This window comes from Balearica regulorum, chromosome 1, assembly GCF_011004875.1.
Source record: "Balearica regulorum gibbericeps isolate bBalReg1 chromosome 1, bBalReg1.pri, whole genome shotgun sequence".
Classification (NCBI taxonomy): domain Eukaryota; kingdom Metazoa; phylum Chordata; class Aves; order Gruiformes; family Gruidae; genus Balearica; species Balearica regulorum.
In genome coordinates, this window is record NC_046184.1 from 134,559,450 (window position 1) to 134,829,484 (window position 270,035).

Sequence of the window (270,035 nt, forward strand, 5' to 3'; positions counted from 1 at the left end):
AGCCCCAAAGCTTGCCCTGAGCCCCAGCCAGGCACGGCCCCTTGGCACGGCAGCATCCTTCCCTGCCGTCCCTTCCCTGGCCAGGTGCCGCTCACCCCAGTGGAGCAGGATGATTCAGTGCTCGGTGGAAGGTAAGCATAGATGCTGCCAAAGTCTCCTCCAGTGCGGTGATGTCTACGCTGGAGAATTATTCAGGGCTCTCAGCCAGTTTTTAGCCTGCACCCATCCATCATCCACTCCTCAGTCTGGTGATTTCAGTCAGGTGCTGCTTTAAGGCCCAAAACGGACTTAGCACCCATCTGTTTCTAGGACCAGGTGGATCTGCAGCAAGGGTGCAGGCAAGCCGGAGTGATGGTGGCCCTGCACCCCTGTCCCCCAGCCCTGTCCCCCCTGGCCGTGCCCAGGCTCCAGTCCCAGCACAGAGAGCGCCACTGGCTCCGTGCTCCACTGCAGATGAGCAGGTACAGAAACAATGAGGTGATGGGAGCATCAGTCACGCTGTGGCACGGAAATGCTCCCACGTTGGGCTAATGTGTAAGCTCAGAGTTGCTCACCTGAGGGAGGACCTCAGTGAAACGTACAGCATGCACGTACCCTGCAAGCACTGGATCTACACACGTGTGCACGCACACACACACACACACTTTGAGCTGCTGCTGAATGGAGGTTTCTGATGCCAGGCAGGCTGTGAGGTCAAGTCAGGCGGTGAAATGATGGTGGTGGTACCCTCTTCTCCGGACCATCTACAGTGACATTCCCGTTAACAAGTGATTACCCCGTTCCTTGCCACTTGCTAAAACAGGAACAGGAAAATCAGCTTCCTGGTAAATATTTACAAAGCGAGCATTTGTGTTTCCATTTTTAAATCACTGTTTGCTCATTATATTGCCTATACCTTTTATGGTGATATAATTGATGTTTTCTTCTATCTCCACTTCGGTATCACAAGTAGTTCCGTCTAGTTGCCTATAAAGACATAATCTTTCTTCTTGAATTTGTGAGTGAATTAGGTATCCAAGAGAGAGGAGCCCAGCTGAATTACACTGTTTCAGTGGGAGGTATACAAAAACTGTATATCCTGTATGACAACTCTAGGTGTGATATTCTTAGGTCTGAGACCTTCTTTTTAAGAAATTCAGCTGAGACCCCCATTTATTTATTTTATTTAGCAGTATTTTTTAACCAATATGTATCATAGGCATCCATTTGACTAGCCACTTTCATCTGTCAGCCATCACCTCATCTTAGCCAGCTTGGGTGTTGCATGAAAATAAAAGGTAATGTGGGAAAAAAACAGACTAGTTTAGTTCATCTGCTAAATACGCTCTCTTAAAAAGAGATAAACTGTGCCTACCTAGTAGCTCAGGTAGTGTCTGCATCTATAGCCTCTACAAGCTTTAATAACCAAGGTACAGCATGTACTTAGGAGACGAAGAAATGTTCTGAAAATGATCTTTTGTGCACGGAACTATCACTCAAAGCAGACATCCATGACAGAGAGACCAATGATCTCCAGGTTTTGACAACCATGCTGCTTTCCTGGTTTTGCACTTGCACCTACTTCCTTTTTTTTTTTTTTTTTTAAGCTATTTAGCTGTGTGATGAATTGTAATGGGAGTTGTTCTGGGTAACACAAGAAAGAGTGGGCTAAAGAAGGCGAGCTGCTACATAAATTGTGCTGTTTGTTACAGCTTTTAAGTTGCTTAAACAGTCATACCGATGAAATGTTGGCAACAATCTGCTACCAATATTTGTAAATAAATATAAACCAACCTAAACATTCCCCAGCTTGTTGCTCTGTTTCAGGCATGGGTCTCTTAGGGTTTTTGGGGGGTTTTGGGATTTTTGGGTTTTTTTTAAATCTACATGTAATTTACATGCAGACTTAATTTCTTCAGACTGTTTAGCTGCCTGGAGGTGATTTCACTACACTGTTCTTTGGTACCTCTCAATGCAAATTAGTCATGACTGAACAAAGAGGAAGGATGCCTAATTCTGATTATTCAGTGGCAAAGCAAGCTCTAAAACTGTAATTTCTTCATGGAAGACTGGGAAAAGAGATTAATTATAAGCTTTCTTTACATGAGTGTCTTCTGCAAATCTGAGTAAGTGGGACAAACCCATTCTACTTAGAGAAGGAAGAGATTTCATAGCATTTAGGAGTCCTACCCAAAGCTCAGCTGTGTTTGGCTGCTGAAGAAAACAGAAGTTTCTGCTATAGAAACAAGAGACAGAATTTTGAAAGTTTGAATCTTTAGCTTTGGCCTGTATTATACACAGCAGCTCTGGAACACTAATCATTTCAGAGCATCCTCTCCCATGCATGCTTTCTCTCTCACTTGTGATCATACAATATCACTTTTGTTTCCACAACAGTTGCTTACTGAAAAAAATAATATGAAAATTGTACTAGAAATCAGCTATCAGGTACTTCTTCAAGCATCTACCACAATAAATGTTACTTGTTGACTGTTGCTATCATTTTGCACCATAGTGCCCCAGGGAAATAAAAGCTGCTCACTCTCAGATCTGATTTCCTTTCTGACAGCTTTCTCTCTGCAACAAACAGTGCCTCTAAGTTAAGAGAGCTCAGAGGAAAACTCACATTTTGGGGAAAGCATTTAAAATATTATGAAGAAATGAAAGGACTTCTTGATAGCCAGATTTTCCTATTAGAGTGTTACTTTCTGATGACTAGTAGTTAAGTTTTACAACACGATTTTATAGCTCCTCCAACACATCAAGGACTAGTGCACATTTTAGACTTTTTTTTCTTTTGCTGATGCTCTGCATTGAGTTATTATCGCTTATTGAACATGACTTCTAAATAGATTGGTGAGATGTAATATAGTAGAAAAGTCTCTTGATTAATTTTTTTTTTTAACATTTAAGTATTCCTTTCCCACTAGAGAGATCAAATATGAGCATAGCTGTATTATTTTGCACAAACCAATGATCTTTTTTGCTTCCAGACAACTGCAATGCTTATGAAAGCTGCCAGGATGGATTAAAATCATTCATGAATTTGTAATAAGGGTCTTAGGTTCCATACAGCAAGTATTTTCCAGTAGAAAGGATACATTGCCAAAGGATTCATCCTTGTTAATAGCACACTCTGCAGTTTTGAAACACTGGCCTTTCAGACTTGAGCAAATAATTGAATGTCCTTTTGGCTTTGTTCCACTAATGACCCATTGGAATAGGGCAGAATGCTATAGTCAGAGAGTAAATGGGGTCTTCGTACTGGGACAGGCTTCTAACTGTATTTGATATGCTACTGTACAGACGGAAACAAAAAGTGAGGCTTGCACTTGAGGAATAAAGTGCTCAGGGGAAAAGGAGAAGCTACTTGGTTCTCTTGCAGGCATTTGTAACAAACATCAAGATTGGTATTAATGGAGTGTGAGTGGAAGTGTGTGTATGTATGCATGTGAAAGTACCAGAAGAAGCACTGGAACACGTATCAAAAAGAAAGGTATGCGAATGAAGAGAAAGAACAAACTGACTTAAAGCTAAGGATTCAAACAAGACAAAGAACAAGTCCAGAGCCAGAAAATACCCAAAGACAACAAGGCATTCATGACATTCATAAATTTGTGAAGGGTGAAACAAAATAGCGAGACAAAGTATCCCAAACACCATCCTCTCCTACAGAGTATAAAAAGCAAACCCAAAATCAGTTCATTTGCCAGTGAAGAAACCCAGAGGCACAATGAGGACTTAACAGACAGCATCCTTATCCTCTGTGTGATCACACACGTGATCTTGGCCAGACCATTTGAACACACACATTTTGGTGCTTCTGAATATGTGGGTGTGAAAACGTAAAGGGAGACAGTCAACTGTTTACAGAGATTTTGTTTATAAAAATCACATTCCCATTCCATAAGGTATCAGAGTGAGCTTTATTACACTCGTTTCCTATGTTGTTTTGATCTCTTCAAAATCCTTCAAAACCCAGAGATCCCAGGTACACACTCTTTCAACTGATGCCCACATCCCCCTAGCAAAGGTGTTTGCTGTAGTTGCTGTTTAGCAGCTTTAAGGCTGGATGAGGGTGGCACTGCAAAGATAGGCTTTACAAAGTAATGGCAATAGAGGGGGTCGAGACAGCTTGAACGAGAATCCACATGGATAAAATTTTCTCACATAAGGACAAAGCCATCACAAAATCTATGCATCTTTTAAATTCTTCTCAAGCCTTTAAAATTAGGGAGTAAATGGTTCACAGGCCTTTCGCTGCCACAGTTTCATCCTCTTTAAACACTTCAGCCAAAAAGAAAATGGCAATAAATGAAGGTCTTTCAGACTGTGTTGTCCCTTTATGGTAGCAGCAAGAACTAGGCAGATCACGTAATATATTTTCCTTACAACGACAGAGCAAGTTGTACTGACTTTTCCAGAAGGATTTGAAATGAAAGCTTAGCATAATACTGTAGGATCAATGTGGAAGCTTGGAAGATTTAGGAGTCTGATTATAACATGGAACATTTTAGTTTTGGGTTACCATTTCATATTCAGATTGGTTTCCAAGTTTCCATGAAAAGTTTCTGTCTGCTGTAAATTAGGACACATGCTATGCAAGCCTGTATCTTCTGTCCTGGTTACACAAAGCAACGTGCCAATCTGGGAAAGTCAGAAGTTGGAAACCGGATTATTTCCTTGGTACAAAAGGCAGTACCTTCTGAGCTATGTTAGACTAGGCTCCACACTCAGTCGGATCAAGAGGCTTTACAGGATCATCAGTCTGGCATGTCTCATCACAAGGACAGAAGAGGACATATATGCCTAAGTGAGGACTTCAGTGGATTTAGGGTCATCAAATTGCATTCCAGAAAACCTACACACTGCCTTGCTCTGAATGTGTCTGACTTCACACGTGTCCCATCCAGAGCTGTGCTCCGGTATATTAAAAAAAATACCTCATCTTGGGCAAAACTGAGCAGCTCCGCATAAGCCCGTCCAAGTAGTTCTTCACCTGAGGGGAAGGATCCAGTAAGTACGTACTGCTTAACCTGCAGCATCAGCCACTTCACAAACTGCAGCGGCAGCTACTGCTTTCATAGGAGTGCCAGAGGATGAGCAAGATATATGTGAGATGCTGTATTCAACTCCTTAAAGTACTGACGCAGTCTCAGAAATCCTAGCCTCCTCCCTTTCCTCTCTCCCCATCTCTCCCTTCCTCCCAGCAATTACCTTGTGAGGCTGAAAAGCCAGGTTACCTCACACACACCCGCTTCAGAAACCGTTCACTTCTTTGCTGCACTGTGGCACAGTCTGTAGCAGTGGAGCAGGAAGGAGCATTAGGAGTTGTGACAATTTCTTCAGAATTGTCTGCAGAGCAGCTCATTTCTTCACTTCTGGGGCCTCTGAACACTACTCCAACATAAGTAGTGAAAACCGAAAGATAAGAACATCACCTAAGTAAAAAGAGACAAACCTGCTGCTTGCTAGACCAACATACACAATGCTACCAGCTGGCTTGTGCGTGTCTTATTCAAATAGCTGCTGTGCCTTGCACAGGCTCAGGCTAAAGAACATGGTAAATAAGAGGAAGCCCTCACTGACTGGCAACTACCACATTCCCTTACCTCCTTTCTGCATATTCAGATACTTTCAAAAGCAGGTTTTTATTTTCTAAAGCAAATGACATGCGTAAGCCATGGCTTAGGTTCTGTAATTCTCATAACCAGGCTGGAAGACCACACTTCAGCTTCAAACTATTCCTTCAGCTCTGAAAATACAACTTCAAGGACAAACATCCATGATGCTCATTTTGTAGCTGTGCCTATCATCACACATGTGGCCTGACATCCATGTTCCCGAGGGAGAGCCATACATGACTGTTAGAAACCAACTGAAATTTAAAAGAATTTCAATGTTCAGAAGTCTCTCACAGGCAAACCTGTAACCCCTACACAGGAAAGACAGGCGGGTAAGGATTCCAGGCATGATCTGATGATTTACTAGCATCTAGCAATCAGGCTACTAGATTGCACTAAATAGTATTTCATCAAGAGAGAGAGCTCTACGTTAAAAAAAAGGAGCATAGCAATGAAAACAGTCATTTACAGTCTCACGTATACTTACTTTGGCTCCACAGAGATTAAGTGTTCTGCATGAATCACAGTGGTACATACACTGATAGTCTGGCCAAAGCTCAGAGAGTACATCAGGGAAGAGAATTGCATACAATAACGCAACATCCTGTTTGGAGGCTTAAGAGGCAAAAATCTAGCAGTAATCACTTCCAAGGCTAGTAACTCAGTTCTTATTGCCTTCATAATGACTCCACAGTTACTCAGTCAATGAAAATGGAGTCTGATATTGAGCATGAAGAAGATAAATTAACAATAAAATGAGTCTCACTCATACATTCACCGCTTACTTTAGTGGAGACCTGCAAGGATACAGTATGCATTTTTAAAGTATGTTGCCCTCCTCTTCAAGGTGCTGAGATGGCTGAAAGGGAGAGAGGAGCAAAGACTTTCTTTACTAAATACTGGGTTGCTTTCCTGAAGGGAAAAAAAAAAAAAAAGCAAGCTGTTAAAATTTAATGAACAAGTTTTCCATTGGAATTAATAAATATTTCATGTTATAGAGGCCTTTTGGTTTACCCATCATTTTGGCTAACAATAAAAACAGAACAAAATTCTTTTAGGGGCTTCAGATTTGACACTAACACCATGCATGAATTGCTAAATGCCAGGATGTTGGCCTTATTAATTTTGGTATAAGACAAACCTACTATATTCTAATTAATTAAAAAACCAACCAACCAAACCCCCACTTAACCAATCAATCAAACAAAAAACCTCAAGAATTGACACAAACCATACTAGGCAAACCCAAGCAAATTTTATCTTGTTTGATGCAAGCTTCCTTCCTCCCACCCTGACTCTCTCCCCAGCTCCAGGCAGTTCTCTTCTGTGTCTCAAGTTATGCTGGAAATAAGCTAGAGAGCAAACTCTTGGCTGTGGACCCCAAATGTCTTATGGTTAATGGATATATCCCCTGAAGACTTGCCTTACATCTAAAAAATAATACCTTGTAAAAAATAATACCTTGTAAAAAATAATACCTTGTAATACCAAGGATTTTACAACTATAGCAGTTGAAAAATCCATCTGAAATAAACCAGGGGGTTATCATTCATGGCTTGGAAACCAAAATACTGAGCTCATTCTTTAAAATCCATCTTGTCAAAGCTGGTTATAAGACAATAAACAAAGGCTAATGAACAGAAGACTCACTGTGTCATGTCTAAAATTAGGCTGCATGACAACTGCATTGTCACGGGTTTGCGTGGCAAGGTTTTGGTAGCAGGGCGGGGGGCAACATGGGTGTCTTCTGTGAAAATCTGCCAGAAGCTTCCCCCATGTCCAACAGAGCCAATGCCTGCTGGCTCCAAGACAGACCTGCTGCTGGCCAAGGCCAAGCCCATCAGCGATGGTGATAGTGCCTCTCGGGTAACATAGTTAACAAGTGGGAAAATATAGCACAACTGCAGCCAGAGAGAGGAGTGAGAAGATGTGGGAGGAACAGCCCTGCAGACACCAAAGTCAGTGCAGAAGGAGGGGCAGGAGGTGCTCCAGGCGCCGGAGCAGAGATCCCCCTGCAGCCTGTGGTGAAGACCATGGTGAGGCAGGCTGTCCCCCTGCAGCCCATGGAGGTTAATGGTGGAGCAGATATCCACCTGCAGCCCATGGAGGAAGGATGAGGGGGTGTAGAGATTCCACCTGCAGCCCGTGGAGGACCCCACACCGGAGCAGGTGGAGGCACCTGAAGGAGGCTGTGACCCTGTGGGAAGCCCACGCTGGAGCAAGCTCCTGGCAGGACCTGTGGCCCCGTGGAGAGAGGAGCCCACGCCAGAGCAGGTTTGCTGGCAGGACTTGTGACCCCGTGGGGGACCCCACGCTGGAGCAGTTTGCTCCTGAAGGTCTGCACCCCGTGGAGGAGACTCACGTTGGAGTAGCTTGTGAAGAACTGCAGTCTGTGGGAAGGACTCATGTTGGAGAGGGTGATGGAGGACTGTCTCCTGTGAGAGGGACTCCATGCTGGAGCAGGGGAACAATGAGAGGAGTCCTCCCCCTGAGGAGGAAGAAGCGGCAGAGACAATGTGTGATGAACTGACCATAACCCCCATTCCCCGTCCCCCTGTGCCGCTGAGGGGGGGAGAGTGAGAGAATTCAGAAGTGAAGTTGAGCCCAGGAATAAGGCAGGGGTGGGGGTGAAGGTGTTTTTAATACTTGGTTTTATTTTCTCATTATCCTACTCTGATTTGATTGGTAGTAAATTAAATTAATTATCCCCAATCGAGTCTGTTTTTCCCATGGCAGTAACTGGTGAGCGATCTCTCCCTGTCCTTACCTCGACCCAGGAGCCTTTTGTTATATTTTCTCTCCCCTGCCCAGCTGAGGAGGGCAGTGACAGAGCAGCTCTTGGGGGGAGCACCTGGCCTCCTGCCTGGGTCAGCCCACCACAGTGGAATACTCAAAGACCATCGCATTATTGTTTTAAGCATCATATGTATCTTTATTAATTTGATAATTACAGCTAGTTCAATATATTGTAAGTTCAATGGGTAAGTGACAGGATAATTTCTTACAGAAACAAACAATGGAGTAACTATAAAGAGGGGTAAATTAGTACAAATTGCAACACTGGAAAAAAGAAAAAAAAAAGCAAACAGCAAGTCTTCTGAAGTTCCTGAAAGAAACAGCACAAAGGACAGCATTACCTGTGTTTGTTACTGCCCTCCCAACAGAGGTACTCGATCCCAAAACCAAGAAACTCAGTTGTTTCTTGTATCCTCACCTGTACAGCCAAGAGCAGCCTCTCTGGCAATGCCCTGTGTGAGACCGAGCAAAGCACCAGCACAGTAAGAGAGATGGGAACGCGGAGCTGGGAATGGGAGAAGCGGGTGGGTGAAGTCAGGATTTAGATCATCTGAAATTGCCATGGAATTGCACCTTGAACTGCTTAAAATAAGCAGGCTCATTTTGAGAGAAATTAGTTAAAGAATGATAATGTGAATGGCAACCTGGGCAGGCTTGAGAAAATTGCATCCTCCGGCTGGAAGAGTGATGAGGAGGCAGGACAGGCTGAGGAAGACAGAAAGCTTCAGCTGAGACCTGGCTAGATGCAGTCCCCACCATGCCTGACACACCACTGGTCTCACATGCCTTATCATACCACCTGAAACTGCATATAGCAGAGTGATTCTGACCAGGAAGAGATTTAATTAAGAAACTCCAGGTTAAAGCCTGAAGAAATCCAGCCATGTATCAGAGAGGAGGGAGAAAAACAGTTGAACAATGCACTTGTATCAGTGGATGAAACCATAAAATGAGCAGGAAATCTGACCAAAAATTGAAACAAAGATACAAGATGGAAAAGAAGAAAAAAAAAAAAGAGAATCAGTGAAGCTTTGAGACTCTTTATGCCACCAAAATACATACATTTCTTGAACCACGTAGGTAGTTTGTCTGATTTCAATCAACTAAGCATTTGTAGAATGTGTGGTTTGATCCATATGCAGAAATACTTCACTGAGCTGGGAAGTGGCAAATTATAATACAGGTCTGGTGCGACTCCTTCAGAAATTCATTTCTGAGCTGCCATTACCATAATGATGCTAATATACTGGAAGTAGCTCCGATGAAGAGAAATAAAAGTTGGTTGCTGGCTTAAATGATGATTTAGAAGATCCACAAGCACCTGAAGTGTGCACGCACTCATAATGGAGAACTCGTGGGATACAGGATGCTAAATTCAAGAACAGCGAAGTGCAGATTAGGAAAGAGATCATTAATGAAAGCTACCTGAACGACAAGATATTTTAGACCATGGAACAGCCTCACAAGAAACCAGTGGAGCTGCAATGCATGGCAGCTACCGAGGACAAATTATACACTGGTCTAAAGGAAGACTATGAGATAAGGAGATCCACACACATCTGTTTCTGTGCTTGATGAAACGCAAGTTCAAATGAGAACAGGATGGCTGCTAAACAAACATTAAATATGACAGGAACAAGCCCCTACAACAATAGCTCTCACTTTCTACGTGACCTCTAATATTGTAATTTGCTTATCCATTCAGTTTGGTTTCATGCCCGCCTCCTTGTCCTCATGTCACTTTTCTCTTACAGTTATAACCTCCACTATAAAATGGGAAATATATTTGTAGTTTTCCTCAAGTACAATTGATTATAGCATTCCTTGAAATGCCAGAAAATTGCCTTTCCTTTCAGACCATCCATATTTTTACACAAAAGCATTTCCAACACCCGTTTTCTGCTGCCACAGCTGTTTTGTAGCCAGAAGAATAGACCTTTTTTTTAAGTGTTAATAACAAAAGTAATAAAAGCATGACACATCCCAAAGCGCTTGGAGCTCTAATGGAGAGCTATGGAGGGGAGCAGTCTTCTCCCCTAGTCCTGTCAATCACTGCGTTACACCGTTAAAGGATCAGCTGGTTAGTCATCTTTTCTCATTAGTGCCACCTTTAATGCTGGTGGGGGGATGAACACCGACGATGTAGAGAGCTTTAGGTGCCTAGAGGATTTTTTTCTAAGGTGCTCCAACTTTGTCTTGAAAAGACACGTCTCTGAATTTCTTTCAACTAAAATTCACCCATGTATTTTCAACCTACCTCCACTGGAACTAAAAAACCCCAATCAACTAAACCACAAAAAAACCCAAAAACAGACAACCAAACCCCAAATTAAGCTGTTTTGGCACGGAAAACCTCTTTAGCGGCACATGAATGAAAAAGCATAAAAACCAACTGCATTTACGAAACACAACACCGCTAAACACACGACGGCGGCTCATCCTCCGAGTCTAATTACCGCTCGCAATCAAAGTGACTTTGGGGAAGCAACCTCCGGGGAAGCAACCTCCGGGGAAGCGGGGTGCCGCCCGCCCCAGCCCGGCTCCCCGCGGCCGGTATCGAGCGCCCCCCTCACGGGCAGAGCCTACCGCCACCCGCTCCGCGCGCGCCTCTGTCTCCACCCCCCACTTCCCCTACCCCCCCCCCCCCCCAAAGGCGGGGCGCGCACGTGCTAGAAGGAAACACGGAGCGGCGCAGGCGCGGTCCGGACTCCCCTCCCTTGCCGCCCCCCGCCGGCTGGGGATGGGGAGAACTAAGGAGGAGTCTCAATCTCCGGGCGCCTGATTGACTGATGTCATTTCCCCAACTCCGTGCCTCGCCGGCCCATTGGCTGTTTGCGGACCGGTATTTGCATTGCCCTTTCTGGTTGGCTGTTGCCGCGCCTGCTGTTGCCCTATCCTAATTCGGGCCACGCGGATTAGGTTAACTCCGCCTCCTGTCCCAGTCCTTCCCACCGCCGCCGCAGCCAGCTCCTCCCTCGCCGCCTCGTCCTCCCTCTCATTGGTCAATACCGTGCTTCACTCCTCCCGCCCGCCGCCGCGCTGAGCTCTCCGATTGGCGCTGTGGCGCCCCCAGCCCCCGCCTCGCCACACTGCGCATGCGCTAATGTCACCCCCCCCCCCCCCCCCCCCCCCCCCCAATCACCAACCCCCCTCACCCCCCCCGACCCAGCCGCGAGCCGGCGAGCTAATAAAGTTTTGTGCGGAGAGGAAGGAGGGGAAACGGCGGCGCCTCCGGGCCCCGCCCCCTTCCTTCCCCGCCCCCCCCGCCCGGGAGCGGCGTCCGTGAGCCCGGCCCCGCCCCGCCCTGACCTGCCCAAGTTGGGGGTGGGGGGAAGGGGTGGCCGTTGAGGCGCGCGCGCGCTCGCGCCGGGCTCGAGCTGTCGGCATCTCCCCTCCCCTCAGTCCCGTTCGGCAGCCGCGGCGGCAGCAGCCTGGGTAGCGGTGCCGCGTCCTCCTTCTCCCCCCGGGGCACGGTGAGCACCGCCGCGTGGAGACGGCTTCGCCTCCCTCACCGCATCGGGATGCGGAGCCTGCCGTGGGGTGCGACGGGACGCGGGGGGTGTTCTCCCTGCCCCGGATTGCCGGACCCCTCCTCTGCAGCCTTCCCCGGGGAGCGGCCGTTAGTAGCCGAGGGAGAGGGCGGCCGGCGGCTCTCCCTCTTGCCCTCCCCCACCCCCCCCAACATACCACCACACTGTAGCGAGCGGGGCGCAGCCCCGGTGGCAGCGCTTCCCCCCGCTCCGCACCCCGGGCTGGGACGGGCGGCGGCTGCCCCTCGCCCGGCGGAAGAAGGGAGCGGGCGCTGCTCTCCTCACGGGTCAAGGCGGGCCCGCACCTCTGCGGCCGCCCCTCGTCCGCGCGGCCGGCGCGCGTCTCGGGTCGCCCGTGACCGCTCCCGCGTGGGGAGGAGCTGGGGCGGCAGCTCGGGGACGGCGGGGAGCCGGGAGGGTCGCCTGAAGGCAGGGGGACGCCACGGAGTATTGTGGCGGTGTCGACCGGAGCGGAGGGCGGCTGCGGGAGCGAAGGGCTGTCCCCACGGAGCGAGCGCCCCGGCACCGCCGGGCTTCGGAGCTGCTGCCGCCGCCGACTCTTGTCTGTGCTGCCTCTGGTCGGACTTGTCACCCGGGACTAGGCTGGGCTTTCTTATCGGGTTTCACGTCTGTCATACTGCCTGGGAAACTTCCTCAGCCCAATACAACTTTGGGGGGCGGGGGGGGAAGGCCTTTTCCGTTAATGTTACAGCTGCTGGAAAACACAGCCGACAAGTTCCTCTTAAAATATTATTGCAACATCACTCCTTTGGAGGAAGCGAGATCTGGAACATAGGACCGCAGGGAAAGCACTTAATCTCTACTCCTTTTGTGTAATGTGAGAAAAGACTAGGCTTTTCTGTGCCGTAGGACTCTCCATTGGGAGATTTAATGCCTTTTAAAGTATTCTGAGGCTTTTCAGAAAGATCTTAAGTGCAAATTGCTCCTGCTGTAAGGCTCTAATCCGGTGAATTGAAAATCAGTTTGGGTATTTGAGGAGGCGGCTGCGCTGTTTTTTTATCGTTTTCTGTACTAAACGCAAATGCAACCTTACCAGTGCCGAACATGGTTTGTCTGAAATTTGGGTGTATTTACTCGCTACCTGGTGGTTCTGATGCCCTTTTCTGAAACTTGTGTATCCTTTCTACTATCTTTGCTTTGACTGCCCTTGTTCACCGGAATCCTTTGTATTACTGGTACTTCAAATCTTGTGTAACATCTGCCACGGCTATAGAAATACATAATGTAGGTAGGGGTTTGGATGGCTATCTTGCTTCCTGTTTGGTTTTCCTCGCAGAAATCTTTTTAGAACTAAGAGACTGAGATTAATCCCCCTATTTTTTTCTTTCCTTCTTCTAATTCAACAGATGCAGTTTATGTTGCTTTTTAGTCGCCAGGGGAAACTGAGACTCCAGAAGTGGTATGTCCCATTATCTGACAAAGAAAAGAAGAAAATCACAAGGGAACTTGTTCAAACAGTATTAGCCCGCAAACCGAAAATGTGCAGCTTCCTGGAATGGAGAGACCTGAAGATTGTCTACAAAAGGTTGTTCTGTCTCACTAACCTCGTAATTGCCGTACATCACAAAGAGTGTAATAAGTAGCAAGAAAATAATGAAGGTTTTGGGTTTTTTTTTCCCTTTTTGTTGTTTTTTTTTATCCTTCCCTCTGCTGGTTGTGAAGAAGACTGACTTTTCCTTTGAATCTAATTTGATAACCAAGTAGGAATCATTCATGTGTGGAAAATCACTCATGCGTTTAGAAATGTGCTGAAGAAAAGAAATGAGGTTTCCTTCTACTTTCATAAGAAGTGGTGGTTCTTAGTTCTCTGTTAAGATTCACACAGTACATAAATCTTACATGTTTCGTATTTCTATGCCTTAATAGGTAATAAAGAAAAACTAAATTTTATAAACATTTACCTCCAGCATTGACTTAATAAATCACCTACAAATGTAACTTGCTTTTAAAGGCTCATAGAGATAAGGTACTCTGTTCTTTCAGAGTACCTACTCTGTTTTTTGTTGGTTTGGGTTTTTTTCTGGCTATGAATATGAAAAGACTTTTCTCCTAATTGAAGAAATCATGGCTAGCTTTCTTTTGGTGGAAGTACTATGTAATTGTCTTTACAATAGATTCATTTCTCAGTTGTTTCCTAACTTTTCTAGGAGTATCTGGCAAGCATTTTTTAGCTTCGTGTTGATCTTTAGAATGTATTTCAACATAGAAGTGTGAAAATAATTTTCTCTAACAAATAACAGTAATCCTCACCCTAATTTGGTAGGCTGCATCTCCTCCACCTAAAGCTGGTGCTACGAAACCTTATCTCCCTTCCCTAGTTAGTTATAAACTTCAGAAGATTTATGCATTCTTATTTTCTTTTTGAGATGGTAAATAATTTGTGCCCTGCAATAAATATTGTTGCATCCTCTCTGTAAGGAGGACAGAGAGAACTAGAGCAGAGACAAAGAGTTTGTAACTCTTTTCCAGTATACCAAATGGGTAGAATCGAAAAGGTTTAGGTGTTTTAAGTCCTGGTTTCATATGTACATCAATGCATGTAATGTCATGCACATGAATGTTACCAGTCTATTAATGCATATAGTTCTTTAATACAAGGAGGAGGGAAGAGGAGGAACAGTGTGTAAGGCTGTGCGTAAAGAAAGCATACACAGTTTTTAATTCTGCTTCTCTATTTCATCACAAAACTTCTTGTAGATACATGTAGACAAGCTTGCTCAAATTCTTTGTCTGTTCCCTTAAGCAATAATGCCTGCAAGTGCTGTCTTAGCTGGGCTTTTATGGGACTAGTTCAGAAAAATTAGGCATGAGTAGGCCAGTCTGTTCCCTTCCTTGCCCAGTCTGGAACAGGAATAGCTGTTCTGGATGTGAGTTGGTTCCAGACAGCTGTTTTCCCTCCCTGTTTATTGCTGTTAACAACTACTTACGTCCTTTTGTGTCTAGTGAACCGGTGGAAATTTGGGCGTGACTGTTTAAATTGCTGAAAGTTGTGGTGTTCATGCATCTCAGAGTGCTGTGGGTCCTACAGTCAAGGAGAATGAAGAGATTTTCTGTGAGATCTATCTAGACCATTTTCTACTGGATGTACACTGCAGTCCATCTGCTAGACTGCTGTTGTGCACAGCTGACTGCAGTGGCCTATTTCACTGTGCAAACCAATCCGGCACAATTGGCCTGTGAAATTTTGTTGAAGATATGCTTGTATCAAGCTAATGAACATCTCAAATCTTGTTCTACTTTAGCTTTTTTGGCAAGTTTCGTAAGGCTAAAGCATCACCAGGACTGGGTAGAAGAGGTGGTAGTTAAAATTCCTGTATCTGATGGCAATAACAGCTTTTAGGTTTGAGACAGACTTTTTCCAATCATCACACTGTAATTAAAGTTGATGAGTCACAACTAGTATGATTTCTTTGAAAAGGGAGATTTTGGGTCAAAAGTAGATAATCCCAAGAAGACAACCATAATAGTTGAAGTCTAATACTTTCTGAAAGGTGGGTGGCTAAAAGAGCAACACACCTGCAGCAACTTTGGTTTGTGAAATTGCAAAAGGTGCTCCCACTTGCCAGCAGACAAAAGGCTCTTGAGTATCTCTACTAATATCTGTTCTTGTCTGATCTATTATTGGGAAGGATCTCTACCTCAGGATGCAAATGTTTTTCAATATAAGCTATAAAAGTATGTACATAGTGCAATACACACATGCAACATGCACAATAGCTATTATGAGTCTTAAATTGCTCAAACTGATGTGCTATTCTTGTTTTTGGAGTGTATTTACTGTCAACATTTCAGGTGTAAGAGAGAATTGACCTAGATACTGCGACTCAAAGAATGGTTGGCATTATTAGAAGCATACTCAAGGGTCTCATTGATGAGCCTTTTTTGCAAGAACAGAATGAACTCAAATGCAAAATTGGCAAGCCAGTAGCTTTTGCTGCCTTCTAATACTTATCCTGATATTTATTAGGAAAGCTGGACTATTTTGATTAACCTCTTTAGCTCTGTAGAATTTTATCCTTATGTGATACTTTCTGAATGGAACTTCAAAGAAAATAGAAGTAAATGTCTTTATTCACACACATACAGATGAGTTTTAACTTTTATTTTCCTTGGTTTCATACATGTAGCATTGATAATGGAAAGTTACTGTTGCCTTAATTTTTTTCTTTAGAGCTACAAAACATAGGTGGAAAGGTGCACTGTTTTTGACATGGTTAATGAATTGACATGTATGTATTGTGTAGTCAGTTTGGAAGAGGGTTTTTCAGGCTGGTAGACATTAGAAGATTGAAAAAAGATGTGAACTCACTTAAAGAGACAAATAGAGATTGGAAGTGACTTGCTGGAAAAAAGAAATTCAAATATGGGAAGCCAACAACAATTGCACTTTATGAAAATAGAGAGGGAGTCATCTGCAGACAACTAATAAGAAACTTAGCAAACACAATTAATGATCACTCGTCATGTTTTGTCATTTTAGAAACTGTAGTAGTATTGGAGTGTATAGGGTAGAAGTTTATGCAGCTTTCCCCTTGTGACAGAGAAATGTGTTAACATTTAACATTTCTAATTTTACTTAAAGGAACTTAGGATGTGATTTCCTCATGCACACACTTTTTGCCCTTGAAGATTTCAGCTGTTCACTATTTAGCTTCTGGCTGTACTAGTTATTTTCCTTGTGTAGTATATTGCAGTCAAAATCAGAAATTGCAGAATAACTGATTTTTTTGTAAATTTTACTTTGTTAGCATTTGGTTAACTGAGATCATGAGACTTGATTATTGTTGATTGGTAATTGGATTAAGGATTGTGACTTTGCTTTTATATGTTAATTTGGAACTGTATTTGCAGTATAAAGTTATAAAGCTGTCAGCTTGTGCTGTCCTTAATGTTGTGGCAATTATCTTATTGTTTAACATAAAATAACCATAACATAGGTTGTGTTAAACACTTATGGAAAAATAAGTTTTAAAACTTTTTTTACCCTCACCTTGACTGAAAGAAACAACAAAGAGCACATTCTGCAAATAGTGTGCCTTTTGGGCTCAAAATACTTTGAGCTAAGGTGGAGTCCCACGGCTAGTGGTATGTGCCTAGAAGTTGACATGATCCCTATGTTTCTTTATGTAGGTCTTAACTACCAGTTTTATCTGTTAAAAATGTTACTGTGGTGTTGATTAGGTGGCTCTGTAAAACTGAATGCAGTGAATTAGGTACTTAAGTTTGGTTGTTTTAACTTGATCAGGTCTTCTTTGTACAGGCTTCTAGTTTGTGTGGCACTAGGAGGACCTCAGCATCAAAAAAGCAGCAGCTTTTTCTTAGAGGATTACCAGTAACAGGCTTATGTTCATTTCTAAAACTGCTGGGGGGTATAACGTTGCTGAAATGAGAAACTTTAAAAAAAATGCTGATCTTGGTTAGTGTTGTTATTGTTGATTTCTGTGTCTTTGAATAATGACTGATCTGGCTGTCCTAGAGTCTCAGAACTTCTTGTTTTATTAAAGAAATGTGTAAGTTTCATGGAGGAGGAAAAAAACCTTTTGCCAAGAACAACTTTAGTGGTCCCATTTTTCCCTGGGTCAGCTATGGTAGACTATCACCAAATCCTAGATTCTTGGGCTCCCTTAAGCACCTATCTGCCTCTTTAAGACAGCTTGGTTGTCATTTGCAGTTAAGCTCTGTTCCTGCCGAACTCTGTAGGCTTTACATTTCTGCAGTTAGAATTTACACGCAATGTGACATAGATGCCAACAGTCTTATGGCTTGCAGCTTTATCTGGTGACAAACTTCCAGGGATGACTTCAAGCAGGTGTTCTCTTGTTTAGTAGAACACCACTGAACTGGTGCATTTGCAGGTTATGCTCTGTCCACAGTGATTTGATCCCCGAGCAGAATTAATTATTGAACCTGGCTGCAAGCAGAGGAGTAGTGGAGACTTCTGCTGAAGCATAGCCTGCCAATTGTGAGGCTTCCTGCTGCTGAACTAGTGCAACTGTTGTGAGAGGGGGAGATCCATGAATTTCTGTTTCCTTCCACAAAAAACCTACTAAAGTTATCTACCTGAAGGCAGGAATTTGTATGAGTATTTATACTTCCTGTGTTTCCTTTTTGTTCTATTCAATATTCCATTCTTAAATTATTTTTCCAAACTGTGTTTTTTTGTGTGTCTGTTTTTTGGTCCCCTTTCTGACAAGTGAAGGATGTTTGTCATAAAGAGTTTCCCTAAATGAGTGTAAGAAGCTGACTTGGGGCTGAGGATTCTGTTACTAATACCTACTGAGGAATGCCCCCCACAATTGCAATAGGAATAAAAAGAGCAGAATGTTTCTTCCAGACTGCACTACATTTGCTTTTGTGTGATATGGCGTACTTTACTATCAGCATTTGCCTTTTCATTGGGTGCATATAAAAGACGGGTTTCTGTCAGGCTCATTGGGAGGAAACAACACTTTGCAGAGCAGAAATCTTTCAGTCCCAGTGCAATAATCTACTTGTCTTTGTATGGACACTTTCCATGTAAACTTCTGCACTTGGCAAAACCTCTAGTTTATCTGTTGTAGACTGTGTGGATGCTTTTTTTCTGAAGCCCTGGCCTGCCAATAAATTAATTCCTTTGAGAATTTGGGTCTGAAGAAAGGTGTACCTTTGCGGTATGCTCATACCCTTTGCAATGATGGCTGACTTGTGTATACTTTTTCACTATTTGCCATGTAGGCTTATTGAATCTGCATTTGTTTTCTTTTGTCGAGTAGTGATCCATTAGTTATGGTTGTTAGTTAAAAAAATATTTTGAAAAATATTGTCTGCATATAATGATAGATACCCTGGCCTCCATTTTGTGTTAAGATGCCCATTGAGTAGTTTTTGTTTCTCAGTATTCTTTCTCCAAAACTGCAGTTGGCAGAGCTTAAATGTTTAGTCTGCTTACTAGCTGCCAAATAAAGTCTTTCAAAAGTATGTTAGGTTTTCTTTTAAATGAGGACACTGAGAACAGACCACTTTCCAGGAAAGTGTTTTGTTAGGTAGTCTCCCTCTCTCTCTCCCTTCCTCCCCCACCCCCTCTTTTTTTAGGGGTATTTGCATAAAATAGTTCTGTGCATCAAGAGACCCTTAAGCAATAGGGAAGCACTAAAGGACTGTCCCATGTGGATAAATTCCAAATATTTGAGTCAAATTTGATTTGATAAGGTCTGCTGGTATGTGATTCAACTTGTGTTTGAGCACTGTAAGGGAACAGTTTAGCTACACTTGATCATAATCAGTGCTGCTCATCTGAATAGGAAGAAAGCTTTGTTTAGATGGATTTGGTCTGTGTGCTGGTAATTAATGTAAATGTCAGCTAATATGCCAAAGCTCTTTTTTCTACAATGAAATACGATAACATGCAGTTTGACTTCTAAATTCCTCAGTAGGTTTGAAAAAATGTTTTTTCTTTACAGTATCACTTTCCAATACTTTTTTAGTTTTGTCTAAAACATGCCTTATACAGATTGAATCTTGCAAGCTACTACAATGACTGTAAATGTCCTTGAAGAATTAGTGAGACACAAACACAACAGTGTAAAATGAAAAGAACTGTGCTCAGATAGAACGTTTCATGAGCTGACAAGTCACCATGGTGAAGAGATGAAAGAGCAAGGGAATTAAAGTGCTTCAACGGAGCTGTCTTCCTCTCTTCCCCCCCATCATGTTTTGTGGTAGGATGGAAAGAAGTTGTAGGCAGTAATTTTTTTCTATAAGAGTTTAAAACTTTTGAATAAAAGTTATTCTGATTAGTTGTTCACGATGAAGCCATAGCAGTTTGACTCAGCTAGAGCAGAGTGAGTGTGTGTGTATGTGTGAGACTTTCAGGTCATACATGATGCTAGCTAAGTGGCTGGGAGACAAATTTGAACATACTACGAAACACAACTTCGTTTTCTAGCCAAAAATCCTGACTGTTTCTTTGAGGCTTACAAAATCTGAGCTGATAAAATGTGTAACATTTAAAAGCTGTGTTTCTTTGTATGGGGAACAAATATGCATCTTAAACTTGGCATTCACATCGGAATGACTTATTTTTAAATAGGGCTGGCTACTCAGAGTGCTTAATGTGGCCAGTTGTCCTCTCTAAGCAGGAAAACAAAAGCTGTTTCTGGTCCATGTAAATTATCAGATACAACAGGTGTTCCTTTAAATTTAATTTGTACCATGTGTATGGCATATGGTTTTGGCACTTCAGAAAAGACTAAATGGGTTTTTCAGCTTTCATTCCTGTTGTGGTTTTGCATCATGATGATGATCATCTTTTTTAAACATGAACAAGTGTATGGTAGCATACAGTAGAATCAGATGGTCTTTTTGTTAAAGTGGAACTCAAGATTATATCTGAAGTAAAGAATTCCCTGTCTTCCAAGGTGGAAGTACATTGCTAGAAACTAGTCAATGGCCTCTCATTAGTCTGATACCAGAACAGTTGGTAGTGATTGAGTTGTTGACTTAATAGCAATTGGGATATATGACATTAGTGTTAGTTTTGGAGTTTTTTGGGCATTTGTTAAATTCTCTACAAAGACCAAATCCTAATTGCTAATTCAAATTATCTTTCCCAAGGCATTTTCTGTAGTTTTTAATATCTCTGTGTAGCTTGTGTGATAGAAATTTAAGATTGAATCTGTTGATTAGTATACCGGTGTTTGGATGTTACAGATAGTAGAGAAAATATCTTGTCTCAGAACTCTGCCAAGAGGCCAAAAAACCAAATACATTTCCTTTTCCAGCCACTTCTTAGCCTAATTTAATTCTGTCAGCTAAAGGATGGTAAAGACTTGAAGTCTTGCTTGACTCGAGGCAGATCCCTATTGTACATGCATATGTCTGCTGGTCTTTCAGTCATTCTTTGCTAGAACTTGCATGGCTGTTGATTTAGAGTAACAGTACGGTAAACTTGAGTATGAAGGACTCCTGAGAACATAATGCATTTCAAGTGCATTCATTTTGCTGGTGTTCTTATGCTAACATCAAGATTATTTTGTTATTACAGATACGCAAGCCTCTATTTCTGCTGTGCTATTGAAGATCAAGACAATGAATTAATAACTCTGGAAATAATTCATCGCTATGTAGAACTTCTTGACAAGTATTTTGGCAGTGTGAGTTAGTAATTTCTTTTTAATTTTTATAGATTCACGGTCTCTTTGTATCGTCTCATTTTGTTTTATGCCCACAGCACTTTTAAAAAACATGATAAACTAGCTGTTGAAAATGTGTATCTAACATATTTTATGTTGCTTGCTTGGCCAAACTAAACTGATAGTTGCCTATATAACTGTTAAAATATGCAAAATTAAATTACTGATTTGGGAGAAGAACTGTTATTAATCTGGTGTTAATTGCCTGTATTTATTTTTGTAGTAGTCTCACTTAAGGTCAGATAAAATCTTACCCTTAGGTTTCTATCCAAGCACCCAGCTTTCATCTCCCTGGCATTGCTCTACTGCATAAGCACTTCTTAGATTTGCTTCCCAAGGAGGCACTTGGTTGTGAAACTAGCAGGAGATGTAAGGAAAGAAAAGGCAGACATCTGCTTACCCGGATAGCAAACACAAACAACTATAGTAATGTACGTTAGCAGTTTTAGAAAAAACGCTGCACATCCTTCTTCCTTCCTAGTTCTTCTGACTGGGAAATGCACAGGATGAATAAGAAATTTGAGATTATTGTGTTCTCAAATTTTTCTGTAAGATTGCGTGATGTGCCTTTGGATACTGCAGGCAAGAAGAGAACTTTTATTAGGGGTATGGTTTTGCCTCATGAAGAGCCACATCAGACTGACAGTTGTGAATTGATCCCTTTCTAACAATGAAAACACTTTATTTTTCGTTCTTTTTTTTTTTCCCTCAAAGGACTGATTTCCCCACACACACACTTCTTAAAAGGTTATAGTTTGAGTGTAACATCTTGATTCGAAGTTTAGTGAAGGTGTGAACAAGTTAAGTTTTGAGAGGCTGTACCTCCATAGATAGTATCCTCTCATTTTGCAGTAATGCTTGATGTTCTTTTTAGGTATGTGAACTTGATATCATCTTCAATTTTGAAAAAGCGTATTTCATTCTGGATGAGTTCCTTTTAGGAGGGGAAGTTCAGGAGACTTCCAAGAAAAATGTTCTCAAAGCCATTGAGCAGGCAGATCTTTTACAGGAGGTAAGCAAATTCAAATTCTCTGGCCAAAGTATTAGCATGGTAGGCTGTGACTAGAAAAAGCTGCTATTTCTCTAAGCTTGTAGAAGGTGCTTTTTAGCATGCTTAGCATGTAGTTTCTAGTTAGTTGTCCTAAGTGTGCAATATGATGTTGTCTGCTCTTTTCATTTTGTCTGGCATATGTATATTGTAACCTACTGAGATTTTGTGTTTTGCTAGAAATGCAAGTGGCTGTTTTATGTGTGTATCTAGATGGTTATAGTTCATGCTGCTTTTACTTTTGTTCACGTGTCTTTCATTTCTTCTTTTTATTAATTGACCATTAGTTTTTTGTCATACCTGATGCATGTTCACTTCTTTACTGTTTCATTGCTGAAATCCAGAAGCTAGACTCTCTTCTTTGAGACTCATTCAGGTATAGTTCTTCTTCTAAAGACCTGCCTTTCTGCTCTAGGTTGCTTGCTTTGGCACATTTCTGTCTTTTAAATTGACAAAGCAGTAATAGTAGTGCCATAGAAACATACAGAGTGAAGTATAAGAACATCTGTTTTTTCACTTTGAATGCTTTTGTTGTTCATTACTAATTTTGAATCTCTACCATTTTTCTTTGGAAAACGTTTGATGAGAAGGGGTTCAATGGTATAGAAAAACTTAGTATAATTTCCCCATGTTTCTCCAGCCTATGCTGAGGGGTTTTTGTGTGTGTGGTGTTGTTGGGTTTGGGGTTTTTGGTGTTTTTGGTTTTTTTTACTTAATTGCTGTAGTCTTGAAGTCAGTGTTAAATTGCTTGAATGTCTAAATGGAAGTCTCAAAATTCTGGTATGCTGAGGGAATCGTCAGTCTTGTAAGTCAGTGGAACATAGGGATGATGAGCCTTAATTTTTTTTAAATGTGCTGAGGTTCGCTGGTAAGAGTGTACATAAATGTGAGCTCCTCTGTCTTGTCCCCTCATGTGAGCTTTCAATTTGTCATTTCGTCCTGTGAGTTAATTGCTTAATTGTCATGTAAGCATTTTGTGTTCCACTTGGTATTAATAGAATAGGGAAACACATCATGTTCTTTACCCTTGTGTTTGTAATCCTTTCAGAGTACAGGCAAATCCACAACACATTAAAGTTCTTGTCTAACAGCAGCTAGCTAGTGTTGAACAAGGTCAGCCATTACACACAGATTTGCTACCCTGTTTTTCTAGGAAGGAAATACATACACTTATTTACTGCTTGTGTTCTGATGGAGTTTTTGCTGAGCCATTCTTTACTCTTAGAAATAATTATCTCAACCAGAAGTCCTGTTGCATTTTACAAAGAGGGGAAAAAATAATCCGTTTATTCTCTTAACATTGTTTGCTGTTCTTTATATGAAAACAGATGTAATAGATTAGTTATCTATTCCAGTCTGTCTCATGGAGGTGCACAGTTAATTATATGTAAAGTAGAATTACTGTATTTTTTCTCATTCTCACTAGTTTTGAATTTTATTTTCACCATCTTCTTAGGGCTTTTCTAAAGCAAAAATGCATTCTACCTAAATGCATTCTAAAGCAAAAATGCATTAATTACTGATTTTCTGTGCAAGCAATTAGCATTTCTTTTTACACTTAATATAATTTCAAGTTAAAATTTTTATAGAAAAGGAAATATCACATTTTCAATGGTAGACTTTTTCATTGCCCTGATAGCTTTACTTTGCTCTTCCTTTCCTCATTTCTATGAGATTTTCTGTTCTGTCAAGGTTTATTAAATCTTTTCTGATTAAATTTAAATGTAACAGTTTATCACAGCACCACTGTAGTTTTATGTTTGATTTTTGTTTTTCATTCTTAGTTATACTTGATCAATGGTCAATATAATATAAAACTACTCCTTAATCTGATTTTTAGTTTTTAAACCCCATAAAGGTCTGAGTTCATATTTAAATTGAGCTTCCAATAAAGTTAGACTCTTTCTGCAGAGGTTTGTTTTTGTATCAATTGCTGCTATGTGCATGCTGAGTTTGATGAAGAGGGTTGTTAAAATAATAGTTTGTCACAACTGGAGACTTGGGTACTTTCAGTTAATTTCTGCTTCCCAGAGTATTTCAAAGCTACTGGAATAAAATGTGGTTTGATTCCAAATGCAGACCATTTCTAGCAGGGTTGTTGTGTATTTGTTTTTGACCGTGTCGCATTCTAATTATGTGCAACAAAAGGACTTTCATTTGGCCCTGAATACTCATGTTGCCTAATTAAAAAATTACTAATCAGTGTTGAATACACAACATTATTAATTAGTAATGCTAAGTACATTAATGTATGAAACACCTTAAAGATTAAAAGCTGTATGGAATACTTACACAAAGGAAAACCATTACAAATATATTAAGTGGCTATTTGCATGATGTTAAAATATGCAGAGGCATAAAATGCTGAATAGTGAATTAGTTCTTAATAGCCTTGCCTACTTGTATTTTCTGTGGCAGTTTTCCAGGAGTTCTCTGAGCACCTGCTTCAGTTTGTTTTGTGGTGCTGTGCAGTCCACTTAGTAACTGCTAGAGTTCGTGTGACTGAAACCATATTTTTTAAGTATTTCACCTTCACTTTCTTGTTATCTCTTCAATAATGTGCTCAGTTCACATATTCATTCCCTGCCCACCTGTGTCCCCCCATTTATTACCACCTGATAACTTACCAATAGTCAGCTGTCAATACTGGCTGTTATCCATATGAATGATAGTAAAAACTAATTATTCCAGTGGTTCCATGCTTCATTGTAAATCTATTGCTAGAAATACTTCTTTTCAAAAGAATGCTGTCACATGTCTTGTTTGATAATTTTATATATTGTTTGCTATAGAAATTTTAGATCTCTAACTAGTGATTACAAAGACATGCATTTCTGAAAAAGTGGGTTTTTTGCTTGTGGAAGCAACTGAATTATACTGAGAAGAAAATTAGCAGATGCAGTATGTTGTTGCATGACTTCTATACATGTGGTGTGTGGACCAGCTAAAAGATAATCCTGTGCATGATTTCATGATACTTAATTTTTTAATGCATGAAACTAGCAACAAAATATGCTCTATGGAAAAGAGAGGATCTGATTTTTTTCACTTAAAAGTTTAATTGCTGTGTTTTTATTTGATGGTGCGTGTAAGTTCATGGTCATTCACTGTGCTAAAACACTAAAATCAAGGAGTTTATAATTCTCATATCTAAAATGGGCAGTTATGTATATATTTAAAAGCAAAACCATACAGACTTGCTCATCTTCTGAAGAAAGTTCCTAAGCATTGGCTTTGAATGAAAATTCTTTTTGTTATTCATACTATGCATTCTACTTTTATGAAAAAGTATTTTAGAAATTATCCCCCTTCTGTCCACCACTATTCTTTTGTAGGGTGTGTATGTATTCTTTTAGTAGTTGATTGCAGAACATATAAAATATTTTAAAATATATTTTTTGAAGTGGTGTCAATAAAAAGGCTAGTGGATCTGTCAACAAACTACACTTGTTTGTTTGCATCGCTATTTCAGTAGCAATCAAAAATCTAAAAGCTAGGTGAATATTTTTTCTTAGGCTCTCACAGTTTGGCCTCATGTCATTCCACATGAAGAATAATAGATACAGTATCAATGAACCTTATTTCCTTTGCTATTTCAAGTCCTTACCTCACCCTGTATTCAGAAGAGTGCTTAAATTGTTCATGTCAGCTGACTTGTGCTAAAAAGCTTAAGCTTTTTATTTTACAATGAGCATCTTTTGGAAAAAAAAAAATTAGTGAATTTCCTACATATGACATGAAATTTTTTTTCTTGGGGATGAAATATGCTAATTGGAAACCGTAGGCTTGAAGGTATGCATAATAGTGGAGAGATGGTATTAGGTTGTCGTTGAGATATGACAAAATAAAGGGATATTAGCATTAGCAATGACAAAAGAAAATCCCTGATACTTAAGCCTGGAGTGGGTGGGAGTATAAGGTTTTTTGTCTGGTTTAGGAAGCAACCTTTGTAAGCACCTGTTTCTTACTAGTCTCCTGAGAAACTTGTAATAATTAATGCAATTAATTCAGTCTTCCCTTAATGTTAGCTCTTAAATATAGACTGCTGAAATAGACTGCCTTCCTAAGTTGGCAGTGATGTTATTTTCCTTGGCTATACCTGTATTCCTCTCAGTGTGAAACAGGAATGAATAATAAAATCTTTATTATAATGGGGATCTGACTGCCTTGATTGCAGTGTGTTCTTCATTTGTAACTTCTGTCTTGATTTCAGGTAGTCAGCTTGGCTGGTCAGTTTAAGACTACAGTTCTTAAGACATGTATGTACTTGATTTTAGGCACAGCTAATGATCTGTAATTACGGTTTAGCAGATCTCTGTGGGGAGCTGTGAGAGTTACCATGAATGAGAAAGGGATATGTTGTTAGTTCATTATTTAAGGATTAGGAAGTAGCTATGATCTTTGGGATTGGGAATCCCTCCCAGTTTGTAGAAGGTAGGTAAGTTGTGGTAGTGTTTTGGTAGCTGACACTTTTGTAAAATGCATTTCAGACTTCAGTCTCAGCAGGATGTTGGATAGGTAGCAGGAAAGAGGTTATAATGCAGTTAGATTGTTTTTTGGTTTAAGTGTGAAGGGTCTACCTTGTCCATTTATATTGAAGGTATACATCGATCAATTGTTTATGGAGTTGGTTCTAGGCATTATTTTAAGAACCTGGAATGAAACCATTTCTAGGTTTATGTGATAGGTCAAGTTTATATATAAGCAGAATAAATAAATGCAATTTGGGAATGTGTGTTCAACATAATTACTTCCTTTGAGGTATTACATGTTTCTTAATTGTGCTCTTAAAATGTAGGTGCTTTTTAAGTAATAGGTAAGGAAATGCATGTGTGTGGAAATGGCTTTTGTAAGATACTGTGAGTGTGCGAGGTAGGTGTTGTCTGTCCCCCAATCTTGGGAATAAAAAGTTGAATTGCTTGTTCTTAAAGACTAGCATAGTTTGTCACAAAATATATTACTCAAAACAAAGATAAAGCATATTGGGCCTAACTGAAGAAGTCAGTTGTTTTTGTGTTCATTTTCCCACATCAATTGAACAGATGGATTTGTACCTTGTCTTAGCAAAACTTACTTATTGTTATGAGTTATTCTTGTGGTCATAAAAATTACACCATTTCTTAAATTCAGTGTTGGCCGGATGGTGATCAAGGAGATACTCAAGTTACAAACTGTTTGTGTGGAACTGTGCAAGTGTGGTATTTCCAAACATGTCACTTAAAGTTCCAAGCCTTGTCATGCTATATCATCTATTCTTTGTGTATGTTTTGTGTTAATTACTTTGCTCTTTGTAGCATTCTGTTCAAGTAAAAAGTGACTTAAACTCTTCGTAGAACTGCACTTCTGACTTTACATATATGTTTATGGTTGTCTTGCTTGTCATTGACTGTACTATAGACTACTGAGTTTACAAAAACTGCCAGCAGTTTTTTAAGAAGTGATATTTTCATAAATACCTAATACAAATTCAGCTGAACTTTAGATTGAATGAACTGTGAGAATACACATAATCAAGAATCATAAGAACATCACTTCTCTTTGGAACAAACCTCTAAGATAACTATTTGTAAATTAAATAATAGCAGAAGGGTCTGTAAACCTTTATCAAAGGTGTTTCCTTATTTTTAATAGAGATTTTTGAACTGTTCTCCTTGTACTGTGGAGTAGGCTTTTCTGCAAATACTTAACAAATCATACTCTTCTGTTTAAAGCAACAGGAGTTGGTCCAGAAAATGAACTGTAGAACCTGCATCTCTGTTTTTCTCCCTAGTAGGAATGGGAGGAGGGGAAGTTAACCTTTTTCAGATATAAATGTCATCTTGAAAAAGTGGCATTGAGTTTCCAGGAAGTTATATCATACTTCACCCCTCTCCCATTCTCAGACTACTTTTTTCCTGATAACTTAAATATTTTTGCTGGTCTGTATGTGAGTCGTCTTTTTCAAAAAAAATGCAGCTCAGTATCTTCGTGTTCTTTGCGAAGTTTCTTGCTTTTCTGGATGTGTCGTGATGCTTAGGATTTATCATAGATTTGCAGGCTGTGATTTCTAAATGCTTTAGAAATCCAGTTGTCTTTCCAGAAACGTGTTGTCAGATCTTAATCTATCCTTGGCTTTATAAATTGAAAATGATAGAAGGCAGTCTGCTTTTCACCTGAGCAGCTTTTGTGCAGAACTTTTAAAATACCATTTTAGTAAATCTGTCTTCATAACATTCTCCTTTTTTCCTGAGTGTTTTGTTTAGTCTGTATGCATGTAGGATGTGAGTAATTCTACTCTATTAAATCAAAATGCTGATTAGAAGTTCTTAAGAATCAACAAGTTAAGGAGTCTTCCATATAAGTATTAAGTATGCAGATTCAGTATTCAGTCAGTTTTGCAGATTGAAACATTAGGTAGTTTCAGTTATCAGTAAGACAAATTAGTATAAGTGAAGTCCTTGCTGTCTGGTAAACTATTCAGTACACTCTCTGATGTGAATTCCAATACTAGTCAACATCATCCACTTCACAAAACTACCTGTTAAGTTGATCATTCATTGATATAAGCAATCCTTGTAGAACTGTTGAGGATATGTTAACAGTACACCAAACTCCTCATAGATTACAATTCTGTTAAGGGTATATTTATTATCTGTACACTGAACTGATAAGATTTTTCTCCAGAGGTATTCTTCTGTTGTCGTCAGTAGAAGCACTGCGTCAGGGTGATATGATGAAAATTTTAGCACTGCTGCATATGCCATAGCTGTTTTCAGGAGCTTAGTTGCATGCTATTGGTCAATAAACATAGTAAATTCAGTGAACAGTTGCAGAAGACTACTTGACAGTAAGGAATATCTTATCTTCAAAATTAGATGCTCTTTAGAATGAGCGCATTAATCTGCATTTTAATAGAACATGCTCCCTGAAGCTGGCAGAATGCTGAAAAGAGTAATGTTAATGTTTGAACCTTGAGATAGTGAGGAGAAAATTCCATTTTTACTGTGGTGTCTGAGGTGATGTGTCATGTTGCAGTGCTACTACCCTTTCCTAAAATTCTCCCTACCTGTAAAGATGGTTTTAGAGCACCACAGAATAGTAGGTGAAAAAGAATCTGAATCCCAGGAGGCATCCCATTGTGTTTGGTTTTTAGATTTTCATTTCTTTGTGGTGTTATCCATGTGTTGTACAGATGTCAGGCACATTGCTGGTATGTGTTTTGGGGCTTTTATTTATTTATTATTTTTAAGGGAGAAGCTATGGGTTTTTGTTGCCAAGCTGTCTAGCAACAGCAGTAGTTCTGGTGATGGACGTCGAGATGCATTAAAAGTATATATATGTTAAATCTTATGCTGCAAATTGATTTTAAAAAGGCAAAAAAAAAAGTCTGAGTTCACAACTCTTTGAGAAATCTACATATTTTTGATTAACAGATGGATCAAAATGAAAATGTTCAACTTTTTGCACCAGGCATTACTACATGAAAATGGCTTATCACATGCAGCTCAGCAAGTAACAATGATGACTTAATAGTAAATATGATTACATAGTTCTTGAATTAAATTGTTTAAATTACTTCAGGGATGGTAGGTATGTAAGTTGAATGAAACTTTTACTTCCCTTCATGAAACAAATCTTACTTTGATATTAATGTTAGTAATAATACTGGGTGAAACAGTCACTGAATTAAACATATGTAAATTTGGTAGCATCCTATTCTACTATGCTCTCAATCTGTTATAATAATGAACAACTGATCTTAAGTTCTGTTTAAAAAAAAGAAATCTTTGAATTAATACTCCCTCAAGAACAGGTGAAGCTTTCTAAACTCTCTAGAACTTACTCTTTTAAGGTACTAATATCCTTTATCTTGTTAAGAAATGAAAAACAAGCTTAAGAGGTTTCTTAATGCATCTACTTGGAGTCTTTGAACAGATGTTTTTTACTGATGCATTTCTGTTTGCTTTCTTAACAGTGGACTTCTAGTAGGATCTAATAAAATTGTATTAACCTAAAGCATAACAAAGCTGAAATACATTTGAGTGAAATAACTGAATTTACTTTTGTATGTAGTTTAGAATATTTTCTAACTTTTGTTTTAAATGGAAATAAGCTGTAAATAATGGGGTGGGTGTTGGGGTTTTTTGGTTTTGGTTTTTTTTTTTTAAGTAGTTGGTATTACATTTTCACTGCTGCTTGATTTTGTGTTTGTAGAGCCAGAATGAAGACTGGGGAGGTTTGTCTGAGGATATCTTATGATAAAGAGCAATCTAAGGCATTAGCCCTTTTGACCCCCATCTAAATGATTGGTAACTACCAAGTTTACCATTTTGGTGGCATGGATTAAATGGGTGCTATGCAAAGACTGCTGCACGTGTAATTAAGTCCTTGCAAGAGTAAACAGAAAATGGGTGATGGGCTTAACTTTCTGCAACACTTGCATGATGGTCTTTGAAGAGTGCTTTGAGTGTTCCTTGTTATTTTCCTTTTTTGTACTAACCGCATCAACTTGAAGTATCTGACTTCTACTAGCTTTCTTTGGTGTTCATAATTAAGTGGGATAATGCAAGTTAGAGAAATGGATACCAAAACTAATAACTAAACAGATGTTTGGCTTTGTTTACTTACAATCAACCCATGTAAACGTGTATTTACTGGAAAATGAGCTGTTTACATCTGCTGTGCAAAGAAAATAGGCCCTAAAAAGACTGGTTGCTGCTGCAATTGACTGTGTATCAAGTGCCGGATGCTGCATGACAGAACAAAGCTTATTTGCATATATAGTGCATTGCAACATATTTTTGTCCAAAGCATAAGTGGAATACATTGTGGCAGTTCTACTAATAAAGGTAAGATTTCATTTTACATAAGGCAAGTTTAAAATGCACATGAAAATGATTTGCTGGAGAAAACTTAATTAGTCTGCTGCTTATTTGATATCATGATAAACAAGTAGTTCAGTAAACAAATTGGCTTTTGTAATGTTGAACTGCAGTAATAGATCTAATTTCATATGCAGCTTTATAAATATCAGGATTTAGTTTCTACAAAAGAAAATTGTTATAATAGACAAACTATTTTGTAACGTGTTCAAAATGAAAGTCACTGTGTGTGTGGGTGTTTTTACCATTTAAAAGTTACCTAGTATATGATACAGCTGTTGATCTTTAGGGAGTGGGGAGTAGCTAATAACCTGCTTGCATATTAGACCTGTAAAATTAGGGCAGCCAACAAGTCATTTGTTCAAAAACTCTCGTGGTGAGGTCAGTGTTAATACTGCAACTGTAAGAAGTATGTATATTGTTTGAGACCTATGCTAAGCATAGAGCTTCTGCTTAGGAGTCTTAATCTTTTTTGTTGTCTTAGATGGCTACAAAGACCAATTCTGGAACAGGCAAGCTCAGGCTTAGAGAATTCTGTGTGGCTCCTATTTACTTGTCTACAGTATGTCCCTGATGAATTCTATGTATGAGCACAGTTTTAATTCAAGAGAAGTGCTTTGTCCCCATTAATTTCAACAGTGGCATTATCAGATGTGCATAGGATGCTTCTTCCTGTCCGGTACTGTTCCCTGGAAGGAGTGAGGGAATAGTCACTTGTGCATAGAGATTAATTTACATGGTTGTCATGACTCCACAGAATATGGAGAAATGGAGATGACATCTGCTGGGGTGAGTGGAGAGGGACAGGTAGATGGTTGCACCTAATGAAAGATGGGGATAGTTTGCCTGCTGGAGGGAACTGCAGCTTGTGTACAGGAGTGAAGATCATCTGTGGTAAAGAAGGTTCTTTACCTCAGGTGATCTTTGTCTTTGGGCAAGCGGAGGAGTTTGACTCGTATAGCTTCTGTGCTTGGATTAACCTGATATTTAACTAATAGGTTATACAGCTTCAGATTACTTAATCTATGTTACTCTTACCAAGCATAAACAAGCACTAAATGAGTAGAATTTGGTTTTTTGAGGGCTGTTTCAGAGAGATTTGCTTATAAACTAGGGTGTTCCACGTGTGCTGTATGGCAAGTGCAATAAGCCACATTTAGAAGTAATCTAGTCCATAAAGAATTTGGTTAAATTTAAGGTAAACCTTGTATTATGTTGAAAAACTTAAGTGGTATACAACTAGTCAGGATGAAATCTTTTTATTGTACACTCAAGTTCTACTGAATAGAAGAACTTTATATCAAGAGCAGTTTACAGGTGGTAAAGTCATAGTTCTGAGTCAGGGTGCAGTTTCCTCGTCACCTAAAACCATGCTGATGGCAACCCTTGTGGAGAAGGCCAGATCCATTCCTGCTACCACCCTTGTGGTGCCAGTTGTATTGATCTACTTGCCCTGTGATTGTGGCTCCTCGCTTCTTAGCTAAAACCTGAGAATATGCAGGGGAGCATGAAGGAAGTGCCAAGAGGAAGAAAGCAGTGGCATTTAAAAGGTGAGTAAAAGGGAGCTGCTTTTGGTGGCAGCCAGGACTTTTGCTAAAGCTAATAGGCTAGCTTAAATTAGGTTTTATTTTTAACAATTCCCAGTGTATCTAATTGCTTTAAAAAGCCAGTGCTGCCTATGTATCTTGTCTTGACTCATGTCTGCTGTGAACCCCCAAATCAGGTAGCGTGGTTAGGTAAGTTCTAATTTACCTGTCTTAAGCCGCACCCCTGCTGTTGGCTTGAGTCATAGGAGTGTGGCAAGGAGCTTCAGCAGTATTGACTTAGAATTTTCAGTTGTCCTTTCCCTCCTTCTTCCCTTTGTGCCAGAAAAAAATATTCCTATGACCATTCTAGAACTGGATTTCAGATCCATTTAAACTGATCCAATTTAAACTGCTTACTTCTAAACGCATACAGTCAGCAGCTTTGCTTTTCCATGTTTACAACTTGGCCCTGCAAATATTTGTTCGAACAACTGTAAGAAGGCAAAGTGTTGCTGGAACAGGAAGGAAGGGGAATGCTTAAATGCCATTGCCATGGAAGCTGAATGATGTTGGGTGTGACATGGCTTGTTACAGCAGTATATTCTGGTCATCCCTTCAAAGATACAGCCCTGCAGTTTAAGAAATGGTTCCTTAAGCAAAGGAGAATAAGTAATACAAATTTGTAGCTGCAGTGCTGGAAGAAAATGAAAAAAAATCTCTCAACAAAACATTAATGAATCCTTATAAGCGTGGTTTGGCAAACTGCCAAACATACAGACACTGTGGGATTATCTGATTAGAGAAATCAGTGATTTGTAGTAATTTTGGCTCTATCTTCACGATACAAAGTATTCAGCAGTAGTATTTCCTTAAAGCATTTGTGTGTTTGTTGTGGGGAAATGGAGCCTCCAGTGGATGCTTAGAACCACCTTTACCCTTAAAGGTTAGAGTGTTGATTCTTCATAGCTCACTGTGTAGCAAGTGATAGGCAGGTATAAAGCACTGCCTCCTGGAGCGATTATCACCTCTCATCCAGCAGATCAGAATAGCAGCTAAGAAGCAGGAAGCACCCACTCATATCCAGTTACAGTACATGAAGTTTCCACTGATACTTTTACTTCTGCTTTTGAGAGGGAGGCAGGCAGGCCACTGCTGGTCTTATGTCATATTCTTTGGCTCTGGTCTGTTAAGGTGATGTTTTAGAGCCGAAGTGTGTGCATATGCTAGGATGTTTTGCTGAAAAACACTTGCATGATGTCTGTTGCTGTTTCAGACTCTAGTTAAGTATTGTGCTGATTAATTTGCACCAATCTTGAAGACTTCTTTTTTTTATCCTCTCTGTATAGGAAGCTGCAGACAACATCTTGACTTGGAGTTGGCATTGTTATAGGATTGTTCTTTGTTGAACAGCATCATACTGAATATTTGTGTTTGAATATGCTCAAGACTTCATGGGTGTTTCTAGGCTCTCTGAGAAAACACTTTGCTTACCTTTGAAAGTAAAGTAGGATTTTCCCAATAACTATACAGTTGGAGTTTCTAAATAGTTAGCTACCCAAATATTGGGAAACAGATACTCTACTATTTTGAAATCCCTGAAAATTTAAGTGAACAGCAGCAATTTCCTAAAGCAGCCTTTTTCATTAGAAATATTTCCTAATAAAGATTCAGAAGTAGAGTGTAGAAGTAATTGCTTCTGAAGCATGCTAAAGTGCTTGTTAAATGTTAATCTCTTTCTACTCTAAGAACTTAATGTTTCTAAACAGAAACCCTCATCCCTCCTCTCTCATTTACCCATAGCCTGTTTCTGTAGAATTGTTCCCAAACTGCTGTGCACTCCATGGTCCCACATCCTGTCTGTTGTTCTAGCTTGGGGTTTGTTTAGATGCTGGGGGGCGGGGGGGGAAGCAAAGGCTATATTAAAAGGTAGCAGTTGGAATTTTTGCCTGCAGTTTAACATGGCTTGCCTTCATAGGCTTTGTGCTGGTTTTGATGGGAAAGAAGTTAAAAACCTAAGCAAACTTTCCCTGAAAAAGGTGTGCCAAGTAGTCATGAAGTCTGTCATTGCTGTGTGATGTCAGTAAAATGGCAGCACTGCAAAACACTGAACTTGAGTCAGTTTGGTGTAGGCATTGTTTCTTGTGTATCTTGCCTTAGGAAACAATACTGGTTTTTTGTCCACAACAGACCTAAAATAGTTTAAATTGCAGCAAGAAGATAACTTCTAAGCTATCTAAGATGGTAGGCAAATTTCAGTGGTCATGATAATGAAGCATTCAAGTAGATTGCCTGGGGGGCATTAAAAAGTTTTCATCACTGGATGCCTTTAACAGATCAGCAATGTTACAGGTACGGTGTTTGGGGGACTGGATTAAATTAAGTCCCTTCTAGTTTTAGTTTGATTATGAATTTTAATTAGTCTGGGTCATGACAAATTTTGAAAAAAATGTCAGTTGGGTTAGGCTAGCTAAATAGTTCTGTTGACTCAAATCAACTCTACCATTTTTCTAATTTGAAAATCTTAATGAGTCAGGCAGAAAATTTCAGAGACTATTGCTAGCTTTTTAAAATGAGTTGTAAAAACAGATGTCAGTTTGAAAAAGATGGATTGTAGTTAACTTTACAAGGTGCACACTGCAGTTCCACTATGTTTTATTGTAGAGCTATTATTGCATTGGCAAAACTAGGATCTAAGACCTATGTTAGATAATTTACATCCAAATTTTTAAATAAGTGATGGTCATTCAGAGGTAGTATTTCATGTTAGTTTGCCATTGTATTGTGCTGTAAGGATACCATTGCTTCCTCCCTAGCTGCTAAGTCAACGCATTTATAAACTAATTAGATCCTGATAGCTAGCTATCTTAAGGACATGCTTCACGTGCTCAGATGTAGTGCGAGGTCTGCAGAAGGAAGCCAACATAGTCTAGGTACTGATTGTAGAAGTTGACATCTGTCCTTTCCCCCAAACTGTCTTTTGTGGTATTCAGACCAGCAGGCTAACTGCTCCGGAGAGCACATGGCAGGGAACACAGAAAAAAAAAATAAATTAACAAATCATTGTTGAAGCTTGTGAGATACTATAGTTCTCTGATGGCAAATAATTTGTCAAAACCTTATTTTTTTTTTCTGTCGCGTGTCAGGCTGCCCACAGTGCCAGACCCTCTGTGTGTGATGGTCTCAGATGTCCTCAGTGAGCTATAGAGGTCTCACTGAAATGGCAGCGTTTTCCATCTCACAATATTGCTGTGTTACGGTTTCATATCTCAGTTATTGTTGTCTTCCATTTAATCTTCTGGATTCATGTCTATAATGTCAGTTTATTGCTAGTCTAGTTGCAAGTGGCCTTTACAAGTTCTGTAAGCTAAAAAGCCACCAGGAGTGAAATAAACACTTTCTTCCTATTGTTATCTGACAATCTATCTTGCTTTATCAGTAGATAATAAGTTTCTGTCAAGATAAGACACTAGTCCTAGAACAATAATTTGAGTCAATCATCTAATATTGTGTACCAGGATTTTCACATCAAAGACAGTTAATTCCTCAAGTTATAAACTATGGAAAATATGAACAGGGTCGGGAATACCCCAGGGGTGTGGGGGAGAGTAGAAGTTTGGAAAGTACTGAAAGATAACAAGTGGATAAACATGAAATGAACGTATCAGTTGTGTAAAAGGGAACATGGTCAGGGCTTCCAGGCCAAAGAGTGTACTAAAGAATGTGTGCAGCCTGGGATAATCTTTGAACACAACAACAGTGGATGGTAATCAGCCTCAGAAGACTGCTAGAAAATGAGCTGTTCACATTCCTCTCTCTGTCCAGAGAGCTATTGTAAAATTAAGGAGAAATCTGTTACGAGATTTGACAGGCATTTTAGTGAAAGCACCAACTGTGATGGCTCCAGGTTTCCAAGGGTGCAACACTGGAAGACATAAGGGGTTTTTTTTCCCCAAAGAGGAGGAGAATCACAGTCACATGCCTGTATGTTCTGAAAATCTGAAACCATAAAAATTGGTCATTTGAGATTATAACAAATATGCCTGGTTTTCAGTTGTTTTCATGAATCTGTATCATGCCAGCAATGTAAGTAAAGCAGAAGTTTTCCGTAAGTATCTCTCTGGGAATTTTTTGTCTGTGGATGCTCCAGCAGTTTGAGAGTTAATACTTTCTTTTTAGTCAAAGCTCCTACTCCTTGGCACAGAGCAAATTGCTAGGTTTAGAAGTAATGGGAACTTTCTCAGTTCCTTTATAAGACTTTTATAATATTGGGGGGTGGTATACTAAAATAGGTGGAAGATTTTAATTGGTACATCATGAAAGATGATAATTGATCTGCAGAGTTGTATTTTGTGCCTTTTTTTTGTTTTCCTCCCAAAAGATGTGTAATGGGCATACGTGGGGCTGATACTCATAAATTGCTATTACTCCATTAAAAATGTCCTCATCTCTCTTCAGAGCACTGATTTTAATGCACAAAATTGAGTATTGCTTGCTTTTTAACTCATCTTTCAACAAATTGTACACTAATGTTCATGCTAATACTGTAAGAGTATTAAGTTCAGTGGCATAATTCAAAAGCAAAGAAAACTTTGCCTACTGAGAGAGGTGTCTCAGATACCTACCATTTTTTAAATAGGCACTCTTTGAGAGAAAGGTAACTTTTGTTGCAAGTAATGCCACTGCTGTACTACCCTCGCAGGGTGCTGCACACAACTATGTTCTAGAGGCCTGTTGCCAATGTGTGTTTATCAGAGCAGATGTGGTAGGTGATGTCAACAGTTCATTTAGCCCAGTGCTCTGTCTCTGACAGTAGCCAATAGTTGTCTACTGGAGGGGCTAGAATGGAGCAAGTATATAGGATGGTCCATCTCTGGAACAGTATCTCAGCTTCAAACAATTTTTGGCCGAGAAGAAACTCAGCTTACATAATACAGTAATCATGATGTGAAGCTGTCCTATATATTGTTGGACCCAGCATACAAATATGGGTGGAGTAAAACAGTGGTTCACCCCACCCTCCACCCCCCTGGAGGTCTAGAGCAGTCAAAAATATGATACTGTATTTCTGTATCAAATGTCCTTTTCATGTCAAAGATACAACAGTGAGATAGTCTTTCTGTTTTCTTGCATATCTGTCCGCCTTTCTATTATGTATAAGAATATGTACATTTCTTTTGTAGCCACGTCATGAATACTTTAATGTCCCAGTGTACTAAATGGCTTCATTCATCATGCATGCAGAATTTCAGAGGAGATAAACCTGTGACTTACTCATGACAGAACATTATCATCAGCTTGGTGAATCCAGTCATCTTGAATCTAATAGAATACCACAACCATTCTCTGCTGTTGTACTTTCCTCTTCCCCCTCTGTTTTACAGTGTTGTCTCTTCACATGTCTCATTTCAACAAAACTTGTGCTTGTTGGCGTATGGTTTAACTTTTTATTGTGTGTAAGCTTGAATTCTTATGCTTACAAGTTCTGTAGAATTTTCTGAGTTGAACATCTATATACTGCAACACCTATACTGTAACATTACTTGACCTGTGTTTATCTTTCAAATAAGTTGTGGTGGTATTTAAACATACACTTAAAACCTGTAGATGAAGTTAAATATTTACAGATAAACTAGTGAAGAAGTAGTAGTATGTGAAATGTGTATACACACAAGTATTAAATGATGTTACACACAATTCTACACAGACTTTGCATCTTAACTGAAGATGCACATACCAATATCGTTTCTTGAGACTGGCACAGTAGTGTGACTTACCTTATAAAGAGGAGGAAGGCAGAATTGATTAGGGCAAAGAGAATGACTTATGTAAATCTGAAGTTACAACATTTGTATTTAAATGTTCAGAACACTCTTGTGAGTAGTTGAACAATTGCTGCTACTGAAGGAGAGAACAAGTTCATTGTTTTACAAATGGTTAGGGTTGGAAAGGTTTGTTTAAGTCTATTAACAGCATACTTGAAATATGTCTCCTTCAATTGGCATTTCCAGTTTTAAGTACAGACTACCTTGTATATCAGAGAACTGCCACGAGGATGAATACAAATGCCCTTCAATTAAAAAGTGTGGGCAGAGTGAGAGAGCATGTATTGCATCCTCTGTTTCCCTAGTAGAAGAGAATAATTTGTAACCTAAAAACAGTGCTGTTCTTGAAAACTGTTTAAATGTAATTAGCAAGGAGGTGGTTACTGAGATTAACCACAAACAGCTAGTTCCATGTACTATATGTGGTAATGCACTACCTTTCAAATGTTAAACTGACATAAAAATGCAAGATTTAGGGGATTAGACAAAAGATTCAGATTGGACTTGCAGCATTCTGAAATCATAGAAAACAAGATCGTAGGAGTGGTTTTCCATTTCCAAGTTTGCCTTTTTTCTGTAAGACATTAACAATGTGTTTGAATGTCTGGTTAATGCTGCTTTAGCCTGCATTATTTCATGCCTGTTGGCTTAAAATGCTGTGCATTGAGCTGTAATGAGATGCTGTTTTTCTTGTTATCTGTATACAGCTGCTTGCTTCTAAATGACTAGGTAATGAATTAGCTTTCCTGGCATGTTTGAAATAAAGTATTGCATGCACTTTTGTCTCATGTGAATGACTTTTTCCTCATCTGTGTTCTGATATATTTCAAATTTGCATTGTTTGCCTTGGGTGATTCTGAGCTGCAGGTAGTGTATAATACTGCAGAGTGTTTTCCATAACAATTGGATAAAATGTTTGACACTTCCTAAAACAAATTATGTGAACAAAACATAATATAATTCATTCTGTTTGTTTCTTAACTCATAATTGATGAAATTATTTCTCTAGCAAAACACATTAGCCTTAAGGTGTTCCTTTGGAGATTGTATTGTGGATGTGCACACAAGAAGGCATGTCTGCCTCAAGGTTACTGTTGTAGTATTAAAAACCTAAAATCCTACTGAGTGTTACGGGTGAGGTATCTGTGGACAAGTAGTCAATGTCCTTGAAATACGTTGCTTTACATTCATTGTTAGCCAATGACCTTGATTTACTTGAAGAAATTTAATCTTTAAGTATATGCCTGGTGAAAATTACCTACAATTTTGAATTGGCAGTGGAGACAGTAATACTAAACTGCTCTAAAGATAATAGCAGCAGTGCACTGTATTTCTTCATAGCTATTGAGTAACTTTTTTCAGGTAATTTAGTAAATATCCTGTTTCACCACTGAGTAACTGTAAGTGTCCACTGCTGTTTACCTAATTCAAAACTGTGAAAAACTGTTTTATTACAAATATTTTCAAGACCTTGAAGTACTTGAGAAGTTATATACTGTTAGAATACTGAGTTCTGTTGCTATAGTTAAGCATGTAGGATTTTTTTTTGAGTAAAATGCTTTAAGTTGGTATAAAGGGGAGACGCGTGTCCTCTAAAATGAATACAACAAAGTAATCTGGGAATATAATACAACAGTTTACATTGAAAAGGCTACTTCTTCAATCAGTGTCTCCTTTTGGAGGATTTGTGTTAAAATACACATGTAAATCTTTAATCCTGCCATCCTGTCTGACTTTATCAAGGTCACTGTAGTTCTAAGAATATTTTAAATATTGCATCAGTGAGAAAAAACCCCACTACTTCTTGAAATACACCAAGTATCTTGTTTCCAGTTTTCACTTGCCTTTTTCTTGCAACTTCTAATTTGCCGCTGGATTTTGGAAGCCATCTCAAAGTGCTCAGAGGTGGCCTGTTCCAAGCACTGACTTACTCTCAAATGAAGTTGCCTTTAAAATGTCATATCTTGTTCCTTCAATACTAAATCACCTTATACATGAACTGAATGAGGATTGTAAACGTAATCATTTTGTGCTGCCTAGTCAAGGTTGATAGAGACAATGTTCTGGTCTTGTTTGCAAGACTTAAGGTGTTTAATTATGTATTTTACTGACAATTTTGTTTCTAATAAATATTTAGAAAGCAGTTGAAAAATGTTTGCTGCCTTAACTGTTATCTGCCTTTTTTTCTGCTTCATGACATGTCTTGTTTTAGGATGCTAAAGTAAGTTTATTCATACTCGGGATACTAAAACTGTTTGTTTCCATAAGGACACAGTATCCCTTATTTACTATGATATTGTTAATAATTATGGAAGAGGACAGCCTAATGTTTCTAATTAAACTACATTTCTTTTCAGATGCTATAGGAATAATGAATACAAAACTGATTATAACTTTGGAATTTTGTATTAAATAACTTTCTCTGAATCTAAACAAAGCTTTTTAAGATTAGAATTAACCTACAACTTTATGCCTGGTGTGGGATAATATTCAAATCCTGGCAATTTGTCCACTTCTGTAGGGGTCAGTTTATTGACACCATGTGCACTTGAGGTACCTTGACCTGGTTTTATCAACTAAGCATGGGACCAGCTTAAAAAATCTAGACTTTATAAAAAGAGCTTAAGGGATACTGTATCTTAGTTGCATCAGTCATTTCATTCTTCCATTTATTCATTCTTCCCTAACAGATTTTTTGAGACCCATGAAAAATCACCACAAAAATCACTGACTCCATTACAAGATGCTTCCCTGTCCCTCCCCAGTTCATATCTCTACTACTGGGTTGGGATTTGTTCCCTGCTGGTACATTGAATTGCTTTATTTTTATTATGCTTAAGGGCAATAAAATCTGCCAGCTATTCCTGTGAACCATGACAATCTAATTAACAGCTCTTTGAGAAGTGCAGCTAATACCATGTTTGCAAACTGCAGTACTTTTATATTGTCGTATCTTTCAGCTTTTCTTAATTAAGCATCTTTCATACTAACCTATGTATGGTACTACTCAATAGAAGCACAGGGTCCATTTACCACTGTCTCACATTTTTCCCTCCATAGGAAGCAGAGACCCCACGTAGTGTACTTGAAGAAATTGGATTGACATAAATCTTCACTTCAGCTGATGACATCTGTGTTTCATACTGTAAATGTTCACTGCCTTCATTGTAATGTTTAGCTAATGGTGTAAGATGCTGTTTGTCAGTATTACTGTTCTGCTAAGCTGCTTTATTCAGGCCTACAAGAAAAATACTCCTTTGAAAAGGGAACGAGAAACTCAAGTCCAGAAATCATAAATGAAAGGGAATTAGATTTAAATTGACTCAGTGTCTCCCTTCACTGCATTTATAGGAAGATTGCTTTTGACTTCAGTAAGTGTACTGTTTTTTATAAGCAAACTTGACTTCAGGAAATAAATGTATCATTATGACATAGCATATCTAAATGAAAAGAAACTACATGGACAACTCCAAACACAAAATGTTACAGTGTAGAAATTGTGTTTATGCAACCAAAGACTTGTTCATCTACATTTTAATCACCACTTGTGATAACTCTGCTTATTTCAGTTGATGCATAAAGATTGGAAATACCTGTTTACTACTGAATTTGTCATTATACCAAAGAATCCTGTTAGGATCTGCATATCAAACTGGTAAAAACTGTTAAGGTGATACTGCTTTTTTGCAAGAAAATTGCAAACTGATCAACTCGCTAGAAATGAAGGTGTATTTAAGTGTAGCTACCTTGAGCAAAACTGTGCAAGTTACTATACTAAAAAGGGAATGCATGTAGTAAAAAAAAAATCAAATAGGGAAATTATATTTAGATCTGATATTAGCAAGGAAGGAGGTAGGCTTTCTGGCTGTATAGAGAAGTGCAGAGTGAAAATTGGTTACTTCTGAAGATGGGAAAGAAGGAGCTTTACAAAAGGGACTTCTTATTTTCTTTCAAACTCTACAAATTAATTTGTATTTATTGGTGTTTTATAGTTACGCTTTAATGGGTGTATAGGTACCTTAAAACCCCAATACACTAAATGTCAGTGCTCATTTTACCTGCTTTTCTTGACTTACACCTTTAATGTGTGACACATCCCTTAGGAAACTCCTGTGCGATGTACAGTTGAACCAACTAATTTGCAGTGAGAGCAAATAATGTAAAGTGATACCAAGTAATATTTTGACACTTGTAGCGCAGACTTTCAGTAATTATAAACTAAACCTGTTTCACTTGAGGAAATTCAATTCATGTATGCTTTTTGAGTTTTGAGGAGGTAGTGTCACACCTTGGAGTAGCCAAGTTCTGCTGTATGTTTGCACTGTCCCTGAGAAAGCAGGGCTCTCCCTGCAATGGACCCAGCAATGGACTCCAGGGATCACTTTGTTCACTGTAGCAGTGCCATATTTTCACAGAAATTGTTGCTGGAAGCAGGGGTGCATTGCTAGCATAAGTGTTTACAGCTGGAGAGTTAGGCTGTAGGCTTGATGCAATCCAGGTGAAATTGAACCCACCAGGAGAGGCTTGGCATCCACTTGCAAGCCACATGTAGATGCCAGTGTAAGTGCTTGTGGCAGCAGAGGGCCCAGCCAGGCATGCATGGGTCTGAGAATTTGTGTACTTATGCCTTTTCTGGGATTTCAACATAGCCGAGTGCTAGAGAGCGTTTTTCCCTTAGGGCACACAATAGCAACGGTGTGCATGTCCTTAGTGCACAACGTGCAGGGATAGGTGAGGTTAAAGTGGCAGCAGAATGACCCTGTATGCCAGATTGAAGTGGTAAAATTACCTTAAGTCAAACCTGAAGCAATTTTATATGTATTTAAACATGTTTTTAAAGTTTACACTGTCACTTGTATGTGCTTGGCTGGATTAAGCTTTGTTGTGATTGTGACGAATAAACTGTTTGACCCGTCTGTCACATTGGTTTAATTGTAATAAATGTTCATTTTTACACTGTTGCTGTGTGTTTCTGTGTAACTAGTTCAGGTTTTTGCAGAGGAAAGAAGAGGCTACTCAGTGCGAGCTTAAAAAAAAAGGGAAATTTTATTACAGTGCTTAACCTGTTCTTGAGCACTTTATTAAAAAATGTGCAAGGATATTGTGTCCAAGTTAGTTATTTACATCCATTTAAGTTGTACAGAAAGCAATAAATTAGCAAGTTTTTGGAAGGCTTACCACATTAAACGTGAAGTTCATTAAAGTGGATGTTAAATTGATGCAGTTGTGTCACTTCATTTGAAATTTAAACCACATGTTGCTTGAGAGAGGGTTCTGGATAATACAGACTGAATTTTCAGTTCCTTACGTGGAATTATAAGCAAGTCAATGCAACATTCACAATCCTAGTCTCAAACAAAAATTTCTCAGATTAATCTGTTCTCCGGCTTTCTAAAAGAACTGAACTAGGTGATGTTATTGGCAAAAGCATGGGGAACACTTACCGTCTTTGGGCATTTCTTTAATAATAATACAAGAGTAAAATTTGGTCTCTTAAATTGCCTATCTTAGGGGAAGGGGGTGGGAGGGAGCTAAAGAATCAGAATTTCTGGATTGTTTAGGCAAGTGGTTGTTGGCTTGAGTGTCTTCAACTTCATCACTGAATCTTAGTCTTTACCTTGAAGGGGCCTTCCTGAACATCTGCTGTTGCTTTTGAGTTAACACCATGATGATGGTCACCATTTGCCATGGGTTCTGCTTGTATGGCTTGCTTTGTAAGCAGTCTCATGGTTTGCTGAAGTGTAACTCGTTGATGTTGGGTTTTTTTTTTTTAAAAAAAAATCATAGATACTGAATTCAGCTGATACATCAGTGCTGAACAGAACAATATGTGGAACAGTAGGGGTTTATTTTAATTACAACAAACTTAGAATGAAAGCAAAATCAGCTGCACTCTTTAGATGATGTAAGAAAGTAAATTAAGCTTTTACGTTAACTAGCATAGACTTTCATGTTTTGTAAGAAGTGCTGATCCAGGACAGGAAGCAATAGCATCTTTAAGCAGGCTTTTGCATTTCTTTTGAAAAAAAGCACACAGGAATGTCACTGGTAAACTTCAGGGCAATTTCCAACACACTTGACCATGGTAATGCAAAACTGAATCTGAGAAAGACATGCTATCCTCGGAGGACACAGAGCTGAGAAGCTAGTTGGGGTGCATTTCAGACCATCTGCCCTACAAGGAAGGGAAGGGCGGAAGAGGGAGGGCCTTGTCAGGTGTTCTCCCTCTGTAAGAAAGGAAAGCTGTGTGTTCGGCAGGCACAGGTGTGCTGCCCCTTCTCCCCGTGATGGAAGTTAGCTCCTCTGGACAGGCAGGCAGGGAAATCAGATGGAAGCAGCCGTCAGGCACAAGTGGAAGGCGTGCTGCTGCCGGGGCAAGCCCTCTTCCCTCATGCCTGGCACCAGTACTTGCTGCCTCTGCCTACAGGAGTTCCCACCACACTGTCATCGTTGCCCTTCTGCAACTGGAAAAATGGCGAGGTGCTGCCTGGCTTGGCTGAGTTCCTCCTTCCAGAGGAGAAGGGTCACCCTGACTGCTAAAGGAGCTCCTGCCCTCACCAACTTCCTGCAGCTCTCTACGAACACCTGCTTTCACAGTCACGCTAAAGCACATCAGTGATCCTTGCAGCATTCACAACTGAAAAAAAAAAAACCTTTGAAAGCCACTGCTTTTAAGCAGTCATTCCAAACAAAACAAAACAGAACTTGGCCAATATTAATTCACTTTATAACGTCCTTTTACATGGAATACGCAGAATAACACACAGTGAGAACAAGCTATTCCTTGCAAATTTAAATGATTTCTGTGTTCTTCTGGGGCTTCTCCCCTTTGGAAAAAGAATTAAGCTTAACATTTAAAAACTTCTAGTCTCTTTGCCTCTTCAGAATAAATAGCTCACTTGGCTAATAAGGAAACACAAAACCATGCATATAACACTAAAGATTATGAAGTAGGGAAATAATACTGAAATACATGAACTCTGAAGTTAGAAAACTGGCTGAATTCCAGGTTTCATGCTAACAAATTCAAACTAAATGTCAGATCTACAGCACTCCATTTCTGTGTAATAAACAGACTGCACATGAAAGTGAATGATAATTACAGCTACCAGTCCTACCCTGCACTGATAGAGCCAGCAAGTTTGGGTCCAGACCACAAGAAAAAGCAAGCTGAAGCTTCAGTCATTATAGTAGCAGAAATAAAATAAATTTTTACGTACATCTTTGAGCAAGTTTTTCTTTTTAATCCTAAGAATTTTTTTTATTTTTTTTTTTAAATACAGCAGCTCAGCTTCCCAGATCCTGTTACAAAACTGTGGAGACAAGGAGCCTAATTACCTGTGGAATTCTCACATGGGTCTTAGCTGGCACTTGGTTTCTAATCCTAGAGAGGCCTGCTTTGCTTATTTCACCTGGCTGGTCGCAGGCTCCCACCACCCATTCCCCTCTGAGCTCGGCGATTGATTTCTCTCAGATAACGCTCAGCGACCATCTGCCGCGTGACACGGGATGTAACACGTACTACAGATGGCACGAATCGACCCTTCCACTCGAGAGCCCTAACCAGCAGGCTAGCTGAGCAGCAGGAGGTGTGGGACGCAGGGCAGCACCAGTGAAATGAAGAGGTCACTGGCCTGTCAGTGGTGCCTTTTGGCAAGCAGGAAATGCCAGCTTGGTTCTGCTCCGGGGAACTGAAACCGTGTGTGCCACATCCTGCGCAAGTGACCCAACTAGACAAGTGAGCATCTGTGGAAAAAATAGAAACCTCGGGGAAAATCTGTCTTACAAGGTCTAGTCAGAAAAAAGATAACATGATGAGAAACTGGCGGTCACAAATTTCTCAAATATAATTTAAAACTTAGTGCTGTCTATCCTTTGAAATATGCCTTTCAAACAAAGTTATTATTTCAAAAGTTATGCTATTAAATTACAATTCCTACATCTGTTAATAACTAAAACATTTAATCAAATTAACTAAGCTATAATTCTGCCTACGGTTATGACAATATATAGTGAAAGTCGGGTTTGAACTGAACAATATATAGCACTTTTGTTGTATTACTCCATATTGGACAACAGTTACACATGAAAGAAGGAAAATGTATCATCAGCATGCTAGGTGCAGTATGCATTTAGAAAAGCAAAAATATATATATTATATCCAGAAGCAATGTTCATTCACTCTTAACAATCCTGGGGGAAAAATGTTCTTGCTGTGAGGAACGCTACCGTAAAGTTTGGATATCCAGATTTTCTACGGGACTTTACGTTATATTGTTGGAGTTGTAACGAGTATCTGTTTGGGAGCGCTTTGTGTCTACTTGAGGCTTCTAACTTAGGTAGTCTGAACTGTACGCTCAGGACAGGAGCCCCAGTTCTTTGGGGAGGCTAAAGAGGGGGAGGTATCTCTGCAGCCCGCTCAGGGCAGCCGCGCCTCAGGGCCACAGACAGCTCTGGCTAAGGACGCCTGGCTGCCCAAGTTAAGTACCTGAAGTTAAGCAGTGTGAAGTGTGGCCCATCCAATAGCACAAATCTTTCATTTCAAAGTGAAGAAATATTTGTAAGGATTTATCCAACTGCAGATACTTTGCTAATATGGCTACTGTTTCACAAGTTTTGTCTCGGTAACTTCATTTTTACATGCCCTACTCTCCACCTTGACCGTAGGAAAGCTAGACAGTAGGGTGCCTTAAACCATATGTAAAATAAGCCTAAAAAGGCTTAAAGTCAAGTCCTCTTCTCCAAAAAAACTAATATATTGTTTCAGGTATAAAACCTTCAGTTTCTTTAGCCACTCTGCAACCATCTTGAGCCTTCACAAGTACATATACCCATCTTCAGTTACCACATGTACACTTTTCCACCACTCCATCCCAGGTCAGGCAGGTTGTTTGCAACTACAAATGGTATGCAACCAAGAAGTATGCAAAGTATTTTCTATCCTTACTCAAGGATTGCAAGTGCATGGTCTCCACTCTTACTTGAGGATTAAGGTACTGAATAAATTGATTGTTTTTCTGTGTACTTCCTACTTGGTTTTAGTCTACTGCAATCCCTTGAGGCAATTAGCTCAGCTCAGTCAGGGGAGAGAGAAAAATCCAACACTTATGACCACAAAGCTCCTACTGGGCAAGTATTGTACAGTCAAACAGTGATGTCTTTTAGATTCCTTTTCTCGAACTCAAAACATGATTCTATTTACTTTGTCTAGAAAGAGATTTCCCATAAACAGATGGAAAAATATAACATGGCAGTCTTCTACACAGACTTCAATTTGCAGTGTGCTGTGGTGTGAAGTTACAGCGCACTGGCTGTTCTGTACTAGCTCCTTACAGGGACAGTAAACACTTAACACACACATAACACGGAAATAAGCATATACCAAATAAGCTTTACTTCTCTTTCTATTTGTACTCAGTACGCATCCAGATGTTGCAGCAGTTCAGAGGGACAGAGTAGCTAGAGTACTTAACATTCACACCTTATATAGGACTTAAACTTTTGATTTTCTGAAGCTTAGCACACAATAAACTAAGTTCCTTTATTAGGAGGAAACATTTTAATGTGCAAGAACACTTTATTTGAAACTCAAATATATCTGGTGCCCTATTAGAAATATTTGTCAGCTCTACGTTGGATCAATTAGCACCTTCTAAAAGTAATTCTCACTTTGTTTTGGGAGTTTCGCTACTTTTTCCTCTGCTGCTCGATCTCTTTTTACCCCTGCTCCTGGATCGAGAGGAACTCCGACTTCTGCTCCTACTGCGTGTTCGACTATGACTTCTGCTGCGACTGCGGCCTCTCCTCTTCCTCCCCCTGCTGCGAGACCTCCTCCTCTCTCGACTTCGTGACCTGCCAGACCGGCGCCTTCTCTTGTTTTTGCGGCGATTCTTTTTTCTCTCAGACTCTCCATTTCTGCGGTAAGAATGGTCTGGGCTTGGGCTGCCCCTTCTCCTTGACCGGCTGTAATAGTCGTCACGATGGCTCGTCCTGTTTCTCCTTTCAGAGTTTTTAGACAACTGACTAGTCCGTTCAGGAGAAATACGTATGTCTCTATTGGCCTCCCAAAACTCATTGTTTGGATTTTTGAATACATGAAGAAAGTTGCAGTGTTTCCCTCTTGGACACTTCTGCCTTTCAAATAAGCCTGCAACAGATTAGGGTTTGCTTTTTTTTTTTTTTAATGAACCACACCTGTTAAATCTCTTTCTTCATTATGTACCTACTGGAAAGAAACTTAAACTGAATTTTGCTTCTTCAAACAGAAAAACATGCATCTGACCACCTATCAATTTAATTAATGCGAGATTTTTTTCAGTATGTACTTTTCTTGGAATTAGGTTTTTAACAGCTATGAAGATTTTAGCTTAAAATGATTTTCATAAATAATTTTACTACCTTAATCTAAGAATGTAAATATAGATAAGTCAGATGTGATACTTACTACTAAGAACTGTTGGTGGCTCAGAAACTGCTGTTGCTTTTTAAAGAGATAAATTAGTACTTGCTGTACTTCCACCTTAAGATTATTGTTTCCAAAGCTAGGATCCAAACTTTCTTTTCCAGTCCAAGGTAAATCCATGAGAATGATTTGCACACTTACATAACACAGCATGAAGATTCCCTTCCTTTCCTACACAAGCAAGTTATCATATTTGTCTTCCAAACAGAAATGCACTGCAGCACTAGGCAGATCTGAAAGCTACAAGCTAATTCCCTCTTTTTCACTCCCATAAGTACTCTTTTGATAAAACACGTTCTCTTTTCCAAGCATTTATGTGACTCACCACATATAGCAGTTTTCCACCTCGTCACAGGACAAAATTCACAATGAAGCTGTCGGCCTGCATACCATCGTCCACTGAATAGAGCAAGTGCTGCCTGACAGTCCTTCTCCCTTTAAAAAGTAAAAATCACACATGGCATTATCATCATACAATCACTTAAGATGTTACTTACCAATTTTAGGCTCCCATTACAGTATGAAAATGAATCGCTTGGATTATACAAACAGTGTTCACAGTTCTAAAATTTAGTAAGATTGCGAGTACTTACGACTGGTACTGGACATACACATTTCCTCGCAGGTGAGGCTCATAGTTGCAACTGACCTAAGGGGGTGGAAACAATAAGTTAGTGCAACAGAAGGTTTACGCTCCACAGCAGCTCACGCGTGTTAAGATGGCAGCCATTCCAATTTATGACAGCTCATCAGTATAAACTTACATGTGGTTTTCTTCTGAACACTTAGTTTTAGCCAACTAAAAGGTTTCTAGTGTTACGCTTTGATTAACACTGGGACTTCTGCTTCACTTAGTCCACAAGACAGCTTGCACTCAATTGTCTTGCGCTTGTCTGGGCCAACCCTACTGTGCAACAGCCAGATCCTACTCTGAAAACAATTAGTAGTATCCTTATGTAGAAATGTGGGATTCATTATGGTAAGAGAATCTTCAGAGCAATTTTGCTTCACAGCATCCCTGTGAGATGAGTTAGAAAATTTGAAGTCATTAGCTTTTGCTGTACAGTTCTGAAACACCTTTTTTCCCATAATAATTTAGCATTCAAAGTATATCTAAAGCTCTCAAAAATACACAATTAACTTCCAGAAAGCTTGTTGCTCACTACAAAGGATTATGATGTGGGCAGGGCCAAGCAGACTAGAACCCAGTTCTCCAGGGCAGAACTGCAAGCTCAGCCTCTTTTGCCCCCGGCCTCTTCCAGTATCTGCACCAAATCAGGCAAGCAGCTCCTTTCCTCGCTGAACCCTGACCAAATACCTCTCTCTGCACTGGGTTAGGCAAGGGCTTCAGACACAACAACAAGCAGTTTTATCATGAAGTATTACAGAATAGGCAGTCAAACTATCTGAGATAAACAACGTCAATACAAGAACAAGCAACAACATTTCAAACATTTCACCATGGACACTTTTGGGTGGGAAGTGTGTTTTGTAAGGATCTGCCAGGTTCTGGAGTAGCTTCACAGAAAGAACAGCAAGAATAAAACCTTGGGCTACATTGGAAAGGAAAGTCAGCTGGAAGAGGGGTGTGTATAATCGGATTCTGAATGGTAGCAGAGACTCAGCTCAATCACCGTTAAGACCCCTGCAGCCAGCGCGTCATTTTTGAATGTCTCCAGTATAATGAAAAAACCCGTGGGAATCATATTACAGTTGCACAATTACATCAGAAGCTAAGAAATGCCACACTAAAAGCTCTTACTATGTTATTAATCATAGGGACCCAAGTACATGCAACTTAGCGTAGCTGCATAAAACAAGAATGATACAGCGTTGAGGACCTGAGTTTGATGGTAAGACAGCATTTCAACCCGTGCTCTGCTGGGAATCTACGTCTCGTCTTCTAGGGTGGAGCACAGCTTTCTAATATTCCGTGAGTCAAAATACGGAGGGGATTCTCCTCCAAACAAGTGAAGGTTTCTTACCTATAAAGCTCATTATACAACTACTGAAAATTCACTTTTTCTACTGTCCTCTTGCTTGAAATGCTAATACAATCGCCGTTCTGAGGCAGCTGTCAGCAGATGGAAACGAGAAAGGGTACTGCGTGCCTCCTGGTGACTGCAGGAAAATGCTCAGAAATGGCAGGCAGAAAGGGACACTGCAGTAGGTTCTGCTACAAGATTTCACCACCCAAGCTGCATATTTTGGGGCAACATGGGACTGTTAACACACATCATTCATCTCCAAGGTCTCCATTTACAAGTCCCTCTTTTTTCCCCATAAGAAACCACAACATAAATGGAAAAATTCAGCAAAGAACATTCAGTAAACCAAATGCAGAAGCTACGGATGGATGACAAATCTCAACACCATGTACCTGACTTACCTTTTTGTAATTCCTCCTACTGAAATATCTAGTACCTTTTCAGTTCATTGTCATTCGATTTTATTTTATCCAACCAGTCCTAAAATGACATTGCTTGGGTGTGTACTCCAAATGCATTTTATACCCCAACTATTTCATTCCTTAGGCACAAATACAATAGCCCAGATGTATTTATATTGTCTGACAGTCTTAGTGGACCCTCTGGCGCTAAGCAAAGAAGGGAGGGTGACGTAAGTGGACCATTGAACGGTATGAATAACTTGCAATAGAAAAGCACAAGCTTTTTTAACAGTTCAGGGGAACGGGAGAGAAGATTCCCCCAGAGTAAGACAATGCTCTGTAACAGCAGTGACAAGCTTCTAGGTGACATGAGAGATGCACAGTTTGCTGTGAGGACACTATAGTTCTCTAATGTACGCGGGCTTTAGCCAGGGCACACTGGGCAAAATTCCTGTTAAGGCTAGTGAAGCACAACTTGCGTGGTGTATGTCACATATTTAACAAGCTATTACACTCAGATGCATACCTTGAATTGAACAACCTTCCCAACATTCTGAAACTCGGGGAGCACGTCCTCGTAAAACTCCAGGAACTGCTGGTAGGTCTCCTCGTCACTGTACTCGAGACTTGCGTCCGTGTCATAGTCATCTCTCCGGCACTGCTCCATGCCAAAAGTAATGAACATCCCTCGGACGAGTAGTGTCTTACTAGATGTTGGATAGTTATGCTTGCGAGAACACCTGAACATTTGTAGTAAAGAAAGAAAAGCGAAAAGATTAGCACTGTCAGCAGAAGATGCACTTGTTGAAACTTCAAATGCCATTTTGATTAACAGCTATTGCAAAAGAAAATCCATTAGTGGAAGATGAACATATTTCAGTTATTAAAACAAATCCTTTGGAAGCAAGGTTGTGTATCATCTTAGTGCTTTCTGCCATGTATCACTACATTCTCGCTGAAAAAAGCATGTCTGCACAAACTATAGATACTAGTAACATAACAGCTAAAGTAATTTCTTTTAGGCTACTAGGGTTTAATGTGTTCTCCATTTCTGAAGGGCGTTATAGAAAGGCTACTGACAATCTCTTAATACATTTTAAGGGAAGTCCCTGCTCTTATTTTTGTAAACTGAACAATTTTTACTGAAGTTGTTTTCATTATACGGGGGAGTGAGGAGGGAAAGAAAACACATTTAGACCTCAAGTTGGATGAGATTAGTATTTTCCCAATTTAAAAAAAACAAACCACTTCTCATAAGTAAGTCATATCTTAATCTGCATCTTCTCAGCAGCCATAGAAGTATGAGATCTCCCTCATCATCCATCATATTGAAGCTACCTCCCTCATGCTGAAATACAGTTCTTCCCCACAAACCTTTAGATTCAGTAAGAACATAGGTGTTAGCCTCCCTGTTTATTTTACTGTGCTTTAAGATCTCACTTTCAAACACTTCCCTGAGCAACTGGGTCATGCACTCTCCTCCACAGTTCTCCTTTTCATGACATGATCAGAAAAACAGTCTGACTAGTCTACTCTCTTTGTCTAGCACTGGCAAAGCACAAACAAATTGGAGGGAGGTCAGGTCTCAAAATAGGCAATTACAACCTAGACTTCAGATAGGAAGTTTCTTTCTGCATCCAGTCAGAAATTGACTCTCACTTTCTGCTTAGCACCTTAGAATTCAAAAAACAAACTGCAAAACTAAAACCAGAGATGATTTTGTATTTTTTTTTTCCATTTTAGAATCTGCCTCATTTCACTCTTCTATTTGAATGATAGAACTCAAAATATTACACCCAACCAATATTGTCCGTACAGAAAATGAATATAGCACAAGACAGAGCAAAAGGAACCCCAAGGAAAATGAATGACCCAGTATTACTACAAAATGTTATGGTTTGAATTACTCTTAGTGAACTCAGCCAGTTTTAACTTCTTCAAGACATAGCAAGCTTTGACAAGATTCAACAATTATTTTATAGATAACACTGGCTCTCTGGTTTTCACCATTGTGGTCCATTTCAGCTTCCAACCCATTCTTCCAGTCCTTATCCTAGCCGTATTCAGTCCTTCAAATATGGTCAACACCAGAGATTAAAATGACCAGAATATGAAGGAAGCAGGTGAGGAAGAGGAAGGAAGATGAAGGAGAGGTAGCCGAGATCAACAACTACAAGTGAGAGAAGGGCAGAATATCATGTTTCTCACTATTTATTTACTAAGTCTACTCATAGTTTAAGGCAAAACTGACTTTTATCCAATCTGTAATTAATCCAGAGAGCTCACCTCCATTAAATACCTCCAAAACAAAAATAACTGCAAAGATAACAAAATACTAAACATTTGAAAAGCAAATATGCTGTTTGCAGTGAAATAGCTGGCCAAAGTTTTATTTAGGAATTCAACATATATTTCAGAAGAGAAAAAGGATGTGGACTTGAAGCTTCCATAGAATTATCACATAATTATCTACAATATACATCACACTAAAACAAATTACTTCTAGGATAAAGAAAACTACAACAGATGTATTTCACGTGTATCACACGTGTTTCAGTGATACAAGTTAGTAAAACAGCCTTACTAATTTATGCTGAAAATTCAAGTAGTATCAGAGTCCTTCCCTGCTGTGCCATTTTTCCTCCTTAACACACACAAAAAAATTCAGGCATTTTCTAGCCAGATGCTGCATTTGGGTCGTCATCTTTAATGGTCACTAATGAACTTGTACTCCATGAACCCATTTATACTTTTTGGCATCCTCCATAACTCTGGCAGCAAGTTTTGCTATTTGTTTGATATGAGAAAGTACTTTTTTTTTTTTTAAGCTGTTAAACACTTAGAGACACTTAATTAAACTGTTTCATAATAAAAGCAAATAATCCTTCCCATCCTACTGATGAGTTCGGTGTTCATCCACGACAGCCCTCTTCTGTCATCTCTTTGAAAGTAGAGTCCAGTCTAGTTAGCCACCACTCGTACAGAAGCTGTTCCTCATCTCTGATCACGTTGTTGTCCTTCTCTGTTCTTGCATTTTACTATACTTCCCTTCAGAATCTTCTGTACTTCCCAAGAATCAAGGTATCACATTTAAGCAGTATACAAACCAGAGAATTCTGGATGCTACGCAACAGCTTTCGCAATTGTGCAGATGTATCTTAACTTGCTTTAGTCCATTTGAGATTTGATTTATTTTTTAGATGATACAGTATATGCAAATTAACAAGATAAAAAAACAACACCTGACATATCAGGCCTGAACTAATAACAGAAATCAAATATATTCTGTCTGAATATATCTACACGTGTCGGAGCTAAGGAAAAGTCAGTCTGACCAATGTAACCAGAACGCACCATCAATAAAATGCCATAACAATAAACAGTTCAATTCCAGCCAGGCAATGCTTTTGCTCTCAAACATCTACTTCCATCATGAATTAGCAGAACCACATCCAAACACATGAAGGTAATTTATATAGCAATTTTTCTTCAGTTTGCATATGACCTAATGAAGGTGCTTCCCTTTCATCTCTCCAAAACACTTCTATGCTGGTAAATATTCAGTTGATTACCTGTCTCCAAATCGGCAGGAACCTGTTTTAATATAGAATGGGCAATTTGCTCTATCCTTCTCTGTTCCTATGTTCTCTGGGGGCTCTGGGTTGTGCCAGGTCACACCATTCTCCAGCTGTGGAAAAAAACATTAAAATACACAGAGGTTAGGAAAGAATAAAAAAATGTAATGTCAAAATAAAATTACCAATTAAATCCACATACAATTATGAGCAGTGTGTTACTACAAGGCAAGCTGAATGTATTTTAAGCATTGTTTTACAAAGCTGCCCAGTGCCTTGGGTCTCTGGTGATGGAAACCACTTTTCTTGATAATTGTTCAGTTTTAAGAACAAGTCTATATTCACAATTTCTTTTTAACAAAAACTCCACTAAACTTGATGTTTTCTTTTGCTAAAGGAAAAGCTGCTTAAAATTTTAAAACCAAAAGAGTTGCAATATATTTGCTCCTCAAACAGCAATTTCATTTGTTAGCCACAAGAATTACAAATACTGGGACAGGTTCTTTCCATTCAGCTAAGCCCATTACCTACTTCATCCATTAAGCCTGGCAGATAGAAAGCTGGGACTATTTACCTGTTTGTCTCTGCAACAGCTCAAAGCTCAGTAGGGTTATCATTATTGCTTTATATGCGGCTAGAAAAGGCTAAAGTAAAAGTAACCTGCCAAAAGCCAGAATTTAAAAAAAATTAAATTCATAGTTAGCACTGGAAATAAAAGCCTCCATACTGATCATCTCAGGCCATTAAGATTTCTGTAATTCAAAACGGGATTATCAAGTTGCAAGCCTTGGCTTGACTACAAGCAAAACACATTTTAAACAGGGAATTTTCGTTTTGTTAACCTAAAGATCTGTAAAGCTGACTAGCCTAAGTTCCTGTTTTAAATCAGTGTTTATTTACAAGCAGCATTTGACCCTGCTACCAGTTCTGTTGATGACTCTCAGCCATAATTTTCTTTCAACAGAACAGCACTGTCACTTCAACAGTAAGTAAGTGAACCCTGAACTGATACAATAATGAAGTCTCTAACATACCACATTTCTGCCTATTCCTTTGCAGAAATGGCTGCTAATATATCTTGAGCTCGGGCAGATAGTAGTTCAGAGCATTTTTCTACCCATATTATGAAATAAGAGCTAAATTTTGCTACCTAAAGAACTGTTTAAAGATGATTTGGAACTGAATGCAACTCCAGTGTAGCTACAGCAATCAACATACCATGGGTTAATGAGGTTAAAACGTAATTTTCAGATTCATGCAGTGGTTTAAGCAGAGCAAGAATTTCCCAAGTTTAATCATATGACAGGGATAAAAAGCCAAATTATTCTTTAAAGACAATATGAAAGATTGAATTCATCCTCTCTAAGATTCAAAGGAAAACTCCACTTTTCTTTACTACACACTGCCAGCTTGAGATCCATGCTCTTCCAGGCACCCGAGCAGTCAGCTTCTCCCTCCCCCACCTTTTTTATTTTTTTCCTTAGGGATCTATACCCTCCTCTACTGCTGAATCCTTTTATTTAGAGCCTGCCATCTGCTTAAAAAGAAAAGTTTGTCTTGCCACCCAGAAGGACTGACAGATTTATTTAGAATTCTAATTCACAAATAAACCATCACGCATGGTGGGTTTTTTTAACAGCACACAGCAGTATTTCCAGATTCATTTTGACTCAGATCTCCTGAACAGGAATGAGCATGCACAACTGCACTGCCACCAACCAGCCAGAAACATGCTTAATTATGTTTCACCCAGTAAATAATTATTTACAGCTCATGCAAGCCACTACATATTAAATTTATTCAGGCCATTAGGTTCTTGAGAGCAGATGGACAACATGCTAGAAGGCAAACACCGGACTGCAATTAAATTACTTTTCAGTTCTTTTTCAAACAAACTCTGAGCATACCTGGCTTTCAGCTTGATCCAGCATCCTCTGTACAGCTGCCTATAAATGGTGCAAACACAGGACTAGTGAAAACCCTGAGGACACGCAAAACATCTGGTTTCTTCAGTTAAGAACCTAATTTACAATACTTAATGATTATGTGTAATAAAAGTTTGATGGGGTTTGCTTTAAAAATGGAAATTTTACTTTTGCTCTGCAGCAATTCATGTACTACAAAGCTGTTAAAGGATACAGCAGACAAGATCCTCATGTAGGTGATTTTCTAATCTAAATGCTAGACAACTTAAAAAGTTTCATTTTCTTTTTTAAAACTATCATTGAACTATTAAATACTGCTCTAGTACTCAGTCTGGTTACAGTTAAGTTCGTAATCATTTAGTTGCACTAAACTTTTTAACTTAGAGCATTCTAAGTAACACACAGAAAAACACATTGCTTAGTGAGCCTCTGTTAAAGCAAAACATGTAACTGTTAAGAAACTTTAATATCCTAAGTTCACTCTATCTAGCCTTCCAAATACAGGAAAACAATGAGGATATTCTTCCCCTTCCTTCTAAGTGGCCTGAGCAAAACAATAAAGTCACTCTCCAAAACTGGCTGGAAATTAGTTCTAGCCAATTATTCTAGGAAGTTCCAAGAAAAAAAGACATTTAAACATAATCAATACAAGAAAATATGCTAGCATTGTTCTCATGTGGAACAGAATTAATTAAATTAAAAAATAGGAGGAGCAAATAAAGGAATGCAATCCAAGATGAGGACCCAGACAGCATCTGGTACTAATCATCAAGTAGGTCAGATATTATCCATCCTATTAAGGAAAAACAAAGCAAAACACAAAAACCAAAACCCCACCAAACCAGAAAAGCTATTTTCTCATTTTCAGGGAGGGAAAAACTGTATTTTTTTCTTAAATGAGAAAGTCAGAATTGGAATAGACTGCTGTTTCAAGAGACAAACCAAATTAACTGAACAACTTTCTGCTGCTGAAATGGGTGGCTCCACTCCCGGCTGGGTACTCAGTTTCCCCCTGGGTGCCTCTCAATGCCCTCTGTGAGCCAATTTAACTCACTAAACCAGTAAAACAGTAACCCAGAAAAAAAAACAAAAAAAAAAACCAACAACTGAACAAAAAAGAAAGCAGCTTCCATCTATTTCAGGGAACCAAATTAGCCCACTGAGGGCTTGGGCAAACCCAGGCACAAGAAGGAGGAAGAAACAAAATCCTGCTGTTACCGTGGTTCAACTCTCTTGGAACTATCTCTCAACCTAATAAAGGGCGCGACCACCATTTTCTCTCCCTACTCTGCAACGAGAGAAATGGACACTTAACACAAGAGGAAGTACAACAAGAAATACAACAACTGCTGTTCTTTTTCATTCCTCATGCAAGTGCTACGTAATCAGTGACACAACAAACTATTAAATGCAGGAGACAATACTGTTTGCTTATGTCTCTGCTGCTGCTGTGGCTGCTGGACACAGCAGCAAGACACCTGCCAGGGAAAGGACGGGAATCTCCTGCGATTGTGGAGAAGCTAAAATGACCGGATCCTAGAAAGCTGCAATCACCCTTTACTGGTGGTAGGCTAGTCCTCACGCTGGATTTCTGTATAGGGCATCTTACATCCAAGTCACTCAACTTCTAAAACTTAAGAAGAATGTATCATGAACATAAATGTTATCGATGACTTCAGTATCATTCTTTTCTCCACCCAAGGAGCTCTGAAAAAAAGATACGTCCTGTTGGATGAGTCAGGTAAAGAAGAGCTGTAGCGTATCTTTTGATTAAGAACTGTGTTAAGGAACAGCAGCAATGTAATTCCATATTCCATATCCTCACTGGGCATTTTCTTCAACACTGTGTTCAACTGGGACATTAAGTAAGGATTATCTTTAACGCATGATGCAAAGAGTGCACAGCACATACCAGAACCTGCATTCACAGCGTGCCTTTGTATTTAACTGATGTAAAAAAATTACATACTATGAACAAACAGATGTGTTAAAACTAGTTACCCTTCTAGGTATATGGATTTACTAGATCCTCTTTAACACTGAATAATAGTTGCAGGAATTTAGACAGAATGGAGAAAAGAAGTAACTAACAGATTTATACGTTTGCTAATTAGAATAAAATCCCTCCTCAACATGCATAAACTGTTGCATCTGATAATGTAAGAGGATATGTAACATGTTTATCCTCCCACTGCCAGGAATCACCTCTCTCTCTCTCTTCTCCTGTTGCTTCTGCTGTGCCACTTCTCTCTCTTTTCTTTGCTGCTCTTCCCATTCTTCTTTGATCTTCCTCTTTATGATAAAAAAATTAAAAAATTATTTAAGGAAACAAATGCTTTATAATCAGTCAAATTCAATACGATCATGTTGTATTGCAACTCCTTGACCATTAATGTTTCATCCAGTTATCGTAAGCAACTAAATCTCTGAACAAAAACCCTTTTAGAGTCTTTTTTTTTCCTTTTTAATTTTGCTCTTCTAGAATGAAGGAGAAAAGAACTTACGCTTTCAACCATACCAACATGAAGAAAACTGGGTCCACTACAGAACAGTAAAAGATACTACACTAAGTCTACCTTATTCCCAGACACAACTGTAACACTCAGGTTATACATCACCTCTTCTTCTTCTTGACGTTTTCTTGCAGCCTCTTCTTTTTCTTTCTTAAGCTTGAACTCTTCTTGGGCCTTTTCTTCTCTCAGCAACCACTGCTCATGTAGTTTTTGTCTACCAAGGAAACCAGATACCACTTAGGCAAAATGTAATGACTACCCAAAACTGATGCAACTGTCATGCATACAATTAAAATTTATTAGTTCAGCAATAACTACAGCTTATCTAATCTTTAAAAGAGACAATTCCATAGAAATCATTCAGGGTTTAGAAAAAAAAAGTGTAGCCTGAAATATAAAAAAGGATTCTATTTTACAGAATATATTGAAACTTTTAAGTGTACCAAAATGGAATTGACTACAAATGTATCTACTGCATACATGCCGTTTTCTAGATTTTTCACCTTTCTGCCTCAAGTTTTTTTTCTTCTTCTTCTTCCTCTTCCTCTTCTTCCAGTTCTTCCTCTTCCTCCTCAGACACTGATTCATCTTTTTCTGTAGCTTCTGAGAAAAAACACAAAACAATGCATCTAAATAACTGGATATTATAGTCAGCAAAAATACACAAAATTATATCCTTTTAAAAAACGAAAAGAAAAAAAGAAAAGCTACTAGTTCCACCAACAATACAAAACAGTTCAGAGTTACCTGAGTCTCTTAGTTTGGCAAGTGCCTGCCGCTTTTTTTTTCGCTTCTCTTTCTTCAGAATGGCTCTGTATTTTTGATGGCTGAAGATGGGAGAATATTATTTACGTTAAAACAGCCAAACAAAGAATTTTTACTGTCATACATGCACTCAATTTACATCAGCAGTACAAAACCCCACAAACTGCAAAATTAACAGCTAGTCATACGAAACAGTAACTCTACAGGGACATCTGACATGACAATGAAACCTGTAGCTATGCTGATAGAGCTGCATGTGGACAGCAGCAACGATCACATTCGGACACAACACACAGGGTTTCATCCTTCTTGAACTCTGAAGTACTTGACGTTATGACCAACTCCATGACATGTCCCTTAGTTCATAAAACTTGGTCACTAGATAAGATTAGGGAGAAAAATTTGGGGATCTCCTACCCTATAATTTTGGCACACCTTTCAGCACATTCTAGTCTTCCTCTCTTTTGCAGGATATGAAAGTTTAAGTCCAGGCAGCAGTCTTAGTGTATAGATAACAAAAGCACACTTAACGAGCACCACAGATAATGCTCAGGTCTATTCTTCTGCTACTGAAGCTTGGCCAGACTCATTCTTGCTTGCCTGACCACTCTGCAAGGCTGCCTACAAACAGCACCGTGCTTTCATTATGGTTAAAAATGCTCTAAGTATCTGAAGGCCTTTTCGTATCAACCCTTTTCTGTCATTTTTCATTCCAGCTCTTCTCTTTCTAGCCAGTTTGTACTGGAAAAATAGGAGGGAGGGATGATCTTCAACTCTTGCCATTCTGCCATGCCAAATACTGACGGGAGATGAAAATCCTCCCATTTCAGAGTATGTAATTTTAAAAGATTCCATAGGTATAACTCAGACTGCCAGAACATCACCCACATCTCTAACCCTCATGTTCAGGGTTACTCACCACCTGCACACTTTTGCATGCCATCAGTAACACCACGGTGGTTATCCTGGCAGCAGAACTCTTGCCTTTAAAGACCAATGTCCGACTGCATGCAAAGCCCACATCTAAAACTTCTATCTCTGATCAAGAAAGCCTAGCAACTCCTCCTGTAATGTCACCTGCCTGAAATAAATCGCATGCCCTCAGCAGGTGCCTAAGGCTGACAAGGGAGGATACCTCCTTCCCAGTTCCCAGACTTTCTTAGGTGCTCTTGAAGCCCAAGAAAGGAAGAGCGAGAGGAACTCTGCTTGTTCCCAGGCCACAGCAGCACAGGAGGAGGTGGGCAAAAAGCTGAAGTGCAAGGAGCAGCGGCGGCGGCCCAGCCTCTTCGGTGCTGGGGCTTGCCTCCTCCTGCAGCCACACGGCACTGGCGAGCAAGGCCACTCCAGCAAGCGCGGAGTGTAGGTGCTCGCAAAAACTTGGGAGGCCTGGACCGGGGATCCCGTCACCTGCGGAGGGGACCGGACGGGGCCCTGCTCAGACGCGCCCATACCAGCTACCTCCCCCCGCCGCGGCCTTCGCCGAGCCTCACATCGCCCCGCGGCCGCCGCCGCTTCCCCCGGGCGGGGGGCGTTGACCCCCGCCCCGCCAGCAGCGCGGGCAGGCGGGCCGCAGCGGAGGCCGCCCGAGCGCACCTGGCCGGGACGCAGCAGCCCCGGCTCCCCCCGCGGCGGGGCCGAGCGGCGGCCCCGGCCCCGCCGAGACCACCCCCACCCCCCGCCCGCTTCCGGCCCCGCCCCGGCCGCCCCCCGCAGCCCCGCTCGCCGCCCCCCCGTGCCAGGCCGCGCTCCCAAACGCCGCCCCCCACGGGCGCCGGCTCCCCCCCCGCCCCCGCGCGCGGCGGCGACCGGTCAGCCATTGCCGCTACCGCACGTAGCTGCGCCACTCCCAGGCCCGGCCGCGAGGCGGCCTCAGCTTCGGCTGCCGTGCGGCCAGGCGGTCTCGGCCGGGGCTGGACCGTGACCCTCCTCGGGGATCCCCGGGCCCTTCCCCTTCCCCCTGGAGGCGGCGGGGAGGCCCGGCACCGGCCTCGGCCTCGGCCTCACCTCAACTTCCCTAGAGGGGACTCCGGCAGCAACATGGGCGCCGCCATCTTGCGTTACCAAGGGGGTGTCACGTGACCCCACGGCGGAAGGGCGCAAAATCCCTTCCGGCTGCCGAGTGGGGAGCGGCCACGGCGGTTGGGCGGGGCGAGTGTGCGTTACGCACGCGCGCTGGGTGGCCGTTGGAGAGTGACGTGACGGGGCCGCTTCGCCAAGGGCGGCGGCGTCTGCGGCTGGGCCTCGGGTCCGGGCCCGGGCCCCGGAGACGGGGAGCGGTGCGGGAGGCGGGTGGGCAGCGCAGCGCAGTAACCGGCATGGGACGGTTACCGGGCTGGGTCGTTCGTCGAGGCGGGAAGGGGCACCTACCGTCCCTAGGCGGCCAGGGCCGGGTCACTGAGGAGAATGTAGGGGGGCACAGGGGGTGGTGGCATGGGGTCGTGGTTTTCCAGCCGCTCTTCAGCCGGTTGTAGCAACCATCTGAAGCTGCAGGTGTAACCAGCTGGGTGGTCAATATGGGAGGAAAAAAAGCAGGTCTGTGTGGCTATGTAACACTGACTAGTGCAGCTGCTTTCAGCATGTTCATATGCTGTTAGAGCTACCTTTACAAAGTTCAGAAAAAATGAGCAGAGCTATTCACATTTCAGAAGATGAGATGGAGCTTCTGTTACTCCTCCTGTCAGATGCATTTAGGATTCAGCGTGCACGGAAAAGTAGCATTTTAAATTCTAATTTACTAAACTGTCTAATTAAAGACCAGAAAAGATTCAGTCTGCTGAATTTTTCATTGCGATTATCTATATCCCAGCTCTACTGAGTAAAGCAGCACCCAGCCAGCCTGAGTTTTCTTCTGCATGTTGCAGTGTCTGCTATGTGGATGCTCCCCAGCTGTAGTAACTAGCTGCTGACAGCTTGTGCTCTGTGAGTCACATTGGTTACTTTGTGAAATACATGTATGATGCCTGCCACGAGGTGAGCTTCTAGTATGTCTCTTGGCTGCTATGAATGTGGGTGATGGATAGCTGTCCTGGCCTACAGCCCCTCAAAGAGTTGAGGGAAGTCACAGCTCCAGCGTAGCTGGGGTGCACCAGGCTGGTATATTGACAAATTTAACTGATGCTGCTGATAACATTATTATCATCATCGTCTCAGGCATACTACCTGTCTTGATTAGGAACATATTTCATGGCAGGAAGTGAGTTACAATGCACAGATCATCGTGGATATGATGGGTCGAAATATGCAAGTTGTCAGTAATCAATTCCTCGGTGGCATGCATTATAGATTGCAGCCTTCAGATGCAATGAATTTGTAGGTTTTATTTGGGTATGTTTTACATAGCCATTAATAATGTACATTGTTGATTAAGGTCAAAATTATTATCATAAACCACAATGGAGGAACTTACTTCATATATTCTAGAGGTACTATATTGTAGAAGTAGCCTAAGCTGCTGGCAGTGAAGCATACCAGAGCAGGCTTTGTCAAAATCAGACTAATTGACTGTGCTGTTCATTAACAGCATAATGAGTATCCTCCAATTTATTCTGAAGCTCAGTGAAGTTATTCAAAGCAAGCATGGGACTGCTGTAGTCAGCAGTTATGTTGGGTATTTGACCAATGAATATTCAGACCGTGACTTCTATGCTATTACTTAACCATGTTTCAGATTCTAGATTCGTCTTTTAAAATGAAGGAGTTGGCATCACTATTTGCTTGTGCAGAACATGCATGTAAAATAACACATTTTGCTGCTTCTTAGGTACAGAAGATGGCAGTATTGTGCATTTTACAACTGGTGAACCATTGACACCCATGATTGAAAAAACACAACCAAATGTGTTTCATAAATCTTATTTCATTAAGGAATTACAACTATAACTTTTCATCCTCCTTTCAACAGAGTAAGTACTGTAACAACAACCTTCCTTTATAAGTCAAAATTGAGAAATCATTTATTTCATTAGTATGCTACATTTCATTATGGCATTTTCCCTATATACTTGGGGAAATAACCATCTTAAGCTTATATATTTGAGTAGTGAAAAGGAAGATCTCTTTATAAGAAAACACATCCGCTATTACAGATACTCATAATGGTTCTGAAAAAAGCTGTGATGCCTCTTTGAAACAGGAATACAATAATTGCATTTTTTCTCCATCTTATTTATTCTCATTAATTTAGAGGCATAACAGAAGCTTGATATTCAAATACAGGTGCAGAATTCCATACAATTTAGTTGATAGCAGTGTCAGAAAGAAACAAATACAGCCATTCCAGGTTGGCCAGAGCCATTCACATATCCAAAGTAATGTAGTATTCTGGTCAGTAATTGTTGGCCCTTACACTGGGATTATAGACCACGGGGCTTTTCAGGCATAGGGGGTTTTTTTTGTGGAAACCTTCAAGAAGTTTGTGGAACGCATTAAAGAAAAATATACCTGCACTGTATGGTGCTGTGTGAACCCTGTCATGGGAAGGTGGATACAGGGTGCACTGATTATACTTGACAGAATAGAGAAACTTTTCTCATCTATATGTTACATTACCATATTGCATTATAAATCTCTGCATGTCTTGTAAGATCTATCCACAGAATTGTGCATGCGCAGCAGACTGAGCACGAGTACAGGCGCTCTGTTGAGCACGCTTTTGTACTTCATTTCCATGTGGGTTTCCGATTTCTGATTTCCATTTCTCTCGTATTTCCTACCAGTGAAATGATGTAGGCAGATAAGAAGTATTCACTCTCTTTGTTGTATGCACAAGCCCCATGGGGAAAAAAGGTACATTTTATAGGTATACAGATTATTTAAAAGTTGTTGTAGTTTTTGCCGTATGCTGCAGTAGAAAAGCAATACCTTTCCTCATGGAATCACACAGCTGTTACTTTCCTGGCTGAAGAAGATGGACGTAGGAGAATGTATGTGAAATGGCAGTAAATCACTAGTGTGGATTTGGTTGGCTCGAAAAATACGTGTTGACTAGGAGACATTCAGGAAGTGTGGGTTTGAGATGGGAAGCGATCAGTTTTTGTTGACACTTCTGGGCTGTAGATTGTACTATAAACTTAGTAGTGAAGTGGCAGCAGCAGCACCATCCTTCACCATCCCCTCTACTGTGGAAGTTGCTGTTTGTTCATTCTCGGTGCTAGCCCCGTGGTGGGTGACCCTCGGTGCTTTCCACTGCCAAGTGCACATTTCAAGGCAGTATCTGTGAACTCTAAAGAGCACATCCTCCCCCCACCTGCTGCCTACACTACTGTCTCAAGGGGTAAACGATTTCTCACATACTGTCTACTTCTGTGAGCACTGATAAACACTCCGTGACAATGTAAGTCACTTTTGCATCATTACAATGATGACAGTGGTTATGGGCCTCATTCAACACCCTGTTCCCCCAAAAGTTACTGGGAAAAACTCCCATTTAATGAGACTTAGGCTGGCCTAATCTCACCAACTTCTGAAGTCTGCAGCAGACGTGCAGCGTTCATTGTTGCCTTTGCACCCAGGGTACTGCAAGGCACCGTCTACAATTAGATCTGGAGTTCTCCAGGTACATTTCCATAAGTGACTAATGCTGACAGTAGCACATCATTGACTCTTTCCTCGTAAGAGTTGAACACAACTACTTAAGACTAAAGATTAACTTCTTCGGAGTTTAAAACTGTTAATTTGTCAAATTTGAAAACTGAGGTTAAGTTTGGCCATAGCTGTTAATTAACTTATATGATAGCTATCAATTTTTTACTTTCCTGGGATTTTCCATTTCAAAGACATTGAAAGAAGCAGAAAAGCACATTGCTAATCACATCGAGAAGATGGAATGGTTTTGTTTGTTTTACTAAGTCGTATGCTTTCTTGAAATTTCAGTCCTCTCTTGTTTGAAAGTCCAAATTATTGTATACTGTTAAGTATATACGTACAGATAATACATGAACTTCTGGAGGTCACACGCACTGAAAAAATTATAGATATACTGTTATTTTCAACTGTGCAGACATTCATTTAGTACAAGAAGAAAAATAGTTCTTTGTGCTACTTCAGTGATATTTCTCGGATGCAGATTGTGCGTAAGATTCTGCATGGCTATGACCTGTAGCTCAACTAGCTGTGGTTAAGAAAAACAAAGTTACTATAAAAGAGGAACTATTTAAAAATCTAATACCTCACAAAGTACTGATTTAAAAACATACCTTGCATATATGCATGTAGATTGTCATTTGTTCAGGCAAACTGTTTAATCAGTGACAAATGCAGACGTGCTTAAACAGGGCTACATATCTTGCCAAAATAAGAGAAAAGAGGCTGGGTAGAAAATTATCCACACATGTAAATTTATTACAGAGATCCAAAGTGTCAAAATGCGTGTCTTTTTAGATTACACTGATATACTCCATTTGTAACCTGAAAAGTTACGGTGCTTTTTAAGACAGTATTTTAAAATGTCATTGATTTGAAGAAAAGTTAACTTTCTACTGACACCTGGTCTAGGCTTGCTTGTCCGCCTGGCTTGTTTAAAAAACCTGCCGGCTTTGGAAAAAGATTTATAGATGTGCAGTAATCGGTTGCTTACGTGCGATGCTCTGTGCATATACAACCGGGTAAGTGCGTGGGCAGTCAGCTGGATGCATTTGGCATGCCTCCAAGTTGCTGTACACGTATATATCAACTGCATGATGCTCTCCCTGTGAGCTCTGCACTCGGGTGTTTATCACACTGCTTCTTCTGCTGGCCTCCTCCCCTCTCTGCTGGAAAAAATAATTTGTCTTGCTTGCTTGCCAGCAATACAAATCGGGGAAAATCAGCCATCCCGGCTGGAAGTCAGCAGCCCTGCTCAGGGAATCCAGTCATGTCCTCTGAGGTTGTTCCCGCTGGGCGTCGTGTGCCTTCGATGTACTTTGACACCGGCTCCATGTGATTCTGAGGGAAGGAACTGATTTACAGTGGTTTACAGCGGGTAGAAGTGGTGATGCCATGTATTGACGCTCAGTTCCATTTGCCTTCTGGCAGCAGGGAAACAACACTTGGCTTTTCCGTGCTCTTCCTAAGTTCTCCAGTATTTTCCCCAAAGGTACAAAAATGTTCAAATGCTCATTATTGAAGCCATGGACATGAATTTAGCATGAAACTGATTATACTCGTATTCTTTTAAGATTTTTTTAAATTACAAATTTTACAGAAAACTGATAGTCTTTCATACATCTGTACTTCTTTTAGTGCTCTCCTTTTGATGTGTGTATGTACAGTGTGTTAATTTAAGATGTCATTAGAAATGAATACATCACTTTTTTGTTTCCATAGGCATAGATTGAATGTTTAAGCAGATAATGTGTCCAATAGTTTTGTACTCAGAACTGGTTGCCTAGCAAGAGTAAACAGATGCCCAGGAGTCAGCTTGATTTAACGACTTTTAAAGGTGGGATATCAAGTCCTTTAACAGTGGCTTCTAAAAATAAGATTAAATTGGTGAAACAGTAAGTTCCCCATTACCTGAAAATCCAAGGATTCTTACATAGTAAATACTGGTTATTGTTTTCCATAAATTCAGACCCACAGTTAAGTAAAATTTTCTCACTGGTAGTCATTCTTGTGAAGGTCTTTGGGTTTGCAGTTTCAGGGCATACTTCTCAGTGCTAAAGGACCAACTGAAAGTAATTTTGAAGTGATCTTTAATTTAGGAACTAACCATTAATCAGAGTGGCTACAGGGGCAGTACAGCAGCAGAGTGGAATAAAATAATCCTGTCTTGCTGCCCAGATTGCAAAGACTGTTGCGATACATTTCATTTTCTGAATTCTTTCTCCTCTGCATTTATTCATTTGTCTTGGTAAACATTTGACTAATAGAGCACATCATTAAAATATTTCCATACATGTGTGCGTATATCTATACACAGCGTGTCATGTCTACAAAACATGAATACGTCCTTACTCAACACACTTCCTATGAAGTCCTTTTCTTGCACCTCTTCTTACTTCAGTTGCTACCGTAATGATCCTCTGACAGCAAGAAAGTATTTCTCCACCTTTATAACTGTTCCTTTTGTGCAGAGCATGATGTGGGGGTTTTTGTGTGGAACGAGGGGTTTGCTGTGCTGGGCTCAGACACGTTCCTGAGCGAGGATACGGGAGTGGGACTGGGGCAGGATGGGGGGGACATGGCGCCAGGGCCACCAGGTCTGCCCTGTGGAAGTGCCGCGAGTTCCAAGGCAAATGAGGGACAAATCTGAAGCCCTTTTTTTTGGGGCTGGGGTTTCTGTATTCATCACACATTTCTTTTGGAGGGATGAAAAGGGTGCTCAGTCTTCCTTTATCCTCAAGGGCCCTCTGTGGGGCCAGTTTCCCAAGGAAGCCGGGTGGCAGCATCCTTCGGGATCTGGTGGCAGCTGAGCTTCAAATTCACCCTCTGTGGGTAACAGCATGGCGGCCCACCACTGCAGTCACCAGCTGCTCTGGTGCGGCGTCCCACAGACATCTTGTGTGCCTCTCTGACATTGCATCTGGGGAGAAAAGAGGTTGACCTGGAGCACTGTGTGGAGTTTTGTATTATTCTAAGAAGGAAAATTAAAAACTTGTTACAGCTTTTTTTTACTGCAGAGAAAGGTAGTAAATAACTAACAGAAGACAGTTGTTTCTAGTGCCTGTTTTAGCTAAAATAACGGGGGTTAATTATTAAACCTTTTACTTGGTTGCTCACTTGTGCTGCTGATGCTTTAATCCTGGGTCACAGAAAGTTTAAGAGTGCCTTACAGGGGAGACTCGCTTCTTTTTTGCCTCAACCTTTACACACTGACGGGATGTTACGGGTTTTGCTGCTTACTCTCTCTGTAGTTGCCATTGCTCATGCTGAACTCTGCAAGCCAGGTAAGTTTTGGAGCAGACTCCCATCCTTCCCCAGGTAAATGTAGCTATGAGTTTATGCCTACAAAGCTGCCAGCTTCTCATATTTTTCTTTTAACTGATTGTCTCCAGTTTGAAGATTGAAATGCTGAGCATTGGCTTCTTTTGTGAGTTTGCAAATTAAATATGGAAGTTGATCTCATGTAAAGAGGTCATGGTGAACCTCACTGAGGGTCTGTAGGGCTGCGGCTTTTTTCACTCTGGTAATTTCTGTTCTCCTAACCAGGTGATCTGTTAAGACACATTTAGAAGCTGCAGTTTGTGAAATAATTAGAGAAGTAAATGATTTAAAGTCCTATTTTGGCTGACAATCAATATATGTTTGCTTTTTTCTCTTTGCGTCAGATGCACAGAATGCTTTCAAAGTACGGCTTAGTATCAAAACAGCTTTGGGAGATAATGCAGTAAGTAAAGTATCTTCACATATTCTTCCTAACTGAATATCTGCCAAACCAGAAGTAACATACACTGTAAAATTTCAGAAGTAATATATACTGTAAATTTTTTTTAGCACAAGCAATTTGTTCTGAAGTGTTAATTGTAACAGCTTGCTCAAGTCACGATCCAGGCATCCATTTCTTGACATATGACTAGCCCACTCCTTAAAATGGCATCCTTTAAGAGAAGTATAAAGCTTACCTTATCTTTTGATAAAGATAATTTTCTGTCACAGATTTTCTTTTTTTTTCCTGTTACACTATTTGTGAGAGGTGCTGCATAAATCTAAGTCTCTATTTTGGGAAAAGCACTTCTGCTTGAGAGTGCTAACTGTAAAGTCAAGCATTTCGGGGAAGAGAAGCAGGAAAAGATTGTTAGGTTTTTATGAAATGAGACTTTATGTCAGGCTCGCAGACAAACATGATCTATAGAGATCATTCAAGCACATCTCATCAATTCCCTACTAATGTAGGGCTTCAGATAGCGGCCTTTCTGCTCTGCCTGTGGTGCACAGGCTGGTCTCATGAGGGCTGAAACGCTTTGGCTTAATTCAAGTCCTTGGGCTTAATGTAGAAGTACTGGTATGAGCAATAAGGGTCTGTGATACATAAGCTATTGTGACATTGGATGACCCTTCCTGATCTAAAACACTATGAAATATGGCAGAGCCCAATACTTCGTTTGCAGTTTTGAATACTTAGAGCAAATCTGCAGCGTGTTACAAGGCTCAGCATAAAATTAGATATGAAATGCCTTGGACAGTCATCTTCACTGGCAGTCTGGTGTCTGATTGTATTAGGAGCCGTGGGAAACAAAAAGCTGTAGGTTACATGTTACAAGAGATTGGAGATACGAGAATCTCCTTATGACTGTAGAAGCCATTCTAAAATTACCCTGAAGTATCAGGTAATTTAAACTAACATTAGCAGGGACCTAATTCCGCTGGTAACTTCATAAACCAGACAAATTGGGAAGAAATGTTCGAGATACATGCTAAAGTATTTGTGGAAATTTGTATTGAAGTCAATTCTCTTGGGTGAGAGACTTTAATTAAACAGTACTGCAAGCCTGGTTTGTTTAAAAAATTATTAAAAATAGTGTAATCCTATGGCTGAAAATAGGTCAAAATCATTATTGAAGCTCCTCTTGATGATAACTGCTAATATTTTGATATAATCTTGGTTCAAAATTGGTAGCAAAGAATGAAAATTGCAGTTCCCAGTAATGCTCACTCTTAGTGCTTTTTACTTCTTCAACCATTGTAAAATAAGGGCTTTTTGTTTAATCATCTGTGATTTTTTTATTTTTCATCTAAAAAGGGTAAGATACAAATCGTTAATCTAAAAGGCACTTTATATTACAAGAAAAAAGCAATAACTGATGAGTCTATTTTTTTTGGTAGGTAGATAGTAGGTTATTTCATATAACAAAGCATGTGAAAGCTCTAAGAATGGGACAATCTAGAGCAGCATTTTAGAACAATAACATGCTGTAAGTGGTATGATGCCATACAAAATTACCCACAAATAATGAACAATTTATTAAGCGCACAGGTAGTACTTCCTTTTCATAGCCATTGCAATCTTCTCTGCAAATGACTGAAATTGAAAACTGAAACTACTCCAAACTGAAATTCACTTTGGTTGAAGAATTTGGGACACTACTTTTTTATTTTCTTCATTTATTTTAGCAAAGAAAAGCGTAATACTGTCACTGTATCACAGTAGGACACAGCCAGCTTAGAATATCTTGGTACAATGCTTTGCTAATAAATTCAGTTTCATTCATTTCCAAGGCACTTCAGGCTAGATGATAACAAAAACACTGATACTGTGGGCATTTTTCTCTGGGACTGGCAGGATAACTCCAATGTACATTCAGGGACAGAGGAAACAGGTTAGTGTAGTTTTCGACGTGGTTTAGTGCATGCCATCCACTTTGTGTGAGGCTGATAAAGACAGAACACTATTTTTTAATTTGTTCACAAGGTAGGCTGTACTTTGAGGCAGGGAGTGCCATTTAGTATATTTATATAGTCCTTATGACAATGGAAAGAGCAGCTAAGATACAGTAAGTATTTAGCTGTTATCATTTTATTTGCAAATAATAGGTGTACTTGACAGAGACATTGTTTACTAACTGGTGGGAGGAAACATGGTATCTGTAAGCCTAAATGGAAGGAAGGTGATTTTTGAGTCTCTCTGAGGATGCTGTTAAGATTATGAGTGGCTTCTGGAATAGCTGCTAGTCCCTAGTTGCTTCCTACTCATGGAGTTAGCAGAGTGGTATAGAGTTAATTCAAAAGGGCCAAAGACAATTCGAGTGACCAGAAGTGACGTGCACTGAGAAGTCTATGTAGCTCTGTGTTACCACTCATTTTAACCGTAAGAGTCAAAGAGCTGGCACCTCAGTGGCTGCAGCCAGGTGAAGTAGAAGGTGCACTTCCCTTGTGGCTCATGTATTCAGGCTGTTTCCAGGGTAGAGGATGAAATGGAGAAAGGCAGACACGCATCTGGTGTCTTGCCACCAAATGGGGCCCAGAAGTGATTTCGTGTGTCTCTAGCCACCCTGCAGTCTGAATGACTGTCTACTTAAAACACAGAACCTTTTTGTCTTCCTTAGAGCACTACTATAGCATTTCACTCTATCAACAACCTATGCTCATCATCTTTTACCCATTATCTCATCAACCTCCTCTTTCACTGTCAGGCACTTAAGACTGGGTTTCACAGTCAGCTGTGTCTAATTCTGCTCCTCTTTAACATATAAACGATGGCAAGCACAACTGAGCCAAGGTCTTTGTGTTTGTTCCTTTGTAGAGCAAGGAAAATAGTAAACATTAATAGTTCTGATACCATCATATAAGGTTTCATTGATAACAGTTATAGTGTGTGGTTGCAAATGATATTTAATACATTTCCTCTATAGCAGCACAAAATGTGCATCCATAGCTGCACTTCATAGGAACACAAGAACAGAAGCAGCATCCTCAGTCATCAGCTGCAGTCCAGGCTTTTGTGATTGGAGGATAAAGATAAAACTGATAAAGCCCCATAGTATAGATCGATTCATGTTTTGTTGCACCTATCCCTCCAACTGGAGAAAGCTGGTGGTTAGAAATTGGCTTCTGGCAACTCATACCCACTTGTCCTGAGTTCATACAGTTTATTAGCTTAAAGGTATTCTTGCCATACTTTTCCTCCTCATTATGTTGCCTCCTCCCTGCATATTCCTGCATGCAGTCATGTACAGAGGTTCTTGTTCATAGGGAGTCCACAGCAATCTCTATCTTGTCTACCTTCTGTCTGATCACTGTTTTCTCGGGTTTTCTTGCCCTTCTGCACCAGAAGGTTGTCTGCAGCATCTTCTCACTCAAGCAGACCCCTGGTTTCTGCTGAGCTTTGTCTGCCAATCTCCTCCCCTATTTTTTGCAGCTCTGTTTATTCTGTCTTTTTTAAAGTGATTACTCTTTCAGCTGGGGCTGAAGTTCCTCACTACAAATTATTTTGCTTGTTTTGAGATATTCTTTTTGTTACTCTGACTTAAAGGAGCTCAAAACTACTGCATTATTTATGAGAACTGAATACTTGATAGTGATGAATTGTGCATATATACATGTACTGCACGAAACATATCAAGTACATATACTTGGTAGTGCTGCATTACATTTGTGTCCATGTAAGCATGAAATGGAGTGTGCTTCATCATTACCCATTTTCAAGACAACTGATTAAATTATCTCTACAGCTGGTTTAATCTGCTGGATAACAAATTGTTTTTTTTCTGTCCTTTTGGACCTGTTCTCAAAGACTGCAGATGGCATGTAGGGATTCAATCAATAGTACCACACAGAGAAAAAGGAAGATCTTCCCTTTTAGTGCTGCAAATTGTGCTCTGTGGTTTAAATACAAATGTCTTTAAAATTACGATAAATAGTTTTATGGCTCTCATATATATTAATTCTTTTGCTACATTATCTCTTTTTCTTTTAGTACTAGTTGCTGTCATTACTGTCACATTTTCATCAGTGCAGTGGGACCAAAATACAGGCTTCTATAATTTTTTTTCAAAGAGTATCTCTTTTTTTCCTTTTTTTTATTTCCAGTTTAAGTTCCCAGACTGGCATGCATTATAACAGTATGCCTACACCTCCCTTCATTCACAAGGCAGGAGTGGTGAGTCAGAACCCAGATTCTCAGCACTGCATCTGGATTTTAATGCTACTCAAGTTGTCTGTTGTTCAGCTTTATTGTCCCTGTTCTACCACACCTCAGAGAGCCCATTTCACAACTTATCACTTGTCTAGGGATGATAAATATGGTCAGTATGACTTTCTGCCCTTTAAATGACTTCCTTCTTCCCTGCTTAGATTCTCAGTCCACAGGATGTCAGAGCAAAATGAAGGCTGATGCCTGGAAGTTGGATTCCTTTTTTCTGCGCAGAGGTTGCAGCTCCATGCATCCAAAATCAGAATTTAAAAAACAGAATTAAGACTTGGTGTTTTCAGTGCTGTTTACTGCTTTTTGATGTATGTTGCTGTTTTTTGAGTGTGTTATAAAGGCCCGTGAAAAAGTAGGTCCAAGTTGTCAACAGGGTTAAGTATCCACACCGTTGGGTTTCTGGTTTGGATGATTACAGTGCAGATTTTTTTAATGCTGAAAGTTAAAGATTAGATTTGTGTTCTGATTGAGTGAAGAAAGCTACCTCTAACCTCCATTAATATCATTCCAAGAAACTATTAATCTTTGTAATCTGCTGAAAGGGGAAATTCAATCAGTATGCCTCAGTCATGGCTCTTGTTATAAAAATGTAATAGGTGCCATTCTTACAGGTCATTAGAATTGCATATGTGAGTGAAAGCCCAGGGGAACCTAGTGAAGCTATCTCAGAAAGCTGAAATTATGAAAGCATGATTTTTCATCAAGACAACAGTGAACTGTTTTTGGAGTCTGTATTTTACTCCTTATTGAAGTAGTAAGGATGCTATTTTCTTTCTTTTGTCTCATGTGCGATGTAGTAATTTGTACTATAGCTGAGTCTGTCTTCTTGTTGCAAAGATGACATGCATAATAAGGCCATAATCTTATTTTATTTCCTGGTGTCCTGATGTCCAACTCCCAGAGACTACCTTCAATGTTAGCTTTTTTTTTTATGTTTGGGCAGAGCCAAATGGTCTTCGAGAGTGGATTTAAACCTTCTACTTTATCAGGGTTTATCTAGCAAAAGAAGCAAGGCCATGGGTGCAGCTGTGTGGGGAGAATTCTAGTGATACGCCTAGTCTTTGGTACAAGAAACTTTACATCTCTAGTTTGGTCAACTTTCAGAAACGTTCGGTTCATTCAGTTTTTGGAAACATTCTTTTCATTTTCTATTGCGCTTTATAGCAGCCGTTAGAAAAAGTCCTTTGTGCATACTAAATAAAGGGCAGGAATTTATTTTTGTAGCACAACCAGAGAATTTATTCATTTTCTTGATCAATATAGCATTTCAAGTTCAGTGACTCTCTTCCCTCTCTGTACTGCCAGCACTGGTGCTGAAACTGATTGTTTTCCATCTTCCTTTACAGTATGCCTGGGATGCTAATGAAGAGTACCTCTTCAAAGCAATGGTGGCTTTTGCACTGAGAAGATATTCCAACAAGAGCACAACTCAGTAAGCATCTACTCTGATTTGCCCTATACATATTAACAATGCTACATGTAGTGGCCCTTTCTCTGCTGTACTGAACTGTAGAAATCATTACATATATTCAGCTTCTAAAAACAGACCATTCCAGTGTATTTCTTTCACATCAGATATATGTTAAAAATCACACTCTCTCGGTCTTAAGCAGCGTTAAATCTTTGGACCGGTATCCTTGTTGATGTGAAGTGACACAGCTGTGGATCTCAGTGGGATTGTGCCAATTCATTCGAGCAGAATCTGGTAGTAAGACATGATACCTTCTGGAGACCATACTGGGAGGAGATGAAGGGACACATTGGCAAGGTCAAGAAATGCAGTACAGATCCTTGAATAAGCAGCTTTGGTGCACGTTTTCTTAGAGCACAGCTTCAGCAGTATGCTTAAGGTGAGCTGACTCATAGAACTGGAAGGTGGATAGCTATGCCAGTGCTGTGTTCTGCTGGAGGGATCTATCCCTAATATTGCAGCAGTTGAGTTATCTAGCATCAAGAAGTTTCAGATGTTGCAGTTCAGACATAAATCAGCCTTTAATTGGTTTTGGGATTAAATCTACCCTGAGGTATTGAATATTCCTCTCAGGCTTCTGATCCTTGCTACTTATGAAATTAGATACCAGATAAGACAGACCATTTAGCAAACTGTATTTTCAGTATTTTCTTATCCTTCTTAAATGAGAAACCTAGTAAGTGTATTTCTATAGGCCTATTATTTTTTCACTGTTTTTCAATCTTAAAGGAAAGATTTATGATTCTGGTAGGCTAATGAGGATAAGGTTCTCAATTTACTTAAAAAAACCTCCTTCAGGCTGTCGTCGCATCAGATGAAGCATATTCCACATTTGCAAAGATATTAGTTAACTAAAGTCACGTGATGATTATTGGGGCTGCCGCACTTTCTCTTAAATAGAAGGTGATTTCCCCCTCCATGTAACAGAATGTTTGGTTCCTTGCTGTTTCATTTTTATTTCTCACAAGCTGCCTCCTTTGAGCGAGAGCACCATTACACCAACCTTGACAAAAACAGCCAAGTATGCTACTGCACCCAATTAAAATGAAACTTAAAAAATTGATACAAGCTAATTAAAGGTGATTATGCAGGGCTTTTTCTCAGGTTTCAAATTAGCAGAGTTTTCATCCAGTATCTGATCCATAAAGATTTGCTTTTGTATACTTATTTTAGCCCCAGGTCCTTTTTTTAAATTATTCTCTTCCTTCAAAGTCATGGTGCTTTCACACAGCAAAAAAACTCTATCAGAAGCCAGTGATCTTTTTCCTTTTCAAGCACCATGGGTCCCTGCAGACTCAACTAATACTAGAAAGCTTGGTGCAGGAATGGGAAAAAAATCAAGCCAGTATGAAAGGAGTTAAAGTTTTAATGGAAGTTATCTCTGTTCACTCTGGGAAATCACAGAATTTATGCTCACTTAATTCAATTTCCTACCAAGACAATTTTTCCTATGGACAGATATGTTAGTGTTACTCCAGTTTGGAGATGGGGTTGCACACATGAATAATTTCCTGCTACTACGTTTGTCAGAGGAGAAGTCAGTATAATATTTGGAAGCAGCTAGGTGTGGGCATCTTTATCTCTTTTTAAGACAGTATAGGATTTCCTCAAGGGGTTTAACTTGTTGGGGTGTACCTTGGAGACATAACTGATAAGTCTTCTAGGACTTCTAGATACCTTTGGGGTCATGTGTAGACAGCATGTCAACCGAAGGACAGCTGTGCAGCTCTGAGATCTGGTACAACTTACTAGGCAACAGGTCAAGGAGTTTCCTATTCGTAGATCTCTCCCAAATCCCAAGGGACCTCAGAGTCCCTGTTCGGTGATGGACAGCTAGATGAACCTCCCAATACAGCCCAGATAACCTGCCTGCTACATGGGAGCAGGAAAGCTATGAAAGCTATGAAAGCTTCCATACTAGAAATAATGCACTCCTTTCTGCACCCCTGTGGCTGGCAGCTGGAAGGAGCTGGGTGTAGAGGAGGGAGTGCAGGCCATCTCCATCCCCTCTGCAGTGGGTATGGAGGTGTGGGAGCACTCAGCATCCCAGAGGGTACAGCAGCATGCCGTGTATGCAGGAACGGCGCTCTTGTGTAGCTGGTAAGGATTGTGGCAGGGGCTTGCAGTGTAGTGAAGAGGGAGGCAGAAGCAGGAGCTTGTGGCAAATAAATTACATTACAGGAGCTTTTACAGATAAATGCCAACAGATTTTCTTTGGGACCTGTAAAAGATCAGTGATCAATTATTCTGTCATAAGAGAACAAACAAATTGCTCATGACTGTAGTCTGGTAGCATCTAAATTTACCCAAATTTTGCATCTTGTTAATTAAAGATTTTTGTCAAAATAAAACTTGTGAAAAATTCACCAGTACTTTACATAACCAACCACTGGTTTGGCAGGGTATGAATTCTGCACAGGGCCATAACCAGGACATAATAAACCTCCCCTTTAACATCCCATTAATTTCTAACACAGCCCTGCAACAACTCACAGCCAGAACTAACTCCCGCATGAGACCAAATGCCATTACCTTCAGCAAACTGGATCAGGCCCCAAAATAATGTCTGGTGGATCAGCATAACCATTGTTGCAGTCTGTCCCATCATTTTTGGGATTCAAAGTCACCCTTTGTTAGGTTTCTGAAGCTGGATAAAAGCCAGCCTGTAAGGACAAGCATTTGAATCTGCTGCTGGAAACAGCAGTTGATGTTGTTGTTGCCCTTGTGTAACCACTGAGTGACCCAACACAGAATGGACAGGATTGCACATTACATCTCAAGTTTTCTAAAGTTAATTTCTGAACTAAAATTTAATAAATCATGGAGCTGTGTTTAATGTTTGAAAGGCTCGTCAAATTTTCAAGTTTATGTGAAACAGAAGACACAATCTATCAGTAATTATTAATACAAAATTAATACAAATAAAATAAATACTTCTTTTTCAATGGAGAAATAAACCCCCCTTATTTCCTGCTCTATATATGGCCTTTCATTTCATTCTCAATACATACATTCATGATCTATGTAAGACAACCTTTGATCTCCCAGTGTTAAAAATTATTGTCTGTAGTCTGTGTTAGTTACCCTGGTTTCTCTAATCTGTGACTCATTTGAAATAATATGCATCTCTTTGGGGCCTGAAACTAGTTAATCTTTCGAGCAGAAAGAATGTCATCACATTTACTTTCATTCAAGTAACAGAATCTACTTTTCGTACATCTTCCCCCCATTTGTAGATTAAAAAAAAAGCTGCAGTTTTATTCATGAAGTGACCAGAAAAAAAATCAACATTATCCATCTTCCTGAGACAGGCTAAAAATATTGTGACCATTTAGAACAACAAAATAAGCTTCTAGAGTTAAAGCTGTTAAGTCAAGGTGATCCCGTGGTTGCTGTTCACAAAAAGGAAGAAAATAAGGTTCCTTGCAGGAGCAGCTGCACAGCAATGGCTTGGAAGAGGCCTGATGCTTTTGGGAGAGCTGGAGATAGGCACTTGGAACTTGGGGACTCTGGTTCTCCCACGAACTAATCGCTGCTGTAGGCACCCAGCTCTCTTTTAGTCCCTGGCAGCTATTTCTTACCCCTAAACAATCCTTTAAATCTCTGTAAGGAACAATGATGGTGTTTCAGGCCCAGGAACCATCAGGGTTTCCTGCACTCTACTCACTGGTGCTCACTTGCGAATATTGAAGGAAGTGTAATTTTGGACTTTTGCCATGGTGCCATAAGGCAGAACCAGGATCTTATTTTGATGATAACGGTCTCCTATAATCCCCGTGACAAAAGTCTATCACCTGCTAAGGAAATAAAAAGATGTCCATGTTTACAAATACAATAATAATTAATTAATAATATTTGTATGTTTACAAATACACTTAACTAGCATAATGCACAGAGAAGCCAGGTTTCTCAAATCTAAACACTGTAAAGGCATAGTTTTGTAATGCTTCTGCGTGCTGTGAATCAAACCTGTGTGCAAATCGCACGGGGAAAAAAAACGTATACCTGCTGCAAAGAAATTGCCACATTGGTGCTTGTTGAACCAGTCTGTTTAGGTGTTTACTCAATCCCCTTTGAACTTCTCGTGAGCAGTATTATTCTCTTTGGAGCCTGGAAGGATTTACAGCATTCAGATTCCACTGATGAAAAAGTGGCAGCAGTGAAGCCAGGTTTTGGATGCTTATAATTGAGCAAGGATTTTAGACACAACAGGGAGCAGAAAGGAAGCAAAATTTACGTATCCTAGTGTAAGCCTTGCTGCCCAATTGATTCAATGCTGTTTGTTCTAAAGAGAGAGAGATGCTGCCTCTAATGATGACAGACTGCCCTATCTCATGCTGAAAGCCTTGGCACTGTAGGGAAGGCCCCACACTGAAGAGTCTCGGAGCCTTTGAACGAGGATGAGAAAGTCAAGGTGTTCTGCCAGTCTTTATCTACCAAATTTATCTTTCTCTTTGGGCATCAAACTTTCCTCACTCACCACATTTCAAGAACATCTGTAGGGCAACACAAACCCAGATTTTCTACCTGGACCAGTTTTTGATTGCACCACAGAAATTCCAGCTTTAAGAACTGCAGTAACATCAAGCTTTAGGTCCTGCTGTTATAAATTCTCCTGATGGAAAAATTCCTCTGCAGATACAATTTTAGATATTCTGTGAAGTCAGCAAGGTTTTGTCAACCACCAGCCAAAAGTAGACTCTTTTTTCCCCCCTCCTGTAAATTTTGTGCTTTGCCTTTGTTTTGGGAGGAATAAATCTGCTTTCATCTTCTGAATGTTGCAAACAAACTGATGTGAACATTTTTTCAAATTCCAGAGGATGGCTTTCCTCTTTTATCCATAAAAATTCTCTGTATTTGCAAAATTGACATTGTTCCAGAGAGGTAAAAGTGGGTATTTCAGCTCTGCAAAATCATTGCTTTCCATTTTATTGTGTATCTCTATAGAATATATATATCTTCTCTGTAAAACAAAAGGTTGTGCTGCCTAAGGCACCCAAAATACCACCCAAAAAAGCTTTCAGCAGTAGGTAAAATATTTCTGCAAAACATCCATAATGAACTACTGTGATCAAGGCAATACCTGTCCTGCCTTAAAAGCGAACTCGTTCTTTTCTGAATGGAGACTACACATTCATCGGCAATGTTGGCTCCCTTATTTTCCTTCCTACCTCATGCTTCCTGCTCCTCAGGCCACTCCAGAGGCCATTAATTTTATTTGTAATTAGCCGGCAGATGGCACTACGAAACAAAGCTCTGCAGCAGGGGAGATTGCTTGCAGCCAGGGATTTGTCACCCTGAGAAAGAGCACAGGCTGGAAAGGAAATGTTAAAACTTGCATTTTGATGATGGACAGGCCAAACCTTAAAACCAATTATAGTAGTTAGTAATGGGCATTACAAACATCACTGCAGTTAATTAAAAGAGAGGCTGCATTCATCTTCGCTGGCTCACTGCAGGCTTTCCTTCTCCAGAACAGCAGGTAGTATCTGAAGACTGATCATCCCAAGCAGGGTCTGTCAAAACAGAGCGGCTGTGTGGTGTTTCTGGCCAGGTAGACCTTGTGCAAAGGTGAACCAAGTCCAGTCTGCTTCCTGGAAGTAAAAATAATCCTAACTCTTCTAGACTTTCAGAATATCTGCTCGCTGGCATGGCCAGTCAATCTGAATCCTGAGCCAATTCTTTGGGTTTTTTATTAATGATATAGAACTAAATAATTTTTTTTTTTCCATTTTTATCTCTCTAGCTATCTGTTATTGAATTCATAAAGGCTTTGGCTGTCCTCTTAGGATACATACTATGTGCCTTGCCACACTGTAATAAATGCCACCTTATACAATTCCTGTATATTGCATGAGTCTGGCTGGTTTGTTTTTCAGTGGTGTGAATAAACTAGGAATGGATAGAAGAACATAGGGGCACCATCTATCCTGATGCGTCACTATTATGATACTAATGTATTAGTCTTCACTTCTTTAGGTCAAATACTCATGATGATGTCATTCCATGAGGTTTTTCCACCATTTACTAGTAGTAGTGCTAGAACACAAATCTGTAAGAATCTGAAAAAAAGGCATTTAAAAGACATTTCTCACACCTTTTACATAGTATGCTATGAGAAGCTGCATGCCTGTACCCTTCTACTATTAACTTCACATATAGCTGAGCAATCTCTTGTTAAAACAGGTAAAAGGAGTATTTGTCATAGCATAAGCTACAGGGCATAGGCCAGTGCCAGTATGCCTATCGCAATCCCAAGCACGACTACAGGCTGGGCGAGGAATGGATTGAGAGCAGCCCTGAGGAGAAGGACTTGGGGGTGTTGATTGATGAAAAGCTCAACATGAGCCGGCAGTGTGCGCTTGCAGCCCAGAAAGCCAACCGTGTCCTGGGCTGCATCAAGAGAGGCCTGACCAGCAGGTCGAGGGAGGTGATCCTGCCCCTCTGCTCTGCTCTTGTGAGACCCCACCTGGAGTACTGCGTCCAGCTCTGGGGGCCCCAGTACAGGAGAGACATGGAGCTGTTGGAGCGAGTCCAGAGGAGGGCCACGAAGCTGATCAGAGGGCTGGAGCACCTCTCCTACAAGGACAGGCTGAGAGAGTTGGGGTTTTTCAGGCTGGAGAAGAGAAGGCTCCGGGGAGATCTAATTGTGGCCTGCCAGTACCTGAAGGGGCCTACAGGAAAGCTGGAGAGGGGCTGTTTATCAGGGAGTGTAGTGACAGGACAAGGGGTAATGGGTTCAAGCTGAAGGAGGATCAATTTAGATTAGATGTTAGAAAGAAATTCTTCACTGTGAGGGTGGTGAGGCACTGGAACAGGTTGCCCAGAGAGGTTGTGGATGCCCCATCCCTGGAAGTGTTTAAGACCAGGTTGGATGAGGCTTTGGGCAACCTGGTCTAGTGGAGGGTGTCCCTGCCCATGGCAGGGGGGGTTGGAACTAGATGGTCTTTGATGTCCCTTCCAACCCAAACCGTTCTATGATTCTGTGATTCTATAATGTTGAAATTTAGCCTGTTTCTCCACTCTGTGCCTGACTATGCAGAATGATGTCAAAAAGAATAACATCAATTTCATTACCCTTGCCTCCAAGAAATGTGTAGAATAGGACTGCACTCACTTGAAAATCATGTGGGGAATGCCCCATGTCTGGCTCCTGTGGTATTAGGTGTAAAAACCTAAATTATTAGTTCTTCAATGCATTTGCTCCAGTATATGACCTTTGTCACAGCCCTGATAATTAACATGCAAAAATGTATTTTTCCATTTGATTAGGCTAAATGTATGTCCAAGACCATGCAATTTTGTAAGATTCTGTAGATTCAGAAATTTGTTTGAAGTCTCAAGTTTTGTCTCAGTAAGCTTGAATTTTTAAAAATCATGTTGGGAAATGGGAAATGCTGAGTGATATTTCTTCCTTGGATATTAACTGTTACCTTTTTGAAATGTAAGAATTTTTGCTCCCTCTAGATGAAAGCAATATTTTAATAAAATCTGAAATATTTCAATAGTTCCTTCCATGCTTCTTTAATGATGACTTTTGTTTCAACTATCCACAGAATTTCCGATGTGCTGCTCTGCAATGCGACGGATCGGGTGTCATTTTGGTTTGTGGTCACAGATTCTTCCAAAAACATGACAACTGTTCCTGGAAGTGAGGTAGAGGCAGCCATCAGGTACAGTCACTGCTTCTGCAGCCTTTTCTTCCTTGCTGACTGGGGAAGCTTTCTCTCTCTGGACCATGTGTGGACGAGCACTCTGCCTCTTTAAGGATAAACTAACCCAAGTGGTTAAAACACCAAGGGGTCAGTACTCTTTCCTGCATGTGAGATTAGAAGGATTTTTAACAGTCCCACAGAATGCAAAGCATGTGAGCCTTGGGACTGTAACTTTGGAAGGAGTCTCTTAATGCTGGAGCCTCAGATGAAATCTAGTCCCTTTCCAGAGCCCTACCTGAAATTTGCTGTCCAGTGCATGGCACGTACACGGCTCTCATCCTGCTGCTACTTTCTCAGCGAGAGAGCCTTCTTCCTTAGATGATGGAATTGCACACTTTCTGGGTGGGATTTATATCATTTAACGTTCATTGCATGCCACATGCACATCTACACCTGGACTAATGACCACAGACTCCTTTTCAGTGCTTTTCAAGTACAGTTCATCTGACTTACTTCAGAAGTCAGCTTTCACATGAGAAGAGCTCATGTGAACTCTTCATGAGCAGAGCTGGCTGTGTCCCAGCTTGGCTTAAACAATTTTATACTCTCATTCCTTTCATACCGGCTCTTTATAGAATGCCAGTCGCTATCGTAGCTGAGCATTCCTTTTACAAAGTACCATGCGGTACAAATCAGTTTGCTTTCTACTAAATATCGCATTTGGTAGTCAATAAAATGAAGAGTGTGGAGCTGAAGAGGGAAAAAGAAAAAAATGGGTAATCAGACTTCAGTGGTCCACCAAACCTTCATAAGGGGTTTATAGGGATGACTCCCACAAGCAGCATAACTCGCATATATTTCTCAAGCACGGAGTGGAAAACAGACCTCTTTGTTTTTAGACATTCTGTACTTTGTCTTGAAAATTCATGTTATCTCTATGGAGGTGTAATGCCTAATTCCTGATGAATGAGTATGCGTTCTTTTGGAAAGATTAACTTTTAAGCTTATGAGCAGATTAAACTATTTCCTACAGAGACAGCAAACAATAGCTTCATGGCATTAGTGGAGGAAGCAGATTATTTATTCACTGAAGCTCTCTGTAAGAGTGCTGGAATGCAGGGTTTTTGCATTTCTGTTATTCTTTGAAATGTTCAGTAGCATAAGCTGATTTATTTAAGTCTTTTATGGGCCCTGTTTGCCACAGAAATTGGATGCTATTATATTATGTTTGTTTTTTAACTGTTGTCTGTCACCTGATAAAGAAGAATATGCTATTTATGAAAAGTTTTAATTCCTACCTAACTTAGAAACAAGAAATAAAACTACAGTGTTTTTTATTCAATTGCTTCTGATTGCAGGCTTCCATACTAAATCATTATTCTAATTCTTCATACTACAGTAGCACATAAGAATGCTACCCATGGACCAGGATTTTATTATATGAGGTTCTCTACAAACTAATAATAAAGAGGAAGGCAAACCTTCTCAGAGCTCTGTATGAGTCCCAAGATCTTGCATAAAATATACACAAGATACATTTATGCATATATAAATAGAAAATGGACCTGTAGTTACCTGCATGTGTTTCAGCACATGTCTGTAACTCCAGCCGTTAGATAAGGGTGAACAATGCTTATTTCAGCTGTTCACAATGATCCTTTTATATCAATAAGGATGAAAATATTTTCTAAATCAAAGACGGCTTACCGTATTGTGAGTCTTATAATATGCCATGGCTTTCAGTCCTCTTCAGGAATGCTAGTGTTCCATTAAGGCTAAGAACTTCCTGTTTAAGAGACAGTCAAACATTATGATTTCCAAGAACAGAAATTTGCAAAAGCTTACCTGTATTTCCCATGTATCTGTTCTTCGGAAATACTCGCTCTATGGTAAATAAATTGAATTGTATTCAAGAAAGAGCTGCTGTAAATCATACAACTGCAAACAAAAAGAATCTCTCAAGACCAATAAATGTAATACATTTTCTTATAAATTTCTAACATTTTGAAAAAGCTAATGAAAGATACTACTAAAGCCTTTTAAGGCTTTGTAGATTCAGATCCAGAAATACCTGCAAATGCTTAGAAGTAATGCTTGTGGGTGAAGATATCCATTAAAGGGTAGCAGTTGTACTACTCGTATGAAAAAGCTATTTCTCAGACTTAGTTTCTCATAATGGAAAAAATGTGCACAGTACAAATCCCTTTAGCTGCATCCTGCAGGGAAGAAGGGCATGTTGGCAATAGGGATTCTTCTGGACCAAATTGTATCCTGTGCTTCATGGACATAAGAAAATCTACAGCAACAAGAGCAGATGTACCTCCCCATGACATGCAGGATGGGTCAGTTTGAGGAACCAAGGGGCACTGATAAGAATATCCTCTGAGCGTTGCAGGGTAGATCTGCCACTCCCGTGCTAATCTAGAATGCTGCATGAGCAAGACAACAGAGCCACCCTTACAGATTACAACCTGCTATATCTTCAGCACATGGTCCAAACTGGAAACAAGTAATAATACTGTACTGCAGGTCTCATCTGTATTTTCCAGTTTTTCAGATAAATGCACATGAAAGTCTGGAGTCAAACCCTTGCAAGTGTACGGGTATCTATGGATTACTGACAGGGTCTATGTTAAAGTGAAGGTCTGTGTAATCCTACCAACATCATGCTGGATCAAATTCTGCCCTCACAGACTTGCAGCACATATGTGAAAACTCCTTTTCTTCTATCCTTTTAACTTCAAAAATACCTTTATAAAGAGTTGTGATATTCTTTGTGTTTTTATGAAGGATGAACCGGAACAGAATCAACAGTGCCTTCCTACTGAATGACAAAACACTGCAGTTCCTGAAGATAACTTCAACCTTATCGCCTCCAGTTGAACCCTCCACACCTGTCTGGCTTATCGTGTTTGGTGTTGTTCTTTGTCTCATTGTGGCTGGAATTGTTTTCCTCGTTGTTGCAGGGATTCAACAACGCAAGAAGTAAGCTTAGCTTTTCTTCTCTTTTAAGTCAGCTGGGCTGGTTTTGCTTTTCAGATCAGCCTCAAAGAAATTATAGCTTTGCCCCCCCCTCCCTCCATAGGTAAGATAACCCATGTGTCCTTTTCCGAGGAAAAGGGTTAAAATTTTTAACTGTGAAGTATAGATGCCTTAGTAATGCTGGGGTGTAATGAGGAAATAGGGAGTATAAGAATGTGATCCTGGAGGCCACCTAACTAGAGATGATAGCTTTGCAAAGACATTTGCTGTCATTCTTCTCAAGGTTTAGTGTGCAATAGGTGAGCCTTCTCTCACAGACTACCCAAATAGCTGCCAACAAGGAGAAGGGTGGCAGTGACTGTGCCCATTCCAGGGTGGTAGTGTCAAAGGCTGGCAGGGCTAAAAAAAAATTTGCTGCTGAAGTTTGAGAAGCCTCAGTAGAGGACACAGTAATGATTAATGTATGGCTGAAGAGGGCCTGCTCAATGGAATGGTGCATGGTCTCACCTACCATTCATAACCTGATGAGCCCAAAGTACCCAGTCCTTCACAGATTTATGACCAGATCTCCCCATGACCCTAGATGTTTGCTATTTGGCAGTAGGATAGGAGTGAGATACTCTCTTTTCCTCTCAGTTTCTGCCCTGTGGTGGCACTGGTGAAAAAGAGAAGGCTTGTCATGCTTCCCCAATGTGGGCATGTTGGAGCTGGCCAGAAAGCAGGTGGAGTTTTGGTCCTGCCATCTCTGTTGGCTCAGAGTTGGGCATAAGGAATAGAAATTTCTCAGCTAAGCTGAGATTCTGTCATAGAAGTTCAGCTTCTGCCACAATTTAGGCTGCCACGGACATTAGCTCAACACAAAATTATGACTTCAGCAACAGACTCATGCAGAAACACCAGAAGAACTGAAAAAGGGTAAATTTCTGCTGGCAACTAGATGATGTTAAAATTATTGAGTTTATGGTGGACTGCATCCCCAAATATTTGAGAACAAGGGATTCTTATATGAAAAGCGGTACGTGGCAGAGACGTTTCCTTTCTGCCTCCTTATCACCTTGAAGAACAATGTTAAAAGATCTCAGAAAAACAATACTTACTGTGAAGGATAAGTGGTTGTCAAAGAGAACCCTTAGTAATGTAGTTAGAATCACTTCAGTTGTATTTTGCAGTCAGAAGAGTTGCATGAATTTGCAAAACCCCTGTTTTCAAAAAACAAAATTTGACAAACAATAGATGAGAGATGCTGTTGGGAAAAGAGTCTGGACAGGTGCTGGAGATCTGTGGATAGTTTAAGCCCTGTCACAACCTTCCATCTGGTATGGGCAGAGTTATTTTATCCCGTGAACCTAGGCAACCTCTTCTGTAAAACAGGAGAATAATGTTGCTACCTGAAGCCCATACCTGTCCTCTATGTAGTATCATGGCTCTGTGTGTCTGTATAGTGCCTAACTCAAAGGGGGTCTTTGAACATTTCAAATAAGTGTAATGTAAATAAATTATGCTAAATAGGTATGATTTTTCTAGCTAAAATAATAATTTGCTGTTTATATCAGGCTGAAAGACAGCATTTTCCCCCCTCTGTTTTCAAAATAGCTCAGCTGAGCTTGAGCAATTCCCTGCAATATGGTCTAAACTACATGCTCTTATCATCATACCACCAGTATTCGGCTTGTTGGGCCTGCCTATGGAACCTGGCATCCTTTCTGTCTCATGCTCTTGTCCTTTTAGTTGTTATGCTCCTTTTCACTTCTCCCTCTGTTTCCTTACTCTGCCTTTATGTATAACTTTTCCTCATAACAGATTCATCTGTGATGAACTCTAACCCTCTTTTCACATCAATGGCACCTGCAGGCAGGAGTGGGGGACTCAGAGAAAGGGTAAACCAAGTATATATTTCTTCCATCTACTGTTGCAAAGACTGGAGAGGCAAAAGGGATGGTCTGGGCTATTTGGCTTCTCAAAAGCCAGACATCAGAGAAGAGAATTTAGAAGGCTCTCATCTCTTTTTCAGGCACCAAAGTATGTGACCAGGTTGTCAAAGACTTCAGCATGTCCAGTAATGAGTTTTCTTGGAAATCTGTCCGGAGCTGACATAATGGTAGCTCTGTTGCCTAGTAAGCTGTGTTGGAAATCTGGCCCCAAGGACAGTGTTGACTTCTCATAAATCTGGCATTTTGTCTTTATTGGCCTTTAAAGTACCAGTTAAATACCTCAGTTCAGATAAGCCCAAAAGCACGTGCTTCAGGCTATTCATACTCAGGGTGGCCAGGAAGCACACGATTGGCCTATAATGGAGTTTCAGTAATGGGTTAGACTCGTGCGTCATTTCTTGAATTGGAAGATTTTCTTAATTAGGTCTTCACTGTGCATCACTGCCAACATGTAAAATTCCAAGCTGCAGCTTCCTGCATCTTGAAAAGCTCCATGTGATTGTAGGCCTTGACTCTATGGTGAGATGGATCAGACACACCGTCTCCCAATCTTATATTTGTTCTCCTGTCATCACAGAAATAAGACACCTCCGTCTCTGATAATAGATTTGGCACATATCCAGGGCAGGACCATCTTCTACTGTCTGTGCTGGGCTTGACTGAAGTCCACTCCTACCCCCAAAATCCCATTTGCAGCAGAGGCCATAAACATTTGCCTTGAGAAGAGTGAAGACAGAGTAATGGCACACAATGCTTCCCTCTGTTACTCTTCCAGCATCTAATTTGCAGTTGGGGGCCTTCGTGAGCTGGATTTGGTCTTCATATATTGGGTAACCCACAGTGTTTTCCCTTAACTTCTTGAGTCTACCGCTGGACTCATAGAAATTTTCTGCTTCTCTGGATTCCTATGGCAATGAGTTCCACACATGTCCTTTCTTTTCCATCTTATTTCTTTTAAATCTGCTCCTTAGTATCTTCTTTTATGTTCTGCCCCCACAGTTTTTGTATTAAAGAATACACTCCTTTTATCACTGTAAGAGCAGATATAGTGACCAGAGGTCAGAGGTTTCCACTACTATCTCCCATGTTTATTTTTAGCAAGTCTGTAATGCCAAGAGTCTCCCAAAGGCCAATAGAATTTTATTATTGTTAATATCACTGTTATTAGCAGTTACACTGAGTCCAGGTTGTTATGATTGTCCTGAGTCAGATTGTTACAGTAAATGTTGTGGGATAGGAAGAAGCAGTAGAGCTGACCTTTGAGTTTCTTATCCTCTGAAACCGCTGATGCTGCAGGCTGTAAAGTACAGCAGGTTTTTCAACTATGAACTAGTAGATCTCAAGGTCAGAATAAATCTAGAATTAAAGGAACATCGTGACATATTGACTGATATTTCTGTATTACCTCTTCTCATGGTTGTATTTTTAGATATTTTTATTCAGCAACTATTTTAATATGCTTTTGGTGAGAACTGGAGCCTGGAAAAGTGAAAGCTGTGCAATTGTTTGATCTAGAAAACAAAAGCATAAAATACTGGGTAAGAAGGTGGTGTTAATGAAGTTGGAACTAAAAATGCAGATTTGCAGCATTAAGAGTACCTAACTTAGCCCCGAGGAGAAGGACTTGGGGGTATTGATTGATGAAAAGCTCAACATGAGCCGGCAGTGTGCGCTTGCAGCCCAGAAAGCCAACCGTGTCCTGGGCTGCATCAAAAGAGGGGTGACCAGCAGGTCGGGGGAGGTGATCCTGCCCCTCTACTCCACTCTTGTGAGACCCCACCTGGAGTACTGCGTCCAGCTCTGGGGGCCCCAGTACAGGAGAGACATGGAGCTGTTGGAGCGAGTCCAGAGGAGGGCCATGAAGATGACCAGAGGGCTGGAGCACCTCTCCTGTGAGGACAGGCTGAGAGAGTTGGGGTTGTTCAGCCTGGAGAAGAGAAGGCTCCAGGGAGATCTAATTGCGGCCTGCCAGTACCTGAAGGGGCCTACAGGAAAGCTGGAGAGGGACTGTTTATCAGGGAGTGTAGTGACAGGACAAGGGGTAATGGGTTCAAGCTGAAGGAGGGTCAATTTAGATTAGATGTTAGAAAGAAATTCTTCACTGTGAGGGTGGTGAGACACTGGAACAGGTTGCCCAGAGAGGTTGTGGAGGCCCCATCCCTGGAAGAGTTTAAGACCAGGTTGGATGAGGCTTTGGGCAACGTGGTCTAGTGGAGGGTGTCCCTGCCCGCAGCAGGGAAGTTGGAACTAGATGGTCTTTGATGTCCCTTCCAACCCAAACCATTCTATGATTCTGTGATTCTATGAACTTCTGGAGAAGATCATCAAGGAGTGTGAGGGCACTCATTTCTCCATCATTGGCAACTGTAGTCTAAAGCTGATCAATTTCTAAAAAGTATGTATCTTTCCTGACATAAAGCAAAAACAGATTTAGAGATTTTTATCATTTTTATTTTGTACTAACTTTTCCTTCTGCACTGGCCAGTCATTTTACAGAACAAGGACCTGAAGTAATATTTATAATGTATTTACAACATGCTTACTCTAGGTTTTCTGATTCCCAGTCCTGACCTCAAACCACTAAACGAGGGCTTCCAATCTGTGGGTCTCCCACCTTTTGTGGTATATTTACAACAGCAAAGAGGTGCACCGGATTATGCCTTTCAGACATAACCTATGATAAACTTCTGACTAAATGTGCAGTTTTCTGTCAGTGGAATTGTGGTGGAGTGCTGCAGGTCAACAGAGTGAGATGATTTTCTCTTCCTTGTTTTTAGAAAGAATAAAGAGTCAACAGAGAGAGAAAATTTGGAAGAGAAAGGCGAAGTGACAGTAGCGGTAGAAAATGGGATTCCTTGCGAAACGCTGGATTTAAAAGCAGGCCACATTAATGGAGTCTTTGCAGCAGATGATGAACGGTTCACATCCTTATGAAATGTTGCCATTGCTATCTAGCGGTTTTTTGAAAGAACTCCTGTGCCTACCTTATCTCGTCATTACTTCTGAATATCAAACATGAAGACCAGAGAAATGTCCTTTCACTTAATTTCCCTCGAGAGAACCTTTTACTGATAACACATACACTCAAACCTCCATTTACAGAGCTTTTGTTCATGAGCAAAGCAAATGAGAAGACCTCAGATGATATCCATTAAAGATTTCCAGAAGCTGTGTAGCAGAACAGGGTTAAAATGTGCCTTGTGACAGGCATTTAATTTTTAATGATTATTTAAATATGTCTATTGCTTATTTTTCCCCTGATATAAATGTGAAACGGCATTATTCCTGAATGTCACTGAGGAGATCATCTATCATTGTCAGTACTTGCTGGGCTTGCTTTCAAGCCACATGCAAAAGTTTCTCTGTAAAATTACTTCCGTTTGCTGATATGCAGTATGTCTTTGGATGGAATAGTGATCAGTGCATGAAAGTTTTAATTTATCGAGAAAAAAACAAGCTTTTACAGCCTTCATAAGAGCAGGTTAAAAGCAGCTGGGTCATCTGTAGCTTTAGGACTACCAAGGATCTGTTACTAAAAATATTTTTCACTTGACAGTCAAAGTCATAGAATACATGACCTGGAAATTAAAAGTTGCAAAAGTTTGAAATTTGTTCAAATTAAAAGTTGCAACAAAGTGCAGATTTTCAAAAGGTGCAGTCAGCCGTTAGTGGCCCAGCTCTCATTAAATCTATGAGGGCATTTCGCAGCTCTTTGAGAATATTTTCCTTACATTTTTTAATAATAAAACTAGAGCAGATTTCCAAGACAGAGCGAACCTGAGGCCAGCTGAACTCTTCATGTGACAGCTGGATAGCTTTTGAAATGATTCAGTGTTTGAAACCCCAGCTGCTGGGCTTCATGCACCTGACCTGAATAAGGACCTGTCAGCAGGCGGTGGTAAGTTGGCGAGACCACTCAGAGCTGTGTTTCCTGTTTGTGTGGCTGGCAGCTGAGGGCATGGAAGGGTGCCAGACCCTGAGCAGCATTGCTGGATTACTCTGAGGTCAGCCATACATACAGACTGTGCTACCTGTGCCCTAATCTCATTCCCATTTAAATCAGTGATAAAAGTCATTCTGATTTCCAAAGAACTGGGCCTCAGTAAAGGGGAGCTGTATGTGTGGTTAACTGCACAGAGAGAATGGAAGTGTGTTGAAGCAAAATATGGTATCGGCAGACAGCAAACAGCTGCCCACGTCACTGGAGGCAGGATTTCACCATTAGCTATCCTGTTTCCAGTGTCACGTTTGGAGGCAATATTAGAAAACCCATTTACTTATTAGGGTTATTCCATCGGACTTCTGACCAACAGGAACAGGGTAAAACAGAATAAAAGCTGCTTGTAACGGACCCTCCAGTGTCCTGAACAGTACAAAGGTTTCTTGTCTCCCAGGTACAAATCCTTCAGCATTTTGGCTGCATCGAGCCCTTTGGTTGTCCATTTGACTCAGCGCTGGCTCTGGGGTTTGGGGTGGGCAGAAGGGGAGCGATAGGGAGAGAAGGGGAAGCAGCAGGGTGAAGGAACTGAGCGGGGGAAGCTGGAAGCCAGGGGAGGTGGGGGAGAGGAGGGCTAAATGCGAAATAAAACTATGGAACCCACTGATTATTTGCCTCCTGTGGTCTCATCTGTTACAGTCGTCTTTGATGTCCTGCTGGTGGGTCCCTCTGGACAAAGACTGTGTCTTCTCTGTGTCCCAGAAGGTGTGCTGCTCCTTTCTGGAAAAGGATTTATAAAGTCAGTTATTAGTAATAATATCTCAGTGTTTCAAAATTACCATCCACAACATGGAGATGTATTTCTCACAGGAATGTCAAAGATTAATCTTACCAGTGTTTAAGATCATTTGGAGGGAAGATACAGAGTACAGTGTTACTAGTGCTTCCTCAGTCATTGCTCCAAGGTCTTTCACTCAGGCAGAGTTTTATTGGGGTAATTCAGATCCCATCATTTCTAAACCTTCACACTTTTCACATTTTTTGTATGACAGCTACGCTGCAGTATGACCACGATGGATTGCTGTAACTGCAGCACCTCTGCAAGAACCCCTGAAAGATTTTGGTGAGAATAGCTTGGCGGTGCAAGAGCAACCTTGGGCTACCGATTAAGAATTACTGTTATCCTATGTTGTTCTATATGATACCGAAATAAAATTCACTTGATATGAAAAAGGGCCGAGCATTTCTGAGCATGCTTCTCAAGGCCTGAGTGAAGGTTCAATTCAGCCCATGGCACCGGCCAACGATTTGAAAATAGATTGAAAGCCTCTGAACAAAACAGTATGTGAGGTGGGCTGACTCACATAATGGGTAAGTACTTAATCACTGACTTCCTTCCAGCTCACCTTTTAGCTGCATAATTACTTTACAGCAGTTTGGCATAATTTTCTGCTAATGATGATATGGGATTCACACATAGCATATATCTTGCTTGCCTCTCTGCTGATAGAAAATGGCTTGAGAGGAGCAAATGATTCATGAACAGGCAGGTGTCACACTTAGCAATGCTTTGAAGTCATTGTGGGTATTAGCTCTTTCACTGAAATAGGTACCACAAACTAGATTAATCAAGGGCACAGTGCTACAGAAGAAATAAATCTCTTTTCTAGTCTCTTTGTGCAGCATGATTGTATTAGAAAACAAAGAGCACTTTGACTTGGTAAAGCCTGTCCTCCAGAGCCTGCAAATGGTACAACAATTTATATCCCTTGAGGATCTGGCCCAGATGTTTTATGTAACTTTGTAATTTCTGCTTTTTTTTTCCCCCTAAACCACCTGCCATTGAAAGACCTGATAATAAACAGGGAAGTGAGCAACAAGTGGTACAGACTATACTGTAAACTGCTTCCTAAAAACAATGAGCCGGTTCTGCTTTCAGTTACATTTGTGCCATGCCAATGAATTTCAACAAAGGAACACAATGCACCCGAGACTGGACTGTTTCATTTTCAAGAGCTGCATTTGAGAAAAGAGAGGAGAAAAGAAAATTCAATTAAATGAAGCAATAAAGCCAGAGAAGTTCTTTCTGAAGAAAAGCTGCAATGTTTATCACTAGCTCCCCATCCCCAGCGAGCTGACATTTCAGGAAGGATGTTGCAGTTCTGTTCAGCTTACTTGAGAGAGAGTATTGACGTCTAGGCTAGAATGAGCACAAATCATGCATGAGTAAGTCGTTTACGCTCTCAGTCATTAGCTACACGTTCGGAGTGCTGGAGAACATCGGCAACTCTGCAGTGCCCTCCTTAAATTAGGGACCAAATCGGTTATGACACAACCATTTGCTGTGCACAAACTTTAGTATTGTATTGACCACAGACAGGTTTTGTAAATGAAATCAGTGATCCTTGTTTGTCAATATTTATTTAGGGAAGATTGCAAACTGTGGGTAGATGCTGAAGTCCTTACTCGAGCCATTCTGCCACTTGCTTTAAGGAAAGCTAACCACTCTGTCCTGCAAGTTGATGCTTATTCTGTGTTGGAGAAAACTAGAGTGAAGCTTGTTCTGTCACATCAGCATTTGCCTCTTCTCTTCCAGGACAGCGTACAAAGTCTTGAGAGAGTCTGTCTGTGGGTACTCTCCTCCAAACATCCCACTGTTAGCCCACCTTCAAGTCTGGTACTCACAACTGGACCCAGTATTTCCCTGGGGCTCTGTTGGTGCCAAAGAGCCTGGAGGGATGACCTCATGGGCCTCTTGCAGACTATATGCTCCTATTTGTTTGTCCAGGTATGACATTTGCTTCTGTCGTGCTGACCTTTGTGGAGAGCACTGTCCTGGCTATGCCTTCGCAAAGGGACACCTTTGTTCTGCATTTTGAGGGAAGACATAACTGAAGCCAGCTCACTGTTCCTGCTGTTACTCACAAAAGAGAAGGGTGAAGTGGGCACAAGGAGCCTAGGGCAGGATTCAAGTCTTGTTCTTTCATCACTAATTCACTTTCATCATTAATTCTCAAATTAATACAAATCACGGCATTAGCACATGAGCTTTTTGGTTTGGTAATTTGGTTCCAAGAACTGGGCATCAGTTTTGACCAAGCAAAGAGCGTTATCACATCTTGACAGAAAGAGTTTTTCACGTGTAACCTCCCACATGTGGGAAAATGAAAGAAATTACTTTAAAACTTAGGGCCAAAGTGCAGGAAAGACTTAAAATAACTCCCAGTGAAAAGTGGGAGTGTGTGTTTCTAGATGCTCTTACAAACATGGCTCAGATGCCGTCAGAAATTTGGTCAGTTCATCAGCACAGTAACCTGTGAGCCATGAAATGAGCTGTTTTAAATGCGCCAAGTTTTTACAGAAAATGCATTGACCAACTGTCCACAATCCATTAGCAATGAGCAATCTGTGCGTGGTTTCCTGTGAGCAGTTCCCTTTGGCCTCTCATGGTTTTTGTTTCCTTTTAATGTGGCATGCAAGAAGGGATGTGTGCAACAGAGTGACACCACAGCTTCCTATGCTACCGGATAATTGCTAATGAAAAATTTGCACTGTTAGATATGCCTAATTTGACCGACTGAACTTGCTAGTTTTCAAATCACATAAAGCTAAAGCACGTTGCCAGTGATGAGTGACACACACTTGCCAGCACAAATACGTCAGTATATTCACTTCTGTGAATACATTAAGCACTGTGGATGCACTTAACATAATGCATTTGCATTTTAACTGGATATTCCCTGGCTGGATTCATATTTGCATCAATCCAGAGGAATTCCACCTTTATAGCACGGATTCAACTTTGTTCTCACTGAAGTCAGCAGGTTCAGTAGGAACTGAATTTACCTTAAGGTCAAAAAGAAAAGTTTGATTTTGCTAATCTGTCCTCTTCCTTCTTACTGCATTTCCCTTCCTTTCCCTTAGAGGTGACAATCTGAAGCTATCAAAGCATCTTATTAGCTACAGCCATGGCAAAATAGAAAACAGTTAATTTTGGAGAAATGCGGGAGTGTTCTGGCATTATCTATCAGCTTCTGCCCCTCTCCTATCGTTTAGGTTCTAATTGCTACAGATTAGTGTGTAGCTTTTATCAGTTGTGGACCAACAGGAATTTTAGACTATTGATTAATGTTGTCTATAATATCGTATGTAAACAACATTGTAGATGATGATGTGTGGACATATGGTCACTGCAAAATGAACTGGGACCATTCACTCCCACCTTAGTAAAACTGAAATGAGAAACACGGGTTGCCTCAATGAAAAGACGTGTTTCACAGGATCAGTACCTTTCCCTTCACTGGTAGCTTTTTGTAATGGACAAGGTGTAAGAAATACAGAGTATTGTGCCCTTGAGTGGTTCCCTCTCCTCTGCCTTCTTAACATATGGTCTTGATTTTGACTGGGGCCTTCAGCAATGATACTTTATGATATCCTAAGTTAACCTGCCAGTTTGTACACTCAAGTTTTCTCCTAAACGTTGCCAAAACACTTTGGTTCCTTGATGCTTCAGGCAACTGACAGCAGCTTTACACAGCTCCTGATGTTGGCTTCAGATCTGGGTCTTGCCCCTCCCCATGGGGCACTTTCCCCCTTGGTGATGCTGACCACGCTTTGACTCGGGGAACAGCCACCAGCCTGCGCCTCCCTGGGAGCGCAAAGAAGCGGTGTGGAGGTGACAGCTTCTCTTTCGGTCTGAAATCCAGGGAGCGAAGCAGCCTGTCTGGGGACAGGAGGTTATGGAGCGATAGGGATTAGTTGTCCAAGGCCTTGGGCCAGCTGGACTCAAACCCCTCCCTGCTCTGGGAGGTCACCAGGATATGGCTGCACAGCTGAGCCAGCTGGAGGAGGTGGGTGCAAGCCAGATAGCAGCCCCCCCCCTCGCTTCTTCCCCTCTGACACAGAGGTCCTGAGCGTGGGGCAGTGGGCGGGGAGGCTCTCTGCTCTGCACTCACCACCTTGACCTCCATTCCTGCTGGGCAATGGGGAATTAATCCGACCAGCCACTGATCTGCCCTGTCTCATTCCTGCAGAGGAAGAGCCAGCTAAGCCCAAACTGCTGATGCTCGAGCCGAGGCTGGCTGTTGGTATGTGCCTTTTGCACGGGAGCTGATCCCGGGCGGCTCAGAGGTCGAGCAGGATGGGCTGTGCCTGCCTGCAGAGGAGCAGAGACGTCCATCCTCCTCACTGCCACGCAGCTCTGCTCCCCACCTAGAGAGCGGACACAAGGATCTCATGAAAGACCCCTCTTGTAGGAGGGGTCCCAGCATGGGGAAAGCCCCTGTCTCCTGGGCTGAGGGCAGCTGGTGAGCCAGGGAGCCAGCGCCCCGGTCCCAGCACTGGCGGGAGGGCTTTCATCTGAGAAAAGGCGGATGTCACGCATGCAGAAGAGTTAGTCATGTGGGAAAAAGGCTGCTCGAGGGATTAAAAGGACTATTTGCCCAGCCCCCAGTTTGAAGCACGAGGAAGAGGATCTGGGATTGCCCCCCAGCGATGCCCAGGTGCGGCTGCGGCAGCATGGCCCCTCTCCAAGCTCTACTGCCGTATCAGGGCGATGTGCAGAGGGGCTGAAGCCACCCCCGGGCTGTCCACTGCCTCCACAAAGCCACTTTACGGGGACTCCTCAGAGCAAGGATTTGCCAGGTATTTAACTGATGTAAGCTGCTCTTTGGCAAACGGCAGAGGAGCTGCAGCTGCAGCCCTGCGCAGGCGGTGGGGTGCTTGTCCCATGGCGGCTTGTCTCCCCGGGGGATGCTCCAGGCCAGGCAGCCCCAGTGCCGTGCAGCCACAGCCCTTCAGAGCCCCTCTCTGCAAATCGATCACCGAGTAATGCTTATGTCTGTCTTTTATGCACTAGGCAGAATGACAAAGTATAGCAGAGAGCTTAAGCAGTGCTCCTGCCTGGAATAATGGCCTGATAATGGTATTTTAAGGGTGTGTGGTCCCCAATACGCAACCCAGTGGTTTCTTATCGAGGCATGCCCTAAATGCAATTCTCTGTTATTGCAGTCCTAGTTTCATAGCACAGCTCAGCCAACAACACGAGTGATGAGGCAGAAAACTGCTCTAACAGAGCCAGGGAACAGCTGAACATTGGTGGGCAGCTATTTAAGCAGATACCAGACAACTCTGGGGACTACTGGACTGGGAATATGAGGTAGGAGCTGGGAGCCGCAGCTCACACTGCACACCCAAGGGGTGGAGGGGAGGACTGGCATACTGGAGGAGAACGAGCCTGCGCAATCATGTCAGGGTACCCACAGCCTTTGCACTGTAACGGTGGCAAACTGACGTAGCTCATGTTCCTCCGAGCCAAGCAGGCTGGCCGCCATTGTATACAACAACATATTCGATCAAGAACAGATTTTAACTCCCAGTTGCTTGTCTCCTATTACCCAAACCCAACAACTGCTGCCTCACTGCCCTTGCTGGAGGTTTGGATTTCCTGAAAAGGCTCGAGGTACTTCCCTTTCACAGTTGTTTGCTCTTTCCCTTTTGCTGTGGCACAAACTCTCCATGTTCTCACCAGCTTTCCAGACCAGCCTGAAGGCCCATCCCAAGAAATGCTCCCAGCTCATCCAAGAATGGGTGCATCCTCTCCCCGTAGACCTCATGTCACTGTGTCAGGCTACACGAATCACTCCCAGCTTGAAGCCCGGCCATCCTGCAGAAGGCATGCCGTGGTAGTAAGGCTGACACAAACAAGTCTGTATCCAGTGGTCTCCTATGTGTCTGCTGCATGGGAGCAAATCCATCCATGAAAGTATGATGTGCATGGAGCTCAGTGGCTCCCTACTGTTATAACACTGTTTTTCAAAATACAACTTTGTGTTAATTCATCTCACAGCTTAAAGCTTTTTCTCTTGTGTTAAGGCAATGGCAAGAAAAATGCAGTATAATTCTTGTATTATTCCTCAGATATGATATCAAGAATTGCATTTAGGTATGCAATAGAAAAGAACTTAGAAATAAGGCTGAAAATTTGCAGCATAATTCAGTGTCTCTCTCTGTGTCATGTTTTAACCCCAGCCAGCAGCTCAGCCCCACACAGCCACTTGCTTACTCTCCTCCGGTGGGATGGGGGAGAGAATTGGAAGGGTAAAAGGGAGAAAACACGTGGGTTGAGATAAAGACATTTTAATAAGTAAAGCAAAAGCCGTGCACACAAGCAAAGCAAGACAAGGAATTCATTCCCCACTTTCCATGGGCAGGCAGGTGTTCAGCCATCTCCAGGAAAGCAGGGCTCCATCACACGTAACAGCTACTCAGGAGACGAATGGCATCACTCCAAACGTCCCCCCCTTCCTTCCTCCTCCCCCAGCCTATTATATGCTGAGCATGATATCACATGGTATGCGATAACCCTTGGGTCAGTTGGGGTCAGCTGTCCCAGCTGTGTCCCCTCCCAACTCCTTGTGCACCCCCAGCCCACTCGCTGGTGGGGTGGGGTGAGAAGCAGCAAAGGCCTTGGCTCTGTGTGAGCACTGCTCAGCAGTAACGAAAACATCCCTGTGTTAGCAACGCTGTTTGCAGCACAAACCCAAAACACAGCCCCGTACTAGCTACTATGGAGAAAATTAACTCTATCCCAGCCAAAACGAGCACACACTGCTACATTTTCAGCTCACCACAACACTCGCACACACACTTACATGCAGGTGGAGATGCACTCCCTACACAAAATGAAGTGGCACCCTTCCCTGCACTCCAGGTATCCCCCAAGTATCCCACTGCTTGGGGGCCCTTGGGTCATGCAGGCACCCCTCAGGGTTTTAGGGCTGGGCAGGTGGCAGCCGCAGGCAGCAGCGGGGAACACAGGTGACTCCTGCACCATGGCAGGGAGACGACAGCTCTCAGGACTGCCCCTGAGGAAGGCACCAGAGCACTGCAAAAGGGGGAAAAAATAACACCCACCTGCATGTAAAAAGAGAATTTTGGATTAGCCAGCCCTGGTTTAGTACCCTGAAAAGTACTGAGTCCAGTGATTGTGCAGTTAACTTACCAGCATAGAAGAGAAAATAAAAGAGTTAAAGCAAATAGTCAGCATAGTCCCTGTTCTCTACTGGAAGAGAAGAAATTATATCAAGGTAATAATAGTTCTCTGCTCTGACAGACAACAGATGAAACACCACCACAAAAACTTTTCAATATTTCACCACGTGACAGTCTCCCTGGCAAATTAAGGAACGATGAGTTAGACAAGAATCAGAAAAAGCACATAATTACTTACAAAACATGTTCCATGGTTCTCAGTCAAGAAGAGGGGCCATTTTAAATGATAGCTCATCTCAGTCTTGCTGTATGACATATGATCTGGATGTGGGGAGAGAAAACCTATCTATTAACAGGTTTGTGGTCATTGCCAAGCTGGGAGCCCTTTGAAGGATTACAATTTCAAATGATCATAAAAAGTTGGAAAAATTGTATCAGTGCTATGAACTTCATCCCAGACAAATTAAAATGCATTAATTAGGGCCACCTTAGAACCAGATGTACAAAGACAAAAAGGGGAACGGCTGAGCAAGTAGTGGTGCTACTAGAAAGGTCACAACTGGAATATGAGTCAGTGTTGGCTAATGTTTCCAGAAAGATGTGTATCAGCAAGGTACAGCATCTAAGATGCAGATGGTGATTGCACTACTGATCATTGCCAAGGTTTCGGTTATGATCAGATGTGGACACCATCACTGAGGAAGCACAAAATGTGGTGAGTCTGGATGGCACCAAGAAGAGTAACATGCAATTTAGGGAATGTGACCTCTGGCGAAGGGTTGAGTGAATGTTGTTGGCTTTCCCTTGAAAAAAAAAAAAAAATTGTTAGAGAATTGCACATGGACGACAGAGATCACTTGTCCCTGGTTCACAGAACATGGTTATCAGAAGTTATTGAAGCAAGGTGCTCCTTCAAGGTCCCTGGTTTCTGGCTCTGCTTGCTGGGGATGCCTGTTGGTGGTGACCCTGCTGAGGCCGTGCTGTGTTCAGCCTGTCGCAGATGGGAGGGCTGGAGGTCCTTTTTGGGGGTTTGGCAATGAAGAAGCTGATTGCTGCTGCTCCCATGTAGACACACAGTGGTTTTGGAGAAGCTCTGCTGAGAATTGGAAACCAACCCCATGGATGTGGCTACAGAGTTGTGTCTCAAAAAGCCCCTTACAGAAACAAACAAACTGGAAACAAAACAAGCCAAGTGATCCTGAGCAGAAATACGCTAATTTAAAAAGTACTAAGGTATTGTCTGATCGATAACACTCAACCCAAGCTGCATTTCCAGAACTAATTCATGCATTGATTTTCCCATTGATTTGCAGTAAGTGCTAGGTTCCTAGCTAGATTAGCAAAAGTATTTAGATATTAAGTTGGAGTCATCCTAGTAGTCTTAGTCACCTTAGTACTTAAATCCAGTTGATTTATAGTTCAGATTAGTTCTCTACGCAAAATGCTGTGATCCCACGAAGTCTCTTGCTACTTTTTGATAGTTCAGTGAACACATTTAAAAATCAGGTTTTATATGCCCCGATTTGCTTTGAAAATGAGGTGTATTGTCCAAATCTCTCAGGCTTTGCAGAGCCTTTTAAAACACGGGCCTGAACACCCAACCAGGTACCCTATGTCAGGCTGACTGGGATTTCTTCCTGCCTGGGAGTTAAGGTTTGTGGCTTGGAGTTTCAGTGAAGTTTCTAAATATTTTTACAGCTTATCGCCAACCTGTTAAAGGATTCACAGATTCTGAGCTACCAAAGACACGGGCAGGCTATAGATAAAGTGTCCAGCTGTATCATTGACAGCACATTTGGGAAACATTAACCAAAAGTAAAAGCCTTTTATAAGAAGGCCATAAAATGGCAGGAGTAATTATGTTTTTCCAAAGTTAATCATTGACATTTGTTTATTTGGCTTTTTATAAAAAACTTTTTCCTTTCTCTCCTACAATGGATAAAACCTATAAAAGGCCCGGCAAAGTGGATTCAGCCTTTTTTCTTCACGCTAGCCATGCTTGAAGGCTGATGAGACGGAGCCTGAGAAGCTTACCTGAGGAAACCTACTTTGTTGGGAGGTTCTCAGCCCGGACACGAATATGTTGGTCCACGTCTGGCTTCTCTGTGGTCTGAGTGCTGTCGTGACCCCTCAGGATGTCACACAACAAGCCCAGATGTTCCTAGAAGATTTTAACAGGAGGGCAGAAGATATCAGCTATGAGAGCTCACTTGCCTCTTGGAACTACAACACCAACATCACCGAGGAGACTGCCAGGAAAATGGTAAGTGCTCCATCCTGTGGGTTTTACTGTTGTTTTAGGAATCTGACAGCTGCTTTCGGGTTTATTTTAATTCCACCAAGGTTCGCTGAAATTTGGGTGCTACTTCTTTGGTAGCTGTGGTTTAGTTTCAGGAGGGTGGAGGGGCTTGTTTTCATGTAGCAATGCCTCACTGGAGATGCCTGGGCCACTGCCAGCCTCTACAGCCTAGGGTTGGTGCCTGGGCTGCCCTCGCACTGCTTGGGGATGGCCAGAGGCTGGACTTGTCCCCAGCCATCACCTCGAGTCCCCCTGCTGAGCGGAGGAAAAAGGCGAGGGAGCGCTGCATGTTCAGACCCAAAACCTGAGCTGGATGGTGAGAGACACCTGCTTCTGCTTGGGGTCCACCACCGCCAGTACCTCATGGCGCGGCGTTTCTGTGCAGGGCTCCTTTCCTCCCGGAGGGGAGGGTCTTCTCCCAGGGCCCGGGCTAGGTGCTGCCCACCCTGTGGCGTGAGGGAACGGGATTCGAATCTTGGGCCCACGTGAGTGTGAGATCTCACGCTTTTTGTAAGACTGAACTAACACTGGACTTTTTACTGACACGGACAACGCTCCTTCTTCTCTGTTGCTGAAATTGTTTACTTCTCACTGAATATGCAAACAGTTTCTGAATGTAAGCATTCTATTAAATGTTTGCTGATGGTTTTATATAGTGGTCCACACCCTTTAGACAGTGGGGACCTTCCCCGCCCCCCGCTCTCCCCATCACTCTTCTCATAGTCAGGGCTGTTGGTAGACTGTCTGGAGGTATCAAACTGGGAAAAATGAAGTGAGATCATGGATTTCCAAATGCCAGCAGTGGAGTTTGTAGTATGTTGGTTTGAAAGTCAATTTCTATCTGCAGGAAGGACCACAGCATTTGTATTTACGCTGTCTTGCAACACAATTCCTGCTTCTCAACACCAACCTCTAGCTGTCCCAGCCAACAGGGTCTCTAGGCAAGTACCATGTTTATCAAGAGCAGTCAGCCATGATCTGGCTGGTTACTGATACTGCCATGCCTCAGCCTAGCATCTCGTAACCTTGGAGCCTTTCAAAATGAACAGAAACACCTTGAATTTTGTAGCTGTGTGTATTTTAAAGTTAACCCGAGCTTTAGAGAAAAACAATTCGGAGCATAAAAATGAAGCTGAACATCCTACATCTACTTTTGCTTAATGGTTTAAGTCTTCCATTTTGTGGTCTTATAGCTTAATTAAAACATGGCTTAATTACCGTATTTCTTAATTAAAGCAAGGAGACTGGTTGCTGGAAGATATCCTAATGACTAATCATTCTCAATATCTGGAATGTTTTCCGAGGCACCAGGTACTTAAACTGTAATGTTTCCAAACATGTAAAATGAAAGCCCCATATAGTACTTTCAGCATTAATGAGATGATAATAAAATACATGAGGAGATACCAGCAATAAGAACCAATTAGTCCAGTGCTCAGAGAGAATGTTTTCTCTCACTCGATCTCTTCAGTAGCATTGGTAATAAACCCACTGCTTCCCCTCCTCCCTTTCTGCTGGCGGAGCAGAGTTAATGAATATTGTCCCTTCTGGCTCCTTCCCATCCATTTTCCTTCTAAATTGGCCCACAAAGCCCATAACTATTCCTCTGACTTATCAACCAGTTCCTCTAATTGGGAAAAAATCAGACAGCAAGCGAACTTCTTTCCCCTAGCCTTTGTAGCCAAAGACCCCCCTCTTCTGCCCCGCCGCTCCTAAGGCACCTCTCCATGCCTGCTCAGGACAAGGAGTTCAGAAACAGATTTACAGAGTGATGCTCTTCCTCTGGGTGCTTATCGTGCTCTTGCCCATGGAGCTTTACAAGCTGCTGGGCAGTGATAGGCTGTTTGCTCTGTGCCCATGAAAGGGACAGTTTGGAAAGATTCTTCGTGATGAGGGGCCACATGGGCAGGGGGAGATGCAGGGATGGGTCTGCCAAAGGCTTCCATCTGCCACCGCCTCGCTCCACCAGAGCCTAAGAGGGTACGGCAGGTCCATCGCAACCTGGGCACAGCCCTGGCAAATGCGTTGGCCTCACTGGGGTGAAGCGTGCCTGAAAGAGCAATTCAGGCACCATATGACATTTGTGTTTCCTGATGCCTCAGCGAGGAGGGATGGGTGTTACAACCTGGGAAGCTCTGGCGTGAGCACAATTAATTAAACTGCCCCAAGGACCCAGGTTAATTAGTACTGTTCCTGTTGCTATTTGGGATGGGTGCTGATGTGCTAAACTATGTACAAACACAATAAAAAAGGTGAGTAAAAGACAGTCCCAAATCCAAATAATTTTCTTATGGTGCTACTTTGTGCACTGAAATTTGGGAGTTTGAAGTGTCGTGGCATGTAATTGCAGCAGTGGTAAAAGCAATCTCAATGTTCAATGTTTTGAACATTGAGGTTTTGCACACCCAATTTAGGCACCTGTTTGGAGCCTCCTATGGCCACGTATAATCCCTTATTTACCAAAACTTCAGGAGAAAGTGATATTTGCATAATGAAAAGACTCAATGTCAATATCTTGGCTGCTGTTTGGCACTGCTACTGAAGCAGAAATGGGGAATGACATCTAGGTCACAGACCGCTTGTGCCTTGGCTTGTATCTGGTTTCTGTTAGGCACAGATGGGTGAAGAAAAGCACTAAGGGAAGAATACGTGGTGATTTAGAGTAGTAGGGAACAGTAGTAGGGTGATGCTGGATCAATTATAACAAGCATAGTGTGAGGAGACAGTCCTGCTTTTTGCTGTTTCCAAAGAAAATGGTTATCTGGATGTGTGAATAAAACACAGCCAAAAAGTTCTCCAGCCATTTTACTGTGCAGTGCAAGTGCTCAACCCACAATTCATGGGTGGTCTCCACAAATGAAGTTCTCCTCAGAAGTCATATTTTCGCCCACTGAGTACCTCGGGCTGCTGCACTGTTTTGGAATAGTAATTCAAAGTTTGTGTGAACCTCTTTCAGAATGAGGCGGACGCCAAGTGGTCCGCGTTTTATGACGAGGCCTCCAGGAATGCCAGCAGCTTCCCATTAGCCAGCATCCAGGATGCTCTCACCAGGCTCCAGATCCAGTCTCTGCAGGACAGAGGATCATCTGTGCTGTCACCGGAAAAATATAACAGAGTAAGTTGCTGAATAATTTGCTAATTTTTCTCGGGTGAGTTGAGCTGCTTCCCACAACACCCTCGAGTGAGGGCACAAGCCACCCTGCTTGTCTCGGGATGATGCTCCCTCCCAGCATCAGTATGGAGAGTGTACCTGTACAAGGTGTTCCAGCAGTACAGGACTGGAGGGGTGACCTGGCTTAGGAAGCTGGTTCCCATTCAGGTCAGCAGTTTTTCCATGTAATCCATGCAATGACTTCCAAACATACACACGCCTCAGAGTTGCCCTTGCACAAATGGCCGGATTAGTCATAAGAGGAAAAGAGAACCTGTGGTAAGTGCTTGGATAAGTCCAGACCTAGGGCAATGAGCAGAAGGAAATGGGTGAAGGGACGTTCAATTAGTCAAAAAGGTGGAGGTGGAGGAAGTCTTTCTTTCTCTGCACATGTCGCATTATCAAACTGTGAAAAAGAAGGGATGATTCTATGCAGCAGGCACCCTGGGATGCCTAAAATCGGGGAGGGTCGATGATCTCCTTCCACAGAAAGCTGCTGAAGGCCAGCAAGATTCGGCAAGATTCATAATGAGATTTGACATTTCCACTGACAAGTTCATGTGCAAGGCACGTATATGGATAACGGCCATATGTGGAATTGGAGTGAACAGCTATGCAGACTTAAAAGGGATTTATAACCAAACACTTGAGGGTTAAATTAGTTTCCTTTTGCTGAAGATCAAATTGAAACATAGCATTGAGTTAGGGGATCCTACCGTTCTGATTATAGAGGCATCCTGAGATGTTTCTGCTATGATCAGAAATGTTAAGCACTGTGCAAGAAAAGCAGCGAACTGATCCAAATGAGATGTGTTTCTGGAAAGACAGATTACCTTGGTGGGAATTCTGACAGTTCATACAAACTTATATTTATTTTGGAGCACAGCAGTGCACTGATGGTAATGCTGTTGCTGTTGAGGAGGTATTTTCTTCAGTATCCTCACTGTTTAGACACTTGCAGTTTCCTAGATAAATGACCTTTGGGGCTGAAATTGTTGATTCTTGCTTGAAAAGTGACTTTTTGTACAGTCTGATGGGATTCCATTGGAATATTTAAATATTCTTCACGGATACAAAAATTTCCCTGGGTGCCCACTTATTTTAAGGCTGACAGAGATAAAGTTAGAGCTAGTCATTAACTACCCCTCCCACTGACAGCTCTACATAGTTCTGATTTAAAGCTTTAAATGAGAAATAACATAGTCCTAAAGGAAAAGCTAAAAGTGGTGCATGTTCTTGAGGTATGAAAACCTGAAAACGTAAAAACCAAAATAAAACCAGAGCTATATAGCATAGCTTCCAAGATAGAGCTGAATGATTTCGGATGCATTTGGCCTTCAGCTGACCCAAGACATGAGACGTAACTTCTCTGTAATGGAGTATAAGCAGTTCTATGCAATTAGTGTGATGCGATGTTAAAAACCAGAAGTAATGGTCAGCCTGGCAGCAGCTGCAGAAGGGGCCCTTTTTGCTGCCATGCAAAACCATGACCTACCTGGAAAGTTTAAGTGGGTCCACACTTATGGAAGCGCATTGCTAAACTTTATTGTTTTATTGCTGCTGTATATTGATAGCTCTCTCATGACAGTCTTTGCTCATTAAATCCAGAGCTCTGTTTGACTGGATATTATGGATCTGTAGATTACGTCATATATTTGGGAGATTATCTGTCTTTTCCAGCTAGGTCCTGGTTCAGTAATGCATTCAGGCAAATTCTTTCATTAATCTCTACTGAGCTTAAACATATGCTTAAGTGTTAAGCTGGTGGGTGATGTTGAGTCGAGCTCTTAAGGAATTAGCATAATTGGCTGTTATTTTGCACAGAGTAGGTTTCTAATGGGCTATCTTGCATCTAACTTGCAGCTGAGCACTGTGCTAAATACAATGAGTACCATCTACAGCACCGGGACCGTCTGTAAACCCACCCAACCGTCTGAGTGTTTGGTGCTGGAGCCAGGTACGGTACTAACCACTGCCCCTACTCTGTCCTTTACTCCAAGGGTTCAAAAAGAAAAAGCCCAAGGGTGGCTCCTGACTGAAGAGAGCAGGCTGTAGTTTCAATAAATATATCCTGCTATCTAAAGCTTAGTCATAATTTAATTGCACCTGGCAGTTCAGCAACCTCCAGTGGGCCTGCTGCCCACGAGACATACTGTCTCCTACTTGTAATAGATAAAATTTGGAGAGGGCTGCTCAGCTTGTGTGACAGCCTGCCCGTCACCTGGGGTTTGCCTACATCGTAGAAAGCTAATTTTTTCCTCCTGTCATCAAAGTCTTGTTGGACTCAACGTTGCATTGAGGTCAATCCCAAGAACACTACCAACTTAAAGGAAGGGTAATGCAGAGAGGGCGTTTAAGGGGCTCATGATCTGCTCTGTGTCTCTTAAAGAGAAGGGGAAAACCTTAAATAAGAAAAGGATGCAATAAAGTAATGGAAAATTTCAGTATATCAAACACAAAGTGTTTTCTTCATAGTTCATGAAATTTCTTTTGCTTTGGCTTATTTGTTTGCTTTTTCAAGGCCTAGTACTTATTTTTTTTTTGTTCTAACAGGTCTGGACATTATTATGGCTAACAGCACAGATTATGATGAGAGACTGTGGGCCTGGGAAGGCTGGAGAGCTAATGTTGGCAGGATGATGAGACCGTTATATGAAGAGTATGTTGAACTTAAAAATGAGATTGCAAAGCTTAATAGTAAGTCACAACTTTTTTTTTTTTTTCTTTCTTTTTTTCTGGCTTCCTGAAATTAACAAGCATACTGCAGTCTTGCACAATTTGCACAGAAATTCAAACCCCATACTTTTTTACACATCGATGAGCAGCACTTTGAACATAATTTGCTCTTGGTGTACATTTTACAAAGTGAGAGGCAATGCAGACAGGTGCCATTCAGCAGATCAGAGGTCTGTCACCAGCCTGGAACAAAAGGGGGATGTCTTTGTTGGGGCCTTTCCCAAATGCCATAATGTATCAGTGCCCTTCATTACATACTACCTTACCCAGAACTGCACTACTTGTGATTTATTGGCAAGCGCACTCAATTTAAACAATTTCTGAGTGCTGTTGAGTCTTGGTGACGTCTCTTCTTTTCTACCTGCCTTGACCTTCGTGCACCAGCCACAAGCAGTGGTACCTTTATAAGCATTATGCCCTAACCAGAATGACCACATTTGGTAGGCCTGGGCCAGCAGATGCAGCCAGGTGCTTAAAGAGGATTTTGTGCTAAAGGAAGTGTGCTTCCAGTCAGAGATCTCCACACAAATCATAGGGAACTGTCTTTTCAAGGAACAATGTCAGGTGGCTGCTAATTTTCTTTGGGGGTCTTCTAAAATAGCTTCTAAAGTAGCTACATCATCTGTCTCTTGGCCAAACCGCAGCTGTATCACCTGCTTTCCTATACTCCTTGTTTTGTGAAAATTGTCAAGCTGGAGCTAGGCACCAGGAATTATAGTCATTACAGTCATTATAGTCCAAATAGTTAGACAGAAGAATGAAACATTAAGAAATGGTCATTATGACTTTCCTCCATACCACTAAGGAAGAGACCTCAGCTGTGCAACATTTCTACTCCAGGCTTGATGGAGCTCATTGAACTGGAAGACTTAGTGGAACTGGGAGCTAAGTTTCAGTCCTCATGTCTACACCTGCCCTGATGGTTTATTCAATGTTCACCAGCTTATACCTTCTGTGAGAACCCCTTACTATCCAGCCTGAGCAGAGGCTGCCCTCCCTCATAGCTGCAGGAGCCCCAGTCAGGAGTGGTGATTTCCTTTGATCTCTGTCTCCAGCTGGAATGACCCTAATTAGCAGATAACCATGACTGTAATTTCTGCATTTCTTGGAAATCTCCCGTACCTGCACATTTATGGGATAGAGCCTCGTGGGAGCACTTTCCTCCTCCCTAGACCCGCAGCATCTCATGCTTTGCTTCTTTGGTCTGGGGGAAAGGCTGCAGGTCTGCATGGGATCAGCAGGGAGCTGCACTGCTCCTGCAGACCAGAGCAGTGCCATCTGTGGTATCCTCACGTGATGCATCTGTGCTTTACAGATTATTCTGACTATGGAGATTACTGGAGAGCAAATTATGAAGCAGACTATCCAGAAGAATACAAATACAACCGTGACCAGCTGGTTGAAGATGTAGAGAAGACATTTGAGCAGGTAGAGACAGGAAAAAGCTCTGACCTGGGCCACAGGGTTGTGTTTTGTGATGGTGGGCTCACATGCTGATGTTGCGAAGACAAGACCTGCTCTGAAATGGCTAATCTCAGTCTACATGGGGTTAACAGACATTGGGAGACATACATGACATTTTTACCTCTGCAGCCATTCTAGGACCAGTTTGGTCCCCTCAGGCTGCACTGTGCCAAAGGCTGGGAAAGAGGGAGCTCTGCAGATCCATGTCTCTCCTCCAGGTAGGGCCCGTGGGGAGAGGTATGTTTCCCATGGAGTAGATGGCATCCTTAATACTCTACTTCTTAGGTTAGCAGTGCTCCCTCCCTTGTACCTGAGCAAGACTTCTGGCACTAGGATCTGGACTCATCACTTGAGTCCTGAGGCAGGGAGCAAAGCTCACTGCAGGTTTGGGGTGCACTTACCCACCAGGAGAATTTAACACCTTCAAGGCTCTCTGTTTAGGAGGGATGAGTGGCATAGAGCAAAGACAAAATGATTTCTTTCCTTCTCCTCCTCTGCCTCCAGATAAAACCTCTGTATCAGCAGCTGCATGCCTATGTGAGGCACCGGCTGGAGCAGTTCTATGGCCCCGATCTCATCAGCTCCACGGGATGCCTCCCTGCTCACTTGCTGGGTATGTCAACGTGGCCGTGTTGTGCAAGCCTGACTTTGTACATAGGACAGTCACCTTCAAGGCACATGGGAACAGAGTAATCTGCCTGTTTAATCAGGATATTAACAAACAGGTTACAGATAAGAGAAGGGGAGAGGAGAAATGGAGAAGTCCTTGGCAGAGATGACACAGGTGCTTAGCAGCAGAGGCAGGTAGGGAAGGCAGGTGTCCTCATCCTTGCCAGAGCTGGTGGCACCCAGCTCAGAACTCCAGCACTGGGCTGGGACATTTCCCTTCTCTTTGCAGCACTTTTCTTCCTTAGAAATGAGAGTTTGAGAAACTTGTTTTTCCTTTAAAATCTTATCCTAAGCTCCCACATTTCATGACTTTGCTTTTCAAGCATGGAACATCAAGCTGCTGTAACTGTAATGTACACGAACACAGTAGCAGCAATCACATGGACTAACAACATGGATGTTCAGTTGTGAATAGACCTTTAGCAAGGTGATCAGTCCTGAAACTGTATTGTGCAAGAATAGCTGATCTTGGGGAATGAAAGGATCTTTGATCTGAGTTTGACCTGTGCATGACTCCCCAGAACTGCTCCCCTCCACATCTGGATCAGAGCTGTTTAGATGTATAGGAGTCCCTGTTTCTGACACTGCACAATTTATAGAACTGTATGGCACTTTTGAACAATACATAATCAATCATTTAAAGTACTTATGTTTCTCTCGTTTTTGAAGGTGATATGTGGGGTAGATTTTGGACAAATCTGTATGCCTTGACCGTTCCCTATCCAGCCAAACCAAACATTGATGTAACTTCTGCAATGGTTCAAAAGGTAAGACATGCCTTTATGCAGTATGCAAAATCTAGATGGTATAAAAATCACATACCATGTCAGCTGCTCCCTAGAAAACCATAGCTGCCCTAAGGCAGACACACCACCAGCAAAGCATTGCTTTCTGCATCCTTTTTTGCTCTTCACCTTAAAGTGTTCATGCAATTCCCACTGTACCTTTTCCCTTAGCTGTTCTCCTCTCTTTCTTCTCCACCCCCTTTGAATGGCTTAATCTTGGCTCCAAGTCTATTTTCTGCAGAGACACTTATCCATTAGGAGATATATTCTGTACATATAAATATTTCAGGACTCATGGAATTGGCTGGTATCAAATATGGCCTTTGCCAGCCATTACCATAATCAAATAGTTTGTATATCGCAGGGTGGGTTCGTTTTTTTTTGTTTGGGTTTTTTTGTTTGTTTGTTTGTTTTTTGTTGCCAGTCTTGTTTATTTGGATACAGCTAGGAAACTGCAAGGCTGCCTGTTACCTTTTGATAACTGCATAACACCATGAGGTCTGTGTTTGAGATCTGTAGTGCTAACAGCCATGGCAGCACCTTTACCAGACTGAGAACATGGGTGGAGATGGCTCTCTATAGTCTTGCCTAAGCTTCACTCCTTTTACAAAATAAAAGGTAATTGGTGTAATTTGATTTCTGAAATGTGATTATTCACCTGAAATCTACCCTCCTCTCATAAGGAGTACTCCATGCAAATGTTATGCTGGCAAGAGAAGGAATAGCTAAATTTGATTCATAAGTGGTTTGCACAAGTCTGCATTAATCTCACCTCTCTTTTACAGTACTGACTCCCTAGTAGTCATAAATTTGTGTATATTGAAGTAACATCGTGAGGAGGGAGGCATTACTCACAGAGCCTTGGGGCAAAGGCTGGACTCACCCTTGCTGGTGGATGTGCCCAGTTTAGGGTTTTCATCCAACTGAGCTGTCTGCCACCTAAATCTCTGAGAAAACTCAGTCCAGTAAATGCAGAGCTCCTGCTATGCAGAATAATAAAACTACTGAATGACAAAAACATTCTGTACATTAACACGCAGTTAAAATCTAATAAGCAACTCCTCTAGATACATTTGCCAGGTTTTATGGTTCTGGCTGAGATCTCCTCTCATGCTCATCTGCTGGGAGTGCGGCTCCACTCCCTCAAATGAGTTGTCCCCAGCTGAAGTGGCTGAAGGGTCTGATCCCAGATCTGACATGCTACTGACAGGAATGCCTTTTTTATCTTCACTACCTTATCTTTTATTGAGCGCTTCTCTGGTCTGGGTCAGGTGCTATCTGTTGAACCTCTGAGTGCAGAAACCTATTTTGTTTGCAGGGAAAACACTTAATTCCAGTTCCCAGCAGAGTTTACAGAAGTGCCGAAGGCAGACGCTACTGTCTTACTCTCAGAAAGTCAGGTGCTGATCTGAAGTCACTGGGAGACAAATATGAAGTCATCTGCCCTGTGTTAAGCCAGCCATTGGGAACAGGCTCCGTGCAGAAGCAGCGGTTAATGGTGGTGTTGTCTCTTTCAGAAATGGGATGCAATGAAAATATTCCAAGCCGCTGAGGCTTTCTTCACCTCCATTGGCCTTGACAAAATGACTGAGGGCTTCTGGAATAATTCCATGCTTACAGAGCCGACTGACAACAGGAAGGTTGTGTGCCATCCTACAGCATGGGATCTGGGGAAAAATGACTACAGGTACTGCAATTACTATGACCCCTTTTAGTACTGTCTCCTAGAATGTTCGTATTTTCACTAAAGGTGCACCATACCTGTTTAAATGATAATGTTTCCTTATTTATTATTCTTTTCTGGCTGATTGGAGGGGAAAGGAAGACAAGAGAGCATGGATTCTGTGGGACTGTAAACCTTTCTGTGTAACTTTTTCTGTGAAGACCTAAGGACTACTCTCTCAAATTTAAGTAGAGGAGTGACTATTACTTGCATGAATTAGAGAAATAATGACTGTGTTCTAGGGCTTAAGGAATAAGCAGAAATGTGGGTGCTTGTGGATACCAGTGACATTTATGGACACCTGCATGTTCTGCAGCAATGGCACAGGGTCCCTGGGTAGCTCCTGAGAGCCTGCTGTCTATCTTTAGCAGATATATCCAGGCTGATGAAAATCCATCACTCTCTTCCATATTTGGGAAAGGAGAGGGACAGCAAGTTCCCATACAATGAAGTCTCCTGGGGAAAATTCCGTCCCCTCTTGCAGTCCCCGCAATTACCTGGGGAAAGAGGCTGGTCCCCAGCAGAGCCTTAGTGCATACTGCCAGCCTCACACCTCACACCTCGACAGTCTGGGGAAGGTGAAAGGAAAGCCTATTTGGAAGAAATCCTTTTAATAAATAGTACCTACATGAGGATGAAGTAGTAGGAGTCACTGACACACAGGGTTTTTTACACTACTGTCTGCCTAAATGTGATGGTGGGTACTCATTCCAACACACACAGTGAGTTTATCGCTAAATTTCAGAGAGCAGCTGCTTCTCACAAAATGGCAATTTTCTCTTACTCACAGCTCAATTTCAAGGTGGCTGAAAGTTTTTTGCTGAGTTCCCCTCCAAGCTTCGCTCTTGCAGGAGGAACTGCGCCCCATGCTAGGATGTGTCCGCCCAGATTTTATGAGGGGCGAGGGGTGTTTGCAAGCTCTGGAGGCTGCTTTGCCCCACGTTTGTGGTGGGCAGGGCTCGGGCAGCAGCTGGCTGGGCCACTGTCTCTCTAACCACAAATACTTTGCCCTGGCATGCAGGATCAAGATGTGCACCAAAGTAACCATGGATGACTTCCTGACCGCACACCACGAGATGGGACACATCGAGTATGACATGGCGTACTCTGCGCAGCCCTACCTGCTAAGAGGTGGTGCCAACGAGGGCTTCCATGAAGCAGTAGGTGAAATTATGTCACTTTCTGCAGCCACTCCTCAGCACTTGAAATCTCTTGACCTGCTAGAGCCAACGTTCCAAGAGGATGAAGGTAAATAAATGCATAAATATTATATATTATAATAAATATTATATATTTAAGTGAAAACACTTTCAGGCCTTACTTTGCAGCAGAAGATCGTGTCTGCAAGCTGAGTGAGCAACTGAGAGGCTTCTGAAAATCCTACCCCACCAACTTACCAAAAATACTATTTTTTTTTCCCAAATCACATCATGAAGCAAGGAATACTACTTTATAAAGCCGCTAAACAATTTAGAAACAGATAGCTAGCACTTCATTACCTTCAGTCCTGAACAACTCATCCCAAAATCTTCATAGTTCATTTGGATGAGCCTCTAACAGTCTTTTCAATTTCTGTTGCATGAATCTGTACATATCTCTACCAAGGTATGTATTTAGCAGTTCAAATGAAACTGAAGCCTTGAGATTTACATCTCCCATTTAAGTGTATATTGAGTGGATAACGTAGGCAGGTCCTCATTACAGTGCAGTTTGTCTGGCTTCTCTGAGTATTACCTTTTAAGGATGGAGATGTACCAAAGTCCTCAGCTCAAAATTCCCCAGAGCCTGGGGAGGTTTTCAGTAGAGGATAATGTCATGTAAATGCCAAAGGGTTAGGTTATTTAAGCAGTCAAAAGAGAGACAAAACTGTATGCAATACTTAAGTATTATGTGTTTCTCATGTATTTAAGTATTTATGATGGTTTTTTCAGTAGTATTCTTCCTTCCACTTTTTCCTTAGTGAAAATCTGTAATTCAAGCCAGATGTAAATATTAGCTGTAAAAGGAAGCAACTTTAGCTGTCTAATCAGATACTAATTGCTACCATAACCATTACCTTAACTACTTCTCTCTTCAGAAACTGAAATCAACTTTCTGCTCAAACAAGCACTAACAATTGTTGGAACAATGCCTTTTACGTACATGCTGGAGAAGTGGAGGTGGATGGTTTTTAGGGGTGAGATTACAAAGCAGGAATGGACGAAGCGGTGGTGGGAGATGAAGTAAGTTTGAGAAACAAGGAGGATCTTTTGCATATGATCCTGTAAAACCATTCCTTCCTAGTTACTCAACATACTGAAGTGCCTGTGCCCCCCATAGTGCAGGATGTGTCTTTCTACAAAGCCTAGTAGAGTGCCAGGTAGAAACACCCAACATGGTGCAGACAAGGTCTCACAAGCCTCGTATCCCCATTAGCACTGTGTTCAGCCCTGGGTAGTTTACTCTGCCTCTTGGCAGACTTTCTCCTCATTTCTAATGTCAGCTTCTCTGAAAAAGACAGCCCATGGGCTTTGCATGAGATGTTCCAGATCCCAGGATCCACATTGCTGTCCCTCTCATGCATGCCCCAAGACATCTTTGTAGCTTAAGTACAGTCTCATGGGGCATACACTCTGGTGTGCTCCCCACCTTCTTAATGACAAGTGGAAAGTGAAGTTCATCATACTTGCCAGCCTGAGAAACATGTGTTAGCATACTTGCCAGCCTGAGGAGTATGAAGTTCATCATACATTGCCAGCCTGTGCACACTTCTCCGCTTTGCATTTCTTCCTCATTCTAGAGTGGTTTTGGAGGCAAATTGTCTGAAAGACTCCAGACTGAGTGTTCCTCTCTTATGTATTAAGATACCACCTTTCTCAGTCAAGAAAATACAGTTCCCTTGGCAAGTGACATCCAGAGGTGCCTTTTCAGATTATCCCCACCAGCCAATCTATTTTCAGCTCCTTGGAGCTCAGGATTAAAAGCAGTTTGATTCAGACTGGAGCCTGTCGTTTCCTGGGGTGGTTAACGTGGGGGCAGAAAAATACAAAGAAACTAAACAAGCCCCACACTGAAAATGGAGTCTACACTCTAACACGAACACAAACAGTGAGCTTCCATCAGCAAGAAAATCTATAATAAAACTTGATATAAGCAAGCCTCCTGACCCACTGTAAAAAACAGTCAGCTTCGATTTATTCAAAAGTAGCAGAGATGCCAGAGAAACAGAGAATGACAAATTGTTCAGGGAAGCTTATCACATCTGTTGTAGTGGCACTGCAAAGCTCTCTCCTGGAACAAGACCTTGAAATATAGGTTTATGGAAAATATTTCTGTGTAAGCTTATTACCGTTTTCAGAAATTAGGGCAGGGGTTTGTTTCCATAGTGCTGCTCAGGAAACATGCTCTCAGGAGAGGAAAATAAAGAGAAACCTCATCTCCAGTCCGGTGGCATAGCAGGCCATATACCTTTTGGGTCTGCATGCCCAATCTCTGCATGCCCTTACTAAGGGATGGGCCAGGGCATGAGGTGCATGTGAAGCTCATGTCTTGTAGATTATTTCACACTACTAATTACTCCCTGAAAACCCTGCTATCATACAAATCCCTTCCTTACACCATCAGTTTCAAAGCAGCTTTTTCTCTGTGGTGTCCAGGTAGTCTTTTGGGGTTACTGGGAGCTGTATATACTTTCTGTGTTTGGAAGTAAGAGAGATGCCCATACGTGTCAGACAATACAGAGGAAGAGCAGGGTCAGATTATTTTTCCTTATTATCTATTAATGGAAATCCTGTGTTTTTCCTTCATCCCCAGGAGAGAAATAGTTGGTGTTGTTGAACCTGTCCCTCATGATGAAACCTATTGTGACCCTGCAGTGCTGTTTCATGTGGCCAATGATTACTCATTCATAAGGTAGCTCCATCCTTGCTCAGTGTTTAATTCATGGCTTACATTTTGGGTACAGAACAAGCCCTGACTACCTAAAACATCTACTGGAGAGTCTCAGGACAAAAGTGTTATTTTGTTTAAAGTCCTGACTGAAGGTCACTGATTTGAGTGGAAGTTTTTCTGTGGACATCAAGGGCTGCTCCATAGCAATCTCTGAGCATCCAGGGGGCTGCTGAGCTTCTCGTTGACCAGAGAAGCTTTGTGCTGCCATCAAACCAGCAGGAGCACATCTGTATGAGGTTCTTGCCTCTTGGGGAGACAGTGTGCCCCACACCACTGTCACTTGGGCCATGCACATGCATCCCTGAAGCAACTAACTTTGGACGTCCCTCCATGTCCCAGCTGCCTCGTTTTAGAGGGCTCAGCTGGAGCAGAGAGTTGTGCCTTAAAAACCTTACTTGCTCCTGATTTATGTGCCAGCAGACAGATTTGGGGCTCTTCTGCTGCATTTGATCTTGGCATTTTGTTAAATCTGCATTAGTGCAGCACCGGCTGACACGGCAGAGCTTTCCAAATGCCAAAGGCTTGGGGATTTCCTTGCCAAATGACTAACAAAACGTGTGCCTTCCTTCTCCTTGCCCTTCCTTTAGATATTACACCCGGACCATCTATCAGTTCCAGTTTCAGGAGGCACTTTGCAAGGCAGCTAACCATACTGGACCTCTTCACACATGTGACATTACCAACTCCAAAGCAGCTGGTCAGAATTTGAGGTAAGAAATCAAATTTCTCAAACATAATAAATAACAAAGCCTAATGGAGGAGAAGGTTGTCAGGAGTTGTCAACATAGATTCACCAAGGAGAAATCTTGGTGAAGCCACATCTGAAGCCTTCTGTGATGGCATGACTGGCTGGGTGGATGAGGGAAGAGCAGTGTATGTTGTCTACCTTGACTTCAGCAAGGCTTTTGACATCGTCTCTCATAATATCCTCATTTGCAAGCTTAGGAAGTGTGGGTTAGATGAATGGACAGTGAGATAGGTAGAGAACTAGCTGAACAGCAGAGCCCAGAGGGTTATGATAAGCGGTGCAGAGTCTAGTTGGAAGTCTATATCTAGTGATGTGCCCCAAGGGTCAGTGCTTGGTCTGGTCTTATTCAACATATTCATCAATGACCTGGATGAGGGGACAAGTTTGCTGCTGATGATAGAAAACTGGCTGACACACCAGAAGGCTGCGCCGCCATTCAGCAAGATCTTGACAGACTAGGGAGTTGGGTGGAGGGAACCTAATGAAGTTCGACAAGGGCAAGTGTAGGGTCCTGCATCTAGGGAGGACTAACCCCAAGCACCAGTACAGGTTAGGGGTTGACCTGCTGGGAAGCAGCACTGCAGAGAAGGACCTAGGAGTCCTGGTGGACAAGAAGTTAACCCTGAGCCAGCAGTGTGCCCGCGTGGCCAAGAAGGCCAATGGTACCCTGGGGTGCATTCAGAAGAGCGTGGCCAGCAGGTTGAGGGAGGTTATCATCGCCCTCTACTCTGCCCTGGTGAGGCCACATCTGGAATATTGTGTCCAGTTCTGGGCTCCCCAGTTCAGGAAAGACAGGGAACTACTGGAGAGCGCCCAGCGGAGGGCTGTGAGGATGATCAGGGTAGTGGAGCATCTCTCATATGAGGAAAGGCTGAGAGAGCTGGGGCTGTTGAGCTTGGAGAAGAGAAAATGGAGAGATCTTATCAATACTAATAAATATCTAAAGGGTGCGAGTCTAGAGGAAGGGCCAGACTCTTTTCAGTGGTGGGCAGTGACAGGACAAGGGGAAATGGGCACAAACTGGAACACAGGAAGTTCCATCTGAACATGAGGAAAAACTTCTTCACTGTGGGGGTGACCGAGCACTGGAACAGGCTGCTCAGAGAGGTTGTGGAGTCTCCTTCTCTGGAGATATTCAAAACCCACCTGGACATGGTCCTGTGCAACCTGCTCTAGGTGATCTTGCTCTAGCAGGGGGGTTGGACTAGATGATCTCCAGAGGTCCCTTCCAACCCCTGCCATTCTGTGAACTTGTGAATCTGTGAATCTGTGTAATTCATCCTTGAAAGCTTCTGGAGTCAATGAGATTGTGCCAAGAATTGACTTATCTTGAAAATTTAGCATATATCTACTCAGTTTATTTTGACATGTTAACTAAATTTATATCAGCAAAGGAACAAAGGTTTAATTGTCTTTTAATGAGAAAATAATTTATTTTTATTAGTAGGAATGATGGGAGGAAGGAGGGAATTCAGAAGCAAAAAAGAAAACTTTGATACCAATCGCAGATTGTTTTGCTAGATGTCTAGATGGAACATGGCGATAACATATATTACCTCTCCTTCCACATACACAGAACATTGCTTGAATTAGGCAGATCCAAGCCCTGGACTGAAGCACTGGAAAGCGCAACAGGACAGAAATACATGGATGCGGCGCCCTTGCTCCACTACTTCGAACCTCTATATAACTGGCTGCAAAAAAACAATTCTGGCAGATACATTGGTTGGAAAACAGGCTGGGCTCCATGTACGTATGGCATGTGGGTGAATTAAGGACACTTGTTAGTCCTCACAGCCCTTGGCCAGCAAAGTCCCTGTCTCTTGTAGCTTTTGAAGGCTCCTCTCCCTAGCAAAGCAGGGTTAAGAGAAATATACACCAAGCAGTAAGTTTTACTCATAGGAAGATAGACGGGCCTTCTCATGGCCAAAGCTGGAGGAGTCAGCACTCATGGGGTTTGTCACAGCCTCACCCAGTTTTCAGATATGGAGTTTCCTTTTTTTTTTTTTTTTTTTTTTTTTCATAGCAGCAGCAGCAGTAAGAATGTGGGATGGCTGTGCAGAGGGAAGAAGCTTGGACTCATGTGGCACTTGCCTGAGAGCGGTGCGCCTGTTCTGCAGGGCTGGGAGCCACTGGTCCTGGCAGCCACAGGACCCTGAACTGGGGGTGTAGGGGCAAACTAATGCAGAAGAATTACTACTAGTTTGTTTGCTGTCATGTGCTAGTCAAAGAAGGGATCTGCAGGGGAGTAAAAGGAGGATACCATTGGAAAATGCATTTTTCAGCCTACTGTGGTGACATTGAGTGTTGAACCACGCAGGTTATATCCACGTAATCACTGTCAGTACTGGAAAGCCCCGTAACTCTTACAGTACCGTGCCAGTCTCTAATGGTGGGATTCACCTAGCCGGACACCAACATCTGCATCTGAGCTGCTCATTCTCCATGGAGGAAAAGAGGCTTTTCCTTTGGGAGATGTCTAAAGAAGACCAGAGGACTATACTCTAGATGTGCTCACTCTTTCTCTCTACTGTAAAGCCAGATATGGGTGACTGACAGCTCAGATATGGATGTTTGCAGTAGAGGTGCCTGAAGGGAAATAAGATCAATCGCACCAAGCTGGCCAGCAGGAGATGGGGAACCTGTAAGGAAACTGTAGCCATCCCAGCATTTCCTAGGGACTGACTTTCTGTTGCTGCAGCTCTGACATGGACCTTGTTTCTTTTTAAACCAGATATTGAACATGCCATCAAAGTGCGCATCAGCCTGAAATCAGCACTGGGGGACCAGGCGGTAAGTATGTTTGCACTGTGACACTCTTTGTATTGTTTGGGCAACAGAGATATCATGCTAATGGCTCTCAGAAAGTAAGAGAGAGTGTAGCTGATTTTGTGTATGAAGAGTGGCATTGGCTCAGGTGAAGGGTTATCACATAAAAGGTGTCTCATCCAAGTGTGTGGTTAAGACTCTCTCTACATTACTGGAGGGACCTCTCCAGGGAGTGAGCCCACTCATTTTAAGACATCTCATCTACATGAGTTGAGTTATTCTGTGGAGCTACCAATCATGCTATGGGACAGGCCCGGAGGGCTAGCATAGGGGCACCTGTGTACCTGAAAGCAGCTATATTTTTCCTAGCTATGCTGATGTGTCTAAATAAAGCCTCTACCCACATGGTTCTCCTAATTTCCATCATCATGTCTATGGTGGCTGCCTTCAGAAGTTGTTATTAGAGTAGCTACTTCACATTTAAATGTGGGGCTAAAGTGGAGGGGTTGAATCTCACCCTCTGTTCTTAAATTCTCTTGGTTTCACACTGAAACTCTGCTGACAGCATTCCTTTGTAGATTTTTGTTTGCCTGTTGCTGTAATTTTTCCAGGCCCTGATATATTCAGCTGCCTTCCTGCCCTCCAACCCTTATGCAGACAGCTTTGTTATTCAAATTGTGGGGGGCAGCGCAGCTGCTTCTGTTTCAGAGGAGAAGGGCTTTCACTTCCAAGAGTATGTCTGCTTTCCCCAATTATACCAGCCGGTCCAATAAAATGTATTACAGCAACTGAAAAAACTCATCAGAGACAAAGACAGCTTTTAAGATTTGAAACAGAGCACTGGTTTAGCCCATCTGCTTAATGCAGACACCCAGCTGAAAATTTGCTGCTTATTCCAGCTGTGCCTATGCTAATCTCACAGAGGCAGTGTAGAAGGCTGAAGTGCAGACACTTCATTCCTCTTAATAGCCATTTTCACCTTGCAGAACATTAGTAATTTTCCAAGAATGAGTATGTCATCAGGCAGGTCATTTAGACCTGAGCATCAGAGCCTATTGGACTAGCAAGGACACAATACTGTGGGCTCATTTTTCATCTGAATTGATGCTCTCACTTCTATCACTCTCTCACATGCAAGCCCCATTGGAGTTTTATTGCTTCTTAGACCGCTGAGTCGAGTTAGATACAATTCAAAACTGATACCAACAGCATGAAAAGGTTCCATATTACAACACATTTATTAGTCATTATGGTTAATGTTTAGCTTAATACCATTTTTATGCCTGCCTTTTGCCATCATAGTCTTTTGTTGTGCAATTGAGCAGCTGTAAAACAATCTCATTCAGATTACTTAATTTGAATTATTGTATGGACAGTAGGTTCCTAAGCTCTGAAGAGCCAGATATGCATTTTCCTCTCAAAACCAGTCCACATCACCAACTTGCAAGAGACCTTTTCTATTCAGTAGCTTTCTACCTCCCCACGAATTTCCCTTACACTCAGTTCCCAGGGACATGACTCTGAAGGCTGGTATGCCAGCAGCGGGTGATGGTACATGCGTGAACTGGCATAGCGAAAAGGCAGGGAGAACCTCGGGCAGGAATCTCAGCCCAGCTACACAGAGCAATATGTTTTGGCTGCTTTATGCGGCTCACAGCGCATGGAAGCCGGGAACCCAGTGCAACTGTTTGTTTCAGGTGTATTTCGAGCTTCCTTGCACCATTAGGACAGTAGAAAGTGTTCTGGGTATGCCAGCAAATCTTTTTGTATTTCTGCTTTTTAGCATTGGATAGAGCAGAAAGGGAACGACCCCCTCCCCTGTTCTGCAGAGGGAGAGCTTCACCGGGGGGGAGGGGGTAGCTGCAGCCCACACAGGCAGTCCTGCACCTCTCAGCTACATAGCCTGGCTGTAACCAGCAGGGAAGTTTCAATAGCCCAAAGTTCTGGCAAATTAAGCACCCACACTCACGGATGGGCTTACTCCAGCTGTGCTGGAGCATGTGATGCTGCAATTACTCTGCTAATTGTTTTCAGGCTGATGAGATGAAAGCTGCAGCCATAGCATCGCTGGGTCACCAGTGTAGCTGATGAGGCTGAAACACCCACAGCTTTGCTTCAGCTGGGGCTTTATGGAAGTGCCCTCCCAAGGGAAACTGCTACAAGACCCCCGCTGAATCACTTGGGGTCTGTCTTATTTAAAATAAAGAGTTCCAGGAGCTTCAGTCCCCTGACCACCACTTGAAAATGGGGCCCATCTTCAAACATTAATTCAAGATTCCCCACTGGGTCAATGTCGTACATGTGATTACACTGTAAAAGGCTGGCACACAAGACGGCATTAGGGAATGGAGAGCTGTCAGCCTGCAGGCTGGTATTTTACAATGGGAAATCCTTTTTTGAATCAGAGGCCGTACTTACACTGTCTTTCAAGTCACACGTGGGATCTTGGAGGGAACATGCTATAATAGAGCAGAGGCGCTTGGCAAAGCTAATTTCGCTCTGAAAGCAAAGCAGCCTCTGTAACAAACAGCAAGCACCAAGGTAGGTTTCTGAGATGCCTAGGGAAGGCATGTGGGTAGTCATTACTCAAATACAGATCAGAAGCCAGCCAGGTACTTCCCATCCACACAGCCAGTAATGGTATTCATAAAGGCATTTAAAAGGCACAGTGGCAATTAAAATACATTAGACTTAAAAAGACAAACTGTACGTCATGGAAACAAATAAATGATTAAAAAGCTAAGATGCTAAGTACGGAAAGCAGCAGTAGAGGAATCAAGCTCAATTAGCTCCTGGTTTAAAAAAAAAAAAAAAAAAAAAAAAAGCAGCACTGCAGAGCCTAAGAACATTGTGGATAAATGAAAAATTGAGAACCCCCGCACAACAGCATCGTAGGCTGTGAGGGTGAACACTGCCAGCTGCCGGAGACAGCAGCGGTAACACGGAGGTGTGTTTCAGCGAGGGGCTTTGCCTGCTGCCCAGCAGGCAGGAGAAAGCTGGGGGCATTTGCCAAGGCAGAGGTGACTCGCAGCTTCAACCCTGGGTAGGGGGAACAGCCAGAGCCGGCACAGCCCCGGGATCCGCACGCCGCCGGGATCGGGCTGGGGGCTGCTCTGCCCCCTTGTATTTCTCGGGCTTCGTTTTATATCAGTGTCAAGAGGAGGACAGGGTTGAAAAATGTGGCTGGGTTTTATAAAGCCTGTTACAACAGAGGTGCGTTCCACCGCACCTTCCCAAATGATACTCGAGAAAGTCAGGAGCTGCGTAAAACTGTCACTGGCAGCGTTTATAGGCATTCCTGCTCAGGTACCATAAACGCAATCAAATCTAGGTCATCGGGGGATAAAAAAAAATTGCCACAGAGTTCAAATGGGAATTTTCCCTTAGTGCGCACGCGGTGTTGCACAACAGACCGGGCTGCATTATCAGGTGGTTTTTGCCCCCTGTACAGCTCTTGGTTTCTGCCCTGGAGAAGCTGTTTTTGACTTCCAGTGCAAATAACTTTGGACTCATAAGGCAGGTCAGGAGGAGTCTGCACACAGGCAGTGCATTTTTTTATATCACCTATCTATTCTCCAGCAAAAACCAACAAATATATGCCTGCTGTAGAATTCTAATGCAAAGAGGTTTTTATCCGAAACAAAACAACCCCTCCAAAAAATCCCAGCTCATCAAGCAAATAAATGAGACACCTTCACACAACAACCCCACCCTAAAGTTTCTCCTCCTTAAAAGAGCAGGTCTGCAAATAAAATTATGTGATTAAAAGAAGATCTAAATTATGAAATCTTTAGATTTCAAGCAGAATGCACAATATTTAGTAGGAATAATGTTGCTCCTGCTGCCTTTGCTCCCTGTAAGGCAGGGAGATGGTCTGGGACTGCAGCATCGTCAGCAGCCCCATGTAAAGGTACCAGAAATTGCAGAGGGACAGCACAATGCAGTGTCTGGCAGCGGGGATGCCTGCTTGGTTATTCTCCTGCAGAGCGCCCAGATTAACAGAGCTAAAAGATTTGAGTACGTTCCTGAAGTGCTATCATGGCACAAATAAATAATACTGAAGTGCATGCCAAGCATTACAATTGCTATTTCTTTTTAGAGTGATTTCTTAGTGTCAGAAAACTTGCCATCTCTGATGAATTTCTCTTGTGCTGTTTTTGCAGTATGAATGGAATGAAAGCGAGCTCTTCTTGTTCAAGTCATCCATCGCCTATGCTATGAGAAAATACTTTGCAGAGGTGAAGCAGCAGGAAGTTAATTTCCAGTGAGTGGCTTGCTTAATTATGCTGGCTATGTCTATATTGCTTCTGGTTCGCTAGCGGCATGAATTGGTGGAATTAATTGTGCCTTCTGTCAAATGTAAAGTGATAGCAAACAATGTCAAACATCAGCTGGCTGTAAAGGGCAAGATGCCAGCTTGGTTACATGCTGTTGTTTCTCTTCACTCAGCAATCTGAAGTTTAGGAGTAACATGCTAAAGTTAGGTAGCTCCAGTGGAGGCACAAGGCTTTGTCTCCCATGTTTTATCACTGGTGGAAGCGAGCCTTGAGAATTTTTGCCAACACCTATATGGGAATATCAGGGAAGATACATTGATTAGAAATAAAAATTTCTAACAAAGTATGCGTATGATACTGAATATCCAAGAGGTTTTGGGCTAAGGAAAGATAAACTTGTTGATTACAAAGCACTAGAATTCTGTGCAGATTTACTAATCTTATCTAGGTTCACTTATGAACATAAAATCTATCATCTGAAATTTATTTTGGTAAGAAAAACAACCCTTTTTATTAGGTCCCTGCAAAAATTTTCAGAAGTGATCTACTTTAAGCTATTTGATATTACTTTATAGAACATCAGTCATGTAATATCCAGGATGTACTCCCATCAGAATATAAGGAAGAAGAATTTTTTTTTTTTTCACTTGATACTTCATACCTTACCTCATTCTTGAGACCTACCTCAAACACTCTCTATTCTGCAGCTAATTATGTGCTTTGGAAAAGTACGCCAAGGATTGTCTTAGGTAAGGGGTAGACTCTCTCCATCTAAAGTTATGAATTAGCACATACAAGAAGAAGTTTTGTCAGGAAAATTGATTTCACTTCCCAGTTGAGGTCACTAGGAAGCATTCACTCAACATAAGCTAATCCCCTGGCATTGCTGATCAAACACAACTGTTCACTTGCCCAAATTTAAAGCTGTCATCTCAACAGTTAAAAAACCCTTTCTCTCTTCTGTTTCTCATTCAGGATTACAGACATTCATGTCGAGGAACTGACACAAAGAATCTCCTTCTACCTTGCTGTCAGCATGCCAGGTAATATCAGTGATATTGTGCCCAAAACTGAAGTGGAGACTGCCATCAGGTGAGATTTTGCTCTCTGGAAAACAAAGAAACCAAAAAACCCAAGAAAGAACCAGATGAAAGGGTGGAAGGGAAAGCAGTGCTCTAGTCGGCTGAGGCAGAAGGGGTGATAAGAAAGTCAGTTCTGCAGTAAGCATGGAAACAGTGGGATGAGAGTAAACTGTTATGACAGAAAGAAAACAGTCCATCTGTCTGATGGTGTCTTGGATAACAGCCAATGTAAAATGCTTCAGGGGGCTTGTAAAACTGCCATAACAAACCTAATTGCATCATACCTTGCCAGAAAATATCATTGCTCGAACTTTAACAGGAAATATCTTCTATTCTGAAATAGAAGCACAGTAATGGTGTGTGCATGCACACATGTTTTCTTCCTCTCATTAGTGAAAATTCAGTGCAAGAATTATTGTTAGTGAGGACTTCAGAGTAATGATGTATTAGAAAGACAGCCAGATGTATTTGATTATGCAGAAAAGAGGTCAGAGCAGGAGCCAGTTCCCGCTTATGGGTCAATGAAGAGCTCTTTTATAACACAGTATGACACCACTGTAAGTCATTGCTGTAAAAATGATAAGTACAGCTGCAACTCTGCAGATGGTCACAGTTAATGTACAGTGGGAAATGAAGAGGGCACAAATCTAAAAGCAGTAGCAACAAGAGATGGGGTTGAAAAAGCAGTGAGATGAGTTGGTGAACCAAGGGAGAAGCATATGGCCATGAAAGTCACTGTCCAGTTAGCACTCAATAGCAGAAGTAGAAGTTCAGGGAAAAACAAGGCACAGAAAATACACCAGGGAAAGGGCATTCAGGGCAGTGAAAAACACAAGAATCAAAACTATCAAAAACTACCTGTAGGAGGGAAACAGGTAAGAAGATGGCAAAGCTGTGGTTTTCTGTCACATATCCAAGAAACTTATGGATAGCCAAGAAACTTAGGGTAAAGAGAATGAGGGGCAAAATGCAAATAGAGAGGGAGATCAGAAGGCTGTTTGCCTCTTTTTGATAAATGTCAAGACTGAGTTTAAGAGTTCATACAGTGTCTGAACACGTCAGTGAAGCTGCAACAGGTTAAGGGATTAAGTTACTGTGGTTGTCACTCACCACCCCATGCCAGAAGAATATGGGTTTAGCAGTACCTTCTGTGCAGCCTTTTCAACTGAGAAGTTCAGGGGAAGCTTGATACATGGGAGATTTATAAAACAGCTGAAAATTGCTTATTTCCTTCCAATAAATGTATGAAAGTCTTTGAATTTGCTCTTGATGGCAGGATGTCTCGGGGACGAATCAATGAGGCTTTCAGACTGGATGACAACTCACTGGAGTTTGTGGGCATACTTCCAACTCTGGCCACACCTTATGAACCACCAGTCACCATCTGGTTAATTATATTTGGGGTGGTCATTAGCCTGGTTGTCATTGGAGTTATTGTCTTGATCATCACTGGGCAGAGAGATCGCAGAAAGTGAGTATTATTTTTAATACAATGATCATGACCACTGGGAGACATCACGATGATTGAATCATCAAGCTGCCAAATCTAACTGAAGCAACTTAAGGAATTAAAGCTTGTTATCCCCCTCCCATCAACAGTGACAGCTAAAAGTTCAGCTCCTGACCCTTCAGTTCACGGCAGCTTTGACAGCTTAGTGTAATTTCCCTGTCATCAGCAGTTTAACCAAGGCAGCTGGACACTGTGGCCACAGGGCCGGGCTTCTGCCAACCCTGCTGCAAGGTGGATGGAGTGGCCTGCTGGGAACTCAGTGTCTTCTCCAACAGCAGTTGCCCACATTCATCAGCACCTGCAGTTCTCAATAATCTTGTTGGAGGCTGTCCAGTAATGTAATTTTCCTTAAATATTATGGCATTAACAGTAATATAGCCGGGTTGGTTTTCTATGTCTCTCCATTACTGGAGTTTCTAAGAAGGTAGTAGGTTTGCTGTAGTTCCCCATAAAACCAACACAATTCCCCATTAATTTAATATTCCCAGTTAAACTCAGTATTATTTACAGTAGGGGATTCTGGGGATCCAGAAGACTTGAACAGAATGGGGGGTTCTAATATAAAATGAATTTTCATTACAGGAGAGCGAGAGAAAGGAATGCTTCAAATGGCGAACAGGTGAACCCCTATGATGAAGAGGGAAAAAGCAACATGGGTTTTGAGCCATCTGAAGAGATACAAACATCATTCTAGAAGATGTGGGTACACTAAGGGTTTCTGGGTTTTTTCATTTCACTTTTAACAATCGTGCCTAGCAATGCCCAAAACACTGGATGTCATCAAACACAATGCCTTTGGGTTGACCATTAATCCACTGGTTCATAGAGAACTGCAACTGAATCTGCTGTTTATGTGGTAACTAAAAACATGCAAAAATTGAATATATATACTTTCTGTGGCTTTTTTATGAATTATGTGCATAATATGAAACACTATTTGTGCTGCTTTTCATAAGTGTGCTGCATCCAACTTCTCTTCTTCTCATTTCTCTGGATTGAGATACAAAAGCTTGGAAGTATACATTTGTATATAGAGATCAAGACAGACATAAGAATAACTCATGTATTCTTAATGCCCATGAGGAACATCTTGATCTTTCCAGACGGACACCTCAAAAGCATATCTAATAGACAGTGAGAAAAAAAACTTGACCACTAGAAGAACCTTTGTGATGAGGAACTCAATTTGATACGAAATAACTGCAATTTTTGCACCTTCAGGAAATCTGTATCAATACAAAATGGATACTGGATGAATACTAACAAGCACTGGAACTTTGTTAGGAGGTTGTAACATAAGTTATTTTTCTAACCGTTTCCTTGATAAGTATTGTAGAGACCAAATAGCCCATGCTCCCTCAAAAAAAAAAAAAAAAAAAAAAAAAAGTCTCTGTGTTATGTTGTCATCTAAAAATGGAATAAACTTCCTTAATACTAAAAGGTCAAAGATGTTGTTGGTTTGGTTTTTTTTTCCCCCGGTACCTTAGCAATTGCCTCCACTGTACAGATACTGACTGCATACTACAAATACTAATTGCACTGTTACATACAGGGTGCAGTAGGTTGAGGCTTGGGAGGCTCAGGTTGCATCTGAAAAAGAAAAGCTGTTCACAGGGAGGATAGTGCAGCACTGGAACAGATTGCCTATTCCATGCTCTGGAAGAGGCTGTGGGATCTCCACCTTTAGAAGTGTACAGAGTTCAGGTAGACAAAGGTATGGGTGACCAAGCGGTGGGGACAGTCCAACTCTGAGTGAGAAGTTTGGCTAGATGACCTCCTGAGGTCCCTTCCAGCCAGCATTTCTATAATTCTGTGTCTTGTAGGTCCCATGCCATACCTGCCACCATGCCAGTGCAGTTGTTCTGTGCGCACAAGGGGCACTGAAAGGTGCGTGGACACGACGTCTACACAGTCCTGCGGTAGGTCTGACAAAAAGCCAGTAGCAAACATGAGCCTGCATGAAAAAGCTTCAGCAAATGCATGGACTCTTCAACTCATGGGCCTCCAAAATTATCAGAAACTGTAGAAAGCAGTCAAACGTACATCTGAAAACGTATGGCTGGACTCTGTGGGCTCACAAAACACTATCCTAATGCTCCACACTCATTGCCTATTTAAGAAACAAGACCCTTAAATGAGACAGTTCAAAATGGTAGACAGACAATAGTGATTAACTGCGAACTAGACAGGAATGTAAAGGAAAGAAAATATTTTTTCTTTATGTTGCCTGCCTATACCACATATCCCATTGCCATGACGTCCTCAAACCTTAGTACTTTAGCTGAACTTTTAAGACAAGTAATTCAACTATATGTGGTCTTCCCACTTACCGTGCAGTAACAGAAAAAGGGAATGGCAAAGCTGGAAACAATCAAATAATGTAATTAGTCGTGCCAGCCATCTTCAGATCTGTTGTTAAGATTAACATTTCCATTAAGGCAAAGCTTTCATTTCAAAGCCATTAATTTTAAAAGCTGTGCTATGAATCACAAAACACCATTCAGAATTGTCAACAACATAAAGCCACTAAAAAAATAGAGCAGGATGTTGGAAAAACAGAAATAAAAAGACAATGTTTATATTAAAGAAATCAACTACATGCATTAGCCCCAACAATATTTCCTACCCTCTGTGCTGGGGCGGGGGGGGGGGGCAGGGGGCGGCACCCCCTACACCCTCTCATATTTTATCTGTGTCAGCACTCCTTCCTGACCCTTTCTCTGGGTCAGCAGTCCTCGGCCCAGCTTGATGCACAACCAACACCATACCATGCCCTGCCTCTCCTGCATGTACCCTCATGGCCCCCCCCAGGCCTGCGTGGATCCCCGCAGTCATTCGCATCACCCCGAATCCTGCTTTCCCTCAAAGAGGCACACAGCTCCCCAGGTAACAGGGATGTGCTCTGCTGGCTGGCTTCTCCTGTGGGGACCAGACAACGCCGGCAAGTGCAGGTGCTGGAGCCCCTGGCTGGCCAGAGACCTTAATTTCTTTCTCGCCTCTCCCCAGATGTCTGCACCTTGCATTTCTTACTCCTCAGGTTCAAACTGGAGCTGCCGAGGTGTCCGTGCTAGGGCTGGGCCAGCTCCACCCGGGAAAGGGCAAGCGGACGTCACTTGGGCTCTTAGAGGCATCACACACTGAAATAGTTCAAATATAAGGAGAGCGGAGAGGATTTTTTTCAGACCTTATTTTATTTTAAACCCCTTTTATTTTATACATATTAGATCAGCATTTTACAAATGTCAGTGTCTGAGTTCAGACACCTCTGTTATAGTTACGTGGCTTCAGATGTATTTGTATCTCTAGACTTATTGAAGTTAGCACTAATTTGTGTAGTGCTACGCACAGCTGAAAGTTGGGTGCTCTTATTTAAGTGTTAGCATCAGGAGCCAAATTTCAGCTCCTCAGTACTAAAATACTTGGTTAAGCAATTTTATTAATAGCATTTTTGATTCTCTTCAAATTTTTGCTCTTCAAGTTTTATAGAGCTCAGCAAATTTACCATTTACTATTGCAATGACTATGGAATTCTGCATAAAACTTTTTTTTCTCTATTTTCACTTGTAGCAGGAAGCAATAACACTCTAGCAAACACCTCGTATGTTGCTAAGCCGCAAATATCTTAGATATGTAGCTTAGAATAAATTCCAAATCAAATGTACACCCTGAGGGCTGAAACTAAAGTCAATAGTACTGGTAAGCTAACTCATAAAATATTTTACCAGTAATAATTTCTAAGTAATTGAAAGCAAGACTATAACTATTTATGTTTCTGTCACTTACAACAGTTCTAAATTTGGCTTCAGGCATCAGCTTCAAGCGATTACAAAGAAAAAGCACATTAAGATGAGTTATGATAATGAGAAAACCTAACAGGCATGTATTTTCTTGTTTACATTTCCAGTTAAGGCCAAATAATGACAGCTTGGTAGCACTGGAGGAGTGCACACAATTGGTATAAATATCTCAACGTCTGAGAAGTCCCTTGTGATAATGCTAACAAAATGAATTACAATCTTCCACAGTGTCCTTCCAAATTCTGTCACCCACAGACTGCCTCAAAAGCTTTCTCCATACCCTTCTTGGTCAACTCCCTGATTAAATGAGAAGACTAATATACAGAATAGTAGGGGTGGCTGGTGTCAGACAGATTTCAGATTTAGCTCTCGTACAGAAGACAGGAGATACGCAACCGGTGTGCACAGTCATCTGTTTCTGAATCTTCTTTTTCAAGCTCTGTTGTCTTCTCTCAGTGCCTCAAAAAATGATAAGAGCTGATAAAAGGCAGGGCGCTTTTCTGGTAGCTAAATGAAGCAAAGATGATGGGTATGGTTATTTAATTTTGAAATCATTCAGGAACTGTAATTTTCATTAGTTTTTCTTGATTTTAGCACGCAGAAATTAGTAGAGACAGTGACGATTATGAGGTAAAGAAAATTAAAGTTACTTTTTATATCTATCCTATGTTGTGATAGTTTAATCTTCTTTCTTTGTATTAACATGTCCTCAAATATAAATTATTTTTCTCATTTTTCTGACAATTATATTAAAAAAACCCCACCAAAACATCACTGTCATTTCATGATATCACCAATAACATGCCAGACAGTTCTTTGTTGCTGATGAGAAACAAGTCATGGTCCACAGACAGCTGACTAAAATTGAGGTGAAGAGGAACACTAAATCAGGGTAATTCTTGCCACAGAAGATGCAGATCTCTCAAAATAAAATAAGTATGATCGGCTTTTGACTTACAACTCCTAGAAGACTCACAGACGGGGTAACACATCCTTCTTATACTAAAGGGTGCTTTAGCTTTCTAAGGTACTTTAGCTATCTAAGAAGTTGGAAGTCTCATCTACATTTGCTGTATATATACAGATCTCTGTATAGGAAAGCAGATATCTTTTATTCTGTGGTGGCTAAGACAGAAAGGACAAATGACTATGGAGAGGTACCAGTAATGTTCCTGTAATCATGGGAGAAATGTAAACAATTAAGTTAGCTCAGCACCCAAATTTTAAACCATTAAAATGAGGTGAGAAGAATCTCATCCTGTATATTATGTTGATGTTGAAGGGTGTTTTACTGTTATTTGCTTAAATATATGGTTCTGAAAAAAGGGACTCAATTTTTGCTTACACCCTATATTTCCTGTACTAACAATATCCTGAACTAGACTGCTATATAGAATGTACTACATACAAGCAATGGCTTTTATAAGGGATATTTTCCATGATGAACATTAGTTCAGCTGTCAACAGGGACTCCTACTGACTCCTGTTATTTTGTTTTCTCCAGTTCGTACGTGCAGATATACATACCTCATGCCAGCAGTTGTACATTATCTGGTAGATGATGTCTGAAACCAGTTGCGGTCTATAAAGTCTGTATCCTTGAGAAACTTTCTCAATCACTTGCATGTTATCATAAAGCTCATAGGGCTGCTTTCCCAAAGTGAACACCTCCCACATTAAGATACCTGCAAAATATTCATGGCAATGCAAGACAAAAAATGAAAGTCAAGAAATGCAAGATAACCCCTTTTTCCCAGAATAAGACACACATGCAACATAAAAATTACCAGACTCTTTACAGAGAATATACACAGAAAAGTATGGAGATGACTGACAAGTGGGATCCTGTACCCAAATGTCAAACAAGTTCTACTGCAGAAGATAAAGTTAGATGATAAAGTTAATTATAAAATATATTTAATACGAACAATGATGGAGAAAACCCAGGACATAGCTCTCCATGGACTGATTTTTTTTTTACAAAATACATACAAACATCCCCTTGTATATGTATGTGTGTGTACACAGAGAGAGGGAAGGAAAAACAAAATGACAGCTATAGGTATCTATGTTTTTAACGAATAATAAGAAAATTTTTACTGATTTAAGTGGGTGGGACATATACTCTATTGGTAACAGAAAGATTTTTGAATACTTTATAGTGTCAGCTACACATACCTATAAAAACTGGATTATACTGAAGTAATAGAAACACTGGATAATATAATAATCATTAATTCATAATGAAAGCTTTGCAGGAAACAATTTTTTTTGTAACTGAACATATGTGATAATCATGCCAACTGTAAAGTAAAAAAAAAAAAAAAAAACCCTTGTGAAATATTTATTTCACAATCATATATATACAAATATTATACAAAAAGTAATGACTTTTTTTTTTTTTTAAAGAAATTTATTGAATCTTTGACTTCACTCCAGCTTGAAGACTGGAGCATTGTAGTGTCACAGTGGGATCAGAATAAAATGGTACCTGAATCCCAGCTTTCCCTGATGAGAACATTAAAAAACCCCAAGATTATTTGTTCTCTGACATCTGCTTTTGGGATATGAATACATCAGATGAGTTCTTTAGTCCTTTAAAGACTCATTAGTTAAAAACAACCAAACAAGAACTGACAGATCCTTCTCTCCCCTTGCTTCCGCTGCATCAATGGATAGTGTTAAGAAGAGAAAAGGAATAATAAAGTTTCTCATTGAAGTTAATGCCAATATTGAAGTTAATGACAATAAAGCCTGAAGCCAGGATTTCATCGATACGAACAAAAAGAAAACGTATCAGCAGAAAATCCAACTTCTGATTTAATCGTATACATTATGAATAACTTGTAAAACGCATGAATGAGCTCTTTCTCTGCCAGAGTCATTAATACTGGGAGGGTAGGTGAAGTTAAAGATAAGAAGCAGCCCAGCATTTGGGAACACTTTCATCTGCTTTATTCACCATTGTTCAATGTTAAGAACAGTGGGTTGCCAATCTTTCATCAACTTGATAGCTGCCAAAATTTTCCTACTGGAGGAGCAAACCCATGTAAGAGGAATTTAGGCCTGTTCACAAAAGGCTCCCTTTCCTTTGACACCTTTTACAGACTTTTAGAAACACTGAACAGACTCCAGGGATTTGTAAATAACAGCTTGAAAACCACTGAAGTAGAAGTTCAAATATTTGAAATTCCTAGGTAGAAAGTGATCTGCAAACGTATCTTATTTTTCTGAGATACAGAGTCCCAGCTCACACAGACTCTCTTCCACAGCTGGCTTATGCAGAGAGACCACTCTGACCTCTGCAACAAACAGAAAACATCTTTTGACTTGGACAGCACTGATTTATGTTCTAGATATGGCAGAGATACTGTTTGCTCTCCACTGCCAACAGTTTACCATATTAAACACATATATAGGAAATGGGGAGCGGGTAGAGTTTCTATGTGCCTAAAAGTAAAATGGTAGGGCTAAAAAAAATGCAAAGAGGATAAGGTTTGGATGCATAAAAATATTAAACAAGAACATAAGCTGTAACTGCTTTTTACATTCTTTCAGTGTGTAAATGTCTAGCACTTCTGCTTAGTAAGCTGAGAAAATCCAAATGTAATGGCATATATATGCATACATATTTATCTGTCAAATTCCATACATACCAAAGGCCCACACATCTGACTTGCTGCTAAATTTGGTGTAATGAAAAACTTCCGGTGCTGACCACTTCACTGGAAACTTGGTTCCTAGTGAACTTATATACAGGTCATCCAGAACATATCTAGGAGGAAAGAACAAAATTTGGTTGTGACTGAGTTATAGTGAAATACTATTTACTGCTTCTTCCTTGTACATCACGGGGTTCCTAAAAAAAGCCTGGGCAGGACCCCAAATTTCTGAAGGATACCTGATAGAGGCATTAGCTAGAATCTGTAGAACAGATCATTGCTATCAACTTATCAGAGAATAATGCAGAATCTTAGAAATGCCTGTTGTCAGGCCATCTAGCCCATCCTCTTGGTGAAATAGGATTACTCCCAACATCAGATCAGGTGAGCCATGGCTCTGTGTAGCCAAGTCTTAAAAGCCTCCAAAGATTGCAATCTTGTAGTCTCCCTGACTGGCATATTTCACTGTTCCATCACCCTCCTGGGGAAACAACTTCTCTTACTGTCCAGTTTGAACTTCCCAAGCTACAGTATGTGGCCAATGTCTGCAGTTATATCACCTGGCACTGATAAGACGTGTTTGGCTCCATCAGCTTTGCAACTGTAAGTAGCTACAGGCAGCTTTTAGATCCCCTCTTGGCCTCCTCTTCGCCAGGCTAAGCAGCTTGCTCCCTCAGCCTCTTCTCAGAGGACATGTTCTCTAGGCTGCTCATCCTCTCTAACTTCTCTCCAAGATGTTTGGCCCTCAAATTAGGTGAAAATCTTGTACATTAAGTAAACTCTGAGATTTCTTTAACAAACATGACTAGTGAAATCTCTCAGCTGCAATTGGCCTTTAAGCTTTAACTTTTTGAGACAGTAGAATGACTTTATGCTAATCTCATAATGGCTTTTGGTCATTAATGGAAAGCAGACACAAAGAGATGTATCACAACCTGTGGCTTAACTTTCCTAACAACCAGTTGCTAGCTGATCACTGCCGGTAAACTACTGACATCATAGATTCACAAGGCTCCCAGTTCTTTTACTTACCTAGTCATCCCAAAGTCAGATACTTTCACAGTAAGGTTGCTGTCAACCAAACAGTTCCTAGCAGCCTTTAGTAGAGAAATGAGAAGACATGAGTGAAAAAAATACAAAGAGGAGCAAATAACATCATGTCTTGGTAATTTGCTAATAATAATTTCTGTCCTCTAGCATTTCAATGAATAATGACATTCTTTGACTGAAGCAATTAAGTTTGGAACTGTAAGGGAACAGTAAGTAGCTCTCTTATTTCACTATTTGACTAATGACTGAAAAGCATTCTTTACCATTATCCCAGCTTTACAAATAAGGACATTGAGGGATGAGGAAACAGAGGTGAGAAACCCACATTCACCTAGAAAAACAGCAACAGAGCAAGAAACTAAACCTTGTCTTTCAAATGGCGTCCTACTCAGGGTCCCTTTCAGTAGTCTCAGAATTTACCAAGACATCAAAAAAGTGAAAAACATTGATTGGATTATTTGCAATGCACTATAGAGTGAAGCAATGAAAAGTGATTTAAACAGCTTGATTTATGAAAAGTTCAATATAAACCCAGTTCTGCAAATGACTACTTGAGAATATTTATCTAAGGCTGTATTCTCTGTCTGCATGCTTATTAATTTCTGTGATACAGTTTGCATCTACAGTTTTCAACTTGAAATCAAGCACAAGCTTTATCTCTGTTTTCTCATGGTGCACAGCTAGTTTTTGGGAAGCTGACTTTATATTTTCAACTAGAATTCTGCTACTTAGGTTGTCTGATATTCCCGATTTCTGAATCAGGGTGCGAAAATTGGTGAGGTATGGATTTAACAACTTTATTTAAACATAAAGACAATTCTTTGAAAGCATCAACAAGACATTTAAAATGCTACCTGAGGAGACTGCATCCCTATTGGAAAATTAAGCAAATCTGTAACATAAATTGTCACAAATCTTCCATTATATTTGTCTAGAATTAGAATGTAAAATACTGTTCCCAACTCTGAAGCACAATGCACCAGAAATTTGACTAGGTTCAATTTTAATAGGCCAATAAAATAACAGCTTATTTCCCCCAAGCCAGCATTCTTGAAAGCTAAGTTTTTCATAAACTTTTGGTCCAAGTCCTTGAAAGGCCTGATCCTTTCATTGAAAGCAACTTGAAATACTTGCTTGAAAACTGGCAGATGAATGTATTTAAAAGAGATAGGTAGCTGCAGACTTTCAAGTTCTGCTCCTGCTTGCAATTCACCAGAGTAAATTCCAGTTTATCCTAGTAGTGCCCACACTTGTTTTATAAGAGAAATAGTTCCCAATTAGATAAATCCCTAACTCATCAAAATACAAGCTAAGCCAGCCAAATCTTTAATGTTGTACCGCTTTCTTCTGGAGAACTACAGCATCATTGGACATAACTCTTTGCTTCAGCGGACTAATTTTCCGATTGGATGTCTGTGCTGCCAAGTGGTGCATAAATCCTTGATGCTAGAGCCCATAAATGCAGGCAGCACGGTATGCGGTGCTGTAGACCTGTCAACTCAGCTCTGAAGCAGAACATATTCACTTGTGGGCAGCGCTGTTTACATGTGGCTTTAGTGATGCTCATCCAGAGCTGCCTTGTATTGAGCCAGCTGGGTGTCTCTGTTCAGTGGACCACCATGCTTTCTGGGGTGCATGCCATCAGAGCCAGTGCAGCTCTGGGTGAACCTGAGGGGTAGGACTGCCTAGCTTTAGGTCATCCCCCTACCTTCACTGTTCCACTTCTCCCGTGGGATAGCTTACCAAATCTCTATGTATGAACTGACAGCTCTCCAGAAATGCCATAGCATCACAAACATCATAACATATTTCCAGAAGCTGAAGGGATTGTAGTTCCTTCCCATGACTCCTTAAGTAGCTAAGCAAACAGCCATTAGGCATGTATTCCGTCACTATATAGATGGGATATGATTTTGAGCATACACCGTACAGTCTAACAAGTTTGGGATGATTAATTTTCCTGAAATAAATAAAAATAAAAAAAATAAAATAATCAAAGAATAAATGGAGATTCTTGTGCATTTCTGTAAGTCTTGCTCTTCAAATATTAATACAACATACTGAAAGAAATTATTGAGACTGGATACAGTTCCATCTCAGACTTCAAATATTCCTTTTCAAGAAGAATTGAGTGTCCTTCTGCTGATTACTTTGAAACTCAGTATTGATGACAATCAAAAGACTCAGTATTGATGAAATGACAACTTTATAGTCAAAACTTGAAATAGGATTTAGCAGTGCAACAGTGCAACCTTATTGGTGGGAGAAAATAGATCTGAGTAGGTGGGGTGGACCTTAGACCTTAAGGTTTTCTACTAAAACCATGTTACAAAATTTTCACATTGAGAATCCTGATCATATCTGATCATTAACTATGTAGTTAATATAGTGCATTTCTTCAGGATATGAGATACATGAAATATTCATGAATTTGTATGCTTCAATTATCATCTGATGAAATTTCACTGGAAATTCTAACATCCTTAACTCTTTGGAGTCAGAGAGTAAAACTTCAAGTCTCATGTTCATATTTCTGGCATTTCTCAGTTATTGATCTGTCTCTCATTCCCACCTGCAGGATGGCAGGAACAGCTTTCTAACAGTTTCTGTATAAATGCTAATGCAACAGAGTTTTAAGTGACATATGTGGAACCTCTGAAGTTGTGGAAGAGATGTTAATTGAAAACTTTGTAGATGACTGTATTGATCTTTGTGAAGTTCTTTTGGTAATACTTCAAATATCCTATATGGCTACCTATTTAGCTTGTGCCCAATGTACTCAACACTACTTAATGCTATTTTTAAGAGGAAATTCTCTTTCCTGTGTGTGTTATACATTACTGATTAATGTTTGGAGACATCATTATTTCCAAATAATTAAGTAATGCCATAGCTTACATCATGGTCTGAGCTTCTTCTATGAATTCATCTTCTGACATTGCTCCCTCTTTAATCATCTTTATGGCCACATCATATTGTCCCTTCCACTTTCCCAGGTGGACCATTCCAAACTGACCGCTCCCTAGATCTCTCAACAGGACAATTTCTTCTCGTTTCAGCTCCCAGATTCCTAGTGAGACAAAAGAAAATCCTTTAGCAAAAAAAAATTAACAAATGCAAGTGTCATATCCCCCACATGCAATGCTGCTGTTTTCTCTCGAAGGTCGCAGAGCCATGCAACATACCTGTCTCTCCACTTGGTGTTTGAGTTATGGAAGGAGACTACACTTCCTACAAGTGTTGTTTGCTGCTGCTTAGGTTTAAGCCTTATCAATAGATTTGAGAAAGATTTATGCATCAAATGATGATATATTTTCATGTAGGAGACTGGAGAACAAGTATTACTGTGCCAGGTAATGTGGCAAAGAGAAAGAATGGCCATGACTCTGATGTGCTGGGGAAGGAAGCATACAAGGTGTTGCACAGTTGATATAAGACCTGACATAAAATGCCGTAAAAAGGGCACAACATAACAATTGATATAAAATGCCTTTGCGTTCATGTTGCCCTGGATGTAGGCTAGATGCACTTGTAGGAAGGGTACTCTATTTCATAGAACCATAAAGTCTCAATGCTACACTGGACAAGAGGAAACTACAGAAGGAGCTATGGACTGAAAACCCATCCTTCCCAAATTCTCATGGACAAGCAGAAATAGCCACCAAAGATTCTGTAACCTCCTGCAAGCCTGAAAGCAGTAACAGTCATGACTTTCTGGTTATTCTTTTCTTAGTGGCCAAGACTGACACCAGTTTCAAAGAGGAAACTTATCTTCATACCATTTCCTAATGAAGCTGTGGATGGGACTTTATTTACTTGTGTTGACACTGCATGCCGGAGCCTTGTCACCATACCTACAAAGAAAACCTGCTAAAGGTCACAATACATACATAAGTCTTCTGAAATCAAAGAAAATACAGGGAAACTAATACCTCCATCTCCCTTATGTATTACAACCATCCATGTAACCACAGATATTCAATATTCAGCAGTTGCTACATCACTTCACAAGATCAAAAATTTTCTGTGCTTACAGGCTAGTCCAGCAGAGGTATTGCAAGGAGAGGTAGTACAATACCAAAAAGCACTGTACAGCAAAGGAAAGCAACAATATTGATTGCAAAGATGTTAGATCAAGTTCCACCCAAACTCTCCCAAAAGATGTTTCAATATTTAGAGTATTCAGTATTGGAAGAGATTCACAATAATGCTGAGAAGTCCAGATGCCTAAACCAAAGCCAATGGAGCAGAAAGAGCATATAGGATTACCGGCTGAGTTGTGTTGATGGTAGTGTATAAGCGTGGGAATGGAATCAAAATAGTAATTTTCAACCAGGTAATACTTGTTCTCAGGGGTTTTGTGCACATGGTAATGTTTGACTGTTCCTTTTTTACTTCTGAAAAACATCAGAAAGTGCCGTACATGTCAAAGCCTTGCAAAGTGTCTTCCAGCCCATGCGTTAATAGATTACTTAGTTGCTGAATGAACTGCAACACTCCAGCTGGCCAAATAACAAAATATGTAGTAGATGTGACCAGGAAGACTGTTACATTTGCCTCAGCCCGCTTTTCCCCTTAACACCTGCTGGCTGTGTAGTACAGGCCTGCAGCACGTTGGAGACTTCTGCATACTCTAATGTAGGCTGATGGTGAGTACTTGTCTCCCAACAGCTACATCTAGAGCAAAAGACTTTCATATACTGCTCTTGCAATAGTTCTACATCTAATTTTGAACACTTTCCCTTCCCTTTCCCCTTCCCCTTCCCCTTCTCCTTCTCCTTCTCCTTCTCCTTCTCCTTCTCCTTCTCCTTCTCCTTCTCCTTCTCCTTCTCCTTCTCCTTCTCCTTCCCTCTCCCCTTCCCCTTCCTCTTCCCCTCCTCCTCCTCCTGCTCCTCCTCCTCCTCATCCTCCTCCTCCTCATGCTCATCCTCCTCATCCTTCTCTTTCCCCTTCCCCTTCCCCTTCCCCTTCCCCTTCCCCTTCCCCTTCCCCTTCCCCTTTCCCTTCCTATTCCTATACCTATTCCCATTGCCTTCCTTCCCTCTCACTCTTGAGACCCCGCTATTCCCCTAGATTGTGTGCCTGTTACATGCCTATGTTTAGATGAGACAATTCTGGACCTCTGTTCCCCTGTTCGGGGAGCCACTGTCATGTATGAATTCAAATAACTAACAGGACCTGAATGTGCCTGAGGTTCACCTTTAACACAATGTAGAGATTTTGTTGCTGACCAGTCACACCAAGCAGCATACCTATAGCACCATCATAGAAATGGTACACATTATTTGGATACTCACTCAGGAACCTTGCTGAATACAGACACAGTATACATTCCTGCTTGGCTAGATTTCCGAACCATAAAAGTACCTTCTTTCCCCTAATTAAAAAAAAAAAAAAAAAAAAAGAAAAAAAAAAGTTACAAGGAACAAGGACGTTGGGATTCATTTCAGTGAACTTTAGGCTTTTACACTGTAATGTCCACCAAGGAGAGAAGGAGACGTGACTCATCTGACCTCCTTTAAGGACTACGTTAGGACAAGATTAATTCTGCCTTAGAAATACTTATGTCTTTCCACTAAAAAGAGAGTCTAGGTAACTGGTTGGGGTATCCCACTGAAAATGTTTAAAATTAGGTGAGTTGTACCCCAGCCCAGCCATGAAGAAAGTAGCCTGCATTTTGGTGCACAGATACAGGTTTATAACTGGGGAGATGGAGAGTTGTTAACCCCATGTCCTTCCTCATGCACTCTCCAGAGGCAGTACACGTTTTAAGATCCAAACACTGCCACATACATCCCATCTGAATAAAAGCTCTATCCACCACACCCAGTTCCTTTACATAATGCATTAGACTGATGTATTTTCTATTGGCAAAGTATTTCTGAATTACTGAACAAGTAGAAAGATTTTTCACTGCAGTCTGTTATATTTTGACTGGTTTTAGTCTTTATGTGGTACTCCAGTCCTAACTTGCACTATCCACTTACTTGTGTTAATGGTTTACCATACTGGGCTGGAAATTCTGTTTTTCAGAGTTCATTTAACAGCTACACTTCTAATGTGCTAGGAATGGCTATTGCAGGGAGGAAAGAAGACATCTAGAACCTCATACACAGGCCAAGGTTCATTCCTGTGAAGTTCAAAGGAAACTTCATGCCCCCTTAAAATTAACTGAAGACACGAGTATCCAGCACCTTTTGGGACTGTGACATAACTCCCTTTACCCATTGATTTTCCAAACTTGAATTTAATTCCTGAACCTATGGTGCAGGTCCAAGGGAAAGGATGCTGCACCAAGACTCCCAAAGGGTCGGGTTATATCAAAGTCGTTAGTGGCTGAGTACCAACAAGAGTGGCTGTGAGAAAGCAGCAAGCCATGAGAGGAAAAGTTGTTTACAGAGCACGCTCAAACACAAAGCATGGCTGAGGCTGGGTCTTCTCCAGAAAGGTACATGGACAAGTCCTTCTGCAGTTGTCTGCTGTAAAAACTTGTACATCTGACTAAGTCCTATGGTGCTTTCCATCCTTGCTCCAAATCAGCTGCATCCAGCCAACGCTCAGTGGGCATAGCACTGAGTTTGCTCAAGGTTGTCTGCTTGTCTGGATGATCTTCTTTTACTCCACATTTGTATATTGTAAAACCACCACAGATGATTCCTCTAGACTGATCTGCATAAAGAGCCACACTGGAGCAAACAACACAGGCCTAGAGGTAAAACCAAAGAGCAGAGCTTCGAGAGGAAATGCATGCAGTGTGGCTTTGTTCCAAGAGTATTTTAGAGGTGCATCATTTGTTTATTTATGTAGAAGAGCCATTAATGCATCCAGGCATTTTTTGAGATCTGTTTGTCAACATCAAGTTAGCACAAGAGTTTCTAGCACTCTGTAATACTAGTGCTATTTGAAGAGCATCAGCATCCTCTAGCTACACAGTATAGCAAAGACAACAGACACAGAAACATTTCCATGGTTGTTCATATACAAGTGATAAAGGATATGTAGGACCTTCTGACGGAGCAGCTGCTCAGACTGGGCACGGGAGATATTACCAGCATACCAACTGCAAAGAGAAATATTGGGCTTATTATTCACAGGCTGATTTCTGAATAAGGCACAACAGACACATGAAAAATGCCAGACATTGTAAATCTTTTCAAAATTGCTTTTAAAAGCCAGAGACTAGACTTGGGACTTGTCCTGCATATGTGATTTTAGGCCATGAGATAAAAGGGAAACCACTAGTTCCCATCTGCTTTCTCTCATCCATCCAGCGGGTCTCCTCCTGAAATATCTGGGCCCACCCTGTGACTCTGACTTTTTGCAGTAAATCTTTGGAGGAGGATCCTGCTGCTCTAATGCTCTGCCAGGAGCTCTACCAGAAGTAGTTTGCTGTGCCTCCTGTAGACCATGACACAGCTGTCTCCCTAAAAGCTGGGAGGTACATAATTCTCCTCTAACCTTGAACCTTCTGGTTGTCATAATATTTAAGTACACTGAGAGATCCCAAATGGAGGAAACAAGCCAAACATGCTCAGTCAGATCAGTTCAGGGAGCTCCAATGAAGCCTTTTTAATAGCAGTTCACTTTCATGAAACATCCCTTTATTAGTGTACTAGACTGATTTATCTAAATGCCCTTTTTTTTTTTTTTTTTGTCTGAAAACAAATATATTCATGCCTTTGGGAGTCTGTGGGCAGTGATGTTGCTGATGACAATATCTATAATTATTATCATTATTATGACAGCCATATATTGAATACCATTGCTCTAGGTAGAGTGGACATGTAAAGTGGGAATCTCTGTTCAAAGAATCTTTTGGTTCCCATGAAGATTCATTCCCATGAAGAATGAAGTACATTCTGTGTACTCACTCATGCTTAGCAATACTCTGCTCTTCTGCCAACGTGTGTTCACTGACACTGGAGTTTTCCCTGCAAAGACAAAACAACATGCTGAAACGTGAAAACTACTTACGAAAAATACCTTCCTTGGGTTAAAGGTCATAGTACCTATATTTTTTGAGTAGTTATGCCCTGGTCTAAGGTGAATATTTCAAAAAGTTGAGACATATTTAATTGTCTGGATTTTTTAATGACTTGGTAAACACTTATGCTGCCTTTGCCCTCCACTGTGCAATGTGTCGGAAAGCCAAATATTCTCCAAGCATGCTGTAACAGGCAATGAAATTACATATCCCTTTAGTGACCCTATGAAGAGATTGCATCTACCTTTTCAAAATTTACATGGAAGATTTCCAAAACTGCACAACCCTAGACTTCCCAAATAAATGTTCTTAGCATGACAGGCAATAGAAGGAGTTCATGTGGCAGAAAAAAAAAAGCCTCAAAAAGAACCTCTTGTGCAGAAATAATAATGATTCTTATTTATGCTGCCTTTTACTGTATACTGTAAGAGTAGGGTCTTTTGGGTTTTTTTAGGAAACTTCTGAATATTGTCCAGTATGATTTACTATGAGACAATCTGCTATGTTTCTGTCAGATTTTCAGTCAAATACTTAGGCATACATTTAATGCTTACAATGTCGTTTCATCTTACTAAAAAGGAAAAGATGGGTCTGATGTATCACTTTGACAGATTCCCTTTACCCTGCACAGGACTACTCACTTACATACAAAGGCACAAGAGAGCTAGCAAGGCTGATTTAATGCTGAAATAAGAATACAAAGATTGAAATCCCAGTGTCATTGAAAGCAGTGGTAAAACCCTAGTGATTTAAATGAAACCAGGATTTTCACCTGATGTTTTTTGCATTAATGCATGAGTCAAGAAGACAACCTGCACCTGATTCTATACCTTTCAGGAAACTTTATGCTTAGTACTCAGAAAGTTATTTAAAAAGAAAAATACTCCAGAAATATTGCCTAATGTTTACTAGAGTGGTGAAGAACACATTTAAGCAGTGGATGGCTGCATATTGATTCACCTTGGCTCATCATCATTCAGAGATAACTTTCTCAAGTAAGTGCTCGGTACGAAACCTTCATTCCTGCAAAATAAACAGTTCACAGTTTAGCTATTGTACATGACTACATCTTAAATTTGGTCACTTAAAATAGGAAAAGGGATTAATCAGAGAGTCACTTTTTAGAATGCCACTAATAGAAATGCTTATGGTTAAAACTTTTCTGCTTTTACTTACCAGGTAGAAAAATACAGAAGTAATTTGTTTTAGAAAATGACATTTCAATGAAGCACTCTTTTCACTAGTCATTGAAATGGCTTCTTCCTCAGTGGTTGGCTTCATCATATGTAAGATTGGAGGAGCTGTTCAACAATTTCATTATATGTCATCTCAGTTGCTGTGATGAAGGACACTAGTGACTGATGGGTGGCAGCAGAGTATTCAAGGTCGAATGCAGCAAGTCTCAGCACTCTTCCCAACAAAATGCCATTTGCAACTGAGAAGCTAAGCTAAGTGAATATAGACAGCCGAGCTACCACTTAAAGCAGCTGGCAACATAGGATGATGGACCTAAGTTATGGAGGCCAACAGGCATCTGTAGTTGTAAGGGGGCGAGCTGTATGCTGTGCCCATTGTATATTTGCATATGGATGGACACAGAAAGGAAGATTTTCTTTAACACAGGTCTCAGTAAAGTGAGAAGAAAACTGAGAGTGCATGAAAAGAGGTGAAACAGGTAACTCCTGATGTTGGTTCCTGCTACATTCAAGAAAACAAGATCTTCAATTTTTTTTTTTCAAGCAGAATTTAAAGCTTTTGTTATGATGTATATGTGACTTGTCCTTACAGAATCAATACTGCACAAGTATCAGCTTCTCAAGTCAAAGAAAAAACTGTAAATGCTTCCATTTTCTCTTGAGCGCTCTCTGCTCCTTCATTCATCTTAGACCCCTCTACTCAGGCTCTATAAACAGAGCTGCCTGTATCATGTGCTTTTACATAGCCATAAACAGTCCAGTGAAGGAATTTAAGAGCATATCTCAGTTTACTAATTTATTATTGCCTTTGAGTTGCTGGGGTTGTGTGCTCCTTTCTTCATCCAGAACAGTATGCCAATCCTGTGAGTTATAAAGTTAAGATTGCTTTATTTGTTGGTTTACTTGCAGCGAATTATGAGTGGATCAAGTAATTTCATTCTGTTCCAAACCAGTTTGGGCATCCCCTAGCTCAAAAATTCTTCCCTTCCACATTTTTATCAAGTACATAAAATCAAACTCAGCTAGTATCCATCATGAGACAGACAAGGAATATTTATATCTTCCAGGCAGCTCCTGTTTGTTGCACTGCCTTTGTCTCCAGTACACTCCTAAAGCTGTTTCACATTTAATAACTTGGGAAGACACACTCTTTTCTGCCCCAGCTGGATATTAATGAAAAATACCTTATTTTAAGTTGCTGAAGGGGATTCCTCCACTTGTGAACCTCAAAGAGAATAATTAAACCCTGTGCAGGATGGAAGTGCCCTGTCTTTGTGGAAAAGTATTGCTAACGCTGGGGAAAGACTGAAGTGATAAGTGATTTGTGCCTCAGCAGTTCTCACTGGTCTTCCGTGCTGCTATTGCGATAGTAATGGTGTTGGACTAAAGATGGCTTGTGCATACAAGAGAGGCAATATTTGTGAGGAAGGATTTTATCTTTTTATTCACTTAAACTAAACAGTTGGGAAAAAATGGATGGCTTCTGTGTACACAAGCCCTTTTTCAGGCACATATCAAAATTAAGGCCACTGGCTACTATCTTAGTGAGTATACTAGGCAGTGACTGTTGTAAATCTTACTCAACCTGGCAGCCAAGGATAGTAATGAAAATGGAGTTGTACAGAAGACAATGAGGTTTCTAAAGTAATGTTTAAAAGCTACTAAGGTAATTCTAACATAGATCCAGAAAGGTTCTAGGAGTGCCTGCAATGTTGTCTATGAAGATGAGATATGTGGAAGACTAAGGGCATACCTACCCTTCCAAATCCCTTACTTTCCACCAATTAGAATCTTCTTCTTGCAATACATAGTATTTACTGCTTCTGACAAGCCGGAGACCTGAATTTCCTTCTGGTTCATAGTTGCATTGGGCCACAGCCATGTTCGGGACTGACTTGTCTGGTGACAGCACCTGGGGGAGGCTTCTACGCTTCCGCTTTTGAAGACAGAGGAAATAAAATGATAAGGAGATGCAGCACTGAGTATCGTAAGAAATAACACAACATGTACATGATCACTTATATCTTCAACATGTGTAATGATATTAGGCAAATTAATCAAAGCTAAGAAGATGGGCACAGACAAGCAGCTTTTTCCTCATCCATTTAGAAGCACAGCCCAGATACTGCTGTCCACGTTTGTGAGACAGGTGAGAACAGAACCGAGTTCCACCATAATGACACCAGAAGCAATGAACTCTGAGTGGAGGCTGACACTGCTGTAATAGGAAGCTCTCATTACCAGAATTATGTGATAGACTTGATTTGCATCAAAAGCCTGCCAACCTATCTGAAGCTGATACTAATTAATGAACTGTTGCAATTCATGTGCTTTGGACACCACATGACTAAATTGTGCTTTACTATAACTAAGTGCAATGATGTCCTGTTGTATTAAAAGACCCTATCACAGTATTATAAAATAACTTTGGTTTTTGAACGGCTTTTGGTCAATAGTAATGCTACCATGAAGCACAACAAGCATTAGTCAACTGTTATTACTGATCACTAAAAGCAAAAACTATGCTAATTCTAAATCATTCCCTTTCCTTACTGAGTTTTATTGATGTTTCTCTCCTAAGCATGTTGGATATAAGGAATCACACTCCTTGGTGCCTAACTTTGCCTGTGCAGAGTTAAACAAGTGTAGGTATGTAACTATGGGATTCATCTTATCTAGCTTTGACCTGTGTCTTCACGTGAGACATGTCATCCTACAGAAGTGTCTACCTCTCACCACTGATTGTTGAGGAAGTCTACACAAATGACTTGGATGAGAAGCCTGACATTAAAGTTAGGTGACATCAATCAAAGCATGGGCAAAAGAGCATCTAAAATTAAGGCACTGAAATGTGTTTAGAAATTGGTGAAATGTCATAACTGAGAAAATCCAAACATCACAATTCTTTAAGAGCAGAGAAAACTACACTTGAAACACTGACAGCAAAGGATGAGGAAAATAAGAAAGATGTAGGAGAAAAGGCTCAAAGTCTCAATATGATCTCACCAAGATCCAGTGGAGATACCCATTCTTTAAAGAGGTATCACTCACAGCGGAGTCCTCCTCATTTGACTAGAATTAGGTCTGTTACTCATCAAGTACTACTACTTGAACCCTATCAGGGTGGGTCCTGTTGGTCATATCAGACTTCAGTGGAAAGGAGCTCATCGATCAAGAGCCTGTGTTAGGCAGAATTCAAGTCTTAGACTGCTTGTTTGCTTTGTGGAGTAATGACAGAACCAGAGTTGCCTGCAGCTGTCAGAAGGATAGATAAAATTATAATAGAGATTAAACTGTTTTCTCTTTAAAGCATCTAGTGAAGTTAGAGCAAGCTGATATTCAGTAAACATATTTATGAGCTGATGTACACCTCTGAGCATTGGCCTTTGTAATTTTTTGAGATAAATTTGATCTTTTTTAATTTCCTGTGTTTTCTGACAGAACAATAAAGGTGTCATCCTCTAATGGAGCTTCCATCTTTTTGAGAGAACAGAAGAAAGTGCAAAGCATTGGCCAAAGTAAATGGCAGAAAGAATTATGATCACAGAAATGAAATTTGCTTTATCCAACCTGCCAGGGAAAAGAACCAGCCAAAGATGAGCACATCAGATTTGCATCCCTTTGGGTTTCACTACTGGATGTGTATTTGTCTGTTGCAATATTCTGGATGGACTTCACCTGTAACCTGGTACAGATTCATGTCCTGATTTGTGTCCATATATACAGCTTTCCATTTACAGCACTGGCTGAAACCCCAAGAGCATTTCCTAATAGTAACTGAGTGAATCTTATTATTTCCTTTATGCTGGCAGTGATATTGTTGTGGTTTTCATATTGATGACTGTACCACTGTCATCTAGAGAGCCATAGGTGACAGTCTGAGATTCTGCTGTGATGTGCATAAGGGAATGGCCACTATCTGCAGAACTGCACCCCTACTGTACAGTGCTGGATCACTCCAGCTTCCATAAACCTTGTCCGATACATAAGCATGAGAAGAAATGTGTCTGCACTCAGTGGACTTCTATGATTTGATCTACTGCAGTACTGGTCTGACCTACACGAACCATCTGCCATTGCAAAGACAGCGGATGCCAGGCACCAGCAGAGCTGAAAGTGTTTCTCAGGCGGGAAGTCCCTGCTTCCTGCTGTTATCAAAGCACAGGGGAAACACCCACCAGTTCCCATGAAGAGACCTTTGTGCCCCCTATTCTTTGTAATGGCATCACTCTTTAGGAACTAGCTCCTCTGTGGGAGACTAGAGGTATAATGCTAAACCGATGAAAGGGACAGAGGCATCAAAGGTGCAGGATGTAATCATGCAAAAGCAATGTGTCATGCAAAATGTAATGCCTGTGGTCAGTTTTGCCTACATGCAGAAGTAATTCCTCTGGTCAGCTGGGAAGAAAGCAAGGGAGCAAGACTTGCAGAGGCTGGAGAGGTGAGGGACATGAACTGAGAGGCAGGCTGAAGCAAGGCTGGGGGGTACAGTGGTACCTCTCATGATCAAACTGAGCAGGTGAAAGGGCAAAGTAAAAATGTGCTGAGAGCTTATAGAAGTAGGTCTGTGACTAAATATAGACTGTTCTTCACCATGAGAAGTCCTTCTTAACCTGATTATATCATATGGCTTGGGAAAATGAAGTCAAGTTGTTCCAACCAGATGTGGTAGTTATTATATCTGGATTTACTGAACGTGTTTTAGAAGTACCCATCTGAAAACTGTCATGTCCCTGCTTTTTACATTTCCCTTTCAAAATAACTTCTCTGAACTCAAGCAGATAATAAAAATAAATCATAAAGGCATAGCAGAAGCCAGCATGTTCAGCAGCAGATTTGCATGACTGATGATCTCTCCAGATAGACAAAGCATCTCCTCATGGAAGCCAGGCAAAACAGACCACAGCATTCAAAACAAGTTACGCTGCTGCATGTTCAAAATGCTGTTACTTTAAAATCTCATTATCATAAAAAAATGTCAAAAGCCTCTTTGTTCATAGCTTCTTTCCAAGGCTTTATTATTATTTTTCTTAAAGGTCCATTTTACAGCTCTTGTGATTTTACCTTCTGTACCTTATTCTACCTTGATAATCTATGTGTTTCTTAAAGCTCTGGCTGTTCACGTATACACAACATTTCCAGCTTTTCTTTTTCGTTGTTCTTTTTTCTTTAAGTTACTTTCTAATTAACAGAGAGAGGCTAGGAAATAGACCCAGATTGTATTATAAAGATACAGAACAGAAGACAAATTAAAGTAAAGTAGCAAATACAGATTTAAAAGTCCCATGACTTGAATCTCAATCTGGTTTAATATGGAGGAGGCTGGGGTAATCCTGCGTGAATACACATACTGTTAGTCCTTTTTTAAAGACATAAAACGATCATTACTTAAGCCACTTTCTTCTCTTCTATTCTCTTGTCATCGTTACCTCCTTCCTACCTACAAACCTCAATAATTAAGCTGGGCAGTAAAACTAAGGTCAAAGATACCACTATTGCTGTTGTATTTCTATAGGAGGAGATAGATGAGGAGATAAGCATAGAAGCAGATCTTTCAGTCCTACTTTTATTCTTAACCCAGCCAACTGTTGCCCTTCTTCATCAAGCAACTGGTGTACTAGAGAACTCAGACCGAATTAAACACAAGTAGTGCTTTTTGACATGCCAGTGTCCTGTTTTTCTCCTTGTGTCTGTGAAAGCCTAGCTTTCTCAGATGGACAGTAAGGCCTTGTGGGTTCTGGTGGGACACCACACTCTTGGGCTTCTGTCTGATATAAAGTCAACATATAGGCAAGAGCACATAAAGAACTCAGATGCACTTCCCAATTCATTAACTTAGAGGCTGCCTCTAAGTTGGGCTAAATAAAGATTCCTAAACAGGTATCTGTACTCCTGACTTAACCCCAGAGCAGCACAGCTTGGGACTTGTCTGAGATAAATGCAGTTCATCCACCATTTCTCACCCACGCAAAGTAGGTATATTTGTTCACATCTTTAGGTATGATGTTTTCTCCAAGTCCTATGAACACCATTTTCCTTGGTGAGGGAAGTTTATTGCATCTCTAGGAATGGGGACCTCCTACACACCAGAGACCTAATTTTGATGGCATTCCCTAATCCCACTGGAAATAAGCGTATAAAGTAGAAGACATCCCTACAAGGGCTGTAGCCAGTACTGCCACCAGCATGCTAAAGTGAACTAAAAGTGGTTGAGACTTTCCTAGTTTGCCACATGGAAGAAGGAGATGAGTCCTTCCCTCTGACATGCTGCGGACACAAGGATGCTGAAGCTGCGCTGCAGATTAAAGGTCTACAACAGCTTCCAGTGAGTGGCTGTTTGCAATTCTCCATCCCTCCCACAGCCATCCCTACCACCTGACTGGTGGGTCTTTCCCTGTAGCCAGATAATCAAAACGTTTTCACCTACCATCGTTTGAGGGACTGGAGGTAGTGGTTTCACAGACCCAGTTGTGCAACACAGAGTCACATCTAGAAGAGAGGGAGAATTAAGGAAAAAAACATGAATTTGAGAAAGACTTTATCTCTTGAGGCTTTCTCAATTGCAGATCTATACAGTGGCAGCAACAGCATCATGCCAGCTGACATTTTACCTCCCTGAGCTATTGACCTGCTTTAGTTTTGTATTTTCCAACCTTCTCTTAATTCAAGCACCATCTCAATAGCTTTAAAAAACCCTTCAACTGTTGTTTTCATCTATGCCAAAATACAAATTCAGGGAAATTTGTGGATGTGTTTAGTTCTGTGTTTTTCATGGTTCTGTTAGCTTATTTGATTGCATACAGAGGGAAAAACATGTATGCTTTATTTTTATTCTGGGTTTTGCTTTTGTTTTTAATTGTTTCATTGACACTTTTAGTCTATGAAGCAGTGATTAAGAAATCTTGCTTTCAATTACCCAGTGGTTACAAGACTGAGGCTGTCTGGAGTCATCCCTACACAGTCTCCCTGTGCTCTGCACATCTCTGTTAGCAACTGCAGGGACTTGTTTAGGAACAAATTTAGAGCAGATACAGCACAGTATCCTGCATGTATTATTATCTCAGACATAAATGAAGTGTTCAATATACCAAAATTCTCTAAGTCTTCTCTTGGTTAAGTCATCCATAACTGGTAATGAGGTATTTCCTTGTCCTTGTAACTGACCGAGGGTTTCATGGCCTTATTTGTTTTAGTAACAAGAGGTTTTGAAGCTAGATGAAGCTATTCAAATTATCAGCTGACAACTGTTTACATTATTTAGTGTTCCATAATGATGAAACTTGTAATAATAGTAGGTAAGCCTGTATTTTTAATTTTGAATTTCAAAAGCAAATGCCTGTTACAGGCAATCTCACAGCTCTAAATCTGTTTATTAACTGGTCACATCTACATTTTTTGATTTGACTTTTAAATTTGGGTTCATACTTCTTTGACTGTGACTGTAAATGCTTGAGACCAAGGTTCAATGATGATTGAAATAAGTGAATCTACCAGTGCTCTACAATTCCAAATAATCAAGCTTTAAAAGGCTGAAGCTTAAATGCTCATAACCTGCTGTTCCTTCTCCCAAATGTGGCCTTTCACTGTTAGGCATGTACACAGACACAAGGGAATTCCCTTTGAAAATATGAAACCTAGGAGGGTACTGCTTTACAAATTTTCCTCTCTCAGTCTTTACAGATAAAAATTAAACCCCCTAAATAATTGTGACTAAAAGTTATACAAAAACACTTTAGAAAAACATGTTAAAATAAAAAAAAAAAGCTGCAAGTTAAATCATGCTGTTTATTAAAAAAATCATATAAATATAATTATATATTAATATAAGAGTTTTACTTCTATTTAGTTATGAAACTGTATTGTTTTACACTCTGTCATACATTTGTGCTGAACTTCTGTTTTTCTTACCCATCCAGCTCATGGGACCTCATCACTAGAAGGATCTTACAGCATAATGCTAGAATTTAGCTGGAGATCTCAAGAATAAGGAGAAACATAATTCCATCTGGTTTATTTTGTAGGTAAAAATGTCACTAACTTTTTGATCAAACCCAGCAGAAATAATTTAATGTATTATTTCCCCCAGTTATACTATAAGCTACAATGTATAGCAGCTATGATGTTAAAAGGAGCTTAGCACATACATACATGAAAAGTTGTAGCTAGATTAGCTTTTACATTGATTACATTGCCTTAAATACCTATGTGATTTGGCAATATTGTGAAAAACATCAAGGAAACTAATCAAATAAAAGAAGACATTACATTTCTCCCAAATCGTACATCCAGGGGCTGCTTTACAGGTCTGGTTGCAACAGAGAAACTTCCCATTGATGAAGAATCCTTTGTGGTACTTGTTTAGTAAATCAGAATTGTCTTTAATTTCTGGAAGCACAAAGAAACCAAAGAGAACATGACACGCTGCAAAATGGGAATGTTCCTTATGACCAGATCCTTTAGTCTGCTGCTCTAAACCATGGATACCCCAGAGTGCCTGCTGACTCCTAGCTCGTAGGCTCACATCCTGGTCACATTTTCATCTCTATACCATATTCCTCTATGCAAACCCAAGTCTGAAATCCATACTCCCCAGCCACCTGTTTCTTTGAGAAAGAAACCTGGGTATCAAGAAGGAGGTACAGTACAATCTAACAAAACACCCGAAACCAAAACAGGATCCAACAGCTATGATTCAAAATCACGGATCTTATAAAGATTTCACTATCAATAAAAAACCCCCAAACCACAACAACCACCTAATTAAAAGAAAACATTTATTATATATCAAATTATGCTGAGTATTTTCCTAGAACTATCTATTGTAGGGAAACTATATTCACTGATACTCAGTATCAGAATAGATACTCAATACCCCATATGGCAAATCCAAACTACCATTCATCTGTTAAAATATATTTTGTATTCAAGTGCACGAAAACGGAACACTGACAAAGAAATATTTATTTTATATTCAAAGCACTGCTCTATTTTAGAAAAATGACCCTAGTAGTATCACTGTGCTAGCGATACATGAGTTCTGCAAGTCATGATAGCAGTTTTGCTTTTAATAGGGGTCTAAAAGAAATGTAGAGCACACAGAGTGAGACTTTAAAAACTGGTTGTGTCAGGAGAGGCTTTCAGTCCTGTTGTGGTGAGCCACTGTAGACCAAGATTCCTGAACACACAAGACAGAGCAGCAGAAGGATCAGGGCACCCCTGGGCAACAAGTGCTTTTTATACACTTTTTAAAAGGCTTGTAGCCAGTAAAACATTTGTGCTATTAGTTGTCTCATGAGCATTACAAAATATATAATTTACACAACTTTATTCTTCACAAATTTTGTTTTAAAAGGTCTTACTGAAAATCTTGGTTTCTATAAGGCTCAATGTAGCTAGTTTGCCGAATGCTTGCCATTCTGCTTCTGGTCCACATTCTCCATAGCACTGGCAAATCAATTGACATACTCACACTTCTGTGTACACAAAGGGAGCCCCAACCAGAGAGGCAGCTCATCCATGGGCTTACAAGTAAAATCTGGAAGGATATTTGTTCACAGTCCATTCAACATTGCCTATTTCTGTTCCTACAATGGCCAGCATGTGTGAGGGCTGCCCTATTCAATGTGAGGTTTTTGCTTTCACAGGGGTTATGCAGGTACACAGTTTTCTGCCTATAACTTATGCTTTGCATGTCTCTGATTTTGCTTCCTTGAAAAAAAAAAAAAAAGGAAAATACAAAGGCAAAAGCACTAACAGTATTTGTTATCAAAATGGCATTTATGCAGGTAAGTGCGTAACCACATCAGGAATGGTTGTATATTAACTTGCATTGGTAAAGGCTGAACATATGATGAAGATTAAAAAATGCCCATAAAAACAAAAAATAAGCTTTATTTTGGCTTATATCTCATTGAAACCTTCATCCCTTAAAATTTCTAATCCATTCTTGAAAATACCATGCATTTCAACCAGTTGGTACTGAAGTATTAATGAAACTAAAAACAGGTGACAAAGAGTGGCACAAAATGATGAGGCAGGAGCATTTGCCTATCTCTCCTCGTGTTACCTCAATATTTTGGTACGCAAAGGAATAGTGTTACCTTTATGCAAAGCTGCAAGCCACCGCTCCCGGCTCTCTTCATTAGCTGCATAGACATAGAGCAGGCCGCCCTTGTACACAATCTGGAAGAGGTTGAGAAAGCCAGCATGGTGAGGACGTACTGCCTGAAAGCATTTACTGTGCAGGATGGGAAAGGGGAAGGGGATGGGTACCAAAAAAAAAAAAGGCTTTGTGGTCCCTCATTGAACTCCCACAACTTAGTAACATTTCTCAGAGGTAACTTACATTATTGACATTTCATATAAATACTTCATATTTCATATAACTATATTAACAATATAAATATAAATATACTGCTTTAACCAAGGTGGTTTGTGTCCTAAAGCACAGTTACAGAAACAAAGGACAGCACAAAATATTTCTGGATATTCCCATATTCTATGTACAAAAGACCTTATAACCCACATGTAAATTCTTTCTTTCCACTTCAGTTTTTCCACATTCACCTTCCAGCTTTTCACTCATGTTACACAAGGCCAGACCGAATGCTCAACAAGGCCAGGAACCTGTCTCTGACAATGTCCAGTACAAATACTGGGGCAGAGTATACACTCAGGGCAGTTGTACAATGATCAGGGAATCCTGAACCAAAGGTGATGCATTTATACTTAATACCCTTTGAGAGGTAATTTTCTTCTGTGAATTTGTTCAGTTGCCTTTTTAAAGCAAATAACTGGTATCTACAACATCCTGCAGTAAGCAGTCCTACAGCTTAGCTGCAGAATATGAACAGTCAGCTCCTTTTGCTTGTTTTCAGCCTACCTTCTGCTAGCTTCATTTGATGCTTACCTAATAATTACTAACATCTGCTTTGCTTTTTGGATCATGTTTAGTACCGCGCTGACTCTGTGTGTGTGTGTATGTGTGTGCTAGGTCAGGGTTTAATTTCCCTCGTGTGCATTGCTGTTCAGTCATCTTCACTGAATTTCAAATGCCACTTTATTGCTTTTGTTTGTTAGACTGAAGAGCCCTCATAATTAAATGTGTACTCCCACTAGTAAGTATACATGACTGATCAATTTGCTTGCTCTCTCTTTATTTAGTTAAATGGTGTAGCACTTTGAGACTTCCTCTCTAACCTGTTATCCATCTAATCTATTAGTCATTCTCAAGTCTCTCCTTTGACCTCTCTTCAGTTTAGAACATCTTTCTTCAATTACAGCCACCAGAACTAGACAAAATAGTCTCCTGGTGATCACAGTAGTGTCAAAACACGTTGAGTGCTTTTACTCAACGTGTGCCTGCTTCCATGTCCAAGGATGCCATTAGCTCCTTTGGCCACAGCATCACACTGGGAATTTATATTCGGCTATCATGATCCTAAAGTCCTCTTTAGAGATACAGTTTCCCAGAACTGAGTCCCCCATCCTGTAACTATAGCATACACTCTTTTTCTCCACCTAACTGAATTGTGCATTCCTGACACAAATACACTAATTTAACATAAATGTGTCATTTGGTGCCACAAAACGAGGGGAGGAAGAAGGGAAAGGAAGATCAGAATGACACCTAGGATGAACCAGGCAGAGAAATATTAGGTATCTCTCATGAGGTTGCCCTTGGGCATGGCAATTATTGCAGGGTCATTAATTAATGCACTATTCAGCAACCTTGTTACTCACTCTAGCAGCCTGCTACTTGCAGTTGCACTGTTTGGCAGTGGCACTCCCAGGTTGCCCAGGGAAATGGTTGAGTCCCCATCTCTGGAGGTGCGTAAAAGACGTGTAGATGTGGTGCTTAGGGACATGGTTTAGTGGTGGACTTGGCAGTGCCAGGTTAATGGTTGGACTTGATGATCTTAAAGGTCTTTTCCAACCTAAACGATTCTACGATTCTATGATGACTGGTATATTTCACATGAAATGTAAATGAAACAGATTTCATGGCTAACCTGAAAAGGATATTGTCTTGCAGGAGGTGTTGATTCCTCAAGATTCACTGTCTCGACACATCGGATTTTCTCAATCTCAATTGACCCCTTTTTGCTTCCTTTTTTCTAAGAGAGAAAAAGCAGAGCAGACTGTAAACTAATGTTAACACAATATAAAGGATTCTAGTTTGATGATTTTGTACAATTTTGCATTTCAAGCTATATAAGCCATAGTTTCAGGCTTGTTAATCTTAAAAGAAAGGTAGTAAAAAAACCTCCTTGGTCCCCTACCTGCATCTAATACATTGATCAAAATCCTTTTTAAGTCAGTTACAAGAATTACAGGACACAGCCCTACATCTCAGAAAGCATTTGCTGCAACTGCAGGAGTACAGGGCAGAAGTGGGGATTGGGAGGAAAAGGAGAAGGAGGAATTAAGAGGAAAACACAACTGCAAACCAGAAGCCTAGCTGTGGCATTCATAATTTTGTTAGAGTAATGGGGCTTATTCTCACTGAGCTTCCCTGCAGTTTTGTAATAAGATGTAACTCACAGGAGGAGTCCAAATGTATGAAAAGGAGCAAAAACTTAAAACCAAGTTTCCTGGGACATAGATTTGCATTCCCAATGGGAGATCTGAGTGAAAAGCCACCCTTTTGTGATATACAGGCCCTCCTTAGGAAACAAGGATAGTTTAACCATCTGCTTTGTGCAGCTGAGGGATGAGATTCTGAACTAATTATGCCTCATACAAGTAACTTCTGAAGCCAGTTATTTACATCATTTCAGACGGAAGCCTGAACAAGGAAAACATCCCTATTCAAGACAATGTGTAAACATATGCCAATGTTAATTACTTGCTTAAGTTGTCTTTGGAAGGACACATACAGATGCTCAATGGTTAGCACAACTGTTAAGAGTTGTTCTGAACAGACACTCAAGCCTGTGGCTAAGCACTTTCCTGAACTTAGACTAGGATTTGATACCCTGTAATTCTACTCAAAACAAAGTACACCTGTTGTTCTACCACATGAAGTCTAATCAAGTTTCACAGAAGAAAACCAGAGGAATAAGGTGACACTGGAAAATCTTAGAACAATTTACTTAAAAAAATTATTTCTTACCCCTTTGTCATATTCATAGTAAGAAAGGCTTGCTTTCGTCAGAACAAACAACCTTTTCTTGTAATTAATTGGTGATATTTTTTTCTTCTGTTGTGACTTCTTTAAAAGAAGTTCTTCTAGAATTGTTTTCTTCTCCATTATATTTCCCTAAAAGAACATCAGTTACTATTATATACTACTATTAATAAACATAACAACACCAACTATAGAAACTGTAATAATGAATATGTGAAGAATCATTGTCCTCTATATGTTTTATTAAATTTTATAGTAATATATGGTTACAAAGCCTGTGTTTAACACTGCTTAAACCAATGAGAATTTTTAGCTTATTCACTCAATAAAAACAATCATAGTATACAAAAATTCAGCTGCAGATATATTGTAGTTCTAAACACGACATCTGTTACTTTATCATCTGAGTATCTCTACTTTTAAAGCCATGCGTGCTTTCTGGCAAGGAGCACAGTCTGCTTTATGCACAAATGTATTACATCTGCAGCATAATATGTAAGTCATTACAGCAGCAAAGAGAACAACAACAACAACAAAAAGAAAAAAGAATAAAAAAAAAAAAAAGAGAACCTTTCTATTTACAGACCAGAAAAACATACCTAGTGCTGACAGTGTGTTCCCTGAACTGGAAATTTCCCATTTCTTTCTTTCAACTGAAACAAATGCACGTTTACGGAACAGTGACATGTAGAAAAGATCAAAAAGTAAAAATGTTCTTGCACCACATATATATACATATATATACATATATTTATGTATTTTTTCTTAGCCTTGATAATCATACAGTTGAAAATGCTAAGAAGGATGAGATCCATCATATTTCTGCAAGTTTATTATGGTTTCAGGTTATCTTACCCAAATGTGAATAAAGTAGGCCACGTCCTTTGCCCTGTATGTTCTGGAGCTCCAAAGGGAAGTGTTGTGCTAAGCTGTCCACTTCGTTATGTCCCTGTTTGCTACAGAGAGCCGAGCGGAAAGGGAAAATTTGCATGATACTCATTGCACCCACTTGATCTATCCACTGAATCCCACCCGAACCCAGAAAGCAACAAATACCTAGTAGGAACAGTCTGAAGAGGAAAATGGCTTTACTAGGCATTACTCCACTGTGGATATCTGGCTACCCTCCTCGTGGACAGGATGCCTACTTACACCTTCCACCAACTCCCTTTTGGACAGACCAGTGTTAGTGCCACTGGCGAGTCAGTTTAAAGGCAATCTTGCCATGACATGTGATCTGAAGGAGATATGAGCTTGGGGTAGACAAAGGAAGAATCAGGGCTGAAATCTTTCTGTTGAGATGCCTGCTTTCAGGCGGGGGAAAGGAGAAGCGTCCACCTCACTTTAGGACATTTTTCAGGTACTTGCCCTGACTGTAGGAGTAACTAGCATGAAGTTAGGAGTTAATTCAACATAGTTTAAAGAAGCTATCCTGGCAATGAAAATATGAGGTTCGATAGAAGACCTAAAAACCTGGGGAACATCCAATCTTTAGCTCCAATCCACTGAAGTTCATGGAGATCACAGGGGTACTGGAAGCCAGAAATAAGGATGGGTGAGATGGAATTTCAGCTACTTCATTTTAAAGCATTATTTACAGGTCCTTTTTCTGGGATTGTCACTGTGTAATCTTTATAAAATTTCTTAACTAACTACTGCTTTAATTAATCTGAACAATCACTTGAACTCCCAGGGCTGATAACATTGCTCCCGTGAGGCTAGATTTCCAGTCCACGTTGGTTCTAACACTGTGACCACTGAGAGCCCAGAGAATATCAGCTGAAGCCACATGGAGTGACTGCAGTCTACATTTAGTGTGGCTTAGGAAAAAAGCCAAGTAATTCCATTACTATTTGCAGAAACAACCTCTAGGTTTGTCAAAGTTGTGCCATGAGTGCACCCCAAGAAATGAGTAGAGACAAAAGGATTTATCACAATATGTAATTTCATTTAAATATTAGAAACTTATGTTCTATAAGCTGTACCTTGCAACACCTAACAGTATTAAACATACATTAAGATATATTAAATATGTAAAATATAAATGATGAAATAACTAGTAAACTCCTACAAGATTTATTAAACATATTTATTCAACAAAATTATAAATATTTGTAATAATTAAAATTTTGTTGTCTTGATATGGAAAACAACCCATACTCTTATTTCTAAAGTAATTAGCTGAAAACAATATTCTGTTAAATTTTGGAAATCTGTATATGTCCTTGCATAGTAAATGACATACTGCATCACCTTGTGATTTAACAGCATGACTTCTACCTTGTTGTGTGTGGACCTATAGTAATCGCATGAGCTAGTTCTAAGGGTGCAATAGAAGCTTAAAGGTATAGGTTAAGAGGAACACTTACAAGACTTGAAAAAGCCTATAAAAATTATTACATTCCTTGGTTTTTTGAGGCAGAATACTGTGAATTCAGCCTTTGAGGAAGCAGCTGCTTACACTGCAGCATATATAAACCACTTACTTAATTACCGGAGTGCTCTGGCTCTAGTTTAAAAAAAATGTTTTCCAGATTTTGACTTCTCATTACAGTTTGAGATAGAAAACAATTTCTAACTCTAAGAAAATATCATGACAGCAAAAATACTTCCTGTCCAGATCCACTGCACAATGCTCTTCTTTTTCCGCTTGTGGAAAAGAAATTACAACAGCTGAAATTATGCCAAATGAAACATCCAACTTTTTTTTTTTTTTTTTTTTTAAATGAGATTACAGTCCTAGGAATAAAATGTGTTTGTGTTGCACTGCCTTTTCACTACCCCGGCTGCCCTTTGTCTGTGAGCAGACTCTTTTGTGCTGAGTCAGAACGTCCTTGCACTAACCACCCAGTCGTGCTGAAGGGATGATCCCTCGGTGCAGAAAATGCAGAGCATGGCCTGTGCTGCGTACAAATTTCTGCCTGCCTAGAGAATTGCAAGGCATGGTATCCTCCCTCTTTGCTGGATGGAGCTCAGATCCTTTAACTGTGAAATCTAATTTCTCCCTGGAAGAAAATAAAAAGCTGTACAGAATTATCCATAAACATTTGGTCTGTATGATTTGAAGAGACGTGAAGGATCTAGAGATCTTGGATTACTTTTCCATGCTTGAAATTTGTATCTTGTGTTCCCAACAGTTGTGCTTGTACTGAGGATATTTGCATTTTCTTTGCTTTCTGTAACACAGTGACAAATATAAAAGCTTTGTTCCCCCAGCAGATCTTTAAATTCTTAGGAACCACCCTGTGCCTCAGAAAGAGGGCTGTTGTGAGACAGTTCATCAGCACTGCACTCAGCAAGGAACGAGCGAAAGGTGCTGGGACATCCTGAAGGCTAGAGGCACTTTCTCTAGCATTAGCTTCTGCTTCTGTTTCCTTCTCTGGCAAAGCGGTTTGGATGTGGTGGTCACCGATACGCATGTTGTAATGGCAGGCTGTAATGCAGCATGCAAGGTGGCTGGGGAAACAGCCATGCTGGAAACACGGCTCCTGGCTCAGAAATGCCAGCAAGGTGGAGCCCCTGACTGCCAACCAAGTAGAAACAAGTCCTTCCCCTGGATGAAGGAACCAAACTTTTGGGGAAGCGCTTGCCACTATGGCTTGGCTCCGTATCCTCCACAACATGACCCAGCAGGCTTAGGCTGGGGGGCAGGGATGGATGTAGAGGGAACAGGACAAGATGATGGGGTACGGTCGCTGGTTTGAGGGCAAAGCAGGGCAGCTAGTGGAGGCTTGGGGTGGTGCCGGGAAGAAGGTGCATTGCACAGCCTTGCGTAAAGGTGTGGGCGGTAGGTGGGGAAGGTAATGGGGTCACGGTCTGGGCAACTAGCAGGGCAGAAAATGGGGTCAAGGTAGGCAGGAGAGGTGTCAGGCAAAGGCCTCAGAGTGGTGGGCACATGTTCAGTCAGGGTAAGCTGTTGTAGAACTAGATTACCCCCATTCTGCTGCATGGACCATCTCTGAGGAGAGACTCCATCATCTCCCTCCACCCCTGCCCCAGGGGCACGCCTGTTGGTGTGAGGACATTGCAGCAGGCTTTGGTGGCCCTCACTGTACGAACACCATTTAATTTCCTAGAAATATCAAAAGTTTTACAGGTGTTCTCTTCTGCAGGTTTGGAGGGAGCGCTTTCCTTCATTTCAGGTTAACTATTTAAGCTCAGTAAGCTGTTCATTTGTAGCTCTGAAACAACCTGGGATTTGGAATAATACAAATTTTCTTTCTTCTTCCAAATAAAGTAAATGTAGAGGGGGAGAGCTACTAATTCTAAAACTTCCAAGGTGTAGGTAGGCATGCAAAACCAATCATCGCTAGTTACAAATTATATTAGTCTTGCTAGTGAACCATAGCATTTTTAAGTTTGAATGTTTTGATAAACTGACCTTTTTCCAATCCACCACACTCGAAATACATTTTAGTTAATTAAACTAGATGCAAAGCACTACCTTGGTGTTTACAATTGATGATTAAGGTGACTCTAACACAAATGGTGAATAAAAAGCTATCTGATCTGAAATGAGACAAGCAATTTATTTTAATATGATAAAAACGTAAACATAAAAAATCTGAACACACTTCCATTAAACGATGGTATTTAAATATAGATATTTATGATGCATTCTCTTGCTATTCATTTTAGCAAATCATATTTAGTTTAAGGGCTGGAACTCTTTCCTGATGCTGGTGTAATGGAAACCAGTGAAGGAGACAACACAAGTACACATGGAAAATAGTCCTAATAGTCTTAAGCTCTTCTGTCTTCTAATTTTAAAACTTAATTTAAAATGGTGGTTTAAATTATCCTGCATTTCAGCCCTCACTTTTCAGTGAAAATGATCTGTTTGGTATTCTGTATTTTTCCTCACATTACAAGACACGTGGAGTTTTTGCAATATTATACTTATTGTTTTGTATGTTAAGTGGCAGTCTATTTTGACTTTGTACAGCAAACTTATCTTTCCCCCTTAGAAGCTCTCTTGTTCCCTCAATCTTTTCTCTGTGCAATTGAAAATTACTGAGGGGCAGAAATTTTTGTATGCAGGATATAAAATTAAAACTACTTTTTGGGCATATGCCACAATAATTCATTTTTTATGAAGGGGATATTAGTGGGGTCTAGCCTCAACTCCCTTAAAATATTATCACTGAAGTGTGTTTAAACATGCATTTCATTTACTCTGGTTTAGGATTAGTTATTTGTTTATAATGTACCAGGTGACTTCTATATGAAATAGGATATTATTCCATAGGGTGACAAATTACATTCTTACTTGTACATGTTGTGATGCAGTTGTCCATAGCTGGACCTATGCTTCGAGTAGAAGGTTGAATTCGATGACCCACTGAAGGTCCCTGTCAAAGGGGACTATTCTGTGTCTGCTTTTGATTGTTGCTGACATTACATCTTGCAGGAATAGGTGAAAATTAAAACCTACTTTCTTGATCAAAGGTCTCACCAACCCAGCACCTGGTGGCACAAAGCTGCAGCTGAGGGCCAGATCTGCCTTACAGACCTTTAGTAAGCAGGGCCATGTCCCTTAAAGGAAGTAGTCTAGTAATCTCATATTGTGTAAGTGCCTCTATACTGTTATTGTGACCAGAGCTTGCTCTGAAAGCAGCATGGACTTACGTGGTGGGTTGACCCTGGCTGGGGGCCAGGTGCCCACCAGAGCCACTCTATCACTCCCCTCCTTCTCTAGACAGGGGAGAAAAAGTATAACGAAAGCTTATGGGTCAAGATAAGGACAGGGAGAGATCACTCACTAATTATCGTCACGAGCAAAACAGACTGAACTGAGAGAGGAAATTCATCTTATTTATTACTAAGCAAAACAGAGTAGAGGAATGAGAAATAAAACCAAATCTTAAAACACCTCCCCCCACCCCTCCCATCTTCCCGGGCTCAACTTCACTCCCGGCTTCAACCTCCGCCCCCCTCAGCGGCACAGGGGGACGGGGAATGGGGGTTACGGTCAGTTCATCACACGGTGTTTCTGCCGCTTCTTCATCCTCAGGGGGAGGACTCCTCTCATCGTTCCCCTGCTCCAGCACGGAGTCTCTCCCACGGGCTACAGTCCTTCACAAACTTCTCCAGCATGGGTCTCTTCCATGGGGTGCAGACCTTCAGGAGCAAACTGCTCCAGCATGGGTCCCCCATAGGTCCACAGGTCCTGCCAGGAGCTTGCTCCAGCGTGGGCTTCCCACGGGGTCACAGCCTCCTTCAGGTGCCTCCACCTGCTCCGGCGTGGGGTCCTCCACGGGCTGCAGGTGGAATCTCTACACCCCCTCATCCTTCCTCCATGGGCTGCAGGGGGACAGCCTGCCTCACCATGGTCTTCACCACGGGCTGCAGGGGAATCTCTGCTCCGGCGCCTGGAGCACCTCCTGCCCCTCCTTCTGCACTGACCTTGGTGTCTGCAGATGTTCTTACATCTTCTCACTCCTCTCTCTGGCTGCAAAAGCGCTCTTTAACTTGTTTTTTTTTCTTCTTAAATATGTTATCCCAGAGGCGCTGATGGGCTCGGCCTTGGCCAGCGGCGGGTCCGTCTTGGAGCCGGCTGGCATTGGCTCTGTCAGACACAGGGGAAGCTTCTAGCAGCTTCTCACAGAAGCCACCCCTGTAGCCCCCCCCCCCGAAAAACCTTGCCATGCAAACCCAATACAACTTAGTATATGTAAAATGCACAGTCTGTTATCTTGATAACATGTCTTTAGATCGCTGAGGTTTTGTAGTAGTTCTTAAGCAGTGATCACTTACCTAAACAAGTAAAGCTAACAGTATAAATTATGTACATTTGTAATATATGCATCGGGTATGAAATAATGTAGATAATATTTTCATATTGTTGCCAAACAATCAAAATGTCAGTCAGGTATCAATCGACCATGAGATTAAAATAAAAAAATAATTTTTAAGGCTTTTTTTAAAATTAGTTTCAGATCACTTTTTAATTTTTTTACACAAACTTGGAAGCTAGTTTTATTGTCAATGAGAACTGAGTATTTTCACATATGTGCTTGATTTCAGTAGCTGAAGATTTAAGCAAACCATGAAATGCCTTGACATTGTTCTACCCATTTTAAACAAGGTTTTCATGACACACCTCTATGCCAAAGAGCAAGGTTGAAACGACACACCACCAACAGTAGTATCAACTTGGCTGGGGACCATCTGTACAAACTGGAGATGAATATATAGATAAAAGTCTGTGGGATCTGGAGGGATGTATTTGAGGGTGCTAAGAGAGCTCGCTGATGTCATTATAAAGCCACTCTATCATTTTTGAAAGGTCACAGAGATCAGAGAAAGGTCCTCAGCAACAGGAAGAGGACAAGTAATATTCCTATCTGTGAAAAGAAAGAACCAGGCAACTGCAGACCAGTGAGTGCACTCTGTGTACATTATGTAACATTTCCTCATGGAAGCTGTTTGCCTATGTGTGAAGGTGGTTGGGACAAGCCAAGTCAGACTTACCGAGAGTAAACACTGCATAAACAACCTTCTTGCCTCCTGAGATAGAGCAACTTGCTTAGTGGGTGCAGGCAGAGCTGTGGATGTCAAACCTTGACATTTAACAAGATGTTTGATGCAGCTGACCCTGACAGCCTTGTTGACAAACTGGTAAGATATGAACTGGGCAGGTGGGCCACAAATTTGGTAGGAAACTGGCTAAATAGAGCTGAAAGGGTGAATGGTTAATGGCTTAAAGTTGAACTGAGCGAGCCAGTTACATGTGGAGTTCACAGGGGTCAATGCAGGGTCTGATACTTGTGTTGTATGTACACATGTGATAGTCACATCTCATTACTCAGTTTCACGGGTGGTAAGACTGAACGTGCCCTCACTGAGCTTGTGGAGTACACCAAACCAGGAGGAGAGGTAGATACATAGGAAGGAAGAACCACCATACAGAGACATCAACAGACCTCAGGGCCCTCACGGACTGTAGAGTGCTGCATGTATGTTGGAACAAGCCCAAGCAGCCCTACAGCCTGGGAGCGGGCTGGAGGTGACACAGCTCTGTGGCCAGAGCCCTGGGGCTCCTGGTGGGCACTAATGAGCATGAACCAGCTGTGAGTCCTGGAAATAAAGACAGACTACAGCATGCTGGGCTGTGTCAGCAAGAGCATAGCCAGCAGATCAAGGTATGTAGTTTTACTACACAGTGCTTGTTAGACCACACCTGGTATAGCCTGCCAAGGTGTGGTTTACACATTGTTAGAGACATTGAATAATTGGGAGAGGGCCATCAGGATGGTTAGTGTGTTGAAGAACTGGATGTACAAAGAAGGACTGAAGGAGTTGGGTTTGCTGAGCCTCGAGAACAGAAGTCTTGTGGGGAACTAGTTACATTCTTCAAATATTAAATTAATTAAATATTAAATATCAAAAAGGTGTTTCTGGAGAAGATGGAGGCACTCTTCACAAAGATGCACAACAACAGGGCAAGAGGCAACAGACAAGTTGCCTCAGGAAATTCTGTCCAGATACAAGGAAAAAATATTCACTGTGAGAACAATTAAATATTGAAATAAGTTGCCCAGAGTCATGGTGGAATCTCCTTTGCTGGAAATAGTTGAGAGACAGCCTGACATATGCAGGGCCGATCTTTCCCACAGGAATTTGGGCAGAAGGCTTTCTGGAGGTCCCTTTCAGCCTGGGGAGCACCCTGTGGTTTTTGAGCTCTCACCAGTCTGTCTTTCTCAGGAGAGCCAGCAGATGGCACGGTACAACAGCAATAAAAGTCTGCAAGCTACAGCAAGGTGTGTTTGATACTGGGATAAATACTAAAAAAGCCATGTTGATTTAGGCAAAATGGCTTAATAAGGGGTATTCAGCATAGGTTTTTTTTTTAAAGAAAAGTTTCTTTTACGTTCAATTTTATTTTAAGGGCATGTTATGTGCCTGTGTGCCCATCCAGGTAACTCTATTCTGGTGGGCCTTGCTGGCACAGGGTTAGCTCCATAGGTTAATGGCAATCTTCCTCAGCTCTCCCTTTCTGACAGGAGGGCTGTTTGACCTGTTAAGGAGCCTCTTAGTGATTAAGGAGCATTTAGTGGTTGGACTTGGCAGTGCTAGGTTAACGGTTGAACTTGATGATGTTAAAGGTTTTTTCCAATCAAAATGATTCTGTGATTCTATGATCTTATAGATGTCTTATAGGTAGACAGTTTCATGACCTCATGTACACATATGAGCTTGTTGAGTGAATGAGAGATATGGACCTTCCAAGAGAGAAGGGACATTACAGTTTGGTCCCCAGAAAGGTGCATTGTCAGTCATCAAGGGGACCAGGACATGGGACTCTAAGGAAAGAAGACATTTGGGACCTTGCTGCTCATCAGCTTAGCCTGTGTCTCATTCCTCATGAACATCTGAGGAGTCCTTGGGAAACACAGAGACATGGAGCAACCTGCATGCAGTGTGTAATTGTCTTCATGCGAACAGAAACAGTTCTTAGGGATTTTATTGTTGATTTATTATGCTGTTGGTGTTACTGTACTCTGATACAAGCCATGAATATATCAAAACAAGAGAAACTATTTCTGTTGATGCAAAAGACTTCTGGTTAAGTAGTATTTGCCTTGGTAAACAGATATGGATGAGAAAGTAATTACAATGTACTATGTTCAGGTACATCCAGCACAAGTGAATGTGGCAGCTGGAAGGCTTTCCCTAGCTCTTGTCAGCTTGTATGTATGCATCACCTTAATCTTGGGGAGGAGCTCACGGAAATGAGCAGACATGTAATGTAAACGGTTTTTATAAGCTGATGACTACTTGCACCTGAGGGCTTTGTGATTACTGTCTAGCTGTGTGCTTGGAGTAAAAGCTTATGTTTTTAGGATTGGATTGTTTAGTATTGAAATGCTGTTGCTCCTAGTTGCAGGACAAAGACGCAGGGCCAGACTGAGCAGTTTGAAGGTGCTTAATAGGATGAAGTAGTAATATATTTGTATTTGAATATATTTGTGTTTGAAGCACACAAATTGAGTTGTCAGAAGTGGGCATTTGACTGATTAACGGTGGTAGTGGGGTGAATTTGATGAAACTTGTTTAAAATAAATTCAGAAACAATATTGAAAGGACCTAGTGCTAGCCCAGGAAGCCCGCCCTCGTAACACAGTGGTCAGAGTATTTGTTTTGAAGAGTGGGATGAAAAGGAGCACCTTTCATTAAGTCATTCCTTTGCCAGGTTTGAGAAAGGAATTTGAACCATGGTCCTTTGTTTCCTGTGGAGCTTGTTTTGCCATAGGCTGCGGGGGATTCGAGGTGGTTTCTTCTGGTCTTTGAAGCTGCTCCTCTGAAATATGCACTGGATTAAGAGCTGAAACCAAAACCTCTCCAAAGAATTTGTTAATCACCATCACAGTGTCAGTCTCTTTCTCTGTGGCCAGTAGTTGTCTGGGTACTGAAACTGATGGAAAAGGCTGAATGTTATGAGTCTCCACCTCTGCTTAGAGCAGGAGACAAAGCTTTAGTTCAAACTTTTACTCACAGTGAAGCAGAGAAGGAAAGTGAACTGCCTTCTTCTGCAAAGGTGCCAGAATTGTGCTATGGAGGACATTAGAGGCATTTGGGGGCTGTTTCTCTGCCATTATGAGTTTAGCCTTGTATAGTATAAAAAAAGGGTCACAATGACTAGCTTAAACAGATCTCTTTTTTTAATGTGATTTTTGCCAAAATCACTAATTTTCAAAGTTTTGCATTAGCACAAATGGATTTTTGTTTTGATTTAGCCATAAAACCAAGGATCTTGAGTCTTGGAAACACTGTAACTGCGTTAATGTGGTGCTTCTCAGCAAGGCTAATTAGCCCACAAAGAGTGTGGTTCTGCTGTAATTACATTGGTGCTTGTTCTGCAGCTCATTTATTGTGTGATAGTTTGGGGATCTCTGTGCCATACTCCACTGCACAGTGTAAGGGTGCCCTCAGTCTTCTTAATATCTTCCTGATGTCTTGCTCACGCTTTCACTTTAAAAAAAAATTACTGCCCCCATTCGTCTTAATGTTTCGCACTTACTGAATTTAGCAGACAAGGTGGGGCTTCAAAATTGAGTCAGTTAAATGAGTTGGTGGAAATTTACAGCAGCAGAGGTTGTCTAGTGGCCAGAAATGAAGGCCAAAAGGAGAAGGACAGAACATTTCAGTCTAGCTTCATCAGGCGGGTAGAGTCTGTCGGGTCACTTACAACCATGTGCTAAAGCAGGGAGCTCTTTGCCCTGGGAGTGTTGGAATTTCAGGAGGTTTGTTTGTCATCAGCCTGATAATGTCAGAGCTCCAGAACCAGGACCCAGCCATAGCAAAGCGTCGTGCAGAATAACATGTGGTTATTTTCAATCTAAATTCCCTTTAATGTAAAAATAATGCCATTGAGTAAGTGCCAGAGTGAGGACAGAAATGGAGGAGGAGGGGAAATATAGGATGCATCCTCAGAAATGTGATGCAGTGCACAGGAAACTCACTGTGGATACATACACTCCTCCTGTGGTATATGTGTCTATCCTTCCACCCTCACGTAAGGATGGCAGTGTGTGTGCACAACAGCAGCACTTTCTAGAGGCAGAAAAATACTTGATGTGTCCTTTCACTTACCTGTGTTTTTTTGATGTTTAAAATGTGTGAAACGACAAAGTAATTGAAAGAGCTTAGATGTGCTCCCTGTTTACTGAATTGAACATTTGGCTCTGAGTTTAGTGCAGTCAAGATACTTGTGTGAATGCTGACTTCTAAGTAAAAATGCCCGAAGAGCTCAGAGTTGATCTCTAAGTTCCTCAGTGCTAAGCAGTGTATAACCATAGAGGTAGGCAAACAGAGGTCTTACTCCTAAAACCACAAGCAAGAAACTCCATTATTGCTCCATTGTTGCTCTGCAAAGTGCACTGTATTGTTCCTGGAGTGACACTGCTGGTTTTGCTCTATTCCTTTATGAAACACCATTTGAAGAATTTAAAAGCTTAGATTTCAATTTATGGTATTCATGTTTTTCCAGACTTTCTGTGCATGTTAACAATCAAATTTTATCACTCTTGTTGACTCTCTCTGGACTACATCAATGTCCTTTCTCTAAAAGGCTGCCAAAAATTTCACAGAGGATTATAAATGTTTTAAAAGACCTAGATTTAATTCCGCCTTCTTGTTTATTAGTAGCCATTTGTTGGCGTTGATGGTTTCATGAGTCTTCCTCACACCCAGGCCCTCACAATGTGTTTGTGTAATATATGGGGTTCAACTTTCATGACCTGTGCAGCAAATTTAGGAAGCAATTCTGCAGTTAGGTTCAAACTCTAAATGAGGTTCATTAGGTACAAACCCATAAAAAGCTGAGACAAGAAAATGTGCTGAATCTCATGCAAATGAAAACTACATAGTGCTGCACATTGTTGTTGATGAGGTTTGAAAGAAAGTGCAACATCCCACTAGCTGGCTTATTTGAACTTGAATTGTGTTTGTAAGTTGAGACTAAGTTGTATAAAGGCTTTGTCAAACCAAATGTTTGCATTTGTAAACTCATCCTCTGAAAGGACTCCTGGCATACTCTGTGTTGCAGATGTTCCAACCAAAATGCTGAAATACATGGAGTTAGTGCTTAAGATAATAACAACCTTTATGACCTATTCTGAATCAAATCTGAGCCTTGATGACTCAGAGTAGTGAAACTGTGAGCAGATATACTGAGCAAGGGGCCAATCACTAATCTATCAGGCCATATATTCTTTGTATCTGAGAGAACCTTTGTTATTCAGATATGTCTGATTTATGTGAAGGGCTGCAGTAAGGCCAAATGTTAAATCTCAAGATTCAGAGATAATAGCAAGAAAAAGAATCTAGAAAGGGTTGCTTGGGTTTATTTTTAACTAGCAGAAACTATAATGGACTGCTGCAATCTCATCATAAGTATAACACTGATGAGTGTTCAAACTGCAATTCTTACAGAACAAAAATACTAACTGTCTGATACCTCTGTATCTGAAGTTTACAGATTTTACTTAACAGGAAATGTTTCACTTAGCAGATGAAAACAAGAGTCTATGGAGAGAGAAGCCTTTGTTATTGACTGATCTAAACACTGCCTGATGTATATGCCTCCTGAGAACATGTATAGCATCAGTGGAGGGAAGGAATAGCCTGGTTGTAGCTACCAGGGGCTTTGATGATACTTCCTAGAGTCTGAAAGCCTTCATATTTTTGAGGAAATGGTGGTTTCAAATGGGATTTTTCTTAGTGTATCAGACTTCCAATTTAAGCCAGGGGACCTTAAGGAAGATGCTGAGTGCAAGGCCAGGAGCTGGATTCCCACTCTTCTCCTGTACCTATCCCATCTCCAGAGATCTGAATTCTGGTTTAAATTTGTCTTTGTAAAAGTGCTGGTTCTGAAGGCAACATCTGTCTGAGACCGGGGCAGCATGTGAGCAAAATTTACTTGCATTCAAAATCCAGATCAAGACGTTGAATTTCAGCTGGCTAGGAATGCTGAGCTGGTTCTCAGCCTCCCATCTCCTGAAGCAATGTTGTGTCCAAACCTGTTGCAGGTTTATGCAGCAGAGAGGTAGCTCTGTGCTGGAAGAATTTCAGCCAGCTGTGCAGAGGCTGATAAGCCTCCCAAGCACATGGCTAAGCAACACTAGTTAGAGCCTTGCATACTGGAGTAGCTTGCTGCTAGTCACAGATAGTGGGCACACTGCTAGGAAGAGACTGCTTACCTCTTTCTGTTTAGCCTCCAATTACCAAGTAAATGGCTTCTGTTTAACTACAGGAAATTCAAAACTTGGGAAAACAGAAACAAGTCTGGCCAAAACAACTGGATGAAGTTAATGAACATTCAGAAGAAAAATACCACTTCTAATAGCATGCCTTTTTCTGCATAAGCCTCATTTACAAAAAAGGAAGCTGAGGTAAAGGAGAAAATGATCTATGCAAGGTCACTCAGATTGCTTTCTCCTTGGCGGAGGCTGTTGGTTAGTGGCTCACCTTCTGCTGAACTGATTTGACTCACTAAAACAGCAAAAATGTCTTCATTTTTTGCCAGGTTATTTCTGTACATTTCATAAGTTACATGGCCCATGGAGAAATCTGATGAACAACATAAAAGCCGGCATGACCAAGGCAACAGGGAGTGTGCAGCTGGCAAGAGGAAGCTCTTATGGTAGTTCACCACGTGTCATGAAACTGCTTCTGCTGTAGCGCTGGTGGCAGAGCATGACAAGGAAGAGCAGGGATTCTCAAACTTCATTGATATGCTTGATCTTTTTATTCCATCTGGGAGTGGACAAAGCCAATGGCCTCTCTCTTAATTTCATAATCTTTTGCTTTATTGTGGGCAAGTGAGTGTATGTATAGGGAAAAGCATCTCTATTTTGAATTGAATTCACATTATATAGACATGAAGTTGGTTTTTTTTTTAGGGAGAAACCATAGACAAACTGAGGGAAAGCAACCCTGTGTCCCACCTAGTCAAATGCAGATGGAAGTGTTGCAGGTATTGAGCCTTATGGTCATGAGTCAGTCCAAGAAGACATGAAAGCAAACAGTTAACAAATTACTAATTTCATGCAGCTTTTGTTGAATCATGAGGGTTCACCTTATCAAACTTATCTTTCAACCCACAAATGCTTTTTGGGTTGTTTTTTAATATAAGTGAATTTTTCTTGATTCCAGAGCAGAAGGGCTACAGGAAAACAGCTAGTATTATGAAATTCACATTACTATGGCAAATGCAGCTGATGCTGAGAGAGAGTAGATGTGTCTGGCCAAGGCCTGGGGAGTAGTTCTGGAGAGCCAGGAGCCAGGCTGAAGCCGGCCGAGCTCTCAGGAGGGTGCTCCACAATTTGTTTTCTTTGGAGACAAGATGTTCTTGCCCTTTCCCATCTCCTGGCTGCTCTTTCCTATTCCTGCAACCCTCTCAGTTGTACTAACATAACTGTTTGCAGTCTGTGCCATATACTCATCACTATGTGCTAAAAAAAAAGTGTATTTGCATGATGGGAACTGGGAATTGTGATGCAGGGTGAGAAATAAGGAACTGAGAAGGGAGGAGATGGGTATGAGATGGGACCTTCCTATGCCAGGGTTGCCACTAAAGAAAGCAAATAATGCAACCAAAGATTTAGAAAGAGAAGAAACACCTTCAGAGGGAATTGAAATGCAGCTGCTAGCTAGCTGCTGCCTGCTTGCCCCCCTTTTCCCTGTTCCTTAAATTAAACATGGGAACTGAGATGCTTGCCTGATAAAAAACCACCTGTGCCAGGTGCTGGCCAACTTCATTGCCTTTGAGTGCTGACTTTACTCGCTCTTCTTGGTGAAAATTTTTATTATTTTGAATTAGCAAGATTTTAAAAATATTCCCTTGAAAGCATTTATTCTAGTACATCTTTTTTAGCTGAGCTTCATATTCACCTCTTTCTCCTCCTCACCCCCCATCTTCAGGTGGTGGGGTCTTCCTGCTGTTACCCATCAGAGTAGTCTCTCTAATCCTGCTGGCTCCTGCTCTTTGCCTCCATCTCCCAGGCATGCTTTCTAAAAGGAAATACTGTCAACAGAGTGTTAGACACATTTACTGATTCTCCTATGTGAAAATAAATCTAATGAAGTAGTCTTGCTTCTTTTGTACCCAGAGGCTTGTGTTGTTTTAGTGCAGCAGTATCTGTCTGCAGGAGGATGGTTGTGGAGACAGAGAACTTTAGTTAGAAATATTGCAGTGTGCCTTCATCCCTAAACTTGGGATAACAGGTTTTTTGTTGGTTTTTTTTTGTGGTTGGTGTTTTGTTTTTTTTTTAAATCTTTTTTCTCTTTCCATTCCTCTGAAGAGAATCTGGTTTCAAATTATGTTAAAAGACTTAGGGTTTCTTTTTTTCTTGACACTGCCCCAAACAAATATGTTCCATTGGCAAAAACACTCTTGGTTCTTTAGTTACTATTAAAGTGGTTTTTATTCCTCCTTCTCCCCCTTTTTTTACTCTGGCAGAATCTCCTAGACAGAAAATGATGATCTGGTTAAATCTACAAATGTTGTTGTGGGCAGAGCACTCTGAGTTGCTGGGACACTGTTATCCTATGTGTCTGTCTGATTTGGCTAGTACGAAACAGAATTTGTGTGTAAAACTTCAACTATTTCATGAATGGCATTCTCCCTTTGGAGACTAAACTCTCATTCACTGCTGTAAAAGCTGCGATTAAAACCAAGTACCGTTTCAGGATGAAAAATTGGCTCTATCTGATGAAGTTTATATGGCACTTGCCTTGAAGTTGGAAAATGCTTCACATGTCCTTCACTAACAAGAGTAAGTGGTGATTAATGCATCTGTTAATTGTTCTAGTTCTGTATTGCATTTTAAATTGCCTGAACACAGCCAGCAGTAACCCTGCTGTGGAGTTAATAATTGTGGAGGAGCAATGGGTGCCTGATATCTCCCTCCTTGGAAAAAAAGTTTTGAGGGTCTCTGCAAAGCAGAGGTAATGTTTGCCTCTTACTGTTGGTTCTCTTCTCCACTGTTTTATCTCAGCAGTACTTCATTTCAGCAAGAGATCCAGAGTCACCTGTACAGAGGCATGGGACTTCTCTTTTCCTGGGCTTCTGGTGACATTCACACTTGGATGAGGAGCCTCTGCCAGTGGCAGCTCTCTGAAACTCACCTTAAAGAGGTGATCCAAAGGTAACTGCATTACCTGTTCCATAGCTCAGACACCTGGCAGTTCTTTCTTTTGAATTTATGCACATTAGCTCTAGATTACTAGTTAGGTACCCTGATGGCACCGGTGTACACTGTGCACCAGTGTCTACCAAAGTCTTATACTTCTGTAGGACTGATGTGCCAGGACATGGAATCCAAACAGTCCAGTATACCCAGCCATCCCTTTCCTCCTCCTGGCCAAAGGCAAGGACCCTCTATTCCTGTTCCTGGACAGAGTACTCACTGTCTGACCCTCGCAGTGCCAGACCAGAAGTCCCCTCACCAGGATCAAGGGAGGTGATTTCAGTTCTATTTCTGGGAGATCACTGATTGCCTTCTACTACGCCTTCTACTACGCTGTCTTGGGTGACCGCTTCTTAACACCTGTCTTCTCTCTCAGTTCTGCTTCCAGCTTAAAGGTGGGTTCACCATCCCACTTTCTCATGTCCTCCCCTTGGTCACATAGGAAGAACCAGAGTGTGCCACACAGCATGCAAATTGCTGCCTCTTTTCCAATTCCTCTCTCAATTTCCTAGTTTCTAGCAAAGGATCCCAGCTGTTGGGCTTCCTCAACTTCCAATTTCTGACTATCAGCCCTGTTATCCCAGCATTAGAGCAGCCAGGCAGCAATCCACTCACCTGGCTGGTGGCTGTAATCTTTCCACATGTCTCAAAGTTCTGATGAGGTTAGGGAATGGGTAGTTTCCAATTCCTGTCTGAATTCTCTCACTCCTTCCTCCTATTTCTTTGTCGAAGGACCTGTTTCTTGATCAAACCTTTCCTCTTCTTCCTCCTCCCTGTGTTGGTTTTGCGTGGCAAGGTTTTGGTAGCGGGGGGGGGCTACAGGGGTGGCTTCTGTGAGAAGCTGCTAGAAGCTTCCCCTGTGTCTGACAGAGCCAATGCCAGCCGGCTCCAAGACGGACCCGCCGCTGGCCAAGGCCGAGCCCATCAGCGCCTCTGGGATAACATATTTAAGAAGGGGAAAAAACAGTTAGAGAGAGCGCTTTTTCAGCCAGAGAGAGGAGTGAGAAGATGTAAGAACATCTGCAGACACCAAGGTCAGTGCAGAAGGAGGGGCAGGAGGTGCTCCAGGCGCCGGAGCAGAGATTCCCCTGCAGCCCGTGGTGAAGACCATGGTGAGGCAGGCTGTCCCCCTGCAGCCCATGGAGGAAGGATGAGGGGGTGTAGAGATTCCACCTGCAGCCCGTGGAGGACCCCACACCGGAGCAGGTGGAGGCACCTGAAGGAGGCTGTGGCCCCGTGGGAAGCCCACGCTGGAGCAAGCTCCTGGCAGGACCTGTGGCCCTGTGGAGAGAGGAGCCCACGCCAGAGCAGGTTTGCTGGCAGGACTTGTGACCCCGTGGGGGACCCACGCTGGAGCAGTCTGCTCCTGAAGGTCTGCACCCCGTGGGAGAGACCCATGCTGGAGCAGTTTGTGAAGGACTGTAGCCCGTGGGAGAGACTCCATGCTGGAGCAGGGGAATGATGAGAGGAGTCCTCCCCCTGAGGAGGAAGAAGCGGCAGAAACACCGTGTGATGAACTGACCATAACCCCCATTCCCCGTCCCCCTGTGCCGCTGAGGGGGGCGGAGGTTGAAGCCGGGAGTGAAGTTGAGCCCGGGAAGATGGGAGGGGTGGGGGGAAGTGTTTTAAGATTTGGTTTTATTTCTCATTCCTCTACTCTGTTTTGCTTAGTAATAAATAAGATGAATTCCCTCTCTAAGTTCGGTCTTTTTTGCTCGTGACAATAATTAGAGAATGACCTCTCCCTGTCCTTATCTTGACCCGTAAGTTTTTTTTAGTTATACCTTTTCTCCCCTGTCTAGAGAAGGAGGGGAGTGATAGAGTGGCTCTGGTGGGCACCTGGCCCTCAGCCAGGGTCAACCCACCACACTCCCTTACTAATCGATGATACAGACCTGTTGTTCTGCTTGTCCACCTTTTCTTTTTCTCTACTGGGGCAGTTACTGTAGCTGTTGTTGTTTGGGTCCCTATCTAAACCATGGTGTCCTCAGATGCAGTTTGGGTCTCTGCCTCAACCATAGTCCTCTGAGAGTACCGAACTATGGCTCAATAGGCATAGGCCAGGCCCCAGTACAGTGCTAGAAGCTGCTGGTTTTCACTGGGGTAGGCAAGACACTCTTCTGTCAGGTGGTGCATCAGATTGCCAGGGTTGCTTGCCTGTTCAGGTGTAAAGTCGCAGGTTATGGGAGGTGGTAACTGTCCTAGGAACCTGCCCAAATCTTTCCACACACCCTGCCACCCAGGGACTGGCTGCCTCAGGACACATTTCAGTATTGCCTCACCCAAAAGTTGTCTTCTTTTACATCTGAATGAGACCAGATTCCACAAAACCCATAATATGCCAACAATATTAATTAGCAGTATTAAACAGCTCACATAAGGGTGAAAAAGGACCTTGGGAGCCTGCATAATAAAACCATCCACATCAGTCCTGGGTAGGGAGAGGGAGATGTATTTCCTAATAGTCTCCAGAGGATAGCTCTCCCAGCACAGCAAGAACATCAATGCCAGGGCAAAGCCCACAGATGTTATTTGTATTAACATGTTCCCAAGCTCAACAAAATAAAGAGATAAGCAATGCAGCCAAACAAACTCCATGACCCACACAGGAGCTTGCCACTTAATAACTACTATAGCTATAGCATGCTTAATACAAAACTGCTGTTGTCTCGTGCTTCACATTGGGTGCCAAAATGTACTGTGGTGGGTTGACCTTGGCTGGACTGCAGGTGCCTGCCAAGCTGCTCTATCATTCCCCTCCACACCAGGACAGGGAGGGGAGAAAGTAAGATGGAAAAACACTCATGGGTGAGGATAAAGGCAGTTTAATAAAGCAAAAGTCTGCACATGAAAGCAAAGGAAAAACAAAAGATTGATTCTCTACTTCCCATGAGCAGGTGATGTCCAGCCACTTCCTGGGAAGCAGGGCTTCAATACGCGTAGTGGTTCCTCCAGAAGACAAATGTCATAAATAAGGAATGCTGCCCCCCGCCCCCGGCCCCTTCCTCCTGCTTTCCCTCAGCTCTTCTTGCTGAGCAGACGTCATATGGTATGGAATGTCCCTTCGGTCAGTTTGGGCCAGCCGTCCTGGCTGTGTTCCCTCCCAAGGTCTCGCCCACCCCCAGCCCACTGGTGAGGGGGATGTTGGAGAGAAGCCTTGGTGTGTGCCAGCGCTGCTCAGCAGTAGCCAAACCCTGGTGTGTCACCAACACCTTGCTGGCTGCTGATACACAGCACAGCGCTGTGAGGGCTGCTGTGGGGACAACTGACTCCATCTCAGACAGACCCAGTACAATCTCAACCTCTTATTCCATAGCATTTGCGTCATGCTCAGGTCCCACATAATTTAATACATATATATATATATATCTTCTAATCATTCCATTGTATTTAATTCTCATTACTGAAATCCCTTCTTACCAACACTTAAAACTTAAATTACATACTTAAACCATCTTTATACTCAGCATACAGATTTATACATCTCATTAACTACTGTCCCCTGTCCTTTAACAGATAGATATTACTCTCCCATTCCATGGGCTTCCTCCACTATTTCAGATGTTCACAAACAGGCTATGACTTGGGCCCCATCTGTCAAGATGGGTGTTCAGGACAGGAGAAGCAGTATGTTGTGCATCAACATGGCTTGGTTTGGGTCATCGTTGCACTCGTCTGGTTCCTTGCGAAACTCAGTCTTCGTCAGTTCAGGTCATTCCTGCTACAACATAAAGCTCACATCACAGATTATTTTTCCGACAAGGGTAAATCTCCTTGAGGCACACACTTGGTCTCCCCATCCTTCCAAATTAGCCACCAAGTACACCAGGTCCTTGAGCAAAGACAATCGCAGGAATGGCTTTGCCTTTTCCCATGGGAGCAGCAATCCACCCCACCTTCCCCAGCCACTTCCCCAAGTGCACTGTGGGGACCTTATCTCTTCCCACAGTATGTAGGAGTTTTGTTTGGGAAGGACCAGGACGGTTAGAAGTTCCTCTGGCGCTAATCAGCCAAGTGGCTTCTGCTAAATATGTATCCCAGTGCTTCCATGCCCCATTGTCCAACGCTCTCAACATAGTCTTTAACAGTCCATTGTATGTCTCAGTCCTTCCAGAGGCTTGTGGGTGATAGAGGATGTGATACACCCAATCAATGCCATGTTTCTTTGACCAGGAATTTATGAGTTTATTTCAGAAATGAGTCCCATTGACTGATTCGATTCTTTCTGGGGTATCACGTCGTCAGAAAATTTACCTTCCAAGGCCTAGGATGATGTTTCAGGCAGTGGCATGGTTTACAGGGTACATTTCCAGCCAACCAGTAGTTGCTTCCACCACGGTGAGTATGTAGTGCTTGCCTTGGCGTGTTTGTAGCAGTAGTACAATATAGTCAATTTGCCAGGCCTCACCATATTGAAAACTCAGCCACCACCCTCTATTCCAGGGAGATTTTACTTGTGTGGCTTGCTTGATTGCAGCACGATGTTTCACATTCGTGAGTGACCTGTGCGATGGCCTCCATGGTCAGGTTTACCCCTTGATCATGAGCCCATCTGTGTGTTGCATCTCTCCTTAGATATTTGGATGTTTCATGGTCCCATCGAGCTACAAATAGCTCACCCTTACACTCCTAGTCCGGGTCCACCTGAGCTACTTCAATTTTGGCAGCTTTGTCTACCTGATCATTGTTTCTATGTTCTTCAGTGATGTGGCTTTTGGGCGTGTGAGCATCTGCATGATGTACCTTCAGAGCCATGTTTTCTACCTGGGCAGCGATGTCCTGCCACAATGCTGGATACAATTACAATTAACTGTCCTTAAAATTTTATTTTCAGCAACCTTTTTATGCAAATGCTGAAACAAAGTCATAACTGTATAAAATATTGTCTCACTGTAGCATATAAAGAACTCTGTGGTGGGTTGACCCTGGCTGAGGGCCAGGTGCCCACCAGAGCCACTCTATCACTCCCCTCCTTCACTAGACAGGGGAGAAAAAGTACAACAAAAAGCTTATGGGTCAAGATAAGGACAGGGAGAGATCACTCACTAATTATCGTCACGAGCAAAACAGACTGAACTGAGAGAGGAAATTCATCTAATTTGTTACTAAGCAAAACAGAGTAGAGGAATGAGAAATAAAACCAAATCTTAAAACACCTCCCCCCACCCCTCCCATCTTCCCGGGCTCAACTTCACTCCCAGCTTCAACCTCCTCCCCCCTCAGCGGCACAGGGGGACGGGGAATGGGGGTTACGGTCAGTTCATCACACGGTGTTTCTGCCGCTTCTTCCTCCTCAGGGGGAGGACTCCTCTCATCATTCCCCTGCTCCAGCATGGAGTCCCTCTCACGGGAAAAAGTCCTTCACAAACTGCTCCAGCATGGGTCTCTCCCACGGGGTGCAGACCTTCAGGAGCAGACTGCTCCAGCGTGGGTCCCCCACGGGGTCACAAGTCCTGCCAGCAAACCTGCTCTGGCGTGGGCTCCTCTCTCCACGGGGCCACAGGTCCTGCCAGGAGCTTGCTCCAGCGCGGGCTTCCCTCGGGGTCCCAGCCTCCTTCAGGTGTCTCCACCTGCTCTGGCGTGGGGTCCTCCACGGGCTGCAGGTGGAATCTCTACACCCCCTCATCCTTCCTCCATGGGCTGCAGGGGGACAGCCTGCCTCACCATGGTCTTCACCACGGGCTGCAGGGGAATCTCTGCTCCGGCGCCTGGAGCACCTCCTGCCCCTCCTTCTGCACTGACCTTGGTGTCTGCAGATGTTCTTACATCTTCTCACTCCTCTTCAAAAAGGCTGAAAAAGCGCTCTCTCTAACTGTTTTTTCCCCTTCTTAAATATGTTATCCCAGAGGCGCTGATGGGCTCGGCCTTGGCCAGCGGCGGGTCCGTCTTGGAGCCGGCTGGCATTGGCTCTGTCAGACACAGGGGAAGCTTCTAGCAGCTTCTCACAGAAGCCACCCCTGCAGCCAAAACCTTGCCACGCAAACACAACACAAAATCCATGGCTGAAAACAATACAGATGTTTTTGTTGAGGTTGTGGTAATTTGTGCAGACACACTGCAAAAACTGCTTTTTACGATTTTGAAAAAGATTTTCTTCATCTTCATAAATATAAAAAAAAAAAGTGTTCTGGACCAAATTCACTCATGGCATAAGTGAGCATATCACGATTCTTCTCTGTGACATGTTATCTGTGAATTTAGTCTTGTGATACTGAGATGTGTCTTACATGTCGTTTCCTTATTCCTGCCTTCCATCTCCTGGGATTTTATTTCCTCATTCAAAACAATTGCAGATTCCCATCACTTTCAGTGGAGTCAGAGTGGAGCAGAATGGTTTCCATTTTCTTATTTTACTCAAAGAAAGACACTTGCCGCTTATTAAAAAAAAAATAAATATCTGCATTCTGCAGATGTGATGGGCCTAGATAGGTAGGATGTGGGATGCAGAGGGAGAGAAATGGGGTAATTCAAATGCATAGACAAACTGAGGAGATGAAGGAGATGGCCTGGGACGCAGCATGAGAAGGCTCACGAAGTAGATAGTGCAGATGAGACTAGAGGTGACAGGAGAGATCAGGTAAAATACCCACCTGCCTGTGCAGAGCATTTTGATATGATAGACGGAGCATCCCTCATATGGAGAGTAGGGGACTCATTTGCTGCTTCCATTTTATAGTGACTATTGAAGTTGAACTGCTTACTTACATAATGAAGTTAGGAGGCTTCCTGGAGATAGAAACGGACACAATAGGTGATGTCAAAAATACATATATATTTGTTAGAGCAGAAGGATTTCTGGAGGCATGACTTCTGGATTATAAATGCTTAGGATGGGCTGTACTGAAGCTTCCACTTGGAGTAAGGGGACGAGGGCTTTTTGACCATCGCTGTCTGCGTCAGTCCCTGCGTGGGAGATCACATTTGGTTTTATTGGCTGTTTGCTCTAGGTGCCCACATATGCTGCTTTATATTTGACTTCTGACCCTCTCCTCTCCCATGTAATTATACTCCTGGCCTTTCTCAATCCTTGGCTTTATTGTCCCAGATCTGTAACTGGTTCAACCTTGGTTTTCCTCAAACTACAATTTCTTTTTGCAAATCTGAGCCAGAAAGGAGATAGCACAGCAGCATTTTGTAGCTTCAGATGTTGGGGCTCATCTGAGGTGAGCAAAACCAGGTGGAGAAATGTGTGAGCCTATGCCTGGCTGGCAGCTGAAACCAGTAGAGGCAGAGAGATGCTTGGCCAGTGGAGGGTATTCCTTCTTGCTTCAGCAGTTACAGTCCAGCTAACCAGGGAACTCAGCTGCTGGTTCACCCAGATTTAATTTTCAGTTCTTTAAAAACCTCAAAATGAGAATTATGTAGGCTGTAGGAACAGCCAGACCTGTACACTCCTCTGCAGATGTCTTGGCAGTGCTTTTCTCAGTATGTTGTTGCAGGAAAAATTGACCATGGCTTGTGCCGTGATGCTTCTCCTCCTGCTTTCCTCATTGAAGAATATGTTTTGTGTTACCATTGTAACAAAACCTGTGGTGTGCAGGTTTAAGATCCTAGCTTATTTCTCCTGCTCTTTCTCCTGTCCTAGAACCAAAACCAAAAAAAAAAAAAAAAAAAAAAAAAGGAAACTTCAGAGTGTAAGAATGGAGAAGGCAGAAAAGGTGGAAAGGCTTAATAAAAGAAAAGAAAAGAAATGAGGAAAGGAGAGGGATGATGAGAACAAAACCAAAAAGTGTAGGTTTTACAGCAGGTATGGAAACCACACAAATTGACTTAAGCTGTTTGCTCTTTGCTGCAGTGGAATAAACTATTTATGTTTTACCACTGCCTGTTCTATTAGAATGCATATTTTTATTTTTAGTGTGAATTATTTGGATTTGTGATTATTTTGAAGGTAGCTAGCACTTATTGTGTTAATTTGTATCCCTTGTTCTTTGAGGTGACTTAACCATTAGAGGTTTTGAGGCTTATGAAGATTTCTGTGGACATGTGACTAAACTCCAGACAAGCTATTTACAGTTAAGGGAATTTTGACAGAAAAAAGTACTTGATATTTAAGAGGCTCCATCTGCCTTCTTATGTGAATTGATGAAGACTTTGCAGCCTAAAAATATTGCATGTCTTTGTTACTGCATCTCTGGTATGCTGCAACCAGCTGTTGAAGTCAACCAAAGTATTGTACTCTGCCATCACAAATGAACCATATTTACATTCCAGGTGAATTCTCAATATGCCATGCTTTACTGAGAATCTTTAGATTTGAGCTGCTTAAATCTCCAGCAGCAGTGAATTGTCATGCTTTCTTGATCTGCTAAACTTGCTTAAAAGTTTAGTGGTATTTTTCCATGCAACAATTCAACGCAGAAAAATCAACAGATAATAGATAAGAAGTGATTGTTTACCTAGCTTACCTTCAAATCAGATGAAAGCCTCAACCATAGCAGTTTGTCACATAAAATGCAATTCTACTATGTTTTTCTACATCTGTGCTTCCTCTAACATGGTCTCTCCTGTTGAAGAAACAGGATGTTGTCATGGTTTAATCCCAGATGGCAGCTAAGCACCACACAGCCACTCACTTGCCCCTCCCTGCAATTGGGATGGGGGAGAGAATTGGAAGGGTAAAAGTGCAAAAACTTGTGGGATGAGATAAGAACAGTTTAACATCAACATTAATATTAATATTAATACTTAAAATAATTTATAATGAAAAGGAAAATAACAGAAAAAAAAGAAAGAAAACCCAAGAAAAACAAGTGATAAAAATTAAAATGAAAAACAATTACTCACCACTCACTGACTGATGCACAGCCAGTCCCCGAGCAGCGGTTACCAACACCCCAGCCTACTCCTCGAGTTTATATGATGAGCACGATGTCATACAGTGTGGAATATCCCTTTGGCTAGTTTGGGTCAGCTTCCTGTGCACTTCCTGCCTTCTCGCTGGCAGGACATGAGAAGCTGAAAAGTCCTTGTCTTAGTGTAAGCATTACTTAGCAACAACTAAATCATCAGTGTGTTATCAACATTATTCATTCTCATACTAAATCCAAAATACAGCAGTATACTAGCTACTAGGAAGATTAACTCTATCCCAGGCGAAACCAGGACAGATGTTTATGACGCCTTTAATACTGTGTGTTTTCTATCTATGTCACCACATTGTCTTTTAGTGTTTTGCTGTGGGTGTTTCTTCCATTGGGAAATGGTTTGTGGCATTGCTCCACTTCTATGGTCCTGCGTTCTAATATTCAGTTGCTGAGTTCTTGTTTTTGTGTGTCATCTGTTAGCTTTTTCTTCTTCACTGGATAAGACAGACAGATCTTCATGCAGTGATCTCTTACTCAGAGAAATTAGCCCATGGTCTGCAAATCTGAATTAATTTGAGCAGATCAGAGAAAACTGTAAGGTCTCACTATCATGAAACAAAAACGAAGCAATGCCAAAACCCTGCAAGAATGGCGTAATCTCATCCATCACTTCAGGAAAGATGCTGGGGACAAAGTTAAATTCTTCAGAACATTGGGACAACTGGTAGGTATATGCAAGTGATTTGTGTGCTGTAGAGCTTTATATAGAGATATATCATATATCTGTAGACAAGTTTAAACATAACTCTGTTCTCAGCTTCCTTATACTTTAAGACTAAAGATTCTCTGGATTTTATAAATAAATTTTGAGCGTTGCAGTTATGTGATAAATGTTCCATCTTGTCATTTCTAATTAGCAAGATATATTTCTTGCAATGCCTCATTTTATTACAATCATTCCTTCATATGATACACTATAAATCATATTTATGGCATGGTTCTCCACTCAGAATGAAAAACAGTCTTATGTATACATGTTGTTAGGGGAAGAATATCATCAATGTTTCTTTGCGTGGGGCTTGTCTGTACAACTCTAACTTGCATAAAGAGTTTGAATTCACTCTGACTGCTTGTCTGAGAGGGGCTAGATAACATCAGATTGCAGATCCTTAAAAAATAACATTTAAAAAATGATAGCAGTATTTCTTTGAAACAACTCATCCTGTTGAGAGGTCCAGTCTTGCTGACAAAAGGTCCTATCTACGTGGCTTTTTATGGGATGGGTTTAACAGTTTGGGGGAAGAGTAGTAGGAACAACCAAGTCAAGGTAGCTGGTGTGAAAAAGGCTTTGTGCTGCTCTTGTTCTTATAAAACCCACTCTCCATCCTGAAGTTTTGATCCTGGGATGTCTGTGCCATAGGGACTGAGTGTTAGAGCAGGTCTGCAAAGCTGGATGTTTGCCTGCTCTTCCTGTCCTGGTGGTGTTGTGTTCCTCTGGCATGGAGGAGCATGCTACTGGTTGCAGGGTAGCAGCAAGTGTAGTAAGCAGACTGCAAAAAGATGCCTGGTTCTGCATGACTTTATCCTTCATGTTGTCACTTAAATCCAAGCAAAAGGGGCTAGAAAGACAGCCTTTCAATCCTTTTCCACATGTGAGAAAACTGATGGCACAGACCCTCTAGGAAGCCCAAAGGAAGGTGATCTCCTGCTAGTACCCCAACAAAGGTTCTGGTCTACTGGCATAGCTGCATGAAGAGAGGATTTACAATTCATCTGCTTTAAGGCATGTTGCCCTTAATCTCTTCAATCTGACGTGTACTTTTTCCCTCTGGTGAGGAAGCTATTCCTGCAGCTTGTAAAGATAAAACTGATGACCACAGTTTTTACATTAACCAAAATCCAGATGTATCTGACTTTATAATTTTGGCGTAAATATTAGGGCAGTACTCTACCCCTTACAGAAACACAGAATGACAAAATGGATAAGGTTGGAAGGCACCACAGGAGATGTTTTCAACCAAAGCCCCTACTCAAAGCAGGGTCACGCAGAGCAGGCTCCTAGGGTTGTGTCCAGTTGAGTTTTGAATAGCTCCAATGACAGAGACCTGCTTCAAGTGCTATCACCCTCACAGTAAACCAGGGGTTTTTTCTTATGTTGAAACAAAATTTCTTGCATTTCAATTTGTGCCCATTGCCTCTTGTCCTATCACTGGATACTGGTGAAAAGAATTTGGCTCTTTTTTTTACGTGCTCTCATCAGGCATTTGTATGCATTGATGTGATCCCTCCTGAGCCTTCTCTTCTCCAGGTTAAATGACTGCAGCTCTTTCAACCTCTTCTATGTCCAATGCTCCAATCCCTTAATCATCTCTGTCACCTTCTGCTGGAGTCACTCCAGTATGTCTGTGTCTCTCTTGCACTGGGGAGCCCAGAAGTGGACCCAGCACTCCAGATGTGTCTCACCAGTGCTGAGTAGAGGGAAGGATCACCTCCCTCAGCCTGTGGGCAATGCTCCTCTCAATGCAGCCCAGGATAGCTGTTGGCTTTCGTTGCCACAAAGGCACATCTCTGGCTCATTGCCTGCTTGCTGTCCACCAGGACCACAGGCCTTTTTGTGCAAAGCTGCTTTTCAGCAGGTTGGTCCCCAGCACATACTGGTGCCTGGGGTTGTTCCTCCCCAGGTGCAGAACTTTGCGTTTTCCCTCATTGAACTTCATGATGTTCCTATCGGCACATTTCTCCCACCTGTTGATGTCCCTCTGGATGGCGACACAACCATCTGGTGTCAAACACTCCTTCATCTTTCTTTACGTGGTTTTTCTTTCCTTAAAAAGTATAAAGGCTGTTTATAGACAATGTAAAGATTCATATTAGTGTCCAGTAGATCTGCAGTGTATTTTACATGTATAAATTAAATATATTTCAGAAGTACAAGTTCCCTTTCACTGAGCCTGAGGAGAGATTTTCTTTCTTAATACATACTTGTAGCTCATAGTAATGAAAGTTATGTGCCTCAGAAAGAGAGGAACCTTATTTGGTTTTTGTTAAAAATAGAAAAAAATACCCACCACATTTTTTTTTTCCAAATGTCTGGTCAAATAGGAACTTGTCTTGGAGAAATTTATATGGAATACTAGTGCAGTATGAAATGGAAAAATTTAAATAATGGCAAAAAAAATTTAAGTTCACCTGCTTATGTAATTTCCTATCCTAGTAATTTTCTTGTGGCAAAGGGTGCCTTGTGTGGAAAGAATGAAAGCACAATGAAAAGTGCTTTTGTTTCATCTTTTACTTAGTGTTTCGGAACTATTAAAACAGAGAAACAATTCAATCTTTCCGGTCTTTGGGGTGAGAGGGTTTGAATGTGTATGAGTCAAGCTGCTCATTTTCACTCACAATTTTGGTACTAGAATGAAATTTGTTATTAAGGTTTGATTACACAGAGATTTAGAAGAAGATGGAAGAAAGACTCAGTTTCTTCAGATATAAAGTTTAGATAAGAAAGAATTCCTGTGTGATTTATAGGAATGTGTCTTGTCAAAGAAAACTGAGCTTTTGTCTTTGCTGTGAACCAGCAGGATGTTTTCATCAGAGGAGGTTGGGAAGGAAAAACAAGCAGCACAGCTGGCAGGGCAGCTTCCAGGTGCCCACGCAGGGAACTGGCGAGCTCACCCTCCTGCTACTGGCTTCAACCCCAACCTTGGCCTCTGCATTCATCTCCTCCTTTTAACCTGGCAGCCAGCTCTGTAGCAAGTTAAGAGCATTCAGGTGTCTCTGTTAGAAGTACACATCTATTTGGCAGTCTGCAACGCAAGGGTAGTTCAGCCCAGGTGCTCATTCAAGGAATGGCTTTAGAAGAGACAGCTTGCAGGATTAGAAGGAGGATCTGTGTAAAATAAACAGCATGTGTGAGGAAATGTACTCATTGCATTACACCCTCTAGTGAATCCTTTTGCTTTCCTCCTTCCCATTGCATCAAGAAGAAATTTTCTGTGAGAACTTTTGCTGTGCTAAATAACTGCCTGTATCTTACTCTTCTGCCTATGTTTCAATGAGGATGATATGAATAAATTTTATCTCCAGGCTGTAACTTTTTTCAGCCACAAAGCTTGTTGTTTTTGTATTTTTCCTGTAAACATGTAGAAATTAGCTGAACATCTGGAGGTTGTGTGTAATTATTATAGAATCATAGAATGGTTTGGGTTGGAAGGCACCTTAAAGACCATCTAGTTCCAACCCCCCTGCTGCGGGCAGGGACACCCTCCACTAGACCAGAGTGCCCAAAGCCCCATCCAACCTGGTCTTGAACACTTCCAGGGTTGGGGCATCCACAGCTTCTCCGGGCAACCTGTTCCAGCGCCTCACCACCCTCATAGAGAAGAATTTCTTCCTTATAATTGATGGGAAAAGAAGGACCTCTCTCCATTTTACATGTTCTTCAGACCAGATAAACTAACTGTCCAGGTGCTTCTCTTTTTTACTGCCTTTACAGAAAGCTAGGCAGCAACAACTTTTATGCAAAAATGTAGGCCTAACATGTAGTTTTTTGGAGGCTAACATTAGGCTGGATGTAAATGATGCAGCGTTGAAAGAAATAAACTGTGTACATGTAAGTAACAGGGCACCATGACCATCATATGTAGCAAGTCTCTGCTTACAAGCAAATGATATAGAGGGGCACCTCTACACAACGTTTTCAGACTGATGTGGGCTTCTCTGTCCATAGGAGGTGAGAGCCAGTTCAGGTCTGGAGCAGGGGAGTTGTGCTATGCAGCTTGGTGCTGTGCTCAGGCTCAGGTGATGTATTTTTCACTGGTTTTATTTGCTGGTATCCAGGACTTTATCCATAAGACATCTGCTTCATATCTGGCTTACATTTGACTCGCTTGCAGTGGGGACAGAATTCACTCAAAACTGTCTGGATAAACGCACCCAGAGCATGTGAGGAGCAGTACAAAGTGTACAGAAGAACCATTTCCTAACTGAGGAAGTGGGTGGTAATAGGTTCCATCTGTAATTGCAGACAGATAAATGAAGAGAAAAAAAGCATCAATGGTTTTAGGAATGTTTAGCTTTTTTTGGCTGCTCTAATTTGTTTCTGATAGGCTGATATGAACTAGTATACTGAGGACAGTGGATCGGAAGGGATCCAATTTTTCTGTTGCAAACTGTAGCTTGGCACAGGAGATTTCTCCCTCTCAAAGCAGTCTATGAAGCATAGTAAGAATTTACACATAGAAAAAAAAAAAATGCCCTGGCATTTTTTCACTGGATGTCAAGAGTGTTATGGATGATAGAAGGGAATTTTGTGGAGTAGCTTTAAAGGAAATGCTAGGAATCCTGTCAGAAGCATCCATCTTATGAATGAGGTGTCTCCTGGGCTGTCTTTCACAAAGTGTTACTGTATTTTTCTATTTGTTCTGTAGAGCTCTTTCTATTACTAGTGGATGCTGTCCCAACACACACATTTACCCTGAAGTCCATTTGTTTCATACCAACTCAACAACATGTAAGTGCCACGACTGAAAACACAAACTCAAAATTATAGAGCACTGCTTCACAGTAGAGCGTTCATGGAATCAAAGAACTTGCTAAGAAAAGTACTTAAAAGACATGCATATCATTCTACATATAGAAGACACTGCAGCTAGAAATTCCTCTGTGTACAAAAGAATTGCTAGATATGGAGGTACTTGCCTTTTGTACTTGCCTTTGGTTTATCAGGATTGCACCAAATATATTATTTCTTGTACCCCATACAGAATATTAACCTGAGTGCAACATATTTAGAAATTCTAGGGATAATGGAAACAGACCTATCACTGCTGCAAATCTGAAGATGTTTGTACCTGGCACTACAACAAATATGAATTTGAAGTAAGGTCATGTCATCAAATCAGTAGCAGCCAAAAATGCTCTGTAAGAGATGCAGTATAGGAGTGGATGCTGGACTACTTCTAAGTGAAAGAGTTTGGAAGTTTCTCTGAAAATCTAATTAGATATAAGATAGACCTGGATGCAACATTAGTTCCTTACTACCTCTATTAAGCAATGCCTATACTCTTCATAGCCTTTCTCAATGAAGAGAAATAGGAACCTCCAAGATGCTGTGCAGCCTTGATCATACTGAGAAGTATTTCTGCTGTATTTTCTCAGTAGGGTGGTTGGAGTTACAAGGTTCTTAACTTTAAAACGTCAGGTGGGTGTGTAAAAAGTCTCAGGTTTACACATATGCAGATCACGTGTTGTGACTGAATTTCTTGCAAAAATGATTCCTTTAGAAATAGGCAAGCTGGCCAGAGAAAGTATTTGATGTCTTCTGTGTTACTGGTAGATAATTAGGGAGGATTCCTTTAACCACAGAAGACTCAACCACAGAGACACTAAAACATTCAGAAAGGACCGGGATTTTAGGAATGGACAGTCCCCCAAGAAGTACTGCCAAACTGTGTCTATACTTTTTCTGCAAGAGAAGTTTTCCCTTTGCTGGCTTCACGCTTAAAAACATACATTTGGTGGCAGCCTTTCTGAAAAAACGATTTCAGTAGAGAGAAGAGGTATTGAAGAGACTGGACTGATCACATGGCACAAGGAGACGGTGCTAAGCAAAACGGGTCAACCCCGTGGCCCCTTTTGTTAACTATTATAATCTGTAAAAGTGTTTTAAGTGCTAAAGCAGGGTTCACGGTGAGAAAAGGTTAAGAGATCATTGTAATGACCACAAAAGAGAATTTAAGCATTTTAACTCCTTCACACACTCTAGGTAAGAAAGGTAGAGATGAGTAAGGCAAGAGAAATTGTAAAAGGAAGAATGCTTTGGTAGAGCCTGGGCCCTTGGCTGGTTTATCTGTGTGGTCATTGTACCAAGCAGTTAAGTCCTGCAGTCTGCAGCTGTTGACTTGTAGAAGGCTGTGAATCAGAGGGTTGGTATATTCGTGATCATAAGCACCGGGCTTCAATTACAATTTTCAAAGATAGAACCAGGGTTTTTTTATAACGTCTTCTCTCTTTAAAGGAGCAAAAAACAACTAGCTGCACTTAAAACTCTATGTAGCTAAATGTCTTCTAGCAAGGATGCAGTGAATATGTAATGATCACCTCATTAGTTGTGGGAATAGACAAATGGTAGCTAAAAGGAAAAATTACAGGATCGGGGTCTATTGCTACATCCAGAATTCTGGATGGATAGATGAATGTTTGCTTGCCAAAACCTTTCTTCTGGCAAAAGAGAAAATTCAACTGCTGCACATGTCCCTGAATGATCTATGTTTAGGGCTTGGGACATAAAAATCCACTGTGTTTAAATTACAACTTAACTTATTACGATTTTTCATTATACTGTCACATTGCTTTTTGTAAAGGGAGTTGTGCAGGTAGAACTTTTGGTTGTTGTTTAGTACCACTGGTAACTGCCAGATGTCACACCAAAGTCTCATTCAACAGAAGGGCGTTAATGAAAGATTAAATGTATTATGGGAATGTTTTATATAGAGGGAATTAACAAACAATATACAGAACTATAAGAAGGGAGCTAATAGTGAGAACCATTTTGTTTTTCAAACTAGAGTATGACACGTAAGTAGAAACATTTGCTTTTCTGATGTTAAAAGACAAGAAGAGGACATTCAGTGCAGATGTGAAGTTTGCAAATTGAAGACTGACAAAAGCTAATGTTTTTTTGACCAAAAATGTGTTTAGGCTTTGGAACTCATGCCATAGGAGGCTGTTGATGCTGAGAATATAACAAGACTCATAAACTATTTGACAGAATTACAAGGTTAATAAGAACATTCAGAGTTGTGGTGGTTACTGATTTAAAAAAATAGTAAAAAAATCAGAATGCTATTAAACCACATCCTTCTGGGTTTGACACAGTCTGTTAAAAACCAGAAAGACACTTTGTCTGATGTGGGATTTCTTACTTTTCCTTTGAAGTACCTAAGGCTTGTTGCTACTTGAAAAAAAGATGCTGGCCAGTTGGATAGATGCTGGACTGATTGATTTAGTAATTCCTTTTCCCTATGTCTCTATGCATTGTATAATTTTCACATACATTTATTTAAAAGGATCCCCGAAACATTTCAAGGCAGAAGATCTGAGTCCTTTTTCTTTTATGGTCATTTATATATGAGTATGTAATGCCTAGCATGTGATGTTCCTGTTAGCGTATTGTTCTCTGCCAGACCACTGTCACAGTAAACCAAAAAGCAGAGCTCATCTCATATGCAAAGCTTGGAGCAGTGCAAAACCCAGATGTCTGTCTGAATTGCTTTGACCTCTTGTTTCTTCTGTCTCCAGTTCTAACAAACTCCTGAGAAATAATCAATTGTATGCATTCAGTTTTTTTCCTAGATCCCCAATTCCTATATGAAGCAATTTCTCACTAATGAAAATAGTGATGAGAATTATTTAATCTGGAGTGTAAGAGGCTTTAATAATTGATTTGATCTCTAAGACTGAAGATTTCTGACAGAAGCCTCAGATGCAAGCATACTCTTCAAATGGTTCTGTGTGTTTTTATGGTTTCGAAAATCCTGGGAGTACAGTCTCAAAGTTCATGAAGCTGAAGCAGGCTCCAATTCTGTGGACTCTTAGAACCTGTCTCCACCTCCACTATGTCTGTGGGGTAGTTAATAGCATCATACATGGCCCATTTTTCAAATTAAGACTAGACTTTATCAGTCTTGGCTTATTAAAAATATATGAAACAAAAGTTATTGCCTGTCTGTTCTTTTCTACTCATACTTCTGTTTGTTCCTCAAGGTATTGAATTATGTTTACCTGGCAAGGGTTCTCTCCTGAATTTATTCCAGGACTTCTTTCCCAGCCAGCCTTGTCACTGTAAGGAAATCTCGCACCCCGCTGTTGCTGGTTCCTAAATTTCTGTCTTTTTGCAAGTCATTGAAGCAATCTGCAGCAGCTCATCGCTACTCCTCTGTTGTCTTCTCTTGCAAGGTGTGTTCATCTTGCTTTTGCTGCCATCTATCCTCTCAGCTGTTGGCGTAGGTGCTCTGGCTTGAATGCGGCAGAGAACATGGATGCCGGATATAGCAAGGGAAAAATTGAGTGTCCCAGGCTTCTCTTAAAGTGCAGCCATGTTGCAGTTAAAATTTTAGCATGGAGCGTGACCTACATAATGCTTTAGGGGTGTTCTCTGGCCTTACATTTCAGTCATGAACCATTATGGCTCTTGACCTGTATCTCCCACAAGAGCAAATCTTGAAAGGCCATGCTAGACCCGTATAACAGGAGGCCAGAGATTAAAAAGTATTTTGATTCATGAGGCTGACAGGCCCAAGCAGTATGGGATATACCATTTCTAGTTGCATGCCTTCTATGTCAAGGAATTTCAGGTATTCTATAATTCTCATATTTTCACATGATTTCTATTGAGCGATGTTAAAAGCAGTCACACCCCCAGCACGGCTGAGACCAGGAGATCCCTCCTGCCCAGCCACTGGAGCCCTGCTCAGGGGCCTGGGGGTCTCTGTCCCAGGCCAAGGGATGCAGCTGCTGCTTTCCCCTTTCCAGCACCGGGACCAGTGGTGGTGAGCCCCTCACTCGCTCCAGTCCGTGCCAGCAGCCGGTGTTCAGGACGTGCACTGTTCCTGCCCTGGTTGCTGGCAGCCAAGACCCCTCCCGGAATGAGTCCAGAGGCTGGTCCTGTATTCACTCACTCCTGACACGCTGGTTGCGGGCACCTCGTCCTTGCAGGATAGAAGGTGAGATTGCACAGTGAGGTAGTTAAGAAAGGATTTAATAAGCAGATAGGACAGACTGCAGTGATCAGGCACAGGGCTCAGTCATACAAGAGTACTGACCAGCGATGTTTTGCATGCACCTGGCCCCTTTTGTACACTTTTCTGCCTAGTCCCTCTCTGTTCCTCCCCAGTCCCCTTCCCTAAACATTCCTTAAGTTTGGCATAGTTCCACTAACCCCTTGGAATATCCCAAATCCTTATGTTCCTCTTGCTTCCATCCTCTTATCAGTTACAAGGCCAGATTGGCCTTTTCCAAACCTAGCCCTGTAATTTATTAATGGCCCATCAATTAGTGACTGGAGACTTTTGGTGTTTGGCATTGACTCCATCATGCCTCGTCTACCAGTTTTGTGTCTCTGTGTGTTCTTGTTTATTGCTCTCCCCCTTATGTGTTATCCCCTTTGGCATTGACAAGGTCCTTGATTGGATAACCATAACGGCACATAACCTTATTTGGCACCTTCCCAATACTCTTACAATTTATTTTTTTTCTGTGATCTCATTCTATTTAGTGCCAGTGACTATAGCTGTTTTAAAAACTTATATAACAGTATTACTACCTGAAATTTGGAACCAGGTCTTCAGGCAGATTTAAAAAAAAGAAAAAGTTAATAAACCACACAGAATCACAGAATCACAGAATTGCAGAATGGTAGGGTTTGGAAGGGACCTCTGGAGATCATCTACTCCAACCCCCCTGCTAGAGCAGGATCACCTAGAGCAGGTTGCACAGGATCATGTCCAGGTGGGTTTTGAATATCTCCAGAGAAGGAGAAATGTTACAGTTTTTTTTAAAAAAAAAAAAGACATTACTGCATAACTATATTTCAGGACCTGAGCATTAAAAAGCAGTAAATATCAGGAGACTTAACAACACTGAAATGGTGTATCTCCTGCTAGGAAATATAAGTATCCCTTCCTGTGCTAGTTTTACAAACCCTTAACAGTTTTAGGACCATGCTTTTTCTCTGAGCACCGTCCACTTTCATTCCCCAAATCTTCTTTTTCAGAGATGTTTTTTCCCCTGAACACTCTGATTTGCAGCACTAGAAAGCTGAGACCCAGAAGTGAGGACAGTCTGTGGCAGTGGAAGTTATACGCTTATGCCGGGGACATAAATCCTCATGGCTGCTGCCCCATCCAGAGACAGACCGTGCATGATGCTGTTGGTGCTGATGGATGTGGAGGGAAAGGAACCTGGAGAAACCACAATCTCCTTGGCCTGCCTCCCTCTCCCAGTCCCCTGGTGCCCCAGCAGTGTCCCAGTAAGCACATCAGGGGTGTCTGTGTCTCTGTGTCTCTGTGTTGTCCACACCAGGGGACCTCTCTGCACATGGAACTCCAAATTGTATCTTGGGTCATCTTGGGTACCACGCTGTTGGATGAAGGTCTCTTTACGTTGCTGTTCCTATTATCTGTTTGTGCCATTCAGCACCACTCTTACTGTGTCTCCTTCTTAATGTACGCGTCAGTTTTTCAGATCACTTCCTTTCCCCCAGATATGGTTTCACCAAGCTCTCACCCTCTACTTTTGATCAAAGACTCTTTGCGTGATTTCCCTCTTCTGACTGGTGTTTGACATTCCTTCTGGTTTAGTAACATCTAAAAATTACATTTATGTGGTATCCCCTTACTTTTCCTGATCCTAAGTGCATACTTTAAATAAAACCAGATTTACACTGATCCCTAAATCTTCCATTAGCTGTCTCCCCTGACCTCTGTTCTTAGCTATTTGTCATTACCCTTTGCTTATGTTCATGGAGTTTTTCAGTCCACATGACTGTTTTCATGCTAGCTGGCTCACATTAATTTTGCAAGTAAGGTTTTGTAAGGCAGATTGTTATAATTCAAGGGTGGTATTTGCTGCATTCTTTTCATCCACTAATCTTGTATTTCTGACAGAAAGCAGTCATGAAGAAAGAATGAACATAGTGCTGAAAGACAGAAGGTGCAGCTGAGTTCAAGATGTGCAAAATCAGGAACTCACAGAGTAATACTGTAGAAACACTGTTCATAGCCGAGGCTTCCACTTATATGCATGCAGAAGTGTTTTCCTTCTGCCATTTTCCTAAATACACTCTGCCTGTCTGAACTACTGCAAATATACCAAAACAGCAAGTAGAGTCAGGGGAGATTCATGGTTCTCCTTGCCAGATGGAGCAAGTATATGTTTACAGAAAGGGGAAGAAAACGATATAACTGGAGTTTCAAAGCTCACAGATGGACGTTGAATAAGAGAACTCTGGGCTTGACGCTGTATGACAGGTTTTTTGGAAACACAGAAAGTGGAATTATTTCACCTGATTTTAAAGGTCTCAGCTGTCACTGGAGAAGACAGGGATTTTGGGGGGAATTCAGATTTCCACTTTAGCTCAAGCTGAATCGCGCCTCTTGACCTCAGGAAGTAGCTTAGATGCAGAAGTCTGTGTTTTATACAGCCGCTTTTGATCAAATGAAGCTGCTTCCTGATGTTATTAGAGAGGAGGAGCTGCTGCTTCCTCCTTCACGTACGAGTGTGAGACAGGGCCGGAAACCTGTTTCCCCACACACTTTCACAGGCACCTGATGCAGAACTGGAGCTGCTGTTGCCACCGCTATGAACGTAACTAAAAATATTTCTCCTGAGGATGGCACATGAGCAGGTGAAGCTTGAGAAATCCCAATCTTTGTGGATTTGGTGGATGTCACTAAAAATGAGTTTAAAGAAAACCTCGTCACCAAGGAGAGGAACGCTGCCTTCTCCAGCTCCTTCCCTTCTGCTGACAGTGTTCCCAGATCCTGTAGACTTAACATGAGGGCGTTGACTACTTGACTTTTCTTTTAAAGCCAGATTTCTGATGCTGTTTTGTCCATCCAAAACAAAATCTTACTGCTTTCTGACTGCTGTGCCAGTATTTTGGGGGCCACCGAGATATGTCTTGGAGCTTATAAACAATTCAGCAAATCAAGATAAGAATCAACTATTTGTTACCAATGGAATGGAGCCAGTTTTTTTTCAGTACAAGTGCCATGGGAGACTTTCTTTGCCAGAAGATAATTCTTGCTTTGACTCAGTTTATAAAAGTGCACATGGCCCTTTGCATTTTTCATAGTTGATAAGGCCATTGCAATTTAGACTGTCATCTCAGTGGAAGGACTGAATTAATGTTTATTAACTAATCATCACTGGTTAATAACTCCCTAAAATTGAACATTGCATTACCTCTGACAAAAGCTCATTCCAGGAACCCTTGCTGCACAGCGTGAGGCAGTCATATGTAGCTCCTTGATTTTTATCCTTGTCTATCTGTTTTGCAGAGATATACAGCTCTGTGGTTTTATTATCTTTATAAGAATAAGATTTATAGGAGAAAGAGAAGACTAATGCATATTGAAATACCATTTCTGTATCTACTGCTAACATTGTAATCAGATGCCTTTCAGTTTTTCATGGGTTCTCTTATGTGTGATGGTTAAGCACAGGCTTCTCATTGTCCTGCATCTGTGATGCTTCCCCTTATCTATGGGAAATGCACGTTGGTTGTGGGAACAGCTCCGTCCTCTTGATCTTTTTGTTCAAGCTGGATGCATATTTCCATTTGTGATAGTGGCTGGATGATGTAGGTACCTTTCCTGCTGTGACTGAGATTTTTGTTTACCCCCCTAAAAAAATCCCTAAAACACCAGCATCACTGACAGGGCCAGTGCAAATATAAATCCCTAAATACCAAAGAAAGCATGAGCTCTGTGTTAGAGATCCTTTGCAAGGCTGCAAAGGTAACGTGAATTTGGCTGCATTCACCTTGTATCTTTGCTTTTATAGTGCTTTTTTTTTTCAAGGTAGTGATAAGGTGCATTATGTCTCAGTCTTTCATCAGAGGACAGTGCCTGTGTGCAGCTACAGTATGTTGAACACTTAGTGGCTGTCTCCTGTACTGTCTACTAGATCATTTGTTTTGACTTTGAGGAAAAGCACTTTGGCTGCCTACCTCTCAGATGGGTGTGGTCCATGCAACTTCATCTCTAGCATTTTATTTTAAAATAGAGGATAAGATCATGATTTTGCACCAACCTCTTTTATAGATGACCCTTCCCTGACTTGTTTCACAGTCCCCTGGATGTTGACAAGTGGAGTACAGGTAAGGGCAGGAGTTTGCACTATCAGATCTAACTTGAAGTGGTGTTGAACAAATCCTTTAGTGGTAGGCAGGTGTGGTTACATAGATAACTGCATCCCCAATAAGGATTTTACTATCTGTACTGGGGCAGAGCACAGAAGGATTTGTAGATAGATTTAAAAAACCCCTCAGACTTGTGTCTGCTTGTACTGTTCAGATTTCATGTCCCTGCTCCCTCTCCAAGACCAGACGCTTGTTCTCAATGGGTGTCTTTGAACCAACAGAAGAAAAACAGCAGCTGCCCAGCCTACAAGAAGAGCATGAATTGTGGGATGGCCTTCATCATCTCTGACAAATGGCCATTGAAGGGTGGGTATTTATACCCAGGCTCAGTAGTTTGTTTGTTCAGTGATCTTGTTATTAGTATAAAGGAAGGAATAAATGAGAGCAAACAAACATTTGGGCAGGATATGCATTTTTATGAGGTTAACTCATCCTTGGGGAAAGAAGGAAGGCTCTGATCAAAGCATAGCCTTGTTGCAGAAATCTGACTGCAGAGGTGGTTTCGCTTGTTGAGGACTCGCTCTCTAGCAGGCAGCAGCGTTGAATGATTTAAGAGACTGGCCCAACAGAAAGACATCACACAGGAAGGGGTCACCACTGCTGTGAAATTTAATAGTTCTGAATTAAACTGGTTCATTTTCAAAGCAGGAAATATACTACGGTGTTGACATTTACTGCCCTCTGGCAAGCACGTACTGGGTCCATGTGGTAGGGTTGGTTTTTTCTGGTTTTTTTCCCTCCCTAATAAAAAAGGGAGGAAACCTTCTCTTTTTCTTTTACCATTTGCTTGTCTTTCACATATCTTCAGCCAGTAATGGGGAAAAATGCTTGGAAAACAACACAAAATAGGGGGAAAATGAGGGACACCACACCAATTATTAGGTCCGTTAATAGATAAGGAGGTGTCTACCCAATCAGATAATTGGCAGAAGGGCTGCATGTAGAGCCTGATCTCCTGATTTGCTGTCCACAGTGCTCTCTTCAGAACCACCCTTTTATTGCAGCTTGCTATTTTCTAAAATATCCTCATATAAGCTTCCTTGAAGGGATACTCAGTCACACAGCAAGAGCATACACAAAACAATTATTTTACGTTATTGTCAATAAAATCAACTGGGAAAATATCATTGCCAGTTTTTTCCCATATTAGCATTCCTAGTGATACAAATTACTTTACCTGAAAAATTTTGGAGTGAAATTCTGGCCCTCCTGAAGTCAGCAGATATTTTATCACAACAGCTAAAGAGAATATTCTGTGTGTACTGACTGCCTGAGGCAGGTGACATACAGATACAACCTGATTGTGTTATGTCTGACTTGTTCAAAGTTGGAACTTAAGTTATGATTCCTTATTATAAAAATAAAGTTTCTGGCGTTGCTCTTGCCTGTACACAGAGGAGCATTTTCTACTTCTTTGGCATTAAACTCTGTAAGACATCTGTACCCTGTAATTGGCAGGGACTCTTGTTTGCTAAAAAAGGGATGAGGTAATCAAGTAGTGAGTAAACCAGCTGACGGCTCACCAGAACAGGCCTAGCAGGGCACATACAGAAGAAAAGCATATAAATCACTAAAATAAGTAACTAGATGAAAAATTGTGTAGTATATCTGGGCATGATAAGTCATTGCTATATAGGGCATTCAGAAGCCTGTTCTGAGTTTGTTGTTTAAAAATATTTGGATATTAGCATACCAATGAAGAGTGCATGGAGTACAAGAAATCCTGCCCTCTCCAACTGTCCCATTTTGCCATGTCATGTCAACCAACATGTCATCCAACATGTCATCCAGGACTTTCCCTCAGGTGCTGAGGGGCAGCTCCCTATGTGCATAAAGAGGCAACCTGGATTCCACTGTTCCCTACGGACCGGTAAGTGTCAGCCAAATGCTGTGTTAAATTAATACACTGTTGGGCTATGAAAGCACGCTGTGGCTGCACTATGAGTTTTCAGGATGTCTGTGAAGACAGGCAGCTTGACAGAAGCTATAATTAAGGTGTTAAGGTTATACTTAGTGACTACCCAGCCTGCTTGCCAGCCCTGGTTGTTTGTGTACACTTTCAATAGTCTTCCTCATTCATTGATGGACTAGTTTAGGAGCTCACAATAGTCATATCCAGAATTACTAATTTACATATGTTCACATTACTTCATTCCTTCACTCCTCCTTTATAAACCATCTATTTTCAGGCACTTCTAGAATGATTTCTTGGGGTGGTGGGGGGGGACAGATTTCTTTCAGTGTTTCAGAAAGCACCTGAGAATCTCTGGCACATTGGGGTTTACTTATTTCACCACCTTTATTTATTTATTTATTTTTAAATGCATTGGATTATTTTGAATTGCAGAACTCAGCAAACATATTAAAAATATAATCTACTGTAGTAAAACAATGCAGAAAAAGGAAGAAAGTAATAAAAACATCCTCTTTTTTTCAAGAAGACAGCTTTACCCCAGTGGAACAAGATCTCTCCAAATATTTAACACATCTGCAGCATGTGATGGAAACAAGTTTTAGCATATTTGGGATACAAAGCTAACAGAAAATGAAATACAGGGCATCAGCCCTATAGGCTGCAGTGGGAAGCCTTGAAGCACCAGCACCAAGTGAACAATCAGTGATGTTTAATTTTGCAGAAAAACTTGTGAGTTCTTCCCTAGCTTTAGCTTTCCAAGGTAAGGTTTAATATACCCTTTGTGTAAAATACGTTGCAAAATTGCTGTGTAAAGTTGGCAAAGATACAGTGAGACTGTCCTTCCTATCTCTTTCAGAAAAGGATTGGCTGATTAAGCAGGAGTATTTGTATCTTTTATTAAAAATAGTAAAACTAATACAGCTCTAGGTGCACTCACTGTTCTTCTGAAGACAGTTTTCCTTAATTCTACTACTCTTTAGTTATCTTGCATTGGCGATATTAACAGATAATTTTTTCACACTTGTTTTACTAATAACTTCACAAATTGTCTCCTTTTCAGTTCATAGATGTTCATACATTTGTTTACATAAAAAGAATCAGAAAAATATTTTCAAAGATAGATTAATGATCTAGCTTTAACTTTGGAGATTTTATGATAAATAAGGCTCAAAGTAATTATGGTTTCACCAGTTAATCTTACTACACAATTTTTTATCAATAGCTAGGAGTAGTTATTTGTATATACAGCACATGATTCAAAAAACAATAGTTCTATAGTAAACTATATAGAAACCATAGTAAACTATATATAAACTATAATGCAATATATATAAACTATAGTATAGTATATATAGTAAACTACATGTAAACTATAGTAAATTGTAGTAAACTGTAGTGTTTAGAGATTGCTCAGAAGAAATTTTTGTCTGTCCTTGAATATGCTAACGTGGTTGTGTGTATGTACCCTAAAACTAAATGGTTGTGCTTTCCACGCTTTGGAATTTTTGCCTTAGTGCTGTTAATACTGCTCAAGTAACCTAATCTCAACAGTCACATACTTTTTTGGACATCTTAGCAGGGAACGCATCAGTTGATTTGGCATGGAGACTAACCTTTCACCCCTGGGGGTGGTCCCTTCAGGACATAAGAGAAGGCACATTAAGTGGATTAGCGTGTGGAGGTTTACATTGCTGACAGTGATTTCCATGAGCATCACATTCTCAGGGTTCTAGCAGCAATATAGCCCTGTATAAGTGAAACTGTGCCTCTGTTTCAGTGCTATTTTTTGTTCTGTTTTGTGGTCTTTTCAAGCTAAGGTTTTCTGCTGCATTCATATCTCCAGTGCATAGTAACATCATGTGAATGTGACTAATGAAGGGCAGTATCCTAATGGAGTTTTAAGCACTAATGACCAACGATTTGGCTATTTCCTGGCAGTTAATGGCCATCTGGAGGAGATCTTAATCCATCTGGTCATTAACTGCCAGGAAATGATTGACTTGGAAGTTGTTATTGCTCTTAAAAATGAAATAGGTTTTTCCTTCTCACTCTCCTCACCATCATGCCACTGGCTTGCAGTCCTTAAATACTGTGTCCAATGTGATTTCTTGAATGCAGAAGGTTTTTTTAGCTGTCCAAAGTGTTTTCTGCATTTCATAGAAAGACACAAATGTGATCCCTGACTGAAAGAATCTATAATCTGAGGCTAAAATTTGGCATTTGTATCTACATAGGAAGAGTCATGAACTGGCATGGAATTATTGAACTGAAGGGAGTTCTATGTGCAAAGAGAGGTTTTGATCTTTCAGATGCAACAGATAGGCTGTGTTCTTGGCAAAAAGGATATCTGTTGCAAGAACAGAGAGCAGAAAGCAACAGAAGAATGATAGACAGTGAAAAACAGTTACAGTGATCTGTCTTAAGAAAAGTAAAAATTAACATGGATAAAACTAAGAGTTGCCTTCGTCATCTTTGCCTTAACCTCACATTTCTTTCTTTATCTCCTGTATGTTTAGATACATTCTAGTGCACCATTTAAAAAATTATCTTTGTTTATTATGATAGTTATTTAGGGAAATCTGCATTTGTAAATCTCTCCATAAGAACTCGCTTTGCCAGGCTGTGTACCGCAAGGTTGATAATAACGTGAGGTTGTGCTGAGCCCACTGCCTATCATCACCAGATTGTCTCACTGTTTCCTTTACTCCCCCATTAGTCCGTGCTGATCTTTATCCTAAAGATGAAGGCATACTACAAGTTCTCTAGGATGTGCCATCTTTTTATTTCGTATTTGTACAGGATATGGCAGAGCTGCATGTGGTTGATGCCTGAAGACCTAGATGTTACGTTACTGCAGAGCTGCTTGAGTAAAATGGGGCCTGAGACTTAAAGGATTTATAGAGAGAGCAGAGAGGAATTAAAAAGAGAGGATGGTTGTGGAATGGCATCTTTGGGTTGCAATCCATTGATGCTGAGGGGAGGAGAAGAGAAGAAGGGGAAAGACTGGAAGGATGAGACGTACAACAGAAAAACAAAGGTAGGTGAAGCAATGTGTCAGGTAAAATAAAGTTAGTGCTGAAATATGTGAATCAAAACAAAAGCACAGATGATTATCAACATATAGTTTACGTAACAAACAGCAATTATTCCAATTATTCTAGAAGATGCATTGACTGTATCTGAGTGAGACCCATAGAAGCAGCTGTTAGAAGAGTGAGTCTGTCCAATACAGAGCATTTAAACAAGCAAAACTGGGGAAAATCTTGGCTGATCCCCATCCAAAAATGTCTTTGATTGCACAGCTTATAGTGTTCCTGGAGTTATGAATAACTGCACTGAATACAGTATCTGGAAACAAACTATGAAGTTTATTTATTCTGTCAGGAAACAACTATTACTAGAAAAAGAGTGAGGAAGACTAATTCATTCATATTTTATAATGTCTTAAGACATGGTGTTTCATACTTTAGTTACAAATTATAATTGGGTCAGGAAATTAAACACAGTACACTGTAGAAATTAAAAAATGGAGCAAGCTTGAAGAAAAACATTAAATAAAAATGTCTTTTAAAATATGATTGTAAAATAGTTATGGATACATTTGAAGCCACATGTTGAAAAATTTATGACTGCTCTGGTATGCAGACCCCACTCTGTTTCAACCTCTCTTCTTTATTTCACTTTTTATATTTTGTTTCAGTTTGGCAATAAAATGGATGTATTAAAAAGGGTTGGTAAATCAGTTCTAATGTGTAAAAGGGGAATTTAGTGTGGACATACATATTCTTGCCTTCATACTTGTGCTAGAAACTCCAGTGTCTCCCTGTCGGAGCAGCTGCGATTTCAATAGGCTGCGTAGCTCATGTGTGGCAATGTTTCTTTCTTATAATTAAGAACACATTTACAAATAAAACCCAGGAAAGGAAGAAAAGAATGTCAGGGGTGATAAAATTAAAGGCTTCTGAATGGAAACTCTTTGAAGGGCATACTGTATAGGTAATTCTTCATGTCAGAAAGGGAACTTACAAGTTTAGTATAGTTCTGATCTGTGTGTTTTGAGACTGTTACAATGTGAGACTGCTTGCTAAGGGCCAGTTCCTCAGCTGGTTCAGTCCTTAATTAGGGAACTATCTAGTGGTGGTGACAGAGATTGTATTGGTAAAATTACAAGAAGAAAAAGAACATCAAAGAACTTCAATTTTTAACCTTATTTAATACTTGCTTAGGAGGTGGGCAGCTCCCCCATTACCCAGCTGGACCCAGGGTGCCCTGTGACCTCCCTGTCTCCAGACTCTCCAGTTCGGAGTGGTGCTCCAAGATCAAGGCAGACCGAGGCATTTGTCAGCAGTGAAAAGTCTGTCAATCATCTTCATCCCAAAATAAATGCTCTGGGAAGCCTGTATGAGCCACAGGAGAAGGAAACATACCTCTTTGTATGAAAGGGGACCTGTAAGACTACAGCCTAATCTTCTGGTGTTTGCACTGTTAAAAAAAATACAAGTCTGCTCTTCCTTGGTCTGTGCATAAAATTAAGTCTTATGACATGTAATAAAATGTGTTAACCAGCAAGCAATTTAGAGCTGACTAGGCTGCATGTGCATTAATGAATATCAGAATAGGCCTTTTCTATTTTATGAATGATGAGGATATACTGATTTCATGATTGTCACATGCGTGACAGAAAACAGAGATTAATTATATGACAAAACCTAGAAATTATCAGTAAAAAAAAAATAATAATTGGCTTTGTCAGACAACTTCTGACATTTTTCCATATCAATATTTTTGGGTTATCTCTAACCCCTTTCTCTGCAGGGCAGGAAACAGTTCTGTGTCCTGTCTTGTCTTATTTTGATGCCCTGATGTAAATGATGATTGTATGAACTGGAACAGGTTGCCCAGAGATGTGCTGGAGTCTCCATCCTTGGAGATGCTCGAAACCTGACTGTGGGTGGCCCTGAGCACTGCAGTAGCTGCCCCTGCTTAGGCAGTCTCCAGAGATGCCTTCAGTCCTCAAAGACTGTGATTCTGTGATCTATTCCGTGTTGTAAAGCAGATGTTCAATCTAATTGCTCCTGGTTTTTTTTTTCCTTGTTTCTTTATTGTTTTCCATTGTGAAACCTCCCTATAAATGCATGTAGACTAGGCTCAGATGCAAAACACCCAGTAAAACTCCTAGGATGGTATCCTGTGAAGTGTCTGTTTCTCTCCATCTGCTATAAATGCATCCAAAAGTGACTACTTCGGGTAATTCAAGCTATTGGTATGTTTTGGATTGTTTCACTGAGGTTTTTTTCCGGTGTCTTTTTCCAAAGTTTCAACTATCATTTCTGCTCACCATTAGTGTCTGAACTTCACCCACTGAGAAAGCCAGGTGAATGGGATACGTCATTTTGTTATTAGAATAATGAAATAGCACTGTGATGTTTTTTAGTAAATTCTCATCTTTTGAGGCTTTGATACCCAGAACCTTTCTGAAATCTCTATTTTTTGTGGCCATTCTTTTTTTTTTTCATGGAAAAAGTAATACAGTTGTTTACATATGTTAAAATATAACAAACCCAACCTAATAGCACTGGAAGGCATTGCATGTATTTATGGTATGTTTGCAGTACTAGATTAAGTCTAAGTTTCACAGAGCATTGCCACTGTGAATTTTAAACTTAATTTACTTCATTTTTATCCGATGTGTATAAATAAAGAGTGTACTGTGGGCAAGGTCTACAAAAAGTTACCTACAATAAATGTTCTGTAATTTTGGTTTTGTGATTTCAGTAAAATTATCGCTGCAGTATTTGGATGAAATATTTGATGAAAAAGTCAACTCAAAGGAACTGCAATATGATCAAGTGCATATCTTAGTTGAGCAAATTGTCACTGTGTGGTTAAAGAGTCCAAGCCGTCTTGTCCAGGCACAACACGGAGTCTCTGCTGAAAGAAGATTTCTTGCACATGTCCAGTAACTGCTGTGCAGGCTGGCACCCATGGAGCTCCACTTGGTCTGTTTATGGACAGTTAACCTTCCTGTCAAACAGAAGTGTAAGTAGCTGAAGTCAATCAGCAGAGACCTGGAAAGATCATGTCTATGATGATGTGATATATGTGAATAGTATCTTTGAGCACAGAGACAGTGTTCCTGCTTTGCTATCGTCTGGTTTAGTATCAGCTTTTCCTTGTTGCTGTGTATGGACAGAGTACCATCTTGTGAAGCCTCCTGTGGTCTGTGAGGAATGCTATGAGGAAAATATGTTGTGGGATAGCATGGGGATGAAATGATAATGCCTTGAGGGCTCCCCAAAAAGTTGCATGAGCTTTGAATAGCTTCTAGACCTTTTTAAAATTCTTAAGAAGAAATGTAATTCTCTATTAAGATAGTTAAATTTGTCTCGAGGATTTTCTTTTACTTTTGCTTAGTCTGTTTTCCAAAAAGTACATGAGCTCAGCAGCAACTTTCCCAGGAATAATCCCTAAATTGTTAACTTTGAAAAGAAAAAAGCTGTACCAGAATTGCAAGGGGATCAAATCCAGCAGCAGAATTCCACTGAGGAAAAGGTGATAGCAAAATGTCCATCAGCATTTCAACCTAGGCAGATTTCTGCTGACCTCCTAACCCTGCCCACTTACTGCTGAATGGCTTAATAACACGACGGTCCCTCCCAGTAACTTGCTGGGCTTCTTTTATTCAGCTGCAGAGATGAACGCAGGAGCGCCTCGGGGCTGTTATACAATACTGCAGGAAGTTCCAAAGAATCCTCATTGCTTTTCTTTTAGGGAGGACTGATGTATATTTTGGAAGACTTAAATGCACTTACACTGTCTTTTTATTTGGTGGAGGGAGGGAAATGAAAGGCTTTTCTTATGTACATCTGAAATTGCCTCTTAACTAGAAATATTTCCAAATAAGGGTAAGCCAAGTAAACACTCACTGGAAAAATTATTTTACTGTGTTGCTATTCCTAGTGGATCTTTTCATTGGTTTTATTTATCCAAGTTCTACTTACATCATTTGCATAGATGAGATTTCAGAATTGCTATTGATTTCTATAAAGAATTTTTTTTGTTATAAAACCAAAAATGTAATGCTTTGAACAACAGCATTCGCCAGTGAGTATCAGTCCAAGGGTGGCAATTCCTCTGTTTTGCCTGTAATTGCTGAAGACAAGCATAATATTTCCAGTGATGGGTTATATTGCTTAAAATTTTAATTCTTCTACGTTTCCCTTAATTTGCTTCACTACGTGAATGGTGATAGCAACAAGTCATGTCTCCATACATGCTATTAATTTCTCTCCTTTTTCAAATTTGCTCTTGTATCCTGAAGAGTTCATAGGTACATAAATACGTAGAGAATATGGAGAAAAATGATGTTGAGCTGGAGCTGTCAAGCAGAAAGGAGATACAACTACCTTCTTCCTTTGTGATGGACGTTACATACTTCCGCTCAGCGTACCTGAGGAAGTGTTTTTTTAAAACACTTAAATCTCAAACTGCTCTACCTCAGCCAGATTTCCCATCTTTTTTTATTTTTAAACTTTTTTTTTTCTGTTTGATACTTTGGCTTTGTCTTTTACAATGAACATTTCTTTTTCTGTGTTTCCACATTATGTTCATTCAGCTGCCATTATAGATTCTACTAATTTCTAATGTAGAAAACTTCCTCAACTGCTACTCTATTTATCTAGGATATAACAGCTAACTTCTGAGGAACAAAGGAAAGCAAACCGGTTTTGAATAGTGGTCCTACACATCTTCTTACAAACTAGCTTCTAAATATGTAAACAATATTCTCCTTGCCTGCTTCTTCGTCAGCTACATGCAAGTACAAGATGTGGACCTGGACTTCAAGATGGACAAAGAAGTCAAGGACATGCTGCTTTCTTAAAGGTAGGAAGCTTACTGTTTTTGAGGGGAAAGAGGACAGTGGGAGGAGGACTGTAATAAACTGGGTGTCATTCATAACAGGATAAAGAATTTCACCTTTATAGGGTGAAAAATTTCTTATTTTTGCTATGTTCTACATCCTCAGTGTTTGGAACATATATTACCTGTTCCCAAACTCTGCTTCCAGGACAGAGCTGCACAGTGCTTGATGGGGGTTCCTGTGTATGAGAGCAGAACATCTCTGTTGATCTAAAACATCTCTCAAGATGAGATCAAATCCCACTGACAGAAAATCAACAGGAACCAGAAGAGGTAATCCCAGCCTGTTGAGTGTGACTTTGAGCTGTTGGGCTGGAGCATGGGAAGATATTGGCTACCATCTAGAGGTAACTTGTTTGGAAAGAACTTGGTACCTCGGAAGGGTAACCATGGATTGACACTGGAGTTGATTTTGTAAGGTTTTCACTGCTTTCTAGACAAAGAAAGGTCAAAGTATACCAGCAAGAGGACTGAACTTCTTCATCTCAACTGGTGATGGACTGGTCAGAGAAGAAACTTTGTCTTCTTTATAGAAAAGCATGCCTTTTTATTTCTAGGAATAACATTGTTTTTCCTGATGATTCAAAAAATCCTCAAGTGAGAGTTTGGGCCTTCGATGGCTTTGGTGAATGAAGGCTGCCTAATTACTGCTAATTAAGCTTAACAGTTCCACTTGGTGGGAGTTGAAAAAAGAAGCAAAAGTGGAGTCATCAGCTATATAAACTTGTAAGTGAGGAGGCATTCCAAATACCTTCATACATACCTGCTGTATTAATAATGGGAGGGCAGATGAATGAGAGGTATTTAGGAGAAAGAATTAAACACAGCTCAAATGGTACCATTTTTCACGTGGTATTTCAAGTGTGTTGTTTCATTGTTCCTTCTTTATTCAGCTTCTGTAGATTTGTTAATTGTCAGACTGCAACTGGAAGATTAATTACAGATGCTAAAGGTAATCACATATTTTCATGTATAAATCTACTACCGACAGACTTTGAAAGAGACACAGTGCAGGATTGCAATGTATGTTCAGTTCAGTCTGAAATACCTAATAATATATGCAAACAATGTATCGCAAACAATATCTTGTTTGCATTTCTTTTAGGCAGTAAGGAAAGACCTTTACTATGAGGAACGTGTCTTTGGTGTCAGTCAGTTCACAGTAGTCTACCCACTGGCCAATTTCAAACAGAGGGACTGAAAGAGATTGCTCACAAACAGGGAGCTAGTTGTTTTAATTGCCTGGGTGATCCCTTTCAACTAGACACATTTAAGAGTTAAAGCAGCAGGTCAGTGATTTTGCTCTCAGAGAAAGCAGATGTTTCGTCACAGCGCGAGAACAGCGGAAGCCAGTCTGGGGGTTTGAAGGCAGTACGTTCCACATGGCTTGGAGAGAACCCGGGGCCACATCCTGCAGCCCTCACCCATCTGATAAGCCCTCCCCTTGGGAACAGTTCCCCACACACCGTGCGCTAGTCACTGCAGTCAAGGGTTGCCCTCGGGATTAGCACAATCTCAGTGCTGTGTAGTTCTTCCACATCTGTAACACATTACTCCCTGCTAGCTGTAGAAAAGGGAATTCACTATTACCTGTTGTAGCGGGTTTGATTTGCATAAGAAATTGATCTTATTTGCAGTACAAGACATAGTTGTTAGCTGCTTTCATGTAAAAAGGGTAGATGAGGGAGAAGATAATATCAAGCATTACAAGCATGTAACACCACCAGTGAACTATTTTGTCTTTATGGGCATGGGTTACAAATTACTTACATATTAGAAGAAAAATAAAGATGGGAAGCTGACCCTAGTGAGTCACCTCAAATTGCACATTTTATGCATCATACAGGTGTGTATGAATAGACCTGTAGTTGAGTGGTCAGGACTGTGTTCAATTACTGTAATCAGCATAGCAGATCTTGGCTTTGAATTGCTAGGAGAATGACTGGAGCTGGTCATAGCATGTGAAGTAACAGGAACCTTGTGAGCAAATATGTTAAATTTATCAAAAGGTTGGAGTAACATGGCTATCTATAAATGACCTTGTAGTCACAAATGAATTAGGAGATGATGGCTCTGATTTAGCAGATCACTTTAATCACAAATACATTTGCTTATCTCTTCTTGCATAATGAAGTTTCCACATACATTTGTACCTAGAACTGGAGATTCTAACGCAGCCCTCTGTGAATGCATAAATGCAGTCAGTGGAAGTAGCTGAGCAGTGTTGCAGTTGCCGTAAAACAAGTCACTTTTGACCTGTTGTTTCCAAGGTAAGTTCAATGTCATGGTGATTTTGAACTTAATAACACGTAGATACACCTCATCTTTTCAAATAGTCACCCTGTGTTGCTTGTGTTTCTGCACACTATGATAGCCATAAAAGATTGCATAAAAAAAAGCTCAGTGAGAATTGGTGCAATGTCTTACCTTAGCAAAACCTAAAAAGAGAGTAAGGTTTGATTTTGCTGATAGTTTCTTACAAGATTCTTTTGCATATTCTAGCTAAAACTATTGTTATAATGGATGCGATGTCTTAATAAGAATATATGTCCTAATTGTTCTTCATATTGCAACTTCACAGCATGGTGGTGGTTTTTTTTTTTAACATTATCTAAGTTTTCCCTTGGGGTTTTGTCATTCTTGCAGTACTTTTGGCACGTTTGTTAATTTTGATGGTGGCCCTGTTGTATTGAAGGAGAGAAGCATTTTCCTTTCCATCTGCCACAAACACTCTTTAGTGAACGATATCCTGTAAAATCTAGTTCCAGGATTTGAGGGATTTAAAATATAATTTCTTTAAATACCTAAAAGCACTGAACATGCTCCCATAAATTTTAAAAATTATAGTGGGAAGACTTTCCTACCTCTTTGCAGTCAAAATATCATAGTTTGCAGTTAGTGCACGATGATTTAAAACTGCAGATAACAAAAACACAAATATAAGTAAAACCAGATAAGGCTCATTTATTTGCATTGCTCAAGGTGATAGAAATGCAAAATCATTAATCAATCCCATGCAAAAAAAGTATGTCAAGTCCTTTCAGTTTTCATAATCAACAGCGTTATTCATCTGATAGGGAAGTTGGAAGATGTTTCTTTAACCTGAAGTACCTTTCTAAGAATGAATCCCTTGGGAGGATGTGTTCTCTAGGGTAACACCATCCTTGGAGATCCGAGCTGACTTAACACTCTTCAGTCACTCTGGAGAACTGTATCAGCCAACTATACCAAGCCAAAAACAACAGTCTGCACTTTGGCTTGAGGAACAGATTGTGTGGTGTCCAAAATCAATTTGTAAGGTAAGCATGGAAGAAGTGGGTTAGACCCGGTGTAAACAGATGTTCATAGATGAGGGATTGGGTGAGGGATTTAGAGTCTGTAGTGTTATTTAGGAATCAGCCCTTGATTTAGGAGCTAACTGCAGATGGAGATAAGTTATTTTGAAAGGGTCACGAAGGTTTCCCTAATTACATATTTTCAAGCCTTGGAAGTATAGGAATGGGAAAAAAAAAAACCATAAAAGAAAATTACTGAGCTATATCCTTCATTTTTATAAATGATTAAGTGGAAACATAAAATAATGGATGGAAGTGGAAAAAAGGGATTTGGAAGGTATAGAATAAAAGAGATGACATTTTTGAGAATTTCAGAACTTAAGTACTTCACCTCTCTCCCTGCTGTCAGAGATGATCACCCAGAACCAAACTATCCCTTGCACACGCACAAGTGAAGGGAATATAGAAAATATTGTCACTGTAATTTAGTGGGATTCCTATCAGCTGATTTACTACAGATATATTCCTGATTCAGTAGCAGCTCCCAAAAAGGAACTGTGATGTTTGTTAGCTTGTTAGTAGTTAGCGAATGTGTGTTTATTATTAACATATGAATGTTTCTCCCTGTGGTACTCATTGAAAATTTGACACACCAAAAATCCTTTTAGTGCAACGTTATAATTTGATAGCAATATTAACTTGGCTGCATTGAAGAGTAAAGCATAGAACTATGTGCTAAGGACACACCACACCTAAGAATTTGATTAGTAATTGAAAAGAACGTCCTTCTGAAGCCTTCTAACATTAGAAAACATACACCAGTTGTGGATTATTGGAATTTAACAGATGTGTATGTAATATTTGGTATAGCATCTCCAGTGAGACTACTATACATCTCAGATAGTAAACCACATCTTCTATTCAATGTAATTACTTCTCCCAGCAGTAGTGCAGCATAGTTCAATGCAGAACAAAAGCTGTTTCCTTACTTTTAAGCAATGCCCGCTGCAGCCTGCATGGTTAAAGTGTGACTGTGAAACAAATGTAGTTAATAATGGACGGAAGTTTCTAAAGATGAAAGTGATATGTTATGCCAAAAGAAAGAGATTGGATCAAACAGAGAGTAAACTGATCTAGAGTGAAACCTTTGCGAGATGTTAATGCTACATGATAGCAACTAAGGCAGAAAGTGGGGTTATTAGAAGTTATTTAAGAAACAGACAGCATGTTTAAAAGCCTAAGGGACCTCAGAAAGTTTTGGAAGATGTCATTTCACCGTGAGGAAAGAAGGACACAGGGTTGAAATATTTCAATTCAGATGAAGCAACAACTCCAGATGGGATACTTGGTGAATTCTGTAAAAAGTGGTAAGTCATTGGCTTATTTGGCATAATAATTTAAAACATTTCTAGGAAATTGACATTTTCCAGGCAGTATACGAGATGCAGAACAAAAATGCATCTGGAAAACACTCCAATTTTAGTATATGGCTGAAAGACATCTGAAGGAATTGCTTGCAATCCTGAAGACAGAATCCATCCATGCCTGAGTTGGTCCCCCTAGACTTACTGTAGAGTCAGTGGAGGCAGTCTAAAGTTAGAGGAAATAAATCCAGTCAGAGGTACCAGTAATTCCCTTGGATACTGTGTGATTTGTCTCAGTGCAAGGAGTTTCAGAGGTTAAGTTAGACTTCAGATTTTCAGTGCACAAGACTGCTAGGTTCCCCACAGCCAAATCTGGAAGTACTGCTTTGATATTTACTCCAGTGTGCTTGTTCAGAGCACATGCGTACATGCACATGTATGCACAAAACCAAGAAGCAGCATAAACAGAGCTGCAGTTGTCTGATAAGGCTTACGCACATGCACAAATGGACCCTTAACACTGACTTTGAAAGAGGTGCTAAACTCTCCTGGGAAGTTGGTCATTGTCCAAAATTACCTTGCTGAAAGCAAGCAAGTTGTAAAGCAGCGTTAAGAATACCCTGAGTCTGTTACACTGCCTCGTTCATGTCTGTGAGGTTGGAAATCTGTTCTTATTATCCATCACTCAGATGGCAACTGTACTTAAGGCTTACAGACATTAACCAAAGAGGCATCTGTGCCTGAGCTGCTCACTGTCCAAGTCTGTGAAACCCCTCGGCCCAGCTCAGTGAGGTCCTCTCTATACATTTTTTTCAAAAACTCTGTACACTAACCTTGATTTTTGTGTCTCACTGTATTTCAGCGCTGACACCCCTTATTCAGCCTGGCAGTGGGTATGTTGGTAAATCTCTGTATTCAACTCTCCTTAAAGCTTCTGTTCAGCTTTTGGAAAATGGCATTCTGGCAAACAACAAGATGACAAGATTCGCAAATATGTGAGTTGCTGCTCTTAATAAAAGCAACAAAAGGCTGTGGTTGAGCAGAACAACGTGCCAGTGGATTGACAGCTCACTGCTTTCATTTCCTCTTCAGCCTCCCAGGACTGCTGACACTGCCATGCTTTAAAGAAAAATGCCCACAGAACAGGTTTATATTACAAGATTATTATTTACATGCTCAATGTCATCTATCAGATCTGTTTTGCTACCTGCTGGAACTGATTGTGGACCCAATGCTCTCCACCCTTTTATCTCAGCGGGGCGGCACGCCTGCACAACGCAAGGGCCACCCACGGAGAGCAACCTGTGGGGAAAAGCTGTGCCCCAACAGTACGCTTTCCAGCAGTGACCTAAATGTTGTGTTGCAGTGTCTGACTGCTTAGCTCTCTTATACTGTGTAGTAAATGGATGATTACGATGATCAGAACACAGGGACACAGGTTTTTGCATGTCCGTGTCTGCAGTCCTAATTCCCTTCCTAAGAAATTTAGGACAATCTATAAGACTGCTCAGTACTTCCAATCAAGGGAAGCAGCGGTAATCAGAGTTTTAATATGTACACTGGAGTTTAATTGTCTGGTTTGTATGTCTTGAGATACTGGGAATTATTGCTTAATCCTCATCACTGGATGAAGGGAAGCAGACCCAATGGGAATTAAATGCAGTAGCCAATAAAAGTCATACTCTATGAAAATATTACAATTATAAATGAAAGACAGACTTTCCAGATAGCTTTCCTTGTACTTTTACAAATGTTTAGACAGCCTAATCTAACCACATATTTAGAACAGCTATTTTCAGTGAGACCCTTATGAACTGTACTGTTAGTTAGCATTCTTGGCCCAGGTTAGCAATGGAAAATATTTCTTATCTGATTTGGCTGTATTTATAGGTGAAAGACAAGTAAAATGTATTTTGTCTTTTGAAACTCTTTTTGATTTATAAAAAATAACAGAGTTTGTAATGTATCAAAAAAATTGCCTGTGAACATTTATGTAATTGTCTTTGATGCTACTTTGCAGCTCTTTTGTAAGCATTTTACATATAAATAGAAACATATTTACATATATAATCTAGGTTTATATAGCTAGTTTTCTCCATTATAAACAGACTTCAGTGTCTGGAGATATAGTCAAAGCTCTGCCATTCAACTATGAAGCCAGAAATTGACAGACCAGCAACAGGCCATAGGAACTACATTCACTTAAATATATATTTGTAATTTGAAATGATCTTTCATATCACAATGTTGCTGTTTCCATACATTCCTTAGAAAAGTGAGGAGAGAAAAAAAGATTCCATATAAATCAGAAGTTCAATATTTTGGCAAACTGGCCCTAGTGATATGTAAATCAGAATTCTCAGAAAGGACCCAAGAAAATAAATTCTTCAGGAGCCCTGTATTAAAAGGGCACTGTTGATATGTCCAAATTGCAGATTACTCCATATAAAATCCTATATGTCACTTTCGAAAATGGTATTCAAGGCTTAAATGAATACAGAGTGACAGTGAGGACCTTGTGGGATAGTTCTCTGCTGACAATGTAATGTATGTCATAAGAATGTAAGGTCTTATTTGAATGGGACTATCCACCTTTTACAGACTCCTCTCCTTTGTATCAGCTTCTCCTGCATTTTAAAGTACATACTAGAGTTTTCAGCTATTCCTTATCTATAGTCCATGCAAAAACGTGGGTCATCCTTCATATCCAGTGTTTGAGAAAAGGCTGGCTGCACGGATCTACCTTGGAAGTGGAAGGAAAATGGTCTTCTTTCATGGTAGAAACATTCTGTGTCAACAATGAGAAAGAGTGAATCTGAAGGTACTAAAGAAAAAAAAATTCTTGTAGTGACTTTAAACTGATTTTAAGAGAAACATAAATATTTCTGAGCAAAATAATTTTCAGAAGTGTTTTGAAAGAATAATTTCAGAACATACAAATCTGGTCCTATAATATCTTTTCATATTTAAATGTCTATTTTATTCAAACATCATGATGATGCTAAACAATAAGTAGAACTTCACCACACAGTGAATTGACTGATGGTGACTGTTCAGTTAGAGAACAAGGTAGCTCTGCCCTAATAATTGAGGCCTGAAGGACACTTCTTGATAAGACTTAAAATGTGAGGTAATGACATTGTTGCCATAAGCCGTAACAGTGGGCTTGTCACATTCCTTACACCTCCCTGCAGCCTTCAATGTGTAAATTTACAAACATGCTCTCAAACTTTTAGATCAGAAAGTTCCTAGATATTCCATAATGCTTGTGCTTTTACTAATTGCTCAACTTTTTCTTAATTTTCATTATACACATCAATCCCTCAACCTCTGCATTAACTGTGAAGTTGGAATTGGAAATGGGACCTTTCCATTGATGTCAGCAGGAAGAATTTCGCTTGGGCTGATCATTCCTTTTAAAACTTTTTTGCAATTCTAAACATTTAAGTAGCGCAGAATGAAGTTCTTTTTCCCAAAATAGGAGAATAGGAACACAATAATAGGCCTATAGTTACACTTAACATGGTAACTATTCTTCAGATGAGTTTGTCTTGTGTATTGCCTACCTTTCCAGCCTTGGGAATCATCTGGTGAGACTGTAATGGGGAGACAGAGTGTCTCTTTGGTCTCATGAGTCTTGACGAACCTATGTCGTGTTGGGATCCTCTCATCCTCTGTCTGTCTCATCTGTGCTTTTGCTGTGTTCTGCTCCTTTTCTGCTGAGTGCTCTTTATTGTATTCAGAACAGTAGTGGGTGGGGTGGTATGTATGCCAGAGAAATATCTTTAATGTGGAGTCCAGCTTGGCAGAAAGATTCATAAGTGATTATCTGTTGAAATGTGTTTACTGTATTTGCTTTGGTCCTTCAATAGCAGAAAATAATTAAAATCAGGGAAGTCAATGTTGCTTGCATCAAAGGTGATAGAAGATGCAGATCTGCACAAAAAATTCCTAATAGCATAGATTTTTCTAAGCTTTCAGGTAGTTCCTTGGACTATTTGTATAATGCTGAATAAAAGAGGGACAGGCCCTCCCCTGAGGTCAAGTGACTTATGTCCAGATTGCTTCAGGCCAACCACTCAGGCTAGTATTTATGAATAGGTTGGCTGAATCTGGGCTATGTAGTATTTGGCCAGACATCTCTAAGCTCCATGTGATGTTCCTGTGGCTTTAAGTCATAATTATCCCTTTTTATGACTTTTTAAACATCATTATCCTTAATAACTTAATTATTAGATCATAATTATGTATGTAGCATGCCCTGGGGCATGGCAGGAAGACTCTTGTGCATATTTGAAGACACAAAGCCTGCTTGAAGACTATTGTAAAGCTCTGTATGAGGGGAATCAGGGAATCCCCTTGCTGCAGTCTTGTTAATTGATAAAGAGATCTCTGGAATGAACTATTGCCAGAACCATACCTGGGTGTTGCCTTGGAATGAGCTAATCAGAATAGTCCAAAACAGGGCCAGGGAGCAAGGTAACCATGATTTAGGGCAGAGAAGCAGAGATCCAATACTCAAAACTCCCTGTCTCTTTTATATTTAACAATCTAGAGATATCCTCAGTTCCCAGTCAATCCTGAAAAAAAAAAATTATTAAAAACTGCTTATTGGGTTAAAACCTGCTTCTTAGTGTCTTTTATGGAGTGTTGATAATTATTTTTTGAAAACCTGAAAATATTTTACTACATCACCAGCTCTTTAAGATTTGGTACCTGTCAGATAAGGACTGATCTTATTCCTGAAGAGCTTTCTGGCAAAGTGAAGGCATCACAAAAGCAAGCGTTGAGGGTTTAGGTACAGATCATGTATTTTTTTGCAGCATTTTAAAACTTGATGAAAATTTTATATTAAGTTAATTACTGGTTTATAACCTGTCACAGCCATGATACATTCCCAGAAGTTTTTTAGCTAATTAAGGCTTAATTTCCTTTGGACTAATGTCTGCCTGTTTTCTTTGGTTTTTTTTTTCTTCCTACTTTTAATAAGTAAATGCTATTTCAGACTCTAGTGTTCACCTTTTATATTAGAAATTAGTCTAACCAATTTCTCCACTGCATTTAAAGCTTAACCCAGCAGTTGATATGAACTTAAGAATATCTCATTATTTTACTCGGTTCTTGTCTTTTCCCTTGTCTTTTAAATGGCATAGATTAGCTTGCTGTTCCCTGGCTGCCCTCCTGAACCTAGAGGATTTTGTTATGAATACCCTGGCCAAAAGGCAGTGCTAGAGGCTTAAGTTCACCAAATACCGCCAACAGAGTAATTCCCAGATGGATGAGGAGGTCTCTCAGAGCTGTTGTGACATTATAAAATACTCTGTGTAAAACCTTGTGGTTTATATGGCCAAGTGAACTCTTCTACTGTACAACACCGTGACTGGTGGGTGATCCGTCAGGCTTTCTGTGTGGTACCTGAACACCGTCGCAGAATCTCACACTTGGGAACAGCAGGCAGCGGTCTGATCCATAAAAAAGTAGGTTTGCACTGGGTGTGCGACCAGCAGGCTCAGAGGTGAATGAATGCCAGGGCACCCTCTGAGCTGCTTCAGGACTCTTCCTGCCCTTTGAGAAGCCTTGACGGCACCTGGTCTTCTAAGCCCTGATGTCTGCAGTTGGATGAGCATTAGAGATAAGTAGATCGTTTCACATAGGTGACTGACCAGATGATGATGGATCTGAAGTGTTCATTTTCCCTTGGTATGCAGGCAGACAGAGCTGGAGTAGCACTTGGGGATGAAAACTCTTTACAAAAGCCAGTTGGCCAGGCCATCTTTTATTTTGTTTTCAATAGGAAATGCAGGGTGAGGTTGACAAACTATGTTTATGTTTAGACATTATTGATAGCAATAGGATGTAATACAGACAGGAAACATGGATTTAGAAAAGAACAGAAGTGCTTTTGTGTTTTAAGTGTGAAAAAATCATCCTATTAGAGCTAGAGATTAACTTTCTGATATACACATTTTACAGTATACATTTTCTTCTCTAAACATCCTCAAGAGAAAGATCATTAATTCTCCCTTGCTGATGTCAGGGAGCTGATTTACCCTTTTATCGGCCTCATGTTTGTGAATGTTAAAGCAATAAAACCAAATGTAAATAATAAACATTTCATCCTCAAATTTAAGTTGCACCAGACGGGTTTTATTTACAGATTACTGAGTTGTTTCTCTAAAGTGTCCTCAAATAGATATAAATACTGAAATTAACTTTGTGGCTTTGCTGTCATTGTAAACCACTGTGTGCATACTCTCAGGGTGTTCACCGCAAGGTCAGTTATGCCGAACCTTGTACTTGTTCTCAGACCATCTGTTATATAGGCATATATTGCTCCAAGGATGTTGCTTCAGGGTGCTAAAGGAGTAAGCAAGGAAATCATCTGTAGAAAATAAATGTATAAACCCTTCTATTGTGACCCTCTTGCTGTCATAGCTCCCACAATGTGGTTTCAGTTTGCCTAGGACTTGTATAAAAATTTCCTCCCTCTGAACTTCTTTGCTTCTACTTCTCTACCTGTTATCTCCGATCTGTTAGTTGCCTTTATTTGTGAAAATGGCTGTATGGAGAGTGGGGGTCTCAGTTCGGGAGAAATGCTGGGTGAAGGCAGTTGTTCCAAGGAATTTTTACTGCTGAAAGTTCCTGCCAAAAGCTGCTTTGTGTTCAGCAAAGGGAGAGGCAGGGAGGGTGAATACAGGTGTCTTTAAGCTATCTTGTGTTTCTGGCTTGGCCTTGGAGTTCCTTGCTGGCCTTGAGGGGCAGGATGTTTTCACAGTGTACTCTGGCCATACCCACCAGGTCAAGAGTCTGGGACTTGGGCACAGAAAGTGCTCCCAGGAGGATGTTTCTGCTTATTTCATGACCTCTCATCTCCCTGAGAGGTCACCAGAACTAGGAAGCAAGAAACATCTGAGCCCTGGAACTTGGCCAGGTGCTTGAACTTGAGGTATTCTGCATTACTTTTAACTAAGAACTTTTTTGACTAGACAAGATATTATTAAAATGTCCAGAAAAAGGCCAAAGGCTAATTTGGTTGTGAGACTAGGTTTTTCTGTGGTCCTGTTATGATAGACTAAGTCATGTCTACAGTTCCACTGACTGCTTATGTTGGCGAAGTCTAGCCTGGTGTCTGAAGTGCAAAGGTGAAACTAATCTTGCATTTTCCATTTCTATCACAAAGCCTGCCTACCTCAAAGAAGAGTGAAGCCCTCCAGGAGCACTTGAAAGTGATCCTGTAGTAAGGACCGCTTCAGAAAATATCCTTGCATGAATTCAGCTTTAACTGACCAGGCCTGTAATATGTCTTCGGTCTTTGACCTCTGAGAATGCAACAGTCACTAGACTAAATGAGTATTTTCTCATCTAACAGGTGTTTTGTGCTGCTATTTTCATTGTTATAAGGCTGTGCCAGATCTCCCTGATGTCTTGCAGCTGCTTTGCTGCCACCATCCACCCTACAGCCCCTTGAATTATCTTGCTGTAGGACTCTACAGTACTGGATGAGAAAAAAACGAAATGTTTAAAGTACAAGCTGTGTTGTTGCTCTTCCAAGTGAAAATATCTAACATCTTCTTCTGATCGAAGAGTACTTCCCAGCTGGTGCTACCTTGTCCATTGCAGCAGGAGTAGGGAAGTGTGTACAGCAGGAGCAGATAAGGCTCTTTAATTTGCTCAAGACATTACCCAGAGACTGCAAGGTTAAGGATGTTGAAGTCATCTGCAGTCACATCTTTCTCTTGAGAAATTCTAGGCTTGATGTGCATAATGAAACAAATGTCTATTCAGTTACGCAAGTTGGTGCAAGCTGCGCATACCCTTAAGTCCCAGGGTGATTTAGCAACAGTGCCACGTGTACTGGAGAAAATGAGCACCTATTACAATTTTCCTCTTTACAAGCACCCATGAGTTCATCTGTTTTGCTCGCAACCCATTCAGGATTCAGCAGTCTGGATACTCACAGTGCTTTGCAGTTACACCACCCTTTCTTGCTGTACCGTAGCAGAGGTTGAAGTGTCAGATTGAATGTAGACATTGAACTGTTGACCTTGAATCCATCCTCTTGGTATCTGCTTCCTTGCTTGGCTTTGTGAGCTGTTTTAGACACCTGACTTGAAAAGGTGACCCTCACACATCCTTAAACACCAGCCAGCCAGCGTTTCACAGTCTGGAGGTAAGGCCCTTGCTACAAGAATAGGTGTGAAGGATGGCATCTGCTCCCTGGTCAGAGCTGCCCCTCTCCCTCCTCCTCTCTCTTGCCTTCTTCTCTCCCCTCCCTCTCCCCTTTTTTATTTCCCTTTCTTTTCCTTAACCTTGAGACCTCTTTTATCTTTCTGTTTAGCTTGCCTCATTTCTCTGTAGAAAGAAGTTAGGGCTTATAAAAGTCACAAGCGAAATAAAGGCTTGTGAATGCTATTACATGCCTCTAATTAAAGTTTGATTATCGTTCCACTTGTGCCCTCATTAATGGTTATGTAAACACAGATGGATGTGAAGACAAGCAGACACAGAGCTCCTATTGTTGTAGATAAATATAAATTACAGGAATCCAGAGAGAGGTCTTGCTCTCTGGATCAGGGGCCGTGTAGGTTAGGCTCCTTAGAAGTTGGAATTATACAAACAGATGCAAAGGAAGCACTGAAACCAAAGGAACACCAGTTTCTTCATACTTGGGCTAGCTAAAGCTGTCCCTCAGCACAGAAGCCATCCCCACAGTGGTTTTCCATCTTTTCAGGCATTAGGTATTACAAATGTGAACTAGAGAAGAGTAACAAGGCAGCTGTGCTCTTCATGAGGTTGGGGCAGAGCCTTTCAAAGACAGAGCAATTCAAAGGTGTGTTCATCACTCAAAAGTTCAACCAAAAATGTTTGTGATTTCTGTCTGCCTTTTGCTGACGGCGGTCCTCCTGCTGCGTGCTGTTAACAACAGCATCCCTCCCCTGAGCTGGGCTGCACCGTGGCGTGGCTGAGAACTGAAACGGTGACAAGGGGTAATAGCTTTAAACTAAAAGAGCGTAGATTTAGATTAGATAGAGATTAGAAGAAATTCTTCACTGTGAGGGTGGTGAGGCACTGGAACAGGTTGCCCAGAGAAGCTGTGGATGCCCCCTCCTTGGAAGTGTTCAAGGCCAGGTTGGATGGGGCTTTGGGCAACGTGGTCTAGGGGGGGGTTGGAACTAGATGAGCTTTGAGGTGCCTTCCCACACAAACCATTCTATGATATTATGGTTCATATTTGCTAAAGCTGAGTATGCCTGCCCTTCAGCCAAGGGTGTGTTTGTAGCTTGCGTAGACATTCCCTAGTGAACTTTAAGCTAGCTAGATTGGGTATGGATAGCAGTTTAGCCACCACAGCCTGGAGTGCAGTAGAAGCACAGCACCCAGTTGGGCTGGCCCGCTTCTTGGGCAGGTTTTTCAGCCTGCACTGAGCTCCAGATTTGCTGCAGCAAGTAGACAATTAGGCTATCTAATTCAAGGGTAGCTGAAGTGTAACCTTATGAGATGAAGCAGCAGCCTGGCTGGTGTGGGGGCTGGTGTGGGGACGGTTAGTACCGTCCCCATCGCTGCGCTAGCACAGCTTCGGCAGAGCCTTGTCGTGCTCTGAATCTGAGACTCTGCAGATTGGAGTTTGCATAGTATTTTATCAATCCAGCTTAGCACTTAGTGTGCTGTTTCAAGCATTCCGCTATTTGATAGAAATTTCTGATGCCAGTAGCTGTTATACTAAACATTGTTTTATTTAAAAAATATTTTTACTTTAATAATTATTTGATAATTAATTTAATAATGTGTACTGTGTGACCTGAAATTGGCATATAATTGCTGTGTCATGAGTGTCTTATTAAAAATAAGATTCTTGTTTGCAATATTTGAGATAATTGACCCAATTCTTCTTTTTCTATGTAATTTTCTATGTAATTTTCAAGAAAACAAAAGTTCCTATGTGTGTGGATTACTTAGAGGGAATGTACGGATCTGCTTATAGAATCATCTTACAAATACTTACTTAATGACCTTCATTGGGAATTGTTATTTCCCTGAAGATTGTGTCATGCTGAAACCTGAAATTGTGTGGAGTTCTCAAATGCCAAGTATCTGGTGAAATAATACTTTATTTGAAGTAAAAGCAATGAACTGCCTTTATTGATTTCCTATTTTACCTTTGCAATCTGAGACTGATCAATTTAACTGGAGCTTATTTAGGGCATATCCTCACAAACCTTCCGTGATCTGACTAGTCCTATTGATTTACGGCTTACTCTTGTGTTAAAAGGCCTGAAGTATCTTCCTTTTGTGTTTTGTTACATTTCTCCAAATTCAGATGGGGTTTTTTTTAGGTGTTTCCCTTTTAGTTTTGATCTGGCAGATAGTGACAGTGGTCTGGACCTATCTGCGGGTGTAACTTATTTTCAGAATGCCAAAGGAATTTACTTTCTCACCTGAAAGAATTTCAGCTTGAAGAGTATGAGTTGCTCAGCATTATCAAGAAATTCTTCTGTTCCTTGGGTGTGTGTGCATGCAAGAAATGTGTAAACTAAATATGGTGCTATTTTTTGAGTTCTAGTCATCGGTACTGGCCTTTTTTCTCTTTATTTGCTGTGAAGCCCAAGTATAGAACCTGCAATGCAGCATGGTAAGCAGTTCTGATAAATGAGCTGCACTTGGTCTGCATATTCTATGTTAAAAATTAGTGGAAAGTATCAAGAAAGTATGATTAATCTGTTCTTAGGAATATCTGCCAAGTTCTGGTTCTTTTATATGTTCTCTTCCATCACAAAAACAGAGTATGGGAATCAGTGAATCAAGGTTTTTGTGCAATGTGTGTGAGACTGTTACTTTGGAATAAAGACTCATACGCTTAAAGTGTTGTTTAAGAAATTATACATAATGTTTGCTGATAAATAAATTTGAACTTCTTTTCATCCGTATCGTTCATCCATTTGAGACATCAGTGTTGATCAATATTTGAAACAGACTTAACTAAACAAAATTTTTAAGCTCTTCTTGCAATTAGCTGTCTCATTGCCACAATATCAATCTATCAGCTGCTCACCCAAAGGTGACAGGAATGTTTGGATTCTCGGTTCATTACACAGTATTTAGTCTTGTAGATGTCAATGGAGCTGCTTATTCAGCTACAAAAGTAGAGTCATGTAGTCATGTAAATTTTATTTAAGTACTTTTTAATACAATGCTAGATTTTAAAAGAAATACAAATCCAAGCCATGCACAGAACTGAGAAGGTGGTTCTACAACAGCAAACTGAGATAAAACAAGAAACTAGAATGTCAGTATTGTTAACTTGTGTTCATATATTAAATGAAAACATAGGGCATAGTCCTAGGAGGTGTCTGGTCAGACAGCAAGTCTGCTCACTGCTGTTGCAGGCAGCCTGCAATATAATCTCAACATACTTCTGAGTTCTGAGCTCCAATGCAAAAGTATTTGAACTGTTCTCAGTGCAGCAGTAGGTAGGAAAACTCATAAGCAAGCTGTGTGAGGAGCAGGGCTGAGATGGTGTTGAGGGAGCACTGATTCGTGTCCTGAATTGGACGAGAGACACAAGAGCAATAGGGAAAGGGATGGGGACAGTGGTGCAGGTGGTGAAAATGCTGTTTTCCAAAAATCCCTCATCATCAGAGTTGCTCTGCTGTCCTATCAACTGATTTCTCTTGCTTTGCCTTTGCTTTCACTAACAACTTTGAGCTAGATTTAAAGTCCTCTGCAGTTCACAAAAGGGTTTTTTCCTTCTTTGCTAGTCTTTTTGCCTCAGTCCTAAGGGAGAGAGTAGGTATTTTTTGTCTTCTGCCTGCAGCATCTAACTCGCTCTTGCAAACGAGTTTGATTCAGTGCCTGAGGGTCAGTTCAGCCTTCCTGCCAAAAAGCCCACTGAAGCCAGAGCTGGATGAACTTTTCTGATGAAGGGTTTGCTTTGAGAAAGATGCAAGTTTGGTCTTTCCAAATGTATTTGTAATTCAGAGTTGAATTTGGTAAGTAATGGGGATGAACTAAAACACAAATAAAATATTAGAGGTGTTTCCCGTCAACATTTCCAAAACCAACAGCCTTGATTTCCTCGTGCTAGTTTGCTAAGAGTCCCTTAAGTATGGTTTGTGGGTCTCACCAGGGCAGAAAGGCAATCACCACCCTCACCGTGAGGCTGAGGATGTGAGACCCCTTGGGACTGAATTGCTTTCCTTCTTGTTTAAGAGCAGAGACCTGAGCTATGCTCTTGTTCTCAGAAACGTGCCTTCCTTGCTGATCTGCAGAACATACCACCACAGGTACTTTTCACTCTCCCCACCAAAGCCGTTTTGCTTTGTGTAAGCATTTAAACACTCTCTGGGCTGACGGAAGAAATTCCATAGCTGGTATTTAAAAGCCTCAGTGCTGCTCCTGGGCTTTCCCTTGCTTCTGCCAGCTATGAAGTGGAGAGGTGATGCCTGTGAGCAGGACAGAAGCAGTCTGGCTGACGGCCGGAGGGAAGGCTTGCTCCAGGTGCCTGGTCTGGCTGGTGAAATTTGGCACCAGCTCTGCCAGGGGAACAGAGCAGCTCGTCCCTGAACTGTGCTGGAGACAGGCTGTCTAAGTATCCCTCTCACCAGGCCTGAGGGCGTGTATTGCTTCTTGCCTGTTTTTTGAATCTGGGTTTGTGTTTCAAATAATGATCCCATAAATAAGAACTGTTGATGGCCAGGTACATCCCTCCAGTTAACTACTGAATAGAAAGTTATCATCGTGCAGTCCTGAGAGCATAGCGCTTACTTTTTGTTTGACCCCTTATGCTGAAGCAGTGCGTCCAAGGAGGGTTTCAGTTCCTGCAAGGAGATGGGCATCAGTATCGGGAGGGAAATGGAGACATTAAATGAGGTCAAGGTGACTGTGCATAAGCATTAGATAATATGTTAATTTAAAATGATGAATGAAATAATAGTTAAAGATTTTCATGGTAAGCTACAGTACAGACACAGACTGTCCCTTGGACCGTGGGGCCTGCGAAACTGTGTGCATATCACTGGCAGCCTGCATGCGGGAGGGTGTCGGGGGAGAAGCAGGTACACGGAGAGAGGAGCTTCTTCATACACAATTCAAAGAGGTGAAATTCCTGCTGTCCTTGTACGAACCAGTGTGGGCTGCGTGGGGGAGGAAGCCAAAAAATGAGAAATAGATTGCTTTGACAAAGCAAGTGGTAAAAAACAAAGCTAAAAAATAATACAATTACATTTATGCTTTTAAAACATAATGATCCTGTTAACTGACAACAGCTGGAATGCCTGGATTCAAATAATTTTCTCTCCAATGTCCATTTGTGATGAATACTTAAGAAGAAATTATGCAAGCTAATGATACTTACAGAAGCACAACTCGTATTTAAGAGAGCTACTGCTTGGAAGTCAGAGGTAGGAAACCAGTGCTCTGAAATATTAGGTACGTGACTGTTTTATATTAACAGCTGTAGAGTCTGATTCTGCAAACCCCAAGCCATGCAAGAATGGAACTACTCTCCTGAACACAATGTGTATTACATGAGTACAGCAATACAGATTTAACATCCATAATTATCACAGCCTTTGTCTATGTTATAATTTTAAATGTTAGATCTCTATTTTGGTTTTAAACAGTGGAAATATACACTGAAAATGTTTGCATTTCTTGGGGCAGAAATAATGATTGTGTTTTGCTGCAATAGATTTTTTCCTTTTATATCTGTAGCTTCATGAATTTTCATTAAAAAAATCAAAATCCTCTTTGTTGTCAAAGATAGATTTTTAACTTCCCTTTTAAAAATCTATTCTGAAAACCCTATGCCACATAAGATAGACCACATTAAAGAAAGTCAGTCTTTCTCTTTTCTTCTCCCTCCCTCCCTCTTTTTTTTTTTTTTTTAAAGAAGTAACTTAAAATATGTGTGCTGTGTAAGAACGTGTGCTGAAGTTTCATGTTTCAGGTAATCTTCTTTAAAATAATGGGAGTCTAGATTGCATCAGTTAGTTTAAAAACTGCTATGCTATTGGTAGGGACAAAATGGGATTAGAGCCAAAATTTGACTGTGTTACTGCCAAAGTCTGTATCGGATTTAAGACACATGCTTCTGCAAGCTTCCATGAAGGTTGTGAAAAAAGTTTTAATACAGAGTTGGATTACAGCTCTCGAGCTCAAAACATTGGCCATTACACTACCATCTTAAAAGGCTGCTGTAACACGGAGCACAGAATAGAGCAGATTTCTTACATTTTCTGGACCACAGATGGATTTTGAATGCCTCTTTGTGTCTTGATGGAAGAAATATTAATTTCATTAACTGGAATCCATACCTGATCACTTGTGAACGTGTATGTGTATATACACAGATACATATCTATTTAAATCCTTATCATTATTTTCTTTCAAGTGCATCTAAAATCTGCTCTAAGAAATGACATTCTCTAGATGAACTTACAATTGTTTTGAGCAGTAAAGAGCCAGATATTTACTCTCATATGTTGGATCCCTTTGTGAGTTTATAAGAGAAATTCTGGAAGCTTTTCTTTTCTGGCTTGCTGATAGAGAAATGCATTTCGAAACAGACGCCTCTAGCTGTATGACGACGACTGCGTAGTAACCTGTGGATTTTAAACATCAGAATGTACAAACCGTGGGCAACTGTGAATATATTCATAGTTTCTTTTCTACATCTGCTGCAAGGATCTGACTATGAGAATGGATCTGTGAAGGTAGGTAATCTTTATTTACTGTCATTCTTAATAATTCAAATTGCCAGAATTACATACATTTAATGTGCAAGGTGGTGGTCTTTTTGCTGTTTTGGTGTTTGGGTTTATTTTGTGATGGTTTAGTTTCACAGATGTTTAGCAGCCATAGAGGAAAGGAGAATCTATAAAGAAGTTAAATCCATATTTGCTGTTTAATATTTTAAGTATTTTTACTAGTTATTGTTAAGTACTACTTGTATACTTTGTTCTTAAGTTCAACTTCTAGTGTCAGTCATGCAAAATAAAAGCAAAATCTAAACAAAAATGCAAGCCAGAGGATTTAGAATACTTGTTAAATACACTTTTTAATTTCAGGTATTTAGAGTCAGAGGAATTAGTATCCTGATATTGAAAATTTTCCTCTAAAAACACGTGTTCATCAGTTGTTCGCTTGTTTGCCAGAAATCAGAGAAATGTTTTTCTTTTGTTTTATTAGGAGATGTTATCCAGGACTTTAAAATAAGCAGCAACTAGTAATAATAGAGCACATCATTGCCTGGGAACTAACCTTTCTTCTGAATATAATACATTCAACAAAATTTAAGCTGAAGCCTCACCTTGAGAGTAGGATTTTTCAGATCTGACTTTCTGTGACAATGTGAGAACAACCAGGACAATCATTTAGAAAAATCAGAAGAAAAACTGGAACAAGTTTCTACATGTGCAGTGTGTCCAAAAATGATTAATTCGGTGTGTGGTCCAGAACAAATTATTTGTTTTTCACTCACAGAGCAAAACAAGCTAATAATTTGTTTTCAGTTCAGAAAACCTCCCGCTTGCAAGAGATGACCACACACTAGTCTGTGAACTGCACTACATGTTGATCTGTGTTTTAGAAATGCTAAGTTCTGTGCTTAATTGCAGGCTGCTGTTGCCAGCACAAGGAGTTAGCAGTAGTGAGCTGTGTGTGCCTCAGGATGACTAACGAGTAACCCCTTCGCCTGCTCACCATTCACAAGCCTTGAATTTACAACCTCAGCAATCAGTGCTTTGAAGGCATTAGGATCAGAGTAATCACTTTTGTATACATCACCTTTATGAACTGCATGACAAATCACTGCTTGCTTACGTGTAGGAATCACTTTATTTAAATCAGAAAGTGCTTTCTAATATAGAATACTACCTATTGTATAATTAGCAGTGATGATAATTCTGTCCTCACATGGGACCCAATTTTATTCAGCATAATAGTAAACCACTAGTTAGTCTTTTAATTAAATTTTGAAACCATATGCACTTTGCCTAGAATAAATGCAAGAGCTCTTCTTGCTAATTCAAACTGGTTTACAGATTATTTGGTGTGATAGCATTGTCCATCCAACATATCTGCATCTGTAATTGTTTCCATTGTAATTTGGCTACCACTCTCCAGAAGCCAGCCTAGCCACAGAATATTGTATATAATAACAAATCACTGTTAGTTTCCAAGACTATCCTGAAGGTATCGTGCAGAACACACTCAAAAGGGCTGTGTTTCACATGCATTGGCCGCTGATTGCCACAAGGAAAAGCCTGGTTTTCCACTTGTTCTGGCTCCTTCTGTGTAGACAGAAATTTTTGGCTAAGATGTTGATTATTTTTCTTTTAATGTTTTACATAGTATGTTAGATTTCTGGGTTGTTTTAGCATGTATGACCTTTGGGCTTTTGTGTGTGTATGTATGTGGATATATGCCACAAAAAGTCCTTCATATTACAGTGTTTAATGGTACACAGGGTTATGCCTATTCTTACCAATGGCACCTCAAATTGAATTTGCAGAACACAGCAATGATGTATTGCATTCACGGACCATACCTTATTTTTTGAAAGTTCTTTAAGATCTATGGCAGTATTTCCTGGATAAAAAACACAAGGTCAGGATGGAGGAAATAATACACAATTAATGAGACCCAGGAGGGGTTAACCACCAGCAACCTGCTTTCCCCTGTTATATGAGTTCAAGTCACTGAGCTCTGCCTGGGGCACCTGAAGTTTTAAACCTGTCAATGGTTTAAACTATCAGTGATGTCAGTGTGGTATCACGCGCGATAAAGTGTCGCGGGGCTAAAGATTTAAATACTCTCTTATCGCCCTTCCGCAAATATCCTAATTAACGCCATGAACGTTAAAAAGCTTATGTACAAGCTGCTGTGATACAGCAAGTCTCCCTGTTGTGCTTGGCTTTTCCCAACCCTTCAGAAACACCATCCTCTTCTGGGTACAGGGTTCCCTTTTCCCGCCATATGCACGCCGAGACCGGTTGTCCCCTGCGCATCAGGCCCAGCTCCTTCTTCCTCTCTCCATTCCTGACCTGTTCCGGTCCCAGCATTTGACCAGTGTTCCCTCACCTCCAGGACTCAGGGTCTAGGTTCTCCTCCTGGGCTCCCGTTCGTGCCCTCCATGTCCGGCTCTCCTTCCCACTTGCTTTCTCCTGGGTGGGGATGTCCTGCTTCTCTCTCAGACCCTCAGGAGGTCTGTCCCAGTTCCTCAGAGACAGCCCTACCAGACCCTTTTGCTTTCCAGTCGTGTCTGACCATGGTCACCTCTTCCCTCCCTCCATCTCTAGCTTCTCACTTTGTCTCTGTGGTCAGGACTTCCCGGTTTTCCTTTTCCTGACCCTAGTTTCTAGTTCTGGTCTCCCTAGCCTACTCGGCCAGGTCTTGCCCTCTTCCATCAGTGTTCATCTCCTTCCACTTCCACAGGCAAATCCAGAAGCTTCCTTTCCCTGGTTGCCTGACCCCTGCAGTTGAGGAATGGCAGGCCTCCAGCTCTCAGCCCCATAGGCTGGACCTGCGGTGGCCTGCACCCATGTCCTGCTTCGCTCCTGGATGGAGTGGGATCAGCACAGGTCCCATCTGCTTAGTGTCTGGCTGCTAAACCCTGGCATGTCTCTGCTGTTGCTCTCAGAGGATTTTATGTTTGGGTGGATTTTTGCAGAGATAGCAGTAGACACATCCGGGCTAACAAAGGTTCCTCAGGTGTCAAAACTTCACATCTGTGATCCATAGCGGGAAAACGCCAGACGTTTGCAAAGACGAGGTTGCCAGAAAATGTTTTTGCATGGATAAAGAAGGAGCTTCATCCTCAGCTGTGGTCAAGCCATTTTGACAGAGAAAGCAAAAAATTATTAAAGTCATTTTGAGGCAGACATCTGGCATGGAAAGTTTCAGCCCGAACATCTAACGTCTGGCAGTGTTATAAACAACTGGAAAACAGCCTCATGATGGGAAGTGGTGGGCAGCCTCCGACTGGGAGAGCGCAGCCGCGCAGGTGTCAGGCAGGGCTCCTTCGCTGAACTCACGTCCGGGCTGGCAGCAAGCCCTCTGCCTCGCACGCCAGTGGTTCGTTCAGGATGCCAGCCTGACATATAAAGTCCTTGGTGAACAATTAGATTTCCACATGGGTTTTCTGAAGATTGAGCTTTCTTTTTTTTTTTTTTCCCCCTTTTTTCTTTTTCATCAGGAAACGCTTAAAAAGTTCCTTGTTGAAGTTTTGTCCTGACAGTCTCTTACGTTTTGGAACCCCTCAGCGAGGGGACCACAAACTTCACTGTCTCTTTTCCTGCCTCTCCCCTCCACATCCACATTTTTCCTCTCCTACAGCAATGACAGACATAGGCTACTTTTTCCAGAATTTTAAAATTAGACGCAAAGAGCTTTGTCCTATATTCATCAGAGCCGAGGCGATTTTTTTGCCAAGAAAAGCCAATGATCTGTCAGAGCTGGTTCTGCCTTCCAGCACTAAAACTGCCTCTCTAATGAGGCTGCAAGGTCTTGATCTCAGAGAATTTGAGTCGCAATGCTCCCTGCCCTATTCTGCCCTTTACATTATTTATAAAGTGTCAGGGGGGAAGGCAAGAGAAGGGGACAACTGGTAATGCCCAAGTTATAACAGACTCACAGCCTTTTGTTTCTGCAGAGGTCTTCTCCCTGTGGTGAACTCTCATTTGGTTAATTAGAGAGAAACCCACAGCTGATAGGCCTGAGGAGTATCACTGAACTAGAAATCTGCTTTCTGATCAGAAGACCAAGGGGTTAGATATGCGTAGCTCTGGACGTAAACATGGCTGCTCTCTGTTACATGCACTCCTTTTTTCCACAGCTTTTTTATTTCTGCACCAGACATCAATACAGCCTTGATGATAGGTCATTTTTGCTGTAACAGATCTTCTTAGATTCAAGAGTCTTCTATTGCCACTGTGAGCTGGACAGAGGTGGAAGCCACTTTCCAAACACAGCTGGTATGTAGTCCTTGTCCACTGGTGAGAGTGACACAGCACTTCTCCATGATCCTCAGGCCCTGTACCACCTAAGAGGAGAATGCCTTGCCCTTGGGAAGGCAGCGAAATACTGGAGAGCCATCATGCCGTGAGTGGAAGGAATCAGGAAGCTCTTTGCATCTCTCCCTTCCTAGAGTCAGCTGCTCTCTGTCTGTCTGTACAAGCAAAACAGAGCTCTGCAAAGAAACCTGGGCAGCAGAGCTGGACGTAAGATTTTGTCTCTGTAATTGCCCCTGACACTGTTTTTTCAGATAGATCTACATAGGTCTCTAATAACTGCTTGCAAATGTTGCTTAGTTTCTAGAAAAGAGAGATTCTTACAAATCTTGTATCTCATGGATTATCTTCCTCAAAGGCGACTCCTGGAAGTATAGCAAACTGCTTAACAGCTAGAAAAAGCAACTCTAAAGGTTGTTGGAAACAATTTCTGTATTTAAACTAGGCTTTTCATCTTCACATCCAGCCTCCTTTCAAAGTTAGCAAAGTCATTTAAATAAAGATTATGAAACTGTGGTTTTCAGAAGTGTTTTATTATCCCAGCTTTGTCACTGCTGTTTTGATTCTTTGTGATTACCATCTCTGATAGGCACGAGGAGCTAAAAAGGTGTGAAACTGTACTTGCCTCATTCCTGAAGAAATGACTGTGCTTTTCCTTCAGGAGTGGGAAGCTATCAGGGAGGTTGTGAGGAAAGCCAATTTGTTCTGACTTATCTGCTACTACCTTGGCAAGGTACAGTGAAGGATAAGAGAAGAATTCTGTATTGTTGCCATGCCACATGGCATCCGTCCTTGGCTCTTATCAATTTGGAAAGGAAACTACTAACACACTGCTACTTTACCAAAAGCAGTTCTTGCTTGTGACAAATAGCAAAAGAATCTCTCCCAGCTGCTGTTCCAGTCCCGTCCATCTCTGCTAGGATTCTAATGTTTGAGGATAGAGCAGAGCTCTGAAAAGTACATCAGGCTGTTCGGACTAATCGGATGCAGCATTTGAGAAATTCATTCTGTTAGTCAGTTGTTGGAAAGGAAGACAGTGCTAATTAAACTTTGACATCAGTCATGGCTCACATCTGAAACGGTGAAACCAAAGGAAGGCAGAAAGGCAGGTTCAGAGGGCAGTGGAGCAACTTTCTGTTAATTTGCAGTCACAAGTCAACCAAAACGAGCAATCAGCGCAGGCTCAGCAAGTGTTGCTTGTTTCTGCCTTATGTAGTTTACTTGTGCTTTCTCCCTTGCAGGCACTCGTGTTGTTTCTGACCACTGCTGTGGTCATACTGATGCAGGCTCCCACAGGAGGCAAACAGAGGGACAGCCTGCTTGAAAATGGAAAAAAAAAAAAAAACCAACGCAAAACCCCAAAACCAAACTGGTGCAAACTCTGGCTTGTGAGATCTCTGCTCTTCTGTCTGCAATTTTTTTTTCTGATCTCTGCTGTCCCTACTCCAGACTAGAACTGAGTAAGGTTTTCTTGTGCCCTATCTCCTGTGGACACTGTATCAGTACTTGGGAAAGATAAATAAGGTACAGTTATTGTACAGTCATTTATTCTTATTCCCATTAAAAACTTTGCACAGTACTTTTTATAGTTATCACTAAATGACTGGGACCTGTGTTTCTTTTAGACATTTCTCTCAGGGCAAGGAAGTCCAGTTACAAAATTAGCCATTTCTGTTTCTTGGGTTTGGCTTTGAGATGTAGTCCCAGGCTTTGCTGGGGGGGGAAAATGACCCAAGATATTTTGCTGCAGGGAAGTAAACTCAATGTGGTACCTTTCCTAAAGAAACCCTTATTCCTTAGGAATTCCTTATTCCTCCCACTATGTGCCAGTCCCGTATCACCTTCTCTGCCTGCTCCCTAACTCCCCAGCATGTTTTTGAAATCTTCACAATCCTTGTTGGGATTTGGGGAACGAGGACAAAATGCTCTGTGCCTGCACTACAGCTGCAGAGATGCCATTTGCCCATGGGAAGACCAAGCAGAATGTGTTCTTTTTTTGATGTCCTTGTGAAAGACCTATATATGGGCTTCTGTATCAATGAATAGCAGAAAAACTGAGCAGTGTATTTTAGTTTGCTTGCATTTAGAAAAAAAATCAGCTTCCTGAAGGACTTTGCATATTTTTTTCTGTTTTCCCCCAAACGTGACTTAAAGTGTGCAACCACTCAGGTAATGGTAGAATGCCATCTAGGGTCCTTGCCGCTTCAGCAGAGTCATACTGAGTACAACGGACGTGCAGTTGAAGGCAAAGGATTTGCCAATCCAGTGTGGGCACCACATGGGTTTGGAAAGGGGTGACCGCTCTCCTTATTATCAGGATGTCAGGAGGGCTTTGGCTGAGCCATGCTTTCAGATGGGAAGCGTGCTGGGTTAAGTTTTGAGAATTCATTGTCACCGACTGCAGCATGGTCACTATTTGCATGCAGTTGGGGAGGGAACTATATTTGAGTCGGGTTGAATTGCAAAAAAGTTGCATCATGTTACCGTATCGTATGTCACATTGCACATACAGAATGTGCCACACAAACAGGCAAAACTATTCACTTTAATTAGCAATGTGACTCAGAAACCACGTTACGATACTTTCCTGAACTGCTAGGGAAATATCACTTAAGAAAAATTACAATTCCAGGAAAATGTGTGCATGTGACTGGGGTAACATAAGTTCATTCAGTATTGGCAATGGCTTTTGCTTTGTGAAGTGACATTTTGAAACCCGGCTATCCAATTGGCTAGTAACACTTCCAAAACATTTATTAAAGTGTCTTGGGGCAAAACCAGAAACCAATGAAAGCACTAACTGAAGGAACCTTCATCATATTAAAAAATATTTTCAAGTATTAAATTAATTAATCTGCTTTCATTCAGGTCTCTGTCACTGAGCCATTCCAAAATCACTGTCCGAATCTCAGAGACTTCCAAAGAATGGACAAATACCAAAAGAAAGTGACTACAGATTGGATATGCTCTTTGTGAACACATGTAACATTCTATTTGTGACATGTACCCTGTCATAGTGTTAGACTAGCACCTAACATTGTGTACGATAAAGTAAGTGCTACGTATTGTTTCTAGTTGCATTCTGTACTGAGCATCACGGCTGCCTGAACAGATTGCAGCAATGCAAGATGATATGAACAGTCATAGAAGTAGAGACTCAGAAAATGTACTGTAAGACTCCTAAAGGTGTCAGTAGCATTTGGCATATATCAATGAGTTACCACCCTGGGCATTTATGACAATCCATCTGTGTCCTTTCACTGACCAAGCAAATATAATTCGCATGATCACCATAGGAGGGACCTAAAATTAAACTCTCAATGCAGATGACTAGACTTGAACAGGAAGAAACTCAACACGACAGTAGACCTACTCTTTTCTTCCATTTGCCTATTCGGCTTTTCCATCACTGCCAACAAAATGATGTGCAGTGAATGTTCTTACTTTCAAAATCACACTTCAGCTGCTGTGAGGATATTTCCCACGACAGCCAAAAGACCTGGCTGTGGCAAGGAAGATTTGTTTAATGAGAGTTGTAGTTGATTCTCAAAATATTTGCTGGCTGAAAAAAAAAGAAAACTCCCTCATTTTGGTGGAAAGATCTAGCTAGCTAAAAGTATATAGTTGTGAGAAATATTTTGATAAAATATTATCAGTCTTTGGTTGCTTTGGACATGAAAAAGCAAATTAAATAATCTGAGATTTATGCCTTCACTTCAAAATCATGTAAAATTCTGTTGGTTTCAGTTCTTTTTCAATATTTTGGTTAATTCAGTCCAAGTGTTCAGAATAGAGCAACCAAAATGTCTCATCTCTGAGGATTTTGATGATATAAGCATGCTAATAAAGTGCAAGAAAAAAAGATTTGTTTGTTGTTGCACCACAGATGATCTATTCTAATTGAAAAGGTCATTCAAATTATAAAACTGCTGCTCTCCTGAAATCATAGGGTAGCTAATATGATTTGCTCATGAAAACATATCATCTTCAGCTAAACTAAAAGCTTTTTTTATCACTACCTTGACCACTAAGTTTAGGAAATGAGTAATTAAGTCTATTGTCTTCACTTGGAATAAGGCGGAGCCCAAGGAGGCCAACTCCAAAGGAGGGGAGTCTGGAGGGAACTTTTTACCACACTGAACGTCAGAGGTGGAGCAGTCTAGAAGTTGTTTCTCCTCCAGTTTTGGGTCTTGGTCAGATGATTTACTGACAAGGTTTTAGTAAAAGAGGCTCTAAACATCACGTCTGTATCAGTGAGAAATGTGACAGTCTCAGATGAATGCCTCCCTGTCAATCCCCTGCCCCCTCATGCAACACCTGGTCAAACTATTAGTTCTATCATTCTACCTTCCTCCCAAACCCACAGGTAACATATCTGTCAGTCCTTCTGTCTGTGCTCTGGCCGTTCTCCACTGCTCTTCTTGCAGGACAGGGCTCTATGCAGTTTCTCTTTCAGCAGCAATGACACACAGGACTTCAGGATGAAGTGGTGTGATCAGTGTCACCCTTTCGTCAGAGGGTACGTGGCCCAGGCCAACACTCACTAACTCTTGAGGCAGACAGGGGAGAGGTCTCACCTAGGCTGTGGGTGGGGAAGCAAAAGGTTTTTCCCATGCCTGCTCTTCAATCCTTGAGCTTTACCAGGGCCAGCAGTCACTGATGAGGGTAGAGAGGTGACCTTCAAGCTTTCTACTCAGAGTACCATTTCCTCCTCCGCAGGCACAGCAGGAGTAGCTGGCTGGGCATTACGGCCAGGTGATGCGTGTCTGACGTGTTTTTTTGCTGGTGGGAGTTATACGGAGTCCCCCTTCGATGCTGTTGCAGAAAATGCTGAAGTAGTGGGCACAGCTGAAAAGCTGGTTAGCAAGGCAAATCAAGGCCTCAGATTTCTGAGGGGGCTTTGGAAAACAAAAAGTGCCGCCCTGGTACTTCGCTTCCAAGCCCCAAAACCCCAACTTCTTTGACTATCATATAACTATGTCTGATGAACAACCCTAGGGTTTCTCAACCATAACACAGTCCTCACTAATTTTATATTTGGGGAAAGACTGTTGAGGCTATTTTCAACCTCTTAAAGAAGAAAGTCACCCCAGTTGCATATTTTCTGCGTTCTACATGGACAATATAGCTGTACGCTTTCAATACAATTCTCACTGGAGAAAGCACCAAAGACAAAAAAAAAGTGACAGCTGGAAACCTGCCTCGCAGGACCCAAACTTGACCCCACCATAAGCATCATGTCCCTCCAGATTATTGATGCTGTAATTGTGATGAGCAAGTGAATGTCCAGTCTGCATAAGGCAGTGCACTGAGCGAGCTTGAACTTTTGTTTAAGTATTAGAACAGATTTAAGTATTTGTTTAAACAGTCAACATTTGAAGGTGGGATGAAGTACTGCAAGCTCCTAAAACTTCATCCACGCTTCTGATAATGATGGCAAAGCCTGCAATAGGTACTGACGAATCCCAGGACAAGTCCATCTGTTTCAGAGAACAGTATTAGTAGGAAGTCAAAATAGCGCATTGTTTTGTCTTTCTGTGGTCACATTCATTACAATTAAAAATAGCTTATTTGTGCAGTAATAATACATAGATAATCATGCTCCCAGAGGGCATACAGTCAGGGATGGGACTTCATATATCAGAAGTTCATAGCTGACAGAGAATCAAAATTCTGATTTTAGTGGAGCTGTTGAGAAGTAGATGTTCTTTTCTCAGAAATGAAATACAATGGTGATGATAAAATTAGTGCAAACTAGTATGTGTCAGACGTGGTATGATGCAGTTGCTTGTTAATAAGGCTGTAAGTCACTCCTGCAAGCCTGACATTTTCAAGCTGCAGAAGATTCTCTCATGATGCAACACCCCAAGGATACAAGATGCTGTATTATAGACAATATTTGTTATGATAAAATTTGGCAATAGTTGGGCCCCTACTATCTCAAAATCATGGCCCACCACTCTGAGCAATATTTTCTGTGTTTTCTTGGTACTCCGTTTGGATGAGTGCTTTCCTCTGTTTTCTCTCATCTTTTACTTTGGTTGTAGACACCAGGTTAGGGGTTGTCTCTTTATTTTATGTTTGTACCTGACCCTATACTCCTGAGAGCCACAGTAATGCTAAAAATAGTAATAATAATGATGAAAATCCTCAAAAGGAGTTCCTCTTACTGCAGAGACTCCACACAAGCTTCTCATCCTCACCAGCAAAATGGTCTAACAAAAGACCTTCAGATACCGTGTAGATCTTTGTGTTGAACTCACAATGGCAGGAGCTGCCTTATCTTCCTGCCAAGAGAGAACAAGACTTTTCCACAGAAAATCCCTTGCAGTTCCCTGGCCAAATCAGCTCACGGTCTGCATGCTGCAAGCCACAGCACAGTTGGGCAACTACGCCATGGCTTTGAGGCAGGGAATGTAGTTTTTTCCTCTGTCCAGGCAGCTGCCAGTGCGGACCCTCAGCCAGTCCTGGGTCCTTCAGGCCTTGGTGCAGTTGCACTTCTTGGTTGTTTGTATTTGTGCACCTGAGAAAAATTAACCGCTGTCCCTCATAAATTGCTTGTGCTTTGGATAAGGAGAGGGGATTTCATCTCATTTGACTGCTCTCAGTTGAGTGGGATTCAGGTCACCTAACTACAGCTGAGATAGTGGTCTGCTGACTCCTTCAGCATCAATGGAGAGAAAGAGTCAGTTTGGAGGCACAGTTTATCCAACAGACTTTAGAATGGGATGAACATGGACCCAATGGACTTATTTTTCTCCATTAACTATAATAGGAGTTTTAGATAACTAGTTCATATTCAGTCAGGTGAATGACCCATAGGATCAGATTATTTTTTTATTATTATTTTTAATGATCGTGGGGTGGCAGGGAGCTGTAGGCACTCTGTCTCTGCAACATGAGCCCATAACTATGATCAGCTCATACACTGTCATAAAAACACCTTACGGAATGCATCAGAGAAGAAAAGGAGGTTATTTTCAGGTGTAGCATACACAGCAGCAAATTTCCTTGGTATTTTCATGTGGCAATGAATCATCTCCCTAGTATTTAAACTGGTTTGAGTCTAGTTCTGAGAACAGCCTTTGGGCAGCACTGGAACGAGGGGAGTTCAACTTCTGGTTGCGTCAAGTCTTTGTCTTCTGCATGACTTCTCTTGAACTGAATGCAGCTGCTACTGCTGCATTAAGCATACAACACTCACATAAAGGTTCAAAATGTCCTCACATGCTGCCGGTACTCTTTGTTGACATCCGACTGCCCTCACTTTGCGATGAAACTTCCCCACCCAGATAGATTGGTTAATTTTGAAAGATTTAGTCTGAATTTCGCTTAAACCTGTTTGGCCACGTTTGTGATACAATGGCATTAAGAGAATCATCACTCTGTATTATGCAGCTACAATCTACTTTCCCCGGCAAGACAAAGCTGCTACCTTCTTTTTATTGCTTAACTGATGAGAGGATGGATCATAAAACAGTACAAGGTTATTGAGAGGTTCCTTAATCATTTATCCTGGCCCCAGATGCAGTGATAATGTTGAAGATTTTCATTGGTATTTATGCAGCACTTGCCACAATAGTATCTGTAACCTAACTCAGGAAAACATTCCTTTTCAGAAGAGTTCTTACATGTGTTTAGCTTTAAGCAGAGGTTTATGTCCCACTGTGGATAAGGACTACGAGGCTGGGGCTTAAGAAAAGCAGTCATTTGTGTAAGCTTTCAGGATGTATTTCCTGGGTCTGTGGGTGTGCTTGAGTACAGAGTGAAATGCAAACAGGACTTTCCTCAGATTGAGCAAAATACGGATTTTGATCAACCTTTAGCTTTGCCTTCTCATGTACACAAAATATTATTTACCATGCATCTGTTTTCTTCAATAAAAAACCTGATAGTTACTGATGGCCTTGAAAAGAATTAATTTTGGGTCCTAGGCATGTGTTTATGCGATAGGTCCTCAAATAAATTTAGGACTTTAGCAGGCCTTTCTTCTACTATCGTATTCTACACATCTTTCCTCCATTGTTCAAAATACCTCCAGGAGATCCTGAAGTACGGCATTAATGCAAAGACCATCTGTGTCAGGCTGGAAAGAGCAGCATGTGCAAAAAAAAAGGGGTTCTGCAAACGTGGGTTCGGCTGACTCACTCAGACATCAGTTTGAAAAGGATAGGGTATTTTTTCTTAGGCAAGGAACCTAGGAGCTTGTCAAGCATGGAGAAAAAGTGCAAATTGCTGAGCTGCAGCACCTGATAGGAGATTGTCAATACTAATTCTCAAGAAGGGGCCCACTTTGAACACTGCAGACTATGTGTGGGATTGTGCATCTGTATGACATGATGCATAAGCCAAATATTTGACTAGCATAAATCAACGGGGTAATGAACTCAGTGTCTGATTTAAGCCAGTGTCCAAGGTGGGAAAGGCCACTGAATGTACCACTGCTTTTTCTCTTGTTCTTTTCCAATGCTAACTACTTTTAGGGTTTTTCTGGCATCTGAGATCACTAGGAAGAAGATAGATAGTCCATTATGGTTTCTTTTGGAAGGACAAAAGTTGTAATTATCCAGAAATCACAATGCTAACCCGTGTTATCATTTCCTGATGTCAATGGTTGTGCTCATAGCCTAAATAGAGGAAAACAGATATTCGTCTTTGAGTTGAAGAATAGTTTTGGAATATATGAGAGGTCACTGTTATGAAATACATACAAGTTCATTTAAATATGAATCTGATTTTTATCTCTGAGTATGCGATCCATTCTTAGATACAATACTTAGAAAAATTACATTAAGAGCAGCAGTAAGCTGAGGAGATAAGAATGAATTACTTAAACCAACTACTTTGATATTTTTTATTGATGAATTCTACGCAAACATTTCTTGTAGGCAATAGCATTGTGTATTTGGTTGACTACAGGGTGTACATTTACGGGTACTGAAAGTTTAGGACATTTGGAGCTTTCCAGTGATATTGCTCCATAGGTAATTTGTTTATTTTAGAAGCATGTAAAGGACATTGCCCTGGCCCTTAATGTGTATTTTAAGCTTTCTGGGGACAGAGATCATCATTTTGCTACCTATGTGAACCACACCAAGCGCAGTGAATTCCTGCTCTACATCTAGGTTGCAGCCGTTACAACCAACAACTACCACAGTGGTGATGGCTCAGCCCGGCTGACTACTAAAATCTGGGCCAATCTAAGGGCCTGGCAGAATATGGGGAAAGGAGTAAAAATAAACAACATAAAAGCACAGTGGGATCCGAGCAGTACAAGATGATGAGAACAGAGTGGAGAATGGGAGAGGAATGTGGACGGAAGGTCTGTAGTTATTAGAGAAAGCCTAAAAGAGGGAGGCAGGGGTACCTGAAAAGCGGGAAGTAGCATGTGCAGATGACTACAGTCAGGAGAAACAGACAGATGGCAGCTCTGTTCCTCTTGCGTTGTGTGATGAGCTGGATCTCCCAAAAATATCAGTGCAGGTTTGACCTCTCTGTATGCTTCCCCCTGCTCTGTGGCTGAGTGGGGAGCTCCCCTCCTGTTCAAATGCTGATTTTAACTGCTGTCCACTCGATATCACTTTGAGAGGGGATAAAGCCCTTGATCATCACAAGAGGGGTAGGTTTGGGATGCTGCTGAACATAATGCCTTCCTCCAATTTCACATGTTGAAACATTCATTCATCTCTCTGTGCAAAGCTGCGCAAAGTGGGGTTTTTCAGTCACCCACAGTATGTTTGTCTGTATCTGAAGAGGGCTTGAATTTAAACTGCAGTACATGAAAGAGGTCTCCACATCCACATGGTGCTAGCAGCCCTATGGCACATTATCTATGGTATTATCTGAGACCATAAGAGGTTCTGTGTTTTCATTTGATGTTGTCCTTTTCAAAACAGGACGATCAGGAATGAATGCTTCGGAAAGATTTCATGACCACACACCATTAATGCTGCTGTGCTGCAGCAGGAGAGTGCTCAACCGAAGCAGTTCAGTCTGTGGTGTCCGAGGCCGTAGGGCTGTGCCCCGCTGGTGGGGCTGATGCGCCTCCCACATTCTTTTCATTTTTGAAGCTTTTAGTTTTGGGTGCTTTTAAGTTGTAGTTAGCTACCTCTGTGGTCAAAGTGTATAAGGACGAGAGATGCCCTTCTAGATGCTGAACACTCTGTTTGTGCTCTAGCAAGTGTTTAAAAGAACATTGTAGGTGGCAGTATTGCAGTAGTCTCAAAGGAGTCAAAACAAACAAACACACACGGCAGTGTTCACTGGTCCTGTTTTGGTACACTAGGACAAAATTAGGTACTTCTCTTCAGATGTTTTATACCTCAGATAGCTGTGGTGAGATTTGTTTGACCAAAGACCCACCACACAAATACCTCTTGTGATCTGGTGAGCCTGGGCTTGCTGGGCAGCCAGCAGGAAGACTTTCAAGGTGATTTCAAATGAAATATGCTCTAAAAGTGTCTTTGCCTTGGCTAGAGAGGGAGGTGAGAGTGGCTAACTCACAGACAAAATACACGTCCGCACTGTAAAAACCTACAGCTATCTGGGATTCAGCCCTCCCTTAAAATCTAGCAGCGCCTTCTGCTCACCATCTTGTGCCTAGTGTCAGCAGTGCTCAGAGAGTCTGCACTTTATCTCAGTGCTGCTCTTGTTACCGGAAAGGGCATCAGGAAATTCTTTGCTGGCTAGGGATTCCTGGGAAGAAGTTATAAGATCAGCTGTAAAATCTGTTCCCTCCAGGAAGAAGTCAAATATAGAAAGAAGGAAGACAATTATCCTAGCATTGTGCTGGTAGGGAACTGGTGATCCTGTCAAACTGCAGAGCTTGGAGAGGTGTTAGGAAACATGGAGAGAGTAGAGGCAACAGATTCCCTTCAGGGTGAATAGCCCAGGCAATGCTGGGCAGGGCTGGAGCTGACAAAGAAGCAATAACTCAGTCCCAAGGGCTCTATGTGAGTTTTGGATAACCTTTTTTTAGTTATTTAGGATACATTTCTGATGACTGCGGGGGGAATTCTGTAATGAGCACTGCTCCTTCCATTTCCTTAGACTGTACTTCTCCGATTTCCAATATATGAAAAACAGTAAAGAAGGAACAACCTGCATACACAGGCAGGCTTTGTCTACATAGCTACGATGCATCAATATCAGAGGTATGGTTTTTTTAATTACCACGTTTAAAATCCTATTGGAGATGCATTTTTGGGTATAAAAATTACTTCCACTACTTGTTTCTCTTTCTATACAACACTAATTGTGAAGGCATAAAGTCAGTTTGTTTCAGTGTATTCAGTCCACATTAAGTAACTTGTATATCTTTAAAAAGACAAGAATCCTTAAAGCAGTACAAATCCTTGCTTTAGATAAGCCCAAAGATCTTTTCTTATCATAAGGAGGCATGTATACATTTTCTGTTCTCTTTGATCTTAGGTTTAACACTTATTTTGATCATATAATAATAATAATTAATAAAACCTCCTGGTATTTAAGTAAAAGAAATGGAAAACCTAGTCCAAAACTACTGATCCTTACAAGAAGTGCAGGTATTCTAATTTACATCATCTCATTTTACAGGTTTGCTGTAATTTCATTCTAGTTTAGAAGTCTTGGATGCTGATTCAGCTAGAACATATTTTTTACTGTAAAGAGAGAGAAAAAAGTTACTGGAGTTCAATTTTAGTATCTTTGGTCCCATTACCACACCAGTGCTGGTCCTGTACTCGCATGTTTTGTAGGGTCAAGGAGATGGTTTGTGAATGGGAGTGAATATAAGCTGCGGTTCTTAGAACAAATGAGTCTTGACGCATTGACCTCAAGCTGAATTTCAGCTCTCCTAGATCAGCAAAATTCTGGGTAGATTGTTTGTAAAACTATCTTGAAATTCAGTTACTGATGCTAAGTATTCACATTCCTTCTGACCTATTTGTCCATAAGTACTGAGAGGGGCTTTCCTGTTTTCACCACATATGAAATGTATGAGAACCCCTTCACCTATGAAAACCAGCCATCTCTATAATGAAACATGGCAGCTTCCTAGAGCACAATATAATGTTCTGTGTGGACATAAAAGAAGAGAAAATAACTTATTCTGAGTTAACTACACAGGGGATTTTATGTCAGTGGAAGGTAATTACCCAAAAACGAACTTGGCCCGTAAGTACAGGCTAACATCTGTATCATTGCAAAATAAATGCCGCAGATGTTTTAATAACAAATAACAGATGCAGTCAGTGCCTGGGTTTCAGATCTTATCTAAAAAAGTTCCTCTTATAGGTGACCCTTCTTCCCACCCCTTCCCCAGTCCTGTACAGAGCACTCGCTTGCTACCGGCTCAGACTGCAGGCTGCTACACACCTCATCGCCGGCTTCCCATACTTCAGCTTTGCCTTTAAGGACTGGTGTTTTATTTATGAGACCTGGCAGTGCAGCCCTTTATTTGCAAGTCAAAAAGTACAGTCAATGCATGACCAGAGAGTACGACTGAGAGCACCAGCCCAGTGCAATACAGCCACTCACAAAGATAACCTTTTACTTGGGTTGGAGGCGACAGTTTTCAGCGGATCTGGTGAGTCAGTGGAAACAAACACTCCATGCCTTGATAAAGGCACAAAGACAGATGTCAGAAAGCAGCAGCCAAAGAAACCAGTATTGTTATGGGGTGCTGTGCAATATTAAGTTTCTGTTAAACAGGTATTTTTTAAGTGAGTAACAGCTTTAAAATGATGGGTTAGATCTCTGTAGGGAGCATTCTTCTGTGGAAATGGAGAATGGTCATGTACATCACACAGGTGGAAAATGCAATGGCTGCACTAGCACTGCTGCACAGCCCCAGCGCTGAGGCTGGATTGAGGCCGCTTTGGCTGACTTGGGTATGACCCAAATGGTAGTCGGGATGGGTAATGGCAGATGCATCTTGCACTTTGCAGCACACTGAACGTTGTGTTTGCCTGTTGTGTGCATTAGGGCAGCTTCCAGCTGTATCACCTGCCCCAGCAGTGATGTCTCGTGGCTGCCACCACCGTTTTGGCACCCGAGGTGGCTTGCTGCAAAGGCACATTGGTTGTGCTCACCAGCTGAACTCGTTCAAGTTGTCTATAGGGGTAACCTGGGATTCATGCTGGCGTAGCTGGCCAGCTCAGGGACAAAAGCGATATGATCGATGTCTGCCAGGTTCCCTGGGGAGCCGGGGTATGGGGAGTACAGCCTGCACTTGTCAAATGGCTCTAAGTGATGGAAAGGGTGAGGAAGTGAGTATCTCCCCTTCCCAATTTATACAGGCACAAATCCTGCAGATCAGTCTGGCGCCAGGCACTGTCAAAACCCAAGACATCCCTGTGTGCTCCTGTTTTCCCAGGTAATCTCAGCTGTCCTCAGTGACGTGCTGCCTTTTTGTACAAGTGCTCCATGTGCTGCACTGGGGACATGCTGTAAAGGTACTGGCTTCCTGACTTCTCCCTTTCCTTCCAGCGGACATCTCTGTCAGCATTGGAGCGGTCAGAACAGCAGATCAGGAGAGCATCCAGCCTGGAAGAGCTGCTTCGCATCACTCATTCTGAGGACTGGAAGCTGTGGAAATGCAGGCTAAAACTCAAGAGTCTGGCCAATTTAGACTCCCGCTCTGCATCACATCGCTCCACCAGATTTGCTGCTGCTTTCTATGATATCGATACACTGAAAGGTAGGCGCAGGTTTGCAGCTGAGTCTGATGTCAGCTTCAGGACCCCTGATTCTTGTGCAGTAAAGGGTTAAGTACCAGGGGTTTCCTAGAATACACCCGTACTGGAAACAACAGGGCAGTCATGGAAAATTACTTTGTATGAAAAAATGTCAGGCAACAGCCTGAGTACGCCTCCCTGTTTTGTGGCCAAATCTTATTGTTCTCTGTACGCTCTCCAAAGGGAATATGTATTATGTATGGATTTGTCAGTCCACAGAAAAGAGGAGAAGTCAACGTGCAAAGAACAGGTCAGAATGACTGGCTGAGGGGCTGGCCAGCAGAATTGTGCTATATCTCAGAATTTGCTTGCAGGCAGAAACAAACAAGATTTACTGCAGGGATAGAATCCCCTTTTTTTTATTAGGTGTGCTCTGATATAAGACACTGCATCAGCAGCAGTGTTTGAGTGGGAATTGCAGAGGAAGGAGGTATTGCCCTCATCTGAATCTACTGGAGGAAGTCTCTCCGGAGAGAAGTAGTAGATCTTGAAAGAACCAACACCTGAATGTGGGGAATCACAACTGGTTCCCTCACCTGGAGAAAAAATGAATATTGTTCCTTGTAGGTGAGAGACTCAAGAGGGATTATATGTTCATTGATGTAAAATAAAGGGTCAATTACTCTACTTTGATCTAGCAAATAGATACCCTGCAGCCAAGCTACACTGTAGCCTAACAAAGGATGGACCGAGCTATTCTTTTTCATTCTTTACCCTGAAGTGATATGATCATATCACTTTCCTTTTGGGAAATCAGATATTGCTGATCCTGTTCCAATACCACTTTTACAATAACCATAGCCACATTTGCACACCATTACTCAGCTAAATTATGGCTGTGCAAAGGCCATAATTTGCTTCTCTAAGCCACAGCACAGAAATGCAGACATGAGTGCCAGTCTGAAAAGGGTTTTCATATCACAGGCATGATTTTAAACTTCTTTTGTACAGAAAAGAAGTACAGAAAAAAGCTAAATCCAATACACACTGGAAGAACAATTACGAGGGCTTTAGTTAATGATAAACATTTTGTTTACATACCTTTACAAGTCTACACAGCAGCACTAACAATCCATAGAGTTATTAGAAGTAGTACCCAGTGCCAAAAGCTGTAATTCTCTACTCTCTATTGCTCATTTAGTGAGCAGCAGCATTTCTGAAAAAATAAAATATTCCTTTTGTCAAAACAGCAAGACAACAGAGGATGTTACCAAGTGTTACTGAGGCAGTGCATATTGCAATGAGCTTTCTTCAATGGCAGAATAATGTAACTGTTCGGGTGATAAAGCCAGATGATTATAACCATATAGATGTAATTTTCTGCTTGGAACAGCTATTAGGTCGCTTCCTACTTTCCCTTTAAAAGTCTAACTCTAGACACAGAGATGTCAGCTTTCCCATTCAAAGTCAAGCCACTGAAATTTAAATTAAAAAAGCCTGTTGGGTCATCTTCTCCGTTCTTCCATCCAAAGTGAAATTATCCCAGGACAGAAACTGCTTTTGTTCTAATATCTTAATATGTTCAAGGTACTAAAGCTCCTTTTAAAAAAAAAAAACAAAACAAAAAACCCCAAAAAATGAAGCCTATAAACATGTATTTCTTTCCCACACCCTTTTCAGTCATTAAGCACTGACCTTTTTGCCAAGGGCATCTGTTTTGTTTCAATAAAGTGTTTTGATGAGAAGACTGGGTCAAGGCTCCTCCTTGTTTCACTGCTAGAACCATCTTCCACAGCACCTCAAACTGCAGCAAGGAGAATTCAGGACTTTGTTCCTCCTTTCTAGAGCTTTACCGATGAATTCACTTGAAAACTCATGTCACCTCATCTAACCACAGTCTCCCCCAAGCAGCTCGGCTTACCCAAGACTGCAGCGCTTTCAAGCTGGAGTCTGTATTGGGGCCAAATTTCACAGCATCTGCCCTGTGCTCGCTCATAGAAAAGATCAGGGTGACCATGGTAATTCTGAACAAAATGTGACACCCATTTCTTTGACCACCCCTTCCTATAGCAGCCCTTCTGCTAAAGAAGTGGTTAATAAAATGAGGATGTGTGCACCCCTTACACTCATTGAAGTGACATCTGAAGTGATTACGTGCACATACCTTAAGGAGTCTGGCAAACACTTTATTTTCTATTTTAAGGCCTATGATTAGATTGCTGTTTTGATAGACTAAAGTTAGTCTAGAAAATTCTATGGATTTTAGTCATTCTTCTCTTAATGTATGCTGTAAAATCAGAATTCGGACCCCAAGCTCATATTTCTTGTACTTTTTGCATGGCTGGAAAGTGGAGTGAATCAACCCTGGGGAAGGACTTTGCAGGAATAAACAAACTGATTTAAATATACACAGTCAGTTGAAGAAAAAGTTAAAAATAATAAAAGGAAGGTCAGGTAGGAAAGAGAAATAAATGCTCATCTGAAGACAAAGTGTAGCATTTTGATTAAAAGTATTCCAGAATTTTTTTATTATTTTTTTTTCCAGAATTTCTCCATAAACGTATGCACTGGTTGCATACTAGTAGGGAGGTGGACTGCATTGGAAGAGAGAAGAATTTTCTTAATAGTATAGAAGTTGCTTTTGATCTTTCAGAAGCCTGCTGGAGGGGGGCAGACAGGAAAAATGTTTTTCATAATTTTAAGAAGGACTTAAAGCATAAGTATTGATGGTTCTTGAGTAATTCCAAAATTTGAATCAGGTAAGCAAAAGCCAAAAAAAGCAGGGCCACCTCTTTAAAAGACTCAAGATAATATTATGTAACTGTCACTGTTTTCTCCCTCTGGTTCAGTCAGTTAACACATTATTCCTTCTCACAGTCAGAATTTGACAGATCAATCTAAAATAAATTACTAGTCTACAACAATTCAGTATTTGAAAGATGCCACAGTGTTTTGAATAGATAAATCATGCTTGAATTCATATTCCTGTTATTCAAACTTGAACCCCCTGATGGTACTGAGGTGTGAGAGTGTTTGTCTTGGATTTCATTAGACATTTTGGAAACGGTGCTCGCTGGCTGACATCCAGTGGGAGTATTAATACCCTCTGACCAGAATCTGTTAATCATTAATGTGCTTTTGCAGTCAGGCCCAGGCTCTACTGAGTCCACGGTGGGGTACAGGCAAAGAGAGGATAAAATGACAATAGGGAGGTCTACCCTGCAGATAAGGAGAACAGGGTGTGGGCCAGCTTTGTCTGATAGACACCGTGGAGCTGACTCTTGGCTAGGGGAAATCGATGCAGTTCTACTTAACCCACTAGAATTAACGGAGATTTTGGTCATCCGCTTTGAAAGCTCAAGGCGGATAAATGCAACGACCTCTCTGCCAGTGCAGCTGGTGTAAGTTACTGGGACAGTTTTGCACTCAGATTCTCTCTGGTCCGTGAATCGATCCAAGTAAGTGCAAATCGATCCAAGTAAGTGCACATGGCCTGCCAGCACTTCATTTTTATTTATATAATGATTCCGCCTCACTAATCAGAGGTTTAACTTTGCCATGATTGCTCATAAAAATGGTGTTTTCTCCAGTCATAGATGAGGAATGGCAAAAGACTCAATGCGTGCCAAGGGAAACCTGCGTGGAAGTTGCCAAAGAGCTGGGTACAACAACCAACAAATTTTTCAAGCCTCCCTGTGTGAACGTGTTCAGATGTGGAGGCTGCTGCAATGAAGAGAGTCTGAGCTGCATGAATACAAGTACAACTTATGTGTCAAAAACGGTAAACAAGGCTATTCATCTGCTTTCTTTTTACCTTGGCTCTCCAAGTAGGGAGGGGAAGGAGAATGTTTGGTTTCTGAGATCCTGTTATGAAAGATCTGTCTGCACTATCATAACAAACAAAAGAATTAATTTTTTATCCATGTGGAGTGAATGCAGGCACGTGCAATAGCATTTTACATTCATGTTGCATTATTAAAAATGGATATATATGTGTAGAGATGGAAAATCAGGTCCTGACAAAGTGATTGCAGGCTCACGTGATGTTAAGGAGTTTAATCCTTCTTTAATGTATTATTACTTGGACCTGAGACCTCTTGAGAGTATTGGCTCATGGGAATCCTCTGCACCAAAGGATTAAGAGAGACTCCGGGAAATTTTGCTTTGTGAGGCCAGGAGTCCAAGCGCTGCATTTTCAAAACTGAGGTCAGTGCCAAAAAGGCTGGCCAATAATTTTGGATGTGCAGTTTTGCGAGCCTAAAAAGGAGACATTTTCAGCAGGAGAGACCAGATGCTCTCAATCTGAATGCCTCAAGACCTGAATGTCCCAAATCACAAGTCACTTTGGAAAAGAAAGGCTTAAACCAGTAGTCAATCACTGCTTAGGAGCAACAGGTGACAAATACCTGAGTTTTAATGACCAGTGTCAAAAAGTGAGCATAAAGTGAGAAGCCAGAAAGCCTCTTTCTGTAGACTCCCTCTTGTGCCTATGTACAGAGGTATCTTGCTCCAGTGGGTGACTGACCGGAGCTCCAAGTTTAGCAATTTCAATCATCTCTACGGATGAAACCATCTGTGTCCATACCTACAGAAGGAGCACAGAAGACTGGTCCTCCTTGATTAATCTTCACCTTGTGCATCCCTACTGAGAGTTGATAAAACCTTTTGACTTGGAGTAATATATTAAATTCTAGTTATCAAAAAGGTTTTTCTTTAAATTAGAACAAAGATCAAGGGCAGTTATTTTAAAAGAAAATTGAAGATCTCATGGGGACCAGGTCCAATTCACTTCTGTATTTGTTTTAGGTTTGTTGGAATGTAATTGCACTGTGTCTGGCTGTACTGGAATATAGCTGGAGTAAAATAAATTGGGGCCCATCCTTCTTGCGTCAATGTTCATTAATTGCTTTCATTCCACACCAGAAGGAGAACGCTGTTATGAGCTGTTGGCCACACACAAAAGACATCCGATCAGCTCAGGGAGCTAGGTCAGGCTAAAAAGTATTTATTTATTTATGTGTTTTTGGAGCAGCAGTTCATAAGTTTGTTGAAAAACTGCAGTTTTGCAGAGTGTAACATTCCTTTAGCATCCTTCAAAATAACCATTCCCTCAAAAGCCCTCAGCTAAGTTTCACTCCTGCTTATACCACCATCCATCCAGATTTACTCCTCTAAAATGAACGGAATTACTCCCATATAAGTGAGCGCATTTTTTTATTCCTTGGTATAAAATATCCACTGAAGGACATTCATGCCACCTAAGGTTAGACACTGCAACACCTGAATTTAAATGTTTAAGCAGTCCAGCTTAGGAATACTTCTCAGCCCCTGCGTGTGGATGCAGCATTAAGCCAAGACATGCTGGCACACGAGGATGTCCCCTATGCTTTGGTTTCCATGGGAAGGAAGCAGGCTTGGGGGGACAGAAGGGGTGTGGGTCACTTCAACAACTCCTGCATGTAGCTGCCCGAGGTACTCAGAGATCAGCCTAAACAATTTGGATGCACTGACAGTGGGCTGCTTGGTTCCTTAGGCTCCTGCTGTAGTCAACAGAGAGATGTCTCCAGGATGATTCCCTGCAGGAACCCAGTAGAAGCGGAACAAACTGTCCTCTATTTACTCCTGTTTCTTCCCTCTCTGAGAAGGCTGTGGAGGATTAGGTTAGGCCTCTAAAGATGCATGCTGTGATTATACCCCAGGACAGTTAAATAGCTGTCTCCATAAGTGCTTGAGATTCAACTGATGATATAACTGAGAACAAAGTTCCCAACACCTGTTTCTTTTCCATTTGGCCCTAGCATCTAGAAGAGGCTTTTGAGTGCATTTGCAAATAATTTTCAATGGTCTTGGGTGTTCAATAGCTGGTAATACAGCACTGGGACCACCATTCTGGCAAGTTCCTACCTTGGTGGGCATTGCTTACTCTTCAAAATCCTCAATGCTCACCTGCTGTTTATACCTATGGTAACTACCTGTAGAAAAGAGATGGGGGGGAATGGAGGCAAAGAATAAGAGGTTTTGGGTTAAAACTCCAAATATTAACTGTATAATGGAAACTGAAAAATAAATGTTATTATTTCACCCACCTAGCTCTTTGAGATCTCAGTTCCCTTGACAAGTGTTCCTGAGCCCGTGCCAATCAAAATTGCTAATCACACAGGCTGTAAGTGTCTATCAAATACCCAGCGCCATCAGTATGCCATCATACGAAGATCTGTCCAGTACCCAGAAGAAGATGGGTAAGTTCCCTCATTTGCAAACCTCTACATGTGTTGCGTAGTCCCAAGTATAAAAATATTTATTTTTTTTTTATTTGGTCATTATGATGGTCCATTCACTTTCTGTTATCCCAACAGTTTTTCCAAATAACTGGCTTATCACTCAGGCTTAGAAAGCTTCAACTAAACCTGGTGAATTATAAGTGAATGGACAACAGAATCCAACAAACAGCAGAGTAGTTCAGCAGCATCTGGAGTCACTAGGACATTTAGGTGCTTGAGCAGGGACTCAAAATCCACATATTAGCACTACGATCCATTGGAGTTATTTGGGTATGTGTGCATAGACTTTTTCAACCTGACACAAGCAACTTTGCTTGTGCATTATTTAGCCAGGTCACAGAGTGCTGTGCTCAAGCTAAAGCCCTCTGCAATACCTCATGGCAAGTCAGGTTGGAATCAATGATGTGAATCATGACTTTTCACTTTCTGGTCCACTCCTAGTTTGCATCTGTCAGGTTCATTGGTTGGAGAAAAATGATCTCACATCTAACTCCAAAATATGGTATAAAATACCTGTAGTCCTGGTGAGAACAGGCTACATTAATTTAACAAAGACTCTAGAAACACAGATAGCTTGAGTGACTCATTGGAACTCAGCTCAGATGTCTCTGTCTAGCCCTGCATGTAGGATTGCCCCCAGAACTGCCCTTCAGTTAGACATCTGGGCTGGGAGAGAGGTGGCATTTTAGTAAAACCACTCCAGCCCTCACTCAGCCTGCTGGCCACTCCAAATCCTCTTCCTACACAAATACAGAAGAACCTCAGCCTTCCTCCAGTTTGTGAGTTCCACTCCCAGAGCAAAGTGCCTAAATGTCAAACTGGCCCCTCTGACCCTGAAAACAGTCCAGTGTGCATCCTTAAGCATGGGCAAATTTAAACTGGAGCTGCACTTTCTGGCAGCATGGCAAAATTGAATACAGTTACATGGCATGAATACTGTAAGACAAAGACTACCCTGGATGGGGTAGAGCTGTTTTATGGAAAAGTGGAACTGCGAAATTGTAGCTGTTTCCCAAGGACATAATCTGAAATACGTGCTGTACCTGCTCCTTCTAGGTGCTGGGAGCCAGACAGCTCAGCCCTATCAGCAAAACTATCCAGTCCCAAGGTTTTCTGTTTGCAGCAGTAATGCACTCAGATGCCCTACCTTCATGTAGTACAAGAGCAGACCCAGCATACCAGCAGGCTCATTTTGCCAAATGACTACACTGATGCTCCTCACTTTCTTTTTTAATTCCTATCTTTTTTTTTTTTCTTTTCTTTTAGATGCCCCTTTACCAACAAACTTTGCCATAATGGATGGATCTGGGATAGTGACAAATGTGAATGTGTTGTAGATGCACAGCACACCAACAGACGAGAAGGTAAAGATGAAATTACAAATGGAGACTTTTGCTTACTATCTTCAGGCTGCTTGTGTTTCATTTTGGTTTTTTTTTTTCATTGAGAGAGTTATAGTTTTGATTCTACATCCCTAGACAGACTTGGCTTATGGTGTAGAAACTCACCTGAAAATAAACACTCGTATGTACTTATCCCCATCTCATGTTTTTTTGCTCGGTTGTTTTACTCCCCCTGTATTAGCAGCTTGGATAGGAAATAGGAAAGTATTAAAAAGAGTTAGTGAAGTAGGCACATTGGATCAATTTTTATTTTACATGGGCCTTAAATTGTATGATGGGCATTAGGGAAAACTTTTTAACTGTAGGAAAAAAATATGTGTTGGAATATATTGCATAGGGAAGGTGCTGAATCTTTATTGTGGGAAATTCTTAAGAACAGACTTAATCAGGAATAAGATAGGCAAAACCAGTTCTGCCTATTAGCTGCAGTCAATGTGAAAGATTATATGACCTTTCAAAGTATTTGACTACTTTTATGATAATATTAAGGTATATAGGAAGCTTTCAAACTGATATGCCATACATCCTCAGGAGTATGTATGTATACCCCTTCAGGTCTGTGGAAGGAAATGGAAGAGGATAAAATTCATAGAAGTGTACACTACTTCCCTTCTCCCTCTGATTTTCCTGGAAAACTTTAATCTGTCAAGGAAATTTGCAGAAAATATTCTAGGGGGCAACTGTGTAAGTCTAAAGAACTTACTAGCAGTAAACATTAAGAGAAGTTAAAATTTCTCCAAGCCCTGTATAAGGTTTTTGAAAAATTATTTTTCTCAGGAAATTTTACTGGTCAAAATAAAATCATCATAGCACTAGAGCAGATGGACACAGAAGGAAGCCTTGCCCTTGTAGTTTAACCTACATGCAGCAAGCAAAAGAATAAACCATCCAAGGCAACAATAAGAGCAAGCTGGCAAGCAATTCCTAGACTATCAAGCTAAAATAAAACTAAATAACCTCATAAACTGGTCTGTTGATTACAATCTCCTGATGTTAACAAGCAAGACATCAGTTGCATAGTGGTTTCTGTAGGATCTGTTCTCACTCTGGATCAGATCATCTGATCACCAGGTTAGGTAGTTAAGCTCATTAGATTTTTCACTGAAGAAAGGATTAGTAATTAGTACTCTGTATTTCAGAGTAAGTCCAAAGGACTGTGAATAGCCAGAGTCCTTTTAACTCTTAGCCTTTTGTAAGGTCAGCTTGGAGCATTAAAATCTGTGGCTTGTTGAATTACAGCTTTTGTTGACATAGACTCAATATTTCCTCAGATAAAATATCCTTCTCTGAAGTACATTGTGTTTGGCAGTGGCTGGAACAAAATAACTTAAATCTGTCTTTGAGGTTGAAACAAAGTGAGACCAAAACACTCTACACTTCACATACGCCAAGATTTATCACCCTGAGAAAGAGGTTTGTCTTCCAAGAATTTGGGGCAGATTCCTTCTTCCTTTCCAATAGGACTTGGGTTTTATTCTGTCTGGATATTGGGTTTCCAGCATTAAGTAAATAACAATGAAGGTTTCTTTCAAGTAACGTGCAAGCCTTTTCTGGACACTGAGATCACAGCTCAGGCTGCAGAGGTCGCGGACGCAGGTTACATTCCACATTCCATAGGTTAAATCCAAGAGCTAATTGTAAAACTACAGGAAATTACCTTCCCAATGACACATTATATGCCATGACCTTTAACCGGGGATGTGCTGCTAGCATTTCAATAAAGCTTTCACAAAATGTGTTCCCTTTTTGCTAGGATTAGCTTTGTATTGTACTCCAGATGTGTATTTTGAGGGAAGATAGATGAGGTATTAGACAGTGTGTTCATTTGGCTGGGGTTTTGTTTCTGAAACAAAGTATTTTCTTCTATCTTTAACTGACAAGTGTGCATATGCTCCTTATTGAAGCACTAGATCAGCTTGCACCTTACTAGACACAGTATTACTTTTGCAAAATTTCCACAGTATATGGATTGAGTGGTGAATGTGATAGTTTGCATGGATGTGCATTGTTGTCATGGGCATAGACTAAATCCTTTTTCAGATTTTCTTTTTAAAACCTGATGTCCAGTAAAGATTTGTGTGTTCCAAAACCTAACACTAGGCTCTTTTAATACACAGCCTCAAAATAAGGTATTTTTATGCAGAATTCAACCCACAAGAAATAGCAGTATTAGAGTAAGTGAAATAATCAGCCCAATCCTCTCAAGTCCTTTTCTGCACTGTAAGTTACAACAGAAATTCTGAAGACTAGAATCTATCAGAGAGTACATGTGTGAGTCCTAGTGATTGCAAAGAAAGAGTTAGTCTCTTCAAAAGCAGGATTTAGACATGTAAAGCTTACTGCTAAAAGATGTCTGTGCTATTGCAGGACTCCCTCCTCTAGCTGAGCTGGCTATGTGTGGACAACATATGGAATTCGATGAAGAAAATTGTGAATGCATCTGTAGACAGAAGTGTCCCACAGATTTCTTTCAAAGTAAAGACAACTGCAGCTGCTATTTGTGTAGGGAGAGCCAGGAGAGCTGTGCTCTAAAACACAAGATATTTCATGCTGAAACCTGCAGGTAAGTGTTCCTTGTCAGTTAGTGGCTATGCTGCAAGATCTGAATTAGCTTGTGTAGATGCTGGAGGTGCCAAGTGCTAAATTAAAAAGGAGGTCCACCCAGGATTAAATACCTTGCTGCAGTTAGGGAGGTAATAATAATAGAGGTGATATTTACAATACTAGAAAGATTGTATAATAATAGAAGGAGTGTAAGGTTTATTTAATTAACATGTTTTAAAGAAATCTGGACAAGGATACTATTCGACTACCAATATTTAATACTTTTTTCCCCCCTAATCTTAAGGGAATGATGATTAAAACTGTGCTACAACTGAAATTACTGTGTGACACAGGGGATTTACAGTGAGATACCAAGTCTTGCATTTGTAGGTAGGTAGAACCTATCCCGTGTTCTCTGCGACAGCTGAATGCACTCTCACGGACGTCTAGGGACAAAGGCTCCCTAAGCTGGCATCCACACCACAAAGCACATTCCTTATTCAGTTTGTCCTCCTCAGAGCAAGGGATTTTCTAGAGATGATGCAGTGTTGTACACATACAAACCCACTCAGTCAGCTCTGATTCCACTGAAAAGCAGGAAACCTCTTCTGGGGCTGCTACACTCCATGCATTTCCCTAATTGTTTTGTATAACTAGTTTTGTGGTTTCTTTGCCAAAACTTAGATTGAAAATGCCCTATTAAAATACCCATTTTCATGCATTAGTTTATTTTTTAAATGTCTCAGAAAGCCTTTGTCCCATGTAGAGACCCAGGAATGTGCAGTACCTTTATCTGAAAGTTTATGTAAGGACAGTCAGCATCCAGTTTCCCTGGGTACCTGAGCAGAGCTGCAGTTCACTGAACACTCACCCACAGGGTTCATTCTCATAGGCTTCATAGGTTCATTCATGGAGAAGCAGCTGTGGAAGAAGTAACTTTTGCATCTTTAGGTTCAGCTTTGAAAATATGGACAAGCATTAAATAGTGGACAACAAGTATAAAAATACCTAAAAGAATCAGCAGAGCTGAAAGCGAGCATGAGAGACTTGGTCATTTATGTATTTCAGAGGGGTGGGAGGGGATCAATGCAATCATTTGTTTACATGAGTTTGGCTACTAGAAATTACTGTAATCTGGACACAGGACTTTTATGCCAGACTTTTATACCCAGTATTCCTGAAGGACCAAAGCTGAAGCATCAGGTGAGCTAAGGTACTTTGTAGAATTTGAGGGCAGCACTATCCAGTGCTAAAATTCTGGATTTCACTGCTCTCAAGAAATGAAAACATTACTTAGGTCGTGACTATGGCCAGATGGACAACAGCAAGACAAATTGCTGTAGATAAGAACTGTCAGGTAGCGAAGTCTTGTCTCCCTGGGTTGTAGGGTGTCAAATTTTCCCAAACGTTATCTAGAGAGCATTGCAGTGTTCAATGGTGAAGAAGTTGAGGAATGTGACAGTGGAGAATTGTCATAATGCTTCTCTCTTTTTGTTTTTTTCCTCCTTTATCAAACAGCTGTGAGGACAAATGTCCATCACAACCCAGAACATGCCCAACTGCAAAACCAACGTGTCCCAGGCATTGTCGTTGTCCGAAGGAGAAGAGAGGTTCTCATGGGTCCCAAAGCAAAGAAACTCCTTGACTGAGCTTCCCCTGTTCTCCGAAAATCCACTGCTTTGCAAAGTAGCTGTCACTGACTTTCAAACAATAGTAAACATGAACATCTTCCACATTAATGGCAGAAGCATGAATCCAGTCTGCATTTATTTATTAGAGTAATCACTAATTGCAGGTGATTCCTCTGGGACATTGGTAATTGTTCTCTAAGAGGTAACAAGAACCAATGAATTGCTGGCTGCATGGAAGAAAGAGTGGAAAGAGCCAGTTCAGCGTTACAGAAGATGAAGCTGGTATGTTGGTAATAGAGTCACAGTCAGCAGCCAGGCTTTCAGAAACTGAGACCAGATAACCTTAGCCTCTGAATCCTTAGCTAATGCAGCTCCTGGGTGAAACTTTTTTCAGAAATTCAGTGTACAGGATTTGGCTTCTAATAGGTTCAGCACTGAGTTATTTGATCTACTGTCCAGCTTTGAATATCATTTTGAGTTTATTGTACAACTACTGTCAGATGTGCCATATTTAAGTGTATATAAGAAAATAAAGACATCAGTTATTCGAGTGGTTTTGATTTTTCTGTTATTTTAAAACTCTGCCCAACAAAAAGAAAATAAGCGAAAGCCCAAAGCCATCTCAAGTACAGCCTTCTTATGTTTGTCCCACTGGGACTGGCATCTGCCCAAACCCAGGTCAAAACAAGGTCACTTGATCCAATAGTTTCAGTAAAGAAGAATCATTTTTCCCACGTCTGCCTGACAGCCATGTGTGATTTATTTATTTGTTCCTGATGCAGTGTGTTAATCTCCCTAAGGCGATAACAGCCACACTAGTCCTAACTCTTCGGTGATTTTCTGAAAGGCACGGTTCACTAAAAGGTGGTTTTCCTTTTAGCTTACCATGCTACGAAAATATCTCCTTTGTACTGAAATTCCTTTCAGCAGTGTGAGGCTTGAGTAATAGTGTTTTAACCAAATCAAGTACAAGGACAGCATTATTTTCTGAGCCACTGAAGTCTGGACTGAGCCAGTCCAGAGAAAATATTGTGAGCATATTGTAATCCTGAACTGCAAGTGGTAGTCTTGATGACTGAACCATTTTTTCCTTTTGTTGAATTTTCTAATTCTATAATGCACTGTGAACGAAGGGAATAGAGCAAGTTAAACAACTGCTACAGAGATGGAAAGGCTGACACAACACATGGAATGGAAAATGGCTTTTTGATGTGCATCTGAGATTTTTTTATATTTACATATGGAAAAAATAGAGTGCTTTAAAATATAATTAGAGGCAAATCCTGTAAGATTGATTGAATTGTTGGACAAAGCACCAAACAATTTAACCTGTCTTTTGTCTGAGTAAGGCATTTAAGATTTGATCCTGGACGACTGCTCTGAGTGCTCCCTAAGCCATCTGTGATCTAGGTCTGTGCAAACATACCAGCAGGCTGCTTTGGTTGTCTCTGCTGGGAACTGGCCTGGGATCTGTTGACCAAGTAACGCGGGCTGACCTGTGAGTGTACTGGGTAGGGCCTCTGCGGCAGGCTTACCTACTGGTCTGTGCTGGGCTCCTCTGCTAAGGGTTGTCCTCCAGAGTGCAGGCCACATGCAACTAGCGTGCGCTCTGCGCGGACAACAAGAGGAACGTGACCCCAGCACAAAACCAGGGGAACCAGCTCAGCAGCAGAAGCACACCCTTATGTTTCCCTCACTCTGCCGAGAGGCTCTAAATTCAAACACATGTTCATGGTGGGTGAATTCCCTGAGCTATAGCACCTCAGTGTCCTCAGTACAAGAAGGACATCAAGGTGCTGGAGCATGTCCAGAGAAGGGTGACAAAGCTAGTAAAGTGACTGGAGCGCAAGTCTTATGAGGAGCGGCTGAGGGAACTGGGGTTGTTTAACGTGGAGAAGAGGAGGCTGAGGGGAGACCTTATCGTTCTCTACAACTACCTGAAAGGGGGTTGTAGCCAGGTGGGTGTTGGTCTCTTCTCCCAAGTGACTAGTGAAAGGACAAGAGGAAATGGTCTCAAATTACATCAGGGGAGGTTTAGATTGGATATTAGGAAAAATTTCTTCACTGAAAGAGTGGTCAGGCATTGGAACAGGCTGCCCAGAGAGGTGGTGGAGTCACCATCCCTGGAGGTGTTCAAAAAACGTATAGATGTGGCACTTCGGGACATGGTTTAGTAGGCATGGTGGTGTTGGGTTGACAGTTGGACTTGATGATCCTAGAGGTCTTTTCCAACCTTAAAGATTCTATGATTCTATAGAAGGGATGAACTGCCTCATCACTTCGCACCTAGCTCAGCCAGGGCAGCCTGACCTCATGGTTGGACTGCCTGGATAGGCTACACCACTCGTGCATTCCTCGGAAAGCCAGGGAGCTGCAGAGGCACTGTGCTTTGCCACTCCAGGGAGCTGACGCTGAACCTGACACTTAACTGGTGGCACTAGAGGCATATGGAGTAAAAATGCACCTTTCTGCAAGACTATACAACAGTATTTGTACAGCTAAATTCTGTGGAAAGAGTTTAAGCTTTTGCATTTCCTAGCTTTTCTTAAACTGAAGTTTATCAACTGGAACCCTGCATTAATTATGCCTAAATCTTGTCAATGTTGATCTGTAGAGGCTTCCTCAGTTTTCTGTCCTGTCCAGTGAATATATTAACTATTTTACAAACCAGAAACACTCCAACCTCAGAGACAAATAAGTCTGCTTCAACTCCAGAAGGCTCTTAGATAAAGCAGTCACTGAGGGGCTGAAAACCATGTCATTCATTCATGAAGGGCATGAAACCCACAGGCTTCTTTCAGCCTCTGGGTGAATTTAACCCTTAACCTCAAAATTCTGCACTCAACTCTCACGGATCACTTTGTTAAATGGTTAGGTAAATATTTTTGATAGAAACATGCTCAAACAACAGAGAATGTGTGATCATCTAAAACACACTTGAAGGCCAATGTAAAATTCAGCGTCATTTTCACATTTAATCCCCTATAGGTTCTTTTACGTGTGAGGGATTTCCATTTTGCAGCAGCAATGTGCCAGAAAGTTTTTGGATTCAGAACAGGTCTTAGGCTCACTGTGAAGGTGGAAAAGGAAACTGCTTGTGGTGGCATTGACTAACAAGAGTGACCTAAGCAGCCAGCACACTTAAATATTTATCTAGTTTATGACGTCCATGCTCCTTAGAGATTCTTAGCCCTCATTTCCAGAAGCCTTATGAATGTACTGCTTTGTGCTTCAAATAGGTTTGTCAACTCTGCTACACAAAGTTGAATCTCACACTCAAACCTCTGCAGGAAAACAGACTTGGGGTGTGTGTGCGCACACGTGTGAGTACGCACACACTAACCTCACCCTCAGCTCTTTCCTTCCGGGTGCAGCACAGGACCTCACGCAACTCCTTCTCTCTCCATCAACCCATTCATCTGTCACAGCTGCCTCTGGCCCACCAGGTCACACAATGAGGTGGAGGTGAGCACCCACGCTGTGCCAGGGCTGTCAGGGGAAGGGGACGCCTCTTGCCGGCGTCCCACACCTAAGGACATCACACACACCAGGGCAGTGCTGCAGCCCCGTGGCCTTCCCCTGCAACTCAGTACGATGGATCCATCCCCTCTGGCTTCACCTAAGGCATGGCACTGTCCTGGGCAGGAAAGCAAGATATGAATTGACCAGATTCATGCTTACCTGCACACGAACATGAAAATATCTTTCCCTAGCCCTACAAACCAATTGCTTGAGTATGAGCATTGGCCATCCTTCCCCTCCTGTTGGCTCCTGTAGAAGAAAGACACTTCCACCTTCTGAAGCCTTGACTTGCCTACTTTTTGGACTGCACTCGTGCACTACTGTGTTTGCAGCACAGGGATCTTACAGCTTCTTTCTTTTACAATAAACTCCTCTCCTAGCAGATCATCTTCTCCTAAAGTCCTGTGCCCTGTGTTGCAGGGTGCTGCTCTTTTCCATCCCGCTCTCCTGTATGATTAGAAAACAACCAAAGCCAGGGCATATACTGCTTATTTGTAACATTCACTGAAATACTATGTGGAAAATCTCAAGAGTTTAAGCACAATGCTGTAAATGCCAGTGCTGCGTGATGGTCTTCATTGCCACAGCCCCAAGAGGATCTGGGTGTCATTAACACTGTGGCACAGCCATAAATCCTTCACCTGGAAAACCATGACTAAAAGGAGGCTCTGGGTGGAGACAGAAACACCAGCAGACAATTAGAATTGTATGAGGATTTATAATAATGTTATTTTATTTGAGAAATTCTGTATTCTTTGATCCATTTAAATATATTCAACAAACTTTAAAATAGAAATGCTTTATCTTATCTTTCATATCGATACATCAGAATTTAATAACAGATTTAATATAACAATTCAGAAGACTTAAATGAGGTATGTAAAATTCATAGCAGATCTGTTTTTTAACTGATGTCATTAGCTCTTAACCTATGACTAAATGACCTTCTCAGAGGGAAGGTTATTGAGCAGAGGAACATTCTCTTTGAAGTTTGAAATGCCTTTTATTACTGTGTTCAGCATGACTTGCTTTTTAAGCATATGGACATGATTTACAGATTTCATAGCCAGAATAATAATGCTAAAACTTCCTGTTATGGTGTGTCTTAATTTTTATGTAGTGAGGGAGGTCTTTAATGTGATATTTGGATAATGGCCTATACATATTCATGTGTATAATAGGAATGAGAATACTTAATAATTGTTATTTCTAAATAAACACGCATGAAGTTTCTAAGAACATCAGGGTTTTATGAGTAGCTAGCTTTCACTTGCATATGCTTTTTGAAGGGATGGGGCAAGGGAAAAGACTGAATGAGAATAATAGCAAAATAAGCACACTGCATTTGAAGGAGTCAGGAAATTGTTATCTACTTGCAAAAAGCGTACTTGACTTCCAGAAGGACAGAGGTATGTCTGATCTTACAAAATGGCGATGACACTGAAGAAATTCAAGCAAATCTTGAAAGTACTGTTGTCATTTACTTGGAAAGCCATGGTATGTCATGTACTACGACATTGCTTATAGCAAGCATTATTTATAAGAAGGTTGACAGACCATATATAGATCCTGTCATACGCATATACACTGCAAACATATAAATCTATATGTATCCTTTGGGCATCAACTCCAGCTGACTCTTAAGGTCCTTTCCTGTTTTCCAGCCAAAAACCCCCCATGAATCTGCTTGGGTTTTTTTTTTTTTGTTTGTTTGTTTTCTTGTACCACTGTAAGCCAGGAAATTTGCTATTGAAATCAAGAGTTATTTTGCTTTACAGTACTGTAAAAAATGGAAAGCGGAACCTTGAAAACTCAAAACAACATTTGTGGAAGCTCCTTCTGCTGCCAATTTCCTTTGTATTTTCTAAATAACTGATAAATGTGTTTCAACTTTAAAATATCAAAGAGGTCACTTTCTAATTTTGGACTCATGGAGTGAATTGGTTTCTCTGAAACTACAAGGTGGTTACCCAGACAAGTGAATCTATGTTCTCATTTATTACAGTCTACATTAAAAACTAAACAAGTCAGGGGTTACAAATGATGCACTACCATTCATTTTATTTCTGTGAGACTCCTACATCAGAAGTTACTCAAAAACTTCAATAAAAACTTTTCACTCCGGGGGGGGGGGGTGGGGGGGTGGGGAAGAAAGTCTGTTTTAAATTAAGTTGAAAGGAAACTGCTCCTTTAGCCAATAAACCAAAATGAGTATGTAAAAGGATGCTGTCAAGGCTCGGTCTGTATTTTGACTTCTATGCCATTAACACTCTTCTCTGTTTCCACTTTATCACACTTGACAATACCACTCAATGTGAAAGGTCCTCCCAGGTTGAAAAGCATTGAGGATCTATGACTTAGCGTGAACTGCTTAATTTCTTAAACATCAGAAGATACCTTTAAGATGTTTACAGCTGAATAATCAATGATTTAATTCTAGTCTGCATTAGTATATGCTATATATTTAAAAATATAACAGGGGTTATATAAAAAATATCCAGTTATTGAGTGTGATTGCAAATTAAGCATCAAGAAAAGCAGGTAACAAAATAGGAAGCATCCCACCCAGTCTTCTGCCCCGCTTGTTTTGCTAAGTGGTATTTTTAATTGGTGAAGACCTGTATCTCTAAGTGTGGCTTAGTAACACAAGTCCAGCTGAAACAGTGACACAAGATACCCAGACTAACCCATCAGCTTCTGTTAGGTGACTCATTGGCAAAGCATTTATCCAAAACTTTCCCCTGAATGCTTATCCAGCTGTCTAAGCACACTCATGTGCCTCCTTTGCTCTTTTCTTTCTTTCTTGGGAAAGTGTTTCTTGCTCCCTATAAATGGGATAATTGCTCAGCATTGTGTTTGAACACTCAAATATGGTTGCATAGTTGCATTAGCTTCACTCCTCAGAAGAGAACAACCAATACAAGTGATGGAGCACAAGGAAAAGCTCAATATATTCACTAGAACTATGCAACACTTCTTATCAATATTGTCTCCATAATAAACTGCAATATTTTCCTGTAGCTCAGTCACAAATGCATATCATGAAAATCCCTTTAAAGCCATCCGGTGTCTCTGATCTGCCATTTCCCTGTGTATCCCATTTTAAAATTACCCACAGCTCACTCTGAAAGTTTTCATAGTTAACAATGCCTATGCCTCTCTACCTGTCCCCTGGAGGCCTTGCTCTGTTCTGCATTAATTAAATTAAACTCAGAGCACTTGTTTCCAACCTGCACAAAACTTAAATCTGTGGCTTCCGTTTCAAACCTCAAGAAGCTTTTGTGTGCCTGGAAGCTTCTCTGAGTCTTGCCAATTCTAACAGTCAAATATCAAGTAGTGCTTCCTCCATGGATCTTACCTTATCTTTATATATTCAAGGCTACAATAACACTATCAACTTAAAGAAACCCTTGTTTCATTTCATGGGTTTTAACATACAATTTCCATGAATTATTCTTGCTTTAGTTTAAAACTGGATATAAACTATCAAAATATTGGAGAGTTCATGTTCAGTTTTTATAAGAAACTCAGTTTTCTTTTAATTCAAACTACAGAAATCAGGCAGGTACTACACTAATGGGTATCATGAGCACAGAGAACAGTGCTGATAATATTCTGGAGCATACATGTGGTAGTAGGAAATTAGTAGTAGGAAATAACACATACCAGGTGCAGGCTCTTCAGCTTTGCACTGAGAATATTTTGCATCCCCACCAGGACGAACACATTTTAAGTTTCCAATAGCTCCATCTGCTGTTGTCACTGCACTTTTTTTTTTTTCTTTTTCCTGCATCAAGAAGTCCTTACACTTGTTTAACTTTCAGTCAAATCGATTTTGTTAGCATTTTAATACCGAAACCCATCTGAGAGTTCTGACACTTCAGTTTGTATTGACTCTACAACATAAATTCCCAGGATTTTTTAGAAGAGTTCATCAAGTAGTCTTAAAGGCAGAAACAGAAGACCTCGAAGACAGGCCTTCTCTTCTAACAGAGCTGATGCATGAATGCTAAAGCACTTTGACGTGGCCTCAAGGCTGCAGAAACAGAAATTTAGATCTGCAACTAAATAGACAGTAAAATCTGGTAAAGTTGAGAAAATAAAGTAAAACCAAGTCCGGTCTAGTCAACAGGCCGTGTCTTGACAATAACTGACACCAGATATCTGTGCTATTGTATCTCATTTGATCCAGATCAGATACAGGCAGAATTGCATTTCTGTCAAATTAATTAGGTGACTTGTTAGAAAGTCGATGCTGGTCGTATGCTGGCTGCAGATATCCCTTAGCCCTGCCAGTGCCAAGGTAACCAGTCCTTCTGACAGATTTCAAACGTCAGGGAGAGCATGGCCATCGCTTTGCATTGTGTGCCCAGGAATTTTCTGCCCCATTAGGGAAGCCCTTAAGCTGGATCACTGACCCCGCTGCCAAGGCAGAATGCACCCAGCACCCAGGCTTTGTTTGCGACAAATGCTCCTGCTAGGGACTGGGAAGGACTCCGAGACCAGGCGCTTGGGTGCCAGACTGGTCCCTGCATAGAAGTGGTGAATGACTTACGCCTCGGTGGTGTAAAAGAGGATTATTCACTGCAACTGTCAATGCGGTGCAAGCAGCTGTCCTGTACTGGTAAGGACACAGATGTGACCTGTGTGTAAGCCCAGGGGACTGAGTGGTTGAGACCTCGGGGCATGTGTGAGGGGCACAGGTTACATACAGATCTGAGACCTAACTAGCCTTGCTGATCAACTTCTCACTTATGTTAGCAAATCATCTGCCACAGATGAATTCCAACCTGCTTTGAAGGGAGACGTGCCTGTAAAATGGAAAACCAACTTATTTTTCAGCATCTAAGAAAGAAATCTGGCTTACAGTAAAGAAGCCCTTTTTACAGTTTGTGTTTAAAGGTAATTTCCTTCATGGACTACACTGCAGTTCGTTAACCTTTCAACTTGAAACCTGTATTTTAGAAGTACATTAACCTGTCATTTAATCCAGCTTCTGTGGAATTTCACAAATACAGGAGAAAGACCCAGGTGCTTGAATGAGAAACCCATGATTTTTCTTGGCTGCTTTGTGGGTGGTAGTGCAGCCAGATACAGGATTGGCTGTAGGCAGCAGAAACCAGGCAAACCCAACCTTTTAAGGTACTACAGAAACCTGTTAGATCCTGTTGTTAATTCCTAGCACCAAAAACAACAGCTGAGGTAGACAGTTGGGCCCTCACTCTCTCTTTGCTTGAGTTTTAGGAGAAGTGACAGGCTCTCCAGCCTTACATATAAAAGTAAACCAAATGGAAGGACAGTTCGTCCTTTCCTTCAGGACAAAAATTCCAAATATTGCTTTCCTCCTCATTTTGGAGCATATTTAATTCCAGCAGGATCAGAAACTGAAAACACTGTTTTTAAACAGGGTGTTGGGCTGTCTCTGGCTCTCTCCTGCTTGGCTTTACTAATCAATCCCGCTCTGTGCTTGCATCTATACACCATTTGGCAGTACTATTTTTCACTAATGTTCTCCATTTGAGGCTTTCAACAATTTCTGCTGTCCTGAATCCACAGAAAGAAAACGTCCTTCACTGTGAGCCAGCTGTGCACTCCCACACCACTACCCCACGTCATGAGATTTCTTTTCCAGGAGCACCACGGCTCCTTCGCCGTGGCCACAGGCTCTGCAGCAGCACTGCTTTGCAACTCTGTTGTGAGCTACTTTATGAACAATTGATTGCCTCTTTTTGTCAATTACTAATGTTTTGAAATAATAAATGTGCATGCTTTAGGCATATCAAGTGTAACTAAATGCATGAATTTAGTACACCAGACACTTCACCAAACTGCTAGTTTTTCGTTAAGACAGACTGACGTGGTTTAGGCCCAGCCGGAAGCTGAGCGCCACGCGGCCGCTCACTCGCTCCTTCCCCAGTGGGATGGGGAGGAGAACGGAAGAAAAAAACCAACGGCAAAAGCCTCGAGGGTTGGGATAAGGGCAGTTTACTGGGACAGCAAGGGAGAGGGAAAAACAATCAACAACAGTGCTGATAACAAATATTAACAATGGGTGATAATAGAGAACAATTTACCGAACCAACGACCGACCGACCGACCAGACACTCAGCCCGTCCCGGAACCGCGCCGAAACTGCACTGCCCGTCCCCTACCCGACTAGCCCCCTTTTATGGTGAGCGTGATGTCACATGTTATGGAATAGCCCCCGGCCAGCTTGGGTCACCTGTCCTGGCTCCTTGGGAAATTAACTCTATCCTTGCCACAACCAGGACATTATCCACCCCTTATTCCATACCATCTACATCATGCACAGATTATTTCACTGACACCATTCTCTTACTCCATGGGCCATCGCTCTATAAAGTGTCCATTGAGTTCATTTAGGCTGTGGCTTTGGGTTCCATCTGCCATTACAGTGTCTCAGAGCAGGAACAATGGTGCGTGCTGCTGGATTGTTGCATGCTGCATCCGGAGTATTCTCATGGCTGGTGTATCTGGTATGGTCCATGCTCACAATCTGGACGTCACAGATGTAATTTTCGATGAAGTTCCTGGGCACCTGTTGAAGTCAGTTCCAAAGTCCATCCTTCATTAGTTTTGGGTGATTCTTATGGTTACACTATTAATACAGTTTATAGCTATTAACATCGTACAATTTAATTTATTGGCTATTTTCACCCAAAATCAGATCCCCTTGGGGTACGCACCGGACTTCCCCATCCTTTCTCATCACCCACCAAGTGCACCCTGGTCCCTGAGCAAAAGCAATCCCGCAGATGGGCTTGCCTTGGCCTAAAGCAGGGATAACCCAAACTGTTTTACCCAACATATTCTTCATGTGCACTACAGGAACTTTTTCTCCTTCTACTGGGCGTGGAAATTTTGATTGGGCAGGGCCAGCTCGATTGGCAGATCCCCTAGTGTTAACTAACCAGGTGGCCTTTGCTAAATGTGTATCCCAGTGTTTGAGGGTCCCACCACCCATTGCTCTCAGGGTAGTTTTTAGCAGTCCATTGTACCTTTCAACTTTCCCAGAGGCTGGTGCATGATAGGGGATGTGATACACCCACTCAATACCATGCTCTTTGGCCCAGCTGTCTATGAGGTTGTTCTGAAAATGAGTCCCATTGTCTGATTCGATTCTCTCTGGGGTGCCATGTCACCACAGGACTTGCTTTTCAAGGCCCAGAATAGTGTTCCGGGCAGTGGCGTGGGGCACAGGATATGTTTCCAGCCATCCAGTGGTTACTTCCACCATTGTAAGAACATAACGCTTGCCTTGGTGGCTTCACGGGAGCGTGATGTAGTCGATTTGCCATGCTTCCCCATATTTATATTTCAACCACCGTCCTCCATACCACACAGGCTTTACCCGCTTGGCTTGCTTGATTATGGCGCACGTTTCACATTGATGGATGACCTGTGAGATATGGCACATGTTTCACATTGATGGATGACCTGTGAGATGGTGTCCATGCTCAAGTCCACCCCTCGATCACGGGCCCATCTATATGTCACATCTCTTCCTTGAAGACCTGAGGTGTCATGGGCCCACTGAGCTAGAAATAATTCACCCTTACGCTGCCAGTCCAAATCCACCTGAGCCACTTCAATCTTGGCAGCCTGATCCACCTGCTGGTTGTTCTGATGTTCCTCAGTGGCCCAACTCTTGGGTACGTGGGCATCTACATGACATACCTTTACAACCAGCTTCTCTAGCCGGGCAGCAGTATCTTGTCACAGTGGGGCAGCCCAGATAGGTTTGCCTCTATGCTACCAGTTGCTCTGCTTCCACTGCTGTAACCACCCCCACAGGGCATTGGCCACCATCCATGAGTCAGTATAGAGGTACAGTGTTGGCCACTTTTCTCTTTCAGCAATATCTAAGGCCAGCTGGATGGCTTTCACCTCTGCAAACTGGCTCAATTCACCTTCTCCTTCTGCAGCTTCCGCAACTCGCCATGTAGGACTCCATACAGCGGCCTTCCACCTTCGATGCTTTCCCACGATGCGACAGGACCCATCAGTGAAGAGGGCATATGGCTTCTCATCTTCTGTTAGTTTATTATACAGTGGGGCTTCTTCAGCACGTGTTACCTCCTCCCCTGGTGACATTCCAAAGTCTTTGCCTTCTGGCCAGTCTGTGATCACTTCCAGAATCCCTGGACGACTGGGGCTTCCTATTCGAGCCCGCTGTGTGATCAGTGCAATCCACTTACTCCACGTAGCATCGTTTGCGTGATGTGTAGAAGGAGCCCTCTCTTTGAACATCCAACCCAGCACTGGCAGTTGAGGTGCCAAGAGGAGCTGTGCTTCGGTGCCAATCACCTCTGAAGCAGCTCGAACCCCTTCGTAGGCTGCCAATATCTCCTTTTCTGTTGGAGTGTAGTGGGCCTCGGATCCTCTGTATCCCCGACTCCAAAACCCCAGGGGTCGACCTCGAATCTCCCCTGGTGCTTTCTGCCAGAGACTCCAGGTAGGGCCATTCTCCCCAGCTGCAGTGTACAGCACATTTTTTACATCTGGTCCTGCCCGGACTGGCCCAAGAGCTACGGCTCCTCCCCCCTCAGCGGCGAGGGGGGGGAGGGGGATGGGGGTTGCGGTCAGTGCAGCGCATGTTGTTTCTGCCGCTTCATTGTCCTCGGGGGGAGGACTCCTCTCATCGCTCCCCTGCTCCAAAATGGAGTCTCTCCCACAGGCTACAGTCCTTCCTGAACTGCTCCGGCGTGGTCTCTTCCATGGGGTACAGACCTTTAGGAGAAAACTGTTCCAGCATGGGTCTCCCACAGGGTCACAAGTCCTGCCACCAAAACCTGCCGTGGCGTGGGCTCCCCTCTCCACAGGTCTACCGGTCTGGCCAGGGACTTGCTTCAGCCCGGGCTTCCCACAGGCCACAGCCTCCCTCGGGTGCCTCCACCTGCTCCGGCGTGGGGTCCTCCACAGGCTGCAGGTGGAATCTCTACACCCCCTCATCCTTCCTCCATGGGCTGCAGGGGGACAGCCTGCTTTCCCCATGGTTTTCACCACAGGCTGCAGGGGGATCTCTGCTCCGGTGTCTGGAGCATGCCGCCGCCGCCGCCGCCATTAACTCGATTTACGAGGGTGCTTTAGAGAGCATTTGAGGATCAGGCTTGGAAGCAGTAATTACTCTGCTGTCATTGGTGTAACTTCTTTATTCTCTAATTTACATGTCCCACATTCTCACTCTGACCTTGCACGTGCTTTAAATGAGGGAGTGAATGCATCGAGTTCAGGCATTTAGAATGGAAGAAAATTTGATTCTCTCTTCAGCTGTTGGTCCCTTCCAAACAGCTTCACCTCAGGGCAGGGCAGACTCTGCATCTGCCTAGGAGCAGTGACAATTTTATGAATAAACAACACAACAACACAGCCAGCGAAAAGTGCGGGGTACCCCATCCTTGTGGACAGAAAATTTAGCAGCACCGTTGCCAACTTGACCGTGGCAATGTTCCTTTCCTTTCCATTAAGGTGACAACGGGAGGAGGCTGCTGATAATAGGGGGAATGAGTTGGACTGTGGACAGGTATGACATTAAGCACAAGTAGATACATTTAATGAAGAACACGGATGTCAGATCTGCAAAGCTAACATACCAGGTCAAGGGCAGGAAGGCTTGGGCACAATACTGTTTCTGATCTCCTTCAGAAAGACGTTCAGAGCCTGTGGCCAGCTGCTGGGAAAGCACCAAGTCCTCTCCAAAGTGCAGGTAAATATAGAGGGACAAAAAATCACAATTGCTGTGGCATAAAAAGAGTGTTCTGAGATTAAGTGGATCTGTTCTGTGGAAGGTTTTGCAGGTCAGTGCCTGGTCAGTATTCTGGATTTGCACAGTGGTCGGTCAGCATCTGCTTATGGAACACATAAAATCCCAGTTCTTTAGCTGAAGAGAAGGGCTGCTATGTTGTATACCAGTTATCATTTCTCTTTGGATTTTTTAAGCTTGCATACCAAGAATTATAACTTCTCTAGACAGGAAACAAGAAGAACAAGTCTAAAAAAAATAAAAATTTTCCAAATAGTTTACACCGTAAGCATTGTTTTTCTGACAAATAAAATTGAAATTACTAGTACAGCTTGATTCTTCAGGGCAGCCTGACACTGAGGGAGGTCACCATCATCATTTACCAAGGATCACATCATGGGGTGCTGCAGCTGAGAACCCACAAGTGCTTTCCTCCTTCTCTTGGCACTGGAATTTAACGCAACCTGAATTTCAGAATGAGAAGCTAAGTATGAGGCCAGAAGGTGGGAGGCTTATCACCTGCAGTGGGAGGTATCCTGCTGTGAAAGAAGAGGCCGGGGACCAGGTGGCCATAGGGATCCTAGTTCTCAGAAGAAACTGCAGCCTCCTACCCTCTGGCCTCATACTCAGCTTCTCATCCTGAAATTCAGGTTCTTACCACCTAGGAAGGAGCTCCTGATGATGAAATCAGATTTGCCAATACTGGTCTCGCCTTTCTGAACACGTGCGAAAAATTCAAACAATGAACAATATTTTTCTTATTCAGCACACTAATGTCTTTCATTCCTTTCAGTCTCCAGAATTAAGTGCCTGATTTCCTCCTTGGTCCTTCTTGGGATC

General features: G+C 41.3%; 6 protein-coding genes and 1 long non-coding RNA gene across 13 annotated transcripts; 5 read left to right on the forward strand and 2 right to left on the reverse strand.

Moving 5' to 3' along the window:
- Positions 1-7,763: 7,763 nt before the first annotated feature.
- Positions 7,764-175,864, forward strand: LOC142605230 (uncharacterized). Its single transcript, XR_012838954.1, has 3 exons — positions 7,764-7,939; positions 8,030-8,179; positions 175,756-175,864. It is a non-coding gene; the product is annotated as an uncharacterized LOC142605230 (long non-coding RNA).
- On the forward strand, positions 11,711-43,338 carry AP1S2 (adaptor related protein complex 1 subunit sigma 2). Of its 4 annotated transcripts, none has more exons than XM_075776243.1 (6): positions 11,715-11,872; positions 13,297-13,475; positions 20,973-21,081; positions 21,995-22,132; positions 30,362-30,456; positions 41,438-43,338. In XM_075776243.1, exons 2-5 carry the CDS (start codon positions 13,297-13,299, stop codon positions 30,404-30,406), a joined length of 471 nt encoding a protein of 156 aa, XP_075632358.1. In that variant the 5' UTR covers positions 11,715-11,872; the 3' UTR covers positions 30,407-30,456; positions 41,438-43,338. The 4 variants fall into 4 exon arrangements, with proteins under 4 accessions (XP_075632350.1, XP_075632358.1, XP_075632366.1 ...); XM_075776251.1 differs by lacking the exon at positions 41,438-43,338 and adding an exon at positions 37,736-39,154; XM_075776235.1 differs by lacking the exon at positions 30,362-30,456 and having other exon boundaries at positions 11,711-11,872.
- ZRSR2 (zinc finger CCCH-type, RNA binding motif and serine/arginine rich 2) lies at positions 43,405-62,111 on the reverse strand. 3 transcript variants are annotated; one of them, XM_075776024.1, is made up of 12 exons: positions 62,011-62,111; positions 59,989-60,068; positions 59,745-59,844; positions 59,347-59,455; positions 58,934-59,020; positions 56,711-56,749; positions 54,801-54,916; positions 51,755-51,968; positions 49,433-49,488; positions 49,165-49,274; positions 48,047-48,524; positions 43,405-46,123 (listed from the first exon to the last, which is right to left on the reverse strand). In XM_075776024.1, exons 1-12 carry the CDS (start codon positions 62,055-62,057, stop codon positions 46,108-46,110), a joined length of 1,452 nt encoding a protein of 483 aa, XP_075632139.1. In that variant the 5' UTR covers positions 62,058-62,111; the 3' UTR covers positions 43,405-46,107. The 3 variants fall into 3 exon arrangements, with proteins under 3 accessions (XP_075632139.1, XP_075632156.1, XP_075632145.1); XM_075776041.1 differs by lacking the exon at positions 48,047-48,524; XM_075776030.1 differs by having other exon boundaries at positions 43,405-48,524.
- CLTRN (collectrin, amino acid transport regulator) lies at positions 68,721-92,207 on the forward strand. The gene is made up of 6 exons (XM_075776181.1): positions 68,721-68,870; positions 69,252-69,310; positions 74,911-74,996; positions 82,592-82,708; positions 85,481-85,675; positions 90,381-92,207. Exons 1-6 carry the CDS (start codon positions 68,804-68,806, stop codon positions 90,535-90,537), a joined length of 681 nt encoding a protein of 226 aa, XP_075632296.1. The 5' UTR covers positions 68,721-68,803; the 3' UTR covers positions 90,538-92,207.
- Positions 101,464-128,122, forward strand: ACE2 (angiotensin converting enzyme 2). The gene is made up of 18 exons (XM_075742934.1): positions 101,464-101,795; positions 104,788-104,946; positions 106,846-106,939; positions 107,536-107,679; positions 109,034-109,146; positions 109,687-109,795; positions 110,521-110,618; positions 112,154-112,323; positions 113,381-113,607; positions 114,437-114,581; positions 116,152-116,250; positions 116,877-116,999; positions 118,614-118,786; positions 119,772-119,830; positions 123,970-124,070; positions 125,059-125,175; positions 126,442-126,636; positions 127,258-128,122. Exons 1-18 carry the CDS (start codon positions 101,613-101,615, stop codon positions 127,367-127,369), a joined length of 2,421 nt encoding a protein of 806 aa, XP_075599049.1. The 5' UTR covers positions 101,464-101,612; the 3' UTR covers positions 127,370-128,122.
- On the reverse strand, positions 130,329-158,417 carry BMX (BMX non-receptor tyrosine kinase). The gene is made up of 19 exons (XM_075742935.1): positions 158,349-158,417; positions 157,479-157,625; positions 156,376-156,480; positions 154,465-154,546; positions 152,630-152,749; positions 150,792-150,853; positions 146,122-146,300; positions 144,129-144,191; positions 143,056-143,115; positions 142,190-142,244; positions 140,482-140,561; positions 139,454-139,581; positions 138,964-139,038; positions 138,083-138,254; positions 136,928-137,144; positions 135,167-135,231; positions 134,129-134,247; positions 132,000-132,157; positions 130,329-130,979 (listed from the first exon to the last, which is right to left on the reverse strand). The coding sequence occupies exons 2-19, from the start codon at positions 157,614-157,616 to the stop codon at positions 130,905-130,907; spliced, it is 1,953 nt and encodes a 650-aa protein (XP_075599050.1). The 5' UTR covers positions 157,617-157,625; positions 158,349-158,417; the 3' UTR covers positions 130,329-130,904.
- A 49,599-nt stretch (positions 175,865-225,463) lies between the features above and the next one.
- On the forward strand, positions 225,464-256,458 carry VEGFD (vascular endothelial growth factor D). 2 transcript variants are annotated; one of them, XR_012838897.1, is made up of 8 exons: positions 225,464-226,100; positions 243,864-244,074; positions 247,642-247,832; positions 250,142-250,290; positions 251,599-251,696; positions 254,103-254,298; positions 254,584-254,669; positions 255,798-255,932. XR_012838897.1 is itself a non-coding variant. In XM_010308508.2 (7 exons), exons 1-7 carry the CDS (start codon positions 226,011-226,013, stop codon positions 255,922-255,924), a joined length of 1,062 nt encoding a protein of 353 aa, XP_010306810.1. In that variant the 5' UTR covers positions 225,465-226,010; the 3' UTR covers positions 255,925-256,458. The 2 variants fall into 2 exon arrangements, 1 of the variants encoding a protein (XP_010306810.1); XM_010308508.2 differs by lacking the exon at positions 254,584-254,669 and having other exon boundaries at positions 225,465-226,100; positions 255,798-256,458.
- The last annotated feature ends 13,577 nt before the right edge of the window (positions 256,459-270,035 follow it).

Excerpts from the sequence above, each read along its gene's own strand:
- AP1S2 (XM_075776235.1), top strand. The coding sequence starts at position 13,297 with ATGCAGTTTATGTTGCTTTTTAGTCGCCAGGGGAAACTGAGACTCCAG. Across the intron at positions 13,476-20,972 it reads CTGAAGATTGTCTACAAAAG|ATACGCAAGCCTCTATTTCT; the intron begins GTTGTTCTGTCT and ends TTGTTATTACAG. Across the intron at positions 21,082-21,994 it reads TTGACAAGTATTTTGGCAGT|GTATGTGAACTTGATATCAT; the intron begins GTGAGTTAGTAA and ends TGTTCTTTTTAG.
- ZRSR2 (XM_075776024.1), bottom strand. The coding sequence starts at position 62,057 with ATGGCGGCGCCCATGTTGCTGCCGGAGTCCCCTCTAGGGAAGTTGAG. Across the intron at positions 59,845-59,988 it reads TGCCAAACTAAGAGACTCAG|AAGCTACAGAAAAAGATGAA; the intron begins GTAACTCTGAAC and ends GTTTTTTCTCAG. Across the intron at positions 59,456-59,744 it reads AAAAAACTTGAGGCAGAAAG|ACAAAAACTACATGAGCAGT; the intron begins GTGAAAAATCTA and ends TTTCCTTGGTAG.
- CLTRN (XM_075776181.1), top strand. The coding sequence starts at position 68,804 with ATGTTACGGGTTTTGCTGCTTACTCTCTCTGTAGTTGCCATTGCTCAT. Across the intron at positions 69,311-74,910 it reads CAGCTTTGGGAGATAATGCA|TATGCCTGGGATGCTAATGA; the intron begins GTAAGTAAAGTA and ends CTTCCTTTACAG. Across the intron at positions 74,997-82,591 it reads TCCAACAAGAGCACAACTCA|AATTTCCGATGTGCTGCTCT; the intron begins GTAAGCATCTAC and ends AACTATCCACAG.
- ACE2 (XM_075742934.1), top strand. The coding sequence starts at position 101,613 with ATGTTGGTCCACGTCTGGCTTCTCTGTGGTCTGAGTGCTGTCGTGACC. Across the intron at positions 101,796-104,787 it reads AGGAGACTGCCAGGAAAATG|AATGAGGCGGACGCCAAGTG; the intron begins GTAAGTGCTCCA and ends AACCTCTTTCAG. Across the intron at positions 109,147-109,686 it reads TAGAGAAGACATTTGAGCAG|ATAAAACCTCTGTATCAGCA; the intron begins GTAGAGACAGGA and ends CTCTGCCTCCAG.
- BMX (XM_075742935.1), bottom strand. The coding sequence starts at position 157,616 with ATGGAGAAGAAAACAATTCTAGAAGAACTTCTTTTAAAGAAGTCACAA. Across the intron at positions 152,750-154,464 it reads GCTTGCAGCTTTGCATAAAG|AAATTAAAGACAATTCTGAT; the intron begins GTAACACTATTC and ends TTGTGCTTCCAG. Across the intron at positions 135,232-136,927 it reads AGTTCATACATAGAGATTTG|GCTGCTAGGAACTGTTTGGT; the intron begins GTAAGCTATCCC and ends TCTCTACTAAAG.
- VEGFD (XM_010308508.2), top strand. The coding sequence starts at position 226,011 with ATGTACAAACCGTGGGCAACTGTGAATATATTCATAGTTTCTTTTCTA. Across the intron at positions 244,075-247,641 it reads TGATATCGATACACTGAAAG|TCATAGATGAGGAATGGCAA; the intron begins GTAGGCGCAGGT and ends TGTTTTCTCCAG. Across the intron at positions 247,833-250,141 it reads CAACTTATGTGTCAAAAACG|CTCTTTGAGATCTCAGTTCC; the intron begins GTAAACAAGGCT and ends TCACCCACCTAG.